Source organism: Oncorhynchus keta, chromosome 10 (genome assembly GCF_023373465.1).
Source record: "Oncorhynchus keta strain PuntledgeMale-10-30-2019 chromosome 10, Oket_V2, whole genome shotgun sequence".
Classification (NCBI taxonomy): domain Eukaryota; kingdom Metazoa; phylum Chordata; class Actinopteri; order Salmoniformes; family Salmonidae; genus Oncorhynchus; species Oncorhynchus keta.
The window spans coordinates 25,893,433-26,181,790 of record NC_068430.1 but is presented as its reverse complement, the minus strand read 5'-3'; the positions used below and the strand labels follow the sequence as shown (position 1 = coordinate 26,181,790).

Genomic DNA, 288,358 nt, shown 5'->3' with positions numbered 1-288,358 from the left:
AACAGGCTAGGGAAGATTAGGCTGGCTGTTTGGATTAAACTACCATTTAGACTCAGTTTAGCCCGCCTAGCCTTAGTGTGTCCTGTGAAACAGACAACAGGGTGTGTGTGTGTGTCTCTGTCTGTCTGTCTGTGTTTGTGTGTCTGTGTTTGTATCTGTCTGTCTGCGTGTGCCAGAGATAAAGTTCCTGGTGTTACAGAGATGACACACACACACAGAGAGAGACAGACAAACAGGTGGTGGTTGAGCTCGAGGTCTCCTGGGCAGTAGCAGGTGTTGAAGGCGTGAGAGGGGAGTGTTGGGTAATTCTAATCCTATTGCGTAGCAGAGCTCGGGCTCAGGGCTCAACCCCCATGTTGCCCTGTAACCCCTCCCCCATCGGACCACATTGGCTGCCCGTAGACAGTAAGCCACCCGTGAGTAATTACTGGTCTGAGATCAGGTCAACCAACCTTGAGCCTGACACTAAACACAGGATAATTACTGGAGAATGATCCAGGAGCTGTTACTAGACAGAGTGAGTGACAGGTCACTGCTCCTCTGACTTGCTAATGCAGAGAGGACAGGGGAGTCCTCCCTCTTCTTGCTCTCCTACCTCTACTCCTCTCTTCTCCTCCCTCTCTCCGTCTGCTGGTCTGGTTCAGTATCAGCATGCAGTCGCTGCCTGCTAAGGCTGTTCTGTCTCTCTTCTCCTCCGCTCTTTTCTCATCTCTCTAGGATGACCAGTTTCTGCAATCTACTCTGCATAAAATACAGGTAGGAGTAGGACCACACACTCACATATACACATTTCCACTCACTCAGTAACTTTACTCTCTATTCGGTAGATAGCCTCTTGCTCAAGCTCAGATATCCGCCTCTCTCTTATGGAGATGATTTATCTCCTTTCCCTTTCTCACCTATATCCTATTTTTAAGGCTTGAAGTTCATGACAGGCTTATTAGTCTGGAGTGCTGTCATTGTTAAAGAAATAAGCAATACTGGTTTTTCTTTTACTTTGAGATTTTTAAATAGAGGAACAGGTTTTGACTGTTAACATTGTTTCCATATTGTAGCTTTAATCTCTCTTCGAGGAGAGCTCTTTGATGAAGCATACAGTGTAATATGTTTATTACGGTACACTTCCCTAAAGGTATGTGCTTAGTCTGGAGCTGGCTGTCTTTTCAGACACACCTCCATTGAGCTTTACATAGCCTGCGCTTGCAGCTGTGTCTATGTGTTCTTTGCCCTCTTGATCTTTGTTCGGCCACAGACTAGCCCTTGATCATGACTCTCCGTTTCATTACATTACACATAAGAGTTATTGGAAGAAGGCGTCTTCTTTACGGGGGACTTTTGTTAAGAGTCCCGATGCTTGGTCTGAACATTAACATGCATCGCTTGCGGTACGATTTTGGAAGCATAAGGACCATATCTTTGATATCAGCGAGAAATAATACAAATATATACAATTGATACACACCTTTACAGGGTTAGGGTTCCCACACGGCCATATGTCCATGTTACAGTGCCTGTTTACGGAAAACAGACGGAAGACACATTTGTGGTGTCCCATCTTCCATTTACACACAGGTGTTTGGAGATGCAGAAAGCTAATTAGCACAGGTAGTCCATACGTGTGCTAATTAGCTATCTGTGTCTCCGAACACCTGTGTGTAAACAGAAGACGGACACCACAAATGTGTTGTCACTGAAAAATACTGTTGGTTGCAACTGTGTTAAACCCTGTTAAAACTGTGTTAAAACCTGTTAAAACTGTGTACAGTAAGCATGTATTTTGCATTTGTGAAATGATTTTGATGTGATATGAAAGTAGAGGTATTTTTGTTTCTAGAACTGTACTGCATTTGAGAATCAATGTACTTTTAGATGGAGTATTTGGCTGTTTGGTCTTCGCCCTCTAAATATAACCTATAAGGTCCTTGGACTATAAGGAGTAATGTTAGGCTCTTTTCGTCCATTATTTGGCTAGCCACAGACATACAGTATGTCTCTGCTTCATAGCTCAAACTGAAAACAAATTGATTCTGATCCTCATAGTGTTTATGTGACTCTGACGGTGTGTGAGCTGTGAGAGTGTGTGGTGGTGACTGCTTGTTTATGCTAATGTTTGCCTTCTCTGGAGGAGTTCAAAGTACACCTTGATCCTGTCACGTGTCTCCAGTGCCATCTGTGTTTACTTTGGAGGAGATTGTCACCTGTGGCATTGCTGATGACAGTGCTGATACATTATTCTCAGGGCTAATGTGCCACTGACTGACTGACTGTCTCTCTCTCTCTCTCGCGCGCTCTCAGGAAGTGTTTTCAGACGGCTCATTTCTACGTGGAGGACAGTAGTTCTCCCAGAGTGGTGTCCAATGACAGCATCCCTGTCATCCCCATCCCAGGTAAGCACCAATCAGAGCATCGCTTCGGCCCCATAGTACCCCAGGAGGAGGTTAAAATCCTTGTCAGGAATGGGTCAGTTGATTGCAGCAAAATGGCACCTTTTCTCTGAAGTTTTCCAAATGTTCACGTTCTGTCTGTGGTCAATGTAATAATTCACAGTCAGGGTCAAGGGGAATAGTCTTGTCCCATATGTCTGCTCCTCCCTGTTTCCAATGGAACCCTATAGGCACCAATCATGTACAATCTGTACAGATACATCACACACATACAGTAGACACCATATGAGACTTCATATGACCGTTCTCCTCACATGAGACCACTATTTCGTGCTCCATCCACCTCTGTGTGCTCTGTTGAAGAGTAAACAAACAGTTCATTCAAAGATGTTGTTTTTCTAAAGGAGCTGTACTTGATTTATAGTGTGTGCATTGAGTTTCATGTACTGGACAGTAACCTGTCATTCCATTGTATTGATTAGACATTATTGATCCCCAAAGGGAAGTTATTTTTGCCACCAGCAGCAGACCCCGACATGCATTATAGATAAACAGGCATACATTTCATCACCGAAATCGACATTAAATTATTCCTAGAGATGATCTTGAAAGGTGTTTAAATTACTAAAGGGGAGGAGAGCTGAGATGTCTCTCACACTTAATATTGAAAATTTTACTTTAACCACTTTTCAGATGGGAAAATCCATGCACACATTGATTTTTCCACGAAGATCTCATGTGAGATCGAGGTCTGAGCCATTGCATTAGCAGCCTACATTGATGTTTGAACACCAGTGTTATCATCTGTGAATGCTGTTCAAGTGTTAAAACACTTGAGAGGGAGAGCCTGACTCTGTGAGACAGGACTCACTCAGCCATGGTTTCAATGGGCTGTTGCTTGGCGATGAAGGTGCCAGTGGCCTCAGGTGGTTGGTTTGTTGGGGTGCATATGTGTGATCAGTATTTACAAGATTTGTGTTCCAAGAGATACCCGTAGCTGGTGTTGTTTTGCTAGAACACACTATTCCGTCATAATCATGTGATGTGTGTGAACAGGTGGGTGTTTGCCCTCACTAGTGTTACTGTAGTGTTTAACACGATTTATGAGAGTTCCCTGTCAGCATTGGTTTTGTGCTCTGTGCTTACTGGTTCAGCCCAAATGCACCATGTTAAAGGAGGATGGAAGGTGGGGGGTGGGGGGGGTAGAGGAGGGCTGGATCTCTCTCTCACTCTTTCGAGCCAGTGGATCAAACATTAAAGGCATGGAGATTGGCCCTCAAAGACCCAATCTTCCATATCTAACATCTCCCCTCACATACAAGATTTTCCCCAGCATCCAAATCCATTTGGACTGACTGAGTGTCCTTCACAATGGACCTTGGCACAGAGAGCTGTGTCTGATGTGCCTATTTAAACCAATGGCGCAGCACTTCCCAGCACAGGGACAGGGAAGGCTTATACAGTGGGCCCCATTCGACATCTCTCCTCCTCCTTAAAAGGCCGTTAACTTTGAGAACTGACTTCAGTACTCTACATTCTCCCCAGCAGATTGTATCTCCTAACCAGATATCAAAAGGTTTGTGGCTTATGAGACTTTATACCATGGTATTGTTGAATACTTCTTTCTGATTTGCTTGAAGGGTATTCTGGAGCCCTTCAAGCCATAACGCACAGTACATTTGCGTCGTAAAATTCAATGGCTATCGTTCATTCTTACATTTTCTATGTTTGAGCTGCTTTTGAAAGCAAAAGTCGAATTGAAAACATTATTGGCATTGTTGAATTAGATGTTCATAATAACAAGCTAGGATGAATAGTTTGGTTAGCTAAACTAGCAAGTCTGTTTGGTTGCCATGGCGACTACTGTATCTAGTAAACTTGCTAGCTACTTCAGTGGAAGTTGAACACATTTCTAGCTGTGTTAAATTATAGCCATGGTGTGAAGGGATAATCAACTCGGGGCTCTATGCGTTCCAAGGACAATAATGCAACTCCTGACCTCCGCGTCATTCATTATTTTCCATAGAACGCATAGCCCCTCATTGATTATCATTTACATATTGACTATGATGTAAGACAATGTTTCTAGAATAGCCTAATGTTGATTGGAGTGCTGTTTGAAGGTTGTTATCTATCTTGACCATAGGTTTGGAGGACTGAAATAGGCAAACTTTTTCTTAAAGGTCCAATGCAGCCAGTTTTATCTGAATATCAAATAATTTCTGGTTAACAATTAAGTACCTTACTGTGATTGTTTTCAATGAAACTGGTCAAAAAGAAACGAGCAAGAATTGTACTATGACTGTCTGGGTGTGGTCCGAATGGGAAGTGGAAAACTGAAAATGAGCTGTTATTGGCAGAGAGGTTTGGAACTCTCTTTCTTATGGGTCTATTAACTCATTTACTGCATGGTGATGTCACCAAGGCCCAAAACTCCATCACACCAAAACAGGCTTACATTTTAGGCGCTCTTACACTAAATGGAGAGGCTGTGGTTCCGGATTTTCAGGACACCCGAATTACCATGGCAAACAATACGAAGATGTATTTTTACGTAGCTGCTGCTCAGTGCTCTGCTGTGGCTGACATCAACGATGAACGTCTTTGTAAAGAGCCGACACACTTCATGTTGTAGACAAAGGACACGGTCCACGTGTTCCAACTATTGCTTTCCAAGCCTCAGTAGGCTGTTAAGGATAAACACGATTTAATGTCCTTTTTTAAGGAGGGAAGTTAGGCTACATGCAGCTATTTACATGTTGTACACTAAAGACATGATTAACATGTTTGTATAAACTCTCAAATAGTTTTTTGCCCCAATGCAAAACTCAAGTGGGGAGTTACATGCAGCTATCTAGACAGCATATCAAACATAAACATGATACAGACGCAGTCTAATTAGCCATTTCATGTTATTTTTTCATCATTGTTGCAAACATTGGCTGAGCAGAAGGCAGTCAGTCAAAGTAGTAGTAGTATTTTTCAGCAACTATGTGTAATGGCTACGATATTGCAGCAACTATAACGATTAGCCTACATCAAAACGCTGATTGTTTTTGCTCCAATGCAATGTGTAGGGACTGCATCCTGTTTGTGCAACTGCAATATCCGTTACAACAGACAGAGAAGGTTGTAGCCTTCATAATGGCCTTGAATGTTAGTTCAAATCGCCACATGGTTTTTATTTCAGCTGTCCAGAAATATGAGGCAGAGACATAGGCTACATCATCATGGTTCAGAAGAGGGTGAGTAAAGAGAGAAATGTGAATGGAGTGTGAGCAGCAGCTACGCCCCAATTTTTTTTTGTGCATAAAATAACACATTATAGCGCAGAACCTGATCCAGATAAGTGGCTTTGAGAAAGAGGTTTTCTTAGGGGTGTGGGCGAAATCTCAGTGTGGAAATGTACAAAAGATACATTTAAAATCACGTGAATCATGTTTTTGACTGCACTGGGTCTTTAAAATGTATTAATTTGTGCAATAGTGGAGCTAAAGATTACTAGTTGATTCCGCTCAGATAGAGCTGTGAAAACAGTGGACTGAATCATACTGTGTTGCCATGACTCAGTGTGTCATCTAAGGCAGAGAGTTCTTAGGCCCAGTGGGGCTGTAGAGACCTATAGGAGAACGAGCAGCAGTGAGGGGAGAGCCATATGTGACCATAATGACAAGCCTGCTTCTCACAGAGCTAATTGTCTCAACTGACACCCTCCCCCCTCTCTCTCTGGGGATTTGAAACCTTTTGAAAAAGACCACAAGACAAACACCCCACACACCTAACTACCAGAGACATACCACACACCACAGTATATAACTCCAGTGTATTTCCAACAATAATTTTCAAAGCCAATTATGTCTAATACATTTTTCATGAAGCTGTTTGACAATTTGAACCTCCTCCTTGTATCTCCATATGCTGTGTTTACCATAAGCATATGATTAGTGGCATTAGTATGCATAAATATTCCTCTCTGCCTTGTATGCGTTAATATTTAATGAGAAGAAGGGGTAAATAGAAGGATTTGGGTGCTTTCAACAGGCACTGTAGTTAACAGCATGTCCTATGAAGTACCATTATCATTTGGGCAAAGATGTAAAAGTACAAGCTGCCTTTTCCCATAAGTTGGCTCTATGAAACATTCATTGTGTGTGGATGTGTGTGTGTGTGCGCGTGTGCATGCGAGTAAGTGTACGTTTGTAAGTGTGTGTGACGTGCGTACAGTAGGCATTCGTACATGTGTTTGAGTGTGTGATTTCCCCTGTGGATGAAGCGTTTGTTCAGCCCAGCTCTCCGTATGTCTCACTAAATGAGTGTTTAGAGTGGTTCCCACAGGCACAGTTAGGACAGAACATCCACCAAGACGAGATCTGTCCCTCTCATCACTCTCCACCATCACACTCTTCTCCCTTTTGCTATCTTTACCCCCTTCTGTGGATAAAACTAGGACCAGATTGAAACTGTGAATCATTAATGACTCTGCTTGAGATGAAAGCTGTGAACTTACTTCACCGATATGAAACATAAGCTGATGGACATTAATAACACATGTTTTCTTGTCTTGGTGAAATATTGAACATGGGATTGTGATAGAGTGGAAGAGCGATCTCTCACCTCTCTCCTCCTGTAGCTTCCTGCTACTTTCCTGCATGTGTTACATTACTCTGTCTTTTTATTAAGACAGATATTCAACAGGTATTACAGGTTTTTAGAGATCCTAGAGATAGTGTAGAGTTATAGTTTAGAGATGTTTTGTACAGTACTGTACATTGTACTGTACATTAAACATGTTGATATCTTCATATGTGACATATACGTCAGTTCCTCTGCTACATGTCTTCCCTAGACACAAGTGTGTGACGAACTCAAACTGTTTGTCTGTGTTTTTTTGACTAAGTGTCCAATTCTATGGTCTCCCTTCCAGATGACATGGAGGCCATCCCTGTCAAGCAGTTCATCAAACACATCTCAGAGCTCTATTCCAACAACCAGCATGGCTTCTCAGAGGACTTTGAGGTAAATAACTGCTCCCTTTGTTGCTGTAATATAGTAGTCTTAACACTTAACCCCACAATAGACTGGCTAGCATAGCATCCCAGCCCGGTGGGTTAGAGTCTGAGTTAGCCAGGTGACCTTGCTCTAACCACTGGTTGACTTTGCATGTTCCTGTGTCGTGTTTGGTTTGCCATGTGAGTGAGGGCAGCATGTGTGTCCGTGTGTGCGTGCATGCTTGTGTGTGTGTGGGGCATTTAAGGTTTCCATAGTGCTGCTAATGGTCTTGGAGCAGATGATGTACGAGAGGTCTGTTAGCTGATTTAGACATGTGTCTCCTGACTGGGCCGGCTGACTGAGAGCGAGAGAGCAGATCAGGCTGGAAACTTGTGTCATATATCCACTACACTGCCTTACTAAACCAATATTTACCTTGTGTTGTATGTGGATCACACAGATGATGTAAGATCAGTAATGCTTTGTGCCTGGGTGATAGCCCTTAGGACAGCCATGGTTTTCAAGTTTCATTCCGAGTAAAATATATCTGAGGGCTCAGTCAGTGATCCTACAACTTATTTTGAGGGGGATTTTGATCACATGCTAACAGATATATGTGCTGTAAATACCTCTCCTATTTCTATCGCTGTAGTTTGAGAAACCCACTCTGCTGCCCTCGTTCTCCCTCCCTTCACCTTCTCCCACCCTTACTTTCTCAGCCGTTAGCAAACCTCTCAGTATTTCTTATTGACCCTCTCCCCAGAAGAAGGATGGGGGAGCTGTCCTACACTGGGCCCTGCTAATGAGTTTCCCCATGGGGCTAGCAACACTGCCACTCCTCCACCACCACCCGCTTGTTGTCCAGGCCAGTGTGAGTGACACTTAGAAGTGGTTTAAGGTTTAAGGGGGGCCCCTCTCCTGAGTGAATGGAGTACTCCTTGCACTCCACATCTCTTTATTCTGCCCCAGAAAGGAGGCAGGAGAAAGGGGGAAGGCAGCGGAGCGAAACCCCTTTGGGCGGAGCGTCCTCGGGCCCTGACAAGTGGCTTTGTCCCGACGGGCCCCAGGGAGACATGGGTAGGGTGCGTAAAGACAGGGGGAGAGGCTGAGGAATGGGTTTGGCTGGGCTTGGATCCCTGGGCACTGTGCATAAAGACAAGGGGAGAGGCTGGGGAATGGGTTTGGCTGGGCTTGGATCCCTGGGTAGGGTGCGTAAAGACAGGGGGAGAGGCTGGGGAATGGGTTTGGCTGGGCTTGGATCCCTGGACACTGTGCATAAAGACAGCGGGAGAGACTGGGGAATGGGTTTGGCTGGGCTTGGATCCCTGGGCACTGTGCATAAAGACAGGGGGAGAGGCTGGGGAATGGGTTTGGCTGGGCTTGGATCCCTGGGCACTGTGCATAAAGACAGGGGGAGAGGCTGGGGAATGGGTTTGGCTGGGCTTGGATCCCTGGGTAGGGTGCGTAAAGACAGGGGGAGAGGCTGGGGAATGGGTTTGGCTGGGCTTGGATCCCTGGACACTGTGCAATGGGAATCATTGGGGCTAGAATGCATGCTGCATACAGATAGAGTTACAGGGAGGATCTGTTAGTTACATGACATGACTTTGATCTTGGTGGCTAATATGTCCATTTGTGTCATGTCTCATAGATGTACTGTTTACTAATAACTCTCTGTACCCTGATGCCTTACACACCATATAGACAGACAGGGTTCTGGGGTGATTTATAAATACCTTCTTGTCATTCTAATGTCCACATATGTCCACCATGGTTGAATTCTCCCTGGTGTTGGCTAGAGATCTGCTCATTTTTAGGATCTCATTCTGTAATGTCACTACTCTCCTTGGCATACACACTGTAATCGGAGCCAGTGGGCGGCTGTGTCCGTATTCCGTGTGTGTGTGTGTGTGTGTGTGTGTGTGTGTGTGTGTGTGTGTGTGTGTGTGTGTGTGTGTGTGTGTGTGTGTGTGTGTGTGTGTGTGCGTGCGTGCGTGCGTGCGTGCGTGCGTGCGTGTGTGCGTGTGTGTGTGTGCGTGTGTGCGTGTGTAAGCATGTGTGTGCAGGCGTGTGTGTGTCTGGCGTATGTGTGTCTGGCGTATGTGTGGTGTATGTATAAGCCATCTGGTGGTCACATCAGCCAGTGACTTTACAGTAAGTATGTACCCAGTTTCACTGTCCCCAAGCCCCCACAACTTGATCCCAGCACCATGTTCTTACCCATGTACACCCCACCTCCACAGTCACCCTTCCCTTATATCTATCTATCTATCTATCTATCTATCTATCTATCTATCTATCTATCTATCTATCTATCTATCTATCTATCTATCTATCTATCTATCTATCTATCTATCTATCTATCTATCTATCTATCTATCTATCTATCTATCTATCTATCTATCTATCTATCTATCTCCAACTTGTATGAGGGGTCCGAATTCTTCTGCTGTGCCCAGAATAAATGAGTATTCCTGTTTGTACCATGGAGAGAGACACCTATTAAATATATAACAAGGTTGTTGATCTGTAAATCCTTAGAGGAAATGAACGAGGGGCTGATTTGACCAGACTGAAGACCATGGTCGGTCATAATTCGTGTTGCTAGAAGGGCAGATAACTGTTGTTGGTTTGTCATAAAACAATGACTATGTACTGGTTGCTATAAGACTATAGAGTAGAATGGGCATGTATTCTCTGGTTTCATGATTGTATCGAGACACACAAAGAACGCAAGCATATTTGGCATGTTTTCTGCCGTGGCTTTAAAGGACGGTTGATAAAAGTGATACATGAAGCTTCTCAATGGATGGCATACTTTATGGTTCCACTGGGAGAGGAATGATGTTGTGAGAGCAGCGGAGGTTTGGGAAGATTGCGTGATGGTTAGCTTAGTGTGTGACAGCACTTAAGGGGAGAGAGCCAGAGTTGGGCTCAAATCGAATTGAAGGCCGTCTATTCAGAAAGTAAACTGAAACGACAATTCAATAATAGAAAAAGGGTATTTATTTTCTAACACTTGTCAATAAACTGAAAAGTAGAAGCTATTTATCACTTCCTGAATTGACTGCCCTTTGATTTGAATTGAGCCCAACCCTGGAGAGAGCGTGTCAACTTCTGCTCAGAGAGAGAGCGAGGAAGAGAGAGAGAGAGAGGAAGAGAGGGAGGGAGACAGCTGCCCTGTGTCTGTCACTTTGTCGACCGCATCTGACAGCGAAAAATTGCTTAGATGTTACCAGAAATGCCTCTATAACTGTCAAAATCTCTCTTTTCACTTCGTTCCCAAATGTTACCCTTGGTGTGTCTCTCTCTCCCCCACAGGAGGTGCAACGATGCACGGTGGACATGAAGATCACGTCGGAGCACTCCAACCATCCAGACAACAAGCACAAGAACAGATACATCAACATTGTGGCCTGTGAGTAGTGCACACCACACATTACAATACAGGAGCATGACAGGCTGTTACACCACTGCACTGATGCTTCATGTCATACAGATCCTGCTTGTAAGAGTACAGCTCTCATCATCTAGGCTACTGGTGTCTTCAGAGCTAACAGAATATGTAGTGTGGGGAATGTGAGACACACACGTGCACGCACGCACGCACACACACACACACACACACACACACACAGAGCTAACTGTCCCTGTCTCTTCTCCAGACGACCACACTCGGGTGAAGCTACGGCCTTTAGCTGGGAAGGACTCCAAACACAGTGACTATATCAATGCCAATTACGTAGATGTGAGTGTTGATTGGAGTATTTATTTTGGTCCGTCTGGTCGTGTGAGTGTGTATTTGTAAGAATTTGTTTTTTGTACTGTGTATTGTAGGCGTCTGTGTACAATATGTGTTACGTATTGTACAAGCATAACAATGTCTTTGAATATTGTGTATGTTTTGTTCATGGTCTCTCACCTTGTTTCCCTGTGTATGGTAGGGCTATAACAAGCCCAAGGCATACATCGCGGCCCAGGGCCCCCTCAAGTCCACCTTCGAGGACTTCTGGAGGATGGTGTGGGAACAGAACACTGGCATCATCGTCATGATCACCAACCTCGTGGAGAAAGGAAGGGTATATACACTACAATTCAATAGATCCTTTTAGTACTCATATAATAACCTTTTGTTTTTTGTGATTCATTGAAACAAGAGTCCCTAACCATGTGTGGTGTGTCTCTGCAGAGAAAATGTGATCAGTACTGGCCCACAGAGAACACAGAGGAATATGGGAACATCGTGGTCACGCTAAAGAGCACCAAAGTGCACGCCTGCTACACGCTACGACGCTTCACCGTGCGCAACACAAAAGTAAAAAAGGTCAGTGACAGTGTTATAGGTCTACAGTGTTATAGGTCTGCAGTGTTATAGGTCTGCAGTGTTATAGGTCAACAGTGTTATGATCGGCTATGAAAAGTCAACTGACATTTACTCCTGAGGTGCTGACTTGTTGCACCCTCGACAACTACTGTGATTATTATTATTTGACCATGTTGGTCATCTATGAACATTTGAACATCTTGGCCATGTTCTGTTATAATCACCACCCGGCACAGCCAGAAGAGGACTGGCCACCCCTCATAGCCTGGTTCCTTTCTTCCTAGGTTTTGGACTTTCTAGGGAGTTTTTCCTAGCCACCGTGCTTCTACACCTGCATTGCTTGCTGTTTGGGGTTTTAGGCTGGGTTTCTGTACAGCACTTTGAGATATCAGCTGATGTAAGAAGGGCTATATAAATACATTTGATTTGATTTGAATTTGATGTATAGGTCTGCAGTGTTATAGGTCTACAGTGTTATAGGTCTGCAGTATTATAGGTCAACAGTGTTATTGGTCTCAGTGTTATTGGTCTACAGTGTTAATGGTCTCCATACCTGTCTTCTCAGGTGATCCTGTTCTACTGGTCTCAGTGTTATTGAAAAGTGACTAGCATGATATCTCATCTACTTCTTATCATGTAGAAAGATACTAATCAATGTGTTTTCTCTCTATCTCCCTCCTCCCTATTCCTCCCTCCCTCTCTCCAAGGGTCAGAAAGGGAACCCTAAGGGGTGTCAGAGTGAAAGAACGGTGGTGCAATACCACTATACCCAGTGGCCTGACATGGGCGTCCCTGAGTACACCCTCCCCGTGCTCACCTTCGTCAGGAGGTCTGCTGCCACCCAGAGCCCAGAGATGGGCCCTATGCTGGTCCACTGCAGGTATTGTCTCTGTCACTGTGCTGCTCAGGGGTTCTTATGGGAGAAGACTTACTAAAATAGAAGGGGTGCACATTTTGCAAACTGTGTATTCAAAAAGGTATCAAGCATGAGAGGAAGAACAAAAGGCAAAAATAAAGATTATGAGAACTAATGAGCCCCCAGAAATAGTCAATATTAGACGGTTTCATGATTGACTATAGTTTAGTTTATTATTTATTTTCACCAGTGAAGCATCTGTTGTGGTGCTTGACACATAAGTGTTTCGGCCAATAAATGGGTAGGATTTTTGTTATTATTATATATTTTTTTGCGTTGTTTGTAACACATTTTTTTAACTTATTATGTACATAATGTTGCTGCGACCGTGTCTTATGACCGAAAATAACTTCTGGACATCAGAACAGTGATTACTCACCACGAACTGGTTGAAGCTTTTTCCTTTAACGAGTCTGATGTGAAGGATATTCTGGTTTCCCAGGAACAGGCCAAAATCCTTGTCATTTGTGTGAAGAGAAGATGGATAAAAAGGGGGCGGAGTACGGGCTGCCTTCTGAGAATTTGTAGGTGATCGAGTAAACTCCCACTGCCATCTGTTCTATTGGCAAATATTGAAAAATAAAAATGATGACCTACGAGCAAGATTAAACGACTAACAGGACATAAAAAACATATGTTTCACTGAGTTGCGGCTGAACGACAACATTCACAAAATACAGCTGGCCGGTTTTACACTGTATCGTCAGGATAGAACAGCAGCTTTGGTAAGACAAGGGGTGGCGTTCTGTGTATATTTGTAAACAGCAGCTGGTGAACGATATCTAAGGAAGTCTCAAGGTTTTGCTCGCCTGAGGTAGAGCATCTCATGATAAGTTGTAGACCACACTATCTACCTAGAGAGTTTTCATCTGTATTTTTCGTAGCTGTCTACATACCACCGCAGACCGATGCTGGCACTAAGACACACTCAATGAGCTGTATTCCGCCATAAGCAAACAGGAAAATGCTCATCCAGAGGCGGCGCTCCTAGTGGCCGTGGACTTTAATGCAGGGAACATAAATCTGTTTTACCAAATTTCCACCAGCAGGTTAAATGTGCAACTAGAGGGAAAGAAAACTCTAGACCACCTTTACTCCACACACAGAGACACGTACAGAGCTCTACAGAGGGTAGTGTGTACGGCCCAGTGCATCAGTGTGGCCAAGCTTCCTGCCATCCAGGACCTCTATAAAAGGCGGTGTCAGAGGAAGGCCCTAAAAATTGTCAAAGTCTCCAGCCACCCTAGTCATAGACTGTTCTCGCTGCTCCCGCATAGCAAGCAGTACCGGAGTGTCAAATCTAGGTCCAAGGGGCTTCTAAACAGCTTCTACCCCCAAGCCATGAGACTCCTGAACATCTAATCAAATGGCTACCCAGACTATTTGCATTCCCCCCGACCCCCCTTTTACACTGCTACTATACTCTGTTATTATCTATGCATAGGCACTTTAATAACTCTGCCTACATGTACATATTACCTCAATTACCTTGACTAACCGGTGCCCCCGCACATTGACTCTGTACCGGTACCCACCGGTGCCCCCGCACATTGACTCTGTACCGGTACCCACCGTATATAGCCTTGCTTGTTATTTTACTGCTGCTCTTTAATAATTATTGCTTTTATTTCTTATTCATATATATATATTAAACTACATTGTTGCTTAGGGCTTGTAAGTAAGCATTTCACTGTAAGGTATTGTATTCAGCAATTTGATTTGGCACGACTGAGATGAAAAAGTATGCCCTCTACATGCAGTGCTGTGAGTGACCTGGAATAGAGCCATGCAGTGTAAAAAGTAAAGGTTCCTGGAACCTTTATGGGTTCTTCAAATTGAAACTGGGGGAAACCCTATAAGTTATTTTAAGAACCCTTGAAAAAGGTTATTCGAAGAACCCCTTATAATGGTTCCTCAAAGAACCTTTTGGGGTTAATTTTTTTAACTCCCTGTCCTCCCTCTCTCCATTATAAAAAACATTAATAACAATAATAATAATAACAATATTGACAATATTGATTTAAGTAATACATTTATTATTTAGTGGCACCACAAATGTGAAGGAATATTTACAAAACAGTTTACCAAACAAAATGTCTGCAGACATGTCAGACCATAATAAATAATACATTTACTTTGTGTAGTGCATTTCATTACATTTTTTAAAATAAAATAATGATGTACAATAAAAACAACATACATTAAAAATGAATCATAGGTAAACTAACGGTATTGTAGACTTGATACTATATGCAGTTTTTTTGCTTTAGGGTGTGTGTGTGTGTGTGTGTGTGTGTGTGTGTGTGTGTGTGTGTGTGTGTGTGTGTGTGTGTGTGTGTGCGTGCGTGCGTGCGTGCGTGCGTGTGTGTGTGTGTCCAACAACCCAACAACCACTTAGTTATGTTAGGGAGTTTGCCATCTTTATAACCGGCCCTGACAACCTCACCCCAAATTCTCTTATCCCCAGAACACAGTAACTTAACAACATAGGTGTTCTTCTGACATTTTGGGGAAATTGAACTAAAAATAAAATCTAGCCCTAGCAGAGCCCCAAGTCCCATGGGGACGTCCAATAGGGCGTAAAAAAATACCCGTGGGATTTCACTCTCATGGTGAATTGGATTCTCACCGATGTGCAGTAAAGGAGTAGGGAGCAGTGTAATCTGTGTCAACAAAAGTAAGAAAAGATTAATACACATACAATTAACAAAGAACATAACAAATGTTCAGCTGTAGTTTTATATAAGCATGCACACATGTTTATGAAGAAACAGATTATTTGAACATAGGCATACCTTGTCACAGCCATAAAGGCTACTCGGGTCCTCATTGAAGAGGGCAAGAGCAGGGGGCAAGAGCAGGATTGCTGCTGTGGTCTCGAGTCCTAGTAAAGCAATGATCTTACAACACTTGCTAGTTTTATTGCAAAATACATTAGAGAAAGGGAAGGATTAACAGCGAATTCCCCTGTGTGCCTCTTCTGTATCTTTGAAAAACCTTTTTGGGGCTGTTTTTCATTGCCAAGAACCCTAATATTCTTTGATGATCTTAGAACTTCAGTTGAACCCCTAATTTTTAGAGTGTAATATGCACTGCAGTCTGAAATATACACTATAATTTTCCCTACAGCTACTCTGCACTTCCTTTGTTACCTGAGAGAAAGGAATCCCAGCTGTGGTTAGCTAAGCATGTGTTTAAGGCAGGGAAATGGACTGTAATTGTCCAGTGAAAGTTCCCTCCTCGGTAATGAGCGTAATGGTCTCTAATGTCATCTGTCCTGTGCTGTTCGATAATGACCCTTCACAGGCAGAACCTGCTGTGTCTACACACTCAACTATACAGCTCTGCCAGACACACACACCACAGGTCCTCTAGCCAAGCTTATTACTGTGTCCTGGGTGGACACAGTGACCTGGGTGGACCTTCTCTCACACTGTCAGTGCTGCCGACTGGCTTCTCTCCTGCTGAACATGGATTTCTGTTAATGATACACACAGGACCTTGACTTGAGGAGAAGTCCACCTATGAGATATAAATAGCCCTGTTAAGGGTCAGATGTGAGGTTAAGGCATGTTTTATAGGAGTTTGTACTGTATGACTTCTCCAGGTGGGCTTGGATGCATTAGAGCTGCTCTCCCCAACTTCAATCCTTGAACATCATTCATCAGCAACTGGTTTAGATCTGGAAAATGATGTGTCTGGTCTCTCTGGCCATCCAATGACATGAATTGATCGATTAAGAACCAGTTAGAGGAGAAGATGAATGCAGCATACATGGACTGGGATTGACAGCTGAGTTAGAAGAAGACCTAAATGCCAATAGGAAACCCTGTATGAATATCCAAGTTGTGTGTTCATGTGTGTGTGTGCAGTGCGGGTGTGGGCCGGACAGGGACCTACATCGTCATAGACAGCATGCTGCAGCAGATCAAGGACAAAAGCACAGTCAACGTCCTGGGCTTCCTCAAACACATCCGGACCCAGCGCAACTACCTGGTACAAACAGAGGTGGGTTGTGTGTGTGTTTTTGAGTGTGTATGAACATCCTGAGTGACTCATTCTATAATCACCATGTGCCATTCTATTCACTTGAGCATCTGTGGTAAAGTCCCGAATGATCAAACTCCCTGCAGCTAGTAGACTGCAGTAGAGCATAACGTTAAACTTCCGTCTTTCTTATCTGTCTAATGCAGCTGTGTTTAAGTCTGTCCATGTCCCTCTTTGTAAATATAGGAAAGGCATGCATCACACAGCCATTGTTGTCCGAGACCAAGGGGACCATGGTCATTGTCATAATTGATCTGCTCTAAAAAGAGCTGCACTGCCACTTTGTCTGTATGTCTGACTGGTGTTCTCTCTTTCTGTCCTGCTTGGCCTATAGGAGCAGTATATCTTCATTCATGATGCGTTGATTGAGGCCATCATGGGGAAGGAGACGGAGGTGTTGTCCAGCCAGCTGCACAGCTATGTCAACAGTATCCTTATGCCTGGGGTGGGCGGCAAGACACGGCTGGAGAAACAGTTTAAGGTCAGAGCACCTCCTTCTCAGTCTTACTGAACACTCATTCCCCTAGATCTCTTTCTCTATCTGCCTATCATGCTCCTTCTCTCTCAAACATATTTTCTCTGCATCTTTCTTTTTCTGCCACATCTCTCTGTCTGTCTGTCTCTCTCGCTGTCTCTCTTTCTCTCCTTACCTTTCTTTCTCTCTCTTTCTCTCTCTGTACCTCTTTTTTCACTCTCTCTCTGTACCCCACTCTCCCTCTATCCTCTCTCTTCTCTCAGCTCTCCATCGTTCCCATGTTTTCCCAGAGCAGGGACTTCAGGGTCCTGTCTGTCTCCTTAAAGACATCCCTCAGCATCACAAAGTTGTGATTCATCTCCCTCAGGGCCCACTACTGGAGAAGTGATTGTAATTAGAATGGAAATACATTTGGGGAAAGAGTACTTATCTTCCTCGGGTGGCCCCTTTGAAGAACCCCACTCACTGCTTGTTTCCAGGGAGATGTGAACTTTCCTATAATGGTGGGGGGTCTGGGTTATGGCCTGGTTTGATGACAAGCTCACAACGTAATTGGCTTTCATTATTCTCCTCCACAGTGTATTTGATTTAGCCCAGGGTTTGGAGAGATTGAGCGTGCTCTTGCGAAACAATGGCAGCCATTGGGATTTTAATGCAATTAGCCTCAAGGCTGGATTTGAAGTTAATAATTTTTTGGAGAGAATATTTATTTTGTTTTTCACAGCCCAAGAAAAAGTCTGTGTTAATTTCTGCTCTACAAAGAATTAAGCAGTGTTTGTCTTTTTGTGACATGCGATTTGGCATGAGCGTTATCTGCAATATTAAGATGAGCAAACACTTTTTTCAGTCAGCAGAATTTGATCTGAGACTTGACTATACTTGAATGAACTGTTGAAAGTTGGTGTTGATGGGAAGCAGCACATGGTTGGGCTGTATTCTAAACACATGTTTAGACTACTAGCTATGTTCTGAACCCCATGTTTAGGGCCATAACAGTAGGGTGGTTAGTGTCAGAACACCTGAGGTCAGTGACTCTACGCAGAGTACTGCAGGCCATGAGAGTTTGTTTAAATGACAGAGTAGGGAGGGTTCAATCGAAGCATGTATCTTTGATAATCTGGTGTATTGTAACATTGTTATCTAACCTCTCTTTCTCTGTCTTTCTTCCTCTCCCACTTTCATCCACCCATCTGTCTTTCTTGCCCTCTCACCTCTCTTGTTGCAGTTGGTGACTCAGTGTAACGCCAGGTTTGTGGAGTGCTTCAGTGCACAGAAGGAATGCAACAAAGAGAAGAACCGCAACTCCTCGGTAGTACCCTGTAAGTCAAATTATATTATCCATGCACCAACTGACAGCGATATTCAGATTTCGTATTGGCTCCCATCTAGGCTGCTGCTTTCCACAGTTTCCTGTTTCTGATAACCTTAGGCTCTATTCATGGTCATAGGAAGTCATTCATCTACAGTAGTTAGTTACATAACCAGTTGTTTATGCTCCATGCTCATACTAGAGTTATTTTAAGTGATTATGCTGTGGCTGCTTTCATAAAAATGACACACTTTACTTTGTAAACCAATAAGAACATGTTTGCTACTTAGCTCTATGATCACTGTATCATCGACTGCATCCTTATGTAATACATGTATCACTAGCCACTTTAACTATGCCACTTTGTTTACATACTCATCTCATATGTATATACTGTACTCGATACCATCTACTGTATCTTGCCTATGCTGCTCTGTACCATCACTCATTCATATATCCGTATGTACATATTCTTTATCCCCTTACACTGTGTATAAGACAGTAGTTTTGGAATTGTTAGTTAGATTACTTGTTGGTTATTACTGCATTGTCAGAACTAGAAGCACAAGCATTTCGCTACACTCGCATTAACATCTGCTAACCATGTGTATGTGACAAATACAATTTGATTGGATTTGATTTGATTTGATTTTTGCTTGGATCTCTCTTTCTCTATGGCAGCGGAGCGTGCGAGGGTGGGGTTGGCACCTTTACCCGGCATGAAAGGCACAGATTACATTAACGCATCTTACATAATGGTGAGTACCACCTCCTGTCCCTCCTCTGTCAATCATTCACTGTCCCTGCCACACTCCCGGCTGGACCAACTGAGCTAAGGAATGTCAGTATTATGATATATGATCCCTTTGTCTCATAGACATTGCTATCATAGACATTGTTCATTGCTATCAACTGAAAGGAATGGACTTGGATATGTTGTTGACCTACCGGTATGTGAATCCTAGGTTTGTGTCGGGACATAAAAAGGTAGACCACTAGATCTAAGGTGTTTTGAGCAGTGGTAGTCTACTGCTGTGGCAGGTTTCATCTGACACACACAGGCTTGTTTTCATCTTTGTGTGTAACCACAACACAACCCTTGCTTGGACCCTTGACCTCTGTTCTGACACCACAGGGCTACTACAGGAGCAATGAGTTCATCATTACCCAGCATCCTCTGCCCCACACCACTAAAGACTTCTGGAGGATGATCTGGGACCACAATGCACAGATCATTGTCATGCTGCCGGACAACCAGGGGCTGGTGGGTCTCTCACACGCACGCACGCACACATGCACATGAACAAGTGCATGTGCAAGCATGCAGGCACACACACACATACAGTACTTGCACACACACCACCACCACCAAGGGTTGTTGGCTTCAGCCTTATCTCTGGTCTATTAAAGGGCTGTCTTAGCACGCTAAGCTTAGTCTCTCCCAGCCTTGGCCCAGTGTTCACACAGGAAGCCACTCGTTTGGGTGTGAGAAGAATTGAGATGAATACTGAAGGTGACAGCAGCTGTATCAGTCGCTCCACTCAGCCATATGTCTTATTAAGATTAAGATCAAGATTAAGATCACTTTATTGGTCAATTGCACACAAGGTCCAAACGAAATTTGACAATCACTTTTAACCCAACCCCGCCAAAAAACACACATTCATACAGTGCCTTCAGAAAGTATTCATACCTGTTGACTTATACACATTTTGTTGTGTTACAGCCTGAATTCAAAATTGACTTAATTTTTGTCCTGTCCTCAACTGGCAGCTTTATTAAATAGTACCCGCAAAACACCAGTCTCAATATCAACAGTGTGGAGGCGACTCCGGAATGCTGGCCTTCTAGGCAGAGTTGAAAGAAAAGATTAAGATGGGTAAAAGAACACAGACACTGGACAGAGGAACTCTACCTAGAAGGCCGGCATCCCGGAGTTGCCTCTTCACTGTTGACGTTGAAACGGGTGTTTTGCGGGTACTATTTAATAAAGCTGTTGAGGACTTGTGAGGCATCTGTTTCTCAAACTAGACACTCAAATGTACTTGTCCTCTTGCTCAGTTGTGCACCGGGGCCTCCCACTTCTCTTTCTATTCTGGTTAGGGCCAGTTTGCGCTGTTCTGTGAAGGGAGTAGTACACAGCGTTGTACGAGATCTTCAGTTTCTTGGATTTTTCTCGCATGGAATAGCCTTAATTTATCAGAACAAGAATAGACTGATGAGTTTCAGAAGGAAGTCATTTGTTTCTGGCCATTTTTAGCCTGTAATCAAACCCCAAAATGCTAATGCTTCAGATACTCAACTAGTCTAAAGGAGGCCAGTTTTATTGCTTCTTTAATCAGAACAACTGTTTTCAGCTGTGCTAACATAATTGCAAAAGGGTTTTCTAATGATCAATTAGCCTTTTAAAATTATAAACTTGGATTAGCTAACACAGCGTGCCATTGGAACACAGGAGTGATGGTTGCTGATAATGGGCCTCTGTACACCTATGTAGATATTCCATAAAAAACCTGCTGTTTCCAGCTAAAATAGTAATTTACAACACTAACAATGTCTACACTGTATTTCTGATCAATTAGATTTTATTGTAATGGACAAGAAATGTGCTTTTCTTTCAAAAACAAGGACGACCCTAAACTTTTGAAAGGTAGTTTATTTTGAGTTGCTTAACACTTGTTTGGTTACTACATGATTCCATATGTGTTATTTCATAGTGTTGATGTCTTCACTATTATTCTACAATGTAGAAAATAGTAAAAATAAAGAAAAACCTTGAATAGGTAGGTGCTCTAAAACTTTCGACAGGTAGTGTAATTATTCACACCCCTGAGTCAATACATTGTAGAAGCACCTTTGACAGGGATTACAGCTGTGAATCTTTCTGGGCAAGTCTCTAAAAGCTTTCCACACCTGGATTGTGCAACATTTGCCCATTATTGTTTTCAAAATTATTCAAGCTCTGTCAAATTGATTCTTGATCATTGCTAGACAACCATTTTCAGGTCTTGCCATAGCTTTTCATGTAGATTTAAGTAAAATTTCGGCCACACAGGAACATTCACTGTCTTCTTGGTAAGCAACTCCAGTGTGGATTTGGCCTTGTGTTTTATGTTATTGTCCTGCTGAAAGGTGAATTGGTGGAAAGCAGACTGAACCAGGTTTAGCTGTAGGATTTTGCCTGTGCTTCGCACCATTATTTTTTATCCTGAAAAACTCCAGTCCTTAATGATTACAACGCTACCCATAACATGATGCAGCTAACCATATGCTTGAAATATGGACAGTGGTACTCAGTAATGTGTTGTATTGGATTTGCCCAAAACATAACACTTTGTTTGTATTCAGGACAAAAAGTTCATTGCTTTGCCACATTTTTTGCAGTATTTACTTTAGCGCCTTGTTGCAAACAGGATGCATGTTTTATAATATTTTTATTCTGTACGGGCTTCCTTCTTTTCACTCTGTCAATTAGGTTAGTAATTGTGGAGTAACTACAATGTTGTTGATACATCCTCAGTTTTCTCCCATCACAGCCATTAAACTCTGTAACTATTTTGAAGTCACCATTGGCCTCATTGTGTCACTGGTCGAAGTATGTATGTTTGTCTTCATTTATTTGGTCAGGCCAGGGTGTGACATGGGTTATTGTGGTGCGTTTTTGTATTGGGGTTTTTGTAGTTATTGGGATTGTGGCTGAGTAGGGTTGTCTAGGAAAGTCTATGGTTGCCTTGAGGCGGTTCTTAATCAGAGGCAGGTGATTTTCGTTGTCTCTGATTGGGAACCATATTTAGGCAGCCATATTCTTTGAGTGTTTCGTGGGTGATTGTTCCTGTCTTTGTGTTTGCACCAGATAGGTCTGTTTCGGTTTTCATTATTTTGTAGTTTCTGCATGTATAGTTTTTCCTTCATTAAAATATCATGAATCATCATCACACTACATTTTGGTCCGATCCTTGTTCCACCTCTTCGTCAGAGGAGGAGATAGAAGAGAACCGTTACAGAATCACCCACCATAACAGGACCAAGTGGCGTGGTAACAGGCAACAGCAGCAGCAGGAGCAGCGAGACAAGAATTTCTGGACTTGGGAGGAAATCCTCGACGGGAGAGGACCCTGGGCTAAACCAAGGGAGTGTAGCCGCACCAAGGTGCAGCAAGAGAAGGACTGGACATGGGAGAACGAACTGGACGGTGAAGGACCTTGGGCTCAGAATGGAGAATATCGCTGCCCCACGGAAGAACTGGAGGCAGTGAAAGCGGAGAGGCGCTGGTATGAGGAGGCAGCACGGCGACGCGGATGGAAGCCTGAGAGTCAGCCCCAAACATTTATTGGGGAGGGGCTCACAGGGAGTATGGCTATGCCAGGTAGGAGACCTGCGCAAACTCCCTGTGCTTACCGGGGGGCTAGAGAGACCGGGCAGGCACCGTGTTATGCTATGGAGCACACGGTGTCTCCAGTGCGGGTGCATAGCCCGGGCTAGAGTGGGCATCGAGCCAGGTAAGGTTGGGCAGGCTCGGTGCTCAAGAGCTCCAGTGCGCCTGCACGGTCCGGTCTATCCAGAGCCACCTCCACACACCAGTCCTCCGGTGGCAGCTCCCCGCACCAGGCTTCCTGTGCGTGTCCTCGGTCCAGTACTACCAGTGCCAGCACCACGCACCAGGCCTTCAGTGCGCCTCGCCTGTCTAGCGCTATCAGAGCCTTCCTCCTCTCCAGCGCTGCCGGAGTCTCCCGCCTGTTCAGCGCAGCCAGAGCCTTCCTCCTCTCCTGCGCTGCCGGAGCCTCCCGCCTGTTCAGCGCTGTCGGAGCCTTTCTCCTCTCCTACGCTGTCGGAGCCTCCCGCCTGTTCAGCGCTGCCAGAGCCTTCCTCCTCTACAGCGCTGCTGGAGTCTCCTGCCTGTTTAGCGCTACCAGCCTGCATGGAGCAGCCTGAGCTGTCAGTCTGCATAGAGCAGCCTGAGCTGTCAGTCTGCATGGAGCAGCCTGAGCTGCCAGTCTGCATGGAGCTGCCAGTTTGCATGGAGCAGCCAGAGCTGCCAGTTTGCATGGAGCAGCCAGAGCTGCCAGTCTGCATAGAGCTGCCAGTCTGCATGGAGCAGCCAGAGCTGCCAGTCTGCATGGAGCAGCCAGAGCTGCCAGTTTGCATGGAGCAGCCAGAGCTGCCAGTCTGCATGGAGCAGCCAGAGCTGCCAGTCTGCATGGAGCAGCCAGAGCAGCTAGATCCGCCAGTCAGCCATGATCTTCCAGATCCGCCAGTCAGCCATGATCTTCCAGATCCGCCAGTCAGCCATGATCTTCCAGATCCGCCAGTCAGCCATGATCTTCCAGATCTGCCAGTCAGCCATGATCTTCCAGATCTGCCAGTCAGCCATGATCTTCCAGATCTGCCAGTCAGCCATGATCTTCCAGATCTGCCAGTCAGCCAGACTCTTCCAGATCTGCCAGTCAGCCAGACACTTCCAGATCCGCCAGTCAACCAGACTCTTCCAGATCCGCCAGCCAGCCAGGATCTGCCGGAGCCAACTACCTGCCTGAGCTTCCTCTCAGTGCTGAGCTTCCTCTCAGTGCTGAGCTTCCTCTCAGTGCTGAGCTTCCCCTCAGTCCCGAGCTTCCCCTCAGTCCCGAGCTGCCCCTCAGTCCCGAGCTGCCCCTCAGTCTCGAGCTGCCCCTCAGTCCCGAGCTGCCCCTCAGTCCAGTGGGGTTCTGGTTGAGGACTACTAGGCCATGGTCGGAGGCGAGGGTGGACTATCCTAGGACGCGAGGGGGAGGAATTAAGACATTGATGGAATGGGGTCCACGTCCCGAGCCGGAGCCGCCACCATGGACAGACGCCCACCCGGACCCTCCCTATTGTTTTGATGTGCGTCCGGGAGTCCGCACCTTAGGGGGTTCTGTCATGCCCTGGTCGAAGTATGTATGTTTGTCTTCATTTATTTGGTCAGGCCAGGGTGTGACATGGGTTTGTTTTGTGGTGTGTTTTTGTATTGGGTTTTTTGTAGGTATTGAGATTGTGTCTGAGTAGGGTTGTCTCGGAAAGTCTATGGTTGCCTTGAGGCGGTTCTTAATCAGAGGCAGGTGATTTTCGTTGTCTCTGATTGGGAACCTTATTTAGGCAGCCATATTCTTTGAGTGTTTTGTGGGTGATTGTTCCTGTCTTTGTGTTTGCACCAGATAGGTCTGTTTCGGTTTTCATTATTTCATTTCAATATTTTGTAGTTTCTGCATGTATAGTTTTTCCTTCATTAAAATATCATGAGTCATCATCACGCTGCATTTTGGTCCGATCCTTGTTCCACCTCTTCATCAGAGGAGGAGATAGAAGAGAACCGTTACACATGGTGAAATCCCTAAGCAGTTTTGTTACTCTCAAGCAACTGAGTTAGGAAGGACACCTGTTACTTTGTGTGATTATACATAATCCAAGGTGTAATTAATAACTCCACCTTGCTCAAAGGGATATTCCATGCTGTGTTTTTTTTACCCATCCACCAATAGGTGCCCTTCTTTGCGAGGCATTGGAAAACCTCCCTGGTCTTTGTGGTTTTATCTGTGTTTGAAATTCACTGCTTGACTGAGGGACCGCACAGATAATTGTATGTGTGGGGTACAGAGATGAGGTAGTCATTTAAAAATCATATGAAACACTATTATTGCACACAGTGTGAATCCATGCAACTTATTATGTGACTTGTTAAGCAAACTTTTACTCCTGAACTTATTTAGGATTGCCATAACAAAGGGGTTGAATACTTATTGACTCAAGACATTTCAGTTTTTCATATTTTAATACATTTGTACAAATTTTGAAAAACATAATTCCACTTTGATGTTTTGTATTGTGTATCGGCCAGTGACAAAAATCTCAATGTAATCCATTTTAAATGCAGGCTGTTGCACAATAAAATGTGGAAATAGTGTGAATGCTTTCTGAAGGCATGGTGCATATACAGGTTTTGAAGCAATGCAGGGGGCTGCCACACTGGGCACCTAGGAACCTGTTGCTGTGGGGGGGTTAAGTTCCTGTTCCAGTGGAACAATAGCATGCAATGTCCTCTAGGATGTGATACCAGCAATCCTCCGGTTGCCAGCTCATTTCACTTCAGAATTTTCCTGTCGAACCTGGGATTCGATCTGACAATTCTCCAGTTGCTGGCTTACCTCTCTACCTGCTGCCCATACCTGTCACCTCTCTAACTAACTCTGTCTATATATCTATGATTTCACACACTGAGTAGTGGCACTTCTGCACTCATACTCCAGTTCCTTTAACATTTTGAAGTTTCTGTTTTAGGGCAAGTCCTTTGCTCAAAATGAACTGTCAGTTCTTATACTAAACTGCAATGTCTCACACTCCCCTTCCTTGTATTTCTCATTTTCCCTCCCTTCTTTCTCACCCTTTCCCCTTCTCCCTTTTCCTTATTATTTTCATCCTTGTTTTGGTTTGGTTGTGTCTTTAGGCGGAGGATGAGTTTGTGTACTGGCCAAGCCGAGAGGAGGCCATGAACTGTGAGGCCTTCACTGTCACGCTCATCAGCAAAGATAGACTATGCCTTTCTAACGAAGAGCAGATCATCATCCACGACTTTATCCTGGAGGCCACACAGGTATGATGCGATGTGTGTGCCTGTGTGTGTGGGTGTAGGAAGTCCATTGTAGCTTAGTTGGTAGAGCATGGCATTTGCAACACCAGGATAGTAGGTTCTATTCCCAGCACTACCTATGTGTAAAATGTATGCATGCATGACTGTAAATCGCTTTTGGATTAAAGTGTCTGTTAAATGGCATATATCTGTATTATACACTGAGTATACCAAACATTAGGAACACCTTAATATTGATTTGCACACCCTCCCCTTTTGCCCTCAGAACAGCCTCAATTTGTCAGGGCATGGACTCTACAAGGTGTCAAAAGCATTCCACAGGGATGCTGGCCCATGTTGACTTGTTGTACGGTGTTTTAATGGGCCTGCGTCTGTGTGTATGACTGTCTTTACCTGCATGAGTGTGTGAGTCAGTCTTTGTGTGTGGGTGGGCATCTTTGTATGTACACCTACCTTAAACTACCTCTTCTTCTGTCTTTCTTTTCCCTCTACCCCAGGATGACTATGTGTTGGAGGTGCGTCACTTCCAGTGCCCTAAATGGCCCAACCCTGATGCTCCCATGAGCAGCACCTTTGAGCTCATCAATGTCATCAAGGAGGAGGCCATGATCAGAGACGGACCTACCATAGTGCACGATGAGTGAGTGTGTCACATCATGCTCCTGATGACAGAGAGCATCATTATCTCTTCTTTTAACCTCTAAGTAAATACTTTAAACTGTGTTCTGTTTCAACAGAACATGTAATTATTCACTCTAACCATGCAACCTTTCTATGCGTAAAGTACATGTGGGCAGTGCATGTCGGATTAAATATTTCACGAAAGGCCTGATGGAAACAGTTCATTTGCTGGTAAACTTTCCAAATGTTCACAAAACAAAATAGGCTAGGCAAGGTGAGATCTTTTTGTGTCTGTAAAATGAATTATGTGAGAAATTGCAGTGGAAATGCCTTTATGCTCAAATATCAATATAACAACCATCAAATCAAAGTAAACTTAGTCACGTGATTATATTTTGTGTGGCCCTAACACTACGACTCGAGAAACCATGCAGTTTATTAGGCTACAGAAAAACTTCACAGGGTAGTGAAAGTGCATGGTGATCTTGATGCTCCTTTCCAATAAATATCAAGGGTCTTATTCTGAAGACATGATGATTGATGCTTGGCTGCCGTTTGACAAATTTAAAATAATCTTGCTCTTTTCTTCATAATAATCTCATCATTTAGGCTACACACACAGTGTATCTGCCAGCTGTTGTCTAGAGTGCAGGTGTCAAGACCAGAGTGGGCACACTCACTATAGCCTCTAACGCAACATTTTAGTGACAAAACCATCAGTACAGTTGAAAATGCGATGGAAACCCATTTAACTTGTATTTTTTATTCGGTACATGGAAATTTAACCGCAAAAATGTTTTATGTGCAATTCGTCATCACGCACAGCCTTTAATCCGCAACAAGTTCCACCCCCATGTACCCTGATACTCCATCCAATTAGAAATAATGAATGTCTATTAATGCTGACAGACATTAGCGGCAACGAACAACACTCCCAACGACGAGACATGCAGCCTCAGTCATGTTTATTCATTAGGAAAATGAAGATTGCTTGTCTCATCCCAGAGAAAAAAGGGACTAATTGAGCATTTCAGTTCTGTATCTGTACTATGGAATCCCCCCCTAAGAGGTTTTGGAAAGACGGCTGTCGTAATTGTCTGCATATTCATTAGCTGGTGAGACATGGTAGTTAGCTTGTGTATCTCCATCACATTTGACATGGATGTTAATAGAAGCAGCAACCTTTTCCTGTGAGCATCCCTCATTTCCTAAGGGGCTGAACCGCTCCTGTGGTCTCACATGGAATTAATTTGACCCTCTGGGCTGAACCGCTCCTGTGGTCTCACATGGAATTCATTTGACCCTCTGGGCTGAACCGCTCCTGTGGTCTCACATGGAATTCATTTGACCCTCTGGGCTGAACCGCTCCTGTGGTCTCACATGGAATTCATTTGACCCTCTGGGCTGAACCGCTCCTGTGGTCTCACATGGAATTCATTTGACCCTCTGGGCTGAACCGCTCCTGTGGTCTCACATGGAATTCATTTGACCCTCTGGGCTGAACCGCTCCTGTGGTCTCACATGGAATTCATTTGACCCTCTGGGCTCACTGGGCTCTCTGCTCATTTGTGACCGACCCTGTGTGTCCCTCAGTCCCTGTCTTGTTTTAGGGCCTATAAAGTAACCCTGTTTGTCCCTCTCCTGTCTCCTAGGTTCGGGGCAGTGTCAGCGGGCATGCTGTGTGCCCTTACCACCCTGTCCCAGCAGCTGGAGAGTGAGAGTGCCGTGGGCGTCTATCAGGTGGCCAAAATGATCAACCTCATGAGGCCTGGAGTTTTCACAGACATAGTAAGTAGACCAGTAGAGCATGATTATGGGATTAAATGTAAAAACTACATAATTGAACATTTGTAGTTTCCCCCTCTCTAAGAGCATGTTCCTCTCCCTCCACAGGATCAGTACCAGTACCTTTACAAAGCTATGCTCAGTCTGATCAGCACCAAGGAGAATGGCTCTGGCCTCACGTCCATGGACAGAAACTGCACCATGGCCATGTCTGATGAGTCAGACCAGGCAGAGAGCATGGAGTCCCTCGTCTGAAGGGCCCACCCACCAGGCCTGAGGGGCCCAAGGCCCTCACAGACAGAGAGCCACTTACTTTGTCAAATGTCAAGGACTATAAGACAAGACTTTTTGAGGCCTTTTTTGCCAGACTCTTGGTTAAATGAATAACCTGATTACTTTTTTACACTGATAAAAAGTTTTTGATATTTATTTTTTGCCATTTTATGTCTTAATGTTATCCTACTGAGCGTTTGCACCTACATTTTTGAGTTCACAACAACAAAACATACTTCTGTCTTTCTTGTTTGCACTATAATGTCAGTTACTGCCTATACTAAGCTGATGGACTCTACTACACTTAAACTCTGATTTCAACATTCCATGGCAAAGCCCTCACTCAACTGCTTTTGAGAAGTAGGAAAAAAAACATTGCTCTGTTTGCTCTCTACTAGCTCATATAAGGAAGAGGAGTGAGAGTGTCATAGCTCCATGTTCATATGAATAAGCTGTCCAGCCTGAGGTTCATTACAGTAGACCTCCTCTCCTCACCCTTGTGGCTCAAATATCACTCATTTGCTGCATGACAGTCTGGTTTCTGTCACACCTACAGGCAATAGGGTCATCAGTTCTATTTGTTGTTGATTAACTTTTGTTTATATGACCTTTATCTTCATTGTGCATCTAATTAGCAATTCAAACCCATATTTGAATATTGAAGGTGGTATTATAACAGCTACTGTGAACTTGTATTATTTTTAGTATGATTCATATTATATATATATATATATATTGATCATTATAGCTTGTGATTTTGTAGATGTCATGACATGCCTCAGCTGAACTGACTCCCACTTGATCCAACAGTTTACCACTCTTATTCAATGGCAGTGTTGATTTTCTGCACACTTACACCCCCTTCTGGCTCAGTTGGTTTTTTGCTTCTTGCTGCTAATAGTCTACACACAGTCACAGAAGAGTCAAATGAAGAAATGATAATGCCCTTGTGTGAGCGGAAACTTCTTTGAGAAAATGGATACTATTGATACAGCCAATTGCTATTTTCTGTGTCATACCCTATTGAATTTATTATTGGGGTAAAGGACTTATGCTCCCACTTCACACAGCCTTGTGTACATCGTTTCTAATCCTCACTGTTGCTCGACTTGTGTGTGGTATGATTGTATGCTATGACTGTCGTATGGTGGCCTAAGCAAGGAAATATTTACTGTGTTTTTTGAGTCCTAGAGTGATTCACATAAACTCATTGACCCTGTTTTAGTTGTTGTCATACTGCCACCTCTTTATTTCCTGGTAGAATCACTTTGATAAATATCTCCCTTAGTTATCTGAAGGAAAGAGAGACCACCTGTGATTTACATTTGAAATAAAATGTGAATTCATTATACAGCACAATGAACATGCTATTAGAATATTTATATTTGATTATCACAACAAAGCATCGAGGATACCTATGATTTGTAACTTTTACCAAAGACTTATACTCATTTCCGTTAATAGAAATATTAGAGAGAGGGAGAGCAAGTTAATTGCATTTGTGTCTGATTTCCTTTTTCAGTGATATGTAGGCTGCTGAGTGAGGATAATTCTGTCGACCTTCTGCTTCTTTTGGCATCTTTTTGTTTCCAGGCTGGAATTTCTGCATTAACTTCCCTTTGCTACAGAAGGAGTTCATTGCAATTGTATTATATTTCATTTCTCACTCAACTCATAGAATTACAAAATGAAGTGGAAAGATGCATCAATTATTTTATTGTTTTACCCGTCGTGTTTCATCTCCTTCCAAGGAGGGCTTTTGAATGAAGTCATAACTCTCCAACATTTGGGGTAGACAGCTGACTTTTGTCCCTTTGTCAGTGAAGGCATTTTGCATCATTAAACACTCGCTTTTTTCTGTTTTGTCTTGTTCCATCAGGTTAAGTCTTAATTTCCTGACTGAGCCTAGTGTCCACTGTCAGGCGTGTTTATGTGTTGCAAAACACAAACACTAGTGTGTCATGAAAACAATGTACATATTTTGTTGCTTCTATAACCAACCGTTCTCTGGAAACTTTGTATCTATGGTATATAATCATAGAATTTATATTTTCATATAAAGCTATTTTTCTTTCTCTCGTTTCAACTCCTTCGTTGCTTTGCTTTTGTGGTGAAACGTGGAAACCAAGTCTCTGTGCACTGAGCTAGTGGTTGTCATCACATTCCAATACAATTCCACGCCTCCCATTAACTTTAAGTCCGTGATTGTGATATCATTATTGTTATTACTTTGTTTTTGTCATTTTTTTCCGAGTTACAATTCTGTTGTCAGAGTGTAATAGAGTAGCTCTAGTAAGTCACTGAATCATTTCGTCCCATTGACCATTTTGAACAGCTGGGCGTTGCTTCTTCTTTTGATAACCTGAAATAAGAAAAAAATAAGGAAAAAAATGTTTTGTTTCGTTGAAAGCTATATCAGAGCGTTCTATTATAGTGTTATTTAATATGTCAATTGTAATTGCTATACTTAAAATAAAATATGGGTTTTGATGTACTTTGTTGAAAACCTTGTGTGGTCCATGTTTCATGCCTTTGTGTATTGCATTTACTAGTTTGTATCATATTGTGAATAAAGCATTATCATTCCACTATCCTTGTATTAATATCACATAATTAGATATGAGGTTGCCATCTAGTAGTAAAGTATTGAAGCCCAGAACAGCCAAGTAAACTCAGCGAAAAAAGAAACGCCCTCTCACTGTCAACTTAACATGTGTAAATATTTGTATGTACATAAGATTCAACAACTGAGACATAAACTGAACAAGTTCCACAGACGTGTGACTAACAGAAATTGAATAATGTGTCCCTGAACAAAGGGGGGGTCAAAAGTAACAGTCAGTATCTGGTGTGGCCACCAGCTGCATTCAGTACTGCAGTGCATCTCCTCCTCATGGACTGCACCAGATTTGCCAGTTCTTGCTGTGAGATGTTACCGCACTCTTCCACCAAGGCACCTGCAAGTTCGCTGACATTTCTGGGGGGAATGGCCCTAGCCCTCACCCTCCGATCCAACAGGTCCCAGACATGCTCAATGGGATTGAGATCCAGGAACACTGACATTCCTGTCTTGCAGGAAATCACATACAGAACGAGCAGTATGGCTCACCAGCATTGTCATGCTGGAGCATCATGTCAGGATGTGCCTGCAGGAAGGGTACCACATGAGGAAGGAGGATGTCTTCCCTGTAACACACAGCGTTGAGATTGCCTGCAATGACAACAAGCTCAGTCCGATGATGCTGTGACACACCGCCCCAGACCATGACGGACCATCCACCTCCAAATTGATCCCGCTCCAGACTACAGGCCTCAGTGTAACGCTCATTCCTTCAACAATAAACGCAAATCCGACCATCACCCCTGGTGAGACAAAACCGTGACTCGGTCCGTGAAGAGCACTTTTTACCAGTCCTGTTTGGTCCAGCGACGGTGGGTTTGTGCCCATAGGCGACGTTGTTGCCGGTGATGTCTGGTGAGGACCTGCCTTACAGCAGGCCTATAAACCCTCAGTCCAGCCTCTCTCAGCTTATTGCGGACAGTCTGAGCACTGATGGAGGGATTGTATGTTCCTGGTGAACTCGGGCAGTTGTTGTTGCCATGCTTTATCTTGGCCAGGTCGCAGTTGCAAATGAGAACTTGTTCTCAACTAGCCTACCTGGTTAAATAAAGGTGAAATAAAAAAATAAAAAATTAAAAATCCTGTACCTGTCCCGCAGGTGTGATGTTCGGATGTACCGATCCTGTGCAGGTGTTGTTCCACGTGGTCTGCCACTGCGAGGACGATCAGCTGTTCGTCCTGTCTCCCTGTCTTAGGCGTTTCACAGTATGGTCATTGCAATTTATTGCCCTGGCCACATCTGCAGTCCTCCTGCCTCCTTGCAACATTAACTGCTTTGCTCATGGGCAGTATGACAGATTTTTACCTTGTCAGCTCAGGGATTCCATCCAGCAACCTTTCGGTTACTGGCCCAACATTCTAACCACTAGTCTACCTCAAGGCCAGTGAGCTTGTGGGGTTTCCTCAGGAAGAAGAGGAGGAGGAGGGCAACATCTCAGAGAACTGGAGGAGCAGCTCCAAGGTGGAGGATCTGTCTAGCCTGCTCTGACTGTGCAGTGAGGTCAACAGCAACAAGAGTCTAGTTGTCTCTCAGGTCCACGCGCTTCCTCACTCTACTGCAGAGTCCCACTCAGGGAGGATGTTTTTCAGGTTTGTGCGTCTGGACGGCACAGAGCCAGAAGAGGCAGGCTCAGGTCATCAAGGAGTTCAAGAGAGACACACCCGACAGCCCATTAATCGTGCTTCTGTCACTCTAAGCCAAAGGGGTGGGGCTAAACCTCACAGCCGCCTCGCGCATCTTCCTCATGGACCCAGTCTTGAACCCAGCAACAGAGGACCAGTGTGTGAACCGCTGTCACCGCCTCGGCCAGAAGAGAGACGTTGTCATCATTAAGTTCATAGTGAAGGACTCTGTGGGGGAGAACATGGTGGAGATTCAGAGGCAGAAGCAGGATCTTTTGGAGAAGGCTTTACATTTACATTGTATTTCTGATCAATTTGATGTTCTTTTAATGGACAAAAAAATAGCTTTTCTTTCAAAAACAAGGACATTTCTTTGTGACCTCCAACTTTTGAACAGTAGTGTATATGTACTGTATGTACAGTGTGGATGTCTGATTAAATCATCTGTTATTTAGTGGGCTATGTATAAGGACACAGGCAATGTTTGTGATTGAATATACTTTCATGTTTATATTGTTACTGTATGCATCAGCTATGTGTGTCCAAGACAAATGTCCCCCCAGGGACAATAAAGTAGATCTTGAATTACCAATGGAAACACAATCTGTCCTGAATGATAGGCCTATTATTCTGATACATAGCCTATTAATCCTGGCAAACCTGATGAAACTATGGTCAAATGTGTCTGTATGTCCTGATCTATGGTTTTGAATATCTGTATCTTTTTGTTCATGTTTATGTGTTCACCTGCCTGGGGACCGCAGATGTAAATGAGCTGTCAGCTGAATCTGGTGCAACGCATCACTTATCATTTTCTATGGTTATCTTTTGTTTGTTTTTAGTCCCGTCCTTCAGCTACCCTCAACCCCTCTCATCTGTCGCTGAAGACCATCCAGTTTTGAATTCTATTTGCCATATATTTTCCAACTGTGCTGTTTCACAAAAGGTCTGAACCTATATACATTTTACGGACACAGTATATTTTACATGAGTTATCTTATTTTTAGTTCCACCCTTCAGTTCCAGACTTATTTGTTGTTGTACATTGTCCCTGCCAAATAAACATAATAAATAAATAATACATATTGCCTATTCGGCTCAAGCTAAACAATCCTGAACCACATATTTTAGATGCAGCACAAGTAATGATAGATGGACTCTCAAAATGACACAAATGTTTAGCCTTGTCTGATGGTTTTTCATGTGAACAGCATCCAAACGTATCATGTCTGACAATCATGAAAGAGAATGAAGTTATGAATTATGAAAGAGGTCATTTTAATATGAGATGTTCATCGAACAAAGTATATCCCCAAAATAATGGCATTTGGAGAATACATGAGGTACTGTAGGTCTTGACTTGGAGTGGTGTCATGATGTTACTATGTCAGTGTTATCATGACTTAACCAGTTTGACATAATTTGATCCTAGATTAACGCGGACTTGTCCTTTTACCAAATAGGGCTATCTTCTGAATACCACCAATACCTTGTCACAACACAACTGATTGGCTTAAACACATTAAGAAGGAAAGAAATTCCACACATTAACTATCCTGTCTGAAATGGCTAGCTAGTTAGCGGGGTGCGTGCTAATAGCGTGTCAATCGCTGATGTCACTTGCTCTGAGACCTTGAAGAAGTTAAGTAGTTGTTTCCCTTGCTCTGCAAGGACCATAGCTCTTGTGGAGCAATGGGTAACGATGCTTCGAGGGTGACTGTTGTCGATGTGTGCAGATGGTCCTTGGTTTGAGCCCAGATTGGGGTGAGGAGAGAGATGGAAGAAGCAACACTGTTACAAAGGCACATCTGTTAATTGAAATGCATTCCAGGTGACAACATCATGAAGCTGGTTGAAAGAATAACGAGAGTGTGCAAAGTTGTCATCAAGCCAAAGGGTGGCTACTTTGAAGAATCTCAAATATAAAATATATTTTGATTTGTTTAACACTTTTTTGGTTACTACATGATTCCATATGTGTTATTTCATAGTTTGCTGTCTTCACTATTATTCTACAATGTAGAAAATAGCAACAACAAAACAAAAAAACCTAGAATGAGTAGGTGTGTCCAAACTTTTCACTGGTACTGTGTGTGTGTGTGTGTGTGTGTGTGTGTGTGTGTGTGTGTGTGTGTGTGTGTGTGTGTGTGTGTGCGTGCGTGCGTGCGTGCGTGCGTGCGTGCGTGCGTGTATATATACAGTCGAAGTGGGAAGTTTACATACACCTTAGCCATATACATTTAAACTCAGTTTTTCACAATTCCTGACAATTAATCCTAGTAAAAATTACCTGTTTTAGGTCAGTTAGGATCACCACTTTATTTTAAGAATGGGAAATGTCAGAATAATAGTAGAGACAATGATTTATTTCAGCTTTTATTTCTTTCATCACATTCCCAGTGGGTCAGAAGTTTACATACACTCAATTAGTATTTGGTAGCATTGCCTTTAAATTGTTAAACTTGGGTCAAACGTTTTGGGTAGCCTTCCACAAGGTTCCCACAATAAGTTGGGTGAATTTTGGCCCATTCCTCCTGAATGAGATGGTGTAACTGAGTTATATTGGCCTCCTTGCTCGCACAAGCTTTTTCAGTTCTGCCCACTAATTTTCTATAGGATCGAGATCAGGGCTTTGTGATGGCCACTCCAATACCTTGACTTTGTTGTCCTTAAGCCAGTTTTCCACAGCTATGGAAGTCTGCTTGGGGTCATTGTCCATTTGGAAGACCCATTTGAGACCAAGCTTTAACTTCCTGACTGATGTCTTGAGATGTTGCTTCAATATATTCACATCATTTTCCTTCCTCATGAGACCATCTATTTTGTGAAGTGCACCAGTCCCTCCTGCAGCAAAGCACCCCCACAACATGATGTGGCCACCCCCGTCCTTCACAGTTGGGATGGTGTTCTTCAGCTTGCCTCCCCCTTTTTCCACCAAACATAACGATGGTCATTATGGCCAAACAGTTCTATTTTTGTTTCATTAGACCAGAGGACATTTCTCCAAAAAGTGCCATTTTTGTCTCCAGGTGTAGTTGCAAACCGTAGTCTGGCTTTTTATTGAGGTTTTGGAGCAGTGGCTTCTTCCTTGCTGAGCGGCCTTTCAGGTTATTTTATTTTAGCTTTATTTAACTTGGCAAGTCAGTTAAGAACAAATTCTTATGTTCAATGATGGCCTAGGAACAGTGGGTTAACTGCCTGTTCAGGGGCAAAACAACAGATTTTTACCTTGTCAGCTCGGGGATTTGAACTTGCAACCTTCCGGCTACTAGTCCAACGCTCTAACCACTAGGCTTCCCTGCCATTATGTCAATATAGGACTCGTTTTACTGTAGATATAGATACTATTGTACCTGTTTCCTCCAGCACCTCCTTTGCTGTTGTTCTGGGATTGATTTGCACTTTTCGCAACAAAGTATGTTCATCTCTAGGAGACAGAACGCATCTCCTTCCTCAGCGGTATGATGTCTGCGTGAATCCATGGTGTTTATACTTGCGTACTATGGTTTGTACAGATGAACGTGGTACCTTCATGATGTCAAGCTGAGAGGAACTGAGTTTGAAGGTAGGCCTTGAAATACATCCACAGGTACACCTCCAATTGACTCAAATGATGTAATTTAGCCTATCAGAAGCTTCTGTTTAAAGGCACAGTTAACTTAGTGCATGTAAACATCTGACCCACTGGAATTGTGATACAGTGAGTTATAAGTGAAATAATCTGTCTGTAAACAATTGTTGACAATATTACTTGTGTCATGCACAAAGTAGATGTCCTAACCGACTTGCTAAAACTATGGTTTGTTAACAAGAAATTTGTGGAGTGGTTGAAAAATGAGTTCCCATGAATCCAACCTAAGTATATGTAAACGACTTATATATATATATATATACAGTGCCTTGCGAAAGTATTCAGCCCCCTTGAACTTTGCGACATTTTGCCACATTTCAGGCTTCAAACATAAAGATATAAAACTGTATTTTTTTTGTGAAGAATCAAAAACAAGTGGGACACAATCATGAAGTGAAATGCACCTGCACTGTGATAGTCTCAGAGGTCCGTTAAAAGCGCAGAGAGCATCATGAAGAACAAGGAACACACCAGGCAGGTCCGAGATACTGTTGTGAAGAAGTTTAAAGCTGGATTTGGATACAAAAAAGATTTCCCAAGCTTTAGACATCCCAAGGAGCACTGTGCAAGCGATAATATTGAAATGGAAGGAGTATCAGACCACTGCAAATCTACCAAGACCTGGCCGTCCCTCTAAACTTTCAGCTCATACAAGGAGAAGAATGATCAGAGATGCAGCCAAGAGGCCCATGATCACTCTGGATGAACTGCAGAGATCTACAGCTGAGGTGGGAGACTCTGTCCATAGGACAACAATCAGTCGTATATTGCACAAATCTGGCCTTCATGGAAGAGTGGCAAGAAGAAAGCCATTTCTTAAAGATATCCATAAAAAGTGTTGTTTAAAGTTTGCCACAAGCCACCTGGGAGACACACCAAACATGTGGAAGAAGGTGCTCTGGTCAGATGAAACCAAAATGGAACTTTTTGGCAACAATGCAAAACGTTATGTTTGGCGTAAAAGCAACACAGCACATCACCCTGAACACACCATCCCCACTGTCAAACATGGTGGTGGCAGCATCATGGTTTGGGCCTGCTTTTCTTCAGCAGGGACAGGGAAGATGGTTAAAATTGATGGGAAGATGGATGGAGCCAAATACAGGACCATTCTGGAAGAAAACCTGATGGAGTCTGCAAAAGACCTGAGACTGGGACGGAGATTTGTATTCCAACAAGACAATGATCCAAAACATAAAGCAAAATCTACAATGGAATGGTTTAAAAATAAACATATCCCGGTGTTAGAATGGCCAGGTCAAAGTCCAGACCTGAATCCAATCGAGAATCTGTGGAAAGAACTGAAAACTGCTGTTCACAAATGCTCTCCATCCAACCTCACTGAGCTCGAGCTGTTTTGCAAGGAGGAATGGGAAAAAATGTCGGTCTCTCGATGTGCAAAACTGATAGAGACATACCCCAAGCGACTTACAGCTGTAATCGCAGCAAAAGGTGATGCTACAAAGTATTAACTTAAGGGGGCTGAATAATTTTGCACGCCCAATTTTTCAGTTTTTGATTTGTTAAAAAAGTTTGAAATATCCAATAAATGTCGTTCCACTTCATGATTGTGTCCCACTTGTTGTTGATTCTTCACAAAAAATACAGTTTTATATCTTTATGTTTGAAGCCTGAAATGTGGCAAAAGGTCGCAAAGTTCAAGGGGCCGAATACTTTCGCAAGGCACTGTATATATATATATATACTGGGTGGAGTACATGGGAGGTCTGACATTATTTTCTTGGCCTGTCTCATAACTGTTTGTTCAAAGACAGTCTGCAGTGACAGGTGCTACTTAACCTCAAACTCATCACCTTCATGGCTGTCTGGATCAAGTGATGGATTTGTGATTTTTAATAAGGTAACTGACAAGTTGCCAAACCAGGCTGAAATGCCTTAGAGTAGAATGCTCCCTATGACAGCCTGGTCAAATAGGAGCATGACCTTCTGTTTGACTCCAAAAACCTTGAACCTAAATAGTCGTTGTTGGACTCTAGAGCATTTGCAAGAGTGGGCCTGAGTAACGTCCACATTATGGACCACCACAGATGAGTGGTCACTAACAGATTTGGGGTGAAAAAACTTTTCCTCAGTTTGCTTGACATTTAGGATGAGGTGGTGGTCATCACACCACTGTAGAAACCTTTATCTCTGACCTATAGAAAGAAGTAGCCGTTTCTAGACATTAGGCCCAGAATGGCAGAATAATCAGAAAACTGGACAATATAGTTATCAGGGTTTCTACTTGTTCATTCATTTGTATACATTGTGAATAGGATGGGTGAACTCAGCCTTGGGGGTCACCTGAATGACATTGGGCTCAGACAGGATCTCATTCACTCTGACCTGTTGTCCTGTTGGTCAGAAATGAGTGATACAAACTGGGGTAAGACTGACATCTGTCTGAGCTAACTGAGGAGGATGTGTGGCTGCTGATCTAAAATCCACAAATAGCAGTGGAGCATAGCCCCTTGGGGTTCTCGAGCGCACTCAACATTGTCATTTCCTCGGTTTCCGGTCCATTCCTATGGATACATGTTCTTGCGGAAATGGTGAGAAGAAAGTCAGAAGTGGATACATTATTAGGTTTTGGCGCACTTGTTTGAAATTGAAAAGTGTCGTAGTAGATTTTGATAAAGACTAACATCTAGACGAAGCAGCTGCATTATAAGTGGGATGCACTGTTGAGCGCTACATCCAGAGGGGTTTGTGCTGATTGTACGGAGATTGTGACAGACGGTTAAATGGCATCCCTTGAGAAGGCAAGAACTAGATGTGTCAGGAGAAGTGCAGTATTATCATAAGGAGACGTACACTTGGAATAGAGAAGAGTAATGGAGGGCAAAAGAGAGGCATAGGAGGTCTAAAAGAGAGGGGGAGGAAGATGGTGAGCTTGAGACAGTTATGTGGAGTAAATGGTGGGAAAAAAGGGAGATGGTTTGTTAAAGAAGAATGGTAGAAAGTGTAAGCAGAGTGAGCTGAAGACCGAAGTAGAAATGGAAGCGAATGAGGGCAAAGTATTGGAGGTGGTAGGTGTGGGGAAGTTCTCAGAGCCCGAGGCTTGCACCGAGGGTCAGGATAAAGATGAGTCTTTGACATTAGGAGTGAAGTTTTTTGGAAAAAGTGGACCCTGATCCATTTGTGATTTCAGGGTGGGTGAAAACAGAGTTGGGTACTGTGAAATCGGTGAGGGTTACCAGAAGTGGTCTTGTGATAATTGTTTGTTTCTGCTGGTCAGAGGGAGAAGGCGCTCAGCATTAAACAAATGAGGTCAAGAAATGTGAATTGTTTCACTCTCAAGGAAAGGAGCAATTACTTGGGTAGCAGTAAATGTAAAAGTTGACCAACTGAAGATTCCTGGTGTTTGTGATGCTCGTCGTTTGGTGAGACGCAGACAGGGTGGCGAGAATGGTGAAACAGAAGAGTCATTGTCTGTTCTTTTGAGTTTTAAGTCTCTGCCCGACAAAGTGATGTTAAGATATATAAGTTATCCTGTACAAGCTTTTGTACCGAATACACTACATTGTTACAGGTGTCAAGCTTATGGGAATGTGGCAGCAGTGTGTAGGAGGGAGGTTCCTAGTGTGAGAAGTGTGCAGAAGGGCATGAGACAAAGGAATGTATAGCATTGGGAGAAGGAGTGGTATGTGTTAACTGTAGGGGTGCCCATGGAGCTTGGAGTCAGAAATGTCCCGTGGGAGATAGGCAGGTTGAGGTTCCTGGGGTTAGAGTAGTGCAGAAGTTGTCATATGCTGAAGCAGTGAAGAAAGTAGAGGAAGATGGGTCAAGGGGGAGGGATGCTGAGAGGAGTGGTTTGAGTAGTATATCTGTACCAGTACAAAGAGAGAGGCCAACAAGTGATATATATTTCAGTAAGATTGGATTTTTAGCATTGATAGCAAGTTGCAGAAAATTGAGGTTGTGGTGGCAGCTGCAGAGAAGTAGTTGGTTGTGCGAGACTTGACATCAGAAGAGTTACATGGTGTGTTAAGTGGTGATGTCCTATCCTTTCAAGTTGTTGGCATGAGGTATGACTAAATAGATTTAAATAGTGGAGTAGGGTGCTGTTATTTTAATTGTATTTATAATTAATTTTTGGGTGAGTGTAGTGTTAGATTAGGGAGTTGTACTCCAGTCTAGTAGGTGGCGGTAATGCAACATATTGGATGCCAACCACCGTTATACCTCATCGAAGAAGAAGGTCAGAAGTGTCTATCTCTTTCTAGTTAAGTTAGCATAATGACATCTCCTCCATTTGAAGAAGTTGAACTGAACAAGAAACACGAAGAAATGTGAGCTATTGTCTATTTAAACAATTTTAGGGAAATTTGACCATTAGTAACGTGTCGTCAAGGTTAGCAAACGCTAGTGCTTGTTGTCTAACGTTAGCTCAGTCAGAACCATGTGACGTTAACGGGGAATGGAACCACTATGATTTAGAACGCCAGCTAACTAAAAAAAATGGCTGAGTTTCCAGCGTAACTCTGAGTCTATTACAGAGAATTAAATAATGTTAGTTAGGGAGCCAATAAACCTACTGAAGCCGTTAATGTGAGCCGATCGTTGCCCCAGATCAGAGTTCGTTCTCGTGGCAGTAACAATACAGACAAAACACCTCAAAACACCTCAGCCGAACACAAACTGGTGTGAGTGGGGATGCTGGAGAATGAGTGTGTGTTGTAGAGAGATGGTGGCGATACAGCACAAAATTCCAGCCGATAGTGGCTGCATTACATCCAGTCAATCTGTCTGGATGGCGATGTATTTATTGGACACATAAGTATCTATATTGTCACTAATCCTTATGAAGGACTTCCTGGCAGAAGAGGTTACTCTACCAGTCAGCAGCCGATATGCCAGTTAAATAATGTATTATAAATTAAGGTGTATCCGTAGTGGGTAAGTGCTCAATATATAATCAATATCATATATTTATCACCAGCGCTGTGCGGCGCAATGGTAACACATTTGCCTTTTGATTAGACGACTAGAGTTCTAATCGCAGACAGCATCATGATTCATGACATTTCATTCTAACCAATAATGGGGAGTGCACATTATGAATACATTGTGATTTAGTTTCGGTATCATTCTAACTTTTCTTATGATTTTGTTTGCAGAGCATTAAGGCTGGCAGTTTATCACCAGTTCACCCTATGGGCACAAGGAAGAATTACATGCAGACTACACCGTTCGCGTCGCATGCGCAAGCGGTGCAAAATAAATTTACGCATACATGTTATTCAATCATTGCACTCACTCTGCTCGTGAGCGTCTGCGTGGCCAGGCGCTTAAATATAACTTTGTTCTATTTGTGACTCAATGCACTGCAAGTTATGCCTCTCCCTGCCATCTATTGGAAATGAATGTTATCTACACTGGGTAGCTAGTTGGCAGAGTCAAAGTAGACTTTAATAATATATGCCATTTAGCAGATGCCTTTATCCAAAGCGAACTGGGTGGAAACAGATCATGGAAACAGGATTACAATTTTGATATCATGGGTGGTCAGTCCTTGCATCTATTGCACTTCCTATGAATAGTTTCTATTGCCACTTTAAGAAGTTAAGATGCAGATGAGTATGTTAGAGATACTATATGTCCCATCACTCTGACAGTTAGTGAATATTCAGCACAGCAAACAATCAATCAATGAAATGTATTTTACTAAATACCTTTTTACATCAAAATATTAATCACAGTGGTTATAGAGGGTGCAACAGTTCAACACCTCAGGAGCAAATGTCAGTTGGCTTTTCATAGGTTGAGAGAGGGAGTCGAAACAGCAGGACCGGGACAAGGTCGCACATCAATTGAAACGGGAAAACGGTTCCACTCCGATTCCCTTTATGGATAGGTGTATCTTTGAATTTGGTTTTCAATGGCCTGTTCTTTCTCTACTTCCAGAACACCAGCCCCCTCCCCTAAAGTGATCAATAGTATATCTTGGATCGCACTGTGATGATTGGGATTCTGAGCTCTCGGAGCTCTCACTCTCCGTCAGCTCCATCTGTGGCGTATTGGGCCAGGACTCTGTTATATACTGATGGTCGTGAGCGCTATCTAGCTGGGCCCCGAGCACTTTAGTGATGGTCCTGGTGGACCTCTTCTCCAATGCAGCACATGAATACTGGCAGCCGGGGGTCAGTTTGGCATGCTGTACTAACCCTTTCCTGTTTGGCATGCTGTACTAACCCTTTCCTGTTTGGCATGCTGTACTAACCCTTCTTTCCTGTTTGGTATGCTGTACTAACCCTTCTTTCCTGTTTGGTATGCTGTACTAACCCTTCTTTCCTGTTTGGTATGCTGTACTAACCCTTCTTTCCTGTTTGGCATGCTGTACTAACCCTTCTTTCCTGTTTGGCATGCTGTACTAACCCTTCTTTCCTGTTTGGCATGCTGTACTAACCCTTCTTTCCTGTTTGGCATGCTGTACTAACCCTTCTTTCCTGTTTGGCATGCTGTACTAACCCTTCTTTCCTGTTTGGCATGCTGTACTAACCCTTCTTTCCTGTTTGGCATGCTGTACTAACCCTTCTTTCCTGTTTGGCATGCTGGACTAACCCTTCTTTCCTGTTTGGCATGCTGTACTTACCCTTCTTTCCTGTTTGGCATGCTGTACTAACCCTTTCCTGTTGGTAGAAAACAATTAAGGCATCTGTTAGGCTATAGTTATATTCAAGAATCACTGCATATACTTGAAATAAACAATAGCCTTAGAAATAACATGGATTTACATGTACCTCCTCTGCCTACTTCAGTCTCCTCCAAGATGAAAACCTTTTCAGGGATGAAGATGTCATCCTGAAAACAAACATGTTTTGTTACGACTGGAGCCAAATATATTAGTTGGCATTAACAAGCTACCTGTCTTGTATGCTTTGTCAACACACAACAAATACAGGAACATTTATTTTTCAGCAAACATTAGCTATGTCAACTTCAGTCTAGCTAAAGGAGGTGGAGATAACAAATCTGTCAACAAAATGTATTACAGTACTTGACTATCTGAGGTGGAAGCTAGCTACAGTAACTACCTAATAATGGGTACACGGAGAAACTGTGTTGCAGTAGAGTTGCTTGCTAACGTTGTTTGCTGGGGGGGTGTTACACAAAACACTTCCGATGCAGTTAGCTAGTTACCTTCAACTAAAGTTGCAACGAAGTTGTCCAGTGTCTAATGCTAGCCTAGTCAACAACAGTCATGACTGGTTAACGTTACCTCAGGCTCCATTGCATTGACTCGCGGAACCTCCTCCGTTCAGTCGCTTCAGCGATGTTGATGATGGTCGGTCGGTAACCCCTACAACATAACCCTCAATTTTAAATGGAGGCGTAAGCAGAAGGCTTCAACTTAGGCCTATGACTCCTTTCCTTTCGGAAACTCCCAGTTGCCGCATCGTAAGTGCCCTTCATCGCGAAGTTTGCCTCTGCAAAGTGCTGTCTACAGATCCTGCTAGCTCAGGCTGGCACGTCCTTCCTCTTCAGGACATGGAGCCACTTCTTCAAAAGTTGTGGGTCCTCGGGCAGCCGATGGTAGCTTACCGAGGGATTTTTTTGGAACCAATTCCTACAGCCTGGCGCTATGCAGTTCATGTTTTAATTACTTCTTGTTGTTGCCATCTTCGTTGTCCACACCTAATCTCACTGTCTTCCATTCAGTGTTCGCACGGAAACTTAATATGGTAAATGTAGCTAATGCTAACTAGCTGATTTAAAAAGCCAGCAGATCCAAGCCGCTTGCTTACAGCTCGACTATGGTCGGACAGCATTCCTGTTTACACTGAGTACACAAAACATTAGGAACACCTGCTTTTTCCATGACATATAGACTGGCCAGGTGAAAGCTATGATCCCTTATTGATGTCACTTGCTAATACCGCAAATTCATTTTTAAGCTTTGAGAGAATTGAGACATGGATTGTGAATGTGTGCCATTCAGAGGGTGAATGGGTAAGACAAGATTTGTGCCTTTTGAACAGGGTATGGTAGTAGGTGTCAGATGCACTGGTTTGAGTGTGTCAAGAACTGCAGTGCTGCTGGGTCTTCAATGCTCAACAGTTTCCTGTGTGTATCAAGAGTGGTCCACCACCCAAAGGAAATCCAGCCAACTTAACACATCTGTGGGTAGCATGGGCAACATCCATTCAACATGGGCCAGCATCCATGTGAAACGCTTTCGACACCTTGTGCGGTCCATGCCTCGACGAATTGAGGCTGTTCTGATGGAAAAAGGGGGTGCAACACAATATTAGTAAAATGTTCTTAATGTTTTGTACACTCAGTATATAATAAGACGATGCGAGATATGGCTTTTAAAACATAGCTCAATCCAGGGATGAGAAATGCGGTATACCCCCGAATTGTCCCATTTATCCCAACTGTTACAAGAAGATTGAGCAACTGCTCGTTTTTAATTAAACTGACGTTTTTGTCCTCATGGTACCTAGCAGTAGACACAACAGCCATTCTAGAATCGTGCGTCATGTTGAACATTAACGGCTGCTGTGGCTTCTGCTACCTAGCATGAAGAGGAATGACGAGGAAAAGGACAGTTTTCTGGAAAAACTAGCAGTCGTTCAATATTCTTGTAACAGACCGTGCAAGGCGTCGAAAGTGTTCCACAGGGATGCTGGCCCATGATTGAGGTACGTTTTCCGAGCCAGATCTCGCGCCGGCTCCTCGTGTCATAATATACACAGGAATGATGTCCGACCCTAGTGCAGCTGTAAACAAGCGGATCGGATCTGCTGGCTAGCTGATAATGGCATGTTCAAGAGCATTAAAACTGTGATGTATCATGGATAACTTGTGACTGATCTACAAATAATATTAAGTAGTTATTTGTGATGCAAGGTGATATGTAGATCAGTTCTTCAGCAGTTGCCTGCACTGTCGGCTGCAATGTCAAACAAGCCCTTTAGTTAACTTTAGCTGGCCCCCTGGGAGTTTGTTTAAAATGTCATAAGTGGCTTTGGCTTGCTGAATATCCAGAACAAAAGTATAGGTAGCTCAAGTTAACTTGAATAACATGCAGAGCCTAAAGCTCATTTTCACATGGAAGCATAGCTAAGGAAGTCATCCATGTTGTGTCAGTCTAGGGAAGAGGACTGTGCTCCTTCAGCAGATGGAGAGTCGATATGAGCAACAGAAGAGCAAGAGGAGGCAGCAGGTGAAGCTGTCACAAGCTGCACATGAGAGAAACTCTCAGCTCCTCCAGGTATGAATCTACCAAGTGCCTCTCAGACCTGCTGCTAGGTTCTCTACTTGAATGTACACGTTCATTGCATGCCTTTTATTGTGCATGTCGATGAGGCTGGTATACTGTAGGTTTTGAAGGCCATGTGTAAAGGAATAGCTGAATTTGTGATAGCCTGATCCTTTCTCCAAATACAGGACTTGCAGAAAATGGAGAATCGTCTCAGAACAAGAGAACTCCCACACCCTGACATCCTCAATTTGGAGGTAAGGGATCTCTTAGTAACAACAAATTAACAATACATGCCCTCTCTGAAGATTGCCTTGCCTCCCCTAATTTTCAATGGGAGCTATTTTGAGTTGTTTTGCAGCTTGACCCTACTATACCTGATAATCAAGTACAGTCAGGGGGTCACAGATTGTTGTTGACACAGGCCGCTGTACTGTTGTCTTGTTTCAGACTCGTTACTGGGCATCAGTTGAGGAGAAGATCCCAGAATGGGAGCGCTTCCTCCTGGGTAAGGGCCCACATCCTAGCAGTGACCCTAGCAGAACACCTAAACAACAAAAACAGAAAACTACACCCAGAGACCATGCCCCCACACAAGATGGGGCTCTGCCTCCTCGTCCTATACTGAAACATGTCAAATGACCTGAAGTGGACAATCTGTTTTGGCTTTTGACTTAATTGTATGTGATCAACATGGAGTGAAGGAGAAACTAAAATCAGTTGACAGTTACACTGTAGATTGAGGTTATTGTGAGGTAAATGCTCTTTTTTTTTAAAGGCCATATTTAGTCTCATATGGGCTGTTTTCCTATCAGAATAACATCATTCTTAGCACCAACATGATTGAGTAGGCATCATGTTGATTTCCATTGTATGTACACTGCAGCTCCTTTTTGTGCTCAGCCATTTTGATGTCTCAGGGTGAAGCTCAGATTTAGCCTATTACCCCTCAGTCTACACAATTGCTGCTCTTGATTGCAATGTTTACAAGCAATGCTCACACTTTCAGTGTGATGGTATTGCCTTTAACACTTTATGGTAATCCCATCCCATCAGAATTGTATTTGAAACAAAGAATATGGTGTCTTTGAATTCATGGCTCATGTCTGCCCACTAGGGGGAGGTAGCACCATAGATTTGGATAACAAAGGCACATTCCTTCAGTTAGTTAGACTCAGGTCATTCACTTCGTCTGTCACTCAGCAATGATTTATTCAAATGTGCTCTTATTTATTTGCATGTATTGTCTGTATACTAGCTATGTTCTTATGTGTACATTAAAGCACCTTTTTTTGTTCATATACTGTGCAATATCTATTAGTCGTAACAAGCAATGTGCATATGTAACCAATAGTTTTTTATTATTCACATTCTTCATCTAAATATTCCATTCACTGCAAATGTACTTTTTTCCCTAATAAATCATTATAGTTTAGCTTATTAGTCCATTAAAAAGCATGAGCACACCTAACTTTGTAGAGTTGACTAACAGAATATAAACTATACAAATAAAAATGTTGCACACTATATACACACCAACAATTCAATATGTTTATCCATTAAAATGTTAGCATATAACTTATTTCTAACATTTTAGTTTTACATGTGTTAACACCATTCCACCACCCCCCACACTTCATCACACTGTATACAGTACAGTGCCTTCAGAAAGTTTTCACAACCCTGGACTTTTTCCACATTTTGTGTTAGCCTGAATTTAAAATGGATTCAATTGCGATTTTTGTGTCGCTGGCTTATAAACCATACCCCCATATCAAAGTGAAATTATTTTATGAGAAATGTTTACAATTTAATAAAAAATACATCTGAAATGCCTTAAGTATTCACCCACTTTGTTATGGCAAGCCTAAATAAGTTCAGGAGTAAAAATGTACTTAACAAGTCACATAAGTTGTATGGACTTACTCTGTGTGCAATAATTGTGTTTAACATGATTTTTGAATGTACCTCATCTCTGTACCCCCAAACATGAAATTATGTGTAAGGTCCTCAGTCGAGCAGTGAGTTTCAATCACAGATTCAACTACAAAGACCAGGGAGGCTTTCCAATGCATCGCAAAGAAGGGCACCTGTTGGCAGATGGGTACAAAAAAAGCAGACATTGAATATCCCTTTGAGTATGGTGACGTTATTAATTACACTGTGGATGGTGTATCAATACACCCAGCCGCTTCAAGGAATTCGGCATCCTTCCTAACTCAGTTGCCAGAGAGGAAGGAAACTGCTCAGGGATTTCACCATGAGGACAATTTAAAACAGTAACAGAATTTAATGGCTGTGATAGGAGAAAACTGAGGATGGATCAACAACATTGTAGTTACTCAATACTAACCGAAATTGCAGAGTTATTAACAAAAGGAAGCCTGTACAGAATAACAGTGTTCCAAAACATGCACCCTGTTTGCAATAAGGCACGAAGGTAAAACTGCAAAAAATGTGACAAAGACATTAACTTGATGTCCTGAATACAAAGCATTATGTTTGGGGCAAATCGAACACAACACATCACTGAGTACCACTCTTCATATTTTAAAGCATGGTGGTGGCTGCATCGTGTTATGGTTATGCTTGTCATCAGCAAGAACTAGGGGGAGTTTTTTTGTGATAAAAAAAAAAAACAGAATAGAGCTAAGCACAGGCAACATCCTAGCACAAAACCTGGTTATCTGCTTTCCAACAGGCACTGGGAGACAAATCCTCCTTTCAGCAGGAGAATAACCTAAAACTCAAGGCCAAATATACATCTGGACGACAGTGAATGTTCCTGAGTGGCCTAGATATGTTTTAGACTTAAATCGGCATGAAAATCTATGGCAAGACTTGAAAATGGCTGTCTATTAATGATCAACAACCAAATTAACAGAGTTTATAATAATGTGCAAATATTGTACAATCCCGGTGTGCAAAGCTCCTTAGAGACTTACCCAGAAAGACCTACATCTGTAATCGCTGCTTAAGGTGATTCTAATGTGTAATCACTCAGGGGTGTGAATACTTGTGTAAATTATATATATTTATGTATTTCATTTTAAATAATTTTGCCAAAATTTCCAAAATCATGTTTTCACTTAGTCATTGTGGGGTCTTGTGAATTCAGGCTGTAACACAACAAAATGTAGACTAAGTCAAGGGGTATGAATGGTTTCTGAAGGCACTGTATATTGTGCATTAGGGGGATACATACAGGTATGTTAGCCTAAGCCATTGAGCTGTTCTCTGGAATGTGTCTAAACCGTTATATAGTTATTGAAGAGTCCTCTTTATATTTGAGATACAATGTGATTGTGCCGTCTTTATTAAACAAAGCCTCCAGAAGGACCTTCTGTGTCCGCGATAATTGCTTTTTTAAATTGTCCCTTTATTCAAGGGTAGCCTGAGGTCAGCCAGTTACCATATGTTCATAATACTCCATAGAAATGTGTGTAAAATGAGCCATTCATTTCTGCAGGTCCATTAGGCTTGCATAAACTTGGCTGTGTTTCTCAAGACATGTTTATTTATTTATTTGGGGGTCTGTTTGTTAGGTAGTTGGTATCACAGATCAGAAAGCATTATTGCTTGTAAAGTTAGAATGGCTGTGTTTTCTAGGGTTATTTTACCATTATACAGTAAACCACATTCAGTATGATAAATGGTCCTATTTATGGGGTTACAAATTGGTCATAGTGTTACAGATTGTTTCCACCAACATAATTGAGACTTCATTTCAGATATTTTCAGGTAAGACACGGGCCGTAGGGACAGTGTTAAGGAGCTGCTGTGTGGATAATGAGAAGGTACATGGGACAAAATGTGAAGGTGGACGTCTGTCTCACTGTTATATGGGAAGCAAAAACGCAGCAAGTCTTTCCACCTGCTTTCTGACTGTCAAACCAAGCACAAACCACCCCTCTACCCTCCCTCCACCTCCCTCGTTCTTCCTTCTCTCATTCCCTCTCTGTGGCAGAGATGGCATCCCTGATCCAGCCTAATTGCGATGATCAAACCTGCACTGGGTTGACGCGGAGTGGCGGCTTGACAAACGCAATCATCCGGATGGCCTGCGTTGAAGTGGCCATGGTTGGCAGCTGCCCTGGCTCCTCAGATGGGACCCGATCCTGCCCCCGAGGTCAGGCAGGCACCAGTCGCCATGGAGGGGGGCTAATGGGGGATGGTGGTTGTGGGAGGGGTGGATGTGGTTGAAGGTTTGAGGAGGGGCAACGAGGGTGAGTGAGGGCATGGGGACAAGCAGCGAATTATCTAAAAGGATTTTGAAGAGCACGATCTGGAGCCCTTCCAAATGACTAGATTCACATTATGTATTCTAATGGTGAAAGCCCTGAGGTGGATTAGCTACGGACACCACAGTCCCTTCACGCCCCCGGTTGGCAGACCAGGCCCTTGTTACCAGGCCCTGCCAGCCAGTCCCAGCCGTGACAACCCTCCCTGAGTCCCCTGACCCCCATTACCCCACAGACACCTGGGTTAAAGCCAACCTCTCAAATTCAGCTACAGGATTAGCAGCAGACAGAGGAGGCTAGGAGGTGACCCTCTCCATCTCTAATAGCATATGCATTTAAAACCGTATGATTACATGATTTGGGGCGTCTATTGAGAGCATGCTGAGAGCCTCCTGAGAAGCACAATAACTGGTTAGCTGTCGACTTCAATTGATTGGATAATGGATGATTGCATGTTGTATTTTATTGAATAATGTGCTGCAAGTGTAGTGAGTGCTGTACAACAAAACTACAATTTTGGCATAATTATGTTTTGTTTTTCTATTATTTTAGAACATTTTGTTTTTATGTGATAGAAATTAAGACAAACATCACATTTTTTAAAGTACACTTTATTTTTAAATTGACCTATAGTGTTTAAAAATAAACCAATGTTAAAATGCTGTTTCTTGAAGTAACATGGGGCTCCATACTGTACAATGTACTCCCATAGTATTCCTTTGATCATGTCATGTCAGCTCTGGCTAAGTGCATGTCCTGCCAGCCAGGCCTGTGCCTACTGTATCGGCTAAGAGAGGAGTTGACTGTGTTGTTCATGTTGTGGTGGATTAAAGACAAGTCTACATGTGGCACACTAAAAGGAAGTAACACTGGCCTTAAGGGAGCGCCACACTGTTTGGTATTGACTGGCCAAGCTTAAGTATAGTGTTTCCTCCAAAATGGACCCGAGGTTTTTTGTGTCAACATAATCATATACCTCACTGCATTTCACTGGCTCTCTGTACTCCTTACAAAGAAAGCTTTCGGCACATACCTTTTCAATTGTAGTGCACTTAAACACAAATGTCTTTCATATACTGGAGCTTGTCTCGGATTTTTTTTTATTCTTAGACTATTTCTGCTGTACTGCTGGGAACTCCTGCAGTGTTTTTTTTTTACCCTTTTCAAATGCATACTTACATTGTGCTTAATGTTTTCAGCTCTTTTTCCACAAGCCTACTGGTGAGGTTAGTGAAGTTATAACATATAGTTGTATTTGAGTTGAGGGTTTATCTCTTAGTTTGTGAGAGAGTGGATATTTTTTTTTCCTTTTCAATATTGATACTGTGGAGGAAGAATGCATTCACAGTATGTTCTGAACAACACTTTGGACATACAGAATATGTATTTTTATCACATACAGTTGAAGTCGGAAGTTTACATACACTTAGGTTGGAGTCATGGAAACTCGTTTTTCAACCACTCCACAAATTTCTTGTTAACTAACTATAGTTTTGGCAAGTCAGTTAGGACATCTACTTTGTGCATGACACAAGTAATTGTTCCAACAATTGTTAACAGACAGATTATTTCACTTATAATTCACTGTATCACAATTTCAGTGGGTCGGAAGTTTACATACACTATGTTGACTGTGCCTTTAAACAGCTTGGAAAATTCCAGAAAATGATGTCATGGCTTTAAAAGCTTCTGATAGGCTAATTGACATAATTTGAGTCTATTGGAGGTGTACCTGTGGATGTATTTCAAGGCATACCTTCAAACTCAGTGCTTCTTTGCTTGACATGTTAAAATGAAAAGAAATCAGCCAAGACCTCAGAAAATAAATTGTAGACCTCCACAAGTCTGGTTCCTCCTTGGGAGCAATTTCCAAACACCTGAAGGTACCACGTTGATCTGTACAAACAATAGTACGCAAGTATAAAGACCATGGGACCACGCAGCCGTCATACAGCTGAGGAAGGAGACGCATTCTGTCTCCTAGAGATGAACGTACTTTGGTGCAAAAAGTGCAAATCAATCCCAGAACAACAGCAAAGGACCTTGTGAAGATGCCGGAGGAAACAGGTACAAAAGTGTCTATATCCACAGTAAAACTAATCCTATATGGACATAACCTGAAAGGCCGCTCAGCAAGGAAGAAGCCACTGCTCCAAAACCAAAGATCGCACTTTTTGCACTTTTTTCTCCTCTGGTCTGATGAAACAAAAATAGAACTGTTTGGCCAGAATGACCATCATTATGCTTGGAGGAAAAAGGGAGAGGCTTGCAAGCCGAGGAACACCATCCCAACCGTGATGCATGGGGGTTGCAGCATCATGTTGTGGGGGTGCTTTGCTGCAGGAGGGACTGGTGCAATTCACAAAATAGATGGCATCATGAGGGAGGAAAATTACGTGAATATATTGAAGCAACATCTCAAGACATCAGTCAGGAAGTTAAATCTGGGTCGCAAATGGGTCTTCCAAATGGACAATGACCCCAAGCATACTTCCAAAGATGTGGCAAAATGGCTTAAGGACAACAAAGTCAAGGTATTGGAGTGGCCATCACAAAGCCCTGACCTCAATCACATAGAGACTTTGTGGCCAGAACTGAAAAAGCATGTGCGAGCGAGGAGGCCAAACCTGACTCAGTTACACCAGCTCTGTCAGGAGGAATGGGCCAAAATTCACCCAACTTATTTTGGGAAGCATGTGGAAGGCTACCCGAATTGTTTGACCCAAGTTAAACAATTTAAAGGCAATGCTACCAAATACTAATTGAGTGTATGTAAACTTCTGACCCACTGGGAATGTGAATAAATAAATAAAAGCTGAAATAAATCATTCTCTCTACTATTATTCTGACAGTGGTAATGGCAATCCTAACGGACCTAAAACAGGGATTTTTTTACTAGGATTAAATGTCAGGAATTGTGAAAAACTGAGTTTAAATGTATTGGGCTAAGGTATATGTAAACTTCCGACTTCAACTGTATCTTCTATCTTATGAAAAACAATTACATTTTAATTGCTGGGATCAATCTCTATTGTGTTAATGGAAATTACATAAAGTGAATTAGTTATACCGGTGTTCAGTCCTTCCATCTTCTTACCAGTGCCTACCAACTGGTGAGACTGCTCATCCTAATTTGACAACTTGTAGGATCTCATTATAAGGGGCCTTATTTGCATGAATGGACCCTGTGGTTCTGAAGTAGTACGTCATTAGCACTTCTGGGTAAGCACAGCAGTAGTGGACATTTCTCAGCAGGGCCAGACCAGGTCAAAGGGATTAGTACCGGACATCCCAGAATTAGTGATCCTGACCAACAATGAAAGACTGATTTAATTCCACAAAAATAGAGCTCACTCTTGGCAGGGTGTGATGGAGAACAATACTCAAGCATTTGTCAATTATTTATCTAGTTATAGAAATGTGTTTGATATTCAGTTGTATTCTTGCCTATTCATTCTGTATTGTTTATCTATTTAATTGTTTTTGACAGTGGCCAGCATTAGTATTTACTCATGGTTCCTCATGGACACCAATCGCATTGCTTTCAGTGCAGTGAGAGGCTGAGGCTGGAAATGTTGAGCAGATTGTTTAGGGTTCTCTAATCCTCCCAGAGACAGAGGCGAAAGGAGTGGGCAAGGGAACAGAGGGTCTCCTTCAGCTCCTTGGCCCAGGGCTCTGAGGGCAGGCAAACGGACTGGTCCTGGGCAGAGGTCAATCTAAGGAGACTGACAGACAGTGATGTGATTCCAGTAGGGCAGAGCCAGCACATGGCTCCTACAAGCCCAGCACCCACAGGCCTCTAAGCCACAAAGCACCTTCTACCACCCTTGTCCTTAATGAGCCAAGAAGGATCCAAGAAAAGAAGTGTGCATGTGCGTACATTTACATTGTGTAAATGTATGGAAGGATTTGAATTAGATTTGGTGGGGAAAGTGTTAACTAGTTTTGTCAAGGAATTTGTATCACTTGAATATCACAGTCCTGTCATTATGTTGTGTTTTTATTTTCCTTTTTTTATTGTATTTGATTTACTTGTATTTAATGTCATTATTGTGTAGGCCTACACACACCAATTTGCAGGTGTGATATGCTAAGCTAATGCACCGTAAAAATATATTTAGAAAATCCAAGATCCTACGAGGTGTTTGAAACCAAATGTGGATTTACATTTTTTTATTTTTTTTACTTTTTATTTATTTTTTTACAATAGAATGTCTTATAATATTCAATGACTTTCGTGGTGTCATGTATACAAACACATACATGTATGTTACAATCATATCATTTTGCAGAGTCGAGTGAGTACCCACTGCATATTTTGAGCAGCTACAACAATATTATTGCTGACTGCCCTTTTGGACATTATTAAGAAGTTTCCAGAACACCATGTAGTTGGCTGGCGGAGTCCATCTTTTCAACACCATTCTCCAGGAATAGATCCAAGGACTTCGCCCGATACTCATTAACTTCCCTCGTGGCATTTTAGAATGCGCCTAGTGAGCTCTTTGTGTCAAGAGCCAATGCTTCTTCCAACTAGGGGCGCAACCAGCCTATGCTCTCCTCCAGCAGCGAAAGAAATTGCTTTCCAAAATGTTGGTAAGGGTTGGTTTAATTAGAATTTCATTTGGGCTAAACGGGGGAAACTGATGTAGTTAACATTTGGTGGACTTAATTGGTCCTTTTCTCTCCTCTCAGCCCTTAAAAACAGCTGAAGCTACTCCTGTTAATCTCCCAATCAATTGAAATGGCCAAACAAAAGTCTTGCTTTTCTTTTCTTCCTGTCTCAGCCGAGCCTTTTGTGACTTGTAAATGCATCAATTTTGGGTGATCCTGGTCGTGTAGATGTTCTCAATTGTTGACAGTTGATTAATGCGCTCTTGTGTTGGTAATCTCTCTCGCTGTTTTACATGTGCACGCAGTAATGAGCTCCGTTGTCAATGAACGTGTTTCTAGAAGCGAAGCTGGTTGCTCTGATGCGTGAGAGGTATGTGCAGAGAAAAGGGCAACGCTGCTGCCTTTAGGTTGTTTACTCCAGTCCCCAGCACTCTTTTCTCCGGCTTTGGACAAGACGGACACTCTTGTGCATAGCCCTGACGCGTTTCTACACACAAACATTTATTTTGAGAAACTCGCACCATTCGCATTTTCCCATCTATAGACTATTCCCTAACAAAGATGGATGAATGGATACTGAAATTCAATGTAGGCTGAGTTGTAAAGATTGTTTATACAAAACAAACCAAACCTGTTGTTATAAGACGTAAAAACAAGTAACATTGGCAACACTGTAATGATTATTCTGCCCATCAATCCAATATGATTGTAGGTGTGGACATGTTCCAGGTTGTCCGTGCGAGGGGATGCCAACTTGATAGCGTTTCCTATTGTTTAATTGGGCATAAATGACCCCGTAATATTCTAGCTGTTATGTTTGTGTGTGTGATATTGATTATGATATTTTTCTGCATATGCTAACCCCCTACCTGCAACTCATTGACTGTGGTCAATTAAACTGTATTATTTGATGAAGCTTTGGAATGTTTGTATAGAAAAATTGCTTATTGTCTATCCTACGTAGGCTAATTAAAATATGAGAATAATTAGGCCTAACGAAAGTACATTTGAGAATATTTGTTATTCTTCTGATAGAACAATTAATTCATACACTTAATAACATTTATGACGCAATGTGACGTAGCTTTCTTGAATTTCTATTGAAAACTCCGTAGCCTAAACTGGAATTACGCACAATCAGTGTCTGGCACTACACATGATTGTTCAAATGTTCAACGCCTACAAATACAGGTAGAGTGTGAAATATATAAATATTATTCCTAGAGCCTATATGTTGAACAATAATGTGAGCCTTTAGTGCTATATAAAAGTATTGGTCGATGTGACAACAGCAAAATATAATTTAACTGACAATATAACAATGATTTTTGAAGAAAAAAAACACACTAGTTGGTATATTCTGGTCTTTGAATGAGCTTTTATGTGAACTAGCAGGACCAGGGTGGACAAGAGGTGAACAGGCCATTCAACTGGTTATATTAGCCTTCTAACCGGTCCCTGGGCATGGTGCATAATTATTAAACGTTCTAATTGGTAGACCGAGATTTGTGAGCACGCGCCCGTCTCTCGTCAGAATTTCTGTTAGCCGCAAGGATAATATTGTTCCAGGAGCCGTGTGCAGAATACGTTATCCTTTATTAAAGTTGGACAGAGCTGGATGATATGGCCCAAGTGCTCTATTATTCATATTCTGATGAACACGTATATGCGCGGAAGCCTACCATCGACGGCGTTTAGCTGATTAATGTAATTCGCATTCAAGAGTCCATGTTATATCTGATCATTTGTACCATTACACGGAAGTCAAGTGTAGCATCATCAGACGTGTCTCTTTGTCTGGCAAAAAGTGCTTAAACTGAATTTATAGCTACCAATTTAAAGTGGAGGTGTATAATGCTACACAGGCCTACTTCTCCCAACCAAGTAACAGGAGCCATGTATTATTGGCGTATAAACCCAGACTAGCCCACACACTGGTGCTAGTAAAACAGCTGCTTGCTAATCTTTTTTTTGTGAAAAAGCAAACATCTGGATATTTGAGAGGATGAAATGGCCTATAGGCTTATCAGACCGATCACTGTCTTCGCAACTGTTTTTTTGGCATAGGCTACATTTAAATTGATTTGAAAGAAGGCTGAAATATCAATACAATTCCGTTCTGATATGTTATAGGCCTTTTCAAATCATTGACTAACCTACTCCTATATACATTTAGAGTAGGCATATTTTTCTCAAAAACCTAAACATTTTCGATAGCATTTTATGTACGATACACTTTTTATTTCCTATTAATAAAAGGCAACTGTTGAAACTGTTAAACAATTCAATTTTATGCATAAGTTATGTTGATGTATAAAACGTTTTATCCACATATAGGTTACAATGTAGTTGTATGTAGCCTACATTGTAATGTATACAAATGCGCCCAAGGTAAAACACTTTTAAATAACATTTTATTTTAATTATTTACAATTCGATTTTCACACGTTATGCAATAGAAGAAAAACAACACGTCCTCCTGAATTTCCCCATGGGTTGAGCAAATAGTAATTTTCTTCTTAAATGTTTATAACATTAATTCATTCACTCACGGTCAGATTTACTGCACTGCTGCAACAAAGCAAAATTCCCATCCTCATTATTATAATTTTAAAATCGAACAAAACCTAAAAAAAAAAAAGAATTTGCTTTTCATCAGGCTATCAAGTCGTCCCAATGTTTATTTTTTATGCTTTATAGGTTCCCTTCTTTTAACTATTGTATTTGATGTTTTCATCACTCACTGAAAACTGGAGAAACAAATGCATTGAGAATTTGCGCTGGCGAGGCTTAATAACCTCTCAATTTAAGTGTGAAGGAGACTGTCCAAATCCAATGGAAAACTCAGCTTTCGGGTCCCCTGGAAGAATCGGTCGCCACAGATATAGGCCTACATGAGTTATTGTCGTGCAATTTCCTTATGTGTTTTTTCAGGTCAAAGTTTCTGCAGAAGCCTTTCCCGCAGGTTCCGCACGTGAAGGGCTTTTTGTCGTTGTGCGTGTGCATGTGAAAGGTTAGGTTGTAGACCTGATGGAAGGCCTTGTTACAGATGGAACACTTGTACTGTTTCTCTCCGCTGTGCGTCAATTTGTGGTTCTTGTAATTTCCTGAAATTGGGAAATGCAATTAATAAAAATTAACATCGCGAATAAAATGAACAGCATACAAGAAAGGGAACACATCTAGCTCCTTTTTCTCCTCAAGGTCAACAGTTCACAATTAAGTTACTCTTCACAAAGGCGCTCCATTCTACAGCCTTCATTAATCAGCGATTTGCATGTCGAAGTCAAGAAGTTGTCAAACTTTGTCACAATCAAACGCAACAGCAACTGAAAACGGTTGGATTATAAACCAGAGAAAGGTCTGTCTCTTGACCCATGTCGAATTTAAGAGTCTTGTGTGGAGAGTTAGTTAGTGTAAAGTGACATGTCCGATTTAAATTGACGCTTCAACATCATCAGAGGGCAGCACTGGGTATCAATAATACCAATAATATGGATATGCCTCTAAATATTGGGAATTGTGTGCCTTTGCTGTTCCCTTTGGATGTAATCTAGGCTACATTATCATGATGTTATAACTGGAATATATCATTACCACCATCATATAGCCTAGTTATTGTTATAAAAGCATTATTTTTTATTAATATTTGTCTGGGATATTCATTTCATGAATTTATAATGCAGGCTGAAAATAATATGATCTGGATTATTTTATTATGATTCTCTGGTGTTATATTAATCTCAAAACATATTAGTCTAGGCTAAAACCTATAATGCGGGTTTTTGTAAATATAGCCTACATTAGAGGACATATCCTGAATATCTTGACCAAGGTGTAAATAGTGATAATTACCTTTCTGATGAAATCCTTTCCCACAGAATTCGCAGACGAAAGGTTTGTACCCGGCATGGATCCGTATGTGAGTGTTCAGCGTCGAACTTCTGTTGAACGCCTTGCCACACTGGTTGCATTTATGAGGCTTTTCCTGATAAAGAAAAACAAAATATCTACATTATTATTATTTGTAAGCATTCCTCGAGGGAGTTTATAATATAGGCATATATAACTAATCAAGTTGTTATCGAGTGAAATACATGTTTCACCTGTGTGTGGATGATTTTGTGTCTGCACAACGTGCTGGCCTGACGGAATCCTTTCCCGCACACTTTACACACGAACGGCCTCGCGCCTGTGTGCACTGGCATGTGTCGTGTCAAATTATAATGGGCATTGAACACCTGCAGAAGAAGACAAACAAGCTCGTTTTCAATGTTATTGTATTTAATTTGTGAGAGGTTTTGATAATGAGAAAAAGACATGTCAGCTTCAATTTAATGTCCAAGTAAATAGGGTATGCCTATTATAATCTACTGCACAAAACATTTACAATAACTGATACTGCGTTATTGTCTATAGGAATACATGTTTTTTAAAAGGAAATGTAAGTGATTTGCATAGCAAATAATAAACAAACAAAACGAACAATAACAATTGCATCGTTATTATTTTTTTGCCATTCGTTATACTGAATGAAATGCTTTACCTTTCCACACACTTCGCAGGTGAAGTTTTTGGGTTTCCCTTCCGTGGAGCTGTTGTGCTTGCTATGCGCTTTCACTCCATTTTTCTCCGAGCTCAGGCTATGGTTCTCCTTCACTATCTGGTCGAGCTGGCCAGGGAGATGCTCCTTGTGTGGGTACTGAGGTGTCGGAAACTTTTCGGTGGAAGCGCTTGCGAGTTTGGCGTTCTCCAGCAGTAGCAGTTTCTGGTGCGCACTGAGAGAAGCTTGGGCTTGTGAGTTGGCCATGGCAGAGGAAAACAAGTGTCCGCTTAGCAGCTCAGACTGGTGATAAACAGAGTCCAGGTAATTGAAATAATAAAGAGAGCCGTTGGTGGGCATCGCCACTGCCTGGTGGATGACTTGGGGTTTTATCACCCTCCCCGGTAATAAAGAGTGCTTCAACCCCGAGTCAATTTTGCCACACATCCCACAGTTGGCTTTGCACATCGCCGCAGAAGTGCATAGTGTTCCTCTGAAATTAGCTTTCCAAAATTCGGAGTAATTCATCAGCGCCTTGGCTTGTAAGTCGTAGCTAAAAGGTTGTAGGGGGATCATGCACGGTATAGGTGAGCAGAGACCCAGCATCTTCATTCCCTCTGAAGTCTCCACTACTCGCCGCTCATCCAAGCGGACTTTTGGTTCAGAGGTCTTGGACATGATCCGTTCAATGGAGAAGGCCAGCGCCTTTGGTGCGGCGGACACTCCGTTCCTACCGCCATCGAGTCGTGGGACAGACATTGCCGTTCCCAAAGGGAGAGAACTTGACATTTTGTGTACCGAACTTGGTGTGAGCAGCAGCCGACCAGCCGTCCTGTCCTCGCCTTCTGAATTCCAGAAAAGACCGGACGCACATCAGTTTAATAAGCACCTTGGTATTACAATCTCACACATTTGCATTAAAATGGGCATCCCTGGAACAATAGCGTCCAGGGGTACCAGATTAATGCTCATTAGTACACACAAAATTAACAGAACATTACAGAGCTCGTTAAGGAAAAGAAAAGGGCAAAAAGCAGTTAGTTCATTCCTATTCAGCACCTCTGAGAATCTGATAGCAAATTTAGCGTCTGAGTCAATGTTGAAGTTTACCTTTTTGTAAAGCGACGACAGATGTATTCGGAGATAGCAGCGTGACTGCTCTGTCACATTTTGGAAGCGGACGTCTTCATCAGCGCGAGATCACTGTCTCTTGCATTTAGCTACATCACATGGACTAGCTCATATCAAGGGTGACAAGGAAACGCCATCACCAGCCCTGCCCCTTCTCCCGCCGCCCACTTATATACTGCCATGGGGTGGTATACATGACAGTTATTACAGATTATTATTATGTCTCCATCCTCAAATCCTCTGCTTATACCACCAGCCATTCTCTAATCGAATAACTATGCTTTAGTCTATTCCTTTCTCGAAAAAAATAAAAGATGAGGGCCATTTGATCATGTTCATTTGAACAATGTGTTTGTTATTATTTGTAAGCTACATGTTATTATTATTGTTATTATGCTATTGTTATTGTTATTTGTGGTATCATTTGTTTGTTGCTGATTGCTGTTGACAACAGTACTGGTTTTAGTAAAAAGGCCTAGCATTCGCATTGTATTCGATTTATTTCAGGCTACCATGTTTTGAATTTGAATATCTGTAAACATTAGGCTAAGTAGTGAATAAGATCATATAACACATTTTCTGATTGTACTGTATGCTTCTAATTAGTAAAATTCACAATTTATAAGTCCTTCAGAGGTTGTTTAACTTGATTAACAATAATCATTTTTTGTCCTCTGGTTTGACCAGACAAACTTTTCATTGTGAGTTGCTAATCCTTGGAGATGGAATAGTTTTTTTCCATGCTGGTTTATTACTATTTGTATAATTGTGAAGGTCCAATTTCCACCTGTTTAAAGAGCAGATTGCAATAGCAGAACCTCCCTCGGATCCTATTAAACGTTTTTCCTCCACCTATTCAGAAGAACCAATTTTCCAGAGCGATTCAGAGCTCAGCTCAGCCCGAAAAAAACTGCTCTTTCACTTTTAGCTACTAAAGCACTGCGTGGAACCTGGTTTTGTGTTTTTCTGAAATAAAAGAACGGATTAAGGGGGAAGAAAAGACTTAGCCTGGCCAGAGGTAGACCTTTAAATAAAAAGAGCTCTTTTTAAACCAGTATAAAAAGTTTGCTGGAATCCAGAGTTTTGTGTGCTTGTTACAATGACCAGTTGCCCTCTCCTCTTTTTTTCACAAGGACCAGCTTAAATTCATTTGTTTGCAGACGATTTTACCTGAGACTCACAACAAATGACTACAAAAATACATTCCTAAAGAACTTTGCAAGTTCACACACACAATTGCGCATTATGATTTCCTTTAGGCCTATTATTGGTTTGACAACGCATTGTTGATGTTTATTATGTAGACCATGCCATTCTAAAGTTTTCTCCCCTTATTACAAGGAATGTAAAGCCATCGAGTGTGGATAAGTTAATTTACATGTCCTTGACATAGTCTTTCTTAATGGGTGAATGTGGAAAATGGGAACTGAGATAAACTGCTTTTACTTCGACTTTGTTTCAAAGTTTAAACTGAGGGACAAACAGGTGTTTAGGATACTGACTTCCGTTCGTTTCTCTGCTCTTTTTGTATATGATTGTCATAAATTAAATGTATGTAGAAAATATACGAAAATAAGCCTTACATTTTCACAACAGTCTGTCTTTACTGATGAAAAAAAGGTATGTATTTCTATGTAACCAAGACCTGAATATGTAGGGCAATTATGCTACATCTTAAATCCCGTTACACACCTGCAACTTTAGCGCAGAAGGGTTTAAACGAGTCCCACTAATTCTACTCATATGTAAATGATGTAACTCTAATTTGAGTTTATTCAGGCCCACTACCGGCTCGTCCACACAATAAACATTGATCCTATTGCTGTAACCTCGACACACCACTCGGCATTAACACGTTCAGCAATTAGCTCGGGCATCGACTTAGGGGACTAGCTCTTGTCTCTCCTTTCCAAAGCAGGCAAGCAAACATGTAGCTTACACAATGCAGCTGTCCGGGACGCTGCATTTGCCTGACACATTTGTTTGTTTATTGTTTCCCAATCTATTACTGTGATACACTAGACCTATACTATATTTGGCAGTAAACAGTGGACTTGTTGTACTATCATGTTTTCCAAGTCTAATATAATTCAATGTACAGTATGTAATGTATACATTTTTTAAATCAGTAACTGCAAAGTTTATCCCGGATATAGTATACTCATATTCAAAGTAGACAGATTATTAGTTCACAATTATACGTATAATGCAATATTAAAAAGGTAAGGTGGTGGTAAAATGACAACAATAATAAAACACCTGTGCCAAGCTCATGATGCCAAATGTATGATGACATCTGCTAGCTGTTTGGCATCCAGGTTCACTCCAAACCTAATTCAATTATAGTGTACATTATAAACTCTTATCTCAAACCATGATTTTGAATTAAAAAATGAAGCAAAAAGGAATAAACAGCATTCAGAATCGCTGTTAAACCTATTGACTTATTAAATACATGTATATTTTCTCTTCAGTTTATACACACGCGTAAACTTACAGACATCCACGCTTCTTTTTATTAGTTTCAGTGACACACAGTGGAGGCAAAGTGTTGAGAACGCCTTGGTCCTGTTGACTCTGCAGGAAGTCAAGTCGAGAAGTTTCCAGAGCGACCTACCGCTAAGAGTTGGCCACGATGCCACAAGTGACCAGAGAACATGTCTCCTACTGAATCCTATACTGTAGTTGCTCGCAATTCTATAGGAATTTGTGTCACCTCTATGAGAATCCTATTGGAAACCTATTGGGCTACTTTTTTTTCCATATTGTAAAACAATCCCATTGGATCCTTTAGGTTTTTGATAACTCTTGTAAGTCTTGATAAGTCTCACCCCATGCACTCATTGAACTCATTAAATTATAGTTTGTTGTCATTTGTTCCAGTACAATAAAACAACATTAATTACATTTTCTTTGATTGGAAACAACAGTTCTATGTTAATTTTGGTTTTATTCACCACCACAATATGTCATTGATTCAACACAATATGTCAAGTTATTTGATTTGATTCTTGTTGTTGAACTAGAACTTACAACATGACATACAAGACTATACTGAATCAGTGGAGTCTCCTCAGTGAAAAATCAAATATTTAAAAAAATAATAATTGTAAAACATTTAAAAAGTTATCATTTTTTGATGAAACTATACTAAATATATTCATGTCACCAAATAATTTATTAAAACACACTGTTTTGCAATGAAGGTTTACAGTAGCCTCAACAGCAGTCTCTAGGGTAGCACCATGGTGTAGCCGGATGACAGCTAGTTTCAGTCCTACTCTGAGTACATTGACTTCAATACAAAACCTAGGAGGCTCATGATTCTCAACCCCTTCCATAGGCTTATACAGTAATTATGACAACTTCTGAACACTTGCAGTATGTGCTGACATGTTGTCCACCCAATCAAAGGATCAGAGAATGAATCTAGTACTGAAAGCATAAGCTACAGCTAGCTAGCACTGCAGTGCATAACATGTGGTGAGTAGTTGACTAAGAGAGAAAGACAATAGTTGAACAGTTTTGAACAAATACATTTCTTCAAAAATGAATTTGAAAAATAAGCCACAGGAGTTTTTTGAGCGAGAATTAAGATGACTTTTGAGTAGTAAGAAATGTATAGAAGCAACATATACCATTAAAAAGAAGGAGCTAGAAGAGTCTTATATGGTGAGCTACCGAGTGGCTAGGTCAGGCAAGCCCCATACTATTGTGTAGGACTTAATTCTTCCTACTGTCGCAGATATGGCTGGGCCAGTGCTGGGGGAAAAGGCCAACAAATCTATAGAGACAATGCCTTTATCAAATGATACTGTTTCACGACACGTCAGTTACATGGCAGGATGTGTTGAATAAATTACTGCTTCACATATAAGCCAGTGAATTCTATGCGTTACAGCTGGATGAGTCAACAGACGTGGCGGGCCTGGCACAGCTCCTGGTATATGTCTGTTACAGCTGGATGAGTCAACAGGCCTGGCACAGCTCCTGGTATATGTCTGTTACAGCTGGATGAGTCAACAGACGTGGAGGGCCTGGCACAGCTCCTGGTATATGTCTGTTACAGCTGGATAAGTCAACAGATGTGGCGGGCCTGGCACAGCTCCTGGTATGTCTGTTACAGCTGGATGAGTCAACAGACGTGGCACAGCTCCTGGTATATGTCTGTTACAGCTGGATGAGTCAACAGACGTGGAGGGCCTGGCACAGCTCCTGGTATATGTCTGTTACAGCTGGATGAGTCAACAGGCCTGGCACAGCTCCTGGTATATGTCTGTTACAGCTGGATGAGTCAACAGACGTGGAGGGCCTGGCACAGCTCCTGGTATATGTCTGTTACAGCTGGATGAGTCAACAGACGTGGAGGGCCTGGCACAGCTCCTGGTATATGTCTGTTACAGCTGGATGAGTCAACAGGCCTGGCACAGCTCCTGGTATATGTCTGTTACAGCTGGATGAGTCAACAGACGTGGAGGGCCTGGCACAGCTCCTGGTATATGTCTGTTACAGCTGGATGAGTCAACAGACGTGGAGGGCCTGGCACAGCTCCTGGTATATGTCTGTTACAGCTGGATGAGTCAACAGGCCTGGCACAGCTCCTGGTATATGTCTGTTACAGCTGGATGAGTCAACAGGCCTGGCACAGCTCCTGGTATATGTCTGTTACAGCTGGATGAGTCAACAGACGTGGCGGGCCTGGCACAGCTCCTGGTATATGTCTGTTACAGTTGGATAAGTCAACAGATGTGGCGGGCCTGGCACAGCTCCTGGTATATGTCTGTTACAGCTGGATAAGTCAACAGATGTGGCGGGCCTGGCACAGCTCCTGGTATATGTCTGTTACAGCTGGATAAGTCAACAGATGTGGCGGGCCTGGCACAGCTCCTGGTATATGTCTGTTACAGCTGGATAAGTCAACAGATGTGGCGGGCCTGGCACAGCTCCTTGTATATGTCTGTTACAGCTGGATACGTCAACAGACGTGGCGGGCCTGGCACAGCTCCTGGTATATGTCTGTTACAGCTGGATAAGTCAACAGATGTGGCGGGCCTGGCACAGCTCCTGGTATATGTCTGTTACAGCTGGATAAGTCAACAGACGTGGAGGGCCTGGCACAGCTCCTGGTATATGTCTGTTACAGCTGGATGAGTCAACAGACGTGGAGGGCCTGGCACAGCTCCCGTCATATGTCCGTTACGTTTATGGGGGGTCAATTAAGGAAGACATTCCAAGGGAATGCCTGACAGCTTGAAAGACGTTTCGGAAGCTACAGTGGAAATGGTTAACTTTGTTAAAGCAAGGCCCCTGAACTCTCATGTATTTTCTGCACTATGCAATGATATGGGCAGCGACCATGTAACACTTTTACAAGATACAGAAGTGCGCTGGTTATCAAGGGGCAAAGTATTGACACATTGTTTCGAAGTGAGAGACGAGCTTAAAGTTATCTTTACTGATCATAATTTTCACTTGTCTGACCGCTTGCATAATGATGAGTTACTCCAACGACTGGCCTATCTGGGTGATGTTTTTTCTCACATGAATGATCTGAATCTAGGATTACAGGGACTCTCCGCAACAACATTCAGTGTGCGGGACAAAATTGAGGCTATGATTAAGAAGTTGGAGCTCTTCTCTGTTTGAATTAACAAGGACAACACACAGGTCTTTCATTGTATGATTTTTTGGTGTGCAAATGAACTCACGCTTTACGGACAATGTCAATTGTGATATAGCGAAGCACCTGAGTGAGTTGGGTACTTTCCCGAAATGGATGACACAAAGAACTGGATCCCTTTCATGCCCTGCCTCCAGTCCACTTACCAATATCGAACAAGAGAGCCTCATCGAAATTGCAAGAAGCAGTTCTTTAAAAATGGAATTTAATCAGAAGCCACTCCCAGATTTCCGGATTGGGCTGCGCTCCGAGTATCCTGCCTTGGCAAATAGCGCTGTTAAGACACTTTTTTAAAAATATATTTTTATTTTACCTTTATTTAACCAGGCAAGTCAGTTAAGAATACATTTTTATTTTCAATGACAGCCTAGGAACAGTGGGTTAACTGCCTGTTCAGGGGCAGAACGAGAGATTTGTACCTTGTCAGCTCAGAGGTTTGAACTTGCAACCTTCAGGTTACTAGTCCAACACTCTAACCACTAGGCTACACTGCCACCCCTACACTGATGCTCTTTGCCACCATGTACCTATGTGAGAGTGGATTCTTGGCTCTCACTTGCATGAACACTAAATACAGGCACAGACTGTGTGGAAAATAATTTAAGACTGAGACTCTCTCCAATACAACCCAACATTGCAGAGTTATGTGCATCCTTTCAAGCACACCCTTCTCATTAACCTGTGGTGAGTTATTTATGAGCAAATAAGGTTTTATATTTAAGATGGTTAAATAAAGAACACAATTATTGATTATTATGATAGTATTATTTATGCCCTGGTCCTATAAGAGCTCTTTGTCACTTCCCACGAGCCGGGGTTGTGACAAAAACTCACACTCATTCTTATATTTAATAAATGTATTGTATAGTGTGTGTGTGGCACAATGATGGCAACAAAAAAAAACATTTGAGAGTGTGCTGACCCTGGTGCAAGAGGGGTTACTCAGCTGGAGGTTGAATGTTTGAAGGGGTACGGGACTATAAAATGTTTGGGAACCACTGCTTTAGCCAATATGGTGACAGCGATGAAAGCTGTGTGTAGTGGTATTGATATGGTTTGGCTTGGCTTGGAAAGTTTTTTTTCAGATGATTTGTTGTGCATTGAAGTCCACAAACAAAGGGAAAAGGTGAGAGGAGAAGAGTGCATAGATGCGAGATGGAATACAACGTGGCTGCTATGAAAGTGAACTGTGTTTACGCTTAATCTGGGGTGTATTCATTCCGCCAATTCTGTTAAATAAAGTTTCTTAAACGGAAGCAAACGGAATGGAACTGAGATAAACATACCTGAATTTGTCCTATAGAAACTCTCGTTTGCAACTGTTGGACTAACGATTAACCCTAGATCACCTAGATGCAGGAAAGAGTGTGCAAGGCGATATTGAATGTGTCACTGTCTGTCCATGTGTCACTGTCTGTCACGTCAAATTTTTCTCTCGACCTGTGTGCATCTACGTTGTAAACTTTAATTCATAGGCTATGTTGTAGCAACCTCATGATGAGCATAGGGAAAATTCGAATATCATGTAGTAACCTAAATCTATCGATGTTACACTGAACTGGGTGAATGGAATATGAATGACAGTTATCCAATATGCTGTAATAGAAATAAGGCCATGCTCATGAAAAAAAACCTGACTCCCTCATCATGAACGTCACCGACCGCCATTGTACTGTATACAATGTTACAATAACACAAGCTTTTGAGGGGTTTTCCCCTTAGAATGATCAGCATTTATACATTGCTTATATGCAAATAAAAGGAAAGGAAAATAGGTGCTCCCTCCCTATCTCCCTCCTGGATCTAACTACTGTACCAGTGCCCATCGAGTGACCTACAGGTGTGATAAAACATTATAATATGATGGATGACCTGTGTCACATTAATATCTAACTCTATGCTGTTTGGCTGTAATGCCACTTAGCACACCTTTTAAACACAAATGTAAACAACCTTGCGGACAACGATGTGTGTAGTGTGTGATGGGAGAGAGTTGTAAAGAAGATGTTAAAGTATCTACATTTGGAGGCCAATCCATAGCCTACTTTGTTTCTTATTCAGAGGACAGGGAACTGTGCATTGAATGAATGAATAAATGAAACAACTAATGAATGTATAACTGAAGGGCACCAAGCAATCAGTCGTTTTGAAAAAGTGAGTAGCCAGCTACATACATGTTGATCCACACAGCTATAGTTCAGAGGTTAGTGAATGTGTGATGGAGATTGTCTATACTGAAACTGCGTTGAGGATGTGTGTAGTCTACAGATAGTAATTTAATTTATAGAAGCCATGCAAGTAGCCTATGACGTCTATTGGAGACTTTATGTTGAGTAAATGATAGGCTGCTAGTGGTGTGATAACTGGTATAATGTAGGCTACGGATTAAGCCAGTTAGTTGATATGTCTGTTTCATGAATATTCCCACGTGCATATTTTGTAGTTTTTGAAAAATTGTGGCATAGAAATCGTATATTATTGGTTCATGGTACCCATATGTTATTTTTCTTGGGAAATGGCAAGGATCTTGGTTGGGAAATCTCGGGATACCGGCTAACGGCAATAAACCCTTGTGTGGAATAAAGTACGATATATAACCAGTTAGGGTTGAGCTAGGGTTAGGGTTGAGCTAGGGTTAGGGTTGAGCTAGGGTTAGGGTTGAGCTAGGGTTAGGGTTGAGCTAGGTTTAGGGTTGAGCTAGGGTTAGGGTTGAGCTAGGGTTAGGGTTGAGCTAGGATGTGGACAGGAAGCTAAGGTTTCAGCTGTAAGTGTAATGTATTATGAATCTATGGTTAGGGTATTAAGGTATGGGTTAGGGCAGTGGTGTCAAATTTATTCCACAGAGGGCCAAGGGTCTGCAGATTTGAGTTTTTTCCTTTCTGACCTAGACAACCAGGTGAGGGGAGTTTGTTACTAATCAATGACCTTAATAATTCATCAATCAAATACAAGGGAGGAGCGAAAACCCACAGACACTCCACTCTCCCTGGAATGAGATTGACACGTGGATTAGAGTTAGGATTAGGTTTTCAGATGTAAATGCAATGTATTGCCAATCTAGGGTTAGGGTTAGGTTTAGGATTGAGCTGAGATATGGACATGAAGCTAGTGTTAGGGTTGAGGCTAAACTCTAAACCTGGACATGAGACATTTCCAGTTAGGTAAGATCCCAGGACTGGTTAGCCTGAGCCCCTCTCACCATTAGGCCTATGCTTACCAATTTTGACAGAATCATAAATAGCCTCATGCAGTATTATTTCAAAACCCCAACAAATGAGTTTGTCAATGGCTAAAACACAGGCTTTACACAGGCTGTAAATTTCCTGTTAGGCCTACCGACTGACCAACAGTGGTCCTCACACTCTCCATTAGTGGTCACACAGAGGATGACAACTTCTACCACCGTCTTAATGTGAGGAAATGGAATGTGAATGTGTGACCACAGGGAAGCACTCGTGTTCAGTGAACTTGTGCACATCGCTTCATTAGAGCTATGTTTACAGATGTGTTACATCAGAGAATCACAGGACCAGCATGTCACCTAACAGAATGTACTGTGGTCTCATGTGGTTATGACGTGTTAAATCTCAAAGGACTACTTCGATTTTGAGTATGATATTTGGCCATGCCAAAGGGTCATAGGCTGGAATGGGCCACATTCTTTTGAACCACTGTTCAAACTCGTGGAAAGTCAAATGTAATCAGTATACCAGCCATCTCTATCTTGAGATTTTGTAAGTTAAGAAATAAAGTCTACTGACATTTTGAGACACAGAGATTTTTAAAGACATCTTAAGACTTTAGGAGATATATTTTCCCAGACCTGTCTTAAGTTGTCACAAGATGTCTTCACAAATATGTCTTAAGACGCATCAAAGCATAGTCTATATGTGCTTTGCTGTTTTATATAAAAGTGCTCAGAGGAAAATCAAGTGTCTTGAGAAAAGTTTGCTGATAAAATGCCTACTAAGAGGAAAACATTTTCTGTCAAAGCAATGGAGCGTTCCTGTGCTATGGACTGCAGAAATTGCTTTTTTAATGTATTCCTGAGTGAGTCTTTTTGTCAGCCAGTGTTTGTGTCCTGAAGGCCTCCTGAGTTCCTCGAGCCTGTCAGATCTCCTGCGCCTCACCTGCCCCTCAACACCAACCACCATGCACTCTGTCTGTTTGCCTCTCTTCACCTACAGAACACCAACACAAGCACACACACACACACACACACACACACACACACACACACACACACACACACACACACACACACACACACACACACACACACACACACACACACACACACACACACACACACACACACACACACACACACACACACACACACACACACACACACACACACACACACACACACAGGCACAGACACACACACACATTCAGCATGTCCTATATTAAATACAATTTAAGCACGTTTTTCATTTTAGCACGTTTCTCTCCCCCCACCTTTTTTAATTGTCAATCTCTTTCAAACATTTGTCATTGGTGCCACTTTTACTCTCCTCCAACTCCCCCCCATCCATCTATTTTTCTGACCCCTTATCCAAGTGCAGGAGGTTCTCCATACTGTTAGTAATGAATGGCCCATAGCTTTTCAAAGCACGGGGCAGCCTTGCCTTTGATGCTTAGAGCAGAGGAGTGAATGGCAGAGCAGGACAATGGTGAGGAAGCCTGAGAGAACAGAGCATGTATGGCCACCTGAGAGGCATTGGTTTGCCCTGCTGGCTGCCGCCCACTCTGCACAGACCCCATGTGTCTGCCAAAATTAAAGTGATTGACAGCAGGTTGAAGGGAGAGTCCCCTCTGGGCCTGCTCTGAGTCCAGTAGAGCCATGCAGACCTAGGATACCCAAGCCTGACTCAGGTCAGTCCAGGCTTCCCCAGGTCATTCACCAGCACAGAAGAGGACATCAGAGCAGCGTTGCATGAGGGATTTTCTGCATTAGCATTTTGGACTGTGGGCTATATGGACAGGTGTATTGGAATGAGTTGAGAATTGGAATTTGATGCATTTTCTGAAGGGCATTGAAGGTTGTCATGGATTCAGGGCATCATTGTGTATGTTTAAAAGTAGGCTACTTATTCTTAGTACTAGCTTTTCTTTTCCTTCTGTTTCTTCATCATCCCAATTCAAGAGTTTCTCTATACCACTTCTGCCCATTGGAAGAATATTGTGAAATACTATTATATGTACAAAATATTTGCTAAAAATAGATATGGAAAATACAATGTGTCTATCGAGGAGTTAAATCCCTAACAATAGTGGAATTGGCAGCCCCAGTTCCTGATTGTGATACTGTTGATCCCCATATGGGCTTACTGTATGATCAGACAGCAAGAACATCTCTCTCTCTAATACACTGGCCTGATGTCTTGACTGAACATTGTGTGAGATTGCTTTAAACTGTAAGCTACTCTTTTCATGGAAAAAAGATCTAAAATTAATCAGTTGGGTTGTTTTCCCTTCTTAAGGCTGAGATAAGAAGGTTGTGGAGGGGCAGGAAAACATAAGAGGCTTTGGCAGGGCCTTTATTAAACGGATCTGACATCTACCTGCTCTGTTAAATAACAGGCAATTCCAACACTTCTGACACTCAAATCAACAAACAAAAATAGGCCCACCCTCCCTTAAAATACAAGCTGTTCTGAACAAACATTTGATTGCAGCAGACTAGAAAATATATTTTTGTAGGAATATATAACATATTGCTTGCTTAAAATATAGTGGGAAGATCAATTGATTTGTTAGTCCAATGTTTTTATTAAGGTTGTTATCTTTCTCAAATGTCAATGTTCTTGTTGTTATTATCCTGTGATGTCGTGTCTGAGGGAGCCTGCTGGCTCTGATATGGGCGCCTCAACAGTCATCCCTATCCCTGTTATTGGAGGACACCCCACTGCATGTGCTCCAGTGTTGAGACTTGGGCCAGTTCTTGCTGTGATGGTCAATTGCGAATCTTTCATTTGGATACCGTTATCATTTCAATTTCCTAACCTGATTGAAGCTTAAAAACCAAAGCAGCTGAGATCGTGCCGGCGTAAATCTCCAGGCCTATTAATACGTCTCGGTGTCCTCTCCCTCGCACAATTGTTGCATTGCGGCTGGATTTATGTACTGATTAAATGTATAATATCCCGAGGGCCCTCACGTGTTAGATTGGATGCTGAGTTACAACGTTTTGGCCTTTGCTGTCGGTTATTCCTATATCAGGGAGCGGACGTGGTGGGCCTCTAAAGAAACAAAGCCTACGCTCTCACAATTAGGTCAGATACGCAGTCTCAGGAAGAACATTACCGCGTAGGGCCTCTCTCGTTTGTCTGACTGTGCCCTACGCCCCCTGACAAGAATGATCTGGAGAAATAGTGTTTTGAGTTTAACCACAATGTATGCAGGGATGAGAAGTCTTTCATTTGCTCAATGCCGCACCTCTTCATTCCTCATATTATCCCCAAGCACTTGATATGAAAAGGAATCAGAGAGGACCATTCCGACCCGAGTTAAGAGCGCGTAAATGGAACGTAATTCCCATTTTATGCATTTTTCTCTCTACGCGTATTCTGACTTTGAATTTAAGCACGAGAAAAGCATGCTATTCACCCACACTATTCGTCGAGGGTCGAGATCAAAGCAATTGACGCGGCGGTAGATGTGTGTCTAAAGATACACTGTATTCTGACCGTGACTTAATTTCCATATATTGTAATTCTACCAACTTTACGCGTGAGGAAACCATGAATAAGGTCGAGTGAACCTGCCGATTCCAAGTGGGAAAAGCATCTGCTTTATTTTATCCGATATAAATAACAGCATTCTCAATGCACTGTAATTTATACATGGATAAAAGCTATTGATGAGAGCTAGGTAAATTAGCAATCAGTTTTGGAGAAGGTGGTTGTAAATACACATAGCAATTGTTTTAGGTGATTGTTCCTTATGATCCATGGAGACTTATGTTGAACCAGTCATATGGAAGCAAACTGAAGCATATCAGCATTTCACTTTTTCCACAGTGAAGATTATGAAATGCTGGCCTTATCATTTGGGGTGAAATTTGGAGACCCAGGGCTAGCCCGTAGCCATGCGCAAATGACAGTATACCAACAAACCTACCAAGTTGATTTATGATTTCTAGAATGTTTTAATTATATGCCCGGACTTTTCACTGTATTTTTATTTTACAATTGGCATCATGTGAAATATTAGCCACTGTCTGTAACCCCTGTCAGTTATACCCACACACACTTGTCACTGACTAGTGCTGGTTTCCTTACATTTTGCACCATTCCATTCCATCCTTAGTTGACCTTTTTTTCGTCTGTCACCTTTGTGTGGTTGTTCCTCAAGGATCGCTAGCAATAGTTGATCATAATATTAGGCTAATATTACAAGTTGTGCAATAATTTTGGACATGTAGCGTATTGTACGCTGTTGATTGATTGAACAATTGATTGAACAATTGAATATGGCAACTTTCAGGATGAATCAAACCACTTTATTTTTGATTCATCAATATATTTTGTGCATAAAGGCTCTCCAAACCTGCTTTTAAAAAAATGTGTAAGATCAGAGTATTTTTAAATCAACCAATTGGTGCTGAAAAGGAGATGAATATGCTGTGTTGACATTCTTTCTGTAATGGATCCCTAATATTCAGGGACAGGATTCCCAAAAGCATCTTAAAGGAAAACTATATTTTGTTATTTGTTTCATTAGTCCATTGTTGAGATATAAATCAACTCTTCAAGATATATAACTTTCAAAATACAGAAATACACCTGGTATTGTGCATTTAGTAGAAAACCCTATTGAATGAAATCTCCACAAGAACATTTGTTGGCCAGGAAGTGGGAGGTTTTCAGCAGTTGAATTAAATGTATTCAGTGCTCGCAAGGGAATCAGCCTGCAAAGCTCTTTATGCACCTGCATAAGGTAAGTCTGAATACCAACTACTAAGTAGTGTGTAGGAAATGTGTGCGTAGGAAAGGCCTACATTTCCTAGGCCTGAATCAAGCCCCTGGACTTTAGAATTTCTCATTCACATTCTGGATGAATCTCAGAATATGTTTGTGTAGGCCTATGGCTAAAATGAAACTGTACACATGGCTTATTACAGTATAAGGATTAGCTATATGAGACACCTCATGATAAGTCATAGGCCTATATAGCAGCAGTGACGGACTTACCATTAGGCAACTCAGGCAATTGCCTGGGGCCTCACATCATCAGGGGTCTCGCATAATTCAATTTAATAACACATAATTTCTCTCTTATCTTGCCCTTCTCCTCCACTCAAGGCCCTCCTCGGCTGGTGAGTAACCTCCGATGTGCACTATTTAGCGGTTGTGACCGTCTCCAGTTGTGACAAACAGAGGGGTTTCTGTTGTCTTCATCTGAATTTGGCTCTAGCTTTTGAACGGTTCTAGCGATTATAAAGCTGAGGGCTGGATTCAATCTGTTTCTTTGAAGTTCAGCGTTATAGTGTTGAAATTTAAAGGCAATGACCATCTCCAAAATCTGTCTTACCTACTACTTACTTAAACTGTACACTGTGTACTAATCATAGGCTCATCATACTGAGAATGCATCATCTGATGTGCAATTGTGTTGATTCCAGCCATTTGTTAATTTGGGTACAGCACTTCACCTCAGTTGATTAACAGCTGTTGTCAGTGCCCTAATCCCAAATGGACCCCTAGACCAGTTGTGTAAAGTACTTAATTAAGTAAAAATAATTTAAAGTACTACACAAGTCGTTTTTTGGGGTATCTGTACTTTACTATTAATATTTTGGAGTACTTTTTAAAATAATGTACTTCTTACTCCATGCATTTTCTTTGACACCCAAAAGTACACTTTTGAATGCTTAGCAGGACAGGAAAATAGTCCAATTCACGCACTTATCAACCAAACATCCCTGGTCATCCCTACTGCCTCTGATTTGGTGGACACACTAAACACACATGTTTCGTTTGTAAATTATGTCTGAGTGTTGGCTTTCTGTAAATTTTAAAAACAAGAAATGGTGCCATCTGGTTTGCTTAATATAAGGAATTTGAAATTATTTATATTTTTTATTGAACTTTTGATACTTAAGTATATTTGAGCAATTACATTTACTTTTGATACTTAACTATATTTTAAACCAAATACTTTTAGACTTTTTTACTGGGGAACTTTTACTTTTACTTTAATAATTTCTATTAAGGTTACTTTACTTTTACTCAAGTATGACAGTTGGGTACTTTTTCCACCACTGCCCTGGATCCTACGCCCTATGCACTTGTGGAGATCTGTTAATAATTAATATGGTAAATAGCTCCATCTTGTCCTTTGATTATGTGAGTTTTTGCCATATTATTTATACCAATCAAACTCTCTCATATCTCCACAAGTGCATAGGGTGTGGGGTTTAGTGGTCCATTTTGTATTGGGCCAGACACACCTGGGCCTCGAAATACGATTATTTTTCTCAATACTGTGCAGCGAATTCTACTAGTTGAAAAGACGAAATGAGTATGACATCCTAGCATTTAAAGCATGCTATATTTAAAAAAAATTTCACATACTACAGTACCTTCAGAAAGTATTCACACCCCTTGACTTTTTCCACATTTTGTTGTGTTACAGCCTGAATTTAAAATGGATTAAATTTAGATTTTGTGTCTTTGGCCTAAACACAATACCCCATAACGTCAAAGTGGAATTATGTTTTAAGACTTTTTTGCAAATTAATAAAAAAATGAAAAACTTAACTGTCTTGAGTCAATAAGTATTCAAACCCTTTGTTATGGCAAGCCTAAATAAGTTCAGGAGTAAAAATGTGCTTAACAAGTCATATTATAAGTTGCATGGACTTACTCTGTGTAAAATAATAGTGTTTAACATAATTGTTTAATGACTACCTCATCTCTGTACCCCACATATACAATTATCTGTAAGGTCCTTCAGTCGAGCCATGAATTTTAAACGCTGGTTCAAACACAAAGACCAGGTAGGTTTTCCAAAGCCTCGCAAAGAATCGCACCTGTTGTTAGATGGGGAAAAAATAAAAGCAGACATTGAATATCCATTTGAGCATGATAAAGTTATTAATTACACTTTGGATGGTGTTTTAATACATCCAGTCCATACAAAGATACAGGCATCCTTCCCAACTCAGTTGCTGGAGAGGAAGGAAACTGCTCAGTGATTTCACCATGAGGCCAATGGTGACTTTAAAACAGTTACAGAGTTTAGTGGTTGTGATAGGAGAAAATTGAGGATGGATAATCAGCATTGTAGTTACTCCACAATAATTAAAGCAATTATAGAGTGAAAAGAAGGAAGCTTTGTACGGAATAAAAATATTACAAAATATGGCTCCTGTTTGCAATAAAACTGCAAAAATGTGGCAAAGAAATTAACTTGATGTCCCGAATACAAAGCATAATGTTTGGGGCAAACCCAACACAACACATCACTGAGTACCACTATTCATATTTTCAAGCATGGTGGAGGCTGCATCATGTTATGGACATGCTTGTCATCAGCAAGGACTAGGGAGTATTTTTTAGGAGAAAAAGAAACAGAATAGAGCTAAGCATAGGCAAAATCCTAGGGGGAATCCTGTTTCAGTGTGCTTTCCATCAGACACTGGGACACAAATGGACCTTTCAGTAGGACAACCTAAAACACAAGGCGAAATATACAATGGAGTTGCTTAACAAGCAAAAGCTGTTATCAAGGTAAAGGGTAGTTACTTTGAAGAATCTAAAATCTATTTTGATTTGTTTCACACTTTTTTGGTTACTACATGATTCCATATGTATTATTTCATAGTTTTGATGTCCTCCTTCCCACCCCTGTCTCAGTCTCCAACATCTATGCTGCAATAGTCTACCTGCGCCCCAGGTTCATGCCTCATGACTCCTGGCCTGATGACTCCTAGCTGTCCCCAGTCAACCTGGTTGTGCTACTGCTCCAGTTTCAACTGTTCTGCCTGTGGCTAGGGAACCCTGACCTGTTCACCAGACGTGCTACCTTGTCCCGGACCTGCTGTTTTTGACTCTCTCTCTTTCTCTACCACACTTGATGTCTCGACTTCTGAATGCTCAGCTATAAAAAGGCAACTAACGTTTACTCCTGGGGTACTGACCTGTTGCACCATCTACAACCACTGATTATTATTTTATTTATTTATTTTACATTTGATTGATTGAATGATGAGCTTGCTTGGACGGACGTAGTACATCTAACTATTTGTTCAGACAGAATTCAGAACATGGGCCGTTATGACAGTGTTTTCCCTGTACACCAAATCAGAACTGTAGGATAAAAGGGGCATAAGAAGACAATGAAAGTTCTTACAATATTACATTTCTCTAAAACAGGCTATCGGCAACATGTGTACCATCATGTCAGAACAGTAGGCTAAGTTATGAGGGTGAAAGGGGCCAAATGATTAAGGTGAGGCACATAAGCTACTAACAGCTTACTGGACAGCATACACTTAGTATTACTTTCTTAGCTACAATATAAACATCTCCCTGGCAAATTACATAATTTATGCAGCAGCATACAATACATTTTTGAACTCACCGTGTTGTGTTGTGCTTACTTGAACAGGAAGGTGGTGCGGCGGTCCTTGTGTGCCATTTTTGTCATCAAAGTCTGGCATTCACTGGATTTACAGTGCTTTCAAGACAACTGAAAAACTGAACTGAAAAACTGACAACTGAAAAACAAGGTGGAATCATGACGTCAGTGATCTTCAGCTCAGACTCTAGAAAGAGGCCCGAGTTGCCAGTTGGATGACCGTTCAAAACGTATTTTCCCAGTTGAAGCTGTCTTAATAAAGTCTGAGATTTCCCAGTTCCGAGTTTCCAGATGTGTTGAATGCTGCAGAAGTCATGGATTGACAGCATGGCCAATATATTCAACCTTTTCTGGCCCATGGTGTTGAATGTTTATCCTTTTAAGCTTGGAAAAGAAACCCTTAAACCCAGACTTGGACCACAATTTGTGTCCAATGGCCAATGAGCAATGATACATTTTATCTAAAATTTCTCTTCATATGACAAGGATTTTCCAGTAGATTTTTGACATGATTCATGAAGATGCCTGCTTGTCTAGCTAAGATTTTGAAAGTATGATGTTTACGTAATCAGTCCAATCAAACCTACGGTAGATATAACGTGATTTGCCATCATTTTATCTGTGGCCAATAACCTTGAATCTTCTTGGATGGGCACTTCTAATGTAACTCTTTTTCAGCACCCGAGATTTTGCGGTGACGTTGTGTCCCCATGAGTGACAGAACACTGAGCCAATCGTAGCACAACTAGAGAACATTACCAACCCCTACAGTACGTTCCGTATTTTCCGCTGGCTGCCCCACAACTACAGAAAGCACTGAGCTAGGCTGAAACACCTGCATTTTGGAGCTGCCTTTCTCACGAAAGCAAAAAAGAGACCATGTTTGTATGCGGCTTTACTAACTCAATGATTGTTTGTTTTACATTGTTTGCAATCTGAAATTGGACACGTATTAATGCCAAAATAAACGAAATAACATGCCCTGAATGACGGGTTGCCATTGGTCTGCTCAATCGGAAATAACCTTTAACATTTTGATTGTGCAAAAGACTCCAAGGAACACGTACATGTCTTTTTCCCCCCCTACGATGGTCACAAGTTGTGCAGGACACATTAGAAGGGACTGTGACAAGACTGCAATTGAAAACAATGCATCTCTTTTTTTCTACACACACAATTATTACCTGATGATTTTCACAGATAATACACCTTTCCCATATTCAGACATTTGACATATTTTGTACAACTAATTTCTACTCTCAATTCCCTGCAATGACAAAATATGTTTTCACCCTTCATCCAAACCATAGGCGTGTTCTCGAGTAAGACACATGATTTGCTTGTTTTTTGTTTTGAATCACCTTATTCCCACAACACTAGGTCTAAATCTTGTTTTTGTCAATTTTCTAAGAAGGATTTGTTGTTCGCCCTTCTTCTCTGAAATAATTAAAAATATCTATCTTCTTTTAATTTGTGGCTTTATTAAATGTAATCCCCTTGACTTTACTGATATCTGTCATCTTGGCCCTGATTACTTTTTTTTGTTGCAGAATCATTCTAATCTGGTGGAGATCTGGCAAAGTCCATATCATCTTTGGCCATTCTTCCAATCTTCTTCTGGGCTGTAATATAAACTCTGAAGATGAGTGATGCTTTAATCCAACACACTAATCTCAGACTCTTTTCTTAGGACATTACCGTGACAGGAAGGGGGGTAGACAAGGGGTTACAAGGGCAGGGTTTTTAAATATGTTTTTTAATATGTATTGTGCATTCAATTTCAGGGAATCCGTTAACCTCATCAGTTTGAATATGTTTTTCTTTACATAACTCTTTACATGAACCCTTTACATTCATTTGTATGGGCAGATTAGTTACATTTCCTATAAGTAATGTTACTATTGAAGTGTCACTTCAATTTCCAGGACTTCACAAGATAACAACAATAACAAAAAAGACACATAAAAAAGCAGTATGTTTGTACAGATAGTTGTACTTTTATTTTGTTGGCCCCAGTTCTGTAGCCTGGGTGCCAGTCTGTTTCTGCTCTCTTGTCAACTGGTTGGAAATTGGTTTGACAATGACAATGGAGAAGGCAAAAGCACACACAGATCTGGGACCAGGCTACTAGTTTCGTAGCCTCCCATAAGGCAGAAGCACAATGACTCCAGCAGTAACTTTACACAGAGATCAAACACCCTTTTTGTGAGGATACCTGGGACATACAGTAACTGCACACGAGGCAATGTACAGTGTGTGTATATAGAAAACAATATCAGCGGCAGAGAAAAGACTGGCATACATCATCTCTCACAATCCAGATATAAAAGTGTGGAAACATCTCCTGGAATGGCTGAAGTATAGGGGACACAGAAGAAAGTCTATTTCCCCTTTATGATGTCATATTTTTGTGCTGACTGCTATTATACAGTGAGCTTCAAAGATATTGGGACCGTGACAAATGTGTTGTCGTTTTGGCTCTGCACTCCAGCACTTTGGATTTGAAATAATACAATGACTTGTAAATAAGAATACAATATGTTTCTTAACACTTCTACATTAATGTGGATGCTACCATGACTACGGCTAATCCTGAATGAATCGTGAATAATGATGAATGGGAAACTTAAACACAAATATCATACCCCCCCCAAAAATGCTAACCTCCCCTGTTATTCTAATGGTGAGAGGATAGCATGTCTTGGGGGTATTATGTGTGTCTAACTTTCTCACTCATCATTATTCACGATTCATTCAGGATTATCCCATAAGCATGGTAACATCCACATGAATGTAGAAGTGTTTACAAACATATTATATTCTTATTTACAATAAAATACAATACATTATTTACCATTCAATTCTATTGGGACTGAAATGATCTGAAATACAACCAAAACCAACAAATGCATCCAACAAATTTGTAGTCACAAGCTTGATGTAGTCATTGTGTGCTATGAATATGGGACCAATTATTTTTTACTACTTTAAATGGGGGGACTATGTACAAAAAGTACTGTAATTTCTTAACGGTTCACACGATATGGAGTAAAATACCCTCAAATTAAAGCTGACAGTCTGCACTTTAACCTCACTGTCATTGAATAATTAAAATCCAAAGTGCTGGAGTACAGAGCCAAAACAACAAAACATTTGTCACTGTCCCAATACTTTTGGTGCTCACTGTTACTAAATATATATATATATATATATATATATATATTTTTTTTTTTTAAACATAAAATGATCAATAAATACATCCACAAGCTATAACAACGAAACAATGAAAATATTGCATTTTAAAAAACGACATTATTTAAAAAGGGGGCTAAATGTTTTACCAGTGAGGGAACATTTTGTAGTAGTACTGAATTCAGTCGACAAAAGTCAATTCTACATTGATGTTGTTAAGAGGATGGATAGCTACGTTTTATAATGTATTGCAAACTAGATACAAACAGGTTGTCTGTCTGACTGTGGTTTGGTTCCCTTTAGGCAGTAGACATTTGCTCTGAGAGGAATAAGAACAATAGGAGGTCCTACTCTCCTCCTCACAATGATTACTGTTTTCACAGTACGTTAACAAAGCGCCTCAACAGGTTTGCATTCAACATGGACACACCAAGCATTACCCCCAATCATTGTACTCAACACCACATACACATGGTTCTCCATATTGCTTAGGAACATTAAGGAGCAGATTTAGGAGAATGAGCCAGAAATCTCCGATAACTTTTTTCATAAAACACCTACAATTTAGTTAAACAATTAAATATATTTCATAATTATAATAGACTATATACTATACTAATATCATTATAATTTCTATATTCAGTTATTAATTTGTATTTTTGTTCCTTTGTGGGCATTTCTATCTGACAGAGAAAAATAACACAGTTGGTAGGTACAGTACATGCATTGATTCACAGGTTAAGACGGATGAGAATGGCCCCTTCATCCCGTGATGTTGATCTAGACATCATCATCGTCTTCATCACTGTCCTTCATGGATATGCCCGCCATCCCTCCTTCCCTCACCGATGCTGTGGCCTCCTCCAGGGTCAATCTGTTCCTCACCGTGTCATACATCTTACTGTTCAGTGTGGAGTCCAGGACGCCCTGCAGCCGGAAGTCACGGTACTTTTTCTGGAAGAACAAACCCCCAAGAGAATAAAAACACTGGTCAGGGTTGGGACTAGCACACAGAGGAAGCATTCTCAGTCAGTTGCTAAGGCAAGAGAGGACATGAAGCCAGGAATGCACTGCAATGTTTGGGTATATCTCGATTGTCTAGGGTGGCCTCCTTTCCTCATCTCCTTTCCTCCATCTGAATCATTAAAGAATTAGACAGGTGACAGCAGACAGGTGTTATGATGCGTTCACCTAACCTGTGTTTTCATATCAGTAAAAATGCAGCGGACACAATGAGAAGAGGACACTTAATAGTTCACAATATTTTAGACCTTTAGCAAATTACCCATGAGTAGCATTTTCCCAAAAGACATGTGTACTAAATCATTAATACACAAGGCACTAAAAACTATATGTTGCATGTCAGGCCAGATCCCATGCATGCATGTACTGATCAGCCCTGACCAGTCACTACTGCATGTATAGGGAGAAAGTCTCTCAGAGAACAGAAATAAATGTGTGACGTGATGTTATGCTGGTAGGACATAGTAGTTACTGCTCACACTGAAATATTAATACAGGTTAGAGAACCAATTCTTGTCACTACTAGGCTTTATATCAACCCAAGAGAAGGTAGCTCACAACTCATTTAATAAGGGTCACAGATTAAGATGAGAAATGTTTGAATTCTACACTACTTGATTGTGATATCTATCGATCTATATATATATTACTTTGAACTAATGACCAATTGGTTTGCGAGGCCTTGGTTGCTGAGCTTGTCTTACCTTGGCTACTCTGATTAGGATCTTGAGCTGGTAGACATGGAGCTGCAGGTCCATCCGGTCAGTTAGCCACATACCCAGGAGGTTCATGGTGCTGGTGTACCATTGCTGCAACACATAAACACAGCATTCTCCAGCAAAACACACACACACACACAGACAACCAGAATACAGAAAAAGAGCAGAACCAGCATTTCATCGGAATTTACACGCTCACTCCTTCAGGCCTTCTGTCTTTCTCCTCTCGTCTCTATCCCCCTCTCATTCTCTCTCCATCTCAACAACTCCCTCTCCGTCTCTTTCACTCACTCATTCCCCTCTGACTGACTCCCTCTCGCTGTCTCCCCCTCTCAGCTGAGGGGAGAGTAAACTGGAAGAACTCCTTCTATAACCGGAGCAGCAGCTAGTCGGAGAAGCTAGCCGAGAGGCTCCAGATGTTTATCTGTGGGCTGAGTCCTGTTTGAAGTCTAATTGATTGGTAATGATCAGAGCAGGCTGATGCTAATCAGAGTGGACCAGTGCTCAACAGTCAGAGAGAAGCAAGGAGGAGGGGGACATATCTGGGGTGACTGAGTTTGTGTTGCTGAAATTCACTCTGTCAACGAAAGGCCTTCTGCACTGTTCTTTTTACACATGTACAAAAAGACTCAATAAATATGAGAAAAAAATTTCAGTCCACACGGAAAATGTTATATCAGGGAGCTCAATAGAAAGTAGGTATCAGTAGCTACTTAACATTTCAAGTGAACATACCCCAGTAGTGACAACAGTATACACATCTTCAGTTCCTGCTCCATGAGGTGACGATGTAGCTACTCCTTGGAGTTGTGCTAGGGTAAGTAAGAGTACAACATAAAGGCCTGAATCACTGTGGTGACCTGCTGCGTGTGTATCACTGTGGCAGCTTCCTCTCTGCCGCTCTGTGCCTGTGAAGGTATCGCCATGGCAGCAGGGCTGTGATCTCGGCCCAAGCACGACCCCCCATCTAGAGGCCAGGCCTGGAGTGACTGCTCTCTCGCTCTCTCTCTCTCTCTCTCTCTCTCTCTCTCTCTCTCTCCTCTCCCTCACCCTCATATTTTCCCTCTGCCGGTCTTCCATCTCTCCCTGTCAGCCTTAGCCTCCACATGCTCTCCTCTCTTTATCTTTGCTCAACTCTCTCACTCACTTTCATAACCTCTGAACCCATTATTTCACTCTTCTGTCACATTCTCCTTCCCAGTCTCAGTTCTGATAATAACATTCAGTCATCTTCTAGAGAACACTGGTCATTTATGATAAAATATGATATTTCATATCAAACAGAAGCTTCTAAGAGGTTTCTCGTAAGTGGACCACATTCCACAGTGATGCAGCAATGAGGAGCAGTGGGATATATGCGTGTGGGTGTGTGTGCTCAAGCGAAACTTGGAGACAGACGGACTCTGATGCCAGGCTTGTGAAATGAACAGTGATGGCACTCTTGCTTTGTTCAACTATGAACAGACTAACAAACCCTAACCAATTTCTCAGAGCAGATGAACACACCCAGGAACTCACTCTTTTTAGGCTCGATTGGGATCAGCAGGAGGCTAGCAATAGCTGACAGCCAAAACACATGTAATATGGCTCTGAATAAATAATGTCAAAACCCAACAGGGACAAAATCTGTCACATTCTAACGAGTTCTGATATTAGGGATTGGATAATGGAGGTTTTGGGGGGTTGTGTGTCTTTGTGTGTGTTCGTGTGTTCGTGTGCGTACGGGTAGGAGTTCCACTGCTTCATCACACACATACATACATGAACATCTGCAGGACCCATCCCCCTTGGAGTGACGAGCTGGGAGGCAGTGAGACCTCCTGCCCCCTGCAACACCAACCTCCTCCCCATGCCCCTTCACCACCACCACCACACACAACACCCGGCCTTGAACCTGGTGTTCACACTCATATCTGACATGTTACAGGAAGCCATAACGCCTGGCAGGGGGGCAACCAACAGAATTCAGTGCAAATCTGCACACCCCTCCCCTTGTATCCCAATGCATACACACATACACCAGTCCCACAAATACACACACATGAATACATTCACATACGTGCGCATACACACATGCATATACAAACACCCTCCCTTTTCTTTCACACACCTCATGGGTCCTCACCCCTCCTTTGCGAGCCTGGGACAGAGGACTGGTAAGGGGTCGGCTTAGGCCTTTGTGCTGGGCCCCCAAAAATCACAAAAAAGCAGGAATGCTGGAGGAGAGGCAGGGCCCTCCATGGGGGGTACAGGGGGATTACAAGCAACCTGCGACTCTGCCTCTTTCTGCCCTTGCTGGTGGTAATGTGTCTGTGTGTGTGTGTGTTATTGTGTGTAGGTCTGTGAGTGTATGTGCATGTGATTGTGTATGTGTCAGTGCTACATACCAGATTGGATCTGGTCTGAACGGGCTGGGACCTTGCAGTAGGCGAGAGTGTACTGTATTTGTGTGTGTGTGTCAGTGCTCCACAGATTGGGCCTGGTTGGTGCGAGGCTGGGGTGTGTAGTAGGTGTCCTGCTGGAACCCAGCTGTGCCTGCAATTAGCGGGAGGCATGGAATGATGATTGTTGCTGCGACAATGCTAATGCAAAGCGACAGGCATAGTTCTAAAGGAGAGGGGAGGTCGCTGTGTTTCAGAGAGACATAATGCACCACCACTTTTTCCTTCTTCCACACACACACACACACACACACACACACACACACACACACACACACACACACACACACACACACACACACACACACACACACACACACACACACACACACACACACACACACACACACACACACACACACACACACACACTACGCCTCCACACTCCAAACCCCTTAAAATGAAAACCAAACATTCTTAAAAAATCCATTAAAGAGTGGTAGGGCCGATCGAAGGCACAACCTTTCTCCAGCACTCTTGGCCAGGATGTCTAGTGCAGGGCTTTGTTAGTGGTTAAAAAGAGCTGTCCACACTGGTCTAGCTGGCAGCTCGGGCCGCTAAATTAGGCCCCCCAGTGGGCAGCTGAGGGGAGGACCCGGGGGTTGAGAAGTCTTAAAATCTGACTACAAGACATTATGCACTTACGACAAAGGGGCAGAGTAATCCTACCTGCTTGCTTTTCACCGCTGCTGCCTGCCTGTTATTGTCTGCTTTATAGCTCATGAGAGGAGGCCCATTGATGACGGAACTCAATTACCATAGTAACCCACACCGGTGACCCCCAGGTCCCCTCGCCCCCGTCTCCCCCCGTCCCCCGTCTCCCCCCCATTAGGGCTAAGCTGACCCCAGGGGTAGTCAGTCCTTTCACAGGAAGCTGACGGCCCTAACCATGTCCCTCCACGCTGGGAGAGCACCGCCACTGCTGTAGCCCTCAGATCCTGCCAGCGCCCTGCGCTCTGCTCTAACCGCTCTCCTTTCTACTCCTCTAAACCTCGGGGAGCGCAGTACTCTGAATGGCAGAATTGAAATAAAGTTTCAGGCTCAGCAAGCTTATGGGCTTCAAACTGTTCTGATTGTGCCGCCTATACAAAGGAGAGCCCAGCCAACAATTCATACGCTTCAGCGCAACCTTAAGTGGAACAAAAATCCTCTGTGTGCCCAACCACTACTAGATCGCTATGATAATCAGTCTTTCTTTAAAATAAATGTGAAATAAATCAGGTTAACAATAAGTGTTCTTTGCATATCTAACACAAGGCTAACATAAATGTTTATATCAAATGAAAGCAAGCGAGAGGGTCTCAATCGTTTCTGAACTGTTTTCGGTTGAAATCCGAGTCTCTCACAAAAGCACCAGTCACATTACACAAGTGAGTGTCAGTTGAACTGATTACAGTGTCCAAATAAGAGAGTAATTTACAAAAACATGGTTAAAAAAAGAGAGAAAGAGCTTGTTGTGAGGAACGAAACGGTTGGAATTATGGACTACGCAGCGTCATTGAGTAAACACACAATAAAGGACAGAAAAGCTCAGTGGAGAAAAAAACAGAGCCACGGTCTGAGCAAAGTGAGCCATTCTCCTCACAAAAGGCCGCTTAGAGGCGGATTGAGGGGCTCAGAATGACGGGTAAAACACTTGTGGGCTTCAGACTCTATAGGGGGAGCGAAATGGAATAAGCCAGCAAGCACTTGAGGATCCCGCCGAGCACCTGAATGGGAAGGAGGGACGGGGGGGCGGAGAGGGGGTGCAGAAGGTGAATGGCCTGCCTTTCGGGACCAATTTGTCTCTTTTCACCCTTTTCCCCTGCCTCTCCGCTGACAGATGTACAAAGAGGGACCCGCACTGAGCCTCTCATCCACACGCACCCGCAAGCAGCTGTCACTTTTGTCAGACAAGTTAATCAAACAAATGCCACCATACCTCCCTTTAGATAAAGAGGGAGAAAGAGAGGGAAACAGAGAAAGAAAGACACAGAGAGAGAAAGAGAGAGAAAATGGTGTGTGTATGTAATGTATGTGTGATCAACCAACCCGATCACCCCCCTTCACCAAACAGTGGGATTGTCCCACTCAACATAAAAGACAGCTTCATTTAACTTCCATTTCCCTCATCTTATGTTATTCATCCATTCCTGCCCTCATCTGGTTTTGACCACTGACATGGACCTCTGGGGTAAGTCAGAAGGGATTTATGCCAGAGTCTGAGATCACAGTGAGGGTAGATGGATGGAAACAAAATGCTCCCTCAGTAATTATAAAGAGTCTAAGCTGCTTACAGGCTTCATTAAAAGGAAGCGAAACCTTTTGACATATTTTCAACAGTCACAGTGAATCAATATACTACCTGTTTGTTATCCTTAGTCTTTTTTTATTCTATCCTACTATTGTTCAGATTCATCATCCATTCTCGAGACTCTTTTCACCATTGGTTTATATCAACATAATGAGATCATGGGTTTACATGGAAGAAACACATCATTGTGGTCCTCTGTGGCTGAGTTGGTAGAGCACTGCACTTGCAATGACAAGATTGCAGGTTCAATTCCCACTGGGACCACCAATATTAAAATGTATGCAGGCACTACAGTAAGTTGCTTTGAATAAAAGCGCCTGCTAAATAGCAGATATTATTACATACATCTTTTTTTAATATCCTGAGAATAGCCTGGGTTATGTTAATATGTCCTCATCCCCCTAAGCCATAAACACATTTCTTCAACCATATTTGTGACAACGTAGAATTTCCAAGAGTAAAATACGCTTTTGTTTTAATAGTAAACATGTTTGCTTCTCTTTTTGTTGATGTAATTTGATATGAAGTTAATCCAACTGATAAAGATCAACAGCACTAAACAAAACATTTAAATAAATAAAATATAGCACGTCATGAATATAGTATAGTATTCAATAAGACCAACACAGTATTTCATTTGTAAAAGTGAAAAAACAAATTCTCCAAAACACTGGATGGAGAAAAACAACAGCAGATACAGTGCCTTGCGAAAGTATTCGTTCCCCTTGAACTTTGCGACCTTTTGCCACATTTCAGGCTTCAAACATAAAGATATAAAACTGTATTTTTTTGTGAAGAATCAACAACAAGTGGGACACAATCATGAAGTGGAACGACATTTATTGGATATTTCAAACTTTTTTAACAAATCAAAAACTGAAAAATTGGGCGTGCAAAATTATTCAGCCCCTTTACTTTCAGTGCAGCAAACTCTCTCCAGAAGTTCAGTGAGGATCTCTGAATGATCCAATGTTGACCTAAATGACTAATGATGATAAATACAATCCACCTGTGTGTAATCAAGTCTCCGTATTAATGCACCTGCACTGTGATAGTCTCAGAGGTCCGTTAACAGCGCAGAGAGCATCATGAAGAACAAGGAACACACCAGGCAGGTCCGAGATACTGTTGTGAAGAAGTTTAAAGCTGGATTTGGATACAAAAAGATTTCCCAAGCTTTAAACATCCCAAGGAGCACTATGCAAGCGATACTATTGAAATGGAAGGAGTATCAGACCACTGCAAATCTACCAAGACCTGGCCGTCCCTCTAAACTTTCAGCTCATACAAGGAGAAGACTGATCAGAGATGCAGCCAAGAGGCCCATGATCACTCTGGATGAACTGCAGAGATCTACAGCTGAGGTGGGAGACTCTGTCCATAGGACAACAATCAGTCGTATATTGCACAAATCTGGCCTTTATGGAAGAGTGGCAAGAAGAAAGCCATTTCTTAAAGATATCCATAAAAAGTGTTGTTTAAAGTTTGCCACAAGCCACACCAAACATGTGGAAGAAGGTGCTCTGGTCAGATGAAACCAAAATTGAACTTTTTGGCAACAATGCAAAACGTTATGTTTGGCGTAAAAGCAACACAGCTCATCACCCTGAAAACACCATCCCCACTGTCAAACATGGTGGTGGCAGCATCATTGTTTGGGCCTGCTTTTCTTCAGCAGGGACATGGAAGATGGTTACAATTGAGGGGAAGATGGATGGAGCCAAATACAGGACCATTCTGGAAGAAAACCTGATGGAGTCTGCAAAAGACCTGCGACTGGGACGGAGAGTTGTCTTCCGACAAGACAATGATCCAAAACATAAAGCAAAATCTACAATGGAATGGTTCAAAAATAAACATATCCAGGTGTTAAATGGCCAAGTCAAAGTCCAGACCTGAATCCAATCGAGAATCTGTGGAAAGAACTGAAAACTGCTGTTCACAAATGCTCTCCATCCAACCTCACTGAGCTCGAGCTGTTTTGCAAGGAGGAATGGGAAAAAATTTCAGTCTCTCGATGTGCAGAACTGATAGAGACATACCCCAAGCGACTTACAGCTGTAATCACAGCAAAAGGTGACGCTACAAAGTATTAACTTAAGGGGGCTGAATAATTTTGCACGCCCAATTTTTCAGTTTTTGATTTGTTAAAAAAGTTTGAAATATCCAATAAATGTCGTTCCACTTCATGATTGTGTCCCACTTGTTGTTGATTCTTCACAAAAAAATACAGTTTTATATCTTTATGTTTGAAGCCTGAAATGTGGCAAAAGGTCGCAAAGTTCAAGGGGGCCGAATACTTTCGCAAGGCACTGTAAATCATGGGTAGCTATTTATAATAACTCCACCTAATAAACTATTTATAATGGATTAGTAAATAGTTTATTCATAATTCATTACTCCATTCATAAGATGTTTACTATAATGCTTTTTTGGCTGAGAGTTACCTTTTTCGTGGAGTTCGCAAACTGGAACTCCCATTACTAACAAGAACTCAAATGTTAAATAGTTGAATAGTTCTGGGTTGACTGAGATTAGACTACTCTAAAGAAGAACTGCAATCCACACTTTGGTTTTGGTAGAAAAGTCACTGCCATGAAACGCTTATGTTAGCATTTTCAGACTAAAAACTTCATTTTATTACAACAATGTGACTGCTTTGGAATAAAATGTTCAATATATTTTCTTAATTAAGCATCCAATGTATTGTGAGTTTATTGTTTAACCATTGATGTGTTTTAGGGGCCATTTTGAGACCTTAAATAGCATCAGGTACTGCTGGAATGTCTACCAATGGCATGTCAATCTTCTGTGAGAAATTACACTAGTCATTCAAAACATTTATAAAGTATTTATAAAGTATACAGTCCTTTCGGAAAGTATTCAGACCCCTTGACTTTTTCCACATTTTGTTACGTTACAACCTTATTCAATCCTTTTCTCAATCTACACATTACCCAATAATGACAAAGCAAAACAGGTTCAGATAAAAACAGAAATATCACATTTAGATAAGTATTCAGACCCTTTACTCAGTACTTTGTTAAAGCACCTTCGGTAGTGATCACAGCCTTGAGTCTTCTTGGGTATTATAACGTAAGACCCAATTGCAGACTGTGTGAAGTAACAATGTTTATTGTAACAATGGGGCAAGCAGACAACAGGTCAAGGCAGGCAGTGGTCGATAATCCAGAGTAGAGGCAAAGGTACAGGACAGCAGACAAGCTCAGGGTCAGATCAGGCAGAGGTCGGTAATTCAGAGGTGGAGCAATGTACAGAACGGCAGGCAGGCTCAGGGTCAGGGACAGGCAGAGTGGTCAGGTGGGCGGGTACAGGGTCAGGACAGGCAAGGGTCAAAAACCAGAAGGACAAGAAAAAAAGAGAGACTAGGGAAAAACAGGAGCTGAGACAAAATATGGGTAGGCTTGAACAAACAAGACGAGCTGGCACAGACAGACAGACAGACAGAAAAAACAGGTATACATACCCAGAGGATAAGTGGGGAAGATGGGCGACACCTGGAGGGGGTGGAGGCAAGCACAAGGACAGGTGAAACAGATTGGGGCGTGACAGGTATGACACTAAAAGCTTGGCACACCTGTATTTGTGGCGTTTCTCCCATTCCTCTCTGCAGATCCTCTCAAGCTCTGTCAGGTTGGATGAGGAGCATTGCTGCACAGCTATTTTCAGGTCTCTCCAGAGATGATTGATCAGGTTCAAGTCCGGGCTCTGACTGGGACACTCGAGAACATTCAGAATTGTCCCGAAGCCACTCCTGCGTTGTCTTGGCTGTGTGCTTAGGGTCATTGTCCTGTTGGAAGGTGAACCTTCACCCAATCTGAGGTCCTGAGCACTCTGGAGCAGGTTTTCATCAATGATCTCTCTGTACTTTGCTCAGTTCATATTTCCTTTGATCCTGACCAGTCTCCCAGTCTCTGCCGCTGAAGAACATCCCCACAGCATGACTCTGCCACCGCCATGCTTCACTGTAGGGATGGTGCCAGGTTTCCTCCAGATGTGACACATGGCATTTAGGCCAAAGAGTTCAATGTTGGTTTCATCAGACCAGCGAATCTTGTTTCTCATGGTATGAGTGTCCTTTAGGTGGCTTTTGGCAAACTCCAAGCAGGCTGTCATGTGCCTTTTACTGAGGAGTGGCTTCCGTCTGGCCACTGTACCATAAAGGCTTGATTGGTGGGGTGCTGCAGAGATGATTGTCCTTCTGGAAGGTTCTCCCATCTCCTCATTGGGTTCTTCGTCACCTACCTGACAAAGGCCCTTATCCCCCAATTGCTCAGTTTGGCCGGGGCCAGCTCTAGAAAATGTCTTGTTGGTTCCAAACTTCTTCCATTGAAGAATGATGGAGGGCACTCTGCTCTTGGGGACCTTTAATGCTGGAGAAATGTTGTGGTACCCCTCCCTAGATCCTTGACTCAACACAATCCTATCTCAGAGCTCTAATTCCTTAAACCTCAAGGCTTAGTTTTTGCTCTGACATGCACTGTCAACTGTGGGACCTTATATCAAATCAAATAACATTTTATTGGTCACATACACATGGTTAGCAGATGTTAATGCGAAGGTAGCGAAATGCTTGTGCTTCTAGTTCCAACAGTGCAGTAATATCTAACAAGTAATATCTAACAATTCCCAACAACTACCTACTACACACAAATCTAACAAGTAATCTAACAATTCCCCACCAACTACCTTATACACACAAATCTAAAGGGGTGAATGAAAATATATACATATAAATATATGGATGAGCGATGGCCGAACGGCATAGGCAAGGTGCAATAGATTATATAAAATACAGTATATACATGTGATATGAGTAAAGTAAGATATGTAAACATTATTAATGTGGCATTATTCAAAGTGGCATTGTTTAAAGTGACTAGTGATACATTTATTTAAAGTGTCCAGTGATTGGGTCTCAGTGTAGGCTGCAGCCTCTCTGAGTTAGTGATGGCTATTTAACAGTCTGATGGCCTTGAGCCAGAAGCGTTTTTTTCAATCTCTCAGTCCCAGCTTTGATGCACCTGTACTGATCTCTACTTCTGGATGATGGCGGTGTGAACAGGCAGTGGCTCGGGTGGTTGTTGCCCTTGATGATCTTTTTGGCCTTCCTGTGATAACGGGTGTTGTAGGTGTCATGGACGGCAGGTAGTTTTCCCCCGGGGATGCGTTGTGCAGATGGCACCAACCTCTGTAGAGCCTTGCGGTTGAGGGTGGTGCAGTTGCCGTACCAGGCTGTGATACAGCCCGACAGGATGCTCTCGATTGTGCATCTGTAAAAATGAGTCAGGGATTTGGGTGACAGGCCAGATTTCTTCAGCCTCCTGAGGTTGAAGAGGTGCTGTTGCGCCTTCTTCACCACACTGTCTGTGTAGGTGGACCAATTCAGTGTGTCTGTGATATGTACACCCAGGAACTTAAGACTTTCCACATTCTCCACTGCTGTCCCCTCGATGTGGATAGTGGGGTGCTCCCTCTGCTGTTTCCTGAAGCCCACGATCATCTCCTTTGTTTTTTGTTGATGTTGAGTGAGAGGCTGTTTTCCTGACACCACACTCAGAGTGCCCTCACCTCCTCCCTGTAGATTGTCTCGTCATTGTTGATTATCAAGTCCACTACTGTTATGTCATCTGCAAACTTGATGATTGAGTTGGAGGCGTGCGTGGCCTTGCAGTCGTGGGTGAACAGGGAGTACAGGAGAGGGCGGAGCACACACCTTTGTGGGGCCACAGTGTTGAGGGTCAGCGAAGTAGAGATGTTGTTTCCTACCTCCACCACCTGGGGGCGGCCTGTCAGAAAGTCTAGGACCCAGTTGCACAGGGAGGGGTTGAGACCCAGGGCCTCCAGCTTGATGGTGAGCTTGGAGGGTAGTATGGTGCTGAATGCTGAGCTGTAGTCAATGAACAGCATTCTTACATAGGTATTATTTTTATCCAGATGGGATAGGGCAGTGTGCAGTGTGATGGTGATTGCGTCATCTGTGGACCTGTTGGGGCGGTATGCAAACTGAAGTGGGTCTAGGGTGGCCGGTAAAGTAGAGGTGATATGGTCCTTAACTAGCCTCTCAAAGCACTTCATGATGACAGAAATGAGTGCTATGGGGCGGTAGTCATTTAATTCAGTTGTCTTTGCCTTCTTGGGCACAGGAACAATGGGTGCCATCTTGAAGCATGTGTGGACAACAAACTTGGCTAGGGAGCGATTAAATATATCTGTAAAACCACCAGCCAGCTGGTCTGCGCATGCTCTGAGGACACAGCTAGGGATGCCTTCTGGGCCAGCAGCCTTGCGATGGTAAACACGTTTAAATGTTTTACTCACGTCAGCCACTGAGAAGGAGAGGGGGGCCCGCAGACTTTGCTAGCGAGCCGAAACAGTCACACTGTATTATCCTCAAAGCGGTTAAAGAAGGTAGTTTGTGTGGAAGCGTGACGTCGGTATCCATGACGTGGCTGTTTTTATTTTTGTAGTCTGTGATTTCCTGTAGACCCTGCCACATACTGTCTGAGCCATTTAATTGCGACTCCACCTTGTCCCTGTACTGGCATTTCACTTGTTTGATTGCCTTGGGGTGGGAATAACTACATTGTTTATATTCAGCCATATCTCCAGACCTCTTTTCATGGTTAAATGCGGTGGATCGCTCTTTCAGTTTTACGCGAATGCCGCCATCCATCCATCCACGGTTTCTGGTTAGGGTAGATTTTAAATGGTCACAGTGGCTACGACGTCTCCAATGCATTAATTTATAAACGCACTCACCGAGTCAGCATATAAGTCAATATTGTCCTCTGAGACTGATTGGAACATTTTCCTGTCCGCATGATCAAAACAATCTTGGAGTGTGGCTTCCGATTCGTCAGACCAGTGTTGAATGGTTCTCGTCACCGGTACATCCTGTTTGAGTTTCTGCCTATAAGCCGGGACGAGCAAGATGGCATCGTGGTCTGATTTGCCGAAGGGAGGGCGGGAGAGGGCTTTGTATGCACCACAGAAGTTAGACAAGCAGTGGTCAAGAGTATTAGCCCTACGTGTCATGGAATCAATATGCTGATAACATTTAGGTAGCATTGTTCTCAAATTTGCTTTGTTAAAATCTTCAGCTACAATAAATGCAGCCTCCGGATATATAGTTTCCAATTTACATAGAGTCCAGTGAAGTTCCTTGAGGGCCGTCTTGGTGTTCACTTGAGGGGGGTTGTACACAGCTGTGACTATAGCTGACAAGAATTCTCTTGGTAGGTTGAATGGCTGACATTTGATTGTAAGGAATTGTAAGGAATTGTAAGGAATTGTAAGGAATTCTAGGTCAGGTGAACAGAAGGACTTGAGTTCCTGTATGTTGTTATGATTGCACCAAGAGTTAATTATAAAGCATACACCCCCGTCCTTCCTCTTCCCAGTGAGGTGTTTATCTCTGTCGGCATGATGCATGGAGAACCGATTCCGACAATATATCCCGAGAGAGCCATGTTTCCGTGAAACAGAGAATGTTACAGTCTCTGATGTCTCTCTGGAAGGTAACCCTTGTCTCGAATTTCATCTACCTTGTTGTCAAGAGACTGGACATTGTGGTAGTATACTCAGGAGCGGTAAGCAATGTGCCCGTTTACGAAGCCTGACCAGAAGACCGCTCCGTCTGCCCCTTCTCCATCACTGTTGTTTTCGGTCAGCTGCTGGGATTAGATCCATTGTGCTGGGTGGTGGTCCGAAGAGAGGATCTGCTTCGGGAAAGTCGTATTCCTGGTCATAATGTTGGTAAGTTGACGTTGCTCTTATATCCAATAGTTCTTCCCAGCTGTATGTAATAAGACTTAAGATTTCCTGGGGTAACAATGTAAGAAATAATACATAAAAAAACAAAATACTGCATAGTTTCCTAAGAACGCGAAGTGAGGCGACCATCTCTGTCAGCACCATTAAACAAGTGTGCTTTTCCAAATCATGTCGAATCAATTGAATTTACCACAGGCGGACTCCAATAAAGTTGAAGAAACATCTCAACGTTGATCAATAGAAACAGGATGCATCTGAGCTCAATTTCGAGTCTCATAGCAAAGTGTCTGAATACTTATGTACATAAGGTATCGGTTTTTATTTTTGATACATTTGCAAACATTGCTAAAAACCTGTTTTTGCTTTGTCATTATGGGGTATTGTGTGTAGATTGATGAGGAACAAAAATATATTTAATCAATTTTAGAATAAGGCTGTAACTGTAAATGTGTAAAAAGTCAGGGGCCTGAATACTTTCCGAATACACTGTAAATAGCCAACACTTTTAATGGGGCCAGGCAAAAAGACTTAACTAATGATTAGTAATTGGTTTATAAGGAACTATATTAAACATCTTATGAATGATCTTATGAATAATTATTCAATACTTTAAAAGGTGTTAATAACTGTACAAATGTAAAAGTAATGATAAAACAATTATGAATCGACTATTTACTAATCCATTATAAATACTTTATTACGTGGAGTTATTATAAAGTGCTACCAAGTGTACTTTCTTTTCACACTTAATGTCTAAATATACAAACAGGCATGTCCGTCCCGAGAAATGACATTTTACAACTTTACATTAATAGTATTGTAAAAATAAATACATAAATAAGACATTGTATAGCTAACGTTGAAATGAAGTAATCTCTTCAACATAGAAACAACTCAGAGTTCTCACCCTAGAGGTCTCATTAAAACCTTCCTTCCTTCCTTCTTTCCCTCCATTCAGCTATCCTTTATCTGGCCCTGGCTCTCCTCTCTGTCTGCCTGACCCACCCTGCCACAGTTAACTTTGCATGCTGCACAAGAAGCTCAAGTTGATTAAACTGTTCACTTGGCTCTGCTCTGTGCTTGGCCAGGGCCTGCAAAGTGGTCAAGTGTTCGGGACAGTGAAGTGGTATTGGTCTGTCAGGTCTGTCACAATTATCCTTGTCATCATCATCCTCATCATCATCATCATCATCACAAGCACAAACCAGCAGCAACAGAAACAGTAGGAAGCAGCAGCACAATCCTAAATCCCAATCCCAATCTAACCCCTCCCGCCCTCCCCTCCGCTGCCCCCTGCCAGCCATAAACTAGTTTGCTGCGTGGCGATTAAAGCGTTTTAACTTAGTCATAACGTGCAATCTCGCAGATCTGATAACTACCAAGGTCAACGGAAATACTTCAAATCAATCAATGAGCTGGGCCCTAATCCCCAGGAGGCAGATTAAGTGTATAATTGACCCGTGTAATCTGTGTAGCTGTGGTTGGCCGGGGAACAGCTAGAACTAGCGCCCACCACAGGCAGCTCTCTCTCTGTTCCCTGGTGCTGGAGGCTGGAGGCCCACACCAGGCAGCTAGTGTATCAGTGAAGCGCTGGATTTGGCCCCAGCTAAAGAGATGTATTTTTTAATCAATGATATCTGCATTAAGTCGATGAGCCCTTACGTTAAGCACAGCTGTTTTAATCTTCATCTCTTCAGCTGTTCTTTCAAGATCTACCAGAAAGAGTAGTAGGAGGAGGAAAACAAACTCGCTCTCATCCCGCTCCATCCCTCCCTCTCCCCCTTCCCCTCCCCATTTCCCTGCCCCTGAATTTAACAAATTTAGCCATCTGACTGCGAGTTTCATCTCTTTATCGCTGCATACAATTTGGTGCTGCTTAGGCAGCTTGGAAAAATCTGTCCTCTGTAAAACCTACAGCACATCACAAAAGCCATCTGTACTTTGGGAACAGTTCTGCAAGATTAATCATTACTGTTGAATAATACCCGCATCACTCCCCCCCACACACACACACACGTCCAAGCCTCAATATTCACCAACAAAATTGTATTATTAAAGCAATCACAGAAAGATTGGATTACGGTATGTAAAAATGGCATGAATCAAATAGTATTTTTCTCACTGAATGCAATAACAATTCAAAAAAACAAGTTGTTTCACCCTCTTGGCATTTGCACAATGAGCTATAGAGCTGTGCCTAGACAGCCATCTTTACTGACAGAGAAGAGGTCAAATCCTCAAATAATAACAACATAGGCATTATTCACTTTCTAATATGTCTCCTATCCCAATTCATGTCTTGGGCGTTGTTGTTTTCTTAACACACTAATGTATACCCATATGGTCAGTCTGATGTCAAAAGGCACCCTGGGCTAAAGGCAGTGCTGCTGACACATATTTAAATAAAGTGAACCATATCCATGTAATCTCCTTAGGGTGCATTTACACAGGCAGTCCAATTGGGATCTTTTTACTAGTAAATGGTCTTTTGACCAATCAGATCAGCCCTGAAAAATATCTGATGTGAAAAGATTTGATGTGATTGGTCAAAAGACATGACATCTAATGATGTCTTGGAGAAATCCATGTCGCCACTCTAATTAACCCTGAGGCGACATAAGGTATGCCTTCCGATCAACTGGCCTCCACACACACACACACACACACACACACACACACACACACACACACACACACACACACACACACACACACACACACACACACACACACACACACACACACACACACACACACACACACACCCCTAAACCCTTGACTAAATGTCATCAAGACCCAAGGGATTAGGGTAGGGGGAACAATTGAAAACATAATTTTTCCCCGAGGAACGTTTTATGGAGTTACTCCTCAGCCATTGCTCAGGTCTAAGGCTGAGGGTGGATATTAGAAGGGATCCTTAGGAAGGGCCCTAGTCATACCCCTCACACTAAAATCTGACCCTAACAGGGTACTCAACTCAACTAATAATTGAGAAGGTGCGGTCACACACACATTTCCTAGATGGCAAAGGTCCGAATGGGTATTGGCATTTATTGGCATAGGAACAAACCCCCACCTTGCAATCTATGCAACCCCAAACTGTTCAAACTGTTCAAACTGTTCAAACTGTTCAAACTGTTCACACCCATCTTGTTGGTGGAGAGTTTTGTTGTTGTTTTGTTTTTAAGGTCATTCCTGCAATTCTACACATTTTGCCATGAAGCTGAGGGGGAACACTAGTGCCCTGGGCACATAACTACAAAATGCTGTTAGCCTAATTTACCTATCTAGCTAAAATGGGCTAGTAGTTAATCACCTGGCCATTTCTGACAGGTTATAAATAGCTCTCTAAGGTCTGTCAGTGAATGACATAAGAGGAAAACTGCCCATGTACTACAACATTTGAAATTGCACCTTGTGCATTCTACAATTACAACTCTCAACAGCATTGAGTTGAAAGCCAGAATGAGTCCCCCCCCAAAAAAATATTGTTTTAATTTATTTTAAATGTATTTTTAAGTCGGGACCCATGATCCGTATTGACCCAGTTCTGGGTCCGGATAATCTGGCGTTCCCCCTGTTGAAAATGGCTGCTCTATAGGGCTAAGACATGCCCACCACGCATCTGATTGGTCTGTTGGCTCCTTCTAAAGGAGCTATTCTAATGGGTACCAATCCTACTAACAAAACATGGGGAGACAAATCATTACCGGTCAAAGGAAGATCAAAAGACAGAAGAGAGAATTTAGATTTTGGTTTTGGTCTGCATGTGTGAAATGTACATAATGGATAATCATTTGCAGGCATTGTGTGATTTCAAAAGTAATCCCCTTATGATCAGCAGTACACAGAGTAATAATAATGTTCAGGCCAAAAGGTCCTTTTATAAGGTCAACATTCTCATCTATTAAATTGTTTCTATTATGATCAAATAGAATTCAAATCTTGTCTCCTGATAATCTTCACAGCCATCTATTATGGGATGCCATCAACACACATCAAATGAAACTCAATTTCACATCAAAATGGATATCCTGGATGGGATAGGGGGAAAAACGAGTTGATTTCTTGAAGGGAAAAAACTATTCCAGTAAAAAAGTATTTAGCCAAAATAAAGGCATTCTGATTACACTTAACTTTACAGTTGGCTGTTCACATGTTTTTTTTTTTTTTTTGTCTGATAAATAACATTGTAAAATGGTAATAACTTCATGATTACCTTAACATTTTTAATAATTAATCAAAACAAGAACCACTACATAATGGGCAGGGGTGCAAGTGGGTCGCGGGATGGAAAATACATTTTCGGGATATAACAATTATTTCAGAGTAAACTTAAATGACTAAAACCAAATAGAAAGTACGGTATGTAGAAAAGATAATGGATTTATACATTTTTCAATAATCCTCCATTTTTTTTTTTATGTTTACGCCCTGAGAACACATTAGCTTAAAAAAGGCTAAATGTTATCTCAGCTTCATGGCAAAATGTTTAAAATTGCACCATTTTCTTTCAGCTCCATGGCAGGATGTGTGGAATTACACAAGATTAGCTTTGAAACTGCATCATTTCTCTCAGCTGACAAGATGATATTTTTTACTTATTCTTTGGTCTGTATGTTTTTTTACCACTTAACCTTTATGGTGGGTCGCGACTCAAAAGACACCTGAATTAGTGGGTCACAAAGCAAAAAAGTTTGGAACCCCTGACATAGCATTTGGCATCAGTCAGAAGTAAGCACCAGAAAGTTTTAATGTTACCCTATGAAATATTTAAAAGAAATAGCATCTGAAGCAAGACTAATGTAAAGCAGTACGTTTCTGTCTGACAGGATCCAAACGTAGTTTACAGACAACAGCACATGCTACTGTGTAATTTGTAATAGAATAAATTATTATCCCTGGAATTAAAAGAACAAAACAAATAAACAATCAAATCAAGTCTAAGTGGTATTATCCCCATGTGCTTTGGATCCTTCTATACAGTGTGATCGGGGGTGTCGCTGAAGGTAGAATGTTTTTGCCTAAGAAGCAGTAACTTTTAAGTGATCTGATCCTAGGCTAACTAGTTTGAGGGAGCCTCACCATTTGACCCTCATTTTGACAGCTTAAGAATGTGGAGATATTGCCAAACCTGAGTGTAATACTCACAATATTAAACTAGTCCAAGTGCTATGTAGAGTAATTCAAACAATAGTCTCTGTTTTGTCAGCATCCCTGCACTTGTGTGCTGTCAAAATGTGTCCTTGAGTGTTGTTTGCATGCCAAGGAGGTTGTTGAGGGAGGGGTGCTTGAATCCTGGAGAGAGCTGAGTGCATGATTGTACAATTGGGACAATTGTGCGCAGCTCTATGGGACTCACAATCACGGCCGGATGTGATACAGTCTGGAATCGAACCAGGGTATATAGCACTGAGATGCAGTGCCTTAGACCGCTGACCAACTTGGGAGCATGTATGTACTGTATGTACAGTGCATTTGGAAAGTATTCAGACCCCTTGACTTTTTCCACATTTTGTTACATTACAGCCTTATTATAAAATGTATAAAATAGTTTTTCCCCCTTACCAATCTACACAAAATAATTAATAATGACAAAGTAAAAACAGGTTTTTATACATTTTAACAAATTTATAAAAAATATAAAACTGAAATATATTTTAAGTATTCAGAACTTTTACTCAGGAATTTGTTGAAGCATCTTTGGCAACGATCACAGCTTCAAGTCTTCTTGGGTATGACACTACAAGCTTGGCACACCTGTATTTGGGGAGTTTCTTCCATTCCTCTCTGCAGATCCTCTCAAGCTCTGTCAGGTTGGATGGGGAGCATTGCTGCACAGATATTTTCAGGTCTCTCCAGAGATGTTCGATCGGATTCAAGTCCGGGCTCTGAGTGGGCCACTCAAGTACATTCAGAGTCTTGTTCCGAAGCCACTCCTGCATTGTCTGGTGCTTGGGGTCGTTGCCTTTTGGAAGGTGAATCTTCTCCCCAGTTTGAGGTCCTGAGCACTCTGGAGCAGGATCATTAAGGATCTCTCTGTGCTTTGCTCTGTTCATCTTTGCCTCAATCCTGACTAGTCTCCCAGTCCCTGCCGCTGAAAAACATCCACACAGCATGATGCTGCCACCACCATGCTTCACTGTAGGAATGGTGCCAGGTTTCCTCCAGATGTGACGCTAGGCATTCAGGCCAAAGAGTTCAATCTTGATTTCATCAGACCAGAGAATCTTGTTTCTCATGGTCTAAGAGTCTTTGGGTGGCTTTTGGTAAACTCCAAGCAGGCTGCCATGTGCCTTTTACTGAGGAGTGGCTTCCGTTTGGTGACTCTACCATAAGACCTGATTGGTGGAGTGCTGCAGAGATGGTTGTCCTTCTGGAAGATTTTCCCATCTCCACAGAGGAACTCTAGAGCTCTGTCAGAGTGACTATCGGGTTCTTGGTTACCTCCCTGACCAAGGCCCTTCTCCCCCAATTGCTCAGTTTGGCCGGGAGGCCAGCTCTGAGAAGAGTCTTGGTGGTTCCAAACTTCTTCCATTTAAGAATGATAGAGGCCACTGTGTTCACGGGGACCTTCAATGCTGCAGACATTTTTTGGTACCCTTCCCCAGATCTGTACCTCGACACCATCCTGTTTCGGAGCTCTACGGACAATTCCTTTCGACCTCATGGCTTGGTTTTTGCTCTGGCATGCACTGTGAACTGTGGGACCTTATATAGACAGGTGTGTGCCTTTTCAAATCATGTCCAATCAATTGAATTTACCACAGGTGGACTCCAATTAAGTTGTAGAAACATCTCAAGGAAGATCAATGGAAACAGGATGCACCTGAGCTCAATTTTGATTCTCATAGCAAAGGGTTTGAATACTTATGTAAATAAGGTATCTGTTTTTTACTTTTAATACAGTTGTAAACATGTCTAAAAACCTGTTTTTGCTTTGTCATTATGGGTTATTGTGTGTAGATTGCTGAGGGGGGGAAAGTATTTAATCAATTTTAGAATAAGGCTATAACGTAAAGTGTAAAAAGTCAAGGGGTCTGAAAACTTTCTGAATGAACTGTGTGTATGTAATGGTGTGGTATGTTATGTAATGTAATGTAATGTAATGTAATGTAATGTATGTATGTATGTATGTATGTATGTATGTATGTATGTATGTATGTATGTATGTATGTATGGGGTGAATTTACAGGGAGATGGGCCATGTTAGTAGATGTACACAGGAAGATTATTTGACTCTGAATCATGCCACTGGGCATAATGTGTTGAAACAAATTTGACATGAGAGATAAGTTTCATTTCAAAATATATAGCGAAGCGAGAATAGGGGGGAAACAGAAACAGAAGAATATGTGTTTGGAAAGGTTTAGAAAGTTAAGATGAAAGAAATGTTGAAAGGATTTGGTGGTTCAAGTGAGAAAAATAAAGAGTTGGAAGGAAAATACACAGAAAACCCAGGGCCTTTTTATGCTTTTAAAAAAAATCACTGAGCCTAAACACACGGAAACAGCAGCAGAGAAGTATCACGCCTTGGTCATGTTGAGCGGAGCAACAAGAAAAGGACAACAGCAATGGAGTCCTGCAGTGCAGCAGGACACCTTCATACGCCACAGTACTGCCAGAGGGAGAACAGATAGAGAGTGACATACAGAGAGAGAGAGAGAGAGAGATTGAGGCCTCTGCTATAATCAGAGAAGAAATGCTCTTCTGAGAGAAGAGGATACAAGGCAAACAGCAGGTCAAAGCAGCAAGAGAAACAAACATGGAGAAGAGACACGTTCACTGAGAGAAGACTGATAAGAGAGAAGCCAGGTCATGCCAGAAGGCCTTCAGGGAAGCAACACATGCACATATAGGTGCAGTCTGAGGTCCTCCCTTGAAAAGAGCAGTGGACAAATTGGTCAACATGCATCACAAAGGACTATTTAGATAAGAAATAGCTTGGAACATCATCTAGGTTAAGACAGTGTTCTCTTTTCTCATTTCTCCCTCAACTTAATTCACTCTCCAATACTCACACATATTTCTCTCTGTCCCTTTCTTTCATTCTTTCAATCTCCTCTCATTATAATAAGACCACGGTCTGATGCCCTCCTTCCTATTTGTCTACTATCAGGAAGAATATTTATTGGACACAGTTTCAAATGTCTTGTATACAGTCCAACGTAGGCAACTGATCAGCAGTGATGGGGGTCAGCATAACCCTGACCTACTAACCCTAACATTTTGATTTGATTATTAATGTTCCTACAAACCAATTAGTGGAGGAACACAATGTATTCTAACGGCTGAAGACAGAATCTAGACAGGGGGATGTATTAAGTAATCTTATAGAAAGGCATTGTATTGTGTGGTCTTTAATTGATTAACCCTTGTCTGCTGACTCACAGAGAGAGAGAACACTGCTTAAGATAATCCTCCTCAAGGTGTTGCATGTCTCAAACAAACAGACATAAAAAGACGCAGAACACTACAGTAGAATAGACACAGGGTAGAGCATAGTCTATTCAGACTGGAGGGAAGATTTGGAAGTAAAGGAAGGAGGGAGTATAGAGAGAGAGAGAGAGAGAGCAAGTGAGCGAAAGAGCAAGAGAGAGAGAGAGAGAGAGAGAGCAAGCGAGCGAAAGAGCAAGAGAGAGAGAGAGAGAGAGAGAGAGCAAGAGAGAAAGAGCAAGAGAGAAGAGAGAGAGAGAAGCGAGAAGAGAGCGAGAGAGAGTGCAAGCGAGAGAGCGAGAGAGAGAGAAGAGAGAGAGAGAGGGAGCAAGCGAGCGAGCAAGAGAGAGCGAGAGAGAGAGAGAGCAAGCGAGCGAGAGAGAGAGAGAGAGAGAGCAAGCGAGCGAGAGAGAGAGAGAGAGAGAGAGAGAGAGAGAGAGAGAGAGAGAGAGAGAGAGAGAGAGAGAGAGAGAGAGAGAGAGAGAGAGAGCAAGTGAGCGAGAGAGAGAGAGCTACTTGTACAGCTGTAGAAGAGAAGGCAGAAAGCTGTTCAAAATGTGACTTATCCCTCAGAGCAGACTGTTTAATCACATTTTGGAGAGCCTCCCCTTGTAAGGGAGGAGAAGGCATTGGTTACTTACATCAAATAACCTTTCTATGTAAACCTCCTCATTGACCTTATCCCGCAGCATGTCCTGAGAATGGCGCACAAGGGTCACGTAACCGTCGGCAACATCCATCCCAGGCTTCTGCAGGACACACCACATAGAGAGGGAGATGAGAAAAGGAGAGGGAAAATGAGTAATTAGCCAAGGAAAATCAGACAGGTATTAAAATAAACATTACACTAAAGTGTTATCAAATTGTCCTTTTCATCTCAGAGAAATCAGAGTTCATGGTTGACATTTCTGGAGAGGTGTTTCATTTCAGTGCGTATAGACCCAGAGATATGGGATATTGTCACTGAACTTCCTACTAGAGATGTGTACTTGGCCCAGAATCCTCCGTAACAGTCTGGGAATGTGCAAAGTGAACAGAGGAGCCAGAAACACATGATCAGGCTGCTGAACAGATTGTTAGGAGGGCTGCCATTTCTCATACCAGCTCAAATATTCACACAGGACAATGAGTTTGCAAATAAGACACTCAATTTGTGTGTGTGTGTTTATGTGTGTGCGTGTGTTAACGTATGTGCGTGTTTATGTGTGTGTGTGCCTTTCCCACTCCCACATCTTCTCCGGTATATGAAACGCATCCCCCCCATGCCAGTGGACGAGGTAATATGAATTTGTAATCATCAGACACTGTAAACTAAATTTAGTTTGTTAACACATCCCTGAGTGGTTCCAAAGGGCGCAAATTAGTATGTTTCTCCAGTGTAATTGTATTTTGTGCATTAAACAAACCATTACCATGCAGAAGCTTGGGCTTTGGGCCCACGGACATAAGAGGCCTAATCACAGATTCACCGACAAAGCATTTATTTAAAAAGTGCCTTGTTGACATGTGGATCGATTGGCAGTGAAGTGATACTCCTCTGAGGTGCTGTTTAAAGCAGAACACAGCTAGCGTTCTGCCCCAGAGGCAGAATCCTGGTGTGCTTTTGTTACACAACACAACATAGACTCACACATGGCAGGCCTAGCCAGCTGATTCTGTCCATAACCATATGAATGGCAACCAAACCAAAAAAAAGACAACCACCTGGACATGTCCTGAGACTCTATGGAAAACCATGGCAAGATACGTGTGCATATACATAAATAAATATAATGACGACTCATATGCACGCACACACACTTGGACTGGGATAAGAGAAACACAAGAACTGATAACAACACTATTTTCACTTACAGGTACATCCACATACTTTGAGGCAGCTTTCACCTTGAAATGAGACAGAGAGAGATTAGGTGAAAAGGATAGACTTGAGAGTCCAACTGTGCAACTTCCTTTCATTACAAAAGCTGTTTCATGTGAGTGTAGCTTCAGTGTGTGACTGCAGTATGCTCATTAAGTCAGTCATGTCAGGAACTGTAGTTGCAAAGTGTACTCAGAAGTTAATTAGACTTCTATAACAATGTTCAGGAAACCTACGAAAACCTGTTCCTGCAGTGGGAGTGTTATCATGAGAAAACTGAGGGAAAAGCTGTACATTATTTGAATAAGACTATTCCTACCCAATGATGAATAAAATAATTACAAGATCAGGGTCCAGTTCTGTATGCAGTGTACACTGAGAAAGAGGGGAATGAGAGAAGGAGTGCATTCTTACTGTGAAAGAGAGGAAGGAGGAGAAGAGAGTGCCCTCGTCATATCTGGACAGTTTGGCTAGGACACTATCTAGAATGACCACAAACTGACAGACAGGTAGTTGTGTTACTGGCAAGTCCAACACAATAAAAACAAAATTCATGTCATATCACTTTCAGATATGAGTAAGACAGTAACAGTACCTTTGCTACTAGTAAGGTGATCATCTCCTTCACAGTCTCCTCTATGAGAGCGTCAATTTGGGAATGGTACTGTCTCTGTAAGGAAAGAGACAAGTTAGTGACAATGTCAAGTGCAGCTTTCCTACCTTCCCTCCCCTTCTGTTTGTTGCTACCAGGTCTCACAGTAGGCCAATATGCTAATCAGTAGTGTGACAGCATTCTTATGTCTCCACGTGAGCCATGTAAAAGACCTCTGACTAATTCATTCTGCTCTGGTAATTGGTACCTGTCTCTAGATTGTGCGGATATGAAGACTCTCACATCTACTCCATGTATATTCAGTAGCATCTACACATATGTTAATGAAATCAAAACAAAAAGTATCGGAAGACTGGGGACGACTGCAATGGCGGCAAATTATACATTTGGGAACCAGGGGTGAGATTTCAATTGAATTGTTAGCCACGCTTAACCAATCTCTAACAAACGTTCACAGGACAGAGAAAATAAATGAAAGATAGAGACATGGTGATGGTGAAAACGCAAGTGACTACAGCAAAATCACATACTCAAGCAAAAGCAAAATCAGGAGCAATCGCGGTAAGTGCCATTGAAAAAATGTGCAAGTGAAAACCTTGACAGAAATGCTTATACAGTATGTACTACTATACAACATGTATTGTATTAGCACACCATTACATAATATGTGCATATAGAAAGAAATAGCAACATAGAAATGTTGATCTTAAGTGAGCTGGAGCTCTTGAATCCATGCAATTAAGAGAATACACCTCTAGCAAACAGTTGGTGAGCAAAAAAGGATTTTCCCAAAGTGCCTTGGTACTGATCCACGGTGGATAACTGATCTGTATATCCAGTTCCACATGCTCTGTGATATATCAGAGAAATCACTATTAGACATCAATAGAATCATAAACATTGTATTCCCTCTGGAATATAATAGGTGAAAACTTTACACTGATTCAAACACTGTGTAAATATGCATGTGAATATGCATGTTGGTGTGAGGCTGTGGAGGTGGACTGATATAAGATGGTATTGTATGTCTGATAGAAGGCCTACTGTACCTCCTGTCCCAGCTCCATGGCACACAGCTTGGCTGACTGGGACTTTGCATCCACCATCACGTTGAACATGGTGCAGATGGACTGAGGCACCCGGAAGTCTGTGGTCCGACTGCTCTTCTGGAGCTTGGCTTCAAAGGCCACCCGCGTCCTGGAGACAAGGAGATTAAGGAGAGAGGTTGCAAAACTATACACATACCCACAATGTGTGTGTGTAATTGTGTGTAAGCAAGTGTCTCATTCAGGCCCGTCCTCTCACCGTTTGATGCAGGACTCAATCATGTCGCTGGACATGAGTTTCAGCCTACTCTCCAGGTGTTTGCCAAACTCCTCCTCAGGCCAGTGCAGGTCTCTGATGAAGGTCTGTAGAGCGTCCAGCTTCCAGAACAGGTCCTCTGACGTCCCCGAGCCGTTACTGGACAGGAATCACAGGGCAAAGGTTATAGCACTGGTACCTAATATGGGGGGTAAAAGACTACATCAAGGGTCAAAGAGGATGGGGCAAATCCAGGTCTCAGAATTCCATTTATTTAGGTTATTTTTAACATTTACTGATGGGTTAAAATATTTTGAATGAAAAACACTATCGTCGACCTGTTCCTGGCCAATGTGGTTCTATGAATTGTGTTCTCCAAGGTACCAATCAGTGTATGGTAAAAAAAAATTGACAGACATGAATATGTATTTGACCAATCAATAACCACAGTGAGTTGAGTGGTTATTAGAACAAGGGAAAGAGTAGGGGTCCATGCACACTGTAGGTCAGTTAGTGAGTAAACTCTGGAAAAACACTATGAAGGGTGGGGTTGCTTTCCAATGCTGTGGAGGAGACTGTCCCACTCCCTGTCCCCTTCCCCTAAACCGTTTAAATAGAGAGAGCAGCTCTCTCCAGCCACACAGGGGCCTCCTGACAGCTAGTACCCATAGGTAAGAGCTCCAACACAGGGTAAACAGGGATTTGACCTCCCTTCCACAGACTGGAGGTCAGAGGGATATGATGGAAATAAACAAACAACACTTTTAAACTCTGGCTTTGGTTTGGCCTCGTTTAATAATGGTGTATCATTTTGCATGATTCCATTCTGTTGTTTTTTAATCAGCTTAAAAATATATTTGTGTCTTTCCACCATTCGGTTCAAAAACATGCTGTAGGAGAAAAATGAAAAGCTCTCCCTTTCGAAACACTGCCTACTTTAACCACACTCCCCATGCTAGGGCCTTGGCATGAACATGGCTGCCGATAGAACAACAACACTGGGGCAACTGGGGTCCAGGCAACAGAACATCAGATCACTGGGACAACTGGGGCCCTGGCAACAGAACATCAGATAACTGGGACAACTGGGGCCCTGACAACAGAACATCAGATCACTGGGACAACTGGGGCCCTGGCAACAGAACATCAGATTACTGGGACAACTGGGGCCCTGGCAACAGAACATCAGATCACTGGGACAACTGGGGCCCTGGCAACAGAACATCAAATCACTGGGACAACTGGGGCCCTGGCAACAGAACATCAGATCACTGGCAGTGTTTAACTACATATTTTAGAATTGGCTAAGCCTGTTTTTTCCTAATTATCAACCATGTGCTTGTGTAAATGAGGTATTTGAGAGTTTTCCTTTGAGGTGAGTTTTATCTTTCTGGCTTATTTACAGGATAGTAAACCTACGTCTAGATTAGGACTATCTTTGACAGAAAATGTATTCCTTTAATAACGATGGAGGTGAAAGGTGGTTGCGATTAGTTTGACTTCAGAAGCAACTTTTGGAAGAGACTTCCGCTACATCTCATTGGCTGTTGAGTGCTCATTTACAAGGTATCAAACCGGGGACTTGGAATCCAAAACTTGGCGACAGCCAGGGTCTCAGTCTGTTCTCACACACACGCACACACAGACACAGACTTTTAGTCGTAGGTGCTGAAGATGTTTCACTCAGGTTTGGGAAGTGGGATAGATAATGTATCAGGTGTAGCTCAAGGTGCAGGAAAAGTGCTTTTAATCACCATATCTAAACATACTGTAGATTTGCAATTATCTTTATGCTTTCTCCCTCCCCCTCGAGGAGCGCTCAGAGCTAACAGGTAGACATGGAGTTTTACAACTGACAGACTCACTAATGAAATGGGAAATGTCATATTCCGTCGATAACAAAGGGGGATCATTATCATGTGGTGAATGAGTTAACATGCTCTGCATTAGAGTAGGAGTGTATCTGAGAGGCTCATGCCTCAGTAAAGACACACCCCAGGAGACCAAGGGCTGATCAAAGCTCTCCAAATTCTGCAAGTTAGGCATGTTTGGTTTTATAAACTATTGTATGAATAAAATGCGATATATTAAATGTGATTAATTGACTACAATGTTTACCACAGCCAAAGTTTTATTGTAACCTATAGTGGAGTAGCTGCCATGAGCTAACTATACCAAAAAAAAACGCAACATGTAAAGTGTTGGTCCCATATGAGCTGAAATAAAATATTGCAGAAATTTTCCGTACGCACAAAACGGTTATTTGTCTCAAATGTTGTGCTCAAATTTGTTTGCATCCCTGTTAGTGAGCATTTCAACTTTGCCAAGATAATCCATCCAACTGACCGGTGTGGCATATCAATAAAATGATGAAACAGCATGATCATTACACAGGTGCACCTTGTGCTGGGGACAATAAAAGTCCATTCTAAAATGTGCAGTTTTGTCACACAACTCAATGCCACAGATGTTACGTTTTGTGGAAGCGTGCAACTGGCATGTTGGCAGCAGGAATGTCCACCAGAGCTGTTTCCAGAGAATTGAATGTTAATTTCTCTACCATAAGCCGCCTCCAACTCCATTTTAGGGAATTTGGCAGTACGTCCAAATGAACTCATAACCCCAAACCACATGTAAGGAGTTGTGTGGGAGAGTTCCTAGCTGATGTCAACGTTGTGAACAGAGTGCCCCATGGTGGGGGTCGGGTTATGGTATGGGTAGTCATAAGCTAAGGATAACGAACACAATTGCATTTTATAGATGGCAATTTGAATGCACAAAAATACCATGACGAGAACCTGAGGACCATTGTGAGACCAATTTTTTTTAAAGGTATCTGTGATCAAAAAATGCTTATCTGTATTCCCAGTCATGTGAATTCCATAGATTAGGGCCTAATGAATATATTCAATTGACTGATTTTCTCATATGAACTGTAACGTGCTAAAATCAATGAAATAGTTGCAAAATCCCTTAGGCCAGAGCTGACCCCATCGAAATTAAGACTGTTGGATATTTCTGTCCATCTTCAGAAGTTAAGCCAGACAGCCAGCGTCCCAGAGGACATGTGATATGTTCATGCCAAGAACATATCATGTGCATGTTTCATGTTTCAGGCTCCAACAGAGACTCAATACACACTGAGTCACATGTAGTTGCAATCCAGTTGGGTGTAGAAAAGCTAGGCATTGTTGGGAAGCTAACTGGCGGTAGATTTGTTACTTTGGGCATTTGGATGTTGACATTTGGTAGATTCAAATCAGGCAGATTACTTCTTAGGCTCTTGTGTAGAAACAAACAGAACAGAAAAAAATGTCCCGCAACTGGTAACGTGGATGTGTTTTAAAAGGGAAAGTGAAACAAACTAGATAAAAGCAATGCCAAGGAAAACAAATAAAATTGGTGAGGAAATTAGCAAAACAAATTAGTAAATTAGCACTAAAAAATCTGTTATTGAAATTAAACAAGTAAGGGTATCTTTGCATTGAATTGAAGAGGCAAATCTAATGGTGACAAATAATGTGTAAAGTGTATCCTATCAGCATTGAAGGGACTAATGACAAAAGATAGTTGACTTATGACAACTCAACATATGGTGACAACAAACTGCAATGTCATTCATACAAGGGGTACCATATGAACACTCCACGGCAGGGTTTTTCACTATCAATTAAGACCTAGACAACCAGGTGAGGGAAGTTCTTTACTAATTAGTGACCTTAATTCATCAATCAAGTACAAGGGAGGAGTGAAAACACGCAGACGGTCGGTCCTTCATGGAATGAGTTTGACACGTGCTCTAGGGAAACACTCAAGAAACATGTTTGCAACAATATTTTCAGATGATCTTACTTGCAATATGGACAAATATAAATAAATATATAGTAAATAATTGGGTTAATACTTATTAATAAGTACCACAACCTCCTCCCAGCTGCCCACTGCTCTGAGGCTAGGAAACACTGTTACCACCAATAAATCCACTATAATTGAGAATTTCAATACGCATTTCTCTACGGCTGGCCATGCTTTCCACATGGCTACCCCTACGCCGGGAAGCTTCAATGCCATACAACTCTCCTTCCGTGGCCTCCAACTGCTCTTAAACGCAAATAAAACTAAATGCATGCTATTCAATCGATCACTGCCCGCACCTGCCCGCCCGTCCAGCATCACTACTCTGTACGGCTCTGACTTAGAATACGTGGACGACTACAAATACATGGGTGTTTGTTTAGACTGTAAACTATCCTTCCAGACTCACATTACGAATCTCCAATCCAAAATTAAATCTAGAATCGGCTTCCTATATCGCAACAAAGCATCCTTCACTCATGCTGCCAAACATACCCTCGTAAAACTGACCATCCTACCGATCCTCGACTTCGGTGATGTCATCTATAAAATAGCCTCCAACACTCTACTCAACAAACTGGATGCAGTCTATCACAGTGCCATCAGTTTTGTCACCAAAGCCCCATACACTACCCACCATTGCGACCTGTACACTCTCATTTGTTGGCCCTCGCTTCATACTCGTCGCCAAACCTACTGGCTACAGGTTATCTACAAGTCTCTGCTAGGTAAAGCCCCGCCTTATCTCAGCTCACTGGTCACCATTGCAGCACCCACTAGTAGCACGCGCTCCAGCAGGTATATCTCACTGGTCACCCCCAAAGCCAATTCCTCCTTTGGTCGTCTTTCCTTCCAGTTCTCTGCTGCCCATGACTGAAACGAATTGCAAAAATCTCTGAAGCTGGAGACTCACATCTCCCTCACTAGCTTTAAGCACCAGCTGTCAGAGCAGATTACAGATCACTGCACCTGTACATAGCCCATCTGTAAACAGCCCTTCTATCTACCTACCTCATCCCCATACTGGTATTTATTTATTTTGCTCCTTTGCACCCCAGTATCTCCACCTGCACATTCATCTTCTGCCGATCTACCATTCCAGTGTTTAATTGCTATATTGTAATTACTTATTATTTATTTCCTTAACTTACCTCATTTGCACTCACTGTATATGGTTGTCATAAGGTGTATGCACCAATTTGTAAGTCGCTCTGGATAAGAGCGTCTGCTAAATGACTTAAATGTAAATGTAAATGTAATATAGACTTTTTGTTTTCTTTTGTTCTACTGTATTATTGACTATGCTTTGTTTATTCCATGTGTCACTCTGTGTTGTTGTATGTGTCGAATTGCTGCACTTTATCTTGGCCAGGTCGCAGTTGCAAATGAGAACTTGTTCTCAACTAGCCTACCTGGTTAAATAAAGGTTAAATAAAAATAAAGTTTTTTTTTTTACACAATTGCCCACAAGTAGACATACTTCATGTGTGGATATCAACATATTTCATGTACAAATATATGGTACACATGATTACCAAAACATCAGAATATTTCTGTTAACATGAACAGGAAAGCCTGAAAACATTGACAGTAATTCAAGTTTGAAAACTGAAGATATTAGCATCTACCTATACAGTATGTCTATACTGCATTATGACTAGCCTGGGCATCAGTCGATTTCTACTATAGCCAACTTGAATGCAGAAACAGTAGCATCCGGGCTATGTAACCATTTCAATGGGGTGTTGATATTAGGGGTGTCCTTACTTGACAGGCTCCCAGGACTCTCTCTCGAAGCCCCTGTGGATGGACTGGGCGATGGATGACTCCATGAGGTCCACATATCGCACCACCAGTGGGGCATATAGGTCCTGCAGGTGTTTGTGGAACTGTCCATTGCACAGGTTATCTGAGACAGGACAGAGCATATAGGTCAGATGAAGTCATTCATTCAAATGTAACACCATCGGAACAGTCACCTCCAAAATGATAGGCACCCTTGATAATAATGAGCAGAAAAACGTGTCTAAAATAAATAACATTAATATTAGTCTAGCTCGCTATAAGCTACCATACCAGATTTTCTCTCTTTTGTATATTTTGTATATTGCCTCCTTCTTTCCACTCCTCTCCTCTTTTGACCTCACCCTCTCACCTTCCCCCCCTACTCACAAGGCAGGCAATACGCTCGACCTCATCTTTACTAGATGCTGTTCTTCCACTAACCTCATTGCAACTCCTCCAAGTCTCCGACCACTACCTTGTATCCTTTTCCCTCTCGCTCTCATCCAACACTTCCCACACTGCCCCTACTCGGATGGTATCGCGCCGTCCCAACCTTCGCTCTCTCTCCCCCGCTACTCTCTCCTCTTCCATCCTATCATCTCTTCCCTCTGCTCAAACCTTCTCCAACCTATCTCCTGATTCTGCCTCCTCAACCCTCCTCTCCTCCCTTTCTGCATCCTTTGACTCTCTATGTCCCCTATCCTCCAGGCCGGCTCGGTCCTCCCCTCCCGCTCCGTGGCTCGACGACTCATTGCGAGCTCACAGAACAGGGCTCCGGGCAGCCGAGCGGAAATGGAGGAAAACTCGCCTCCCTGCGGACCTGGCATCCTTTCACTCCCTCCTCTCTACATTTTCCTCCTCTGTCTCTGCTGCTAAAGCCACTTTCTACCACTCTAAATTCCAAGCATCTGCCTCTAACCCTAGGAAGCTCTTTGCCACCTTCTCCTCCCTCCTGAATCCTCCCCCCCCTCCTCCCTCTCTGCAGATGACTTCGTCAACCATTTTGAAAAGAAGGTCGACGACATCCGATCCTCGTTTGCTAAGTCAAACGACACCGCTGGTTCTGCTCACACTGCCCTACCCTGTGCTCTGACCTCTTTCTCCCCTCTCTCTTCAGATGAAATCTCGCGTCTTGTGACGGCCGGCCGCCCAACAACCTGCCCGCTTGACCCTATCCCCTCCTCTCTTCTCCAGACCATTTCCGGAGACCTTTTCCCTTACCTCACCTCGCTCATCAACTCATCTCTGACCGCTGGCTACGTCCCTTCCGTCTTCAAGAGAGCGAGAGTTGCACCCCTTCTGAAAAAACCTACACTCGATCCCTCCGATGTCATCAACTACAGACCAGTATCCCTTCTTTCTTTTCTCTCCAAAACTCTTGAACGTGCCGTCCTTGGCCAGCTCTCCCGCTATCTCTCTCAGAATGACCTTCTTGATCCAAATCAGTCAGGTTTCAAGACTAGTCATTCAACTGAGACTGCTCTTCTCTGTATCACGGAGGCGCTCCGCACTGCTAAAGCTAACTCTCTCTCCTCTGCTCTCATCCTTCTAGACCTATCGGCTGCCTTCGATACTGTGAACCATCAGATCCTCCTCTCCACCCTCTCCGAGTTGGGCATCTCCGGCGCGGCCCACGCTTGGATTGCGTCCTACCTGACAGGTCGCTCCTACCAGGTGGCGTGGCGAGAATCTGTCTCCTCACCACGCGCTCTCACCACTGGTGTCCCCCAGGGCTCTGTTCTAGGCCCTCTCCTATTCTCGCTATACACCAAGTCACTTGGCTCTGTCATAACCTCACATGGTCTCTCCTATCATTGCTATGCAGACGACACACAATTAATCTTCTCCTTTCCCCCTTCTGATGACCAGGTGGCGAATCGCATCTCTGCATGTCTGGCAGACATATCAGTGTGGATGACGGATCACCACCTCAAGCTGAACCTCGGCAAGACGGAGCTGCTCTTCCTCCCGGGGAAGGACTGCCCGTTCCATGATCTCGCCATCACGGTTGACAACTCCATTGTGTCCTCCTCCCAGAGCGCTAAGAACCTTGGCGTGATCCTGGACAACACCCTGTCGTTCTCAACTAACATCAAGGCGGTGGCCCGTTCCTGTAGGTTCATGCTCTACAACATCCACAGAGTACGACCCTGCCTCACACAGGAAGCGGCGCAGGTCCTAATCTCGGCACTTGTCATCTCCCGTCTGGATTACTGCAACTCGCTGTTGGCTGGGCTCCCTGCCTGTGCCATTAAACCCCTACAACTCATCCAGAACGCCGCAGCCCGTCTGGTGTTCAACCTTCCCAAGTTCTCTCACGTCACCCCGCTCCTCCGCTCTCTCCACTGGCTTCCAGTTGAAGCTCGCATCCGCTACAAGACCATGGTGCTTGCCTACGGAGCTGTGAGGGGAACGGCACCTCAGTACCTCCAGGCTCTGATCAGGCCCTACACCCAAACAAGGGCACTGCGTTCATCCACCTCTGGCCTGCTTGCATCCCTACCACTGAGGAAGTACAGTTCCCGCTCAGCCCAGTCAAAACTGTTCGCTGCTCTGGCCCCCCAATGGTGGAACAAACTCCCCCATGACGCCAGGACAGCGGAGTCAATCACCACCTTCCGGAGACACCTGAAACCCCACCTCTTTAAGGAATACCTAGGATAGGATAAAGTAATCCTTCTCACCCCCTTAAAAGATTTAGATGCACTATTGTAAAGTGGCTGTTCCACTGGATGTCATAAGGTGAATGCACCAATTTGTAAGTCGCTCTGGATAAGAGCGTCTGCTAAATGACTTAAATGTAAATGTAAATGTATATCTGATGGCTATATATATATATATTTATATTTTAGACCAGGCAAGTTTCCTCTAGATTCAACTGGTAAAAAGGCAACGCTAACACAGACCAAGGGAGATAAAATGGAGGCCAGTGTGTGTTAATGCGATGGCTCATGGCTCCAAACAGTGGGTCTGTTTTCCTCTTTATCCCTTTGGCGCTGTGTGTGTGTGTGTGTGTGTGTGTGTGTGTGCTCGTGTATAGAAGTCAAGGTCGATGATACACAGTAGGTGCAATGTTTATTTTGTTCCCTGATTGTCGCTCTCCAATTAGCCACTTGAGTGGCTGCTGTACACTTCGATGTATTTGTCCAGGAGTGAGGATGCAGGGCTCGCCCTACTCCCAGTCACCACTGTTTTAGACCTCATTAACTGCTTGAATGGTGTCCGACTTTGGCGCCTATCTGGTGCTAAGGCTATTTCATGACACATAAGCTAGCTGCTTCAGGGAGACAAAACAAATGACCTTCCATGTAAAATTCCCCTGTGGTATGGTTTGGTAGTATTGGGATGCTGCTCTGTGTGTGTACTGTGTTATTGTGCTCCTGTAAACCACTGGAGAAGCCTGAGGGAGATGGATGCTTGATATCACGGTGGCAGATTTACATTTCCAACTATACTGTCAAAGTCATGGAAATCAGAATTACTAGTATTACATGGGATTAGTCCATCTGTGTATGCTACAGTCCATCAAACATACTGTATGCAAAGTGTACACTATGAAATCTAATATATCATGAAATTTGTGGAAATTCATGCAGGAGAACATAACACATTAGATCTGGTAAAAGATAATACAAAGAAAAACATGCATTTTTTTGTACCATATTTAAAATGGAAGAGAAAGGCCATAATGTATTATTCCAGCCCAGGTGCAATTTAGATTTTGGCCACTAGATGGATGCAGTGTGGAAAGTTTTAGACTGATCCAATGAACCACTGCATATCTGTTCAACATGTTGTATCAAGACTGCCCAAATGTGCCTAATTGGTTTATTAATACATTTTCAAGTTCAGAATTGTGCACTGTCCTCAAACAATAGCATGGTGTTCCCACATGCTTCAAGAGGGCCACTATTGTTCCTGTTCCCAAGAAAGCTAAGGTAACTGAGCTAAACGACTACCGCCCCGTAGCACTCACTTCCGTCATCATGAAGTGCTTTGAGAGACTAGTCAAGGACCATATCACCTCCACCCTACCTGACACCCTAGACCCACTCCAATTTGCTTACCGCCCAAATAGGTCCACAGACGATGCAATCTCAACCACACTGCACACTGCCCTAACCCACCTGGACAAGAGGAATACCTATGTGAGAATGCTGTTCATCGACTACAGCTCGGCATTCAACACCATAGTACCCTCCAAGCTCGTTATCAAGCTCGAGACCCTGGGTCTCGACCCCGCCCTGTGCAACTGGGTACTGGACTTCCTGACGGGCCGCCCCCAGGTGGTGAGGGTAGGCAACAACATCTCCTCCCCGCTGATCCTCAACACGGGGCCCCACAAGGGTGCGTTCTGAGCCCTCTCCTGTACTCCCTGTTCACCCACAACTGCGTGGCCACGCACGCCTCCAACTCAATCATCAAGTTTGCGGACGACACAACAGTGGTAGGCTTGATTACCAACAACGACGAGACGGCCTACAGGGAGGAGGTGAGGGCCCTTGGAGTGTGGTGTCAGGAAAATAACCTCACACTCAACGTCAACAAAACTAAGGAGATGATTGTGGACTTCAGGAAACAGCAGAGGGAACACCCCCTATCCACATCGATGGAACAGTAGTGGAGAGGGTAGCAAGTTTTAAGTTCCTCGGCATACACATCACAGACAAACTGAATTGGTCCACTCACACTGACAGCGTCGTGAAGAAGGCGCAGCAGCGCCTCTTCAACCTCAGGAGGCTGAAGAAATTTGGCTTGTCACCAAAAGCACTCACAAACTTCTACAGATGCACAATCGAGAGCATCCTGGCGGGCTGTATCACCGCCTGGTACGGCAACTGCTCCGCCCTCAACCGTAAGGCTCTCCAGAGGGTAGTGAGGTCTGCACAACGCATCACCGGGGGCAAACTACCTGCCCTCCAGGACACCTACACCACCCGATGTTACAGGAAGGCCATAAAGATCATCAAGGACATCAACCACCCGAACCACTGCCTGTTCACCCCGCTATCATCCAGAAGGCGAGGTCAGTACAGGTGCATCAAAGCTGGGACCGAGAGACTGAAAAACAGCTTCTATCTCAAGGCCATCAGACTGTTAAACAGCCACCACTAACATTGAGTGGCTGCTGCCAACACACTGTCATTGACACTGACCCAACTCCAGCCACTTTAATAATGGGAATTGATGGGAAATGATGTAAATATATCACTAGCCACTTTAAACAATGCTACCTTATATAATGTTACTTACCCTACATTATTCATCTCATATGCATACGTATATACTGTACTCTACATCATCGACTGCATCCTTATGTAATACATGTATCACTAGCCACTTTAACTATGCCACTTTGTTTACTTTGTCTACATACTCATCTCATATGTATATACTGTACTCGATACCATCTACTGTATGCTGCTCTGTACCATCACTCATTCATATATCCTTATGTACATATTCTTTATCCCCTTACACTGTGTATAAGACAGTAGTTTTGGAATTGTTAGTTAGATTACTTGTTGGTTATCACTGCATTGTCGGAACTAGAAGCACAAGCATTTCGCTACACTCGCATTAACATCTGCTAACCATGTGTATGTGACAAATAAAATAGGATTTGATTTGATTTGATTTGGTACACTTTCACTGTAATAGCTACTGTAAATTGGACAGTGCAGTTAGATTAACAAGAATGTAAGCTTTTTGCCCATATCAGATATGTCTATGTCCTGGGATTTTATTTTGTTACTTACAACCTCATGCTAATCACATTAACCTACGTTAGCTCAACCGTCCCGCTGGGGGACACCGATCCCGTAGAGGATAAATGTCAATTTATCATTTATCAAAATACCATTAATTTCATCCTTCTTTTTGGCTTGTCTCCAGATGTTCTTGTTTCTATGATCATTGCAATGTGAATAACCAATCAGCTGTTTAAAAAAATCCAACTATGAATGTGGCCAATTGTGCAGCAGTAACAAGTGAGCATAACAAGCTGTTCCAGTCCAAGTCCATTAAGCCACTGCAGGTGAACAACAGACTACATTACATTCTTCCAGACTCCTGGCTGACAAACTAGAATGAGACATTCCCCTGGGACAATTAGCCCAGTGCAGGTTCACTTCACAAAGTGTTTCTCTTCTGACGCATGCTTCCAGAACCCTGGACAGCGCTCCTACGGCAACTACAGTTCATCAATTCTATTTGTCACATGCACCGAATAATTACAGGGCCCACAGCAACCATTTCAATTTTAGTTTCAGCTCTTAGTAAGAAGCTCCCACAGTGCTGCATTGTCCTCTTAATTACCTTCATCCGTTTCATTACACTGGAGACAAATGCAGAAAGGATCATGCAGTGTGAAAGTAATATTAGATCGGAACATATTCTCCTCAATTTGGATCTCAACACTAGGTTTTATTTTCTCCAGTTCGCCAAGATCAACCACAATGAACATTCAATAAAAACCCAGTCCTATGTGTCATGAATGCTCCAGACTGTGTGCTGTATGTGCTGTGTGTGCTGTATGTGCTGTATGGTTTGGGAGTGCTAAACGCTGTGTGTGTTTGTTCATAATGTAGCCCTGGTCCAGGGCCTGGGCCGGGGTTGGAGTCACTCACAGTCGGTCCTCAGAAAGTCATTGAGCAACTGGAAGAGAGGGAAGCTGTCCCAGCTGTCAGGGGGCTGAACCTCCAGTGCAGCATCCATGTCCACTGCATACAGAGACAAGAAGGTCTCTGCATGCTCCACCATCAGGTCTGACCACCACGCAAATGCCTAGAGAGAGAGGAGTGAAGGAGAGAGCGAGGGAGAGAAAACAGAGAGATGGGGAGAGAGAGAGTGTAGAATGAAAGAGAAGAGAGGAATACATAGAAAAAGAGGAAGGAGAGAAGAGGGTATGAAAGAAAGAGATACAAGGAAGAGACAGGAATGTGCAGATAAAGTTTGATGAAAAACAAATAGAGGGTGAAAGAGGGCAAAAGGGAGGCAGGTGGAGAAATAGACAAAGATAGAGAGACAAACAAATTGAGGATAAGAGTATGCAACTATAATACAAGCCTCAAAGTGTCATTCTCTAGAGAGGAAAGGAAGATAATGTTACTCCACCGATCTATATAAGGGCTCTTTTCTTCACAATAAGAGTCAAGTTGTCACCTCTGAGGCATCACACCGAGATCTCTGGGGGACACTTTACAGCTTTGAGCACAGTGTTTAAGTTCTGCACTCGAGCACGGCTAAGCGTGCGCTGTTCTGTTGGCCCACAGAGCGAAACACAGAGAACTGCATAGATACGGCTCCTTGACTAAGTCATTCATACAGAGCTGCTCAGAGCCTCCCCATAGGATAGACAGAATCAGTGGAGTGACAGAGTTTGGAACAGGCTGGTCTCATGCAGGTTAACACTCATCCTCCCATGCTCCCCCTCTCCCTGCCCGTGGTCCTCTGGGCCAGTAGAGGACTTGGCCATCAGCCATTCACATCGTCACACCTCTGTGATGTGAATGTTCCCATGGGCGTCATGCACTCTGGCATGGGACGGTTGCCATGACAGCGCCAGCAGCAACCAGCAACAGACTCAGGGTCAAAATGGAGAGGCTCATAACAATAAATAAAACTGTCATTACAGGCCTCAAGCAGTGGGAGGATTCAGCTACTGATTCTTCACATTGGCTGCTAAATTGGGTAATAGTTAGGGTTGGTTTAATTTCCATTTGTCAATTCCTGAACTGTATTCGCCATGGCATACACTATACACAGAAACATTACTAGATTTGCCAAATTACTAGAATAAAAATGTAATTGACTCAAACTGACTGGTACATGGATGAGGTGACTGAGGGTACTGGGTTGAGAAGGAGTGGAAGATGTGTCTATTTCTGGTTATGCTGGTCTACTGATGTTGTTGGTGTTAATTTCCGATGGGAAAATTCACACAACAAAGCATTTTGAGAAATGCAAGAGGGGACATACGGGTCACGTTACCTCAGACAAATGACATGCTTTTTCCATTGAGAGTAATCAGGTCTACAATGGAGGAGGATCAGCTTGTTGGGTGGAGGTGACTGGATCACCTCTCTTACCTGTCACACAGCTTTCCCCAAACACACAGCACCACAGAGCAGGCCTTTCACTGACAGGATGGGACCAGAGTTGGCTGTGGCAGTTGGGGTGGACAGATAAAACTGCACCAGACGGGAGGGGTGGGGGCGATGTGATGTGGTCGGGGGGGATTTCAGTGGGAGGGATCTGAGTATGATAGACAGGGACACTGCCACAGTGCTTGTTGAGGTTTGCTTTATCACCAAATGCAACCCTTTGGGCTGCACAAGCACAACTCTCCAGGATGGGCTGAAAACAAGTATAAGGGAAGGCTATTACTAGGAAGAGAGATGGGAACAGTTAAGATCATCCCTGGGCATTTGGCATCTTCAGTACATCACATAATATGGGAGGTAGAGGGTGGCAGGGGTTAGGGGTCATGGCAAGTGGGGGGTGACTGCGGTTAGGGGTCATGGCAGGTGGGGGGGGGGCAGGGGTTGGGGGTCATGTTATCAGGATGTTATCAGGATCCATCACATACCTCTTTGCCCTGTCCGAACATTCCCCGCAAACAAAACAAACAATAAGAGAACAGGAAGGGATTAAGTCAGGTATACTTCTGTTCACATCCCCGTGTTTACTTTTTTCCATCTAATGGTTAGTTGGCAGGAAATATGTGATGTTGACAGTGAAAGAAAGACATGATCCAAACCAATGGAGAAAAAACAAATGATAGTTTAATTGACAAACCATACTCAAGAGCTCAACGTCTATTAAGAAATATGTCAACATTCTCTTTTGTGAGTAAACATAATATGCATGAGGAAAACCATGCACTTGGCCTAGCCTTCACATAATCAGTAGACACATTTGGTGTTTAAAAATGGGTCACTGAGTTCTGTAAATTCTCTTCATGTTTCCAGAAAGAGTACAAATGCAGTGTGAACAACAGGAAGGTAGTCTGAATCATCATCACACCCAACCTACACTACACTACACTACACTACACTACACTACACTACACTACACTACACTACACTGTTCTATACTACACTACAATACACGACACTACACTGCTCTACCAGCACCATGCAACTTCTGTTGGGGACACCCTCAATTACAGGAAGAGCAACTTGTGACATCACCACAAAAACCCTTATAGCGCCTAAGCTAGGATATGATTCAATTGGCTTAATTAAAGCCCTGTTGGGTATTCCCTTCTAGGAGGCTTGTTTAGGAAACAGAGTGACCAAATCAGAAGTCCCCCCGTCAAATTGTGCATTGCTCACCGTTGTCATCCCAAACGATGCCTGGTGCACATGAAATGGAGGAGTGAGAAGTGATGCAAACTTTTTGACCTTTAAACCCACACCTTGACCCCTTACCGTGCAGGCCAATGCGGTCTGGCTAGCATGCACTACTGAGATATGGAGATAAAAAGAACTGATATAAATACTGTACCGACTGTGACTGTAGCCTGTTAAACAGAGTCAGAGAGAATAAATGCCCCATGGTCCTTGTAGTTCTTAACACTCTGCTCTGATAATAACTGACCTTGGAATTATGTATGTGGGCTGTACTCACCTCTGCGTGATGCTCCTCGTTCTGTTGGAGGACCTCGATGACCAGCTCGGCCAGACGTATGGTGTCCTCCAGCTTTTTGGCAGGGGTGACTAAGCGCCCTACATTCTCTGAAGCACAAAGGTCACAGGTCAATATGGAGGGAGATACATGGCTGTAAAACTTCCCCTCAACGTTTGATCAACCTTATGCTAATGTTGTGCAAGTCTCCTAGGGCAACACTGTAATACAACCATCTCTAGAACACTGCAGGTATAATGAGACAAATTAAAACAGGGAAAACAACAGACAAGTTCCACAGTTAACATGCAAAATGTGCAGAACATTGTGCATCGCTCATGTTCGGTATGTGCTGACAGCCACACTTTGAATGTTTCTTACGTGAGACGCTCAAGTTTAACATGTGATATGCAAAACGACACTCCCTGAAGTCTGGTCATTTCCCCCTGCTAAGTAGGATAGCTGTGACAGCCAGGATAAATATAACCACTAAGAAAGTGTAGAGTGCAAGTATTGGCAGGTTTTTACATCAAATCCATCTTGAACAACAAAATACACAATGACAGTCTGCTGTTCACATTAGAGGTCTTCACAGATCCACCTGTACCCGGATACCAGAGACCAGAGTGGGTCCTGTTCCAGAATTTAAATAATGTCATGGGTCTGAGTGTCACGGGTCTCAGGTGTGTGTAATCTTGACTGACCCTGGAAGGGCCTGTACAGATCTGAACGCGACTGTTGCTATATAGAGAGAGAAAGAGAGAGAGAGACATTTCATCATGTAAGCTGCTGCTCTTACTTTTCACGAGAGTGTATCGATGAGCTTGTTGTTGGCCAATCATAAGTCATCAAAGCGGCAATAGGCTACAGTCATAGAGCCTCCGTGTGGGGCAAAAGTTAGGAGATACTGTATCTAATCAATGGAAGCTGGAATTAAAATGACTCAATTAAAAGTTAAAGGACAAGGATAGGCTACAACGACCAAGAGCCAACAGGTAGGCTGCTACTTAATATTCTGAATGGAGTTATTATTCGTAACTGTAGGATGAGAAGGCACATGCACTGAAGCATTAATGAACCTACTTAGCTAATGTTAGCTAGCTTAACTAGCTTCTCCCAGTTTGATGCAGTCAAGACAGGTACTACGTCATCATATTTGATGATAAATAACCTAGCTATTGCAGTTATTAGTCCACTATCGACTTGGTTGGTTGCGGTCTCGTCACTCGCTCACAGTATGGCCCCTCCCCCGCCTGCTAGAGCAACACGCCTCTCTCCCTCCTCTCACGTTTTATCAGCTCTGGCTAATAAAGTAGCTTTAAAAAAATCAATTTTCTGCTGCTTCCCTCACTCTGATCCGACTGCCTCTGGATCCGACCAGGTCTATACGAAACAGATCTCGTTGTCTTCGGCTCGATTCGGAACGGGTCTCTCCTTTAAAAAAAAAATGTATTTATGCATATCACGCCCGGGTGGGAAAGCCCCCAGATCCATCTTTGGACCCGTGAAGACCTCTAGTTCACATACTTTACTCAATGGAAACAAATTCAGTCTACAGCGATCATGTTACGAAACACAACCAAGGGACAAAACACAACCATCTCAACTGACCAATGAGGTTGTGATGAAATTACACATAAATGTATGCTTTTGAAATAAAGAAAATAATAATGAATATGGTGAAGAGATGGTATTTGTGAGAGAGAGAGAGAGAGTCAGCATAGGTAACTGGAGAACTGCGTAGGAGCCTATACAATAACATATTGGGTGCTCGTTCAGACTTCAGGGCATCTGAGTGTCAAACATCTTTACATATGCCTGATCTCTTCTTAATGAATCAGTCAGACAGACTTTTCACAACAACACTGACTTACTTGATTTATTTTGCACTTCTCAGTCCCTCTTTACAGTCCCAGTAAAATGGAGAGATTAATGTGACAATGTGGACTTCTACACTTGAAGAAATGAGGCAAAGACCATGTCCTCTGCTCGCTACTTCTGCTCTTTGTCCAGCACACACAACTGTCATTGTGCTAGTGAGGCTCTGTAGTAGCAGGGGTTTAATTAGCAGTGTACAGAAGTACAGCTCTGTGACGCACACACACTGGCAGAGCACTTTAAGCCCAGTGGTGTCTGTGGAATGGACAGTGGCCAGAGGATTGCCTCTGACTGTGTTGAAATTCTGGTCTGGTCACCAGTATGGATGGAGGGTTTAAAAGAATGCCCGCAAACACTACGGGCATTTCTTCCATTGGTCAATGAAGGGGCATGGGTGCTGGAGTGATACAGGTGAGGGGCAAGGCCAAACATCTAGATCTTCTATAACAGAAACTCAGTATTGCCACATTCTACAGTATAAGGGATGTCCGCTTCTTTTTTAGTCAGTGACTGATTTAGACCAGGGAAACCAGGTGTGAGTGCTGTCCAGTCAGTGACATTTAATGATCAATTACATCTCACACAGTGACACCAGCAAGACTGTGAACCTGAAACAGTCGGAAGTGACATTAATAATGATGACTATGTGCTATCGTGATCTATGATATCGTCTTGCTTCACTTATTTATCTCCAATGTATCAAAATTGCCATTGATATAACATTATGGGAAATATCAGCCAGAATATCCAAACCATTTCATCAGTCATAATGTGTAACCAAACTTTGATATGAGGTTTTTATTCAAAACGATTGCATTTTAGTACATTGGAGATGTTCATGCACCATCTCCAGAGGATGTGATACTTTCATTGCACAACTTGTGAATTCAAACACATAACTGCTATCTTACATGTATTGAAGCTTGCAATAAAGTTGTGCTACCTCTGCAGGTTTCAATCACACAAGTGAGATACTCAATGGCAATGGTCTGAATGGTCTTAAAATTGATCTCTCCGTTCATTTGTTTACTAATTTTCTCCATCTTCTCTTTTCCTCCCTTCCTCACTCCCTCACTTCATTTCCTCCCTTCCTCACTCCCTCACTTCTTTTCCTCCCTCCCTTCCTCACTCCCTCACTTATTTTCCTCCCTTCCTCACTCCCTCACTTCTTTTCCTCCCTTCCTCACTCCCTCACTTCTTTTCCTCCCTCCCTTCCTCACTCCCTCACTTCTTTTCCTCCCTCCCTTCCTCACTCCCTCACTTCTTTTCCTCCCTTCCTCACTCCCTCACTTCTTTTCCTCCCTTCCTCACTCCCTCACTTCTTTTCCTCCCTTCCTCACTCCCTCACTTCTTTTCCTCCCTCCCTTCCTCACTCCCTCACTTCTTTTCCTCCCTTCCTCACTCCCTCACTTCTTTTCCTGCCTTCCTCACTCCCTCACTTCTTTTCCTCCCTTCCTCACTCCCTCACTTCTTTTCCTCCCTTCCTCACTCCCTCACTTCTTTTCCTCCCTTCCTCACTCCCTCACTTCTTTTCCTCCCTTCCTCACTCCCTCACTTCTTTTCCTCCCTTCCTCACTCCCTCACTTATTTTCCTCCCTCCCTTCCTCACTCCCTCACTTCTTTTCCTCCCTTCCTCACTCCCTCACTTCTTTTCCTCCCTTCCTCACTCCCTCACTTCTTTTCCTCCCTTCCTCACTCCTTCACTTCTTTTCCTCCCTTCCTCACTCCCTCACTTCTTTTCCTGCCTTCCTCACTCCCTCACTTCTTTTCCTCCCTTCCTCACTCCCTCACTTCTTTTCCTCCCTTCCTCACTTCTTTTCCTCCCTTCCTCACTCCCTCACTTCTTTTCCTCCCTTCCTCACTCCCTCACTTCTTTTCCTCCCTTCCTCACTCCCTCACTTCTTTCCTCCCTCCCTTCCTCACTCCCTCACTTCTTTTCCTCCCTTCCTCACTCCCTCACTTCTTTTCCTCCCTTCCTCACTCCCTCACTTCTTTTCCTCCCTTCCTCACTCCTTCACTTCTTTTCCTCCCTTCCTCACTCCCTCACTTCTTTTCCTCCCTTCCTCACTCCTTCACTTCTTTTCCTCCCTTCCTCACTCCCTCACTTCTTTTCTTCCCTTCCTCACTCCCTCACTTCTTTTCTTCCCCTCCTTGACATATTTTCTTTTTTTTAGAAAAGAGGAAACATCATTGCAGGAAAGAGGAAGCATTTTAAGAGAATTCAGAGGAGGCCCATTGGTGGAGCTACTCCACAGATGAGTGGTCTTAACAGGAGGGCTAGAGAGGGGACTTTATAGTTAGGGTTACCACAATCACCCACTGGGGAGGGCTGCATCTCCATCACTGGAATGCAGTGCAGGTACAGGGGAAAATACAGGACAGGGGTATGGAGACATAACTCTGTCACAACATTCCTGTAACCTTCCCAGGCCGTGCCTCAGGAAGGCTGTGAGATGTTATGTTGTTATGGCTCTAACTGGGTTAGGATATGCTCATATATAGGATGGTGTCACCTGGATCCTGATCCTTCTTATCTTTCTGAGTTTTCTCCGCTAGGAGAGAGCAGGAGATAGGGAGAGCAGAGAAGAAGAGAGAGGGAAGGTGGGAGGGAGAGAAAGAGAGAGAGGAGTGGATAGTCAGTAATGAAAGCATAAGAGCAGGATAGAGTGGAAGTCTGGAAAAAAAGTGGTTGAGCAACACCTTTCACTCTTCACCCAAGGGATCTCCTCTCCAGATCTGATGTTAACCAGTAGTCAGACATAGACACACATATAGCTTCAAACAGTAAAACATATACAGACAGTGGTCCAAACATCCCCCCCAACCCCCCACCCACCCACCCACACACACACACACACACACACACACACACACAAAAAACATAAACATCCCAGGACATACAGTTTATGGTTGCCACTTCCTGTTCCTGTTGTCTTACCACTCTGGTCCCCAGTGTGAAATGATACAAACAGGGAAAGTCATGACAATGTTCCCTATGGTACAGTAGCTGTATGGTGTACCTGTATCATGTACTGTACCAGTGAGACATGGTACAACAGGACTGAGGGGGGTTTACACAGAAGCAAAGTAAAAATGCATTCAATTCGCAGACAGGCATGTGAACAGAAAACAAAGCTGACAGATACAGTAGATAAGATCTCTCATGATTGTCACAGACCGTTGGAGTCTTGGTCCTGGCTTGCCCTGCTAGGACCTAACAGACAGACACAGACCATGGGCTTGGATCTCTCACAGGTGGCTTTCACAGACAGAAGCAACGGATCAAAAGGAAAAGGACTTAAGAGAAGCAAGAACGAGAGCGTGAGAGAGATAGTTTAAGAGGGCAGCAAGGAATGGTGGTAATAGAGGGGATTGGGACGTGTGAACGGAGAGATGTTGAAAATAGAAAAAGATGGTTGAGGAAAGGGGAGGAGGAGGAACGGGTGGAGGAGGGTGGAGCAGGATGAAGAAGGTACTCACGAATGGTTAAATCCATCACTTGAGACGCCAAGCAGAAGACAGGATGCTCATACATTTCTCTCTTTTTCCCTACAAGAGAGGATCGGGGCATGCAAGAGGCTGGGGTCAGAGGAGGAGAGGTCAGAGCTCTAAGGGTAGCTGCATGTGGGGGATAGGGGTCCCCACAGGTTCCTCTGTGGAGATGGTGGTGGTGGAGGGTGGGGTTTGGCGGCTGGGGAGAAGGTTTGGGATGGGCCCGAAGTGCCGAATGTGGAGGAGAGGGGTGGTTGGACAAAGGGTGTGTGGGCTGGCGGTCGTCTTTGGACACACTTCTGTTTAACCATTCGTCATGCCAAATGGTATTAAGGTGGGAGACATTTCTATCAAGTTTGAGTTTTTCCCAATCAAGGCAACAAACAAGCACATGTTTATGAGAAACAGGATTTTTCTGCAGTATTTCCACTCCAAGATACTAAGGGGCATCTCCTTCAGTATCTTCGGCACCCTCAGGTATTTCTTTATAGAAACTGACCGGAATAGAGAAGAGCTGAATTTGAGACTAGAAATTTCCAGTAAAATAGTATAGGTGAGTGTAGTCAAAGCTACACACACACAGAAATATATTCCAACACATAATTTAGTTTGTAAGCCAGTTCTGTATGCCTAGTAAAGAAATCCTGGGACATGCAACGGACAAATACTGGGTTGCTGCAGAGGGCAATCCCAGCATGCCTTGTGTATTGGCCTTCCTGACTTGTGTTCACACTACAAGGGGCTTGGAGTGAAGCAGCAAAGCCAATAGACAAGGAGGAGGAAAGCAGAGGGGGGTAAGATGAACAGAAGATGAAGGTTATTTCAGAACAAAGGAGAGGAAACCAGGGAAGGTGGAATTGTTGCTTCAGAGCATCACCCCACCTTGAAGCCGCAACGGTGTGCAAGAGGAGAGGGACAGTGGGTTGACTGGCCCAGAGAGAAGCTGAGACATACAGGAGTCAGCTTAAAGATGGCAGATTCACGGGGAGTTGAATGCATTTTTACTTACTATACACATCTCTACTGTGCAAGTTCATTTAGGGAGCTATATCAATGTAAATTACACCTGTGAATAAAAAGAGTAAAAGTAAGAGCAGCCACATTAGGGGAAGATGGAGTATTTCTTCACTGTTTACTGTAGCTGGGATCAGAACAGTTTATTAATTCAAAGGCGCCAATATTACTTATCACATTGTGAAAATGATGTATGAAATCTCTGCTTCGCGTTATCTACTGCATTTTCAATACAATATAAATACAACACCTTATTTCCATTATTTGATTGTATTTCAATGTTTGACTTTCCTCTTAAAATGTCCCTGAGATCAGTTCTAAATGGAGAGTTCTCCCAAAACACAAACATGACATTTTATCCATTGCCTTCTAATTTCTAGTGCCAGTGCTAAAGATGATCTTTATCTTTTTTGGAAACCCAAACTGTCGCCAGATGCCATTCCATCTCACTTTATACACAGAAGATATCCACTAAACAAAAAAAATCTAGCTGTTTATCGGTCTTTCTGTGACCGCAGATAACTTTGGAACGAAGTTGCCTATAAATACACAGTTGCTGTAGCTTTCGCAATTGGACAAGCAAATGATAAAAATGATGCTTCAAAATAAAACCGAGATGACTGCACTAAAAAATACAGTCAGCCTGTTGGCTACATAGGCCTATGTACAATGTTTAAATCATATTGAAATCAATTTCATGTTCAGTCAATTGAGTTCAATTTGTAGGCTACACTGTCTAATTTTTACCTCAATATTTGTGTAACAACATGTGCGCAATGATGTGACAAATGAATCTGTAATTTAGTGCATTATTATAGGTAAGCAATAGAATAAGCTGCCTCAATATTTGCAGCCATAATGTGACAATATCTCTCAGCTAGGAGCGGATCCGTCGTCAGTATTGATGAATAATTATAATGTTAAGGTAAGATTTGAATGGAGAAAGCTGATCAGAGAACAGTGCTGCCTTTCTTTTGATTCTATCAGTATCGACACATGCTCCAACATTGTACTTAGCGATGCGTGGTCTTTTGGGAAACTCATGTTACATCGGGAATGATGCATCATTAAAATACTTGTAAGCCTAAATCCCATTGCTATCGGGAAACTGAGTCCTGATGTTTATTAAGAGGTCATGTCGTTTGAGTGCAACAGTTGACCTGCAGGGGCAATGTGGTAAAGCACCAGAGGGCATGATGTCTGTAGTATCTCACAACTGCTGTCTGATTGTGTCTTTTCCCCAAGTACTGTAGGCCACTGTGCAACAACAACGTGTGATAATCCCTATAGATATCAACGCTATTGTGGTAACAATGCTAGAAGGGAGACAAAAATGTTGACAGAACATAAATAGTACAGTACAGTACTGTGTGTGAAAGAGTGTAGGACACGGTGTGATGCTGCATTGTGTGTGTGTGTGGAGGGGTGTCAGTGTCATCTACCTTCTACTTTGGCATATTCTGAGAGGCGCTGGTAGTTGATCAAGGCTGCCTGCTCCAGACATTTACGGATGACTGTCTTCACCTCCTCCTGGGGCACAGGGGTGACGATATCCTTCATCAGCACCTGGGACAGAACAGAAGACATTGTAGAAAAAATACTTTTCCCCCTCTTTTTTTACCGCCAATTTCGTGGTATCTAATTGTTAGTAGTTACTGTCTTGTCTCATCGCTGCAACTCCCGTAACGGACTCAGGAGAGGCGAAGGTCAAGAGCCAAGCATCCCCCGAAACACAACCCAACCAAGCCGCACTGCTTCTTAACACAGCGCGCATCCAACCTGGAAGCCAGCCGCACCAATGTGTCGGAGGAAACACCGTACACCTAGCGACCTGGTCAGCGTGCACTGCGCCCGACCCGCCACAGGAGTCGCTAGTGCGCGATGAGACAAGGATATCCCTGCCGGCAAAACCCTCCCTAACCCGGACAACGCTAGGCCAATTGTGCGCGATGCCCCATGGGCCTCTCGGTAGCGGGCGGCTGCGACAGAGCCTGGGCTCGAACCCAGAGTCACTGGTGGCACAGCTAGCACTGCGATGCAGTGCCTTAGACCACTGCACCATCCGGGAGGCCCAATAAAATACATTTTTTGGGCTGTACCGCCAGGGCCAGCTCCAGGCATAAGCGATTGCCAGTTGTGGAAAAAGGTACTCAATTGTCATACTTGAGTAGAAGTAAAGAGACCTTAACAGAAAATGAAAAAAGGGAAAGTTACGCAGTAAAATACTTCCCAGTAAAACACTTCCCAGTAAAATACTTCCCAGTAAAATACTACTTGAGTAAAAGTCTAAAAGTATCTGGTTTTAAATGTCCTCGGATGGGGCCACAGTGTCTCCTGTCCCCTCCGGTCTCAGCCTCCAGTATTTATGCTGCAGTAGTTTGTGTCGGGGGGCTAGGGTCAGTTTGTTATATCTGGAGTACTTCTCCTGTCCTATTCGGTGTCCTGTGTGAATCTAAGTGTGCGTTCTCTAATTCTCTCCTTTCTTTCTCTCTCTCGGAGGACCTGAGCCCTAGGACCATGCCCCAGGACTACCTGACATGATGACTCCTTGCTGTCCCCAGTCCACCTGGCCATGCTGCTGCTCCAGTTTCAACTGACCTGAGCCCTAGGACCGTGCCCCAGGACTACCTGACATGATGACTCCTTGCTGTCCCCGGTCCACCTGACTGTGCTGCTGCTCCAGTTTCAACTGTTCTGCCCTGTTATTATTCGACCATGCTGGTCATTTATGAACATTTGAACATCTTGGCCATGTTCTGTTATAATCTCCACCCGGCACAGCCAGAAGAGGACTGGCCACCCCACATAGCCTGGTTCCTCTCTAGGTTTCTTCCTAGGTTTTGGCCTTTCTAGGGAGTTTTTCCTAGCCACCGTGCTTCTACACCTGCATTGCTTGCTGTTTGGGGTTTTAGGCTGGGTTTCTGTACAGCACTTTGAGATATCAGCTGATGTACGAAGGGCTATATAAATACATTTGATTTGATTTGAAATTTGATTTGATACTTTTAAGGACAGTGGTAGAAAAAATACTCAATTGTCATACTTGGGTAAAAGTACAAAGTAAAAATAATGTTATACATTAAATTCCTTATATTAAGCAAATAATAATAATAATAATAATAATATATGCCATTTAGCAGACGCTTTTATCCAAAGCGACTTACAGTCATGTGTGCATACATTCTACGTATGGGTGGTCCCGGGAATCGAACCCACTAACCCTGGCGTTACAAGCGCCGTGCTCTACCAACTGTGCTACAGAAGGACCACAAACCAGACAGCACGATTTTCAGATTTTTAATTAAGGACAGACAGGGTCACACTCCAACATCATTAACAAACACAATATTTGTGTTTCATGAGTCCGCCAGATCAGAGGCAGTAGGGATGACAAAGTGTTATATTGATAGGTAATTCTGTCCTGCTTGAGCATTCTAAATGTAAAAAGTACATATTTTCTTTAGGAATGTAGTGGAGTAAAAGTAAAAGTTGTCAAAAATATTTTTATTTTTTTATTTCACCTTTATTTAACCAGGTAGGCAAGTTGAGAACAAGTTCTCATTTACAATTGCGACCTATAAATGATTACTTATGTACTTTACACCATTGCTGATCGCTTAGGGCCCCAGGACGCTAGGGGGGCACCAACCCCTTTTTGGGGGGATTTTGTTAGTCACTATCACTCAGATATCATTAACATGCTTTAAGTAATGCAGAATGAATAGAATTGCATGAAACATGTTATACAATTGCAACATTTTCTCTCCGCCCCATGGCAAAATGTGTAGAACGGGGTCAATATAAATAGACTGGTGTCCATTTGATTAATTGTTCAGCAGTCTTATGGCTTGGGGCCTGAAGCTGTTCAGGACACTTTTGTTTCTAGACTTTGCACTCCGGTACCGCTTGCCGTGCAGTAGCAGAGAGAACAGTCTATGACTTGGGTAACTGGAGTCTTTGACAATATTTTGGGCCTAGTATATATGTCCTGGATGTCAGAAAGCTTGGCTCCAGTGATGTACTTGGTCGTACGCACTACCCTCTGTAGTGCCTTACGGTCAGAGACCGAGCAGTTGCCATACCAGGCGGTGATGCAACTGGTCAGGATGCTCTCGATGGTGCAGCTGTAGAACATTTTGAGGGTCTTGGGGACCCATGCCAAATCTCTTCAGTCTCCTGAGAGGGAAAAGGTGTTGTCGTGCCCTCTTCACACCTGTCTTGGTATGTTTGGACCATGATAGTTCGTTGGGGATGTGGACACAGGAAAAGGTGGACAGAGCATGCTCCCATTCTCATCGACGGGGCTGTAGTGGAGCAGATTGAAAGCTTCAAGTTCCTTGGTGTCCACATCACCAAAAAACTATCATGGTCCAAGCACACCAAGACAGTCATGAAGAGGGCATGACAAAGCCTATTCCCCCTACAGAGGGTAGTGCATACTGTCCAGTACATCACTGGGACCAAGCTTCCTGCCATCCAGCACCTCTCTACCAGGCGGTAATTATTTGTTACTGTTATTTTTGTTTATCTATTTTTCACTTAACACTTATTTTTTCTTAAAACTGCATTGTTGCTTAAGGGTTGTATGTAAGGTTTTCAGGTCTACAGTTTACTGTTAATGTAACTAGCCTGAATATACATTGTGTCATGTCTTTATGGATCTGATATTTTGTTTACTGTTAATGTAACGAGCCTGAATATACATGGTGTCATGTCTTTATCGATCTGATATTTTGTTCACTGTTAATGTAACTAGCCTGAATATACATGGTGTCATGTCTTTATCGATCTGATATTTTGTTTACCAGGCTTACTACTTGGTACCGCTGTTTTGCTCTGTTCCATTCATTCGCATTCACAGTTGTGTCCGTATTCTAAGCCAAACTGCTATTCAGTATTTTTGTTTGCATGTATGAATAACTAGGCCACTACTTTCAGCATTTAGTTTGCATTATTTTTGGTAAGACAGCTGTGTGTCCAGCTGTATTCACATAGGCTGTTTGTAATAGATGAATTGTCCTATCTATCTTGTAGCCTATATTCATTCCCAAAACGGCCTAGCTGTCGGGCGCTGTCCATTGTGCTGCAGATTTCAAAAGCACTCAATGAGTCTCGGCATGTGAACCTTATGTTTATTGTGGTATAGCGTGATTATATAAACCGAATTCAATATAATTCCAATGCAAGAACCTCCCAAAAATGTGCCCCATCGCCGATTTCAACTATTCCCTTAGTCACTTCTTCCTGGCGCCAGGTCTGGGAGGAGGGGGTGTGGGGGGGCTCAACCAAATCTCGCTTAGGTCCCACAAAAGACTAGAACTGGCCCTACAGTATGTACCACAAACGGGAAAAAGATGGGACTGCGCTTGTTGACCCTTCACTTCTAGAGAACAGGAGACAAACATCTGTTTTACCAAGTAGCCTATATTATAAACAACATAATATAGAAATCAAATAGACAACTATCCATACAATCTGGTCAATTTGGATGGAACATTTTAAATATTATTCCGTTTTTTTGTCCCATAGCCTAAAGGAAGGTATTTGTCCATGGTTAATAGAACATAAGGTAAGGCTAAAAAAGGGTGCATAATAACATACCCTCTCAAGCAGGGACAAAGTGGCTTTCAGGGCCCCCTCCGGTCGACCAAATGGAAAACAGTACCTGTGAAAGAAATCCAGTTTTATTTATGTAGGGTTTCTATGAAGGTACAGTACATTCGGAAAGTATTCAGACCCCTTCACCTTTTACACATTTTGTTACGTTACAGCCCTATTCTAAAATGGATTAAATCATTTTCCCCCCTCATCAGTCTACACACAATACCCCATAAGAACAACGCAAAAAACGGTTTTAAAACATGTGTACATTTATTTTTATTTTAAAAACTTTACTCAGTACTTTGTTGAAGCACCTTTGGCAGCAATTACAGCCTCAAGTCTACTCGCCTGAAGTGGCAGGGTAGCCTAGTGGTTAGAGTGTTGGACTAGTAACAGAAAGGTTGCAAGTTCAAATCCCTGAGCTGACAAGGTATAAATCTGTCGTTCTGCCCCTGAACAGGCAGTTAACCCACTGTTCCTAGGCCGTCATTGAAAATAAGAATTTGTTCTTAACTGACTTGCCTAGTTAAATAAAGGTAGAATAAAACATTTTGGGGGGGGGGGTTTCTCCCATTTTTCTCTGCAGATCCTTTCAAGCTCAGTCAAGATGGATGGGAAGCGTTGTTGCACAGCTATTTTCAGATCTCTCCAGAGATGTTCGATTGGGTTCAAGTCCGGGCTCTGGCTGGGCCACTCAAGGACATTCAGAGACTTGTCCCGAAGCCTGCGTTGTCTTGGCTGTGTGCTTACGGTCGTTGTCCTGTTGAAAGGTAAACCTTGCCCCCAGTTTAAGGTCCTGAGCACTCTGCAGCAGGTTTTCATCAAGGATCTCTCTGTTCTTTGCTCCATTCATCTTTTCCTTGATCCTGACTAGTCTTCCAGTCCCTACCGCTGAAAAATATACCCACAGCATGATGCTGCCACCACCATGTTTCACTATAGGGATGGTATTGGCCAGGTGATGAGCGGTGCCAGGTTTCCTCCAGACGTGATGCTTGGCATTCAGGCCGAAGAGTTCAATCATGGTTTCATTAGACCAGATAATCTTGTTTCTCATGGTCTGAGAGTCCTTTGGGTGCCTTTTGGCAAACTCCAAACGGGCTGTCATGTGCCTTTTACTGAGGCTTCCGTCTGGCCACTCTACCATAAAGGCCGAATTGGTGGAGTGCTGCAGAGATTTCTGTCCTTCTGGAAGGTTCTCCCATCTCCACAGAGGAACTCTGGTGCTCTGTCAGAGTGACCATCGGGATCTTGGTCACCTCCCTGACCAATGCCTTTCTCCCCTGATTGCTCAGTTTGGCCTGTCGGCCAGCTCTAGGAAGAGTCTTGGTGGTTCCAAACTTCTTCCATTTAAGGATGATGGAGGCCACTGTGTTTTTGGGGACCTTCAAGGCTGCAGAAATGTTTTGGTACGGACAATTCCTTCGACCTAACGGCTTGGGCGACCTAAAGCACTGTCAACTGTGGGACCTTATATAGACAGGTGTTTGCCTTTACAAATCATGTCCAATCAATTGAATTTACCACAGGTGGACTCCAATCAAGTTGTAGAAACTTGGAAAGGATGATCAATGGAAACATGATGCACCTGAGCTCAATTTCGAGTCTCATAGAAAAGGGTCTGAATGCTTATGTTTTTATTTTTTATTTCACCTTTATTTAACCAGGTAGGCTAGTTGAGAACAAGTTCTCATTTAGAACTGCGACCTGGCCAAGATAAAGCATAGCAGTGTGAACAGACAACAACAGAGTTACACATTGAGTAAACAATAAACATGTCAATAACACAGCAGAATTTTTTTTTTAAAGAGTCTATATACATTGTGTGCAAGAGGCATGAGGAGGTTGGCAAATAATTACAATTTAGCAGGTTAACACTGGAGTGATGGTCATGTGCAGGTAGAGATACTGGTGTGCAAAAGAGCAGAAAAGTAAATAAATAAAAACAGTATGGGGATGAGGTAGGTAAAATGGGTGGGTTATTTACCGATGGACTATGTACAGCTGCAGCGATCGGTTAGCTGCTCAGATAGCAGATGCTTAAAGTTGGTGAGGGAGATAAAAGTCTCCAACTTCAGCGATTTTTGCAATTCATTCCAGTCACAGGCAGCAGAGAACTGGAAGGAAAGGCGGCCAAATGAGGTGTTGGCTTTAGGGATGATCAGTGAGATACACCTGCTGGAGCGCATGCTACGGGTGGGTGTTGCCATCTTGACAAGTGAACTGAGATAAGGTGGAGCTTTACCTAGCATAGACTTGTAGATGACCTGGAGCCAGTGGGTCTGGCGACGAATATGTAGCAAAGACCAGTCGACTAAAGCATACAGGTCACAGTGGTGGGTGGTATAAGGTGCTTTAGTAACAAAACGGATGGCACTGTGATAAACTGCATCCAGTTTGCTGAGTAGAGTATTGGAGTATTGGAAGCTTGGAAGCTATTTTGTAGATGACATCGCCGAAGTTTGGCGGCGTGAGTGAAGGAGGCTTTGTTGCGGAATAGAAAGCCGACTCTAGATTTGATTTTAGATTGGAGATGTTTGGTATGAGTCTGGAAGGAGAGTTTACAGTCTAGCCAGACACCTAGGTACTTACAGATGTCCACATATTCTAGGTCGGAAACATCCAGTGTGGTGATGCTAGTCGGGCGTGCGGGTGCAGGCAGCGAATGGTTGAAAAGCATGCATTTGGTTTACCTAGCGTTTAAGAGCAGTTGGAGGCCACGGAAGGAGTGTTGTATGGCATTGAAGCTCGATTGGAGGTTAGATAGCACAGTGTCCAAGGAAGGGCCAGAAGTATACAGAATGGTGTCGTCTGCGTAGAAGTGGATCAGGGAATCGCCCGCAGCAAGAGCAACATCATTGATATATACAGAGAAAAGAGTCGGCTCAAGAATTTACCTTGTGGCACCCCCATAGAGACTGCCAGAGGACCGGACAACATGCCCTCCAATTTGACACACTGAACTCTGTCTGCAAAGTAGTTGGTGAACCAGGCAAGGCAGTCATTAGAAAACCCGAGGCTACTGAGTCTGCCGATAATAATATTGTGATTGACAGAGTCGAAAGCCTTGGCCAGGTCGATGAAGACGGCTGCACAGTACTGTCTTTTATCGATGGCGCACAGTACTGTCTTTTATCGATGGCGGTTATGATATCGTTTAGTACCTTGAGCATGGCTGAGGTGCACCCGTGACCGGCTCGGAAACCAGATTGCACAGCAGAGAAGGTACGGTGGGATTTGAGATGGTCAGTAATCTGTTTGTTGACTAGGCTTTCAGAGACCTTAGATAGGCAGGGCAGGATGGATATAGGTCTGTAACAGTTTGGGTCCAGGGTGTCTCCCCCTTTGAAGAGGGGGATGACTGCGGCAGCTTTCCAATCCTTGGGGATCTCAGACGATATGAAAGAGAGGTTGAACAGGGGGTTGCGCAATGGCGGCGGATAGTTTCAGAAATAGAGGGTCCAGATTGTCAAGACCAGCTGATTTAGGGGGACGGAGCTGTTGGCCGAGGTTGGAGTATCCAGGAGGAAGACATGGCCAGCCGTTGAGAAATGCTTCTTGAAGTGTTCAATTATCATGGATATATCAGTGGTGACCGTGTTACCTAGCCTCAGTGCAGTGGGCAGCTGGGAGGAGGTGCTCTTGTTCTCCATGGACTTTACAGTGTCCCAGAACTTTTTGGAGTTAGAGCTACAGGATGCAAATTTCTGCTTGAAAAAGCTGGCCATTGCTTTCCTGACTGACTGCGTGTATTGGTTCCTGACTTCCCTGAACAGTTGCATATTGCGGGGACTATTCAATGCTATTGCTTTATATATATATATATTTGCAAAAAGTAAAATTACCTGCTTTCGCGTTGTCATTATAGGGTATTGTGTTTAGATTGATGAGGATTTTTAAAAATGTAATCCATTTTAGAACAAGGCTGTAAATAGTGAAGGGGTCTGAATACTTTCTGAATGCACTGTATTCCTTCATCATAAGACCATTCTTTATCCCCAAGGAGTTCTATAATTTATAAATGACTAGCTTGTTCTTGAGATCAGAATGTAAGTAACATATAGCAGAGCACAGTGATTGGCATATGTCATGATCTACAATCTGTGATCTGATGAGTCCCATAGGCATGTCTGTGCCAGGGTCAGTTACAGACTTGGCAGTGAGTACAGTACACACCTGAAGTGTGTGATCTGGTTCTCCAGCAGAACACGCAGCCTCTCCTTGATATCCTCAAAGCGCTCCTTCTCCTCCACAGTCACCGTCCCTATCCCGTCAGGCCTGAGGGACATACAGTACCATAGAGTTTATATGGTTGGAGCATGGGGCAGGAAACACCAAGGTTGTGGGTTTCATTCCCACATCGTCCACATATTGAACAATGCATATACATTATGTATTAATTGGAAGATCCCGTTGGACAATTTTTTGGGCTAAATGTTATTTTAGAATTATCATAATATCCCAAATCAGAGTAGGCAGTATTGCCACCACTGACACAGTAATCACAGGGGTCACACACAAGGGTCAAACAGTCACTGGAGGTCTAACTGAGAATTTCAGCTAACATACAGTAATACACATGTAGTATGTAGTTATACGTCCACAGCAGAGCCTACAGTACAAATCCAGCGTATGTGTGGTGTATTCTACAGGTAAAAGCCAGCCAGCTATCTGGGAGAGTGGGGCCAGTGGTATCTCAGAGGATGGTTACGGGGGTGGGAGGGGGGATCCCCCTGCCCTTCACACACCCCTATGGCAAGCTGTGGCCCCCATCGTGTCTGACAGGAGGAGTATCCCTCCCCATCTCCCTCCTCCTTTCTCACTGTCCTTCACTGAGATGAAATCCTGGGCCCGGTGACAACAAGCATGTCACGTCTCCTGCTCCTCAAGCCGCTGTCACGGCGACCAGTGCCTCCTCTGTCACATGCACTCACGTTCCCCTGTGCTCACGTTCCCCCATCCTCAGCCGTGTCACTAACTATAAGGAGATAGGCCCCTCACCCATGCTCCCTCTATGTGTGTGTGTTTCAGGCTATGATTGTCAGTGTGTGTTTTTGTGTGTGTCTTCATCTGAGGCATGTCATAAGCAATAAAAAGCCCAAGCTTTTAATAACATGGTATGTGATGTGAAAACTCAGAAAACAAATTTGATAATTTCACACTAATTATGCCTAGCCTTATTTTGTTCTCCTACACGGCTTTCATAATGTTTTCAAAAACTCTATTGTCATGACTACATTGAAATGAGTTGTCATTTGTCACAGAGCGATCAGAGAAACTAATAATATCAGAGGAACACCACATCAGAGGTCTCTGCTTATTTCAAAAGTATGTGACTGGAAATGAATTACAGCCAAATCACAAGTTGACTCGTACATCCAATTTAAAAAGATAAAAGCCATATTTAACTGGTATTTTTAACATTCAAACACCACATTTCCAAAGCATTACCTAAACTAACTGGAGGTGGAATTAAATAAATTCCAACCCTTAAAATTCTATTTACTCTTAATTTACTCCCAGGCTACTGTACTCCCTATAATATTCAGTCCATGCCCTGTGGCTATAAGGCTATTAGGTTGTGGGTGGGTGAGGGGAGTAAGGGGGGGTCAGGGTAGTGAAGGGGGTCATGGCCAGAGAGGGGTTTCTCTTGCGGGCAGCACGGGGCTGTCATGGTCATGGGGACTGGAGGCGGGCTGGCTGTGGCTTGGGCTCGGACAGTGGCAGGAGACACTCGCCCGTCACCCATGATGACCTGTCATCCTGTCATCCTTGACCTTCAGGCAGGCCGGCTGGAGAGCTCCCACTACAGTACACTACACCCCCCTCCCTCCCTTATTTTCTCTCTCTCTCTCCATCCTTCTTTCCCTCTCCCTCTATTCCTGAACCTCTCTCTCTTTTCCTCTCATTTTCCCCTCTCGCTCTCCACCCCCACTCCCATCCTCCTGTCTTGGAGCTACTCCCGTCTCCCTGTCTAGCCTGATCATAACAGGACTCAAACAGACAGCCCACCTCAGCTCGATCACTGTCTGTTACAGGATGGGGGAGGGGTGGAGGGAGGGGTAGATTGGGTAGGAGGAGTGTCAGATTGGGGCAGACTGGTAGACTGACAGACAGCTGCCCATGACCTTCGCCCCTCAACACTGTAGTGACACTCGCTTGTTTATGTTGACTAGAGATCAAGCCATTATTATGACATACAAAAGTCTGGGCAGATGTACACAAACACACAAGTACAAACAAGCTTACATATGTATGAAAGTACACATGAAAACACAGACATTTTATTATTTAAAAAACTCTTGCAATACTCATGAATTATTTCAATATTTCAAATACAGTATTTAATCTTGTTAAAAACAAACACTCATGTCACAAAGGTCGAATGGGAGTCACAGTGGATCTATAAGTGAGGAGGAATACACATTCACATGTTCGTCAGAACTTCCTATTTTCTAGTTGTGATGTCAGAAAAACAACTTTGTTTCAGTCAAAACAGCATTTGTTGTCTTTTTTTGAGTTGAAATGTTCAAAGTCAGAGGTGAAACGTCACAACCCGGCCTACAACACTTGTGTGAAAGTGAGAGAAGCACCACAGACTCTTACCTTCTGGGACTTGGAGTACTTTTACCCCCCTAAACTCCATGATTTTGAGTGGGGGGTAAAGGTAGTTTGAAGCTCTGCCTCGGTTACGGGCCAGTTTAGCAACTCAGACAGTCTCTGACTACAGGTTACATGAGGGAGAGGCAGGGGTGATGTTATGAGAGCAAGCAAGGAAAAACAGAGAAGAGAAAAGTAATGGCAAACAAAAATAATAGACAATGACAAACAATTAATTGACACCAGAAGAACAGACAACTAAGAAAGAAGAACAATTTAATAATATACACAAATCCCAACTGAACACGAGACCCTTAAAATCATAAGTGACTGAAAAAAGTTATTTAAAAAATAATATTAGAGAAAGTAAGCTTTGACTGATACAACAAACAACAAGCATGGGATGTTGGGTGGAATACACACTGGGTTAGAGTCTTCTCTGAATGAAATTGATTCTTCGTAGAAGGTTGGTGATAGAGTGGCTTCTCTGAACAGGGATTCTTGGTTTGCTTTCATAAGCATAACATGACATTCATACGCATAACACGCATAACATTTATGACACACACAAAGACAGAGAGACAGGGAGACAGAGAGACAGAAAGAAAGAAAGAAAGAAAGAAAGAAAGAAAGAAAGAAAGAAAGAAAGAAAGAAAGGAGGGGAGATAGCATAGAAGGAGAGCTGTATGTCAGTTTTCTGTACCTGTTGCCGTGGACGTGTGAGGCACAGAAAGCAAAGCTGTAGTGTAGCAGGGTGGGGTCAATCATAGCCCCGTTCTCCGCCCGCTCCAGCAGGTCGCCCAGGTAACACAGGTGTCTGTGACACCCCCGCACACCATTACGAGCACAGTACTCATCCATGACAAACACCTGGCCTGGACTGAGCCAGCCCTGCAAAATTGACAAAGGAGGGGTTCAATGACAGAATTACTTATATGGGAACACATCCCAAAGCAAAAGAATGAGGGAACCACTAGACTTAACTTTCCTCACCAAACAGGAGTAAGAGTCATTGAGCCTGTGGTCCAAGGTGAGGCGCTGGACCATCTCAAATAGGGAAGAGTGGTCGAAACTACAGGGGTTGGCTGAGATGAACTCATCCATGCCGTGTTTCTGTGCCCGGTCCGCGTCTGTGTCCGTCCACCCCAGAGAGAGAGAGAGAGAGAGAGAGAGAGACAGCCAGCACACATGGAGGGAGAAATAGGATCCAGAGAGGAGTTAGATATATCAGAGGATGTGAATTGCTGAAGAAGTGAGAGGGTGAGAGAGCGTCACTCAAGCAGCGAAAGGGCCCTATTCTATCAAAACCATTAAGCAGGTTTACATGAGACACAAATACTGTATATACACAGTACCAGTCAAAAGTTTAGATACACCTACTCATTCAAGGGTTTTTCTTTATTTTTACTATTTTCTGCATTATAGAATTATAGTGAATACATCAAAACTAAGACATAACACATATGGACACAAATGTTAAACAAATCAAAATATATTTTATATTTGAGATTCTTCAAAGTAGCCACCCTTTGCCTTGATGACAGCTTTGCACACTCTTGGCATTCTCTCAACCAGCTTCATGAGGAATGCTTATCCAACAGTCTTGAAGGAGTTCCCTCATATGCTGAGCACTTGTTGGCTGCTTTTCGTTCACTCTGCAGTCAAACACATCCCAAACCATCTAAATTAGGTTGAGGTTGGGTGATTGTGGAAGCCAAGTCATCTGATGCAGCACTCCATCACTTTCCTTGGTCAAATAGCCCTTACACAGTCTGGAGGTGTGTTTTGGGTCATTGTTGAAAAACAAATGATCGTCCTACTAAGCCCAAACCAGATCGGATGGTGTATCGCTGCAAAATGCTGGGGTAGCCATGCTGCTTAAGTGTGCCTTTAATTATAATTAAATTACAGACAGTATCAGCAGCAAAGCACCCCCATACCATCACATGTTCTCCTCCCTGCGTCACAGTGAGAACCACGCATGCAGTGATCATCTGTTCACCTACTCTGTGCCTCACAAAGACAGGGCAGTTGGAACCAAAAATCTCACATTTGGACTCATCAGACCAAAGGACAGATTTCCACCGATCTAATGTCTATTGCTCATGTTTCTTGGCCCAAGCAAGTCTCTTCTTCTTATTGGTGTCCTTTAGTAGTGGTTGCTTTGCAGCAATTCAACCATGAAGGCCTGATTCACACATTCTCCTCTGAACAGTTGATGTTGAGATGTGTCTATTACTTGAATTCTGTGAAGCATTTATTTGGGCTGCAATCGGAGGTGCAGTTAACTCTAATGAACTTATCCTCTGCAGCAGAGGTAACGCTGGGTCTTCCTTTCCTGTGGGGGTCCTCATGAGAGCCAGTTTCATCAAATCAAATCAAATTGTACAGTGAAAATTCTTACTTACGAGCCCCTAACTGACAGTGCAGTTTAAAAAAATACAGATAAGAATAAGAGATACAAGTAACAAGTAGTGCCGGTACAGAGTCAATGTATGGGGCACCCGTTAGTTGAGGTAATATGTACATGTAGGTAGAGTTAATTAAAGGGACTATGCATAGATGACAACAGAGAGTGGCAGTGGTGTGGAGAGGGGAGGGGGGCGAGGGCAATGTGAATAGTCTGGATAGCAATTTGACTAGATGTTCATCAGTCTTATGGCTTGGGGGTAGAAGCTGTTTAGAAGCCTCTTGGACCTAGACTTGGCACTCAGGTACTGTTTGCCATGTGGTAGCAGAGAGAACAGTCTATGACTAGGGTGGCTGGAGTCTTTGACAATTTTTAGGGCCTTCCTCTGACACAGCCTGGTATAGAGGTCCTGGATTGCAGGAAGCTTGGCCCCAGTGATGTACTGGGCCATTCTCACTACCCTCTGTAGTACTTTGCGGTCGGAGGCCGAGCAGTTGCCATACAAGGCAGTGATGCAACCAGTCAGGATGCTCTTTTGATGGTGCAGCTGTAGAACCTTTTGAGGATCTGAGGAACCATGCCAAATCTTTTCAGTCTCCTGAAGGGGAATAGGTTTGATCATGCCCTTTTCACAACTGTTATGGTGTGCTTGGACCATGTTAGTTTGTTGGTGATGTGGACACCAAGAAACTTGAAACTCTCAACCTGCTCCCCTGCAGCCCTGGCGATGAGAATGGGGGCATGCTCGGTCATCTTTTTCCTGTAGTCCACAATCATCTCCTTTGTCTTGATCATGTTGAGGGAGAGGTTGTTGTCCTGGCACCACATGGCCAGGTCTCTGACTTCCTCCCTATAGGCTGTCTCGTTGTTGTCGGTGATCAGGCCTACCTACCACTGTTGTGTCATAGGCAAATTTAATGATGGTGTTGGAGTCGTTCCTGGCTGTGCAGTCATGAGTGAACAGGGAGTACAGTCGGGGCTGAGCACGCATCCCTGAGGGACCCCTGTGTTGAGGATCAGTGTGTCAGATGTGTTTTTACATACCCTTACCAACTGTGGGCGGTGTTTAGTCCCAGGGTCCTTAGCTTATTGATGAGCTTTGAGGGCAAGATGGTGTTGAATGTTGAGCTGTAGTCAATGAAAAGTATTCTCACATATTTTTTCCTTTTGTCCAGGTGGCAAGGGGCAGTGTGGAGTGCAATAGAGACTGCATCATCTGTAGATCTGTTGGAGCGGTATGCAAATTGGAGTGGGTCTAGGGTTTCTGGGATAATGGTGCTGATGTGAGCCACGACCAGCCTTTCAAAGCACTTCATGGCTACAGATGTGAGTGCTATGGGTCGGTAGTCATTTAGGCAAGTTACCTTAGTAACGGGGGGTCTGCTTAAAACATGTTGGTATTACAGATTCAGACATGGAGAGGTTGAAAGTGTCTGTGAAGACACTTGCTAGTTGGTCAGTGTTTGCTCGCAGTACACATTCTGGTAATCCTTCTGGCCTTATGGCCTTGTGAATGTTGACCTGTCTAAAGGTCTTACTCTCATCAGGTGCGGAGAGCATGATCACACAGTCTTCCGGTACAGCTGGTGCTCTCATGCATGTTTCAGTGTTATTTGCCTTGAAGCGAGCATAGAAGCACTTTAGCTCGTCCGGTAGGCTCGTGTCACTGGGCAGCTCTTGGCTGTGCTTCTCTTTATAGTCTGTAATGGTTTGCAGGCTCTGCTACATCTGATGAGCGTCAGAATCGGTGTAGTATGACTCGATCTTAGTCCTGTATTGCCGCTTTGCCTGTTTCATGGTTCGTCGGATGGTATAACGGGATTTCTTATAAGCTTCCAGGTTAGAGTCGCACTCCTTGAAAGCGGCAGCTCTAGCCTTTAGCTCTGTGCGGATGCTGCCTGTAATCCATGGTTTCTGGTTGGGGTATGTACGTACGGCCACTGTGGGGACGACGTCATCGAAGCACATATTGATGAAGCTAATGACAGATGTGGTGTACTCCTCAATGCCATTGGAGGAATCCAGGAACATATTCCACTGTGCTAGTAAAACAGTCATGTAGCTTAGCATCTGCTTCATCCGATCACTTTTTTATTGATCTAGTCACTGGTACTTCCTGCTTTAATTTTTGCTTGTAAGCAGGAATCAGGAGGCTGGAATTATGGTCAGATTTGCCAAATGGAGGGTGAGGGAGAGCTTTGTATGCATGTCTGCGTGTGGAGTATAGGTGGTCCAGAGTTCTTTTCCCTCTGGTTGCACATTTAACATGTTGAAAGAAATTAGGTAAAATGGATTTAAGTTTCCCTGCAATAAAGTCCCCGGCTACTAGGAGCGCCGCCTCTGGGTGAATGTTTGTTTATTTGCTTATGGCGGAATACAGCTCATTAAATGCTATCTTAGTGCTAGCCTCTGACTGTGGTGGTATGTAAACTGCTAAAAATAATTTAGATGAGAACTCTCCCGGTAGGTAATGTGGCCTGCAGCTTATCATGAGAAACTCAACCTCAGGTGAGCAATAGCTCGAGACTTTCTTAGATATCGTGCACCAGCTGTTGTTTACAAAAATACATAGACGCCGCCCCTGTCTTACCAGAAGCTGCTGTTCTATCCTGCCGGTACATCGTATAACCAGCCAGCTGTATGTTGATATTGTCGTCGTTCAGCCAAAACTCTGTGAAGCATAAGATGCTACAGTTTTTAATGTCCCGTTGCTAGTTTCCCAATAACTTGTCCATTTTATTGTCCAAAGATTGCATGTTTGCGAGCAGAATTGAGGGGAGTGGGGGTTTATTAGATCGCCTCCTACTCGTCAGAAGGCAGCCCACCCTCCGGCCTCTCTTTCTCTGCCTCCTCTTCACGCAGATCACTGGGGTCGGGGCCTGTTCCCGAGGGCGCCGTATATCCTCCGCCTCGGGCTCGTCAGAGTCATGAAAGAAGAAAAAGGATTCTGCTAGTCCGTGGTGAGTAATCGCAGTCCTGATGTCTAGAAGTTATTTTCGGTCATAATAGACGGTAGTGGCAACATTATGTACAGAAATAAGTTAAAAACAACGCAGAAAAACAAGCAAAAAACACAATCGGTTGGGGGCATGTAAAACGTCTGCCTTCTGCTCCTGCGCCATTCTGCCATAATAGCACTTTTCAAAGTTCTTGAAATTTACCGTAATTGACTGACCTTCATGTCTTAAAGTAATGATGGACTGTCATATCTCTTTGCTTATTTGAGCTGTTCTTGCCATAACATAGACTTGGTCTTTTACCAAATAGGGCTATCTTCTGTATACCTCCCCTACCTTGTCACAACACAACTGATAGGCTCAAACGCATTAAGAAGGAAAGAAATTCCACAAATGAACTTTTAACAAGGCACACCTGTTAATTGAAATGCATTCCAGGTGACTACCTCATTGAGCTGGTTGAGAGAATGCTAAAAGTGTACAAATCTGTCATCAAGGCAAAGGGTGGCTACTTTGAAGAATCTCAAATACAAAATATATTTGGATTTGTTTAGCACTTTTTGGGTTATTACATGATTCCATATGTGTTATTTTATAGTTTTATTCTACAATGTAAAAAATAGTAAAAATAAAGAAAAACCCTTGCATGAGTAGGTGTGTCCAAACTGTTGAATGGTACTGTATATTTATGTAAAAAAATGTACAAGTCTTTTTAACTGTACACATCAATGGCTTATGGGTGAAACTATACAGACACTCACAGGCCGATAATAATGTTGAATTTGTTATTAGTCTGCACACCTGGTTAGCGGCTTATATTGAATAGGGCTCTCGTACAGTACGCTTCTTCTGGGGATGGGTGTTCTGGTCAATGGAAAGATTAACTGTGGGGTTCATTGTCAACTCGCAAGTGGAAGGAGCTCTGGGCCAGAGGAGTGGATGTGAGTAGGAGTAGATGCAAATTGCAGCATAACCAATGCAGACGGATCATTCCTGTGGTCATGCATGACTGGTTCTGTTCTGTTTCAGGGTTTCTTCTGCATAGAAAACCCTTGGGCGGGCTACCTAAGTTATTCGGTCACCTATGTCCAAACATTAAGAAAAATAAGAAGGAAAAACGTAGGAAGGAAAAACATTTTCAGTGCAAACTTAAACGACTAAAAACAAAATATAATGTACGTGGAAAAGATAAATGGACTTATATATTGTTTTATAAGAACATCTTTGAGAACCAACAATCACCTAAATAAAAGCTAGATAGTCAGGAAGAATAAAAAAAAATGTAAAAAATGATGCAGGAGTATTTTTGTCATGGCAAAGTGCTCGCATTGATTTTGTTATGTTTGAATCACTCAGACAGCATAAGCCATGGAAAAATGTGTAGAATTGCAAAAACAATGCTTTAAAACTGCACATTCTTTCTCCATCTCAGTGCAAAATGTGTACAATTGCAGGAAATTAGCTTTAAAATAGCAACATTCTGTCACTACAGCCTCTGATTTTGGCCACGCAATTGGCCATGCCCACACCACACCACACCCGCCAAATAAATCCCATTTTGATCCAGAAAAAACCCTTCTGTCAATCTCACTATTACAACGTTGGTCCAGTTTCCCTTGATAAAAGCTAAAGTTAATGTCTGTGTATGTTCTCCCCGCAAATCTCAAGTCCCTTATGTGATCCTTCAACCTGAGCATATATACACTTTCTGAAAGCAGCCTTTCTGATTGCATCCTCACATGAATGAGTGCAACCTCAGAGGAGTGCTAGCTAGACCCATCTCCTTCTCCCCCCTCCTCTGCTCAGCTCAGCTCGTGGGCACATGACCCCTGTGGTCTCCCTAATTAAATGCCCCCCTGTGCCAGTAAAACAGGGCCTGGGACAGAGGAACCCCCTGACCACGCACCCCTTTGTTCAGAGAGGGGGATAAAATACATTTGACAACACATTTTCACTTTACTTCCCAGTGAGTGGGCTGAGGCATTACATCAGGGTCTGGCTAGAATTGGAAGGCTGCCTGTTAATCCTTGCTCCGGCCATCTACCTCTATTTTTATTCTAATGGACCATTTTAGCCAGGGCTTAGGGGACTGCTCTGCAGGCCACAGGTCTGCAAGTCACAGCTATTCTAAGCAGCAGTCTGGATAAATAGCCTATGCAGCTGCCCCTCCCGAGACAAGCCTTTACATGTCAATAAAGAGACAACACCACTTATTGAGCGTTAACAACAGTTTGAACATAGTGAACCAAATTCGTTTTCGCTGCAACGTGGATACATACACAATCTTATTTTGACACTTAAAATGTGTTCAGACACACTGATATACAAAAATGTATCAAATGTTTTGGGATTTTTTTCTGAAATTCTAAATCACACTAAAGCTGAATGTGACATACACATAAAATCATGAAGAATAAATTACTTTGACTATTGAATATCATTTTTAAAATATCAAACTCAGAGAATATAAGAATACAGTATTACTTTTGTTTTCTCCCATTGACCTCAACCTCACTGTTGAGTGGAACCCAATGTGGCGCCCTGCCAGCTGTCAATCACCCAGGGAACAAAGACTGTGCTGTTATGATGCTTATGATCCCCAACTCCTAAATCCAAAAGGTGACTTTGTGTCCTTCTCTGTGACTGGTGGCCTGTCACGTCTATTTGACATTCCAGCGGTGGAGTGGACATGGGGGCACTGGACAGTAACAGACAATGACACTAGTCACCCCCGTCTGTCTAGGCAGGGGAAGGACAGACATGACAATGATTGATGGATGCTACTCATTTATAGATCCCTGCACTCACTAAGAGAGTTGAGAGCAGAACATTTGGGGCTATTTAGTACGTGACTTGTTTCTTTAAGGTTTGACCACCATCAAACACCCCCCCCCTCCCCACACACACACAACATGGACATCCACAGTCCAGCCCTTACTGAGAGCAGAGTGAAGGGTACATGGTGATAACTGGATCTGGTTTAGTGCTGACCTGGAACTAAAGACACTAACCAACACTTTGGTTCTCCCTTTCTCAATCAGTCTATCCATCCTAAACATTTCAGTTCAATGAACAGTGATGGTTGAAGATCTTATTACGCTCATCTAGTTTTTCTATACAGGTTCATGTTTTTACACATTTGAACATTTGCAAGTTGACAATACTTTATATTCCCATGCACTGTATGATTCATAGAGAACTTCTTGGAGCAATACCACTGTTAGTGTGTTGATGGAGAGGAGTAGTACATTCCTGGGGAAAATCTCAATACCCAACAACACTACGATCTGTCTCAGTCTTAACAACAGGGAACAGAAAACAGTCTCAGTTTTCAGCAATAATTGGGATAACCCTGGTAAATGTTCTTGTCAGGCATCCAAAGAAAGAAAAGGAAAACAGATATGTACATTGTAAAAGTGGTAGTAATGTTAGAGCAAGTTTTAATCCAAGGTCCGTCTGTAAGTAGTGGAGAAGACTGGAGTAGCATATGACAGAGGGAATTGCATGACAACAAGAACTACTTGTTAGCATTCAGAATACTCCAGGTACATATTTACCAGCTCATATTTAGTAGCAAGAAGAACTAAAGAGAGAAAGGCAGAAATTGAGCCCTATTCAGTAAAGCATGAATATTCCACTGTAAATAACGCCTGTGAATAGATTTGGACTGTATAATTGTATAATGTCTATCAAGTGTGTGGCCCAGTTGTATTGGTTTTGAATATCTTATAAATATATATAAACTCAGAAAAAAAAGAACTGTCCCTTTTTCAGGATCCTGTCTTCAAAGATAATTTGTAAAAATCCAAATAACTTCACAGATCTTCATTGTAAAGGGTTTAAACACTGTTTCCCATGCTTGTTAAATGAACCATAAACAATTAATGAACATGCACCTGTGGAACGGTCGTTAAGACACAAAGCTTACAGAAGGTAGGCAATTAAGGTCACAGTTATGAAAACTTAGGACACTAAGAGGGCTTTCTACTGACTCTGAACAACACCAAAAGAAAGATGCCCAGGGTCCCTGCTCATCTGTGTGAATGTGCCTTAGGCATGCTGCAAGGAGGCATGAGGACTGTAGATGTGGCCAGGGCAATAAATTGCAATGTCCGTACTGTGAGAAGCATAAGACAGCGCTACAGGGAGACAGGACGGACAGCTGATCATCCTCGCAGTGGCAGATCACTTGTAACAACACCTGCACATGATTGGTACATCCAAACATCATACCTGCGGGACAGATACAGGATGGCAACAACAACTCCCCGAGTTACACCAGGAACGCACAATCCCTCCATCATTGCTCAGACTCTCCGCAATAGGCTGAGAGAGGCTGCACTGAGGTCTTGTGGGCCTGTTGTATGGCAGGTCCTCACCAGACATCACCGGAAACAATGTCTCCTATGGGCACAAACCCACCATTGCTGGACCAAACAGGACTGGCAAAAAGTGCTCTTCACTGACGAGTCGCAGTTTTGTCTCACCATGTGTGATGGTCGGATTCGCGTTTATCGTTGAGCGTTACACCGAGGTCTGTACTCTGGGGCGGGATCGGTTTGGAGGTGGTGGGTCCGTCATGGTCGGGGGCAGTGTGTCACAGCATCATCGGACTGAGCTTGTTGTCATTGGAGGCAATCTCAACACTGTGTGTTACAGGGAAGATATCCTCGTCCCTCATGTTGTACCCTTCCTGCAGGCTCATCCTGACATGACTCTCCAGCATGGCAATGCCACCAGCCATACTGCTAGTTCTATGCGTGATTTCCTGCAAAACAGGAATGTCACTGTTCTGCTATGACTAGCGAAGAGCCCGGATCTCAATTGAGCACGTTTGCGACCTGTTGGATCAGAGGGTGAGGACTAGGGCCATTCCCCCCAGAAATGTCCGGGAACTTGCAGGTGGCTTGGTGGAATAGTGGGGTAACATTTCACAGCAAGAACTGGCAAATCTGGTGCAGCCATTGAGGAGGAGATGTACTGTAGTACTTAAGGCAGCTGGTGGCCACATCAGATACTGACTGTTACTTTTGATTTGGACCCCCCTTTGTTCAAGGACACATTATTCCATTTATGTTAGTCATATGACTGTGGAACTTATTCAGTTTGTCTCAGTTGTTGAATCTTGTTATGTTCATACAAATATTTACACACGTTAAGTTTGCTGAAAACAAACGCAGTTGACAGCGAGAGGACATTTCTTTTTATGCTGAGTTGATACACACACACACATAGTGAAGACATCAAAACTATGAAATAACACATGGAATCATGTAGCAACCAAAAAAGTGTTAAACAAACCAAAATATATTTTATATTTGAGATTCTTCAAATAGCCACCCTTTGCTTTGATGACAGCTTTGCACACTCTTGGCAAGCTCTCAACCAGCTTCACCTGGAATGCTTTTCCAACAGTGTTGAAGGAGTTCCCACATATGCTGAGCACTTTTCCTTCACTCTGCGGTCCGACTCATCCCAAACGATCTAACTTTGGCTGTGCACTCCATCACTCTCCTTCATGGTAAAATAGCCTTTACACAGCCTGGAGGTGGATTGGGTCATTGTCCTGTTAAAAAACTAATGATAGGCCTCCCGGGTGGCGCAGTGGTTAAGGGCGCTGTACTGCAGCGCCAGCTGTGCCATCAGAGTCCCTGGGTTCGCGCCCAGGCTCTGTCGTAACCGGCCGCGACCGGGAGGTCCGTGGGGCGACGCACAATTGGCCTAGCGTCGCCCGGGTTAGAGAGGGCTTGGTCGGTAGGAGTGTCCTTGTCTCATCGCTCACCAGCGACTCCTGTGGCGGGCGCAGTGTGCACTAGCCAAGGTGGCCAGGTGCACGGTGTTTCCTCCGGCGCATTGGTGCGGCTGGCTTCCGGGTTGGTTGCGCACTGTGTTAAGAAGCAGTGCGGCTTGGTTGGGTTGTGTATCGGAGGACGCATTACTTTCAACCTTCGTCTCTCCCGAGCCCGTACGGGAGTTGTATCGATGAGACAAGATAGTAGCTACTACAACAATTGGATACCACGAAATTGGGGAGAAAAAGGGGTAAAATTCAACAAAAAAAATTAAAATAAAATAAAATAATGATAGTCCCATTAAGCCCAATCCAGATGGGATGGCGTATCGCTGCAGAATGCTGTGGTAGCCATGCTGGTTAAGTGTGCCTTGAATCCTAAATGAATCACAGACAGCGTCACCAGCAAAGCACCCCCACACCTCCATGCTTTTACGGTGGGAAATAAACATGCGGAGTTCATCCTCAGAGACATGACGGTTGGAACCAAAAATCTCCAATTTGGACTCCAGACCAAAGGATAAATGTCCACCGGTCTAATGTCTATTGCTTGTGTTTCTTGGCCCAAGCAAGTCTCTTCTTATGTTTGGTGTCCTTTAGATAATGGTTTCTATGCAGCAATTCTACCATGAAGGCCTGATTCACACAGTCTCCTCTGAACAGTTGATGTTGAGATGTGTCTGTTAATTGAATTCTGTGAAGCATTTATTTGGTATGCAATTTCTGAGGCTGGTAACTCTAATGAACTTATCCACTGCAGCAGAAGTAACTCTGGGTTTTCCATTCCCGTGGCGGTCCTGATGTGAGTCAGTTGCATCATAGCGCTTGAGGGTTTATGGGACTGCACTTGAAGAAACTTTCAAAGTTCTTGAAATGTTCCGTATTGACTGACCTTCATGTCTTAAAGTAATAATGGATTGTTGTTTCTCTTTGCTTATTTGAGCTGTTCTTGCCATAACATGGACTTGGTCTTTTATCAAATATCTTAAACGCATTAAGAAGGAAAGAAATTCCACAAATTATAACAAGGCACACCTGTTACTCCTACCCCCTACTTTTTCGAACATTCTGTTAAAAATCGTGCAACATTTCAGCGCCCTGCTACTCATGCCAGGAATATAGTATATGCATATGATTAGTATGTGTGGATAGAAAACACTCAGACGTTTATAAAACTGGTTAAATCACGGCTGTGACTATAACAGAACGTGCGTTTCATCGAAAAGCGCAGGAAAATCTGATCACTGAAAATGCGTAAATATATCCATGCGCCCCTAGAACCCATTGTTGAATGTGAACCACATTAAATGGGGCCGAGGTTGCAATACCTACAGCTTCCACACGATGTCAACAGTCTTGTCATTTGCCTACGATTTGTTTCTTGGTCAAACGGGCACAAGGTAGCGCCTTTCTTCCGGTCTCCGACCGGATATTTTAGTTGAGATTTACCCGGACATTATTTCCAGACGTACAGCTATAGAATATACATCGCCTCGTGATCAATTTGATCGCTTATTAACGTTTACTAATACCTAAAGTTCCATTACAAAAGTATTTCGAAGTGTTTTGTGAAAGTTTATCGTCAACTTTTTTAATTTAAAAAAATGATGTTACGTTATAAAATGCTATTTTTTTCCTTGATCACACTCTTCATAGATCGATATCTAGGCTATATATGGACCGATTTAATTGGAAAAAAAGACCCAATAGTGATGTTTATCGGACATCTACGAGTGCCAACAAAGAAGATGGTCAAAGGTAATGAATGTTTTATATTTTATTTGTGCGTTTTGTGTTGCGCCGACTATGCTAATTATTTTGTTTACGTCCCCTGCGGGTCTTTTGGGGTGTTACATGCTATCAGATAATAGCTTCTCATGCTTTCGCCGAAAAGCATTTTAAAAATCTGACTTGTTGCCTGGATTCACAACGAGTGTAGCTTTAATTCAGTACCCTGCATGTGTATTTTAATGAACGTTTGAGTTTTAACGAGTGCTATTAGCATTTAGCGTAGCGCATTTGCATTTCCAGATGTCTAGATGGGACGCCTGCGTGTCGGGTAGGAGCAAGAGGTTAATTGAAATGCATTCCAGGTGACTACCTCATAAAACTGGTTGAGAGAATGCCAAAAGTGTTCTAAGCTGTCATCAAGGCAAAGAGTGGCTATTTCAATTATCTCAAATATAAAATATATTTTGATCTGTTTAACACTTGTTTGGTTACAACATGTGTTATTTCATAGTTTTGATGTCTTCACTATTATTCTACAATGTAGAAATAATAAAAATAAAAACCCTTGAATGAGTTGGTGTTTTAAAATGTTTGACCGGTAGTGTATGTATATACACACTTAGGTTCAAAAGTTTGGGGTCACTTAGAAATGTCCTTGTTTTTGAAAGAAAATAACATTTTCGGGCCATTAAAATTGATCAGAAATACAGTGTAGACACTTAATGTTGTAAATGACTATTGTAGCTGGAATGTTTTATTTTTTCAAATGGAATATCTACATAGTCGTACAGAGGCCTATGTCGATATTCCATTATATATATTTTTTAAATCTGCCGTTTTCAGCTACAATAGCCTTTACAACATTAACAATGTCTCCACTGTATTTCAGATCAATTTAATGTTATTTAAAGGACAACATGTTTTGCTTTTCTTTCTAAAACAAGGACATTACTAAGTGACCCCAAACATTTGAATGGTAGTGTGTGTGTGTGTGTGTGTGCGTTTGTGTGTGTATATATATATATATATATAAAACTTTATTTAGCATACCAATAATATTATCTTAATTTGAAACCCAAAAACATATAGTAAGTGTTTTTTAAATTTTTACCTTGGTTTTTCTCCCAAGAGTTAGCCTTTGTGGTGTTACACTATACTGTGAACATATGCAGGTGTGAACTAGCAAGTAGTTATTTGGTAACATTTCACTGATTGCTTCCCAAAATAATTGTGCATAGACCACACTGTTTAATTCATGACATGTCACTTTTAACATGGTAATTACCAGTGGCTGAGAGACACAGGGGCCTCCAGTAGTTGTCAAAAACAACCACTTCACTGAATTCACTTATGTCCTACTGCAATTATGTGAAACATCACTGTAGTTTATGTTGTGTGTTTTAGCCTTGTTACTGACATAAACCCTTTGTCACTATATTGGTAATTAAAACTGTTGGAAAATATGATTTGATGATGGCATTGATGTTTAGTATTATTGGTATTTGAAATATATGATTTGAAAATACAAGTTAGTGTTTGGATATGGACCTTATTCTAAGAGGGGCGTTAATGTTCAGTTAAGTTGCTGAGAGAGAGAAAAAAAGAGAAGAGAAGAGAAGTGTAACGGCGTTCTTCGTTTGTTGAAAGAGAGTCGGACCGAAATGCAGCGTGGTGGTTACTCATGTCTTTAATGAAACAAATGACGATATATGAAATAACTTAATAAATACAACAACAAAAACAAACGGAATGTGAAAACCTAAACAGCCTGTCTGGTGAACACTAACACGGAGACAGGAACAATCACCCACGAAATACACAGTGAAACCCCGGCTACCTAAATATGGTTCCCAATCAGAGACAACGAGAATCACCTGACTCTGATTGAGAACCGCCTCAGGCAGCCAAACCTAAGCTACACCCCTACTCAGCCGCAATCCCAATGCCACAAGACCCCAATACGAAACACAACATAAAACCCATGTCACAACCTGGCCTGACCAAATATATAACGAAAACACAACACACTATGACCAAGGCGTGACAAGAAGAGAAGAGAAGAGAAGAGAAGAGAAGAGAAGAGAAGAGAAGAGAAGAGAAGAGAAGAGAAGAGAAGAGAAGAGAAAGAGGAGGCAAATATGCAGATAGTTTAACCAAAGCAAACCAAACAAAATCAGAGTTACATGCATCCTAGTCTGGTAAGGTGAAAGTGAATCCTAAAAGAATCAAACAGAATCAAAATAAATGTTTTCTAGAGTGGTCTAAGACAGAGATAAGATAAAGACTTGAATAGAGGGAGAGACTGAACAAAAGAAGAGGAGGAAGACGGGGAGAGCACATTGCTTTGGTCAGATAATCAGTGTGGATTATCTGAGCTGTGCCAGCAACAGGGAAGCACTTACCCTTGAATCCAACTACGAGATAGCGGGGTAAGAAGGACCAAACCAGAGAGACTTAAAGACAGAGAGCAGACACAGAGATCTGACCTACAGCAGCTGGGCTAGGGACCGGAGACACACACACAAAGCAAGAGAGAGAGGCAGACACAGAGAAGAGAGCTCATGTGATAACAAATATGGAATAGGAGAGAGAGAGTGCTGATGAAAAATAACATTTAGTGATGATCGTAGAATGAAGGGAAAAATAAAAAAGTTAGGGAGAAGTGTTCTCTCTCCTCCATATTGATGTAGACACTGCGCTGTGGTTGCTTCGGGTTACATGAAATACATTGTTACACACACACACAACCTTTTGTAGAATAAGTACCCACCATACTGGCGCATATCATCTATTTAAGTTATAATCGACTTTGTCTCGGGCCTAACAACAACCATGCCTATATATCCTCCAAACACTGGCTTCGAGGGCATTATCACTTTTATACAACGGATTACCAACATATTTAAATAATGATGGACATAATTATTTATTTGTTTACTATATTTTGATTAATTTATTCATACTATTTAATTCTTCCACGAGATACAGCCCGGACACAAATTTAAGGTTGCTCCACAAGTGACTGGTCATTCGTTCGGTTGCCAGAAACACGACCCAGTCATTAAGTCTTTTTGTTCTGTATCTATGGACGTGACCCAGTCATTCATTCGAAATGTTCCATTGCCATACTGGCTGCAACATTCTTATCACTTGCTTGCTAGCTAGCCAACTACGGCTAACTTACAGTCCCGTCAAACAGTGCAGCCTGAATAACAGCAAAGTAGGTGCATTTGCGTTTGTTTAAGCTGTTTTCTAGTGACATTTATTTGGATACATCCATAACAATGAGCTAACAATTTCGCCTGGCATAGAAAATGTTGTCTCTCGTCAGGACACTGTTGTTCAGAGGAGCTAGCCAACAGCAAAGCAACACAATCACTTTAAACTGAAGCTGAAAAAGACTGCAAACCAGCTGCATTTCATTTCATTTGACCTGTTTTCTATTGGCATTTCTATGTATATATCCATAAAAATGATGCCAGCTTATTCATGATTTCGACTGACAGAGAAAAGCCTGCCTGTCTGTCTTGTCCCGACACGTTTATTACTATGGGACAGCTGGAGATGTTGCAAATGTCGGAGAGACAGACAGCAATGTTTATACAAATATCCACTGTTGGAAACCAAATTCTAGTGAGACAGTGGATTGTGCAGTGAGATAGAGTAAATATGCACTTCAACATCATAGATTTAGCTGGTGGTAACCTGTGGAATAGACACCAGCTGGAATGCGATTTTAACCAATTGGCATCCAGGAAAAGACCCACCCATTGTAGAATATAAAATACACACTTGTGTCATGTGAAGATAGAAAAAATATAACAGAACAGGTCACCCCGAAAAGAAGTGCAATGAAATCTGTATCTCGATAGATATAGAGTTAGGTTAGACATAACAGCAGTGTATATTGGGGTGGCAGTGTGCTGGGTACTGTAGTTCTTTGTGAAGCTGAAACAGTGAGAGCTACCGTGAGTGTGGTGGGCCTCGTGGGCACAACAGGGGCCGACACTTACAGAACTGGGAGATGGGTGCGTCTAGCTGGGGTGCAGAACCGGCTCTGTTGTTGAGTTTCTGGACCTGGGTGGGGGGGATGGGCTTGTGGGACTGGCCCGTGGCCCGGTACATGGCCTGGACCCACAGGATACGGTCTTGCTCGTCATCACTGGCAAAGATCACAGTGTCGCCCTCCTTCACTGCGTTGAAGAAGGTCCTCCCACCTTCCAGACCTAAGGAATAAATCACTGTTAGCAGTGTTTGTAGGGCTAGTGCTACTGGTACATACCAGTGCCATATATTTAGGCCATGGTATTCATTTACATTTGAGGAATTTAGCAGACGGTTTTATCTAAAGCGTCTTTATGCAAACTTTATGAAAACTGAAAACACATATCCTGAGGCTGAATTTATTGTAGTTGGGGATTTTAAGAAAGCAAATCTGAGGACTAGGCTATCTGAGGAAATTCTATCAACATATTGACTGTCCTACTCGCACTACTAAGACTCTCGACCATTGCTATTCAAACTTCTGGGATGCTACAAGGCCCTCTCCCTGCCCTCCCTTCGGCCAATCAGATCACAACGCCATCTTGCTCCTCCCATCCTATAGGCAGAAACTCAAACAGGAAGTGCCTGTGCTTTGTACTATTCAATGCTGGTCTGACCAATCAGAATCCACTCTTCAGTATTGTTTTGATCACGTGGACTGGGATATGTTCCGGATAGCTTGCAAAAATAATCTAGACGCATACACGGAAACGGTGACTGAGTTCATAAGGAAGTGTATAGGAGATGTAGTACCCACTGTGACTATTAAAACCTACCCTAACCAGAAACCATGGATATATGGTAGCATTCACGTAAAACTGAAAGCGCGAACCACTGCATTTAATAATGGCAAGGCGACTGGTAATATGGCAGAATATAAACGGTGTAGTTATTCAATCCGCAAGGCAATCAAATAAGCTAAACGTCAGTATAGAGATAAAGTAGAGTCGCAATTCAACGGCTCAGACACGAGACGTATGTGTTAGGGACTACAGACAATCATGGACTACTAAAGGAAAACCAGCCACGTCGCCGAGACCACATCTTGCTTCCGGACAGGCTAAACACATTCTTCGCACGCTTTGACGATAACACAGTGCCACTGACGCGGCCCGCTACCAAGGACTGTGGGCTCTCCTTCTCCGTGGCCGATGTGAGTAAAACATTTAAACGTGTTAACCCTCGCAAGGTTGCCGGTCCAGACGACATCCCTAGCTGTGTCCTCAAAGCATGTGCAGACCAGCTGGCTGGTGTGTTTTCGGGCATATTCAATCTCTTCCTATCCCAGTCTGGTGTCCCCACATGCTTCAGGATGGCCACCATTGCACCTGTAACTAATAAGGAAAAGGTAACTGAACTTAATGACTATAGCCCCATAGCACTCACCTGTCATCATGAATTGCTTTCAGAGACTAGTCAAGGATCATATCACCTCTACCTTACCTGCCACCCTAGACCCACTTCAATTTGCTTACCGCCCCAGTATATCCACAGACGATGCAATCGCAATCACTCTGCACACTGCCCTAACCCATCTGGACAGGAGGAAAACCTATGTAAGAATGATGTTTATTGACAATAGTTCAGCATTCAACACCATAGTACCCTCCAAGCTCATCATTATGCTCTAGGCCCTGGGTCTCAACCCTGCCCTGTGAAACTGGGTCCTCGACTTCCTGATGGGCCGCCCCCAGGTTGTGAAGGTAGGAAACATCACCTCCACTCCGCTGATCCTCAACACTGGGGCCCCACAAGGGTGTGTACTCAGCCACGTCCTGTACTCCCTGTTCACCCATGACTGCATGGCCAAGCATGCCTCCAACTCAATCATCAAGTTTGCAGATGACACAACAGTAGTAGGCTTGATTACCAACAGCGACGAGACAGCCTACAGGGAGGAGGTGAGGGCTCTGGGAGTCTGGTGCCTGGAAAATAACCTCTCACTCAACGTCAACAAAGCAAAGGAGATGATTGTGGACTTCAGGAAACAGCAGAGGGTGCACCCCCCTATCTACATCGACGGGACTGCAGTGGAGAAGGTGGAAAGCTTCAAGTTCCTTGGCGTACACATCACTGACAAACTGAAATGAACCATCCACACAGACAGTGTGGTGAAGAAGGCGCAACAGAGCCTCAGGAGGCAAAAGAAATTTGGCTTGTCACCTAAAACTACCCGCCCTCCAGAACACCTACAGCACCTGATGTCACAGGAAGGCCAAAAAGATCATCAAGGACATCAACCACCTGAGCCACTTCCTGTTCACCTCGCTATTATCCAGAAGGCGAGGTCAGTACAGGTGCATCAAAACTGGGGCCGAGAGACTGAAAATCAGCTTCTATCTCAAGGCCATCAGACTGTTAAACAGCCATCACGAGCACATTAGATGCTGCTGCCTATAGGCAACGACTAGGAATCACTGGCCACTTTAAGGAATGAAACACTAGTCACTTTAATAATGTTTACATACAGTGCCTTGCGAAAGTATTCGGCCCCCTTGAACTTCGCAACCTTTTGCCACATTTCAGGCTTCAAACATAAAGATATAAAACTGTATTTTTTTGTGAAAAATCAACAACAAGTGGGACACAATCATGAAGTGGAACGACATTTATTGGATATTTCAAACTTTTTTAACAAATTAAAAACTGAAAAATTGGGCATGCAAAATTATTCAGCCCCTTTACTTTCAGTGCAGCAAACTCTCTCCAGAAGTTCAGTGAGGATCTCCGAATGATCCAATGTTGACCTAAATGACTAATGATGATAAATACAATCCACCTGTGTGTAATCAAGTCTCCGTATAAATGCACCTGCACTGTGATAGTCTCAGAGGTCCGTTAAAAGCACAGAGAGCATCATGAAGAACAAGAAACACACCAGGCAGTTTAGGAGATACTGTTGTGAAGAAGTTTAAAGCCGGATTTGGATACAAAAAGATTTCCCAAGCTTTAAACATCCCAAGGAGCACTGTGCAAGCGATAATATTGAAATGGAAGGAGTATCAGACCACTGCAAATCTACCAAGTCCTGGCCGTCCCTCTAAACTTTCAGCTCATACAAGGACAAGACTGATCAGAGATGCAACCAAGAGGCCCATGATCACTCTGGATGAACTGCAGAGATCTACAGCTGAGGTGGGAGACTCTGTCCATAGGACATCAGTCGTATATTGCACAAATCTGGCCTTTATGGAAGAGTGGCAAGAAGAAAGCCATTTCTTGAAGATATCCATAAGAAGTGTTGTTTAAAGTTTGCCACAAGCCACCTGGGAGACACACCAAACATGTGGAAGAAGGTGCTCTGGTCAGATGAAACCAAAATGGAACTTTTTGGCAACAATGCAAAACGTTATGTTTGGCGTAAAAGCAACACAGCTCATCACCCTGAACACACCATCCCCACTGTCAAACATGGGGGTGGCAGCATCATGGTTTGGGCCTGCTTTTCTTCAGCAGGGACAGGGAAGATGGTTAAAATTGATGAGAAGATGGATGGAGCCAAATACAGGAACATTCTGGAAGAACACCTGATGGAGACTGCAAAAGACCTGAGACTGGGACGGAGATTTGTCTTCCAACAAGACAATGATCCAAAACATAAAGCAAAATCTACAATGGAATGGTTAAAAAATAAACATATCCAGGTGTTAGAATGGCCAAGTCAAAGTCCAGACCTGAATCCAATCGAGAATCTGTGGAAAGAACTGAAAACTGCTGTTCACAAATGCTCTCCATCCAACCTCACTGAGCTCGAGCTGTTTTGCAAGGAGGAATGGGAAAAAAATGTCAGTCTCTCGATGTGCAAAACTAATAGAGACATACCCCAAGCGACTTACAGCTGTAATCGCAGCAAAAGGTGGCGCTACAAAGTATTAACTTAAGGGGGCTGAATAATTTTGCACGCCCAATTTTTCTGTTTTTGATTTGTTAAAAAAGTTTGAAATATCCAATAAATGTCGTTCCACTTCATGGTTGTGTCCCACTTGTTGTTGATTCTTCACAAAAAAATACAGCTTTATATCTTTATGTTTGAAGCCTGAAATGTGGCAAAAGGTCGCAAAGTTCAAGGGGGCCGAATACTTTCGCAAGGCACTGTATCTGGCATTATTAATCTCATGTGAATATGCTGTTTTCTATACTATTCTACAGTATCTCATTCACTTAATAATGCTTACATATCTTGCATTACTCAACTCATATGTATATACTGTTCTTTTTTCTATACTACTGTATCTAGTCAGTTCTGCTCTGACAACGCTCGTCCATATGTATATAGTCTTAATTCATTCCTACTTAGATTTGTGTGTACTGGGTATATGTTGTGTAATTTGTTAGATATTACTTGTTAGATATTACTGCACTGTCGGAGCTCGAAGCACAAGCATTTCGGCTACACCCGCAATAACATATATGTCACCAATAAAATTTGATTTGATTAGTCTTCCCAGTTCTGACCTTTTGGCCTGTCCTGACCCTGATCTTGCCTGCCATCCTGTACCCGCCTGACCCTGATTTGGATTAGGACTCTTTACCTGCCTTTATTTACCATTTGCCTGTCCCTTGTACTATAATAAACTCTGAGACACATACTGTCTGCCTTCTGTGTCTGCAACTGGGTCTTAGCCTGAGCCTTGATATAATCAGTTAACTCAAGCTAACGTTTTGTAATTTTAGTACACTACTTTTTGATTATCGTGATTAATTGCATTGTCTGAAAGTGGTCAGAAATAGACTAAAAACATCCAAAATACATAATCAAAAACAACAGTGACGTGAAAACAATTTGCCAGTGAGGTTAAAGAAAGTGTCCTTTGTCAAATTAAATGATTTTTGCTAACCTTTACTTGGGACAAAATCAATCAATATTCTTGTAATGTGTGTTGTCTAAAAAAAATCGTAAATTACAGCTCAAATTCAGCAAATTCTGAATTAGCGATTCATTGTGATTAATCACAACAATCCATTGGTTAACCCGATTGCATTTGTTTATAGTTGTGTTACCTGGCTGAGGGTCGGTGTAGTCTACAGTGTAGCCGTCCAGTGTGAGCAGCTCCACAGGCTCTGCCTTCTTCTCTCTGTAGCTGCACATGGCAAAGGTGTACTGGCTCACCTGCACCACAAAGAGAGGGGACAGAGGGCTACTATAAGTTACTGTACATTTTACTCATAGTACTACTCCAGCTGCCATTTACCTGGTACTTCTCACAATAATGCATAATACCAATGAGTACAAAAATGTAATAGTAATTACTAAGCAGTTTACCAATTCTATGTAACTACAATTGTATATCTCATCAGTTGTCCTTAACCCAATTGTGCTTCAACTCTCACAGATGACACATTTTCTCTAACCCAGGCATTGGACCAATTGTTCGTGATAACCAACCGGGATTAATGGGCTAATGAACCAATCACCAGGCATAAATGGTGACCAGATTCTGGTCAAGATAGGCATATGGGAAAACAATCTGTGTCTGTGTGTGTATATGTATTAGTGAACGTGTGTGTGTGTGTGTGTGTGTGTGTGTGTGTGTGTGTGTGTGTGTGTGTGTGTGTGTGTGTGTGTGTGTGTGTGTGTGTGTGTGTGTGTGTGTGTGTGTGTGTGTGTGTGTGTGTGTGTGTGTGAGATAGAGTATGGGAGGGGTAAGTGACAGCTGTGTTGCCCACTCTTGAACCTCTTGTCAGTAATGTGTGTGAGAGTGAGTGGGTATACAAGGATAATCACATTATAATTAGATGAATGAAGTGGCCAAGCCAGGGGAAGAGGGGCTGGTTCAAGCTTGGTTCATGGCTGGTGGAGAGACTGTCACAATGTACAGTGCCTTCAGAAAGTATTCATACCCCTTGACTTATTCCATATTCTGTTGTGTTACAGATGGAATTCTAAATGGATTTTTTTTAAAACATCACCCATCTACATACAATACCCCATAATGACAAAGTAAAAACATGTTTTTAGAAATGTTTGCAAATTTATTGAAAATGAAATACAGAAACATCTCATTTACATACAAGTATTAACATGTTAGATTCACCTTTGTCAGTGATTACAATGTGAGTATTCTGGGTAAGTCTCTAAGAACTTTGTACAATATTTTCCCATGATTATTTTCAACATTCTTCAAGCTCTGTAAAATTGTTGTTGAGCATTACTAGACAGCCATTTTTAGGTCTCACCATACATTTTCAAGTAGATTTAAGTCAAAACTGTAACTTGGCCACTCAGGAACATTCACTGTCTTCTTGGTAAGCAACTCCAGTGTCGATTTGGCCTTGTGTTTTAGGTTATTTTCCTGCTGAAAGGTGAAATCCTCTTCCAGTGTCTGTTGGAAAGCAGACTGAGACAGGCTTTCCTCTAGGATGTTGCCTGTGCTTAGCTCCATTCTGTTATTTTTTTTTATCCTGAAAAACTACCCAGTCCTTCACAATTACAAGCATACCCATAACATGATGCAGCCACCACTATGTTTTTGGCCCAAACATAACACTTTGTATTCAGAACAAAAAGTTAATTGCTTTGCCTCATTCTTTGCAGTATTACTTTAGTGCCTTGTTGCAAACAGGATGCATGTCTTTTTTATTCTGTACACGCTTCCTTCTTTTCACTCTGTCAATTAGGTTAGTATTGTGGAGTAACTCCAATGTTGTTGATCCATCCTCAGTTCTCCTATCACAGCCATTATTCAACATCCAAAGTTATTTTGTTAATATACTGTATGTTTTTTTACATTGAATCTTTATTTAACTAGGGAAGTCAGTTAATAACAAATTCTTATTTACAATGACGGCCTACCCCAAAGTGTAAGTAATAACGTTACCATGCTTGAAAGGATATTCAATATCTGCTTTTTAAAAATGTTACCCATCTACCAATAGGTGCCCTTCTTTGTCAGGCATTGGAAAACCTCCCTGGTATTTGCGGTTAAATCTGTGTTTGAAATTCACTGCTCGACTGAGGGACCTTACAGATAATTGTATGTGTGGGGTACATAGATGATGGTAGTCATTTAAAATGTAAAATAATGTTAAACGCTATTATTGTACACAGAGTGAGTCCATGCAACTTATTATGTGACTTGTTAAGCAAATTTTTACTCCTGAACTTATTTAGGCTTTTCATAACTTGCTTGAATACTTATTGACTCAATACATTTCCGATTTTAATTTATTAGTACATTTGTAAACATTTCTAAAAACATAATTCCACTTTGACATTATGGAGTATTGCATGTAGGCTGGTGACAAAAAAATCTACATTTAATAGAGGTTTAATTCAAGCTGTAACACAACAAAATGTGTAAAAAGTCAATGGGTGTGAATACTTTCTGAAGACACTGTATGTTTCCATGAACAGCAACATGGTGCGAGTGTGCATGTGTGCTTTAAAAGTAACTCACGTCGATGAGAGAGAGAAGAGTGTGAGTATTTATGTTCTTGTGACTGTACAGTATGCATCTATCCAGCGCTGATACAGTGATATTCTGGATTATTATGTTATTCTGCTACAGACAGGGACAGAGAGAGAGGTGGAGAGAGGGGATCAGAGAGTAAGGGGATGGGTGGTCAGGGTGCTGTTGCTGGGGCCGTTGCCAGGGCGGGGTTATGGCCCTGACTCTGTCACTCAGCGTGGACAGATGAGTGCAGAAGTGACACCCTGTCACAAGAGATGGGAGCCTGACTGCTAGGTGCCAGTCATTCCACGGCAACCCGCGGATCCCGGCCAATCCTGCGCCATTGTCACCTCTGCTGCAAGTGGCAGCTCTCACTGGCTGCAGCCTGCCTCTGTGTGACAACAGAGATTCCCTGTCAGGGCACTGATGAGGCCCCAGGTGGAGCTCGCTGGGCCACTACCCAGCTTCACGGTGCCCACTTGCCTTCGGGACGTCACTGGGGCACATCAGAACTCCCCCTCTTCTTCCTACCCCCTCGCCTTCCTCTCTCTCTCTCCTACCACTTCCCTGTTACGTTCCCTCGCCTGTTAAAGTTTGGGCCTGTCTGGGCCAGGCGAGATAGACACAGAGAAAGACACAGAAACACAGAGCAGGAGGCAGAGAGAGACTATTGGCTCAGAGTTTGGCTGACCTCCTGTCAAACTGACCATTAAATTATTTTAAAAGACTTGGCTCCCTGATTAGCCTACATGCTTTTCTCTCATAACCTTGTTATCGTTGAGCGTCTATAAATTGGATTGTTTGATGGGTGGGGTGGGGCTGGGGGGCAGACCAGAGATGTGATCAATGTGGTTGTTTGTCAGGGAGGGGATCACTGGGTATGAAGGTTGTCATAATCAACTGCTTAATAACTTTACACCAGAGCTAGTGCACAGCAACAGAGAGAGAAAGAGGGAGAGAGAAAGAGAGAGAGAAAAGAGCACGAGAGAGAGGGTAAGTGAACAGACAGGGGAAAAAGAAAAGAGAGAGTGAAAGGAGGAGGGAGGGAGAAAGACTAAGAGTTCAGAGGGGAGCTGAGTGAGAGTGGCTGCTGCCAGCTGTGTTGGAGGGCAGCCTCCTGACTGCTGAATAATTAGACTTCACTTTGCATTATAAAAAATTGGTTTATGGCTCCAATCTGTTCTGTTGAGCAGGGACATGGCAGGGCATTCAACTAGCCAGCTAGCACCACAGGCAGGATTAACTCTGAGCAGGGTGAGGGTAGGAGGGAGTGGCAAGAGTTGGGGTTGGGGAGGAAGCCAATAAGTGTGATCCTTTGACACTTAATTTAGTTAAAACACAGTTTCACAGGTTTAGAGGGGCATTTTTGCCTCTCGTGATGGGATGGTTCAGTGGAGCTCGACGGCTTTGATAGCGATGCTTTCCACTTTCATTGGGTATGAAAGATGAGAGATGGGATTTATCACACAGGAATGAGGGTTACATGGTATGAACCATCATGACAACCACCTGGTGGGATGTTCAACCCTGGCTCGTTCTTGTTCTCTGGCACATCTAGTGTGTTTACATAGTGTCTTAGTTATGACAGATGCACACCTGTAGAACGCTGTTGATGACGTGTTGTTGGCGTGTTGCTGCCATGTTTCATGGGTGATGCCAGCGTCCGTCACCCAGCCCTGTAAATTATCTACTCACTCAATGTAATTAACAACTCATGAATAATTCAACAGGAAACTAATCTCTGAAATAAATACCCCCCAGTGTAAGCTGTGCTATTTATGAGTATCATGGCAAATGTCAATCAAACGGCATTTAGCATGTGTGTGTGTACCAGACCTGGGTTCAATTACTGATTACTTTCACATGCATTTCGAAGTAAGTATTCAGAATATTTTTGTTGTTGTTGAAAAGACAAGTAGTTGGAAACTCATGGAAGGTATTGGCATGTATTTGAAAATACTAAAATACCTTGACTCAAATACACTCCCATGCATTTAACCCCCCAAAAAAAATAGTATTTGAAAATACTGTCAAATAGTAGGCTATTTATATAAAATTATTAGAAAATAATTTCAAATACTTCCAATAGAAGTAGTTGAGTCGGGCCACTCAAAAACACAGAATATAATAATCAAATACACATCTGGTGTCCACACCACATTTGGCATGCAGCTGATGTGAACTTGCTGTTTATGAAGTTATTTCACAGGAGGGTTGAACATCACAGAGTGCTGATTGTGAATCTCATCCACAGTAATTAACACAGCTAACTCAAAACAAACCCTGAAATACACCCAAACATTTTGTTTCCCACTTACATTATTAATTTATATTTCATATACAGTATCAGTCAAAAGTTTGGACACCTACTTATTCAAGGGTTTTTCTTTATTTTTACTATTTTCTACATTGTAGAATAATAGTGAAGACATCAAACTATGAAATAACACATATTTCATCACAACATCAATCTCCAAACGTACAAATACATTTGAGTCCATAACACCAATAGATTATTGAATACTTACACGCAACTTAACATAATTAAAACAGAAGCAAGAAAATGTTTTACAAATCAAATTAAGCACAAACATAGGACATGCATGATGTCTATCTATCGCTCTATGACACATACTGACACACAAAAACACACACTTCATCTCACTGTCATGAACAAACAAGCATCCTTTCTCTCCAGGAAACACACCCACACACACACACACAGTGTCAGTCTATTGACCGGTATTTGTCACATGCTGTATGTATAGCTGGAAGCAAGTGAGAGGAGCATTCCGTGGGCTCTTTTAGCTGCGAGTGCTAGGCCAGCCAGCGTACACCGGTTTGTCATTCGCCTGTCAACTCCTCGCCTTGAGACATATCCTCCCGAACTCAGAAGAGACTGCATAATGCTCCAAATGATGCACAAAAATGGCTGCTACAGCTACAAAGCTTCTGACGAACTGTATTAGACCTTTATCATCCTATTCAACTAGATGAAGACACGCACTACAGCTTGACAGTTAAAACACATATCACTTATTGGGCTAGTGCTGACCATGGTTATTCAGCTGTAAGTATTTTGTTCTTACCTGCACCAAGACATAGAATCTCTTCTTCCATCTCTTCCACACATTTTTACCAATAGCCCATAGGTACCTAAGTAAACAAAAGCAATGGTTTAACAACAGGTTGTGTGGACTGTGGTGAATGTCCTTTCTACAGAGGCTGCTTTACAATATTCCATTTTGTGTTGCATCATTTTGTCCTGGAGAAGTGGCATGCTAAAAAAGCATATGCATTTGTTGATGTCACAACTAAGCAATAGGGGAGGGGTGGGGGGTATATGGTCAATATACCATGGCTAACGACTGTTCTACGCACGACGCAACGTGGAGTGCCTTGATACAGACCTTAGCCATAGTATATTGGCAATATACCACAAGGTGTCTTATTGCTATTATAAACTTACCAACTTAATTAAAGCAGTAAAAATAAATGTTGTCATACCCATGGTATATGGTCTGCTATACCATGGCTGTTAGCCAAACAGCATTCAGGGCTTGAACCATCCAGTTTATGATAAATATACAAAACATTATGAACACCTGTTATTTCCATGACATAGACTGACCAGGTGAATCCAGGTAAAATCTATGATCCCTTATTGATGCCACTTGTTAAATCCACTTCAATCAGTGTATAGTCGTGGCCAAAAGTTTTGAGAATGGCACAAATATTAATTTTCAAAGTCTGCTGCCTCAGTTTGTATGATGGCAATTTGCATATACTACAGAATGTTATGAAGAGTGATCAGATTAATTGCAATTAATTGCAAAGTCCCTCTTTGCCATGCAAATGAACGGAAGGCCAAAACCCCATTTCCACTTCCTTTCAGCCCTGCCACAAAAGGACCAGCTGACATCATGTCAGGGATTCTCTCGTTAACACAAGTGTGAGTGTTGACGAGGACAAGGCTGGAGATCACTCTGTCACGCTGATTGAGTTCAAATAACAGACTGGAAGCTTCAAAAGGAGGGTGATGCTTGGATTCATTGTTCTTCCTCTGTCAGATATGGTTACCTACAAGGAAACACATGCCTTCGTTATTCCTTTGCACAAAATGGGTTTCAACAGGCAAGGATATTGCTGCCAGTAAGACTGAGGTGAAGTCATTTTCTCTGATGAATCCCCTTTCCGATTGTTTGGGGCATCCGGAAAAAAGCTTGTCTGGAGAAGACAAGGTGAGCGCTACCATCAGTCCTGCGTCATGCCAACAGTAAAGCATCCTGAGACCATTCATGTGTGGGGTTTCTTCTCAGCCAAGGGAGTGGGCTCACTCACAATTTCGCCTAAGAACACTGCCATGAATAAAGAATGGTACCAACACATCCTCTGAGAGCAACTTCTCCCAACCATCCAGGAACAGTTTTGTGACATACAATGCCTTTTCCAGCATGATGGAGCACCTTGCCATAAGGCAAAACTGATAACTAAGTGGCTCGGGGAACAAAACATTGATAGACCCTAATCCCTTAATCCCATTGAGAACTTGTGGTCAATCATCAAGAGGCGGGTGGACAAACAAAACCCCACAAATTCTGAAAAACTCCAAGCATTGATTATGCAATAATGGGCTGCCGTCAGTCAGGATGTGGCCCAGAAGTTAATTGACAGCATGCCAGGGCGGAATGCAGAGGTATTGAAAAAGAAGGGTCAACACTGCAAATATTGACTCTTTGCATCAACTTCATGTAATTGTCAATAAAAACCATTGACACTTATGAAATGCTTGTAATTATACTTCAGTATTCCATAGTAACATCTGACAAAAATATCTAACGACACTGAGGCAGCAGACTTTGTGAAAATGTATATTTGTGTCATTCTCAAAACTTTTGGCCACGACTGTAGATGAAGGGGAGGAGACAGGTTAAAGGTTAAAGCCTTGAGACAATTGAGACATGGATTGTGTATGTATGCCATGCTGGGTTTTTCACGCTCAACAGTTTCCTGTATGTATCAAGAATGATCCATTACCCAAAGGACATCAGCCAACTTGATACAACTGTGGGAAGCATTGGAGTCTACATGGGCCAGCATCCCTGTGGAACGCTTTCGACGCCTTGTAGAGTTCATGCCCCGATGAATTGAGGCTGTTCTGAGGGCAAAAGGTGGGGATTGCAACTCAATATTAGGAGGGTATTGTTAATGTTTTTAATGTTCTTAATCAACTTGCGCAAATTAAGATTGCAAACAATAACAGAGATGCTTGTGCTTAGGTTTGAAAAGCTACCGGTAATTTACTAAAGTTACTGGAATCTTCAGAAATGTGGGTAATTAACAGAAAATCTATGGCAATCTATCATAACTTTGGTAATTTATAATTTAATAACTTTTTATTATTCATATAGAGTATTCATTTATTATATCTGTGTCCATATTTTTCATGAGTATAGTACATAGAATGTATGGTTCAAGATTTTTTTTAAAGCCTAATTAATGAAAAACGCCTGTAATAAACAATGGCATTATATTCAATTAACTCTGCAACTCTTCCGACTATTGACATTTTTCACAACTGCCACCAGTTTATCACCAAAACATTGACAACAAATAGATACTGACATAGTAAAATAAACCTTCATATGAAACACCAATGGTATTCACCAAGTGTGTGGTTTATATATAGGATCATGTTTAACAGCTCTGCCATTCCATTTTTTTATTTAAAAATCTTATTTAATTAATTGTACATGTGGTAAACCCACACGGAGGGCCAGAGATGATTACAGACACCTGTGATAATCTGAAATACCCAAAAGGGCCACTAGATGTCTTGTAATAGATTACATACAATTCTTGAAAGATACCAAAATTCTGGTAGTTTGCTGGTAAACTTTCAGAGTTTCCAGTAATATACACTCCCTTTGCGACCCTACTTGTGCATCAGTAAAATGTCTCTACTGACCTCTAATGGTTAAAAGTTGTTACTGCTACCTTTTACTATGGCAAGGGTTTTAGCGCTAGGGCTACCTTGTTTGTTCATGGTTTTAAAGTGGGAAAATAACTGTTTTCTGATATTTACTTAATTCAGAGAAGAACATGGTTTGTGGATGGGAGTGCCATAAATTCTCCTGACACATCCAGAACCCCAGCTACTGTATGTGCCAGTGGACGTCCCTACATGTGGGTTTGATCTGCACTGTGGTTTGTTGAGTGCCATCAGTCTTGAGTCTGCGGAAGTCCAGAATCAGTTGTGCTGTTTCTTGTTGTGTTATGAAGAGATCAGAGGATGAAGGAGGAGGAGGGCTTTGGAAAAGAACATCTGAGGGTGAGGACCCCAGCTCTGCCTGAAACTGCCCGCTCCTCCCCCTGGTCAGGCTAGGGGTGCCCTGGGTTCGCCTCCCTCTGCCTGTGTACCCTCCTGTTTAGTTTCGGGGCGTCAGGGCTTGTCGCTCTGAATAAACTAGTGCCCAAGGAGCAGCGGGCAAGGGGGCTGCCAGCAGCCTGCCAGGCAGAGGCTGGTACAGGGAGCTAAGGGCCCCAATGCAGGCTACTGTAGGGCCAACCCAAGAGCAGATCAGGCACCACAGGCCCTGTACAGGAAGCATATGGAGGAGTGAGTGAGGGAGACAGGCGGAGCGCCTCAAAGCGCAGACACTGGGTAGCACTTAGGCTTCCCTATAGAGCCGGATGCACACACACACACACACACACACACACACACACACACACACACACACACACACACACACACACACACACACACACACACACACACACACACACACACACACACACACACACACACACACACACACACACACACACACACACACTGAAGGAGACAGGAGGAGGGAGGAAGTGAGGAATGTGACGTTAACATGTCCTTATGTTGGTGCTGTCGCATCACTTCTATCACTAGCCATCAAGCTAATCACAGTCATTATTTGCTATTTGATCTGGGGTGAGGAGGGTGCCAAGACATTTTCTTGATATCCATTCATGACAGTCAGAGTTCTTACTCTTTTTCAATGTTCTCTTTAACTCAATCAATACCAACAGGCTGCAGGCAACATTTGAGTGGTTCTGACCTGGTTTTAAACCCCTCCTGAATTGTCTGTTTGGCCTACAGACTTCCTTCGCTCTGAATCCGCCCATAGCAGCCATGCACCTGTGCAGTCTACAGAGGTTGTGATATTGAGGAGTTTGTGAGACAAATCAAATCAAGACACAATATCGAAAACGGTTCTTCTCATGAAAATGTCTCTAAAGTCTGAACAGTTTGAGCTATAAACTATTATGAAAAGCTGAGACTCTGTCCCGAAAAGTAGACACTGTCACGAACGTGCAGGTGTTGTCTGTTTTGCTCTACGAGGCTCACAAGCCGCACAGGACTCGTCAGAAGGTAAGGGTTTTCATACATTTCCGCTCATATTTCTAGTGACATTAGTCTATAAAACTCATGAATGTAACTTATGTCAAATTGTTTTTCAGTTTACTTGTAGGCCTGGTAGTCCTGAAAAGAAAATGGTGAAGCACTTCCCTGTGAGGCAAAATATGAGGGCTGGACAAACAGATACAGTGCCTTGCGAAAGTATTCGGCCCCCTTGAACTTTGCGACCTTTTGCCACATTTCAGGCTTCAAACATAAAGATATAAAACTGTATTTTTTTGTGAAGAATCAACAACAAGTGGGACACAATCATGAAGTGGAACGACATTTATTGGATATTTCAAACTTTTTTAACAAATCAAAAACTGAAAAATTGGGCGTACAAAATTATTCAGCCCCTTTACTTTCAGTGCAGCAAACTCTCTCCAGAAGTTCAGTGAGGATCTCTGAATGATCCAATGTTGACCTAAATGACTAATGATGATAAATACAATCCACCTGTGTATAATCAAGTCTCCGTATAAATGCACCTGCACTGTGATAGTCTCAGAGGTCCGTTAAAAGCGCAGAGAGCATCATGAAGAACAAGGAACACACCAGGCAGGTCCGAGATACTGTTGTGAAGAAGTTTAAAGCCGGATTTGGATACAAAAAGATTTCCCAAGCTTTAAACATCCCAAGGAGCACTGTGCAAGCGATAATATTGAAATGGAAGGAGTATCAGACCACTGCAAATCTACCAGGACCTGGCCGTCCCTCTAAACTTTCAGCTCATACAAGGAGAAGACTGATCAGAGATGCAGCCAAGAGGCCCATGATCACTCTGGATGAACTATAGAGATCTACAGCTGAGGTGGGAGACTCTGTCCATAGGACAACAATCAGTCGTATATTGCACAAATCTGGCCTTTATGGAAGAGTGGCAAGAAGAAAGCCATTTCTTGAAGATATCCATAAAAAGTGTTGTTTAAAGTTTGCCACAAGCCACCTGGGAGACACACCAAACATGTGGAAGAAGGTGCTCTGGTCAGATGAAACCAAAATTGAACTTTTTGGCAACAATGCAAAACGTTATGTTTGGCGTAAAAGCAACACAGCTCATCACCCTGAACACGACCATCCCCACTGTCAAACATGGTGGTGGCAGCATCATGGTTTGGGCCTGCTTTTCTTCAGCAGGGACAGGGAAGATGGTTAAAATTGATGGGAAGATGGATGGAGCCAAATACAGGAACATTCTGGAAGAACACCTGATGGAGTCTGCAAAAGACCTGAGACTGGGACGGAGATTTGTCTTCCAACAAGACAATGATCCAAAACATAAAGCAAAATCTACAATGGAATGGTTCAAAAATAAACATATCCAGGTGTTAGAATGGCCAAGTCAAAGTCCAGACCTGAATCCAATCGAGAATCTGTGGAAAGAACTGAAAACTGCTGTTCACAAATGCTCTCCATCCAACCTCACTGAGCTCGAGCTGTTTTGCAAGGAGGAATGGGAAAAAATGTCAGTCTCTCGATGTGCAAAACTGATAGAGACATACCCCAAGCGACTTACAGCTGTAATCGCAGCAAAAGGTGGCGCTACAAAGTATTAACTTAAGGGGGCTGAATAATTTTGCACGCCCAATTTTTAAGTTCAAGGGGGCCGAATACTTTCACAAGGCACTGATTTGAACTGATTGGGCTTTAACATGGTAATGTCTTACATGTTTGTAGAAGTGTAAGGCTATGCACACTTTGTTTATGCAGTGTTTCCCCTATATTGCTACCGCTGCTAGAGATATGATTTCCTAGAGGAAACACTGCAATACCGAGCCCAGGCAATGGAACCTGTACAGAGATCTTTCCATTTCACTCAAAACGAACGATGACTGTTTTAAATTGCTGGGGTGAAAGCAGTGAATTACTGAAAAAGAGTACTTTATTATGTAGGCTTGATAAATGCAGTAGCACAATATTTGAAAAGATCTAAAATTGTCAAAAAGTGCCAATTACACAGTGCCAATTACACAGTAAAGTTCAATGTATGTTGAAGATCATAGTTTAAAGGTCAAGATAAAGTAAAGGTTGCCTGTTTTGGTCAGTCGATAGTCTCTGTTCTGGAAGTGTGTTATGCAGTAATGATCAGAACCACTAGATGGCAGCAAACCATTGTTTGATCTAGTGTTTCAGCGCAAAGTAACTTACCCACAGTGCTTCATGTTTTGTGGCTTGTCCATGCGGATGGCCAGTTTGATCTTCAGGTCACTGTCAGGGCAGCCTTTGGACACGGACATCTTGTGCAGTTCTGACTGTTTGGGACTGTTGGGGGTGGGATGGAGCACAACCTGGAAGCACAATGACACATCCAGTATACCTATTATACAAGTCAAGTCATAGATAAAGCACACAGTCATGTAAGGTTGTATCAATGTATATGTCTATATATATATATATATATATATATATGTATGATAGTATCAATGTATACACCATATTCATGTCAAAGTAGCAACCGTTTTGAAATGTGAAAAACGAGTTTGCTGCCGACTATGCCTATCTCTGGCTCCAGTCGTGTAGGCTCTTACCCTGCCCAGCTCTTTGTCCTCCAGGGCCAGTACTCCTGTGCTCTCAGTAAACAGCTTCACCTTTACAGCTGGCAGGGGGTGTGTGGTAGTGAAGTCCCCCTGGGTCCCCCAGCTGGAACACACACAAGACCACAGGGAGAGACAAGGGTTAAATAGTGACATTATATGTTTGACATGGAAAATGGTGTCTTGATGCTCTGTTACGGGTAATTTATTAATCACACGTTTAATCTCTTCACAGGAGAGGGAGAAGATAATTTAAATGTTTAAATCCACTTTATTGGATCAAGACCCTACACAACAGTAGTGAGGAGGGAGCAAGAGCAAGCGAGAGAGTGTGTGTGTGTGTGTGTGTATGACAAACCCGGTGTATTCAAAAGACACATTCTGAGGAAGAGGTACAGTGCCTTGCAAAAGTATTCGGCCCCCTTGAACTTTGCGACCTTTTGCCACATTTCAGGCTTCAAACATAAAGATATAAAACTGTATTTTTTTTGTGTAGAATCAACAACAAGTGGGACACAATCATGAAGTGGAACGACATTTATTGGATATTTCAAACTTTTTAACAAATCAAAACTGAAAAATTGGGCGTGCAAAATTATTCAGCCCCTTTAAGTTAATACTTTGTAGCGCCACCTTTTGCTGCGATTACAGCTGTAAGTCGCTTGGGGTATGTCTCTATCAGTTTTGCACATCGAGAGACTGACATTTTTTCCCATTCCTCCTTGCAAAACAGCTCGAGCTCAGTGAGGTTGGATGGAGAGCATTTGTGAACAGCAGTTTTCAGTTCTTTCCACAGATTCTCGATTGGATTCAGGTCTGGACTTTGACTTGGCCATTTAACACCTGGATATGTTTATTTTTGAACCATTCCATTGTAGATTTTGCTTTATGTTTTGAATCATTGTCTTGTTGGAAGACAAATCTCCGTCCCAGTCTCAGGTCTTTTGCAGTCTCCATCAGGTGTTCTTCCAGAATGTTCCTATATTTGGCTCCATCCATCTTCCCATCAATTTTAACCATCTTCCCTGTCCCTGCTGAAGAAAAGCAGGCCCAAACCATGATGCTGCCACCCCCATGTTTGACAGTGGGGATGGTCGTGTTCAGGGTGATGAGCTGTGTTGCTTTTACGCCAAACATAACGTTTTGCATTGTTGCCAAAAAGTTCAATTTTGGTTTCATCTGACCAGAGCACCTTCTTCCACATGTTTGGTGTGTCTCCCAGGTGGCTTGTGGCAAACTTTAAACAACACTTTTTATGGATATCTTCAAGAAATGGCTTTCTTCTTGCCACTCTTCCATAAAGGCCAGATTTGTGCAATATACGACTGATTATTGTCTTATGGACAGAGTCTCCCACCTCAGCTGTAGATCTCTGCAGTTCATCCAGAGTGATCATGGGCCTCTTGGTTGCATCTCTGATCAGTCTTGTCCTTGTATGAGCTGAAAGTTTAGAGGGACGGCCAGGACTTGGTAGATTTGCAGTGGTCTGATACCCCTTCCATTTCAATATTATCGCTTGCACAGTGCTCCTTGGGATGTTTAAAGCTTGGGAAATCTTTTTGTATCCAAATCCGGCTTTAAACTTCTTCACAACAGTATCTCGGACCTGCCTGGTGTGTTCCTTGTTCTTCATGATGCTCTCTGTGCTTTTAACGGACCTCTGAGACTATCACAGTGCAGGTGCATTTATACGGAGACTTGATTACACACAGGTGGATTGTATTTATCATCATTAGTCATTTAGGTCAACATTGGATCATTCGGAGATCCTCACTGAACTTCTGGAGAGAGTTTGCTGCACTGAAAGTAAAGGGGCTGAATAATTTTGCACGCCCAATTTTTCAGTTTTTGATTTGTTAAAAAAGTTTGAAATATCCAATAAATGTTGTTCCACTTCATGATTGTGTCCCACTTGTTGTTGATTTTTCACAAAAAAATACAGTTTTATATCTTTATGTTTGAAGCCTGAAATGTGGCAAAAGGTCGCAAAGTTCAAGGGGGCCGAATACTTTCGCAAGGCACTGTAGCATAGGGAAACCTTGACAGCACAAGCACTATTACATAATTCCTAAATCACTCAGCATGCCTTTGGGATGCATCACAACCATCTGTGAACAAGCTCCAAGCTGTGAGGTGTTTCTCTGTGTGTCATTTCGCACTGATGGGCTGTATCTCCTTCCTATGTGGTCTTACAGTATATCTGTGAAGAAAATCCCAAGTTTCACACTTAAGTCCTGTACTTAAGGCAGTTATCATCTATGAAGCATTTCCCTGATGTGATGGATCCACAGTGTGAGTATTCCTTTGTAACGTTTAACGACTATACAAGAGAATAAGTCTGTCAGCGGTATATACAGTAAGTGGTATCTCTTGCACACCCAAATAAAGCAGGAAATGGAGGGTGTTTGAAAGGGTATGCTATTATAGAATGTTGTGAAAACAGTTGATTATGTGATTCAAATGCATTGTGCCACAGGGTTAATGTTGGTAAAGAGCATTTACTGTACCTATGTAACCAGCAATAACGCTATTTAACGTCATTAGCTAAGCTACACCAGAGAGGTTATTATATTCCAGTATCTCTGGTTATACTCACCAACATCAGTCGTTGCACACCAAGCTAGCGTTACTGTTACAGCCTTGGAGACCGACGAACTCCAACCATCTATTCCGCATACCAGGGTCCTTCGGGCAGGGCATGCTAACCATTAAATTTTGACAGTGGAGGCATTGTCAATCTGTATAGGGATTTTCAGTCTGTCGAACATGTTGTGTCGATGTGTCACGACTTCTGCCGCCCGGCGGTCGACGTCGCCGGTCTTCTAGCCATCGCCAATCCACTTTTCATTTTCCATTGGTTTTGTCTTTGTTTCCCACACACCTGGTTTTCATTTCCCAATTACTGGTCATGTATTTAACCCTCTGTTTCCCCCATGACTTTGTGTGTGATTGTTTATTGTTCATGTCGGTACATTTCCGGCTGGTTTTGTCCGGGTGCTGTTTTCACCAGTGTTTTGTGGCAACCGTAATTGTTCGCACATTGGTACTGTTACTTGTGCTATTTTCTTGAGTAAAGTGCGTTGTTCACGCATCTCTTCTCTCCTGCGCCTGACTTCATACACCAGCTACACCCACCGCCTGACACAATTAAACAGCGGAGCCCCATTAAAATGAAAGGAATTGAAGTGGACAGAGGGCCGAGGAGCAAAAGGGGTCCTGATTTGTTGACATAACTGTAATCCAAACTGTAATCCAAACTCGTTGTGAAGCACTGAGGTTCCAATTTTATTTTAGTCAAGACTGACATTATTACCAAAATGATGCTATTTACACTGTGTAGTCCATTTTGACACTAAAATAAATGTTTGACTCATATCGATGCAACATAGGCCGTTTCCAAAGGGATTAGTTGCTTTTTAGGGGCAGTCACTCTTTAAATGACCAAGGATAAGCAACCTAAGGGTGGGTTGCACCAACATGAATTAAACAGAGGTAAATCAAGGTGTGTCTACTAATCTTGCTACACCAAATTTTAAACCTAGTTTAAATTAATCATAGTTAAATTAAATTCTTCCTCTAATCTAAGTTTAGTTTTCACTTTAAATCTAGATTAATTTTAAACCTGTTGCTCAATAAAAAAAATGAATATAAATTTAGATTGGAGATTCATTCTAAACTGCCACTTGAGGTGGTTGAACTGATAAAATGGCAGCATATCTACTGTGGAGAGACCAAAACGACAGAGTTCCTCAGAGAATAATTAGAGAGATTAAATCCTGTTGAATTTTATGATAGTGATGAGTTTTTCAAGAAGATACCGCTTCTCCAAGGACTCTGATGCAACTGGAAGGAAAGGTTGGACCAACCATTAAGCATGGGAGTGATAGGAACGTGGCTGTACCCCCACTACTTCAGCTCCTGGTGGCCATACGGTTCTACGCAACTGGATATTTTTCAGATGGTATATGGGAACATTTTTGAACTCCACAATTCAACCATCTGCAGGATTGTAGTCAGTGTCCTATGTTATTACCGGTCTGAAGAATCAGTACATAAGGTTAAATTCTACAGAGGAGACAACAGCTGGGTTTTATAGGAAAACTAGATTCCCAGGTGTGTAACGGTTAATAAACTGTACACACATTCCCATTCCCAACCCTGGTGGCAAGAACGAAGAGCTATTCCGTAATCGGAAAGGTTACTGTTCAATCAACATGCAAGCTGTCTGATGACAAAGGTCAGCTCACCAACATCGTAGCTAGATAGCCAGGATCCCCCCTTGACAGCAGAATCTTTGACAATAGTCATCTGTGTGCAATGCTGGAAAGGGGGGCTTATGAAGGCCACCTACTAGGTGATGTGGGTACCTTAGCACTCCCCTTTTAAACCCCCAGACACCTGAAGAGAGAGAATACAACACCTCTCATATTCTGGCAAGATGTCTCAGAGAGAGGTTTTGGAGTGTGGGAAAAAAGTTTCCCGTGTCTACAGGGCCACTCAGTAAACAATTCAAGCTTCTGCAAAGAACCACAGAAAACAAACCATCATGAAATAATAAGTTACACCTGAGTCTAATAAAAGTTTCTAGGACCGTCTCTGCCCCCTCCCCCCCTACAACCACCATATAGTTGTTTGAAGTCTCTAACAAGACCCGGATCCAGGATGTCCCGGGCAGGCATCCACGCCCGCTCCTCGGGACCATAGCCCTCACGGTCCACCAGGTACTGCAGGGTCCCTCGGACGCCGGACTGTGTAGGCTGGCGGCCATCCACAAGTCAAGGGGGCGGAGGAGCAGGTGTGGGGGAGAGAATGGACTGGTCCTTACCAGCTTGAGACGGGAGACATGAAAGGACGGACAGACCATCATGGACCTGTGAAGCTGGAGACAATAGGTGACCGAGTCGATGCGACTCAGGATCTTGAATGGTCCTATGTAGCAAGGAGCCTTTAAGGGAAGATCACAGGTGGACAGCCACACCCGTTGACCTACTTGAGGAGCTGAAGAGTTCTCCGGTGCCGGTTTGCCTGATGTTGATGGCTGGCAGAGGAGGATCACGCTCTGATCCAGGTGTGGCGACATCGTCAAATTAACTGATGGTACCCCCGCTTCGGCCTCTTGTTTAGGAAACAGGGGGGAGAAACTTCTCCAGCTCATGGTTGGGCCGCTCAGTTTGCCCATTCGACTGAGGGTGGAACCCGAGGAGAGACTCACGATGCCCCCAAGAGGGAACAGAAGGCCTTCCAATACCGTGTGACGAACTGGGGCCCACAATCTGAATCAAAGTCCTGCGGAAGTGTGTGTAGTCGAAAGACATGGATAATCATGAGATCAGCTGTCTCCTTCACTGAAGGCAACTTGTAGAACCGATCAACGACAACCAGGATAGTGGTAAGCAAGTGAATACTTGCTTTGGGCACAGATGGAACAGGCCCGCAGCAAAGTATATCACATCCTCCATCATGTTGAGCCACCAGAATTTCCGTCCGCCTCAGAAACTCCAGTGTCCAAATAACCCCTGGAAGCCCAGTTAATTTAGAGGAGTGTCCCCATTGTAGTACTCGGGACCGGACTGATCGCGGAACGTAAAGTCTGTTAGTGGGTCCCCTGCCGGGGTCAGGTTCTTGGCTCTGGGCTTGTCGGACCATGGTCTCAATACTGCATATCACAGAGGCCACAATGTGTGAGCTGGGGATGATGGACTCGGGGTCCCTCTCCCTGTTAGAGACATCGGGACAGGGCGTCTGCCTTCTGATTCTTGGATCCCGGGTGAAAGGCTAGTGTGAAAACGAACCTGTTAAAAAACAGAGCTGACCTAGCCTGGCGAGCGTTCAACTTCTTGGCTTTTTTAAAGGAGACCAAGTTCTTATGGTCCATCCACATCTCAAAAGATGAGGTGCCCTCTCCAACCAGTGTGTCCACCCCTCAAGAGCCCACTTAACTGCCAAGAGCTCCCAGTTGTCTACATCGTAATTGCGTTCCGCTGGTGAGAACCGCTTGGAGAGAAAGGCTCATGGGTGCAGTTTCTTGTCCTTCTCATTCTGCTGTGAAAGGACCGCCCCTGCTCTGAGGCATACACCTCCACCACAAAGGGACGAGTCGGATCAGCATGAACGAGGATGGGTCCAGAGGTGAAAAGTCCTTTCAGCTCCATGAATGCCCTGTCAGCCTCGTGGGTCCAGCAAAAACAGGTCTGGGACTTGTGGGTTAGGACCATGAGAGGCGCTGCGACTACACTATAAAATGCCTGTAAAAATTGGCAAACCCAAGGAACTGCTGGTCCTGCTTGAGTGAGGTTGGACGGGGCCAGTCGGTGACCTCCTCAATCTTTACGCGGTCCATTTGGATGCCTGCCTTCTTGTGACCCAGGAAGGAAACATGGGATACGTGGAACTCACACTTCTCTATCTTGACATATAGTTTTCTCTGCATGAAGCGTCTCAGGACTTTGCAGACATGCAGTATGTGTTCCGGAAGGGTCTTGGAGAAGATCAAGATGTCGTTGAGGTAAACAAAGACAAACCGATTCAACATATTCCTCAGGGTGTCATTGATCAATGCTTGAAAGACTGCCGGTGAGTTCGGTAATCTGAAGGGCATGACTAAATACACAGTGGCCAATCGGGGTGTTAAAAGCAGTATTCCACTCATCCCCTTCCCTGATTCTCACCAGATTGGAAGCAATGCGGAGGTCCAGTCTGGTGAAGAATTGGGCCCCTTGGACCAACTGCAATGTGGAGGACATCAGGGGTAGGGGGTAACGATTCTTGATCGTAATCTGGTTCAGCCCTCTGTAGTTGATGCAGGGACACAGCCCTCCATCCTTCTTACCCATGAAGAAGAAACCTGCACCAGCAGAGGATGTAGAGGGGTGAATGAAACCTGCCTCTGGTGACTCCCGGATGTAATTGTCCATGACTGCTGCTGCTTCAGATAGAGGATAGAGTACAGACGATCCTGGGGTGGTGTGGTGCCGGGTAGGAGTTCTATGGCTCAGTCATAAAGACGATGAGGGGGAAGGGTGGCAGCCTGCCTCTTACTGAAGGCCTCTCGGAAGTCAAAGTATTTGGGAGGGAGAGTGGGCAAGTCTTGATCTTCAAGGAATGCAGGAGGACACAGCGAGGCTCTTGGTGGGGGTCTTAGACATTATTTCTGGCAGTCCTTACCCCAGTCTAGTAGGTATCCTGTGGACCAGGAAACTAGTGGGTTATGTAGCGCTAGTCAAGTGTACCCTAGGATGATGTAGGTGGTCATTGCCCAATCGGTGTGGAATGAAGAGGACTGTAGCTTGAACATCAGAGAACACTGAGTGAGGAAGCCCTTGCATCCTTCTGACATCGAGTTAAAAAATAAAAATTGTCAAAATTTAAGGGAACAGTTATATGAAACAAGTTGTCTACCCAGAACCTTGCTTGTGGATATTCTGATTGTTTAAATATCCGCTCGGGAATGGGATCTTGGGTTCCCGGAGGAACCACGACAACGTCTGTAGCACTGAACGATGAGACCTGGGCATTGGTTCCTCCTGGGTTGGGGGCGTGTTGTGGTGGGATGGACTCAGCAAGTGCCCGAAAGGTCCCAGAGATTTGGGAGAGATGTTCTTGCTGCCGTCCTAACAGTGCTCCTTGGTGGGCTACCACATTCCAGATCTGGGTGATCTCTGCTGGGTCCATGTTGTGGCAGATGCTTACTATGACGTGGTAAGGTTGGACCCAGGTGCAGAGAAGAGACCAGACAAGGAATCAGTGGTTAAGGATAAACAGAATACTTTACTGAGATATGGTAGCCGCAAGACTACAGTACACTTGAAAAAACAACAACACGAAGTCTCGAAAACTCACTCAGGACACGAACTCACAAGGTAAACAATTCAAGATTCTACAAAGGACCACAGAAAACACACCTCTTAACAAGGACACAATAAAGTCCAATAAAAGTATCTGGTACCAGGAAGATGAGAACAGGTAGGGCTCCGCACAAAGATGGATACTACACTGACAATCATTATTGCAGTGGCAGTTCTGTATAACATTGGCAGGAGACTGAGAAGGAACCTACCTGAGGAGAATGAAGAAGAAACCCAGGTGCAACATGTTGCCAATGCAAATGGGAATTCTGTGAGGAGAACCTTGATTGAGAACCATTTTGCAGCCTAAAGTGTGTATGATCTAACATTGGTAACATGTAAAAAGCAATATTATATTTTGATAGACATGTACAATTCCGAATTAGGAACCTTCCTAATCTGTATTCAAATGTATTACTAAAACATTGTTATTCTCAATATCATACAGGGTGGAACTGGAAGCATCAGAACACAAGTGTGGGGACAGGACTAGAGGACACCAAATTGCTTGGGAAACATTGTTTATAATAAATAATTTCTTAAATAAATAAAAAGATCTGCATTCTTTACACAGTGGGCCTTTGTTTCCCCGAAGGAGTTTCTGTTTCTGAATTTTCAGTAGCTCTTTTAGTAAATTCAGGACCTCAATCTGCAGTACTGTAGATTCTTCTCTCTCTCCAGCTCCAAAACATCAATATGAGCTTGGTTCATGTCAGTTCTGCGGCGTTTGCTTGGCCTGTCTGGTGTTTTTGCTGCTGGGGCAAGATCCAGGCACTGCGGTTTCTCCACGAAACAGTGGTTTATAAACTAGCTAGCTACAGTAGCTAACAAATTTGTTTTCTGTCTAGTACTGGCAAATTACAGATTTTATTTGCTTTAAGCACCAGCTGTCAGAGCAGCTCATAGATCACTGCACTTGTACATAGCCCACCTGTAATTAGCCCATCCAACTACCTCATCCCCACACTGTTATCTAGTTGATTTAGCTCATTTTGCACCCCAGTATCTGTACACTCATCTTCTGTGCATCTATCACTCCAGTGTTTAATTGCTATATTGTAATTATTTTGCCACTATGGCCTATTTATCCTACATAATTTGCACAGACTGTATATATACTTTTTCTACTGTTTTATTGACTGTATGTTTGTTTATTCCATGTGTAACTCTGTGTTGTTGTTTGTGTAGCACTGCTTTGCTTTACTTTGGCCATGTCACAGTTGTAAATGAGAACTTGTTCTCAACTAGCCTACCTGGCTAAATAAAGGTGAAATAAAAATTAATTAATTAACTAATTAAAATCAGACAACCAATGAGAACATTTCACAATGCAGTTGCAGTAGTTCTAACATTACATTGTTATTATTTTATCAAGGAACAGCAACTTTGTGGCCTAATTTGTCAAGTAGGCTAGATACAGTTGAAGTCGGAAGTTTACATACACTTAGGTTGGAGTCATTAAAATTAGTTTTTCAACCACTCCACAAATTTCTTGTTAACAAACTATAGTTTTGGGAAGTCGGTTAGGACATCTACTTTGTGCATGACAAGTAATTTTTCCAGTAATTGCTTACAGATAGATTATTTCACTTATAATTCACTGTATCACAATTCCAGTGGGTCAGAAGTTTACATACACTAAATTGACAGCGCCTTTAAACAGCTTCCAGAAAACGTAATGGCTTTAGAAACCTCTGATAGGCTAATTGACATAATTTGAGTCGATTGGAGGTGTACCTGTGGATGTATTTCAAGGCCTACCTTCAAACTCAGTGCCTCTTTGCTTGACATCATGGGAAAATCAAAAGAAAACAGCCAAGACCTCAGAAAAAAAGAGTCTTGTTCATCCTTGGGAGCAATTTCCAAACACCTGAAGGTACCACGTTCATCTGTACAAACAATAGTATGCAAGTATAAACACCATGGGACAACGCAGCCGTCATACCGCTCAGGAAGGAGACACGTTCTGTTTCCTAGAGATGAACGTACTTTGCTGCGAAAAGTGCAAATCAATCTCAGAACAATAGTAAAGGACCTTGTGAAGATGCTGGAGGAAACAGGTACAAAAGTGTCTATATCCACAGTAAAACAAGTCCTATATCAACATAACCTGAAAAGCCGCTCAGCAAGGAAGAAGCCACTGCTCCAAAACTGCCATTAAAAAAACGACTACGGTTTGCAACTGCACATGGGGACAAAGATCGTACTTTTTGGAGAAAGGTCCTCTGGTCTGATGAAACAAAAATATAACTGTTTGGCCATAATGACCATCGTTATGTTTGGAGGAAAAAGGGGGAGGCTTACAACCGTGAAGCGCTGGGGTGGCAGCATCATGTTGTGGGGGTGCTTTGCTGCAGGAGGGACTGGTGCACTTCACAAAATAGATGGCATCATGAGGCGGGAAAATTATGTGGATATATTGAAGCAACATCTCAAGACATCAGTCAGGAAGTTAAAGCTTGGTCCCAAATGGGTCTTCCAAATGGACAATGACCCCAAGCATATTTCCAAAGTTGTGGCAAAATGGCTTATGGACAGCAAAGTCAAGGTATTGGAGTGGCCATCACAAAGCCCTGACAATCCTATAGAAAATATGTGGGCAGAACTGAAAAAGCGTGTGCGAGCAAGGAGGCCTACAAATCTGACTCAGTTACACCAGCTCTGTCAGGAGCAATGGGCCTGAAATTCATTCAACTTATTGTGGGAAGCTTGTGGAAGGCTACCTGAAATGTTTGACCCAAGTTAAACAATTTAAAGGCAATGCTACCAAATATTAATTGAGTGTATGTAAACTTCTGACCCACTGGGAATGTGATGAAAGAAATAAAAGCTGAAATAAATCACTCTCTCTACTATTATTCTGAAATTTCACATTCTTAAAATGAAATGGTGATCCTAACTGACATAAGACAGGGAATTTTTACTATGATTAAATGTCAGGAATTGTGAAAAACTGAGTTTAAATGTATTTGGCTAAGGTGTATGTAAACTTTCGACTTCAACTGTACTTAATTTCAACTCACAGAATATCTCATATATTGGTGTAACATGTCACGAATCATAGGGGGAGGGATGAGCCCTGCACCCTCACTCTTGGACAAATACATTAATGTGTACAGCAGCGGCTCAAGTGGCTAATTAGAGAGCGGCAATCAGGGAAGAATAAATAAACATTGCACCTACTGTGTATCATTGACCTTGACTTCTATAAACACACACACACACACACCCTTGTAAAAACAGTAGACTTGTCGATAGAAGGTAGTTGGGTTTTCCTCTGTAATCGAGTTAGGTTCTCTGTAATCTATACTGAACAAAAATATAAATGAAACATGCAACAATTTCAACAATTTTAAAGAAAATCTATCAATTAAAAAAAATATATTGGGCCCTAATCTATGGATTTCGCATGACTGGGCAGGGGTGCAGCTATGGGTGGGCCTTGCAGGGCATAGACCCACCCACTTGGGAGCCAGGCCCAGCCAATCAGAATGCGTTTTTCCCCACAAACAGGCTTTATTACAGACAGAAAATCTCCTCAGTTTCATCAGCTGTCCGGGTGGCTGGTCTCAGACGATCCCGCAGGTGTAGAAGCCGAATGTGGAGGTCCTGGTGGTTACACGTGGCCTACGGTTGTGAGGCCGGTTGGACGTACTACCAAATTCTCTAAAACGACGTTGGAGGCAGCTTATGGTAGAGAAATTAACATTAAATTATCTGGCAACAGCTCTGGTGGACATTCCTGCAGTCAGCATGCCAATTGCATGCCTACTCAAACTTAAGACATCTGTGCCATTGTGTTTGTTTGACAAAACTGCACATTTTAGAGTGGCCTTTTATTGTCCCCAGTACAAGGTGCACCTGTGTAATTGTCATGCTGTTTAATCAGCTTCTTGATATGCCACACCTGTCCGGTGGATGGATTATCTTAGCAAAGGAGAAATGCTCACTAACAAGGATGTAAACAAATTTGTGCACAAAATTTGAGAGAAATACAGATCTTATATTTCAGCTCATGAAACATAGGACCAACACTTTTTATGTTGCGTTTATATTTTTGTTCAGTATAGTTGGGTTGTTCTCTGTAATCTAGTTGAGTTGTTCACAGCTCCACGCGTGAGTTGCAGCTAATGAAGAATCATGCTCCTGGCTCGTCCTATGGGCAGACTCAGAATTCTCACTATTCTCTTAGGGTATCTTCACACTTGTTCACTTCCAGTGCATTTTTTTTAACTCAGTGCGGTTCGCTTAAATATTTTGTGCAGTGTGAACTCCAAAGGAACTCAGTCACCTCAAAAGAGCCCCAGAAACGATCGAACTGAGACCATCTCGAGAGTTGTTCTGAGTTCGGCTCGCTTGAATTCCGCAGACCGGTTACCTTTTTTAGGACAATATTAACGCAAAGCTCCACAGGTTCACAAGTCATTATTCCCGCACCACACACTATACTACTGTAACACTGTTTCCCCTGCCATAAACCTTCACATTGGTGGCACAAAAGAGAGAAGATGCAGGTTCGCAGAAAAAAATGTGTGCTGTTTTTGGATATTGATTAGCAGTTGTCACGGATGCACAGAAATTCCAAAATGTGTGCTGTTTTTAGTTCAAATTATTTGTTTGCAATATGTGATCTATAGGCTAAGAGAGCTTCATAAGCTGTTTATTGATTGTAGGGTTTCAGTAGTGTGAGAAGACAATATATTTGGGGAGAATCACAACATAGGTTACAAAATCTATTCTAGCTCGGGACAATAGCCTACCTTGGGTGTAAAATTTCAATGACAGCATTATTTATTCTGCAGTTATTATATTGCTATTCATTGTTTCCAATACACATTTGCATGTTAGTAGTATCTTCTGAATACAATTATTATGTCTCTTATTTGAACTAAATGCAATGTATTAGCTTCCAATGTATTAGCTTCCAGCTGTCTAATAACATATTCTGATTGAATTGCTTGTCCTGCACTTTCTAAAAACCCAGAGTGCATGTTGGAAAAAGATCTTGATTCCTTTCTAAACATAGCAATGTGAATGCAAAGAGGACTTGGTCCACAAAATAGTTGACGTGAACTTGCAAAAGAGTTGAGACCTCATTCAAAGGCAAAGGCAGTGTGAATACAAAGATAAAAGTTCTTATGCTTCTTATTTTTTACCCCAGAGTTCACTTTAAAGAGGACTGAGATCGGTTCTTTTAAAGAGGACTATATGTGAAAACACCCTTAGTTAAATTCTAGAAGCATGTGAGCCAGAGTGGTCTTGAATGCTTGTGGCCACTCGTGTGTAGAATTAATATAGCCAGGAGTGACTTCACACTCACTAAAGTGCGGGAGGGGAGCACTGATATGGCAGAATGAAGACTAGTCCGACCATCTCTCTCTTTCACCCTCTCCATTTCCCTGGGGTTTGTGTTCTGTTTGTCTTGTCAGAGCAAAGGGCACTGGCGATGTAGTGTTGACTCTGCGATATTGACACAAATTTAAAGGGAAAAGAGAATCTATTATAATAGATTACAGAGCAGCATAATATTGCATGGATTAATGCAAACATAAATGTAATATTCTCCAGATGGTTTAAATTGTGTAGTATTTATGAATGCCTGACTGTAAATATGAATGTCTGACCCTGTCTGACTGTAAATGTGTTTTCAGCAAACTACTGTGGCTGCCCATCCCTGATTATTCTGTTTTCACATACTGTTCCATCTGTAGATGGCAGTGTAACAGCTTGCATCACTAAAGTCTGGATTAGATTCACGAGGTCAGAAAATGTCATTACAGAATGTATGAGTTGCTTTCAGAGAAAATTACAGAGATAAATTGATTTGTTAGGATCACAGCATGTATTCCTCATTACAACGTGCCTGAAACGAGCAGAGGTCTGAGAATGGGTCTATTTCTCCGGAGCGGCTAAGATGTGTGCAGGTCTAGTATGGCAGGTATTTCTCATCATGCAGAATGCTGGAGATGTGAATATGTCTAGGGATTGAGTGTATTTCTCATCCTGGCCCATGGCTCAGATGTGAGGCCTGGTGTTGGTTTGAGCCCAAGTGGCCACGAGCACAGCCCATGGGCATTCCTATATAACTCTCAGCTCAGCCACACGTGTGGAGCAGCACAAGATAGTACAGCACAATGCTGGAGCCACACACACAACAACGTTCCCTCTGCCTGGCTACAGCTCGCATCCAGCCAGCCAGGTTGTATCCTTTGTGCAAAAAGCCCTCGGGTCACAGGTGTGAGTGATTCCGTCCTTTCACACACCTCTCCACCCCGAATCACGGTGTGACCTGACCTGGTAACGCACACTCTCAGACACAAGCTACTGCGTTACTGTACAAAACACCTACCACTGCAGTCTGCAGACAGGGAGGGAGAGACAGCAGGAAGAGGAAGAGGGGGGAGTGAGGTAGAGAAGTAAAGATGAGATAGATGGGGAGATGGAGAGAGAGGAAAGTGATCAGCTGGTCCATACCACAGAATAGATAACTAAAATCCCAACAGATAACATTCATAGACTACATGACCAAAAGTATCTGGACAACTGTTCGTCGAACATCTCATTCCAAATTCATGGGCATTAATATGGAGTTGGTCCCCACTCTTATGGGAAGGATTTCCACTAAATGTTGGAACATTGCGGCGGGGACTTGATTCCATTCAGCCACAAGAGCATTAGTGAGGTCGGGCACTGATGTTGGGAGATTAGACTTGGCTCGCAGTCGGCGTTACAATTCATCCCAAAGGTGTTCGATGGGATTCAGGTCAGGGCTCTGTGCATGCCAATCAAGTTCTTCCACACCGATCTCGACAAACCATTTCTGCATGGACCTAGCTTTATGCATGGGGGCATTGTCATTCTGAAATAGGAAAGGGCCTTCCCCAAACTGTTGCCACAAAGTTGGAATCGTCTAGAATGTCATTGTATGCTGTAGTGTTAAGATTTCCCTTCACTCGAACTAAGGGGCCTAGCCCGAACCATGAAAAACATTATTCCTCCTCCATTAAACTTTACTATGCGTTGAGGAAGGTAGCGTTCTCCTGGCTTCCGCCAAACCCAGATTCGTCTGTCGGACTGGCAGATGGTGAAGCGTGATTCATCACTCCAAAGAACGCGTTTCCTCTGCTCGAGTCCAATGACAAATAGCTTTACATTACTCCAGCCGACGCTTGGCATTGCAGATGGTGATCTTGGGCTTGTGTGCAGCTGCTCGGCCATGGAAACCCATTTCACAAAGCTTCCAACAAACAGTTATTGTGCTGTCAATGCTTCTAGAAACCGTTTGGAACTGGGTAGTGAGACAGACGATTTTTACACACTAGGAGCTTCAGCACTCAGCGGCACCGTTCTATGTGCTTGTGTTGCCTACCACTTCGTGGCTGAGCCGCTGTTGCTCCTAGATTTTTCCACTTCACAATATCAGCACTTACAGTTGACAGGGGCAGCTCTGGCAGGACAGAAATGTGACAAATTGACTTGTTGGAAAGGTGGCACTATGACAGTGCCACGTTGAAAGTTACTGAGCTCTTCAGTAACTTTCTGCTACCAGCCATTCTACTACCAATGTTTGTCTATGGAAACTGCATGGCTGCGTGTTCAATTTTATACACCTGTCAGCAACGGGCTTGGCTGAAATAGCCAAATCCACTCATTTGAATGGGTGTCCACATACTATTGGCTATGTACTGTATTTCCTATTCCAAGTTCAACAGGACTTGCCATCTGTGGAAGAGAAGGAATGGATCCCTTTAGATGGGCATATCAGGGTTTGACCGAGATACTGTATCTAGCAATAATAGCCCCATACCCTGTTGAACTAAAGTTTCCACTGATCCTCTCATAGCACAGCTCCCACCTGAGCCTTCCACCGTGAGGAAGCAGGGTCTAAAATAGCCCCTTCTCTCTCTCCCTCGCACTTATCTGATGCACACATAGACACACAGTTTGACGTCACAGATGGGCACAGCTGCCTCCCTGGCCAAAGTCTAGACTCTAGACAATGTCTACTCTCTATCTCTGTGCACTCAGGGCCTAGAGACTGATATAACTCTGAAAATGTCAGACAACAAAGACCCATTGCACCACATATATCACACTAGGGTGTGTTACAGTAACTGTGTGAAGCTAAAACTATAATCAACCAGCAACATCTGTCATCTCAGAAACAGAAGGCTCTCGCCAAAATTAACATTTCTGAATGAGTATTGATGGTACTACTAAAAAACACAAAGGTACAGGGTTACTGTTACAAACTGTTTTAGCTACTATAGTTCTAGCAGCAAGTCTAGAACATTACCATCCTGCTTTTCAAATCAGAGAAGAGGAGACAGGGGTGATGAGCCTTGCATTAGAGTATGAGGAAAATCATTCCCTTTCCTTACAATGAGGATTTCAGGAAGAGGTATGGATTATGAATTACTCTTCTCTGTCAGTCTCCTTCACCCCCCACAGAAAAAAAGTAAAATGAACACAGATACTGTACAAATAAAATAACATGTTATTTGTCACATGCTTCATAAAAACAGGTGTAGACTAACAGTGATATGTTAACTTACGGGTCCTTTTACAACAATGCAGAGTTAAAAATGAAATAGTGGCATGAGGAATAAATACACAATGAATAATGAACAACAATAACAAGACAAAATAACATGGCTATATATAGGGAGAATTAGAAGCTAGCTAGTGGCACAGAAAAATGGGGTTAGTTATCAGTATCTTTTCTAATTAGTACGAACTAGCTAGCTAGCACAACTAACTAGGTGATAGGCTACTAGCTAGCGTTACTTACTAGCTAGTGCTACAAGCTAGCCATTACCTACCTAGTGCTACTAGCTAGCCGCTAGCTAGCAGGGGACAGCTGAAGCACAAGGTACAGTGTTTGTTTGGTTGTAGTGATTTTTGGCATAAACATTCTATCAAAAAAATTAAGAAAACTAAATTCATCCTGAACACATCGATAGCTAGCCAACTCTCCCAACTTTGCCCATTACGATAGAAACACACTAACATAACACCCAGTACCAGAACTAGTGCACCAACTGGTTTGTGCTTAACACACTGACACACAGGAACACATCGAGAGTTCAGGCATACCAGCTCAGGCATACCAAATGAGACGCAAAAATACAATTTGAGACGAATGCGCTTTGCGTTTCGCAGACCAGGCAGCAAGTGGATGCTTCTCGAATTGACATAGATGAGGAAAAAAGACTGTATAAAATAAATAATACAAATACTGAGCCATATTGCCTGCTCATAAAATGTAGGAAGCATATGATTTTTTATTAATATAATTGCTCAGAGAAAGAGATTTAAAAAGTTTTTAAAAAGTAAAAAAAAGATAGGGGTCAAAATGATTGGATCCCTTGTTTTCAATAGGGTTCAAGTCCGGAGACTGAGATGACCATGGCAAAATGTTGATTTTGTGGTCAAATAACAATTTCTTTGTGGATTTTGACGTGTGCTTTGAGTTATTGTCTTCCTGGAAGATCCATTTGTGGCCAAGTTTCAGCCTCCAAGCAGAGGTAACCAGGTTTTGGGCTAAAATGTTCTCATTTTTAGCATACAATATAGCTCAGTATTTGTATCGTTTATTTTGTTCATCAATCATTTCGGACCTAAATGTACATGTCTGAGTGTTCTTTAAATAAAGCAAAGCAAATGTCTCAACACAACCAGTGGAAGAAGGTGCATGTTGAGTAATCAGTCTGGCTCGGCGTCTACAACACCTGGTCATACTCTCACAGGAAATATCATTACCACACCATGGTGTGCAGCTATTGACAGAACATGAACCCACCCTATGGACCACCTAACGAGGACTCAGGACTTACTAATCATATTAACACAATCTGGATCAGGTGCTACTCAGAGTGGGACTGAGGGAAGAGCAGCAGTCAGGGGCTTGGGGTTTTTATGTCATAGGAAGTACACATGATGTGGCCATGTATATGTAAACAGGAAGTAGTGTGAGAGTGAGTTAGGAGCAGATTCAATCGCATCACCAGGTCACATTTACGTCACTGAGGCCTTGCACATGACTGGCTGTGATGAATCTAAGTAAACAACCTGTGACTGGAAATTAAATGCAGTTTCGTACTTCCTAACATGCTTAGCAAACATGAGTTTGTTTACATACTGCATATATCAAATATAACGTACTGAACATATTACCCAGTAACTAGGTATTTACTCTTAAAGAGGCAAACAGCAGCTGTTAGATCCATTATTGGACTTCTTGAAGAATATAACTTATAAATGCCTCATGACCTTAGTTGAACTGTCATACCCCATCAGAACCCAAAATACAAGCTGGTTTTACGCCAATGTTTGTAAACAAAGTAAATGTAAACAAACCCTATATAGCCTCAAAACATGGTTAAACTATAATTGTGATATTATGGATGGTCAGTCCTTGCATTCATAGCTATGTCTATGAATTTGAAAGTGTTTACATTTCTCCAGTCCCATCCCTCAGCTTTTTACCAAACTAGGAACGTGGAGATCTCTTTGTTATTGTTTCTACTGCTGATTGCCACTTTAAATAAGGCTGTTATAATCTCATTTGTGTGCCCAGCATACCTGTGTGTGTATGTGTGTGCGTGTGTGTGTGTCACACTCACGTTGGCTTGGAGGCCTCTGCCTGGTCAGTCTGGAGCTTATGCCCCCCCTCCACCTCCATGGTGCAGTAGACGACTCGATTGGGCGCCAGAGACTTTAACCCCTGAACCTCCACAATCACCACCTGACAGAGAGAATACTGCCAGTCAAATGCCGATACATGTTATTTATTTCCAACATGCATCTGCAGCTAGAAACTGGTTTCAGACACAAAAAATGCATTTTATCAGTTAGAGCTAGAGCACTGTTACATACACTGATACTACTATAAAGAAACATCTGACTTGTTTTTTTTTTTTACAAACATGGGCGCCCCCGATAAGCTCAGCCCCTCTGAACTACAGCCATGTCTACTGAGAGCAGTAGAATAGGGAGTTTAAAACATTACGACTGTATTGAATGGCTGCTGCTATAAACATGTCTGAGGTATACGAGAGTGGAGGGACCATTAATCACCAGAGCCTATCCCCCTTGGCGTTTTTCCTATTTTGTTGCATTACAACCGGTAATTTAAATAGATTTTTATTTAGATTTCATGTAATGGACAACACAAAATAGTCCAAATTGGTGAAGTGAAATGAAAAAAATTAATTGTTTCAAAAAATATTTGGAAAAAAAAAAAGAAAAGGAAAAGTGGTGCGTGCATATGTATTCCCCCCTTTGCTATGAAGCCTCTAAATAAGATCTGTTGCAACCAATTACCTCCAGAAGTCACATAATTAGTTAATTAAAGTCCACCTCTGTGCAATCTAAATGTCACATGATCTCAGTATATATACACACCTGCTCTGAATGGCCCCAGAGTCTGCAACACCACAAAGCAAGGTGCACCACCAAGCAAGCGTTACCATGAAGACCAAGGAGCTCTCCAAACAGGTCAGGGACAATGTCGTGGAGAAGTACAGATCAGGGTTATAACAAAAATATGCGAAACTTTGAACATCGCACGGAGCACCATTAAATTCATTATTAAAAAAATTGAAATAATAAGGCACCACAACAAACCTGCCAAGAGAGGGCCACCCACCAAAATTCACGGACAAGGCAAGGAGAGCATTAATCAGAGAGGCAACAAAGAGACCAACGATAACTCTGAAGGAGCTGCAAAGCTCCACAGCGGAGATTGGAGTATCTGTCCATAGGACCACTTTAAGCCGTACACTCCACAGAGCTGGGCTTCAAGGAAGAGTGGCAAGAAAAAAGCCATTGCTTTAATTAAGAAAACACGTTTGGTGTTCGGAGACTCCTCAAACATATGAAGATACTCTGGTCAGATGAGACAACAATTTAGCTTTCTGGCCATCAAGGAAAATGCTATATATGGCTTAAACCCAACACCTCTCATCACCCTAGAGAAAACCATTGCCAACAGTGAAGCATGGTGGTGGCAGTATCATGCTGTGGGGATGTTTTTCATCGGCAGGGACTGGGAAACTAGTCAGAATTGAAGGACTGATGGATGGCACTAAATACAAGGAAATTCTTGAGGGAAACCTGTTTCAGTCTTCCAGAGATTTGAGACTGGGACGGGGGTTCACCTTCCAGCAGGACAATGACCCTAAGCATACTGCTAAAGCAACTCTCAAGTGGTTTAATGGGTACCATTTAAATGTCTTGGAATTGTCTAGTCAATGCCCAGACCACAATCCAACTGAGAATCTGTGGTATGACTTAAAGATTTCTGTATACCAGCGGAACCCCATCCAACTTGAAGGAGCTGGAGCAGTTTTGCTTTGAAGAATGGGAAAAAATCCCAGGGGATAGATGTGCAAAGCTTATAGAGACATACCCCAGGAGACTTGCAGCTATAATTGCTGCAAAAGGAGGCTCTAAAAAGTATTGACTTTGGGAGAGTGAATAGTTATGCATGCTCAAGTAATGTTTTGTCTTTTTTCACAATAAAACATATTTTGCATCTTCAAAGTGGTAGGCATGTTGTGTAAATCAAATTATACATTTTAATTCCAGGTTGTAAGGCAACAAAATAGGAAAAATGCCAAGGTGAGTGAATACTTTCGCAAGCCACTGTATCTCCCTCTTTCCCTCTCTCTCTCTCTCTCTCTCTCTCTCTCTCTCTCTCTCTCTCTCTCTCTCTCTCTCTCTCTCTCTCTCTGTGTAAACCACCTATGTCATTCAGTCTACATCTCTCTCTTACTTTCCCTCTCAGTGTCTGTGTCTGTTTCTAAAGTAAGAAGAGCCTTGAATGTTATTTTCTATGTAGCCTGACAGATGAAATAGTCAGGATTACTTCAATAGCACACTTCTGCAAATGACCACTGGAGGCAGTGTCTCTGGCAGGCTGTGTTTGAGCTGCAGTGTTAACCAACCATACCTCCAGAGTGAAGGAGAGCACCACATCAGACTTGGACAGTGTGTTCTCGTCCTCCTGGCCCATGTCTATGATAGAGCTGTTGTGTCCTCGTTTGAGCTTCTGCAGTTTGAACTCTCCTCCCTTGGACACGGGCATGCTCTCCAGGTTAGCCATCAGCAGGTTCACTGAGGATCTCAGCTCCTCTATGAACATGGCCTCCATCTCTTTGGAAACAAACTTGGGAAACCTGCCGCCCTGTTATGGCACAGAAACATACACACACAGGTATACACACAGGCACGCACGTACACACACACAGGCACGCAAGCACACATAAGTCACACCCACACACACGTCCATTGTGTAGTCTACAACCATAAAGGTATTTTTAAAGAGGATCTTTATTTATGGGTACTCCTGCATGAGTCTACCTCTGCTCTTACATTATTGAGGCAGTTTTCTGATGTAAAGATGTGCCTTATGCTTGAGGGCCTAGGGTTCAGTACACACAGATACTGTAGTATCACTACTACTTAGTTTATAGACCTTAGAGCTACCATCTTCTACTGTATCAGAAACAGCTCTGGTGAGGTGATTTAAGAGTGGTGGGTTGGTGTCTAATTCTCTACTTTACTTTGAGGTGGTTGTGTCTTACCCTGGCGATCTGATCTGCCATCTGCAGTCGTCCGTCCAGCTCTCTCCTGATCTGAGCAGCCTGCTCGTCTGGGTTATCAAGCTGGAAACAAACACAACGACAAGAGACGTTATCATGACATAAGCCTTACATTCAGCATTTATTATCACCTGGTGGCATAACGCAGGGCCTTACACACAACCTCCATTACAAACCTTGATATTGACATATTGACCTTTAGTTCTTATATCCTAATAATCATCATTGGAAATGTTTTGTTGTAATGTATGAATGTATCAAGATGTAATGACTTGGAGTGTACATGTACAGATATAGAATCTTAATTTGATCAATGCAAACTTGTGGTGTATTTGAGGTTTAAAACCTCTAGACCAACATCCAGTGAAATTGCAGAGCTCCAAATTCAAAAACAGAAATACTGATTATAAAAATTCAGAAGACAGAAGTGTTATATATAGGTTTAAAGATGAACTTCTTGTGAATCCAACCACGGTGTCAGATTTCAAAAAGACTTTAGGGCAAAAGCATACCATGCGATTATTTGAGAACATCGCCCAGCAGATAAATCATTACAAACAGTAACCAGCCAAGTAGAAGAGTTACACAAGTCAGAAATCGAGATAAAATGAATCACTTACCTTTGATGATCTTCATATGGTTGCACTCAGAAGACATTCATTTTTCTCATTAAATGTTTGTTTTGTTTCATAAAGTCTCTCTTTATATCCAAAACCGTTTTGTTCGCGCGTAATCCACAGGCTCAAACGCAGTCACAACAGGCAGACAGAAAATCCAAATTGTATCCGTAAAGTTCATAGAAACATGTCAAACGATGTTTATATCCAATCCACAGGTTGTTTTATAGCCAACATAATCGATAATATTTCAACCGGACAACAACGTCGTCAATATAAAAGGTAAACAAGAAAGGGCGCGCTCTCGGGATTGCGCATGAAAAAGCTCTGTGGCACTTTAGGGTCCAGTCATTCAGACTGTTCTTACTCCCTATTTTTTCAGAATACAAGCCTGCAACTATTTCTAAAGACTGTTGACATCTAGTGGAAGGCATAGGAACTGCAATTTGAGTCCTAAATCAATGGATACTGTAATGGAATTTAATAGCAAACTACAAAAATAAAAAAAATCCTACTTCCTGGATGGATTTCTCTCAGGTTTTCACCTGCCAAATCAGTTCTGCTATAGTCACAGACGTTATTTTAACAGTTTTGGAAAATTTTGTGTTTTCTATCCAAATCTACCAATTATATGCATATCCTAGCTTCTGGGCCTGAGTAGGATGCAGTTTTCTTTGGGCACGCTTTTTATCCGGAGGTGAAAATAGTGCCCCCTACCCCTAGAGAAGTTAAGAAAGGCTTCTACAGTTTGTAATTTCCACTTAAAAATGTATCAAACCCTACAAAAATTGTCATGAATTATAATCCACACAATAATGAACATTTCTTGTTGCTGCAGGATTATTTTCCTGCTGTGAGAAACTGGTCAAATTAAGATCCTACACCTGTACACCCCACCAATACGATGAGCTGTAGGCTAACCAATTTAATTTCCATTTGAATCCCATGACTTCCACTCCCCTGGAAATGGTGATCGATATTCAACCACTGTCAAATGATTGTGTTTGTCGTGAATTAGACCTTGGAAGTAAATTCTCTGTTTAAGGATGCTTATTTACAGCCCTGGTTCAGATCTATTACTTTGTCACTTGACTATACTATAAATCAGAGTTGTCTTCATCAGATGTATGTGCAGTATAGACTCTTTCTCCAGATTGCAGAGCAGAGGTGGGTCTTCTGAGAAAAGGGGTAGTCATTAGTGGTCAGGGAGCCTGCAGTACGATAGCAGACACAAACACATCTGTCACAGCCACTCCTTCAGCCCCTGTGGATGGAGGAGCAAATGACTACAGATATGGTTTCTAGCAGTGCGTTTACTGGCAGGAATACACATACTGTATACTGTACATACATACTGAATACACATACATACTGTACATTGACATATACCACACACATATCCACAGACCACACGAGCATGACCATATACACACAGCCACAGATATGCAACAAGATCTCTAGAGTCTATGCTAATCGAATCCCCCAATCTGTTCGGAGGCATCGTTAGGGCTCTTAAAGCAGGATGCGTAGGGCACTGTCAGAGTCGTGTGTATAGGTGGCAGGGAAGTCAGGCGCAGGAGAGTCAAACGGAGAGTAAAATGGAGTCTTTTAATGAATGTCCACGTAACATGCTCCATAACAGTAATAAGAATAGAATATAAACAAACATGGGTACGAGGACCCGTCACGCACCTATACAATAAACACAACACTGACAATAAACAATCTCTGACAAAGACATGAGGGGAAACAGAGGGTTAAATACAGGTAATGAATGAGATTGAAAACAGGTGTGTGGGAAGACAAGACAAAACCAATGGAAAATGAAAAATGGATCAATGATGGCTAGAAGACCGGTGACGTCGACCACTGAGCACCATCCGAACAAGCAGAGGCAACGACTTCGGCAGAAGTCGTGACAGGCACACACACACAATGAACAGCATTACATCAGAGTCACTGTCTATGTGTCTCCTGACCAGCCCAGCCTAGTCCTGCGGCCATTAAATAATACAGTAAGAATAAAAAACAGGCATGTAACTCTGGCAGAGTTTTACGCCCTGTGCCAAACGAGTCCAGTAGAGTGTCTCTACCCATGCTACATACACCCTCTGCCAGGGCACTGAGGCATTCTTCACAACAACAATGAGAGAGGGGTGGGAAACAAGGGAGAGGGTAGATGAAAAGAGAACTAGAAATGCTGGCAGAACACACAGACTCACCTACTGAGAGTCTTTGCTGCATTACACCAGAGCAGTAAAGAGAGAGAGGTATCCCTGTAATAATATCTGATGTAAGCATGGCCAACCATAATTTGATTCATTAAATCTGCCTAATCTCCACCGGCCAAAGCTGCGCACCTGATTGCCACACCATATGCATCTGACTGTGTCTGTTTATCAATGTGTGTCTGAGAGAATTGTGTTATTATGATTGTGTCCGTGTGTGTGTCTAGATTAACCCTTCACCATTACTTCTCCTTCCCTCCCTCTGTAGGCCTCCAGGGGACAGGGAACCCAGAAGGGAAGGGGGGGTGTTGTTTGATATTAGTGAATTATAAGATGATGGTCTCGCTCTTCATTCACCCCATCCTCTCCCGCATCCTCTCCCTCACTTCATCCATCCCTCTATTCATTTCTGTCTCAGATTCTCTGAAAATGTCCTGTTCTCTCTCTCTCTCTCTGCCCACGCTACGTACACCCTCTCCACCCTCCACCTTCTGCCAGGGCACTGAGGCATTCTTCACAACAACAATAAGAGAGAGGGATGGGAAACAAGGGAGAGGGTGGATAAAAATAGGACTAGAAATCCTGTCAGAACACACAGAGTCTTTGCTGAAATGGTTTGTTGAGATCGGTGTGGAAGAACTTGACTGGCCTGCACAGAGCCCTGATCTCCACCCCACCAAACACCTTTGGGATGAATTGTAACGCCGACTGCGAGCCAAGCCTAATCTCCCAACATCAGTGGCCGACCTCACTAATGCTCGTGGCTGAATGGAAGCAAGTCCCCGCAGCAATGTTCCAACATCTAGTGGAAAGCCTTCCCAGAAGAGTGGAGGCTGCTATAGCAGCAAAGGGGGGACCAACTCCATATTAATACCCATGAATTTTCAATGAGATGTTCGACGAGCAGGTGTTCCCATACTTTTCTTCATGTACTGTATGAATGTTATCTGAGAATTGTCCACTTCCCCCAACAATATAAACAGTTTGCAGGAAAGGCATTTCCCTGTAATTGTGCTTTAAAACTTGAAACTTATACAGAGTCTGCCCGTTGGGATTGCAGTTCTGTGGTGTGGACAGCTGATCACTTTCCTTATTCCCTCTCCCCTCTCCATCTCGCATCTTTACCTCTCTCCCCTCTCTTCCTCTTCCTGTGGTCACTCCCTCCCTGTCTGCAGACTACAGTGGTAGGTGTTTTGTACAGTAACACAGTAGCTTGTGTCTGAGAGTGTGCATTACCAGATCGCACCGTGATGGACTCACTCACTCACTCACTCACTCACTCACTCACTCACTCACTCACTCACTCACTCACTCACTCACTCACTCACTCACTCACTCACTCACTCACACGTGATGGACTCACTCATACATGTGATCCGAGGGCTTATAGTGTAATTCTTGCTCTCCACACCCACACACTTTTTATTGGCAGCCCTACCCCAGTGTGTATGGGATATACAGTCAGTCAGTCAGTCAGTCTATATGTCTGTGATCTGTAGTATCCATCTGAGCATCATGGTGTTGTAACTGTAGTAGCCGTATTATTGTACTGAGTGGCAATCGATAGTGTATTCTGTCCACTGGTAGAGTAGCATGCTGGACTATCTATCTTTTCACTCACTCACTAGAGTGTGGAGCCTCTGTGTCTGAAGGCTGCTCACTCTATCATTAGGCACTCCAGGCAGCAGATAACTCATCCTTAAGTGAAAACATCCATGGGTGTGAACAGCTATAGTGTAACCCACAGGCAGAGGGAGGCAGAGCGGGGAACAGTGTGCATGAGTGTCTGTTCAATCGTTAATTCTATGTGCAGACAACTTGGGGCACACTGATGCTGTGATACTACCCTGTTTTCCTGGGTGAGGATACAGTGATTTCAGATTCTTGTAAATCAACTCTGTATGGAGGAGTTAGAATTTCATAACATACAGGTGTTCAGATATTGTTTCAAGTTTTATTAGTCATATGTACGGCATACATGGTATACATCGCCCAACGAAATGCTTAGCTGCAGGTTTATTCTCATCAATGCAACAACAATAAGAAATAATACAAGATAAGAATACAAACAAAGTAAATGGCTTAGTAGAATATATATATATATATATATATATATATCACACAATACTGTTCAGAAGTATGGGGTCACTTAGAAATGTCCTTGTTATAAAGACAGTTAAAAATAATTGTCCAATAAAATAACATCAAATTGACACAATTTCTTTATTTCACCTTTATTTAACCAGGTAGGAAAGTTGAGAACAAGTTCTCATTTACAATTGTGACCTGGCCAAGATAAAGCAAAGCAGTTCGACACATACAACAACACAGAGTTACACATGGAGTAAAACAAACATACAGTCAATAATACAGTAGAAAATAAGTCTATATACAATGTGAGCAAATGAGGTGAGATAAGGGAGGTAAAGGCAAAAAAAGGCCATGGTGGTGAAGTAAATACAATATAGCAAGTAAAACACTGGAATGGTAGGTTTGCAGTGGAAGAATGTGCAAATACAGTGATACAGAAATACAGTGTAGACATTTTATTTTTATTAGCCAGTCTGAGATATGGCTTTTTCTTTGCAACTCTGCCTAGAAGGCCAGCATCCCGGGGTCGCCTGTTCACTGTTGACATTGAGACTTTTGAACCCACAAATGCTGATGCTCCAGATACTCAACTAGTAAAAGAAGGCCTGTTTTATTTCTTCTTTAATCAGGACAACAATTTTCAGCTGTGCTGACATACTTGCAAAAGGGTTTTCTAATGATCAATTAGCCTTTTAAAATGATAAACTTGGATTAGCTAACACATCGTGTTATTGGATCACAGGAGTGATTAATAATGTCTACACTGTATTTCTGATCAATTTGATGTTATTTTAATGGACAATTTATTGTGCTTTTCTTTAAAAAACATGGACATTTCAAAGTGACCCCAAACTTTTGAACGGTAGTGTATATATTTGCATAGGTATAATACAGGAATTCACAATTTATAGTCTAATATTTACATGTGTTTTGGGGAAGGGGTGATTGGGGTGAAGTGTTTTAAATTGTGCAGTATTTAGCAATCATTATAAGAGTCTGGTAGCAGCAGTTGTGATGTGTGGGAGGGAACCAATCCGGCCTGTCTGGTTTAATATAGGCAGGGTGACAACAGCTGACAGGGGAGGCAGGGAAAGAGAGGTGGCCATGTTTACTGTCGCCATGGGAGCCATGAATGAGCAGACAAAGGGCATAGTGTGTGTGAGACTGACAGCAGAAAGGTTTCACAAACAAAGACACACACACAAACACACACACACACACACACACACACACACACACACACACACACACACACACACACACACACACACACACACACACACACACACACACACACACACACACACACACACACACACACACACACACACACACACACAAGCAAAATACAGCACCTCACAGTCTAGACCAAAACAAAAGTCCAGCATTGAGATCTACTTCAAAGCTTTCAGACAGATCTCTATTGGTAGTATGACAACAGCAAGGTCTTTGATGAAAATGGAGGATATGTTACTTCCCCATCTTTCCCATTCTGTAATTCACAGCATAGAATGGAGGGATTTCAAATTGTTGTGTTGATAGCCTTGTTTATGATTCTAAAATATAGAATATACATGTTAACTGAGGTGTACAGTAAGTGACTTGAGTTACTTATCTAACAGAAACTCACTCTGATGACGGCAGTCGTTTTTCTGTACCACCTCAAGTGGAAAATAACTGATAAATGTGACTTCTGCCAGAAATTGTCTGTGTCCTGGGGTAGGCAAAAGGTTTTGTCAAACAAACAACTGTTTGAGTTGATGTTTTTATATTGTTTTATAGTTAGGGTTAGGGTTAGGGTTTTATAGTTAACCGATTCCACAGGCTTTATGGACAGTGTTTGTATCCTTGAAGTTAGAGAGGCAGACAGGTGGCCAGAAGGTTACCAGAGAAAAGAAAGAGGGAGATGAACTGGCAACCGGAAGGTGTGTGTTCGTGTTGTGTGAGCAGAGCTGAAGGCAAATGATCTGCCTCACCAGAGCTGGATTAATAAAGATACTATTTATTTATCATGCTGATCTAATGTTGGATTTGTGTTTCCATAGGAGTCCCTGGGCAGCCAGCAGTGTAGTCACATCAGCCATGTTGTGATGTTGCCTGTCCATTCTGACCAATTACAGGCTTTCATTAAAACAGCGCCAGGCAGTCGGCACGACCACATCCATAACACCAAACCCCATCTGATAAAATGTAACAACACCCACGCTGTTCCACCCACACTCAGGGCACACACCGGCCACAAAGGACTGAAATTCAATTCATGAATTTATTCCTTAACTGAAGTCATCATTACAGGCGAAAACACATTCTTCAGAAGACAAAGAGTCTCTGCCTACTATCATAGGTTACACACAGCGGTGAGACGACCTCTCATTTTAATTTAGTCAGTCACTAAGGTTGTTTCTACACAGAAAGGTTTACATAGTCATGAATTGCACTACTAGCCTTCAGTTTGCTGAGGGAGAGGTTCGCACGCACGCACGCACACACACACACACACACACACACACACACACACACACACACACACACACACACACACACACACACACACACACACACACACACACACACACACACACACACACACACAATGTGATGCGAGGGAACCATCTGTCTCTCAGTCTCCTTCAAATGCATTCAACACACAACCCTAAGGTACATGATGACAGGTACCTGATTAAGGGCACAGATGACAGCTGTTCTGTCCCTCATTTTGGAAGGCTTCAATTTGGGCAGCAAGCGTGGCAATAGGCCTAGCTGATAATTGAGTTACGGCTGTCAATTAAAATAATCTAAAATATGTGTGAAGATAATGTCATCAGTAGTAAATGTACAGTTAACCCCTGTCATTTGGTTACAGACATTTCTGTTAATTCATGTATTAATTAAATTAATTTACCATTCTCATTCTCAGAGTGGAAATGTTGTTTGCAGAGTTCACAACCTGCTACACTTGTGAGAAACAAGTTTTGGTTTATTTCATAACCATCCTTTACGAGATTTGTCAATTGTTTTATTGTCTTTTGTTTGGAGTGATCCATGTGAGCAATGACCATGTGTCTGTTTTCTCTTTCCTAATAATGTTGAGGGAGCAACAATCTCCCCTCGATAAGCACCAATCCTCCATGTGAAAAAGCAATGGAAGTTCTAGGTCTACTGCTTCATTGGCCTATAAAGGCTATGCGCTCCTTTTTTTAGCCGTCAATGGATGACGGTGAATCAATCTGCCCATATGGCAGAGGCTGGTGATCTCGCAATTGTTGACTTTTAACTTTGATTTTTGTCATTTTAATTCCGATTTTTACAATTAACCACGTGACAATGATTTTGAGAAACAAAAACTTTATTATTTTAATGACACTGTTAATGCGCATATGAAAATCAGAACTGGCATACAGAATGGTAGAAATGGTAGGATAAATTGCTTCCCCAAGCTTCCCCAAACTTGAAACTATGAAGTCTTTATAAAATAATTTCCTCCACATTTGCAGGGTCGGATTTTACCTTGCTTCAAAAGCTACTTTGAGGCGAGGTAAGACATGCCTTGTGAAGAAACATTTTATGTAGGTGCTTTTCTGTTAACCAATTCGACTTGGTTCATGCAAGTGATTGATTGATCTTTCCTGGGAGGAATCTTCACTATCAGTATAAGCAATTTGGCAGTATGTCCAGAACATTGCTTTGAGAACTGAAAGGGCTCTCTCAGTTTCAAGGTATCAGCTTGGAGAGAAGAAGCCTTGTTAGGTATTGGTCGGTCACATGCATGAAGCAAACACTAATAATGAATAATGAATAATGTAAATCATGTAAATATAACTTGTCTGTGTAAGCAGTTTATAAGAGAAATAACGGGACTGCCCCGGCAGAGCCTCCAACCGACGTGTACTATGGTTCATTATGTTTGTTGGAACCTCTCCAGCGTGCTGATAATATAGAATGATTCATTTAATGATTAATTTTATTATTGACATATGTGATAAATTCCATGACAGCCTTATAATATGAAATAAAACATTCAGATTTCAAACAATTAAGTATGATTTCAAAATGCATATTGCCTCTAGCTCACATTGTAAAGTGGTGGGTGACGCGCTGATATCCTGGTGCCTACACTTGAATGGTGAATGGGAGGTGTGCTTCAATGACTAGTTGAGAAATAAAAATAGTTATTTTTAATCGTGCACCAAAACTGTTAACACGTGATTGCATTTAGAATAGTTGTGCAATGAATGGGCTTATAAAAGCACAGGAGCTGCAGGAGAAATCTGTGCGCTTGTGATAGTTGTGTTGGAGAAAAAACATACATGATGACTAATGAAAATACACACAGGCCAATTTAATTCCACTAAATTATGCAAATTACTTATAGACTGATAAGCATAACAGTCAAATGTATTTACATCAACTGGTATTCAATGAATACAATGCGTTATTGTTTTTACAGGTCATTTTGGCAGGCAATAGTTTTATTTATCAACCTTTTGTATTTTTATTGGCCAAAAGCCGGGTATTGACATCTAACGGAAACCCTGGTGTGTGTATGTGTGTGCGCGTGTGTGCCAGAGATTGAATGTGTAGTGGGTGTTGATATTGACAGTAAATGTGTCTTTAAACTGTGGCAGAAGACAACTAAATCCTATTCTTGAAAAGAGGGCAAAGAAAAGAGTAGGGGGTAATATTGCCTAATAGGTAGGCAATTCCATTCGCAACAAAATTGCACAATGTCAGAACTAATTCCATGTAACATACAGCAGGTCTGTGCAAATTTATCGTGAGCACATCCTACTATGTCTCCGCCAAAGGATGAGTCACTAGCAGTGCTAATGTTCATGGGCTGGCCCTGCCCTTCCACTGGAACCTGGGCGTGGACCGGGCACATTACTAAATGAAGCAGTGGCAGAAAAGTCATTTCAATCTTGGCCTGGACTACAATGATACACTGGTCTTAATAACAGAATGGCTAGGCCTACACACCTACTGTATGGCCAGCATCATGTGTGTGTGTGTGGCATCTGAATGGTTAATCCTGGACAGGCAAAAGGCTTGATGATGACTTGAGACATGCTAACAGGCTCACTATACCTTCTTCCATTGAACCCGGTATGACTGGTATGTGGACCCCCTCTTTAAAAGCCACCATCACCCTATTATTCTGGCGGCCTTCTCAGCTCACCCTCTCCATTCAACAATGATCAATAGCTATCCATTCCATTCGCTATTATTACAATATGATTGCAGTTAGCAGGTTTTTTGAGTCACTTCCAGTCATCACCCACTTTCCTTGTGACACAGTACCTTGGTACTCACACTCATCTATTGTTCTACTTCCATAGCGCCCTGCACACCACCCACTCTCTCTCTCCATCTCACAATGGTCATATTTTCTTTGCCGTATTCATACCTCTTTCCTGCTTGGATCGAAGGTTAAAGGTCCCAAAGAGGATTCAGTTCCACACTGAAAGCTGCGCTTTCCTGTGACAGGTGACAACTCATCTAATAACCCTGAAAGGTTTTCACGGCACACTTTTACCATTTCAACCCATTGGAACTTAATGAGAAGCAAGCCTGACGTTAAAGCATTAGAGGGTTGAAAGAGTGACACTGCCGCTCAAGTCAACTATCAGATCGGGAGAAAGGAGTGAAACTGACAAATCACCACCAGGGAAAGTGTTAGTGTTTTAAGACAAATGTCTAGTAAAGGACATGACATGAAGCTCTTATCTCACCTGGCAGGCGTTGTAGAGGAGCTGGTGCTCAAACTTCTTGATGCCCAGGATGGACTGGAACATCTCGTAGAGCTGGTCCTTACTGAGGATGAGCTCTGAGGCTGCGCTGGCAGTCATCCGCTGCTGGTGCTTCCTGGGGTCCTCCTCTCCACGGTAGATGGTGTCAAACTTGGCCATCCAGGAGCTGAGCACCGTCTCTTTACTCAGACCGTCGATCTCGGGCAGGCTGCGGACACGCTTCTCAATGTGCTTCTTGAAGACCTCCCGCGAGTCACTGGCCGAGCAGCCTCCGCTCTGGACCATCCGGCACACACGGTCACTTTTCAAAAATATCTGTTGTCACGGTCGAGAGCAGAAAGCTGGCGTTAAAGCATGTGGATTAAACATTACAGGGCAGGAGGAACATACAGGAGGACGAGCATACAGCGTGGTTGAGAGGTTAGGATAAATTCAATTTTTACTCAATTCCTGAATGGGAAATTATCCATTATTTTCTATGAGACGTTCTCCCATGCAGCTGTGTACAGTAGCCCTGGTAGCAGGCTGACACGTGCTTCTGGAGGGACATGAAATGAAAACGCAGCTGCAAAAGAGGGTTTCTGAAGTACTGCTTCTCTCTTTGAGGCTTTGCTGCAGCTCGGTCTTTGGGTCTTTATGACAAAGGTGCAGAGGGAAATAAATTATTGTAGTTTCAATTCAATCTGACATTATTGCGCTTCTCTGTTTAATTCCATCTGCACATTTATTTTTTTCACAATCCCCACAAAGCAATTTTCCATGCCAAGGGTTGTGGGTTAGAGAAAGAGAAAGAGAGAGAGAGAAGGATCCAAATGGCTGCCTGACTCAGATGTCGGCCCTCTCACTACCGTGCAACCTCCTTATGGCTCACAGTGACAGACTCTCTGTTCCCAATCAGTGCCTAACGCAGGGTGAAGACAGAAGGCCACAGCTCTGAGCCTGGATGGACACACAGATACACAGACATTTATCACTCTGCCTGTTGCCAACTTTGGACACTTGACATGTTCTGCAACAGCAGCAGTGCTCTTAGTGGGCCAAAAAGAAGGGAACATTGCACAAATGGGAGTGTTATATATAGAAACTGCTGACATAGAAAATAGAATTGAAATGCTGTCTACACATTGTCACTTTCACATACAGTAGTATTACCCTGAGTTCTGCCAACAAAGAGCACCCCAGGTGTCTCTCCTCCAGTCTCCAGAGCAGGTGGGGATGTGGGGAGTGTGTAAGAATCCAGAACTCAGACAGTAATACCATTATGCTTTAATTAAATTGGAAAACTGGCTTTAGCTTTTTCAATTCACTAATTTGGGTTTATTAAAGTGCCACATTGATTAATTCTACAGGCAGAGTAAATCCCCTTTTCGCTCAATACATTTTCTTGTCTCTTTTTCTCTAACTTTTAGGACAGTTTGCAATAGTGTTCTGAACCTCATCCTTCTGTGATTTCAGAGTGAAGGTGGACTGATTGGATGGGATGGATCGTCAGACTCAAAGCCAAGGGCACAAGATGTCCATAAATACAGGTTAGCACCTCACATAGCTGCTGTCTGGACTGAATATTTCAGAGGCCTATTTTGGGAAGTCCAATTCATTTGAATCTGTCAGATGCAGGATGAGAACATTAATAAGACTGCCTGAAGGAAGCAGCCTGTCTGTAAGTTCCACATCATTTACCAGAACAAAGGTGAGTCATCTCCTCAAATATCCAGACGGACTGGTCCGTCCGCTGAGGACCATTTAAAACAGCAGGATAATCAACACGGAATACAAATCAAAATAAAAGACAACATACACTTAAACATACTCCCATACAGACCTAAAATGAAACAAAAACACACAGAGTTGGGCCTCACGTCATAGTAGCTTTGGACTGCATTGATAAAGGCCTCGTCTGCCACTATCTGGGTGTCACCACTTAGGAAGGCCTGGAAACGCTCCTTCACTGTCTGTAGCTGCTGCTTACTGATCTGAGAGAGGAGACAGACAGACAGACAGACAGACAGACAGACAGACAGACAGACAGACAGACAGACAGACAGACAGACAGACAGACAGACAGACAGACAGACAGACAGACAGACAGACAGACAGACAGACAGACAGACAGACAGACAGACAGACAGACAGACAGACAGACAGACAGACAGACAGACAGACACAGACAGACAGACAGACAGACAGACAGGAGAAAGTCAATATAGAGAGAAACACAACAGAGTGATAGGAATCATCCTAACATCACGTTCTCATATTATATTACTTTACTTCATACAATTCTATTGTCACAGTCCCCTTATAAAATAAACAACTTTATATAAATGTTGAATATAAATGTACTTCTAAGTGTCTCTCTTCCCTTACACAACATCATCTTCAAAATTCAAAAGGCACTGAGCTATCTTTGTTACAGGTGCATGGTAACAATTGAATAAGATGTTAAACAATTATAAACCCACACACACTGCTCTTGCTAGTATTATGAAGCTTTACGTATCGGCCTCAAGGCCTTCGTCAGAGCTTTTGTGAGTGTTTATAATTTGCATCCTTATGTAGACATATCTCCACCCACATCCGTCCAATGCATTAAATGGGGTTGCAGTCGAGGGAAAATAAGCAAGTGTTACTAAATATAACAAGGTGCATTTCATAAGTATTCAAATAAAGTATGTACATAAAACGTATTAAACATGTCTGTAAAACCACAATCAGGACATTGACGTATCAAGTAAGCTTTCCTAAATCATTGGGTACAGTGCAAGAAAACTGTCATGTTTCAGTGCTAAACTGAAACATGAACTCTGGTTTAAACCCAGTGTTCTCTAACATCCTCAGCATACAAATCATTTAAATGCCTTATGCAGCCCCTGTCCCAACACTCATATCTAAGTCCTCACATTACCAATGACATATTTCATGATTCGATATCAAGCCCTTTTTACCATACACATCTTTATTTGCATACTTCACCGAGCATTTAAGGCAAAAAGAATGGCCACCTTAGGTGTGAATTACAGCCCTCACCGAAGTTTTAAAAACTGGGGTCTCCCAGTCTCAGCTGACAATAACAACAGGGATGTTTTTTTGCATTAAAATTAATTAGTGGTGCAATCGCTGTATGGCAAAAAGGCATTATCCCTGATAATGCTGCAAACAGATGCACAGTGTTACACTCGCCACACGGCAACAGGACTGATAGGCTATAAATAAATTATGGAGTAATAAAGATGTTCAAAGATAGATAGGAAATTAGTTTGGGCTGATGTTGCCACAGTAATTCTGCACTGGGCACTTGTGTAAATGTATATTGACCTTCCCGAGCAAAATACACAGGCTGGTAGGAGCAGATAGATAAGAGAGCAGGTCTAACTGGGAGGATAGAGAAAGGCTGCATTTACACATGCAGTCCTATTCTGATCTTTGCCCAATTATGGGCAAAAGAGCTGATCTGATTGGTCAAAGTCCAATCAGTGGAAAAGACCAGAATTGGGCTGTCTGTATAAGTGATGTGACACAGACGAGATGACACGAGTCAGTATAGTCATAATGAAACTTTTATGCAGAGTGCAGACCAAGGTCCTATCTCTGATGTAGGCTAGTGACTATAACCCAATGGCGTCTGATAAATGGAAGCACATGTTTTACAATAACACACTGGTCCATCAAATCAGTCATTTATCAAAGTCTTTATCACACACTCACAACATGTTGAGGGGAGGGTAGCCAACCATTCTGCCATCATTTTGCCAAGGAACATGATACTGTTCTGAATTAAAATGTATTATCAATGCTCCCTTCATGTGGTCTCTCTCCTTTGTCCTCTACACATTTTTTTCAGCTTTTGATATCTGAGAGAAGTGAAACACTAATGTCTAAAGACACGTCTACCAACCCACCCCTGGACCTCCTCCCCATCTGTCCCATCCCACCGCTGCCCCAAGTTACTGTTACCATGGTCACCATGTCACAGACAACTCCACAAAGCCCTGTAGTAATTACCCTGAATGGGGTCAAGGTTCAGAGTTCAACATGACCTTTTCATTACCAGCCTCTCTGTCGAGGACTAAGCTGAAGCCCTGATATTATCAGTGGTCAGGGTAATGATTATAGCACAGATTATAGCTATGGAAGTGACATTTATCCTTATCAACCATCCAATATATAGAGAAACTCAGTCATCATCAGCTGTGGATCTTCACCCTACCCAGCCCCATTCACCTCTCTGCCAAGTACGGATAAATAACCCATGTTTGGGTGAGAGGGATGTCTCAGCAGATCACAGGCCACAGGATTTTATGAAGACTGAACGCCAGCCAAACCTCTCACCCCCAGATGCCTACCACAATCAGACCCATGTGATTAATCAGCAGTGGAGCAGATGGAGTGGACATCGTGTCTGGGGTGAACTACAGTACCACAGACTCTCATAGATGTGACCTTCACAATACTTCAAGTCATCCATCCATCCTGGAACAATCTCTCTTCCTCTCACACTTCTAACTGCTTCATCCACTCTAGCTTTGCTGTCAGCACACCAAGGACAGCAGTTGGAGGTCAGCCTACATTCTGGGAGGTCAGCCTACCTTCTGGGAGGCCAAGCATCTTTCTATGTATTTATTTAGCCAGGATAGTCCTGTGAGAGTTCACTCTAAGAAGGACAGTACTGTATGGGAACTGTATATACAGACCATTATAGCGCCTAGTCTCACCCGGCCTTGGTACGAGTGAGTAAGTGAGATTTTTCTGAGAGTAGACAATGACATGGTATCTCTATATACTTGAACAGGGAGTGTCAGAATTGCCTATGTTCCAAATACACACAATTGCCACTGTTTTCCAGGGAGTCCTGGGTTCCAAAAAAAGGCACAACTCTGTACACCAGACAGCAACGCTTACACACTGACAATACAATAAACATGTTCCACATCTATACCCCAAAAAAGCACCGCCCCGCATGCCTATGTGTAAACATGGTGTAAGGCAGTAAACAATATGCCCACCAGGGATGTATTACTTCCACATTACAATGAAGGAAAAGGAAGAAACACACCCACAGAATGAACATGACTGCTGTTAAGTGTAGAGTCTGTAGTCAAGACACTTTTTTTGTAATTTTTCAGACGCTCTTATCCAGAGCAACTTACAGTAGTGAGTGCACACATTTTCAAAAAAAAAATCTGTACCGGTCCTCGTGGGAATAGTCCAATACATTGACATGAATCAGGGGAAATCTGTACTGCCAGGGCTGGGGGTTGGGGTAGAGGGATAGGGTAGCTGGCATGGGGAGGGGCAGATGTGCATGCGGCTTTAGGAAATGACGTGAGATAGTTGCCACAGTATATTCAAACACACTTCAATAAATCCCTGTCCTCGACTCCCGACTCCAAATCCCACAGATTTGAGAGGACTGGATTTGGCAGAATCTGAGAGCAAGTATTTTCTCCATATGGCCTTCACCTATCTAGTGCTTTCAGATCTGGGTTTACTATGGGAATTGTCAGTGTATTTGGAACATAGGCAATTATGACACTCCCTGTTCAAGTGTATAGAGATACCATGTCATTGTCTACTCTCAGAGAAATCTCACTTACTCACTCGTACCAAGGCCGGGTGAGACTAGACGCTATAATGGTCTGTGTATACAGTTTCCATACAGTACTGTCCTTTTCAGAATGAATTCCCACAGGACTCTTATGTGCCTAACGAAGCATTGAATTGTATTTGTTTACATTAGAGTCCATCAAACATGGGCCTAGATTTACTAAGCGCTTGCACCTGTGCCATGTTCACTAGCTCCCTTTTCTATTGAATCTTTATTACTTTGAGTCTGTCCTTAAATGAAATCAACTGCTATGTCTGTACAAGAAACAAGGCACATGTCTGCGTGTAATTATTTATAATATGTTTATTAAGATGGGCACTTTGACAATGTTAGAATTGATTGCTTTTTACATCCCAGATGCAAAATAAAATATAATGATAGAGATATTGTGGATAGAGTACGTACATAAATGTGTGTGTCTGTGTAATATGATATCCTCATCCTAAGACAGAGGCAGACCAGCCATGGCAGCACTCCAGACTACACACACCAACACACGAATACAGTAATACCAGGGAATTAGGAGAAGGTCAGTGTGCTGACTGGGGTTTGGCACACTGAGTCAGTAGTTACACTTGCCTTTTCTGCCACCCTTTTAGTGATGAACAGACACAAAGCAAACAGGCACACTCCAAACATTGGAGGACCAGGAGGAGAACACTCCTTATTCCAATCACTTTGGTACAGCATAATGTATGTGTATGAGATCATGTTGCTATGACATTTTACTCTGTGTCCTTCCATTAGATTAACAGCAAAGTCATAATTCTAGAAATCTTTTACATTAAAATATATATTTGTAAGTAATTTAGTCATGTTTTCCCAGCTCAAGCAGCTCAGACTGTGTTTCACTTACAGATAGACCCCAGTGGTTCAACAAGGTAACTTAGTCTCTATTCTACTCATTGACTCAAGTCCTCTCCTGTGTTTTACTGTGTCCACTCCACTTAATTCATAGCGCAGCACCGGCCCTAAGCCCCCAAGCTAGCAAACATCAGGCTGAGGGTTTATGTAATGCACCACTTTAATGGCATGAATCTAATCATCTCTGGCACAGGATGGAATATTCCCTCGAATGATTGTTTTACTGAGCCAGCTGGCCACAAACAATGCTGACTCCTGAAAAGGCATGCTCTTTACAGGGTCAAGGAGCAATACATTGTGTGTATAGTAGGAGACTGTGTTATGGATGTTCTGTACAAACATGAACTGTATGTTGCACATACTGTACTTCAATGCAGATTAAGTCATGCATTTTTTCAGTGTGCATGTTCACACACCACGTGTGTGTGTGTGTGTGTGTTTGTTTGTTTCATTCATTATGTTTGTGTTCGTGGTTTGTATGCCTGTGCCTGGCACATGCCTTGTATCTCGTAAGTGAGTGAGAGCTCTGTGTGGGGGTGGAGACATCACAAAGATCCCTGGTCCTCCAGGAAACTGGACCTCTGCTGATATAGTTTTTCTCAATTGCTAAAACACAATTTCTGAAACCTTGCTCCATTTCCTGAAAACATTAAACACAAAACGTCATCTTCAAGCACTATTTACATAACCTCTGACTCCTCTTGCAAAATGAAACATTCGCCTCAAAACAGTTTTACCTGTGTTCAAAATCAAACACTGCTCTCAAATCATAAACAAAGTGATCAAAATGATATACACTCTCAAGTAGTCAGTTAACAATACACTGGAAAATAGAAAACACATTGTTCAAAACATACAATTCTCAGGGAGAAGTACATTTTTTATCTAAAAAAATATTCATCTTTTTCCGTCATTGTCTTTTGATTAACGAAAACATTTTCGATCATAGTAGCTCAAAATTTATCAGAAATTACTACTCTGCTTTGCTCTTTGCAATTTTGTTTTTTGTTCTTCCTCCACCTTGTACCCCTATCAGTGTAGCCTAGTGGTTAGAGCATTGGACTAGTAACCGGAAGGTTGCGAGTTCAAACCCCCGAGCTGACAAGGTACAAATCTGTCATTCTGCCCCTGAACAGGCAGTTAACCCACTGTTCCCAGGCCGTCATTGAAAATAAGAATGTGTTCTTAACTGACTTGCCTGGTTAAATAAAGGTAAAATAAAATGTTTAAATTAAATCTCACAAACTTGTCCTTTGTCTCTGTGATACTGTAATTCTTGTTCTTTCTTGATATGAACCTGCAACCAGTCAAAATCTATTGAGCAGTCAGTACTGTTACAGTTTTTCTCAATTGCTAAAACACTTAAACCCATTGGCTGAACAAAGTTCTCAGTTGCCTGGACTCATTTAGCTAATTATGCAGTCTGTTGTCAATACCTTAAACCATTTCATATGATAAAACACAATTTGCAGATCTCACTTAGACTTTTCAGCAAAACTCTAAAGACATTCTCATTCTCAAAACACATTCTGCACTCTAATGTACATGTCATCCATACTGGTAAACACAAGTGGCAACAATCAAATACAAATAGAGAACATATGTCATTGATTGAACACAACCACTCAAAATTGATTTAACCTGTTTCAAATGATGCGACACAACCAATATAAGCCAGTTCAGAGAGCAAACAGGTTGTTGAAGGTGGGAAGGAGAAAGTCTGAGAATGGATACTGTAGTACAGTGCATTATAGGCTGTATACTGTTTAATGGATGAATTGCATGGAATTGTTAGTAGAACAGGTTTGTGAACTCCGCCCCAGGACCAGCTGGATGAGGGGACTCTTTTCTTTGCTCAGCTCTTGGCATTGCAGGGCTTGGTAATGATATGAGAGGGGGTCATTGTATTTTAGATGTTTCCAAAACTTAATTGCTCTTTTTTGAGTTTTTATTATTAGTGGATATTGCCCTAATTCTGCCCTGCATGCATTGTTTGTAGTTTTCCTCTGGACTTGTAGGAGATTCTTACAGAACTCTGCATGCAGGGTTTCAATTGGGTGTTTGTCCCATTTGATGAAATCTTGTTTTGCAAGTGGACCCCACACCTCGCTGCAATAAAGTGCAATTGGTTCAATGACATATTCAATTAGTTTTAGCCTAATTTTAATAGGTATTTCAATTTCAATTAGCTTTTTAATGGCGTAGAGTGCTTTAATGGCGTAGAGTGCTTTAATGGTGTAGAGTGCTTTCTCTCTCAGCTCATTCACTGCCTCATTAAGGTGCCTCGTTGAGCTTATTTTTAAACCTAAGTAATTGTAGTGTGTACAGCATTCTATATATTTTGTACCAATTAAGAACTTTGGTCGAATTCCCTGAGATCCTTTTTTTTAAGATACCTTTGTCACAAATGTTTGTTTTTGACAAAGAAACTAAAAAGGAAAAGACAGACCAACAAGCTACTGTACAAAAGATGTGCAAGGGAGTATTCAACCACATCTCTGAAATAAAATGATTGCTGAAGAAAGAGTTTTGAATTGCAGATATTATAGGTCTGGAGCTAACATGCAAGTCACTTGCCAGTGCCAATGCTTTTGGGCATTTCCATCTGAAAGGACCAATGGGCACCAACATGTGAAGTCTACAGAAGTATGTCAAATTGGGTTTCAAATGAAAGCTACGACTATATGTTTGAGAAATTAAGGCATTAGGAATAAGCAAAGGCTTTGATTTTGGTCAAACAGATGGAAAAGGGGTCTTAGAAAACATCTACCAGAAAAAGTCTTAAAAAGGTATTAGAAATACATCCAAACACAATTATGTTGAAGTAAAGACCCCTGCCAACTAATATCAATACTTACATTTAGTCTGAGAAATGATTTGCCTTCTGTAAGTTTAAGAAACCTTTCCTTGTGCCTATTTTATAATTTCTCTCCCTCGTAAGAGATTCGTCACAGATTTAACAAGTAAAGGTAGACCTACCTATTAGTTAATGTGTTTACTAATATCAAGATTGTTTATGAATGAATACGTGATTAAAACTCATAACTGTTATCAAATCGGTAACAGAATTACAGAAAAAGCTGTAACGGAATTATTGCAATTGAATTGGCTGCAATGGGAAATCATAGCAGTCACAAACCACAGTTGGGTCACCTGCTACTGTCCTCCCTTCCACTGGCGTACTGTTATGTTCAGCTGATGTTTTTCTCTCATTTGGTGGTCAAAGCAAGAGTGTGAAAACAGTCTGGAAAACCTGTGTGTGTGTGTGTGTGTGTCTGTCTGTCTCTTTCTCTCCTGCTCTCTCTTCCCCGGCTCTTACTGACACCTATAACTAAACCTCTTTCCATTTACTTTATTAACAAACATCCTAACCCACTGAGCACCGACCGACATCGGACATTGAAAAGTAGCTGAATTTTGGTCAGTCGCCCTGGCCAGACAAAATCTGAACGAATCATAGACATCTATGTTTCACAAGTTTGCAAAGCACAGTAGAGTTCAGTACAGTAGTGTACAGTCCAGTAAAGAAAAGTAGAGTACTGTATTGTACTGTGTTGTACTGTCCAAACTTGTGAAAGATAGGCATCAATGATCGTTTCAGATTTGGTCTGGTTCAAACAAACCAAATGTGGATTTGTTTGGGGGCGGAGCTCTTTAAAATAATAGCCAGTCTGTAGAATAATACCCAAATGTGCATTTTCTCTGATGAATCCCCTTTCCTATTGTTTGGGGCATCCGGAAAAAATATGAGGTGAGGTGTGCGCTACCATCTGTCCTGTGTCATGCCAACAGTAAAGCATCCTGAGACCATTCATGTGTGGGGTTTCTTCTTTCACAATTTTACCTAAGAACACAGCCATGAATAAAGAATGGTACCAACACATCCTCTGAGAGTAACTTCTCCCAACCATCCAGGAACAGTTTGGTGACGACCAATGCCTTTTCCAGCATGATGGAGCACCTTGCCATAAGGCAAAATTGATAACTAAGTGGATCGGGGAACAAAACATCGATAGACCTTAATCCCATTGAGAACTTGTGGTCAATCATCAAGATGCGGGTGGACAAACAAAAACCCACAAATTCTGACAAACTCCAAGCATGGATTATGCAAGGATGGGCTGCCATCAGTCAGGATGTGGCCCAGAAGTTAATTGACAGCATACCAGGGCAGATTGCAGAGTTCTTGAAAAAGAAGGGTCAACACTGCAAATATTGACTTTTTGCATCAACTTCATGTAATTGTCAATAAAAGCATTTGACACTTATGACATGTTTGTAATTACACGTCAGTATTCCATAGTAACATCTGACAAAAATATCTAAAGACACTGAGGCAGCAGACTTCGTGAAATTTAATATTTGTGTCATCCTCAAAACTTTTGGCCATGACTGAAGTAGCCATATCTAGGAAAAGTTCCAAAGGCTGGGCATAATATAGTGTATAAGAGGTCATACAATATGTATCTAACTGCACATTGAAACAAATATAAATTATATAAAGAAAGATAGATAAAAGTTTTGGAGTACCTTAAATTGCATTTTTGGCAAAATGGTTAACTCGGCTCTATCTTTGGCAAGATTAGCTAATTTAGGCATGACATGCCAACAACACATTCTGAACGTATATACATCCATGCATAACTGACCAAATGATGAAAGACTATTGTAATTTTGAATTCCATAAAAATATATATTGTTGTCTAGCAACAATGACAAGCCACCTGGGTCTGACAACATTGGTGGAAATTATTGAGGATGATAGTGCACAATATTGCCACTCCTATTTGCCGTGTGTAACCTCAGGCCTGGAGGGAAGCCAAAGTCATTCCACTACCCAAGAAGAGCTCAAACCAATCAGCCTGTTACCAACCCTTAGTAAACTTAGTTATACTCACAGACATGATTCAAACAGTATTAGAAATGTCAGTGTTTTCTATCCAAATATACTAATAATATGCATATCTTATATTCTTGGCATGAGTAGCAGGAAGTTGAAATTGGGCACGCTATTTATCCAAAAGTGAAAATGCTGCCCCCTATACCTTAAGAAGTTTAAACTACTCGCACACAGCTCAGACATGCATACCCCACAATACATGCCACCAGAGGTCTCTTCAGAGTCCAGAACACACTATTGAGGGCCACACAGTACTACATAGAGCCAGGACTACATGGAAATCTATTCCACATCAAGTAACTCATACAAGCAGTAAAATCAGATTTAAACGGATAAACATACACCTTATGGAACAGTGGGGACTGTGAAGGGACGCACACACATGCACAGACACACGCACACACATGCACAGACACACGCACACACATGCACAGACACACGCACACACATGCACAGACACACGCACACACATGCACAGACACACGCACACACATGCACAGACACACGCACACACATGCACAGACACACGCACACACATGCACAGACACACGCACACACATGCACAGACACACGCACACACATGCACAGACACACGCACACACATGCACAGACACACGCACACACATGCACAGACACACGCACACACATGCACAGACACACGCACACACGATAACGTATGCACTATAAACACAGGTACAGTTGGATTTTGTGTTGTATATATGTGGTAGAAGAGTAGAGGCTTGAGGTACACACTTAATGTGTTGTGAACTCTGTTGTGAAATGTAATGCCCAGACGGCATCCCTAGCCATGTCCTAAGAGCATGCGAAGACCAGTTGGCTGGCGTATTTACAGGCATATTCAATCTCTACCTATGCTGTCCCAACATGCTTCAAGATGGCCACCATTGTTCCTGTACCCAAGAGGGAAAAGGTAACTGAACTTAATGACTATCGCCCGTAGCACTCCCCTTCGTCATCATGAAGTGCTTTGAGAGACTAGTCAAGGATCATATCACCTCTACCTTACCTGCCACCCTAGACCCACTTGAATTTGCTTACTGCCCCAATAGATCCACAGACAATGCAATTGCCATCACTTTGCACACTGCCCTATCCCTTCTGGACAAGAGGAATACCTATGGAAGTATGCTGTTTATTGACTATACCTCAGCAATCAACACCATACTACCCTCCAAGCTCATCATTAAGCTTGAGGCCCTGGGTCTGAACCCCGCCCTGTGCAACTGGGTCGTGGACTTCCTGACAGGACGCCCCCTGGTGGTGAATGTAGGAAACATTACCTCCACTCCGTTGATCCTCAACACTGGGGCCCCACAAGGGTGCGTGCTCAGCCCCCTCCTGTACTCCCTATTCACCCATTGTTGTGTGGCCAAGCATGCCGCCAACTCAATCATCAACTTTGCAAATGACACAACAGCAGTAGGCTTAACTTCTTGATGCACCCATCCCGTTAGCGGGATCATTTTCGTCAATATCCGCTGAATTGCAGAGCGCCAAATTCAATACTAATAATAATATTTAATGTTCATGAAATCACAAGTGCAATATAGCAAAACACAGCTTAGCTTGTTGTTAATCCACCTGGCGTGTCAGATTTAAAAAAAAAAAAAAGCTTTTCGGCAAAAGCATACCAAGCGTTTATGTAAGGACATCTCTCTCAGCAGACAAAACATTACAAACAGCTAGCAGCAAAGTAGATTGGTCACGGAAGTCAGAAAAGCAATAAAAATGAATCGCTTACCTTGATGATCTTCGGATGTTTGTCACGAGACGCCCAGTTACACAATAAATGTTAATTTTGTTCCATAAAGATTATTTTTACATCCAAAATACCTCCATTTGGTTGGCGCGTTATGTGCAGAAATCAACAGGCTCGAGCGGTCACGACGGGGCAGACGAAAATTCGAAATAGTATCCGTAAAGTTCGTAGAAACATGTCAAACGTTTTTTATAATCAATCCTCAGGTTGTTTTTATAATATATAATCGATAATATTTCAACCGGACTGTAGCTTCTTCAATAGGGGAGAGAGAGAACATTGCTCCAAGCTGTTGTGCATGCAAAACGCTGCTGGCAGCAAGCCTTCCAATGACGCAATGTGATCTTTCTCGCTCATTTTTCAAAATAAAAGCCTGAAACTATGTCTAAAGACTGTTCACACCATGTGGATTTTCCTCAGGTTTTCGCCTGCAATATCAGTTCTGTTATACACACAGACAATATTTTGACAGTTTTAGAAACTTTAGAGTGTTTTCTATCCTAATCTGACATATGCATATATGCATATTCTAGATTCTGGGCCTGAGAAATAGGCAGTTTCATTTGGGTACGTTTTTCATCCAAACATCAAAATACTGCCCCCTACACTCAAGAGGCTAATTACCAATGATGACGAGAGGTAAGGGCTTTGGGGTTGTGGTGCCTGGAAAATAACCGCTCACTCAACGTCAATAAAACAAAGGTGATAATCGTGGACTTCAGGAAACAGCAGAGGGTGCCTCCGCCTATCTACATCGATGGGACCGCAGTTGAGAAGGTGGAAAGCTTCAAGTTCCTTGGCGTACACATCACTGACAAACTGAAATAGACCACCCACACAGACAGTGTGGTGAAGAAGGCGCAACAGAGCCTCTTAAACCACAGGAGGATGAAATTTGTTTTGTCACCTAAAACCCTCACAAACTTTTACAGATGCACAACTGAGAGCATACTGTCGGACTGTATCACCTCCCACAACCGCAAGGCTCTGCACAGGATGGTGCGGTCTGCCCAATGCATTACCGGGGGCAAACGACCCGCCCTCCAGGACACCTACAGCATCCGGTGTCACAGGAAGGTCAAAAGTATCATCAAGGATATCAACCACCCGAGCCACTGCCTGTTCACCCCGCTATCATCCAGAAGGCGAGGTCAGTACAGGTGCATCAAAGCTGGGACCGAGAGACTGAAAAACAACTTCTATCACAAGGCCATCAGACTGTTAAACACCCATCACTAGCACATTAGAGGCTGCTGCCTATAGGCATAGACTAGAAATCACTGGCCACTTTAAGGAATGGAACACAAGTCACTTTAATAATGTTTACATATCTGGCATTACTCATCTCATATGGATATATACCGTTTTCTATACTATTCCACGGTCTCTCTTTCACTTAATAATGTGAATATATTTTGCATTACTCATCTGACATGTATGTACTGTATTCTCTACTATATCTTAATCCAGTCCTCTCTAAAATAAATTTTTTTTTTTTAAATAAATAAAAAAAATGCTCGGTCATACGTATATAGTCTTAATTCATTCCTACTTACATGTGTGTATTGGGTATATGTTGTGTAATTTGTTAGATATTACTGCACTGTCGGAGCTAGAAGCACAAGCATTTTGCTACACCCGCAATAACATCTGCTAATCACGTATGTGACCGATACAATTTGATTTAATGTGATATAGCTGCTGCCTTGGCTAATAGGGATCCATAATAAATACAAATACAAATTCCGTTATCGTGGAATTGCCCTTCCACAATGAGAGCAAATTGCTGCTGAATCGAACGATCATAAAGACTGGGTTGTGGCTAGGAACATTAGATTGGTCATTCTAGCTTCTTCCCTTCCTTGAAGTGATCACTGATCTAATGAGATTGGAGAAATCAACGGTTCCACATCATAGCTTTAACCAATCCAGCCTAATCAATGATTACTTTGAGGTAGGGACTGGGAGTCAGGAAGGATGCATTGTAAGTAGTGTTGGAACGGGCAACCAGAATACCCACAGCGCCACTCTGACCACAGTTCTCTTTCTCCAGAGTGCTTTGGGCCAGTGGGGCGTCAATCTATGGTCTATTACCAGTGAGCCTTTGCCTCACCCCCAGGTCCAACCCAGCTCTCTCTTGGCCATTAGGCTTGGTCAAACACAATAGTCCCCTACTATCCTCAGGTGCTGGTTATGGGAATGGGGGATTTTTCCTCTCAGCTCCCACTGTAAGAATAAGGATAATGTCCCAAAAATAGCTGTGTTGGAGTGAGTCTCCAAACTATGAGAGACAGTGAAAACGGAACAGATTGCCTACATTAACAGCTCAAGCCACCTCCACTACCGTAATCCATCTATACAGCGAGACATTGAAGTGTGGAAACGCAAGAAACGCCTTGGCATTCAAGAATACAAACAACATACAGCATGGAATAGCATGGCACATAGTGTAACATTTTAGAATAATAAAACACAGCTATGTGTATGCAACATCTGAGCTCGTGGCGGGGGGTTAGGCTAATAACGTGCGCCTTTGGTCTTGACATACCCATTCTGTGGGTGTCGCAGGCACCCACCATTACAGCTATAATTGATCATGCTCTGTGTTCGTGCGTTCACAGTGACTGACTGCACTGATTACCCTTACCACCATGTGTCTGTATAAGTGTATGTGTTCAAGACAGGAAGTGTAGTGCATGTGTGTGGTATGTGTGGGTACATTGTACGTATGCGTTGTGTTCATGTGCCTGCGCACATGCATGCGTTAAATGTGTGTACAGACCCTGGCGAGGATACAGTACTCACGGACTGGCTGCACAGTAGGAAACCTGACATGGCATCATTAGGTGCTTACACCATGTCATCATGAATTAAGCAGGGAACTATTGAACCAGTTTTGCAACACAAAGCTGTTAGAGAGCAAGGAGAGAACGTGAGCGCCGTGACACTTTCACCGCACACAAAACCATACGCTTATTTTCCATATCACACAAGAGAATGGCCCTGGACTGTGTGTTCACTCACTAAAACATGCAAGGTCTGCCTTTTATGACATAACTCAAAGATTATGTTCCAGATTTGCCTGGTGATTTGTACACAATGTACATAAATTAGATATTCTCATATTTTCATGTCAAATACAAGTATAGATTTGATACATTTCTGAAACTCTCATGTACTCTACTGTACACCACTCACTCGTGGTGTCTAAGAAAGCCATAAAAGTCATTATTTCTCTCCAAAAGGATACATTTCATTGCCAATTTTGAAGCAGGACTACTAAATCTGTCCTCTGTATCACTCTTCCATCATTGCACCTCTCTTTCCCTCCATCAGTACAGGGAGTAGCTGAGCATATTTGCATCACAGTTAGCTGTCAATGTAGTGGCGCCTGTGCTAATGCTAAATGAAAAAGACACACCCTTCAGCCCTGGTCTCTGTAGTTTTATTGGTCTAACTTTGGATGGTGAAGAGATACTAGAACTCATACTGCTGTTTAACAGTCTTTTGTTTCTTGCACGCTGCCTTCCTCTGAACTCAGACAAATACCGATGTCGGTAAAGTGAAGACTTATTTTATCAAATCAATTCTCTGTAATTATTATTACGTGATTAAATTAATCATGTAAATGTAATTAACTAGGATGTCGGGGCACTAAGGAAAATCTTCAGATTACATATTTATAATTTTCCTAATATAACTCTTCAGATATTTTAATATCTGATTAATTAGTCTTCTGAATTATTCTTTACCTCAAGTTAGTCTCATTCCAAACGTCGTAAATTGTTGGTTATCTGCACAAACCCAGCCTTTACTATGAATCATTCATACATCAATTGTCTTAATCATTTCTTTACTAACTAACTAAATAATCACTGAAATGCATAAACAAACACAGTAGATATGGTTACAAGGAAATGATAGGGGAGGTTCCCTAGTGGGCTAAGCAGATATGACGGCTTGGTGGACAAAGGGAAGTGGGTGTGGACTGAAAATGTCGGGAAAGACAAAGGGAATCACTACACAGTTGATAATTATATTAATTGAAATGCTAATCATTTGCATATGAACGCTCACTCATTCGGGAATAATTGCAATAAATATATATTTATGCCCAATGTGTCGTCGTGATCTCTGTTGGAATCGTCAGTCCTTCTGTTGGAGAGTTCATCTGAGTCTCTCTCCCTCTCTGTTTCCCTGAAGAGCAAAGTATTTCGTGGTTAGAATGGATACTTCAGAGTACTGTTTTCATGGAATAGATGTTTCGGCGGTTGTCGGTCTTCGCATCCCAGTTTGACATAATTTCTAGCTGCAGACTAGTAATAATTATCTAAGATTTGCTCTTATTCTGTAGGGATTGATAGTCTCAGAGTTGAACCATTTCCTACCGTGTAGCCACTGCTCCACGTGGTATGGTTAGGAATTCAACAACCATTGCACCCTTAGCTTACGCTGAGGTTTTTGTGGTCTGAAGAGGATTTCCTCAGGTTTTATTCATAACAGTAGAAAAGGGCTGTGCCATGACGCCAGTTCATGTCTGTGCTCACTGGGGCGGGCCAATGACTTCCTTTTAAAGCTTTATTACATCATTTCACAAATAGTTTCATCTTTACTCATTAATTTTATACAAGAATTAGATGCAAACCCCATAATTGAGAAATGTACATATTCAGAGATAAAGTTAGGTGTGTTTCCTGTTTAGAAAATAAAACACACTTGTCATACCCATCCCTTAAGTGTCCACTGACCATTCCCACCTTCTCACAAGTGGACATTTTGTGTCAAATCCTTTGTTCTCTCTATGTGTCTCATCCTGCATGGCCAGGGGGAGAGAGTCTCTGCCAGGAATTTACGACCTGAGATAACAGAACCTGGTCGTAGGAGAGAGAGCGAGAGAGAGGGGGGGGGATGCCACGATCTATACCCAGAAAGGGCCACGTCATGACACCGAGTAGAGCAACGCAGCAGACTTCCTTTTCACCGAGGCAGTATCCCACTTAACACGAGAGGAGGGGAGGTTGTAACTCTGTCCCGTTACCTGTCTCATATGCCTCAGAGTAGGTGGCTGAGCGGAGACAAAGACATATTACTTGTTAACGCAGACAGAACAAGTATCCATGGACAAAGGTGTCGGCTCATCAAAGAGGTGAAATTATTTAAAGGGAGTCCTTGTTGTGTGGAGCCCTGTGTATCTGTTACTCTGACAGATTTGTATCCAAAGCCCTGCCACTCTGGAGGCTCCTGAAGAGAGAAGAGAGAAGGGAGATAGGGAATAGAATTTGGGGAAAGGAGCAACAGAGAGATGGAAGAGGAAAGTGGATGAGAGAAGCAGGGGTGATGAGCTGTGAAGATAAGGAGAACAAAGGGATGGGGGAGATACCCAGAAGGAAAGGAGCAGGGTGGAGGAGAAGTATAGGAGAAAAGCAAGGAGAAAAGTGGGGGAATGGTAGAAGAGAAGTAGAGAAGAGTGAAGGAGAGAAGGGGAGATGGAGTGGGGGAATGGTAGAGGAGGGGAGGAGAGGAGCAGAGAGGAGAAAAGCATGGTTGCGGTGCGGAGGTGTTGGACTGGTTTCATCCAGGCCTATGGGTTGGAAAAGAGGCCATATGGCCTGATTGTGCTACTGTACCGCCTCAGCCTCACCTTTGTGTAATACTCCTAGAATGGGGAATAAATAAAAGACAGTAGGGAGCAGGAGGTTGTTACCATACTGCAGCTCCTTCTGCGTTCAACTCTTGCCTGTGTTTTGAACAATTGGTTTGGCATACAATATTTTTGAGAAGTGGTTGAAACAACGGAGCTAGTTAACATGTTTCATTTTAGATCATTGGACTTGCCAGGCTCCTGTCTAATTAGAAAACATGTTTTCAGGAAACAGGTTTCAAATAATATATCACAATGAAAATAACTTCATATCTAAAAAGGCCAAGATGTTTGTTTTGCCCAAGCAATATAGACCCCACTAACACAACAGCTGCTAATTTTCTCATTTTAATAAGCCCACATTTTCACTGTGGTATTTGAGGGAAAGTGAGAAAAGGAGTCATGTGCACAAACATCCAGCAGAAACATTGAGAAAAGAACTTGATGACGGATACAATCACTGTCATAGAGGCCTTTTAGGTATATCGACTGCTGGGAGGAAATTAGCTCAAATTCCAGGCTGAAGGCTCACTGAAAGACAGAGAGAGAGCGAGCGAGAGGAAGAGATAGGAAAAGAGAGAGACAGGAAAGGAGAAGGGGGGGGCCTGAGACAGAGAATAGGAGGGAGGGAGGAGATACAATCAGACAGAAAGGAGAGAAGAATACAGGGAATATGAGAGGGGAGATAGAGATCTACATCCATGTGAGAGAATTATGAGAGTGAGAGTTACAAGACAATGTAATAATAAAGATACAATTTTCTCAGTCTGAGCTAGCCAATCAGGTTCAAGTGATAGTAAAGGCTAAGCCCAAACTCACAATGAGGGAGTCTTCTCTACTGTTGCAATAACATCCACTTATCATCCTGTTACTGAGAGTATGTGACCTTAACACAGAGGGACCAATCAAACACATATACTGTTTCAAACTGAGAACCACAGCAAGGCTTGCATTCAGAGACTATCTCAAGCTAGGTCCCCTGACAACCCTAAAGAGAGAAGACAAATCAACTGTCTTGTTTCTAGCTCAGATTCCATTCAATCTGCTCAGGGTGGGACTTGAGAGCAGACAATAGCAATCACATATACTGACATGTGACGCAAGTGTCTGTGTACACAATAACAGTAAATGATGAGAGAGAAAGGTGAGCCTACATCCCCCCCATAATTGTCTAATGGAGCAAACCCCAAAGACTGCATGAAAACCAACCAGATAAAGATGCAAATTAGTCAAGGAGAAATAACGAGACCGATCCAACAAAGACTTTAGATGTGCCTTTAGCTCTGTTTTTCATAATGGGGAATGCAAGAGAGGGTATTGTGAGATTCATTTTAAAGGGATACTTCGTGATTTTGGCAACGAGGCCCTTTACCTACAGTGTGTTCAGAAAGTATTCATATCCTTTGACTTATGCCACATGTTGTTGTGTTACAGCTTGAATTCAAAATTGATTAAATATTGTTTTCTACACACTATACTCCATAATACTCCAATCAACACACAATACTCCATAATGACAAAGTGAAAATATGTTTTGAGAAATTATTGAAAATGTATTGAAAATGAAATACAGAAACATCTCATTTACATAAGTAATCACAGCCTGTTAGATTCACCTTTGTCAGTGATTACAGATGCAAGTCTTTCTGGGTAAGTCTCAGAAACATTAATGTTGTCTAGGTAAGCAACTCCAGTGTATATTTGTCCTTGTGTTTCAGGTTATTGTCTTGCTGAAATGTGAATTAATCTCCCAGTGTCTGGTGGAAAGCAGACTGAACTAGGTTTTCCTCTAGGAGTTTGCCTGTGCTTAGCTACATTCCGCTTAATTTTTATCCTGAAAAACTCCCCAGTCCCCTCCCGATTATAAGCATACCCATAACATTATGCAGCCACCACTAAGCTTGAAAATCTGAAGAGTGGTACTCAGTAATGTGTTGTATTTGCCCCAAACATAACACTTTCTTTTCAGAATAAAAAGTAAATTACTTTGCTAATTTTTTGCAGTATTACTTTAGTGCCTTGTTTCAAACAGGATGCATGTTTTGGAATATTTTTTATTATGTACGTGCTTCTTTCTTTTCATTCTCTCAATTAGCTTCAGAAGGACGCCTCCATCTTTGTAGTGACTGGGTGTATTGCTACACCATCCAACGTGTAATTAATAACTTCCCCATGCTCAAAGGGATATTCTATGTCAGCTTTTTTATTTTTACCCATCCATCGATAGGTGCCCTGCTTTGGAAGGCATTGGAAGACCTCCTTGGACTTTGTGGTTGAATCTGTATTTGAAATTCACTGTTCGACTGAGGGGCCGCACAGATAATTGTGTGTGGGGTACAGAGATGAGGTATTCCAAAATCATGTTAAACATTATTATTGCACACAGAGTGAGTTCATGCAATTTATTATGTGACTTTTTCAGCAAATGTTTACTTCTGAACTTATTTAGGCTTGCCATAACAAAGGGGATGAATACTTATTTACTCAAGACATTTCAGCTTTTATTTGTAATGAATTTGTAAAATGTTGTAAAAACATAATTCCACTTTGACATTATGGGGTATTTATTGTGTGTAGGCATGACTTTAATGGGTCAGACAGGACAATATATATAATGGGTCAGACAGGACACCCCAGATACTGTACAATCACCAGCTCATCAAGTAAAGGATCAAGAGCAGTAATTAAGTGCCCTCTATTTTATGGTGGACCACTGTTTGACCTTGCATCCATTCACTCAACATTAGTCATTTTTGTAATGTGTCAAAGATAGTTTCTAAATGGAGCAGACTAACCAGTCTGACAACTTATTCCAGGAGAGTGAACCCTCGCCACTCATCTCCACAAAATGTCGGCTAACAAGAACCACCCATCAGACTGCATGGTGTATGTTTCATGAGACTCACTAAATTGTCTGGTGTATTTCATCATGCGAGAAAGGGATCATAACATGTTGTCACCATGAGAAATCAGCACCTGCAAAGCCTTCCTTGGAGTATTACGGATGGACAACTGTAATCTCAGGAGCCCCAGTATCTGCTGATTTTCTTTACCCCCTGTCATGGAAATCTCATAATGGCCAGTTTGAAGGTAATAACAAAAGCCAGCAGACACTCCGCCATCCAAGCACCGTAGTTGCACATCCCTAATATACTGACACATGATTCCTTTACGACGACGATAATAAATAGGCCTATTAGTCCATTAATTGTGGAAGCCTAGTATAGGCTAGGAGGAATACTGTAATTCTATTCCATGAAGAAGAAAAAGGAAACACCTTCATATTAAGGGGATCAGATAACAGGTCACTCCGAGGTAAAGAAACCTCAGAAGATCTTCCTGTAATAGTCTGTAGCAAGATGGAGTAGCAAGATGGCGCCAACAGAGAGGGTTGCCTCGCTTCTAGTCCTAACTATGCAAACTATGCAGTATTTTTTTTTTTTATGTATTATTTCTTACATTGTTAGCCCAGAAAATCTGAAGTATTATTACATACACCCGGGAATAACTATTGGATATCAGAGCGACGTCATGACCAGGAATACAACTTTCCCGAAGTGGATCCTTTGTTCGCACCACCACCCAGGGCATTTCATCTGATCACAGAGGACGACCCAAAACAACGTCGCCGCAGAAGAGGTAGACGGAGTCCTGGTCAGACTTCGGAGGCGTGCACATAACTTACCGTTTTCGAGTATATTACTCGCCAAAGTCCAGTCTCTAGATATTAAGGTAGATGAAATTAGGGCAACTCCATTTCACGGAAACAAGGCTCTCTCAGGATATGTTGTCGGAGATGGTACAGCCACCGGGATTCTTTATGCGTCGCGCCGACAGAAATAAACATCTTTCTGGAAAGAAGAAGGGTGGGAGCGTATGCTTCATGATTACCAACTCATGGTATAATCGTAACAACACCCATGAACTCAAGTTCTTTCGTTCACCTGACCTAGAATTCCTCACAATAAAATGCTGACCATATTATTTCCCAAGAGAATTCTTGACGATTGTTGTCACAGATGTGTATATCCCCCCTCAAGCCGATACCCCGATGGCCCTCAAGGAACTTCACTAGACTCTATGCAAACTGGAAACCATATATCCGGAGGCTGCATTTATTGTATCTGGGGATTTTAACAAAGCAAATTTGAGAACAAGGCTAGCTAAATTCTATCAGCATAGTAATTGTAGCACTCATGCGGGCAATACACTGGATTACTGCTACTCTAACTTCCGTGAAGCATACAAGGCCCTCCCACACCCACCAGTCGGAAAATATGACCGTGACTCCATTTAGCTCCTCCCGTCCTATAGGCAGAAACTCAAACAGGATATACTCATGACAAGAACTATTCAATGCTGGTCTGACCAATCGGAATCCAAGCTTCAAGATTGTTTTGATCGCGCGGACTGGGAAATGTTCTGGGCAGCCTCAGAGAATAATATTGATTCATACGCTGATTCAGTGAGTGAGTTTATAAGGAAGTGCATTGGAGATGTTGCACCCACTGTGACTACTAAAACCTACACTAACTAGAAACCGTGGATAGATGGCGGCATTTGTGCAAAACGGAAAGCGCGACGACCGGATTTAACCATGGAAAGATGACTGGGAATATGGCCGAATACAAACAGTGTAGTTATTCCCTCCGCAAGGCAATCAAACAAGCAAAATATCGGTATAGGGACAAAGTGGAGTTGCAATTCAAGACACAAGACGTATGTGGCAGGGTCTACAGGCAACCATGGACTACAAAAAGAAAACCAGCCACATCACGGACACTGACATCTTGCTTCCAAACAAACTAAACACCTTCTTTACCCGCTTTGAGGCTAACACAGTGCCACCGACGCGGCCCGCTACCAAGGACAGTGGCCCACCCTCTCCTTCTCCATGGCCGACGTGAGTAAGACATTTAAATGTGTTAACCCTCGCAAGGCTGCCGGCCCAGATGGCCATGCACCCCCCCAACTCAATCATCAGGTTTGAACACGACACAACAGTAGTGGGCTTGATTACCAACAACGACGAGACAGCCTACAGGGAGGAGGTGAGGATACTCGGAGTATGGTGTCAGGAAAACAACCTCGCACTCAATGTCAACAAAACAAAGGAGATAATCGTGGACTTCAGGAAACAGCAGAGGGAGCACCCCCATATCCACATTGATGGGACAGCAGTGTAGAAGGTAGAAAGTTAAGTTCCTCGGCGTACACAAAACTGACAAACTGAAATGGTCCACCCACACAGATAGTGTGGTGAAGAAGGCGCCACAGCGCCTCTACAACCTCAGGACGCTGAATAAATGTGACTTGTCACCTAAAACCCTCACAAACCTTTACAGATGCTTAATTGAAAGCATCCTGTGGGGCTATATCACCTCCCACACCCGCAAGGCCCTGCAGAAGGTGGTGCGGTCTGCACAACGCATCATCGCGGGCAAATTACCTGCCCTCCAGGACACCTACACCACCCAATGTCAAGAACAACAACCACCCGAGCCACTGCCTGTTCACCCCGCTACCATCCAGTAGGCGAGGACAGTCCAGGTGCATCAAAGCTGGGACCTAGAGACTAAAAAACAACTTCTATCTCAAGGCCATCAGACTGTTGAACAGCCATCAATAACACAGAGAGACTGCTACCTCCATACAGACTTGAAATCATTGACCACTAAATGGATCATTAGTCACTTTAAAAATGTTTACATATCTTGCATTACTCATCTCATATGTAAACTCAACTGCGTTTATTTTCAGCAAACGTAACGTGTAAATATTTGTATGAACATAACAAGATTCATCAACTGAGACATATACTGAACAAATTACACAAACATGGAATAATGTGTCCTTGAACAAAGGCGGGGTCAAGATCAAAAGTAACTGTCAGTAGCTGGTGTGGCCACCAGCTGCATTAAGTACTGCAGTGGTCATGTGGTTTGGCCTCAGGCCAGTAAGTGTGAGTGTCCTCCTCATGGACTGCACCAGATTTGCCAGTTCTTGCTGTGAGATGTTACCCCAGTCTTCCACCAAGGTACCTGCAAGTTCCTGGACAATTCTGGGGGAATGGCCCTAGCCCTCACCCTCCGATCCAACAGGTCCCAGACATGCTAAATGGGATTGAGATCCGGGCTCTTCGCTGGCCATGGCAGAACACTGATATTCCTGTCTTGCAGGAAATCACGCGCAGAACGAGCAGTATGGCTGGTGGCATTGTCATGCTGGAGGGTCATGTCAGGATGAACCTACAGGAAGGATACCACATGAAGGAGGAGGATGTCGTCCCTGTAACGCACAGCGTTGAGATTGCCTGCAATGACAAGAAGCTCAGTCCGATGATGCTGTGACACACCACCCCAGACCATGACAGACCCTCCACCTCCAAATCGATCCCGATCCAGAGTACAGGCCTCAGTGTAACGCTCTTTCCTTTTTTGTAACGACGATTAACGCAAATCCGACCATCACCCCTGGTGAGACAAAACTGCGACTTGTCAGTGAAGAGCTCTTTTTGCCAGTCCTGTCTGGTCCAGCGACAGTGGGGTTGTGCCCATAGGCGACGTTGTTGCCGATGATGTCTGGTGAGGACCTGCCTTACAACAGGCCTACAATCCCTCAGTCCAGCCTTTCTCAGCCTATTGCGGACAGTCTGAGCACTGATGGAGGGATTGTGTATTCCTGGTGTAACTCAGGCAGTTGTTGTTGCCATCCTGTACCAGTCCTGCAGGTGTGATTTTTGGATAAACCGATCCTGTACAGGTGTTGTTACACGTGGTCTGCCACTGCGAGGACGATCAGCTGTCCATCCTGTCTCTCTGTAGCGCTGTCTTTGGCATCTCACAGTACAGACATTGAAATGTATTTCTCTGGCCACATCTGCTGTCCTCATGCCTCCTTGCTGCATGCCTAAGGCACATTCACACAGATGAGCAGGGACCCTTTGGTTTGTTGTTTTTCAGAGTCAGTAGAAAGGCCTCTTTAGTGTCCTATGTTTTCCTAACTGTGACCTTAATTGCCTACCGTCTGTAAGCTGTCTTAACGACTGTTCCACACGTGCAAGTTAATTAATTGTTTATGGTTCATTGAACAAGCATCGGAAACAATAAAGATGAAAAGTTATTTGGATTTTTACGAATTATCTTTGAAAGCAGGGTCCTGAAAAAGGGACGTTTCTTTTTTTGCTGAGTTTATATACTGTATTTTATACCATCTATTGCATCTTGCCTATGCCGCTCGGTCATCGCTCATCCATATACTTATATGTATATATTCTTATTCCATCCCTTTACTTAGATTGGTGTGTATTAGATTGTTGTTGTAGAATTGTTAGATTACTGTGCGATATTACTGCACTGTCGGAACTAGAAGTACAAGCATTTCGCTACACTCGCAATGATATCTGCTAACCATGCATGTGTGACCAATAAAATGTTATTTGATTAGATGTATTTAGTCTATCTCTGACTTCACCATTTTAAAAATATATAATGGAGATATCCAGATGGATGTCATCACTGCTCTGACTTTTTGCTGTCACCACAATGGCCGCTGTATTAAAAAAATTGGAGTAAATCTGCATGTATTAAAAATGGCCTCATATGCTGCCCACTGGATGGGATATTAGATGGACATGTTACTCATTTTAAGTTTAAGGGCTTTGAGAGAAGGAAATAATATGTTACTTTTAGCAAAAACATTATCTTGAATTAAGCCAGTCTATACATTTTAATTATTTAGGAGATGGACAACGTTATTCATGCTGAAAAATGCAAAGCTAATACAGTATGTAAATGAGGCTGATGTGATTGTAATATCTCCTGGCACTTTACTATACAGGTAGCTTAGATCAAAGCTCTACATGACCAATAGGTTTCCACTAGCAGGTGTGTGTGTGAATTTTCTTGACCATGACTAGGCTACATTTTATAATGTACTAGATGCAGTGGAAATTCATCTGTCAGATGAAATATAGGCCTACAGCACATTTCCCGTAGACAACAATAGAAATGCTACTCTGTGAAATAAGCAATTAGTCAGGTGTTAGAGGTTGTTCGTGTTTTACAAGCTTTACTTGATTCATGTAGGAACAGAAGGATGATTATCCTCCCTGGAGGCTAGACTTATGGAAGTGCTACTACATTGGGCAGGGTACCAGAGCAGAGTCTCTGACAGGCAGTGGGTGAGATGAAGGTGGCACTTTAAATTACCCACAAACACAAAACACAATTACCCACAATATTTACAGCTATATGGCACTTCCTTGTGATTGAATTAGACTACATTTCAACAGGAGATGCACTTAAAGGAAACTATGTGACTGTGCAACTGGTAGACATGTCACTGATATAGTTTTGCTGCTATTGAAATATGCCTTTACTGGACCTGCTTCTTTCCAACACCAGTATCAGAAGAGTGGGGGCTGCACTCAAACCGCCCCCCATCATCAGAGCTCTATTAGTTAACATTATACAAGGGTGGTTCCCTTCTAATAATGACTACCCTACCATTAATCCCATGCCAGAAGACTAGTTTCATGATATACTACAGTATAGGATATATTTTAATTACTTTAAAAAAGTATGTAGTCACTGTTGTGTGTTTATTATTTACAGTGGTCTTACCTTCTGCTGTCGTCTGGCCATGTCGGTGGGTTGCTTGGCATTAAAAGGGTAGGCAATGCAGCGCATTACAAAGACATAGAGCTGGAGCCTCTTCTTTCGCTCTTCCTCCTCCCTCTGCATCTTTTCCAGATCATCTTTCTCCTTATCGCTGGCCACCGAGGGGCTAGGGCTGGATGGGCGAGCACTGCTTCCCCGGCTCGAGGGCTGGAGCCCACCAGAACTCTCGGTGGTCCGGCTGGGTGACACCCGTGCGCCCCCGGTATTTGGTGCCAACACCTCTTTGCGTTCTTCTTCTACCATCTCATCCGCTTCCTCCTCACTGGAAGATGGGTCCAACATGTTGGTGGTCTTGGATGGAGACTATCTAGACAGAGTGAGAAAGCGGAGATCAAAAATAATATTAGTGCCACAGGTTTTTCAAGAACGACAGTGTTCAGAGACAGCTGCTATCTGTGTTGCATTGGCAACGCTAGAGGGGGGAGGGGGGGATGAGTAGAAAAAAATACTGATAAACTCGATGTAAACCAGGAAACGTCAGTTGAGAGGAATTACGAAAGCCCAATACTGATGTAGAAAGAGGGTAGGCCTGGGCTGGTCAAACTCTGCACAAAAAGCTATTGAATTCGAACAAAATAAATGTGTAGTTGCTTACCCTACGAGTTTTCAGCGTTTAACTCTCCAGTCACCGCCGTGGATTTGCTAGGATGCTATGAGAAGGGGTGGGGTCGGATGAAAGACGATAAAGAACGCTTTTCAGTAGCCTGCTAAGCAACGCGCGGATGGGGAAGGTACCGGGAACTGACCATGGTTCTGAATATAAAGGCGAATTATAGCGGGCGGTGGGAGCGCAGTTGACGCGACAACCCATTTACTACATCCACCTGATGATCTGAGACATCTCCAATGGAGATTCTCACCAATTACGCCTTTCCCACATCAGTATTTATTTATTCCCAATATTCAATATTATTTCCGCAAACTCCACTTGTTGCCCTATTCTGAATTTGATACATGGAATAGTAAATAGTCAGACTTGAAGTGCATGATTTAATCGACTATTAATTCCTATATGTTTGTATATTATAGTGCCTATGTTGCATTGTTCCCTAGTAGGCCTAGGGTAATATTGCCTATAGGGCCTATATCCTACGTATCAGAATTGAGCTGCAAAATTAAATCAGTATGGTGATGACATATATGCGTTATAGAAAACACATTTAGCCTACACATCTCCACGGTTGTCATCAATCTTCAATGCTGACAGCATGATACCTGGCCCTGGAGTAATTGTCAACGTTTTGTTAAAAATACATTAGATTTGAAAAAATAAAATAAACATAAACTGCTGTTTTAAGGATGAAATTTCAACCACAGGAGTGTGTCATCATGGTAATCAATTTTCAACATACACAAACCTTGTATAAAATATGTTGAATTCGTACCTTTGAAACAACACAAGATCTTCAACATTATATCCACTATCAGAAATAAAACACGGCTGTCTTGGGAAGAAGGTGAGGACCAATGCGCAGCGTTGTACGTGTTCATCTTTTTTAATGTAAACTGAACACTGAATAACAAAACAACAAAGAAAATAACCGAAACAGTTCTGTCTGGTGCAGACCCACAAAAACAGAAAACAACCACCCACAAAACACAATAGAAACCAGGCTCCCTAAATATGGTTCTCAATCAGGGACAACGATTGACAGCTGCCTCTGATTGAGAACCATACCAGGCCAAAAACAGAAATGGCAAATCATAGAAAACTAACATAGACAACCCACCCAACTCACGCCCTGACCATACTAAAACAAAAGACAAAACAACGGTACTAAGGTCAGAACGTGACCCCCCCAACGGTGCGGACTCCGGCTGCAAAACCTTAACCTATAGGGGAGGGTCTGGGTGGGCGGGCTCTGCAGCTCCTGGCTGACCGACGGCTCTGGCAGCTCCTGGCTGACCGACGGCTCTGGCAGCTCCTGGCTGACCGGCGGCTCTGGCAGCTCCTGGCTGACCGGCGGCTCTGGCAGCTCCTGACTGACGGGCGGCTCTGGCAGCTCAGGACAGACGGGAGACTCTGGCAGCTCAGGACAGACGGGAGACTCTGGCAGCTCAGGACAGACGGGAGACTCTGGCATCTCAGGACAAACGGGAGACTCTGGCAGCTCAGGACAGACAGGAGACTCTGACAGCGCTGGGCAGGAGGAAGACTCTGCCAGCACTGGACGGGAGCACCTGTAGGAAGGAGACGGAGAGACAGCCTTGCAGGTCGCACTGCAGCACCGATCCTGCCCAACCCTACCTGGCTGAATGCTCCCCGTAGCCAGGCCAGTGCAACGAGGTGGAATAGCCCGCACTGGGCTGTGCTGGCGAACCGGGGACACCATGCGTAGGGCTGGTGCCATGTAAACCGGCCCGAGGAGACGCACTGGAGACCAGATGCACTGAGATGTACCGCACCGGGCTATGCACGCGCACCGGAGACATCGTGTGCCTCACGGCATAACACAGTGCCTGCCCAGTCCCTCTCTCTCCACGGTAGTTGGCGCAGGTCTCCTACCTGACTTTGCCACACTCCACGTGTGCCCCCCCCCGATACATTTTTGGGGCTGCCTCTCGGGCTCCCAGCTGCCCTGCCGTGCTGCCTCCTCATACCGCCGCCTCTCAGCTTTCGCTGCCCCCAGCTCTGCCTTGGGGAGGTGATATTCCCCAGCCTGTGCCCAGGGTCCTTTGCTGTCCAGGATCTCCTCCCAAGTCCAGTTCTCCAGGTATCGCTGCCTCTCGTTACCATGCTGCTTGGTCCTTTCTTGGTGGGTGGTTCTGTAAGCCAAACACAGAAATGGCAAATCATAGAAAACTAACATAGACAACCCACCCAACTCACGCCCTGACCATACTAAAACAAAAGACAAAACAAAGGAACTAATGTCAGAACGTGACAATTATATTTATTATACCTCAGAACACTAAAGAATAAAACAACAAAGAGAATGAAATGAAACCGAAACAGTTCTGTCTGGTGCAGACACAAAAAATAAAATAATCACCCACAACTCAAGGGTGAAAACAGGCTACCTAAGTATGGTTCTCAATCAGGGACAACGATTGACAGCTGCCTCTGATCGAGAACCATACCAGGCCAAACACAGAAATCCCAAATCATAGAAAAAAGAACAAACTGCCCACCCCATCTCACGCCCTGACCATACTAAAACAAAGACAAAACAAAACGAACTAAGGACAGAACGTGACAATATTAAGAAAACCAGGCACGATTTTCAGTTGATTTATTTACGGAGAGCCAGAGGCACACTCCAACATAATTTACAAACAAAGCATTTGTGTTTAGGGAGTCCGCCAGGGATGTCCCTTGATAAGTGCATGAATTGGACCCCAAGCTTTCCATAACAGCATCCTCAGATCCTCAAAAGGTTCTACAGCTGCACCATCGAGAGCATCACTGGTTGCATCACTGCCTAGTATGGCAACTGCTCGGCCTCCGACCGCAAGGCACTACAGAGGGTAGTAAATCACTGGGGCCAAGCTTCCTGCCATCCAGGACATCTATACCAGGCAGTGTCAGGGGAAGGCCCTAAAAATTACGACACAGCAAGCGGTACCAGAGCGCCAAGTCTAGGTCCAAAGGCTTCTAAACAGCTTCTACCCCTAAGCCATAAGACTCCTGAACACCAAATCAAATGGCTATCCAGACTATTTGCATTGCCCCCCCCCCCTCTTTTACACTGCTGCCACTCTGTTGTTGTCTATGCAGTCACTTTAATAACTCTACCTACAGTTGAAGTCTGAAGTTTTATGTACACCTTAGCCAAATACATTTAAACTCAGTTTTTCACAAATCCTAACATTTAATCATAGTAAAATTCCCTGTCTTAGGTCAATTAGGATCACCACTTTTTTTTAAGAAGGTGAAATGTCAGAATAATAGTAGACAGAATGATTTCTTTCAGCTTTTATTTCATCACATTCCTAGTGGGTCAGAAGTTTACTTACACTCAATTAGTATTTCATAGCATTGCCTTTAAATTGTTTAACTTGGGTCAAACATTTCGGGTAGCCTACCTCAAGCTTCCCACAATAAGTTGGGTGAATTTGGCCCATTCCTCCTGACAGAGCTGGTGTAACTGAGTCAGGTTTGTAGGCCTCCATGCTCACACACACTTTTTCAGTTCTGCCCACAAATGTTCTATAGAATTGAGGTCAGGGCTTTGTGATGGCTACTCTAATACCTTGAATTTGTTGTGCTTAAGCCATATTGCCACAACTTTTGAAGTATGCTTGGGGTCATTGTACATTTGGATGACCCATTTGTGGCCAAGCTTTAACTTCCGTCTTGAGATGTTGCTTCAATATATCCACATAATTTTTCCACCTCATGATGCCACCTATTTTGTGAAGTGCACCAGTCCCTCCTGCAGCAAAGCACCCCCACAACATGATGCTGCCACTCCCGTGCTTCACGGTTGGGATGGTGTTCTTCAGCTTGCAAGCATCCCCTTTTTCCTCCAAACATGACAATGGTCATTATAGCCAAACAGTTCTATTTTTGTTTCATCAGACCAGAGGACATTTCCCCAAACAGTACGATCTTTGTCCCCATGTGCAGTTGCAAACTGTAGTCTGGCTTTTTTTGTGGCGGTTTTGGAGCAGTGGCTTCCTCCTTGCTGAGTGGCCTTTCAGGTTATGTCGATATAGGACTCATTTCTACTGTAGATATAGATACTTTTGTACCTGTTTCCTCCAGCATCTTCACAAGGTCCTTTGCTGTTGTTCTGGGGTTGATTTGCACTTTCTGCACCAAAGTACGTTGACAGAAAATGTCTCCTTCCTGAGCGGTATAATGGCTGCATGGTCCCATGGTGTTTATACTTGCGTACTATTGTTATTTGGAAATTGCTCCCAAGGATGAACCAGACTTGTGGAGGTCTACAATTTATTTTCTGAGGTCTTGGCTATGTCATGACTGTCCTGATCAGGTCAGGTTACAGGAGACCACAACCCTACAGATTATCTCTCACCCACAACAGAGGAGAGGAGAGATCTAGGGGTCTGAAGATGTGGGGGTTTTATGACCCCTCACGCCCATGGTAAATCTTAGGCCACAGACAACATTCATTTGTCCTGTTACTATGGAGAACCAGCCTCAGAAAATTAAACATGCAATAAAGGGACTTTGGAACAATGGTTTCCGTCCGTCACAATGGTGGTCATGACGATAGATGTAATATGGAAATGTATTTCATGTTTGTTTTGTTATTAAAGCTTAATAGATTATGTTATTATGAAAACATTGTAACTGTAAGAGTTTTCATAGGATATGCTTGATGTTTATACATTGTACGTTGTGTGGAAAATGTCCAAATGAAAGAGAATGTTTTGGTAAAGATGAAATGTGAAGTTAGTTGTCTAAAATTGGATTTGAGTCAAATCTAGACCTTGCCTCTTAACTTGGTATGCCCAGAGAATTGCCCTAAAGGCGGTTACGCCCACTTCTGACCCAAGGGTATAAGACCTGTGAGTTAAGAATAAACAGATCAGACTAAGTGACCCAAGCTGCAGCCAAGGTCTAAAAAGTCAACAAACCCAAAACGCAACACAAGGTTGAAAACAAATAAATATTTTTTCTACCCATGCCCATGATGAGTAGCTGTGTCTAAGCGGGTGAATTCAAGCCGGACCACCTAACCTCCACTCTCCATCGAATCGTGGTATCTACACTGTTTCATTCCTACACTGTGAGCTCTGCGCTACAGAGCTGTCTGTCCTCAGAAGACCCCTCCCAGAGCAAGGGCGAGGAATCAGACCAAAAGGACACTGACATCGTGAGGACGACCAGAGAGTTGCGCCGGAGAAGTGTGTCATTGAGAAGCCTAAACGACTCACGCGGAGCGTTCCATCTGAGATCTCCCACACGTAATTGCATAATTATATTCGGACCCATAAGAGCGGCAGTTCGGGGCAAGGCTAGGGTTAAAATAAGCATAACTGACAAATGCACCCAAATGTATATTTCTCTCGTGTACTTTCTCCTTTTCTCTCTCTTTTAAGTCCCCATTTTGGGTAACACGCGCCATAGTGTGTTGGCCCGTTATACTAAATTCTAATCATTAGCCTAGACTGTGTTTTGTGTATGTGTATTTTTTATCATCATTTTAGCTTTCTAGTAAATCAATAATCCACTAAGATTGGTGTGGTAAGAACCCATTGGTGAGACCCGGGTCTGTGCATATTCCCGGATTATGCGACGTTCAGAATGAGATTGTAGAGGAAACTGATTAATTAGTGACTGTTGTAAAATCGATATTCTGATATTCTTTGAGTTAATTTGAACTAATTTCCCCATGGTGCCCCAAGTTAATGAGTTAATAATTGCTTCATTAATTTAATCACGCAATTAGAAAACTTTAATCATTCGATGAGCAACAGTCATCACATTAACTAATACAACGTCAAGACAGCTAATTTTTTTTAATTTTCCCATGATGTCAAGCAAAGAGGCACTGAGTTTGAAGGTATGCCTTGAAATACATCCACAGGTACACCTCCAATTGACTCAAATGATGTCAATTAGCTTATCAGAAGCTTCTAAAGCCATGACATAATTTTCTGGGATGTTCCAGGCTGTTTAAAGGCACAGTCAACTTAGTGTATCTAAACTTCTGACCCATTGAAATTGTGATACAGTGAGATATAAGTGAAATAATCTGTCTGTAAACAATTGTTGGAAAAATGACTTGTGTCATGCACAAAGTAGATGTCCTAACCGACTTGCCAAAACTATAGTTTGTTAACAAGAAATATGTGGAGTGGTTGAAAAATGAGATTTAATTAATGACTCCAACCTAAGTGTATGTAATCTTCTGACTTCAACTGTACATATACAATGGGGAGAACAAGTATGATACACTGCCGATTTTGCAGGTTTTCCTACTTACAAAGGATGTAGAGGTCTGTAATTGTTTATCATAGGTACACTTCAACTGTGAGAGACGGAATCTAAAAGAAAAATCCAGAAAATCACATTGTATGATTTTTTAAACTCTGTTTATTAAGTTTTACACACACACACACACACACACACACACACACACACACACACACACACACACACACACACACACACACACACACACACACACACACACACACACACACACACACACAAGACAAAGCAATATAAATAATATACTCAACTAGAAAAAAATATAGCTTTAAAGATACCATACTTTAGACAAGTTAAACATACCAGGCAGAAGGCTACAGAGGTTAAAGGGCAATCTATAGTACAGGGACAGAGCAAACACCTCACCATTGTTCCTGTAAACAGTCAAGGGATAAGGGTGGAGAAATGCAACCACTCACATTCATGGCCACAGACCGACCATCCACTGGACCAAAAATAACGTTTACAATGCTTTAAAATAAAAAATATAAAAAATAGAATGATTATTCATGTAGGCGTGAACAAAATGTAAAAATAACTGGGAAAAACAAGCTCACACTTCAGTCTCCACCCGGGCAAGATGAACAAGGCATCCGCGGATCACAATCAATAAGCACATGGACCTTAATGCCCACCCCCAGCAAAAACACAGAGAGAAGCTCCTCCAACCCTCAAGTCACAGGGGGGTCAAATACAGACTTAATTTAGTTTTAATTGGAATGCCATCAGAGGATGGACTGTTTAAAGTAAGACCGGAATGGAGCCCAAGCCTCATTAAACAGTTTGGGGTTCCCACGTGAATTGAATTGAATTTTTTCTAGTTTCAGAGAGCACAACACATCCCTCACCCAATATTTATAAGATGGGGGAGCTGCCATCTTCCAGTTCTGTAGTATTAGCCGTCTAGCTGAAAGAGTTGTATAAGCAACAGTGTCCGACTGGATTCTTGATAGGGGGGTACCCATGGGCAGTACTCCAAAAAGGGCTGTAAGGGGAGACGGATCTATAACAGTGTCATATATATCAGAGAAACATTTAAATATTAATTCCCAGAAACCTGACAGTTTATAACAGCCCCAAAACATATGTAACAGTGTGGCTGGTTCCACTTTACATCTGACACAGGTAGGATCAAAATCAAAGAATATTCTTCCAAGTTTGGCCCCCGACCAGTGGATACGGTGAACCACCTTGAATTGAATGAGGCTGTGTCTAGTGCTAAAAGAGGACGAGTGCACCCTGTGCAGCACAGATTCCCAGGCATCTTCCCCAAGTTCCTCCCCCAAATCCTTTTCCCATCGAGTCTTTAAAGGCACCAAAGAAGGGTTCTGTAAGTCATGAATTAATGCATATACATCTGAAATTGCGCCCCTAGGAAGCTTGTTCAACTCCAAGATGCTCTCTATAGCTTTATTCGCAGGCCTATTGAGAAATCCAGGTGTGTTAGCTCTGACAAAGTTTCTAGTCTGGAGATAGCGGAAAAAGTGGGATTGGGGGAGATTGAACTTTTCCTGCAGCTGAGAAAAAGAGGCAAATGTATCATCAAAGAATAATTGGGCTAGCGAGGAGAGGCCTAGTGAGTGCCAAATGCCAAAAGCCCCATCATTTAAAGATGGAGGAAATAAAATGTTCTGATTGATTGGGCCTGATAGAGAAAAGCCTCGGAGGCTAAAAGCTAAACGGAACTGATTCCAAATTTTAAGAGACTGCTTTACAATTGGGTTGACACACCTTTTGCCTAGGGACACTGGGAGAGACGAGCACAACACAGAGGAAAGTGCTGCAGGTTTACATGATTCAGACTCCATCTGGACCCAGAGTGGTCTAGGGCCAGTAGGATCAGTCTGCAGCCAGTACAGAACGGCTCTGAAATTTGCAGCCCAGTAGTATGTCTGAAAATTTGGTAGAGCTAAACCCCCCAATGACCTAGGCTTCTGTAAATGTTTTCTACCAATCCATGGTACCGTGCCATCCCAAATAAAATGCATGAATGTTTGATCCAGTGAAATAAAAAAAGATTTTGGAATAAAAATGGGTAAACATTGAAATAAATATAAAAATTTGGGCAACACATTCATTTTAATGACATTAATCCTTCCGATAAGAGAAAGGGGTAGCGAATTCCAAAAAGTAAAAGATTGTTTCAAGCTGTCTGCTAGAGCAACAAAGTTTTCCTGAAACAAATGTGAATATTTCCTTGTCACTTTTACTCCCAAGTAGGTGAATTGATCCCGGACAATCCTAAACTGAGAACTTGTAAAAGAGCACTTTAAAGCAGCCTTGTTTACCGGAAAAAGCTCACTCTTGCCTAGATTCAGCTTGTACCCTGAGATTGATCCAAACTTTTTAAGTACAGATAGGGCATGTGGCAATGAGGTATCGGGGTTGGAGATAAACAAAAGGAGGTCGTTCAGCATATAGCGAGACTTTCTGCTCCCAGCCCGCCCTGATTATACCTTGAATGGCATCATTAGAGCGTAGTGCAATGGCGAGAGGCTCGATTGCCAAAGCAAACAACAAGGGGGAGAGTGGACAACCCTGTCTGCGCATTCAAAAATCTGGACCATTTCCTGTATGAAATTTCATCTTGGTTTCGCCTGTAGCATTAGTTCTGGGGCACTCACAGATAATATCTTTGCAGTTTTGGAAATGTCAGAGTTTTTTCTTTCCAAAGCTGTCAATTACCTGCATAGTCGAGCATATTTTCGTGACAAACTATCTTGTTTAAAACGGGAACGTAAGCTTGAATAGTTTCGCCAACTATACAAGACTAGCCTGTTATATCTAAACATAATTGTAACACAGGTGGGTTACTTACTATCCACAGTTCGCAAGCAACAGTTGCTGAACTGTGAGCATGTTCAAGACTTCTTGATGTGACGTTGAATGTGAGCCATAGCCTCATCCGGAGATTCAAATGTGTAGTCTTTACCCTCATGAGATATCCATAAACGGGCCGGGAATCGCAGTCCATACTTCACACTTGGATGGTCCCGAAGTACTCGTTTGGCCTGTCCGAAATCTGCGCGCTGCCTGGAAACAGTGGGGGAGTAGTCCTGGTAGATGGAGAAGCTCTGTCCTTGAAAGCTCAGAGTGGTATTGCGGGCTCGTCGGAGGATCTCCATCTTCTCATGAAAAAAGTGCACTCGAAGAATGTCACGGGGCCTCTCCCCATCCCGGGGCTTTGGGCGCAGCGAACGGTGGGCTCGATCAATCAGGGGCTTTTCATCTAAGGCAAGAACATCCTTCAGGAGCCCTAAAACGAAATCCGTGGCGCGATGCATTTCCGCTGACTCTGGGACCGATACAAGTCTCAGATTATTGCGGCGAGAGAATCCCTCTAAACTCACACAGCTCTCCTTCACCTTTTTCAAATCCGCAGCTAGGCGTTTAATTTCAGCCGCCAGGAATGTAGTTAAGGGTTCTGCAGCAAAATTCACATATACTTTGAGAATACCACGGGAGCAAACGGAAAACACGTTAGTCGCACATGGCGTCCCTCCTATCCCCCCACATTGTATGATTTTTAAGTAATTCATTTGCATTTTATTGCATGACATAAGTATTTGATACATCAGAAAAGCAGAACTTAATATTTGGTACAGAAACCTTTGTTTGCAATTACAGAGATCATACGTTTCCTGTAGCTCTTGACCAGGTCGGCACACACTGCAGCAGGGATTTTGGACCACTCCTCCATACAGACCTTCTCCAGATCCTTCAGGTTTCGGGGCTGTCGCTGGGCAATATGGACTTTCAGCTCCCTCCAAAAATGTTCTATTGGGTTCAGGTCTGGAGACTGGCAAGCCCACCTTGAGATGCTTCTTATGGAGCCACTCCTTAGTTGCCCTGGCTGTGTGTTTCGGGTCGTTGTCATGCTGGAAGATCCAGCCACGACCCATCTTCAATGCTCTTACTAAGGGGAGGAGGTTGTTGGCCAAGATCTCGCGATACATGGCCCCATCCAGCCTCCCCTCAATACGGTGCAGTCGTCCTGTCCCCTTTGCAGAAAAGCATCCCCAAAAAATGATGTTTCCACTTCCTTGCTTCACGGTTGGGATGGTGTCCTTGGGGTTGTACTCATCCTTCTCCTTCCTCCAAACACGGCAAGTGGAGTTTAGACCAAAAAGCTCTATTTTTGTCTCATCAGACCACATGACCTTCTCCAATTCCTCCTCTGGATCCTCCAGATGGTCATTGGCAAACTTCAGACGGGCCTGGACATGCGTTGGCTTGAGCAGGGGGAGGGGGACCTTGCGTGTGCTGCAGGATATTAATCCATGACGGCGTAATGTGTTACTAATGGTTTTCTTTGAGACTGTGGTTCCAGCTCTCTTCAGGTCATTGACCAGGTCCTGCCGTGTAGTTCTTTAAACTGTATTGTTGGTCAAGGCTTGTAAGTAAGAATTTCACTGTAAAGTGAAAACACCTGTTGTATTTGGCACGTGACAAATACAATTTGATTTGATTTGATTTAACCTGCCTAAACGATTATCGTCCCGTAGCGCTCACATTTGTAACCATGAAATGCTTTGAAAGGCTGGTCATGGCACACATCAACACCATCATCTCAGACACCCTGGACCCAATCCAATTCGCATACCACCCCAACAGATCACACAATCTCTATTGCACTCCACACTGCTCTCTCCCACCTGGACAAGAAGAATACTTATGTGAGAATGCCGTTCATTAACTACAGCGCAGTAGTAGTCGGCTGTACCTGCACCAAAACACCAGTATTTTTCATTCATACTGTAGCTTGTTCTAATCTTTTTAAATAGGTAGCCAATTTGTTTTCAGCAGTTCTTTCCATGACTGATCAAAACTAATTTTCTCATGGCTCTCTCTTGTTCCTCTGCAGCAGACAATTGTAAGATCTCGCGATCTTCATAATATTATACCGTGAGGTCCCTGGAAATTCCCAGCCCTAGTAACAACACATCTGCCAAACTGACCCCTCCGGGGTGTGTGCTTTGTCCCCTCCTATACTCCCTGTTCACCTATGACTGTGTGGCCACATGTCTCCAACGCCATCATCAGGTTTGCTGATTACACGACGGTGGTAAGCCTGAGCACCGACAACGATGAGACAGCCTACAGGGATGAGGTCAGAGACCTGGCAGCGTGGTTCCAGAACAACAGCAACCTCTCCCTCAACGTCAGAAAGACAGAACGGAAGCTGATCGTGGACTACAGGAAGTAGAGGGGCGAGCACAATCTCCTAAACAGATTGACAACGCTGTAGTGAAGTGGGTCACTAAGGACTTAACATGGTCCTCTCACAGCAGCACTGTTGGTTGAAAATATTTGGCATGGCCCCTCAGATCCTCGAAGTGTTCTACAGCTGCACCATCGAGAGCATCTTGACTTGCTGCATCACGACTTGGTATGGCAACTGCACAGCGCTCAATCGCAAGGCACTACAGAGGGTTGTGTGGATGGCCCAGTACATGGGGCTAAACTCCCTGCCATCCAGGACCTCTATACCAGGCAGTGTCAGAGGAAGGCCCGGAAAAAGGCCCAGCCACCCAAGCCATAGACTGTTCAATCTGCTACCACATGGCAAACGGTACCAGAGCGCCAAGTTCAGGACCAAAAGGAACCCATAACAGCTTCTACTCCTCAGACATAAGACTGCTGAACAGTTAATCAAATGGCTACCTGGACTATTGAATTTACCCTTTTTTTCACTCACTCTCTTGCACGGACTCTACCCACATGCTCACACATGCTTACACTGACACTCCAACACACCACACATTTTCACACACACTGCTTCTACTCTATCCAGAGTGCCAAAACCCTTTTACCCCGACCTACATGTTAATATTACCTCAACTACCTTGTACCCCTGCACATTGACTTGTTACCGGTACTCCTTGTATATAGTCTCGTTATTGTGTTACTATTTGCACATTTTCTTACTTTTTAACTCTGCATTGTTGGGGAACGACTCGTAAGTAAAAATCTAATCAAATCAAATTTTATTGGTCACATACACATGGTGTCACGTCCTGACCTTAGTTCCTTTTTATGTCTCTGTTTTTAGCTTGGTCAGGGCATGAGTTGGGGTGGGCATTCAATGTTTTTGTTCTATGTGTTGTATTTCTGCTTTTGGCCTGGTATGGTTCCCAATCAGAGGCAGCCGTCAATCGTTGTCTCTGATTGAGAATCATACTTAGGTAGCCTGTGTTCCCACTATGATTTGTGGGTAGTTGTTTTCTGTTTAGTGTATGTCACCTTGCAGAACTGTTCCGTTTCTTCCATTCACTTTGTTATTTTGTCTTTGTGTGTTCAGCTAATAAATTAACATGGACACTTACCACGCTGCGCATTGGTCCGATATTTCATACTCGTCGTCAGACGACGAAGAGATCCGTTACAGAACTACCCACCACAACCGGACCAAGCAGCGTGGTAACCAGGAGCAGAGGGTTCTGGACTTCTGGACTTGGGAGGAGATTTTGGATGGCAGGGGACCTTGGGCACTGGCTGGGGAATATCGCCGCCCCCGGGAAGAGCTGGAGGCAGCCAAAGCCGAGCGGCGGCATTATGAGGAGTTAGCACGGCAGCGCAACAGGGACGAGAGGCAGCCCCAAAAATGTATTGGGGGTGCTTACCGGCGAGAGGTGGACCGGTCAGGCACCGTGTTATGCCGTGAGGCGCACGGTGTTCCCAGTGTGTAGGCATAGCTAGAGTGGGCATCGAGCCAGGAGAAATGAAGCCGGCTCAGCGCATCTGGTCTCCAGTGCGTCTCCTCGGCCCGGGGTAAATATGGCACCAGCCCTATGCACGGTGTCCCCGGTTCGCCAGCACAGCCCAGTGCGGTCTGTTCCACACCACCGCACTTGCCGGGCTACGGGGAGTATCCAGCCAGGACAGGTTATGCAGGCTCGGTGCTTGAGACCTCAGGTGCGCCTCCACGTTCCGGTCTATCCAGTGCCTTCTCCACGCACCAGGCCTCCTGTGGCAGCCCCACACACCTGGCTGTCTCTCCGTCTCCTCCCTCCAGGTGATCCCGCCTGTCCAGCACTTCCAGAGTCTCCCTCCTGTCCAGCGCTTCCAGAGTCTCCCTCCTGTGCAGCGCTTCCAGATTCTCCCTCCTGTGCAGTGCTTCCAGAGTCTCCCTCCTGTGCAGCGCTTCCAGAGTCTCCCTCCTGTGCAGCACTTCCAGAGTATCCCTCCTGTTCAGCGCTTCCAGAGTCTCCCTCCTGTCCAGCGTTGCCAGAGCCGCCCGTAAGTCAGGAGCTGTCAGAGCCTCCCGTCAGTCAGGAGCTGCCAGAGCCGCCCGTCAGTCAGGAGCTGCCAGAGCCGGCCGTCTGTCCTGAGCTGCCAGAGCCGCCAGTCAGTCAGGAGCTTCCAGAGCCGCCCGTCTGTCCTGAGCTGCCAGAGCCGCCTGTATGTCCTGAGCTGCCAGAGCCGCCCGTCAGTCAGGAGCTGCCAGAGCCGGCCGTCTGTCCTGAGCTGCCAGAGCCGCCAGTCAGTCAGGAGCTTCCAGAGCCGCCCGTCTGTCCTGAGCTGCCAGAGCCGCCCGTCTGTCCTGAGCTGCCAGAGCCGCCTGTCGGTCAGGAGCTGCCGGAAATGCCCGTCAGTCAGGAGCTGCCAGTGCCGCCCGTTACTCCGGCGCTGCCGGAGTCTCCGATCTATTCGCGGCCTGCTGCAGGGGTCCCCAGTTTGAGGCCGGCGGCGAGTGTCGCCACTCCAAAGGGTAGGGGACCCTGGGCACTGGGTCGCCGCTCCAAAGGCGCCACTTAAGCGGGAAAAGACTATGGTGGAGTGGGGTCCACGTCCCGTGCCAGAGCCGCCACTGCGGACAGACGCCCACCCAGACCCTTCCCTATAGGTTCAGGTCCGGAGTCCGCACCTTTGGAGGGGGGTACTGTCACGTTCTGACCTTAGTTCCTTTTTTATGTCTTTGTGTTAGGTTGGTCAGGGCGTGAGTTGGGGTGGGTAGTTTATGTTATTTTTTCTATGTTGGTATATTTCTATGTGTTTGGCCTAGTATGGTTCTCAATCAAAGGCAGGTGTCATTCGTTGTCTCTGATTGAGAATCATACTTAGGTAGCCTGTTTTCCCCATGTTGGTTGTGGGTGTTTAATTTCTGTTTAGTGTCTGTTCACCTGGCAGAACTGTTTCGTTTTCTCTTCGTTGTTATTTTGTGTAGTGTTCAGTTTTTCAATTAAAATATGACGAACACTTACCACGCTGCATTTTGGTCCGATCCTTCTTACTCTTCGTCAGACGAAGAGGAGATTCGTTACACATGATTAGCAGATGTTAATGCGACTGTAGCGAAATGCTTGTGGTTCTAGTTCCGACCATGCAGTAAAATCTAACAAGTATTCTAATAATTTCACAACTACCTTATACACACACAAGTATAAAGTAATGAATATGCTACGGGGCGCTAGTCATTTAGCTCAGGTACCTTAGCTTTCTCTAAATGTCTACAACTGTTGTATTCAGCACGTGACAAATACAATAAAATTTGAAAATGCAATATGTATACTGAACAAAAATATTAAACGCATGTAAAGCGTTGGTCCCATGTTTCATGAGATGAAATGAAAAAATTCCACTCACAAAAAACTGTTGTTGTGCACAAATTTGATTATAACCCTGTTACTGAGCATTTCTCCTTTGCCAAGATAATCCATCCATCTGACAGAAGTGGCATATCAAAAAGCTGATTAAACAGCTTTCATTACACAGGTGCACCTTGTGCTGGGGACAATTAAAGGTCACTCTAAAATGTGATGTTTTGACACAACAATGCCACAGAGCTGTTGCCAGAGAATTTTATGTTCTGAAAAAAAAATCTGAAAATGTCCCAGTTCTTCCATGGGCTGCATACTCATCAGACGTCATCCAATGATGCTCTGGATTGACGTATACGACAGCGTATTCCAGTTCCCGCCAATATCCAGCAACTTCTCACAGCCATTGAAGAGGAGTGGGACAACATTTCACAGGCCACAGTCAACAGCCTGATCAACTCTAAATCCATAGATTATAGGACCTAATTTATTTATTTAAATTCACAGATTTCCTTATAGGAACTGTAACTCAGTAAAATCTTTGAAATTGTTGCTTTATGCAATTATTATTTTATTCAGTATACATATGCATGTGAATGGTGTGTATAGACAGCATTGCCAGTACAGTTCTTTCAGGAAGTATTTACATCCCTTGAATTTTTTGTATTTTGTTGCGTTGCATCCTGAATTTAAAATTAATTAAATGTTCAAATTTGTGTCATTGGCATAGACACAATTACCCCATAATGTCAAAGTGGAATTGTGTTTTTAGAAATGTTTTAAAAATGAAAAGCTGAAATGTCTTGAGTCAATACATATTCAACCCCTTTGTTATGACAAGCCTAAATAAGTTCAGGAGTAAAAATGTGCTCAACAAGTTGCATGGACTCACTCTGTGTGCAATAATAGTGTTTAAAATGATTTTTGAGCGACTACCTCATCTCTGTACCCCACACATACAGATAATTGTATTGTCCCTCAGTTGAGCAGTGAATTTCAAACACAGGTTCAACCACAAAGACCAGGGAGGTTTTCCAATGCCTCGCAAAGGAGGGCACCTATTGGCAGATAGGTAAAAACAATTCATTCAGGATTATCCGTAATCATGGTAGCATCCATATTAATGTAGAAATGTTTTGACACATTCTATTCTTATTTACAGTAAAAGTGACTCCAAAAAGTGAGTGCTACAGGGCAATAGTCATTTAGTTCAGTTACCTTCACTTTGTTGGGTACAGGAGCAACGGTGGACATCTTGATGCAAGTGGGGACAACAGACAGGGATAGGGAGAGATTGAATGTAAGTACACTCCAGCCAGCTGGTCTGCACATGCTCAGATGATTCCGCTTGGTATGCCGTCTGGGCCAGCAGCCGTACAAGGATTAACAAGTTTGAATATCTTACTTACGTTGACCACAGAGATCGGGAGCACAGAGTCCTCGTGAGCGGAGGGAGCCCACGTCGGCGGCTCTGTGTTGTTTTGTTCAAAGCAGGTGAAGGTGTTTAGCTGGCTTTCCCTTTATAATCCATGATTGTCTGGATTCTCACCCACATGCTTCTCGTGTCTGAGCCATTGAATTGAGAATCCACTTTGTCCCTGTACTGTCATTTTGCCTCTTTGATTGCCTTTCGGAGGTCATAGCTGGGTTGTTTGTACAGAACCATATTCCCAGTCACCTGGCCATGGTTAAATGCAGTGGTTCATGTTCAAATTATCCACGGTTTTTGGTTTGGTTGGTTTGGATAAGTTCTAATCTTCACAGTAGGAAAAACATCCACTATGAACTTCCTGATGAACCCAGTCACCGAGTCAGTGTGTACATCGATACAATCATCAAAGGTGACCCGGAGCATTTTCCAGTCTAGATTCCGATTGGTCAGACCAATGTTGAACAGTCCTTACTATGGGTGGTTCCTGCTAAAACGTTTCTCCCTATAGGCGGGGAGGAGCAGGACGGAGGGAGAATAACAATGGTAAAGCGTGTTCTCTCCGAGTGTAGTCCAGGAGATGTGTTGATAGAATTTATGGAATGTTTCCTTTATCAAAGTCCCCAGCTACAATACAATCGGCCTCAGGATATGCGGTTTCCAGTTTGCACAAAGTCCAGTGTAGTTCCTTGAGAGCCGTCACAGTGTCGGGGGGGGGGAATATACATGGTAGGGACAATGACAAAAGAAAATTATAATCTTGGCAGGTAATGCGGTTGGCATTTGATGGTGAGGTATGTCGTGGAAATTTCCTGTATTTACCAAATCATGAGAGCAAACCACACACAAGGCAGAGTTATCACAAAGTCCATCTTTAATTATATGAGCTCCATCACAACCCTGTGACTCTCAGATCAATTCAGTGTCTATAAATGAATTCTCTCAGAGTCCCTTACACATTGCAACTGAGATCCTTTATAGCAAAGACACACATAGTCAGACAGCATTGGCCATAATTTATCGTTCAGCTTTGTCTCTTAAACTATGCTATTTTCTCAAACTCAGAACCATAAAACAAATCCTCATATCAACAGGCATATATCAAATCCACCCTATCTTGACAAGTTCACAGAGACACATTGACTGGCACACAGACATTGTGGAGCCAAGAGATACACGCTTGACCTCTCCCCTCTCTCCGGCCCTAGTAACTTAGTCCTGAAAGAGAACAGATAACTGCAAACCCGGCCACAGTATTATACAAAAATAAACATTCTGATGAGAAGTAACTTACAAACATATGATGAATAAAAAACATCTTACCAATGTTACCAACTAATTCAGATTATTCCCCAACAGGTATTCCAGATCGAGAGAACAAAAGGACTTGAGTTCCTGTACGTTACCACAATTTTTTTATTCAACTGGGCAAGTCAGTTAAGAACAAATTCTTATTTACAATGACGGCCTGCCCCGACCAAACCTGGATGACGCTGGGCCAACTGTGCACTGCCCTATGGGATTCCCAATCACAGCCGGATGTGATACAGCCTGGATTTGTTAATCACGAGACATACCCCTCCATCTCTTTTTTCCCAGGGAGTTCTTTCTTCCTGTCCCCGCAATAAACTTAGTTTTACTGAGAAACCTGACATAAAGTTACATTTTATATCATTATGTGAGTGTCTAAATACCATATAAAATGCACTACATGACCAAAAGTATGTGGACACCTGCTTGTCGAACATCTCATTCCAAAATCATGGGCAGTAATATGGAGTTGGTCCCCCTTTTTATATCAGCCTCCACTCTTTTGGGAAGGCTTTCCACTGGAACATTGCTGCGGGGACTTGCTTCCATTCAGCCACAAGTGCATTAGTGAGGTCAGGCTATAAGGCATGTCCTTATAGCCTTTTCCATGTTTGGAAAGTGGTTTGTTTTGCAAATGTTCATAAACGATTGCAATCCCATCTGTACCTAGTGGCAATATCAGAACTTTTGACAAGGTAGCCACTCACTAGGCCAGTCGTTCCCAACCTTTTTCGGTTACCTTACCTCCAACTGAATTTTGTTCTGACCAGAGTACCCTTAAAACTATTCCCTCATATGTATTTTACCATGTAACCATATAGACTCACGAGTCTTCTCATGTTCCCCAGGTTGGAAACCACTGCACTAGGCCTATAAATCAGAAACTAAGCACCATTCCCTTAAGTCAATGCTTTCCGAGAAAGTGAAACTTTCAGGCAAGTGATAACCAGCACAGTGCTGAAATGAAACTTGTAAAACAGAGTGACCACGCCTCTTCCGTGCATGAGAATATCAGAGGGGGAGCATTGACTACGTGCTTTCTGACATGCATGTTATCAAATCCGCCCCCTCTACCCAACCCCGGAATTCTCCTTCTCTGGGCGGTCAGTTTCAGGGACGGGCTAATTTCACTACTAGAAAGACGTAACACAGGAACAGAGGAATAACAAAGTACGGCTATCTCCGCCCTAGTCAGCTTTCGATTTTGATAAATAGCGACGAAGTAGAGCACAGTCGCATTCATCTCGTTCAATCATAACCATGGCAGCCCAGGATTTTAATATTTTACTGGCGACAGATTCATACAAGGTGAGTGTCATGATCGCCACAAACTAGAAGTTACTTACTTTCAGCAGTAGCATTATCATGTTACCAATACGATACGCGTCGCAAGCTGAAGCTGGAAACATTTTAGCATTTGCATCAGTTATATTCTTCCTTCCCAGAAATGGTTGACGAAATGTTGTGGAAGTGCGCCTGGCTAAGCTGACATTCACTCGAGGGGACCTTATTTCAAGAACTAGTATTAAGAAACTAACGTTACATGATATACAGAAAATGCCACGAATCTAGCTACATAAACCAAACCGAAATAATGCAAAGTAACTAGCAAAATTATTAAGACCATGGCTGGTGTGCCGCCCTCAATCGTTATTTCTAATTTGAACAACTCATACTGAATAGCCTAGCAATTTGACGCCTGACAAATACATTACCAATAGAGGTCAAAACGTAGCCTGGCTAGCTAGCTAACTAAGTGGAATCAACAACAATATCTGACAGCTAATGCTAAATAAAAGTGAAATGCTAACTAGTTTATATGGTGTTTTGCTAGCCCTAACTTAATACTAGCCCCATTTGCTCAAAGTTTGGTACTAATTGTCTACAGATGATAGATTTTGGGGGGGACATACTTGCATGTATTCAACTTTTTCTCAAGCCTAGCTAGGTAACTACCTCTGAGTGCACACGGACAAACTTTACCAGAGGGCAATAGCCCGGTTCAATAAATGTCACTACCAAATGGCAAGGGTCCGCGTGATGACTTCAAGTTTGTAGCGACCCCCCAACTAATCAGTCAGTAAAAGTGTCAGTCTTAATCCTTTAGACCAACGTTTCCCAAACGTGGTCCTAGTTTTACACAGCTGATTCAAATAATTAAAGCTTGATGATTAGTTGATTATTTGAATCAGCTGAGTCGTGTTGGGGCAAAAACCAAAACGTGCACTCCTTGGGATCCCGAGGACCGAGTATCCCCGACAGTACATATTTTTGTTGTGGCACCTGACAAGAACACCAGATTATACTTGTCAACTAAAAATCAAGCCCTTGACAAGTAAGCATTGCACTGTAAGGTCTACCTACACCTGTTGTATTCTGCAGCATGTGACAAATAACATTTGATTATGAATCCAATGTTTCTGTCCAGGGCTACAACAAAAATGTGTGCTGTTGAGGGGGTACTTAAGGACTGGATTTTGGAAACACTGCTATAGACCTTTGATTTCTAGCCTAAGGATCAGTCATGGCTTTGCCACTAGGTAAGCCTATTATTTTATTGATTTCATACCGATCAGAACAGTGTTGTAATTCCTACCAAATGTAGATATGTTGTCAAATGAATGGAGGAAGACAATAGGAATAATAACTGTAGCATACTGAATGAGTGTTTGAACCTGAAGTAGGTTCCAGTACTGTATTATATTTAGGTGCAGGAGTTCCATAATAGTTTGAGCTAATATTTTATAAAAGGAACAGGAGCTCAAGCAGTCGAACATGTGAGGTTCCGGTACTCTGCTACGGTGAGCTCTTGCCAAAGTCAAGCACTGTGCATGGCACCCTTTTTTTTCTCCAGTTACAACCCAGTTGTCTCCAGGGCCTGGTTTGCTTCGCACATTGCCTAGTCATGGCATGTATACCTACATTATGTCATTCGTAGGCTCATGATAGAAATGATCCTTCTTACATAAGTGGAGGTCCACAGTTGGGTGGATGGTGATGACAGTCACAAGGTATGCATATGAATGGTATGTGTTTTGTGTTCCTCTGAAATCCTTATTAGGTTTGTTATGTATACCTATCTGGCATATTGCCATGTTCCATCCTTCAGTACAGCACCTGGAAAGGTAGTCGTAGTCACACATTTATATTTATTGATTAGATGTGGTCAAAGGGATGATCTTACTGTATGTAGGCATAGCTCTTGTACAATCCCTTCTAAGAATCCTGAATCTGTGCATCATGAGACTGTCGAGGTTAATATGATACGCTAAATATCTTTATGGATATCCCCCAAATCTGAACAATGGTTACATATACAACAACCTTCCATAACAGCATACAATCCTGGTTAGCCATCCTCTTGCTGTCCTCTCCCATCAATGGCTCTCTCTGTTGTTGCATAATCATGTTTATGCTTTCGCTTACTTTTGGTTGACTTTGTGGTCCTTCTTTTGTGTGAACATTGAGGGCCCAGATTGACTTGTGTTTTCACTGTGAAAACTAACATCACCTGTTAACCTTTCCTAAACACCATCTCACCCATTATGGGAAGGTGAAGGCAACAGCGCAACATATGGGCATCTCAGGTTTTTTTTCTCGATTTGTCCCTGGTTGTGATGACTCCCATTCCTCCAGACCTGACACTCCCAGAATTCCAGTCATGTGACATGTAATAACGTCTGATGCACTGGCACTCACTACAGCCTCAGCTGGAATGTTTGCAAAACATCTGATTTGTTATTGCTAAGATCATGAACCAAAACCTTATGACTTCAAGATCAGCATCAAGGGGAAAGGAGATTCTGAGAGGTAGGTTGAGTGAGAAGTAGAGGGAGAGAAAGTGTGGTAAAGGGAGAAAGGGCAGCTTGGAAAAAGATGGCGCTAATATTGCTCACCCCTGCCTCTTTGTGCAAATTGTACATTTCCAAGTGAAGGGTAGTTGCTCTCAATTATTGCATTTCTGACCCTGTGCTCACAAAGGCCGACCTGTGTTTTGAACTGGAATGAGGAGAGCACCCCCACCCACTGGCGCTCATGTTTGGCAGAGAGAGATGTGGTACTGTACAAAGCATCACGTTGCACACTAAGTTCTTCACTTAGCCTAACTTAGGGGCTTTTTTGCATTCGCTCCACTTTCCCTCTTGGCACATTCGGGGTGAACCCTTTGAAAATAAAACTCAGAAATAATGCTGTTTTTATGTGCACTAATCAGTTGGAATGATGTATACGATACAAAACAGGTCATTCTCTAAATGTATAAGAGAAGTGCTTAGAACATCTTCCGGTGTATTAAGGTTCATTCTTAAGCTCTGAAACAAACAGCTTTGAGATTAGTCACAGTTTGTGATCTAATTTTGCAGGACTAAGCTCTCGTAGGAACATGAAATGTGCCTTTCTCATCATGGGCCTGCACCTCAGCTCTTCACTGACCTGGCTTATTATGTCGTTAATAACATGACCTCTTGATTCCAGTTAGTTTGTCTTTTCCCTTGACTCCCTTAGCCTTGTAGCCTATTTTAACTGAAATGCTCCTCTTCCACAGATCACACACTACAAGCAGTACCCTCCCAATGTCAGCAAGGTCTACTCCTACTTTGAGTGCCGCCGAAAAAAGGGGGGCACCCAGTTCAGTGAGATTGTGTTTTTTGGCCTTCAGTACCTCCTGAAGAAGTATCTTTCAGGTATGTCCATTTTGCCTGTACGAGAGATTGACCGATTTATGATATTTCAACGCTGATACCGATTTATTGGAGGACCAAAATAAAGCAGATTTTTATATATATTTGTAATAATGGCAATTACAACAATACTGAATGAACAATGAACACTTATTTTAACTTAATATAATGCATCAATAAAATCAATTTAGTCTCAAATAAATAATGAAACATGTTCAATTTGGTTTAAATAATACAAAAACAAAGTGTTGGAGAAGAAAGTAAAAGTACAAAATGTGCCATGTGAAAGTTTAAGTTTCTTGCTCAGAACATGAGAACATATGAAATCTCGTGGCTCCTTTAGACATGAGTCTTCAATATTCCCACATAAGAAGTTTTAGGTTTGAGTTATTATAGGACTATTTCTCTCTATACCATTTGTATTTCATATACCTTTGATTATTGGATGTTCTAATAGGTACTTTAGTATTGCCAGCCTAATCTTGGGAGTTGATAGGCTTGAAGTCATAAACAGCGCAATGCTTGAAGCACAGCGAAGAGCTGCTGGCAAATGCAGGAAAGTGCTGAATGAATGCTTACGAGCCTGCTGCTGCCTACCATCGCTCAGTCAGACTGCTCTATCAAATCATAGACTTAATTATAATATAATAACACACAGAAATACAAGCCTTAATATGGTCAAATCCGGAAACTATAATTTTGAAAACAAAACGTTTATTCTTTCAGTGAAATACGGAACCATTACGTATTTCATCTAACGGGTGGCATCCATAAGTCTTGCTGTTACAGTTATATTGCTGTTACATTGCACAACCTTCAGTGTTATGTCATAATTATGTAAAATTCTGGCAAATTAGTTCGCAATGAGCCAGGCGGCCCAAACTGTTGCATATATCCTGAATGCAAGAGAAGTGACACAATTTCCCTAGTTAATATTGCCTGCTAACATTAATTAATTTAATTTAAAAAAATATACCTCTGTTTATTGGTTTTAAGAAAGGCATTGATGTTTATGGTTAGATTCATTCGTGCAACGATTGTGCTTTTGTTAAATCATCCCCCGTTTGGCGAAGTTGGCTGTCTTTGTTAGAAATGGTCTTCACACAGTTTGCAACGAGCCAGGCGGCCCAAACTGCTGCATATACCCTAACTCTGTTGCACACAACGCAAGAGTGTTGTGTGTCACTGCACACAACGCAAGAGCAGTGACACAATTTCCCTAGTTTAGAGAAATCCATGTTAGCAGGCAATATTAACTAAATATGCAGGTTTAAAAATATATACTTGTGTATTGATTTTAAGAAAGGTATTGATGTTTATGTTTAGGTACACATTGGTGCAACGATGGTGCTTTTTTTCGCAAATGCGCTTGTTAAATCTCCCGTTTGGCGAAATAGGCTGTGATTCAATGATAAATTAACAGGCACCGAATCGATTATATGCAACGCAAGACAAGCTAGATAAACTAGTAATATCATCAACCATGTGTATTAAACTAGTGATTGTTAAGATAAGTTTAATGCTAGCTAGCACCTTACCGTGGCTCCTTGCTGCACTTGCATAACAGGTAGTCAGCCTGACACGCAGTCTCCTCATGGAGTGCAATGTAATCGGCCATAATAGGTGTCCAAAAATGCTCATCACAGATTTGTTATGAAAACTTGAAATCGGCCCTAATTAATCGGTCGACCTCTAGTCTGGACTATAACCTTGTAAGGTAATTCCACTTGCTTCTTTCATCTCCATTCTTTTAGAGTTCCTTCTCATTGTAGTCTGTTCTAGGCTAGTCAGTGTTTAGAGGTCACCTCAGCCCACACACTGATGTGACTCCGTGGTACGTCGCAGTCATATGTTCTATTTACTACCAGTATTGTCCTTTGTCACATGATGTGCATGTATGACCCACTAAGTCACTTGGTGAAGGTTATTGAAAAACTTCCAAAACGAACCACAGATTACAGAAGATTTCATACACTCAACCTCAATGGAACATTTGCAAATTCAATCAAATGGCCACATCCATGCAACTATGACAGCCTAGATAAAGTATGTTTAAAAATAAATAAAAAGGACCAACTTCAACTCATCTAATTTTAGGGTCTCCAGACATGGCAGTCGGCAGTGTTTGTATCTGGTCCCATATGCAGTCATGTGTGGAATGTGTGAACAGTGACCTATCACCCCTGAGAGGACCACTGAGGGGTTTGTTTCTGACTGCTGAGGTCCTCCTCCAGGCTAGGGTTTCACTCCTCTATCCAATCAGAGAGTCTCCTTCAGCCATACTAGTCAACCATTCTCCACCACTGACTGTGTTTCTGTGGCACTTGATCACCCACTGACACTCAATTTTGACTGAATGAAAGGGAATTGCAGTAAGTGGGGGTGGGACAGATCTACTTTTACACTGATAGTTCAAATGTTGCCTGACAAATGTGGGCTAGTGAGTTTTTGGTTTGTTTGTTTCTGTCTGTGTTCATTTTGATTCATGAATTACTTTTTCCCCATTGTCTCCCCTAATCAGGACGAGTCATCACTGAGGAGAAGATTCAGGAAGCCAAAGTCTTTTACCAGATGCACTTTAGACAGACTGTGTTTGATGAGGAAGGCTGGAGGAAAGTGCTGGAGGTAAGTGGGATGTCTCAATCAAAGACTAGACGCACTCATTTTAGCTTTTCAATGAAGTCTATTTTACTGATGCAGTCTCAACTGTTAGGCTGCTCGCTGTTCATGTTCATATGAACACACACACCGAGGTTGATTGTAGATTTTGATGCTGTTTCATCAGAAGTATGATGGCCGTCTCCCAATTCGAATCAAAGCGGTTCCTGAGGGGAAGATCATTCCCAGAGGAAACGTCCTCTTCACAGTGGAAAACACAGACCCAGATTTCTTCTGGCTCACCAACTATATTGAGGTAATTCTCTTAATTTCCCCCTTAGTATCCCTTTCATTGTCATTTTGTTGTACTTCCTTTCTCTAATACAGCATACGTTTCTTAAACCCACACACACACACACACACACACACCTCACCAGGTGGATTGTATCAGATACTGGTCAGACAGAACAGAGCTGTGACCATGTTGGGCAGTAGTCCAGGGTTTGTCCCTGCTCTCAACAGACACTCAGATGATCCAATCTTTGTTGCACTCCAGACTGCCCTCGCCCACCTGGACAAGAGGACACTTACGTGAGAATGCTGTCCATTGACTATAGCTTAGTGTTCAACACCATGGTGCCCTCCACTAAGCGCAGGACCCTGGGACTGACACGTCCTTCTGCAACTGGATCCTGGAATTTCTGACGGGCCGCTGATAGTGGACTACAGGATACGAAGGGGAAAGTACACACCCACATCAACGGGGCTGTAGTGCAGCGGGTCGAGATCTTCAAGTTCCTATGTCCACATTATTAAGGAATTATCATTGTCTACACACCCCAACCCAGCCGTGAAGAAGGCAAAACAATGCCTTTTCCCCCTCAGGAGGCTGGAAATATTAGGCAGAGGCCCTCCGATCATCAACGTTCGGTACATGTTCACTCTGACAGCTCCAGATCAGCTGTCCTGTCTCCTTGTAGCGCTGTCTTAAGCGTCTCACAGTACAGACACTGCAATTTATTTCCCTGGCCACATCTGCAGTCCTCATGCTTCCTTGCAGCATGCCTATGGCACGTTCACGCAGATGAGCAGGTACCCTGGGCATCTTTCTTTTGGTGTTTTTCAGAGTCAGTAGAAAGGCCTCTTTAGTGTCCTAAGATTTCATAACCGTGACCTTAATTGCCTACCGTCTGTAAGCTGTTAGTGTCTTAACGACTGTTGCACAGGTAGGTACATGTTCATTAATTGTTTATGGTTCATTGAATGAACAAGCATTAAACAAGCACGAATTATTTTTGAAAGACAGGGTCCTGAAAAGGGGACTTTTCTTTTTTTTTGCTGAGTTTATATATCAGGTGTGTGGTAGGAAGGCCTGGAGAATTGTTCAAGATTCCAACCACCCAAGCCATAGACTATTCTCTCTGCTTTCCGCACTACAAGCAGTACTGGTGCATCAAGTTTGGCACCAACCGGCTCTTGAACAGCTTCTATCACCCAAGCAATATGGCTGATTTTAAATAGCTACACAGACTGAGTTAACCTTGTATCCTCGTTGATTGTTTTGGTCTATTCACACTCATACGACCCTACACACATTCTCACTCCATCTAATCACTCACACATACTGTAACATGCACATACATTTATACTGACTACACTCACACACACCCACTCACATACAAGCTGCTGCTACACTGTTTATCATATATCCTGATGCCTAGTCACCTTACCCCTATACATTTCTAACTCCAGTGTCCCTGCATATATGGTAATGAAACTGACCCTGTATATAGTATGCTTAAAGTGACTTACTTTTTGTGTTCTTCATATTTCTTATTTCCCGTGTTTTTATTTTATTCTTGTATTGTATTGTGGTGCATTTGACATTAAATCTGAACTTTATTCCTTGTTATTTATCTTCTTTTTTTTAATCTCTCTGTTTTGTTGGGGACAATGTCATGAGGTCAAAGAAACCATTGCAATTCCCCTAATCAGGTCAATGAGGATGATTCCACCCAGTCACTCTGGCCTTTTTTCTGTTCAGGGGATAGCTTAGCCTGCCGGCACTGAGCCCAACACCAGCCACAGCTTTTGCTATCCAGACCCCACCCATTTCTACTTCCCTTCCAGCACCAATGGCACAGCCACGTCCCATTGTCATGGTTTTAGAAGTCGTCTCTGAACAAAATCAACTTCTTCTCAAATCAAATGGTGTTTTAGCGATCTCGGTCTGTGTTTTTCTTTTTCTCTCACAGACCATGCTGGTCCAGATGTGGTATCCCATTAGTGTGGCGACCATCTCCCGGGAGTTTAAGAAGATCCTGGCCAAGCACCTGAAGGCCACATCAGGCAGTCTGGAGGGCCTGGACTTCAAACTGCATGACTTTGGCTACAGAGGGGTTTCTTCGCAGGAGGTAAGACCCATGGCAAGCTCAGCCAGAAGAGGACTGGTCACACCTCTGAGCCTGGTTTCTTTCTAGGTTTCTGCCTTCTTGGGAGTTTGGGGCTGGGCATCTGTAAAGCACTTTTACAATTTCTGATGTAAAACAAAAAAGGCTTTCTAAAATAGATTTGATGAAGAGCAACAGTCTAGCATTAAAATATGCATATACAATGAAAACCTATATATAAATGCAACAATTTTCAAAAATGTTACAGTTCAGATAAGGAAATCATTAATTAGGCCCTAATCTATGGATTTCACATGACTGGGAATACAGATATTTATCTGTTGGTCACCGATACCTTTAAAAAAGGTAGGAATGTGGATCAGAAAACCAGTCAGTATCTGGGGTGACCACCATTTGCCTCATGTAGCGTGTCACATCTCCTTTTCTTCGTCGATTGTGGCCTGTGGAATGTTGTCCCACTCCTCTTCAATAGCTGTGCTAAGTTGTTGGATATTGGCAGGAACTGTAACACGCCGTTGTACATGTCGATCCAGAGCATCCCAAACATGCTCAATGGGTAACATGTCTGGTGAGTGGAAGAACTGGGACATGTTCAGCTTCTAGTAATTGTGTACAGATCCTTGCGACATGGCCATGCATTTTCATGCTGAAACATGAGCTGATGGCGGCGGATGATTCACATGACAATGGGCCTCAGGATCTCGTCATGGTATCTCTGTGCATTCAAATTACCATCCCTAAATCGTAATTGTGTTCGTTGTTTGTAGTTTATGCCTGCCCATACCCGTGGTCTGCGGTTGTGAGGGTGGTTGGACATACTGCAAAGTTCTCAAAAACGATGTTGGAGACTGCTTACAGTAGAGAAATTAACATTCAACTCTCTGGAACTGCAGTCAGCATGCCAATTGGACGCTCCCTCAACTTGAGACATTTGCGGCATTGTGTTATGAGACAACTGTACATTTTAGTGGCCTTTTATAGTCCTCTGCACAAGGTGCACCTGTGTAATTATCATGCTGTTTAATCAGCTTCTTGATATGCCACACCTGTCAGGTGGATGGATTATATTAGCAAACGAGAAATGCATATGGGAAATTTCTTTTTTCAGCTCATGGAACATGGGACCAACACTTTACATGTTGCATTTATATTTTTGTTCAGTGTAGTTCCATTTACAGCATTTCGACCAGTTTCTGTTAATTCTGGTTATAGTCACAGTAATGTTCCAGCGAGGCCTAAAGACTCTGTCTCCTTTGAATACTAATGAGCATAGTCAGCAATAATCTGCTACAATAAATATCTTCATAGTGGGAGGGACATATCAAGCTATACTTCAATGATTTTACTGAGTTACAGTTCACATAAGGGAACTGGAAATAAATTAATTAGGCCCTAATCGATGGATTTTGCATGACTGGGCAGAGGCGCAGCCATGGGTGGGCATAGGTGTTTATATTTTTGTTCAGTACAGTTTGAGATGTCCCTCCCACTATGAAGATATTTATTGTAGCAGATTATTGCTGACTATGTTCTGGAGCATTACTGTGACTATAAGCAGAATGAACAGAAACTGGTCAAAATGCTGTTCTCAAGGATGATGCTTAAGTAACGGGAAAGGGGCTGGGGATTTGGAGCAGACTTTTTCTTTCAATTGCACACTTCTGTCTGTGTGACAATTTGAAACGGATGATTTTCCCTCCTTTATCCCTATTAGTCTGCGGCATTAGGCGGGGCGGCCCACCTGGTGAATTTCTGCAGTACAGACACTGTAGCAGGGCTACTGATGGCCCAGCGATACTACGGCTGCCCCATGGCAGGCTTCTCTATGCCTGCAGCAGAGCATAGGTAAGACTCATGCTCACATACACACTCACTCACATATATTCCCTTTCACATGTAGCATCACACATTTTGCTTTGTGGTTTTTGACTTGTACAGCAAACATGCAGCCCTGGGTGTAGGGATAAGAGGTTTTCAGTCCAGCAGACTGAATCTGTTTCTTAAAACCAATTTCATCTTCTCCCTGTAGTACGATCATCTCGTGGGGGCGGAGCAGGGAGAAGGAGGCCTTCGAGAGCATGCTGGACCAGTTCCCGACAGGGCCGGTGTCAGTGGTCAGTGACAGCTACGACATCTTCAAGGCTTGTAGAAACATCTGGGGGGACAAGCTGAAGGAGCGCGTGATAGAGCGGAGCGAAGACTCCTGCTTGATCATCCGGCCTGACTCGGGAGACCCCTCAGAGACCCTCATCGAGGTGGGGAAACACACACACCTACCTTCCTTTTGGGATCCCTCATAGTCAAGTATGATCTAGCTACAAGTATCACAGGTCTGGGTTGTGGTGTGGGTCTGGCTGGCCATACACAAGGTACATACAGCTGAAGTCGGGAGACATTTCATTCTAGTAAAAACTCACTGTCTTAGGTCAGTTACGATCACCACTTTATTTAAAAAATGTGAAATGTCAAAATAATAGTTGAAAGAATGATTTATTTCAGCTTTTATTTCTTTCATCACATTCCCAGTGAGTCAGAAGTTTACATACACTCAATTGGTATTTGGTAGCATTGCCTTTAAATTGTTTAACTTGGGTCAAACGTAAAAGGTAGCTTTCCACACGCTTCCCACAATAATTTGGGGGAATTTTGGCCCATTCCTCCCGACAGAGCTGGTGTAACTGAGTCAGGTTTGTAGGCCTCCTTGCTCGCATAAGCTTTTTCAGTTCTGCCCACATTTTTCTATAGGATTGAGGTCAGAGCTTTATGATGGCCACTCTAATACCTTGACTTTGTTGTCCTTAAGCCATTATGCCACAATTTTGTCCATTTGGAAGACCCATCTACTAGGATTCATCTTTTGCATTGTTCAATAAAGTGCCTGAAAGAAATCACATGACGTTTGTTCACTTGAAGTGATTTACCTGAGAAAGTGGAACATGGGTTCCAAGCTTTAACATCCTGACTGATGTCTTGATGTCGCTTCAATATATCCACATAATTTTCCTCCCTCATGATGCCATCTATTTTGGGAAGTGCGCCAGTCCCTCCTGCAGCAAAGCACCCCCACAACATGATGCTGCCACCCCCGTGCTTCACGGTTGGGATGGTGTTCTTTGGCTTGCAAGCGTCCCCCTTTTTCCTCCAAACATAACAATGGTCATTATGGCCAAACAGTTATATTTTTGTTTCATCAGACCAGAGGACATTTCTCCAAAAAGTATTATCTTTGTCCCCATGTGCAGTTGCAAACCATAGTCTTGCTTTTTTATGGCTGTTTTGGAGCAGTGGCTTCCTTGCTGAGCGGCCTTTCAGGTTATGTCTATATAGGACTCGTTTTACTGTGGATATAGATACTTTTGTATCTGTTTCCTCCAGCATCTTCACAAGGTCCTTTGCTTTTGTTCTAGGATTGATTTGCACTTTTTGCACCAAATTACGTTCATCTCTAGGAGACGGTATGACGGCTGCGTGGTCACATGGTGTTTATACTTGCGTACTATTGTTTGTTCAGATGAACGTGGTACCTTCAGGCATTTGGAAATTGCTCCCAAGGATGAACCAGACTTGTGGAGGTCTACAATTTTTTTCTGAAGTCTTGGCTGATTTCTTTTGATTTTCCCATGATGTCAAGCAAAGAGGCACTGAGTTTGAAGGTAGGCTTTGAAATACATCCTCAGGTAGACCTCCAATTGACACAAATGATGTCAATTAGCCTATCAGAAGCTTCTAAAGCCATGACATAATTGCCTGGAATTTTCCAAGCTATTTAAAGGCACAGTCAACTTAGTGATGTAAACTTCTGACCCAATAGAATTGTGATACACCATTTTTCAAACAGATTAATTAACTGTATGTCATGCAGAAAGTAGATGTTAAACTATAGTTTTGGCAAGTCGGTTCGGACAAGAAATTTGTTGAATGGTTGAAAAACTAGTTTTAATGACTCCAACCTAAGTGTATGTAAACTTCTGACTTCCACTAGTTAATTTCCATCCAAGTTCATCCAAAGTCTACTTCTCTTGACAATGGGTCTACTGCAAGGAATGTTTTTTGAAAAGAGCAGTTTTAAGTTGCTCTTGGCTGTTCTTTTATGTTTTATTGTTTCTAAGACAAACTTGCGTTCTTGTTCAGATTGGATTTCAGGTTCCATAGTGTCACCCATGGGCCCTACATACTTGGTGTGCTCTATACACTTAGCTCTTATTGATTCACTTCGAAATGTCACTTGTCTGTGTGGGGGTTTCAGTTGCCTATTATTGTCTCTTCGATTCAAGTTTCAAAGTTTGGATGCAGTACTTACCTATTCCCTCCCCAGGTGATAAAGATTTTGGAGGAGTGCTTTGGTTGCTCTCTGAACTCTCAAGGCTTCAAGGTGCTGCCATCTTACCTGCGTATCATCCAGGGCGACGGCATTGATCTCAACTCAGTGGATGAGGTAAGAAAATAATTTACACACACCGCCCACGAACGCCCCTCTGGATATACCCTTATTGCATATCCCTCATTGTTTAACTGCCATCTCTGCCTGTAGATCCTGGAGAAGTTGAGTGACGAAGGCTGGAGTGCTGAGAACGTGTTCTTTGGCTGTGGGAGCGCCCTCCTTCAGAAGCTCAACAGAGACACACTCAACTGTGCCTTCAAATGCAGCTATGTGGAGATCAATGGGAAGGGGGTACGTTACTCACTTATTTACTTTCATACAGTGCCTTCAGAAAGTATTCATACTCCTTGACTTATTCTACATTTTGTTGTTACAGCCTGAATTTGCACATTATTCTTCAAGCTCTGTTAAGTTTGTTGATCATTGCTAGACAGACATTTTCAAGTCTTGCCATACAGTTTAAAGCCAATTTAAGTCAAAACTGTATCTAGGCCACTCAGGAATGTCATCTTGGTAAGCAACTATAGTGTATATTTGGCCTTGTGTTTTAGGTTATTGTCCTGCTGAAAGGTGAATTTGTCTCCCCAATGTCTGTTGGAAAGCAGACTGAACCAGGTTTTCCTCTAGGATTCTGCCTGTGTTTAGCACTATTTTATTTGTATCCTAAAAAACTCCTTAGTCTTGCCGATGACAAGCTTTCCAATAACATGTGCATGCTTCCTTCTTCTCAGTCTGTCATGTTGTTGAGCCATCCTCAGTTGTCTCCTATCACAGCCATTAAATGCTGGAACTGTTTTAAAGCCACCATTGGCCTCGATGTTAAATCCGGGAGCGGTTTCCTTCCTCTCCAACAACTGAGTTAAGAAGGACGTCTTTATCTGTGTAGTGACTGGGTGTATAGATCAAATCAAACTTTATTTGTCACATGCGCCGAATACAAAGTTGTGTCGACTTTACCATGAAATGTTTACTTACAAGCCCTTGACCAACAGTGCAGTTCAAGAAGGGTTAAGAAAATATTTACCAAGTAGACTAAAATAAAAAGTAATAATAAAAAGTAACACAATAACGAGGCTATATACAGGGGGCACCGGTACTGAGTCAGTGTGCGGGGTACAGGTTAGTTGAGGTAATTTGTACACGTAGGTGCGGGTAAAGTGACTATGCATAGATAATAAGCAGTGAGTAGTTGCAGCATTGTACAAAAGGGGGGTCTATGTAAATTGTCTGGTGGCGATTTTACTAATTGTTCTGCAGTCTAATTGCACAATGAGTACTTGTCTCTCAAATACATCATTACGGTTGTTGATAAACTAGCTAGCAAATGTTTAGCCATATTAGCACTGCCATGAAATGAGTCAAAACAAGACATGGTATCATGAACAAGGTGGAACGAGCTGAAACAAGCCACTTATGATTCCCCACATGGTGGTTTCTTGTCTTTCTTGCTAGCTAAATGGCCATCCAGAATCACAACACGCTGACTTCTGCCCCATGGAAGCGTGCACATCGTTTTAGTGACGTTGTTAGTTAACCCATCTATTAGATACACCATCCAAAGTGTAATTAAAAACTTCACCATGCTCAAAGGGATATGGTCTGCGTCTTTTATTTTTACCCATCTACCAGTAACTACCCTGCTTTGGATAACCTCCCCAGTAGCAGTGCGTGGGTAAAATCACTGAGCAAATGAAACCAGTAAAACATCCATATTACAACCTATGCTGTGAAAATTGAAATTTTCGCTCTATAAACCTATTTGTTCATATTCCACTGTGATATATACAATAAGGCCGTGACAACAAAAAAAGTGGCCAGACAGTGGCAAAATAAATTCAACGACACATACTTGTGTTTTAATCACAAAACCAGAGAGCAACATCTGTCCACAAAGCAAATATTACATGTAACAAACACTTATATGACCTGCAACATGGTCAAGCAAGTTAATGTTTTTGACAGTTTACTAAACAACTACTGATTTTAGAACCACGGCGTTACCTCGGGTCAGCACAAAGACCACAGGAGCACTGCCTCCTCTATTTCGGCACCATTCCAACTTAAACATTTAAAAATCGTCAAATTACAAGGCCTGCTTAGTTTAATACACTGAAAACTAACTGCAAGATAGAAAAAACAATGTTGCTAAATATTGTGTGTTGTGAGCTAAACATGTTTTTTTTTTTTTACTCATCCTACTTGTAGACTAGTTGAACGCTGCACCAGGTCAACCCACAGTTGAGCTCAATGCTAATTATTTTAATTGTTTTATCAAGGGAGGCCAAATGCTTGTTGGCATCAGTCAATCAAATGCTACGGCCACATGTCATACTCTTTTGGTCCAGACCACATAAGATACATGGGCTACACATACTGAGACAGAAGGGCACTGTTTCCCTCGCTCTGAATTTCTCCGGTGAGATTCAGCTACTTCCGAATTGACTGAAAATTATGAGAGAAAAAAGTCAGTCAAATAAGCCTGGCTCTTCCCTCGGCATCCATGAATACACGCCACTGAACCTTTGCGGTTGAATCTGTGTTTAAAATTCACTGCTCTACTAATAGACCTTACATATAATTGTATGTGTGGGGTACAGGGATGAGGTAGTCATTTAAAAAAATCATGTTTAACACTTATTGAGTCCATGCAACTTATGTGACTTGTTAAGCACATTTTTTTACTCCTGAACTATAGGCTTGTCATAACAACAGGGTTGAACTATTTATTGACTCAAGACATTTCAGGTTTTATTATTTTGTAAACATTTCTAAAATCATATTTCTAATTTGACATTATGTGGTATTGTGTCAGTGATGCAAAATCTCAATTTAATCAATTTTAATTTCGGGCTGTAACACAACAAAATGTGGAAAAGGTCAAGGGGTGTGAACACTGAAGTCTCTAAGTGCTTGAATGAAGATGAAAAGCAGCCATTTTTACCCACTAAACCTTTCATTTGATCTAATATGGAATACCTCCTTATACCTCAATCACTCATTTGTAGTGATTGTGGAATGCTCAAAGGAAACCTGTCCTGGGAATCAGTCTTTTTTTGAGAATGAGCTCAGTCACAACAACTGATTTTCTGTGTTTACAAACAACTCGCACAAATCAAAGAATTTAAGCGTTCAAAAGAGTTTGAACAAAGGTGATTTTAACATGTTTCCATCTGGTATGTTTGTTTTGTCTAGATGGATGTGTACAAGCAGCCTGTGACCGACCCGTCCAAGGGGTCAAAGAGAGGTCTTCTGTCACTTAGGAGAAACTCTGATGACTACATTGAGACTGTGGAACGAGGGGTGGGCAAGCCACAGGAGGTGAGGCCTTAAATAGGGGAAGATGTTTCACTTGGGAGGAATAGAGCACACATGCTCACCTCTGTGTGATTACTGTGTCAACAGTTTTTTAAGTCTACATTGTATAACACACGTTTCTTTCGCAGTCTCATGTTTCACTGACTCTCTGGTGTCTTTCTCAGGACATGCTGGTGATTGTGTTTGAGAATGGCTCCATCGTGCAGGAGTACACTCTGGAGGAGATCCGGAAGAATGCTCGGCTCCAAGAAGACTATATCGCCCCTTCCCAACACAACCAGGACGAGCCCAAGAGCCTGGAGCTACACCAGAAACACATAATGAACGGGGTGCATTAAGCAACCAACACACCCACCTGTAAAGCAATGCACTAACTGTCCAAAAACTGGAGGCATAACGTATAATGAACTGGGTTTACTCATTGCCAGAAGGCCTACTACAGTTCACCATTAGAGGAGTGCTCTGATTGTCAGCGAACATAAGAATGGTGTTATTGGAGCTGCACCATAAGCAAACTGTTTTTTGGGGATGCAGTAATCTTCAGCACACTAGAGTCACATAATGGACTACTGATCATCAACCTAAATGTAATTCCTTGTTCAACACTTCAGCCCATTGGACCAATGACTGACCTGCTGTGTCATGGTTTAGACCATGAGTCTTCTTTGTTGTACTGCTATGTTTGTCTGAAGAGCACATAATATGCATCACTATTTGTGTAATCAAGGCAGCATATGATATCGGGCATTTCATGGCAACACCTGTTGAGTGGAAGGCTTCATCTGATTAAGCTCTATAGCAGGCTTTGAAGAGCTGATATTACTGTTCTATTTCACTAGAGGTAGAGTTGGTTTTAGAATCTTGTTTTTAGTCTGTTAAGCAGAATTTTTGTAGTACATTAACTGATTCTGTTTGACATTTTTTTGCCATGATAGCAATGCTGCACTTTGCAGAATCCTAACTTGACATCTTAATTTTTAACTCTGACTTTAGTGTGTTGTCACTAGGACTGATGTGCATGTGTTGTATACATGCAAATGTAGTTCTGCACGTGGGTCTCAAATTGGGATTCTGTAAGAGAAACGTGATGGGTTTTTTGTTCTAATTGATTGATATAACAGTGTGTTATACTATTTATGTTGACCATAAGCTTCCTAAGACTACATCAAAGACTGTTGAAATGTATGGGCTCCAGACTTGTCTGACCTCGTACTTTTGTTCTCCTGCCTGTGGAACCATTGCCATTAGAATCAGTCATTTGGGTTTTGATTTTCCTTTCCATTTGAATCCCCATTCTCTGTACAAATTCAGCTTGAAATGAAGTATTTTCTTTTGTGAATCGATTTGCTTCGGATGCCTTTAATTGTCTGTGATGTACATTAAATGCTGGTCTGCGTGACTGGTGCTGTCCCAGACTGCTGGTCTGCGTGACTGGTGCTGTCCCAGACTGCTGGTCTGCGTGACTGGTGCTGTTCCAGACTGCTGGTCTGCGTGACTGGTGCTGTCCCAGACTGCTCTTCAGTCTGGTGGAGACCCAGGTTAATTAAGACCATGCTGTGGTTTAGAGCTTTTAACCCTTTTCAGACCCATATTATTTGAAGCAAAAATAATTTTAGTGTTCTGATTAATTGGGCAAGAGCAATTGACCCTACCTCTTTTTCTATATAAATTATATTGTTACTGTCCATGAAGATTGATACTAATGGTATAATATTATTATTGTTATTGTGTAAATAACTTCAGAAAAGTGTGGTCTGCTTTAAGTTCATTAAATGTGACAGCATTAGTTTGTTTTTGAGTTTTACGAAATGTATATTGTACAACAAAAAATAAATATGCTCTTGACTAAAATTCTTGACTGAAAATGATTTAGTATTTTCTTCTGCCCTATGATATTGATCTTACATAACACCAACCAAGTATTTCACCAGTTTACTGATGTTTGTTCCTTAAGGTTTCCAAGATGTGAAAACTGGTAAATCATGTACAGTAATTACCTGACTAGTTATTTATTATTAGGAATGGTGCAGTAGTGGGCTGGATTCAAACCTATCTCGTGTCCACCAGATGCATTAAACTTTGCATTCCAGCGGAAGTCATTAAATTTCAGTGGCGAGGCCCGTAACGCCTCGTTGGGGGTGTCGCACTAGGCTGCTGTGCGTTCTGTGTACGGCATGCATTCAACGGATGTACACACAGACTCCAACTAGATAGCTTTTAATAGTTGAAAGCAAAGCACGTGGGTCAAGTATGGAAAATGCGGGCTAGACATCTGGCAAAATAAATATGCATTATCATCTGGTGGACATTGGGCATGACTGTACAGTGAAGGCTGCAGCCCTAACCACTAGACCATCCCAGCCCACAAGCTATGATCGTTTCAACAAGACTAAAGGTCTATTTTACACGTGAACAAATCTGGTATTAGATGGTAAGTGGTCCAAAGCTTAACGAGTGCTACTTGCTTAGCTACCAACTCTTGATTGGATATAAATAGAGGGGTGCCCTTTTGGTTAGCCCTATGTTGTAACAGGGGTCTCTAGAGAACTGGAGCCTAAAAAAGCCTCTACAGGAAAGGAGTGTGCAAGCTCCCCAGGGAGCATTTTTCACCCCAAATTATGAAGCTTTTTCTGTTACGTGAACTCCTTTTTAAAAGGGCATACAAGCTGTAATAATAACCAACCAATCATAATTATAATCATAAGCATTGTAACATCAATCGTTAGAGAGTAGCCCTGGGAGTACCAGCATGTCTCCAATTTCAGCCAAAGGTCTTTTAAGGAGTGTTTGTCATGCCTATGCCAGATTACCAAAGGTTGAACTGAAATAGAACATGACTGTGTGTTCAAAAGAGAGCCACTTGACTTGAATATGTATTAGGACAACTGGTGCCAACTTAAATTTTGCCCTTGCTAGACTTGTAGTTTCATTTACTGCTTTCTCTCACAGTGATCAGGTGAAAGGGAACATACCGGATGTGGCAAAAGCTAACTTGACCTCAATCCAGAAAAGTCCTACTTTTTATATTTGATGTGACAACAACCATGTTTACTGAGTGCGAGACCAAGCTTCCTTAAACCCACAGAACAAACTGTACCACCTGCAGAGATCAATCCATTTATAGACATGATTTGATGACAATGTAATGATATGAACCCTGTCAGTCATTCTATTTGGACATACCAAGCATTCATCATACTTGCTTATGCTTGATGCACTTTCATGCATTGGAATTCCATTGGATAGATCAAAATGTGAATGCATAAAAAAATTGTACTGGGAAACAAATTCCCACACAACAGCCTGTGCTTTAAGGGAATGGTTGAGGTAATAACTGCCTCACTTTCAGTAGACGCCAGCCTGCTGTCTGTGTGTGTGTGTGTTTACGTTGTGTGAATGAACTCGCTGGAGAAGGACAGGTCAGGAGGAGGTCCATTGGTAGTTTTGTACAGATCCTTTTAGAGAGAGAATCCCAGAGCCTGTATTCAGCACACCGCCATTACAGTAAATATGAGTTACATCATATCCACAGGGAGATACTCATTGCTCTGGACCTGTGTGCTCTGTAGAGGCGAGAGAACCGCATCCAACCCATCCCCTGGTTTGTTCCACCAGCACAGACAGACCTTAAAGAATAATCATTTCCCATTTATTAAAACCATGTAGGCCTGTGTGTTTCAAGACTCCTCTCTCAGAAGTGTTGGTTCCCAGGATAGACTACCTTTTTTTCACACAACAATGTCCCATCTTAGCAATTGTTGCCAATGATAGACTTCAATCAGCATGCTCAATTCAGGTTACAGTACGATTCTAGCTCAGCACGGTGAAACACTGTCTCTGCAGAATGGTGTGCAATACTATGACTAAGCCTATCCATGGGGGTAGGACAGGCACATATTTGAGTTGGCTTAAGAGGGACTTTGAGGAAAAATACATTATTGTCATGGAATCCTTTTCTACTGTTGGATAGTAGCTACGACACAACTTCTATGCTAGGTAATGAGAGGGAGCCCCTACTGGTCTGTTATTTCCAAGTAAAAATTACACTCCCTATTCCTTATCCTTCTATTCTGTCAGAAACATTTAATTATTCAATATTTGCCATATTTCTAAGCACATTTTTGTCATTAAATAATTCATATTAAATGTACTCAAGTAAACCTATCCACCGTTGTGAAATAAAATGTACAGTAAGTGAGTGAGTGAGTGACATTGGACTACTTCTCTAGCTACCATCTTTATGTTTGAGGGATGAATTGAATTGATGATACCATAGCTCGAAAATACCACCCCAATCTCCCTCTGTGATTCTACTCAGTCAGTTAATTAACACAGTCTCTGTTCCCAGACTGAATAAGCAGTGTGTTGATGTGCATCCAGCTAACAGAACTGGCTGTGTGAGGAGAAGATGGGGAGTACAGCTGATGAGGAAAACCACCCTTTCATTTGACTGGATGTGTTTGGCAGCCTGTCTCCAGGTTATCAGTGCTCTGGAGTCACAGGGTAGGCTCTATCTGGCCTCCCATCTCCTGATACCTGCAGAGTAGATAGAGGCTCTGGTAGTTGTATGTTTCCCAGCGCTAATTTCAGATGGAGATTGACAGCAGCAGATAAACACATAAAAAAATATATAATAAAAATCATTGGAGTTAGGAAGGACGAGCCTCTCTGGCGTCTGCAGTTGATCACTGGAAAACATCTAGTTGATTTATTTCTGAAGATTTAGTGATGTTTTTTACCCAATGATGTGGTTGAACGATGCTTTAAGGGATACATAAAACGATGTGATAGCTGACATGCAGTTGTACACTGGCAGCAGGGTTCACCCAGGTGGCTTCATACCCCATTTGGCATTGAGCCTACAAATGCATCTTGTCATGTGCAAAGCCATTTCCACATCATGGGTCCTTCAAGGTGCAGAACAGTGGTGGAAAAAGTACTCAACAGTCATACTTTAGTAAAAGTAAAGATACCTTAATAGAAAATTACGCAAGTAAAATTAAAAGTTACCCTTAATAAAATACTCCACGATTTAATAAAAAAATGTACAGACAGACAGAGGCACACTCTCACACTCAGACATAATTTACAAATGCTGTATTTATGTTTAGTGATTCTGCCAGATCAGAGGCAGTAGGGATGACAATGTGTTATATTGATAGGTCTGTGAATTGGACCATATTGCCCAAGCATTCGAAATGTAACAGGTACTTTTTGGGTGTTATGGAAAATATATGGGAGTAAAACGTACATAAGGAATGTAGTGGTGTAAAAGTTGTGAAAATTATAAATATTAAAGTACAGATACCCAAAATATAGTACTTCAAAGTGTTTTACTTAAGTACTTTATGCCATTGGTGCACCATGGCTGGATGACAACTATACAGCCAGTCCAGTACAGACATAAGCCGTACATTCCAAAATAGAAATTTGACATCAAAACAATTAAGAGGTCAGCAGCAGAGAGTTTCCATGGTCATTTATAACTAAGGATTCAGAAGATTCTGCTGCTCCATTTGATGTCACACAAACAAAGCAAACAATCACTGAACATCAAAACCCAGTGATCATTTCCCACTATAGAGCTTACATCTATCTCTCTGATGTAGACCCTGATGGAGGATGAAGAAATTCTCCCTGTCCCCGAGGGCCGTCACAGTGTTATACAGGAGAACCATCAAGAGCATACTGTCGGGCTGCATCACAGCCTGGTACATCAACTTCACCACCACTGACCACAAAGGCTCTACAGTGGGTGCTACGTTCAACCAAACACACCATTGGGTGCACACTGGTGTCGTAGGAAGGCCAAGAAGATCGATCATCAAGGACCTCAGTCACCTGAGCCACAGCCTGTTCTCCTCACTTCCACCAATCAGACGTCGGCAGTATAGGTGCATCATGCCAAAAACTGACAGACTGGCCATTAGATTCTACCCCCAGACCATCAGGCTGCTGAATAGCCACCAACAAGCTACATGCTCCCCCACCCCCAAACCCCCAATAGACATTTATCATTGCTACAGTTGTAAATATGTATTTATTATTATTTTTATTATTGTTTCATTCACTTCTCTTTTTTTACCTGCACTGTTGGAGCTCTGAGTTTAAGAATTGCACTGTACCCTGCAATTACATCTGCGACCCTGTGCATGTAACTAATAAACTAATCTAATCTAATTATTAGAATTTGAAAGTGACCATAGTCATGGCCCAAAGCTGAAAGCCAATAATCAAATATTCTGTGACATGAAAAAGTGCATATTGTCAGGTAAAGAATAGTATTAGGATAAATGCATTTTGTTTAATTGCAAACAATGCACTTGAAAACGTCTTTAAAGAGATAAGCATCCGATAATTGTCCGTCATTGTCACGTGAATAGACCCATTCCTTCCCCACTAGATTAGTTGCCTAGCAACATGTGGGCTAAACCTGTTGTCATAGAGTAGACTTCTCCTGGTGCCCTCAGAAGCAATCTACTGACCAATGACAGATGTGGGAACAGCTCTGTCTATCAGAGGCATCTGGGTAAACCATTCAGATTTTTTAACCTGACTGTTTTCACTGTATTTAAATCTGTGGCAAGAGCTCAAATGACCTGTGTAGGTCTACTCAGAACCATATGGAAATGACTGTGGGTCTACTGTAATATGTGTGTATGTGTTTGTGGTTGAATGCACATGTTTGTTTTTGAGTATTTCATATCACCAATATCTTAGTTTGAGGCCATCATCATAGACTGTGCTACAGCTCCCCCTCCTCTCCCTCTCTCTCGTTCTCTCTCTGTCAGTGTTTTCCCTATCGTGCTAATGTTACTCCTGATTATGTACGCTGTTTTACTGGTGCAGAATGAGACCAGGGTTAATGCCATTTAACCAGACATATTTCCAAATGCCCGGCTTTTGTTTCAGTGTCTAATTGTGTTTAATTTCTTTGTGTTTTTGCAGGCGCATGATTGTAGGTTTGACAACTAACTATGAAAAATGTGATGGTGTCCAAAATGACTGAGCCATGACATTTCACTGCAGAAAATAAGCAAAAAAGCGTCAAGCCTGTCAGAGGCCAAATACTGTATCTCCCATTCTCCTATGAAGAAAAATGTAGTGAGACTGTTAAACAGCAAAGCACACACAGGTGTTCAGATACTAGTCCATCAAACACTACTATATAGACCATGAACGCCTCAAGGCAATGCACAGAACTTTGTTAATACCTATGAAAAGAATATAGGAAAAAACTGTGGTTTCACACAGAGGAAGGACAGAGACAAGCAGAGAGACTATCAAATACATGCTCCTCTGAGCTTCATCAAAATATACTATTGGCCGCAAAGCTCACCATTGGAAACGAGAGACAGACTATACAATATTGTAAACATTGGATGTGCTCTGGGACGTCGGCCAGTTGTACAGTTGTTGCTCTGGATAAGTGACTGGCCTGCTCTCTGCTATAATTCCTCCAATAGGTGCAATATGAAAGAGGCTTAAACAGAGGAGAAGAACAGTAATTGTTCCCAGTGTCACTGTGCTGTCTGCTCCATCCACACCCAGAGAGTGTAACACTGCTCTGTGCTCCAGCAGCTTAACGCGGCCTGCTCTGGAACTGTCTTGCGTTACATCACTCACCCACACAGAGAGAGATCTGAAAAAAGGTCATGACAAAGGCACACTTTCCCTTTTAAATGAACACTTTCTCCGTTGGTCGTTCTGGGGTGTCTCTTGAACAATTACAATGATAGCTAGGTAAGACATGATGACCTGCTTTAAGAATGTGAAGCATTGCATTCCTGAGAAAACGGTGGCATCAGTGGTGGTAGGTCTGCCATTTAAAGATCCAATGCAGCCATTTTTATCTCAATTTCTGGGTAACAATAAAGTACCGTACGATGATTCTTTTCAATTGAAATGGTCCAAAAGAAACATGAATTTTGCCAGGACTGTCTGGGAGTGGTCTGAAGGGGAGGGGGAAACTGAAAACTAGCTGTTATTGGCAGAGAGGTTTGGAACTCTCTTTCTTATTGGTCTTTTATCTAATTTACCACCTGGTGATGTCGCCAGGCGGGCCAAAACTCCATCCCACCAAAACAGACTGAAATTTCAGGTTTCAAACTGCTCTTACACTAAAATTATCATAATTTTCACAATTTCACAGTATTATTCTAACCTCATAGCGTGGAAATATATATAAAACACAGAAAAATCCAATGTTTGATTGCGGTGGGCCTTTAAAAGTAGGTAACAGTTAATGACAAACTCCAAGTGTGTGAGATGCTGTGTTGTATGTGATCATGCTTCCACACCTTTGTTTATTTTCAGGAAAAACGTATGTTGACGGTTACTTTTCATGGGGAAAATGATAGTTGCACGTAAGGCCTTCTGCAGGGGTCTATAAAGGTAAGCAGCCCTGAACTTAGCACACCGTACAGTAAAACTGCCACCTAGTGTCTAGGAAACTCAACAGCAAGAGATCCTAATTCAGATAGGCAATGGGTTGAGGGAGATATCATTGACAGTTTCCTGTATATAATTTATATCATGCAGTTGTCTGAAGTAAAAAAATATATATATAAAATAAGGACTTTCCACTCTATGTTGATGGAAGAGCAAAATCAAAGTACTCATCTCTCATGGGCAGATTCTGCAAAGTTGACCAAATTACACAAGATTTTACTTCTGGGTTAACCGAGATTAGCACCTTACAGTTGTTTTTTGTGTGTGTTTGTTTGCCTGTATGATGAGCATAACAGTACTCCACAGTAGAGACTCAATGAATATGAATGTAATACCTCTTGTCAGATCTCTAGATTATGGTTAAATCAATGAAAAATAATGGTTTCATGTCTCTGATGATACATGTGTTGCTGTATCAGGTGTGGTTATGGGGGCAGGACTGATTTGTTTTTCTCCAGTAGGCTACACGTGTTAGGGTACAGGTGTGAGTGCTGTGCTGTGGCTGGTCAGCACATGTGCTAAAACACACTTCTGGTCTATTGCCCTAGAGGAAGATGAGACTAAACTGAAGAGGACGTGACCAAACTGAACTAATGGATACTGTGTATTTTCTTCTAATACTGCCTGCCCAAAACCAGAGAGGAACACACAACATAATCCTTCACTCTTAATACATTTACTTGACATAACTCCCTTTTAGGGATATTTTTGCTTTGCCATCGTCATCCCAGGATTATAACTGTACATTTACAGACTCTTTCTTAGGCTGAAGAAAAACAATTTTAAGTCTGTATAATCCCCAGCTATTCAACTAAAGCCTCTGATATTTCCCCACCTCTTTTTTGTGTGACCAGCAGGGGGCGTTATGACTGTAATGTCTTCTTGACATTGGGTTAATTGAGACACTGTAACTATGGTGACAAAGACACCCCACACTGCCACTGGTCAAAGCTTTATATGATCAATTAGTTTAGCTTTTATGTTATTAACACTTTAATTGGAGATCTAATCTACTGCCTGCATAGGCAAATGTTGATTAGAGACACAGAGGTGTAGATCCTTGTGGCTGGTTCATTTCTAATTAAACCTTAATATGTTTGTTGATGCTCTTACTGTCTAGTTTTAATTGCCCCGCCCTTATCGTGAGGAGTTGACAAACAATGTTTCCAGTCATTTTGACTACTGTAGTAGAAGTTAGTTGCCAGTTGTTTTCAAGTCAGCATTAATATTAACATGGTTATAACAATCCCACCAGTATCTGAATGATCAAATTTGACTCTCCCTCTCTCTTATCACCCACCCACACACACATGCATGCGCGAGCACACGCGCACACATAAGAGCTACAGTAGACAGTAGGTGGGCATCACTTTAACATGACAGTTATCATGGCACAGAATCACCCCTATTCACCTCTTCTCAGAATCTTAACGTGCAGGAAGAAATCGAGTGTGAGTGAGCGGACACAGCTGCGATCCCTGCAAAAAATTCCTTCAGTTGCTTTGCATCTATTTGCAGCCTTTTCCCAGCATTCTCTGAGGGGTGGTGGCACTATGTGCTGGTAGAGCGATGCGAGTTGACCTTGGAACGGTCACATGCAGCCTCCTTCAAATGAACAGTGGCTCTTCCTGAGGGGGGCAAAACGTCCATTTTCACATTTGGGGGGAAAAAGCCCCTCTGAATCTTCAGGTGGTGACATGACCACTCTGGAGACTGTGGTCTGGTCTGGTAATGATCTAAAAATATATATATATATATACTGTATATATATATTACAGTATTTTACAATCCCTTTGGCACTAATTTCAGAACCAGTCATTTTTCAAAACTCTAGACACAAAACTCAAAACGGTCATCACTTGTAACACAGGCTGTCCAATGTTCAAAACATTGCATTGTGCATTCATATCTTTAAAGAAACCTTGCACTTGCAGAATCATTGGTTCAAATAACTCATTTATCATGAAATACCATAGGAACATTCATTTAGATCACCCACACACAAGATACCGACAGTTTCACTGTGTAGTTTTTGTACGATCATTAAATATTGTAGTACAAAATATGTGATACATGTTTTATTATGGTACTACACGTAAATACATCACTGTAGAAGGACTAGTAGAGAGAATGCTACAGACACAGTGGAATCATTGAACAAAATATGAAATTCATTGATGAAATACAATAATATCACAACATAGGTTTCTTTGAATCAAAGCAAAAATAATTAGCTACAAAACAAGAAAAAAACGACAGTAAAACATCAACTGCAGTGTTCCTCACCTGGCTTACTGTAAAACATCAACTGCAGTGTTCCTCACCTGGCTTACTGTAAAACATCAACTGCAGTGTTCCTCACCTGGCTTACTGTAAAACATCAACTGCAGTGTTCCTCACCTGGCTTACTGTAAAACATCAACTGCAGTGTTCCTCACCTAGCTTACTGTAAAAAGAAAAACAAAAGATTGATTACTGTACTTCTATATTTCCATCAGCTCTGTTTTGTGGATTTGGCCACAGGTTCTCATCCACATCACAATGGATGTTTTCATTAGCCAAACATCTTGGGAAGAATCTTCGGGCGAATCCATGCCTGACACTCGGGTTTTAGAGAAGGATAGTATGGGGGTAATTTCAGGGTGGTAAATTGTGGTTGGGCCTGAAACCATGCTTGCACTATTTGAGCATGGTGGAACCTGACATTATCCCACACAATGACATAGGCCATGCCATCAGCTCTACAGACCTGATTTAGCTCATCAAGGAAGGTTACATTCGAACTGCGAATCATGTGGCTGCATGCAACTCAATATACAGGGTATATAGTGTAGAGAGCTTTAGATGTTGTTCGACCAAACATTAGAACGGGCAAGATGAGTAATCTTAGCAACTTTGACCGTGGTATGATTGTTGATGCCACACATGGTGGTTCCAGCATCTCAGAAACAGCTGCCTTCCTGGGATTTTTACCCATTACAGTCTCTAGAGTTTACAGAGAATGGTGCGATAAACAGAACACATTCAGTGAGCGGCAGTTCTGTGGGCAAAAAAAACCTTGTTAAGGTCAGAGGAGAATGTCCAGACACATTCAAGCTAACAGAAAGGCCACAAACGCTCAAATAACAGCTGTTTAAAACAGTGGTGTGCACAAGGGCATCTCTTAACGTACAACACCGTGAATAATTCATGCTGTTGTGGAGGCAAAAGAGGGTCCTACCCAGTACTAGATAGGTGTACCTAATAAAGTGGCCAGTGAGTGTACAGTAATGTCAAATCTGAAAACATGGTCTGGAAAAGTGGTACATGGGACCATAGAAACAGTGTCTGATAAAGGATGATGATAAAATATTACATCCACAGATAATGTAGTCCAATTGGTTCATATTCCACGGTAATTGGCGTCAATGGATCTCGTAATCCTGAAACTTTCATGATCTAAACATGGAATATTGTTCATCAGTTTCCGTAAAACTATGCATTAAGACTAATGCAACAGTTACTTATCATTTTGAGCAGTTGTATCAATTGATAGTTAGATCATTGTAATGAAAGGAATAGACAGTCATCTCAGATGTAATGTCTGAATTGCATTTTGAAATGCAAATACTTTGATTTTAAGTTGTGTCATTTTGAACAGGTGATTTTAGTTCAATTAACAAATTATTTTAGCTTAATGTGTATTGTATCCAAGCAATTGGAAAAAGTGTTAAGAGTTTTGAAAAATGTGCATTTTGATCATTGCTTGTGAGTTTTGTGTCTAGAGTTTTGAAAAATGACATTGAGGTCCCGAAATTAGTGCCAAAGTGATTGTAAAAAACGATATTTTACCAGGTAAGTCAGTTAAGAACAAATTCTTATTTTCAATGACAGCCTACCGGGGAACAGTGGGTTAACTTGTTTAGGGGCAGAACGACAGTTTTTTGTTTGTCAGCTCAGTGATTCAATCTTGCAACCTTTCGGGTACTAGTCCAATGCTCTAACCACTAGGCACATGTGCTCTGTGGATAAGAGATTATCTAAATTAATATCAGTCAACATCAATATCTCCCTATGGTCAATCATTGTATTGACCATTGTTTTACTGACCCTGGCAAGCTTGTACAATTCTCACCATCTAAAAACGAATGGCAGGCATCCCTTCCAGAAACAGCTGTCTGTGACTTGGCTCATGAAGAAAATCACATCCAACTAAATGGATAAAGTATGCATGAGATCCTCTATTCTTCCTGCTGACTTCTTTTAGATCTTCTGTGGTGCGAAGATTAGCCAATCAGATCTAACAGTTTCCTAATCGCTAGGACAGCACTTCAGGCAGGCAGAGAGAGAGAGCGTGAGAGATAGAGGTAGAGAGAGTGTGAGAGAGAGAGAGGGAGAGAAGGAGGAGAAAAGGAGATGAGAAGAGAGGGATTTGTGTGAGCAGGAGAGTAAAACAGAGGGAGAAGGAGGGTTGGAGTGAGAGAAGAGATGTTGTAAAATTAGCCACGCTGTCGCCTGGTTTTCACTCATCTCTATTGGAATTATAATCTCTTTGGCAGAATCAGGAATCCTCGCTCACTATCATCTTGCCTGCAGGTAGTTTACAGTCCAGCTCTCTTCTCTCTGCCTCGGCTGGCTAATTAGAAGACAAATTGCTCAACCTTCAGCGGGCAGGCTAGGAATGGCTATCGCATAGAAAGGTATGATCATATCAACAGAAAAAGACAAGGAAAAACAGGGTTCTGTTTCATCACAATAGTCACACACAGAGAATCAAACACATTTTTATGTCAGGCAAAATATATTTCACCCATGCATTTAAATATGACTGTACACTGTGACTAAACAGGAGTACAACTCAGTCTTGGAAAAAGTCCCTGCTCCACATTACATAACATTATGGCTTCAGTGAGTCTGAGTCACATTCCTATTGGCCCTTGGACTGTGTTAAGCCGACAGCCATGCTGACTGTTTGCCTGGGCTTCAAACAGGGGATCCTTCAGTACCACAGAATTCTCAGAACCATGCACGTACAATTGGAATATAGAGAATCACATCTAGTCAATTTCTATCTGCAATGCTCTCTTTAATTCTGGGCAATTTAGGTTTATTTGTCAAACTCTATAAGAATCCACATAATATATGTAGCCTACAAGTAATAGAAGTTGCCTAAATATAATGTGAAAACCCAGCAGAATTGCAGTTCTTGGCACAAACTGTTGCGCCTGGCATATACTACCCCGTTCAAAGGCACATAAACATGTTGTCTTGCCCATTCCCCCTCTGAATGGCACACATACACAATCCATGTCTCAATTGTCTCAAGGCTTAAAAATCATTTTTTAACCTGTCTCCTCACTTTCATCTACACTGATTGAAGTAGATTTAACAAGTGACATCAATAAGGGATCATAGCTCACCTCACCTCACCTCACCTCGCTCATCAACTCATCCCTGACCGCTGGCTACCTCCCTTCCGTCTTCAAGAGAGCGAGAGTTGCACCCTTCTGAAAAAAACCTACACTCGATCCCTCCGATGTCAACAACTACAGACCAGTATCCCTTCTTTCTTTTCTCTCCAAAACTCTTGAACGTGCCGTCCTTGGCCAGCTCTCCCGCTATCTCTCTCAGAATTACCTTCTTGATCCAAATCAGTCAGGTTTCAAGACTAGTCATTCAACTGAGACTGCTCTTCTCTGTATCACGGAGGCGCTCCGCACTGCTAAAGCTAACTCTCTCTCCTCTGCTCTCATCCTTCTAGACCTATCGGCTGCCTTCGATACTGTGAACCATCAGATCCTCCTCTCCACCCTCTCCGAGTTGGGCATCTCCGGCGCGGCCCACGCTTGGATTGCGTCCTACCTGACAGGTCGCTCCTACCAGGTGGCGTGGCAGAATCTGTCTCCTCACCACGCGCTCTCACCACTGGTGTCCCCCAGGGCTCTGTTCTAGGCCCTCTCCTATTCTCGCTATACACCAAGTCACTTGGCTCTGTCATAACCTCATGGTCTCTCATATCATTGCTATGCAGACGACACACAATTAATCTTCTCCTTTCCCCCTTCTGATGACCAGGTGGCGAATCGCATCTCTGCATGTCTGGCAGACATATCAGTGTGGATGACGGATCACCACCTCAAGCTGAACCTCGGCAAGACGGAGCTGCTCTTCCTCCCGGGAAGGACTGCCCGTTCCATGATCTCGCCATCACGGTTGACAACTCCATTGTGTCCTCCTCCCAGAGCGCTAAGAACCTTGGCGTGATCCTGGACAACAGCCTGTCGTTCTCAACTAACATCAAGGCGGTGGCCCGTTCCTGTAGGTTCATGCTCTACAACATCCGCAGAGTACGACCCTGCCTCACACAGGAAGCGGCGCAGGTCCTAATCCAGGCACTTGTCATCTCCCGTCTGGATTACTGCAACTCGCTGTTGGCTGGGCTCCCTGCCTGTGCCATTAAACCCCTACAACTCATCCAGAACGCCGCAGCCCGTCTGGTGTTCAACCTTCCCAAGTTCTCTCACGTCACCCCGCTCCTCCGCTCTCTCCACTGGCTTCCAGTTGAAGCTCGCATCCGCTACAAGACCATGGTGCTTGCCTACGGAGCTGTGAGGGGAACGGCACCTCAGTACCTCCAGGCTCTGATCAGGCCCTACACCCAAACAAGGGCACTGCGTTCATCCACCTCTGGCCTGCTCGCCTCCCTACCACTGAGGAAGTACAGTTCCCGCTCAGCCCAGTCAAAACTGTTCGCTGCTCTGGCTCCCCAATGGTGGAACACACTCCCTCACGACGCCAGGACAGCGGAGTCAATCACCACCTTCCGGAGACACCTGAAACCCCACCTCTTTAAGGAATACCTAGGATAGGATAAAGTAATCCTTCTCACCCCCCTTAAAAGATTTAGATGCACTATTGTAGAGTGGCTGTTCCACTGGATGTCATAAGGTGAATGCACCAATTTGTAAGTCGCTCTGGATAAGAGCGTCTGCTAAATGACTTAAATGTAAATGTAAATAGCTTTCACCTGGTCAGTATGTCACGGATAGAGCAGGTGCTCTTAATGTTTTGTATACTAAATGTATATATAGTCACTTTTGAGGCTTTTAGAGCCATGGTGATTTGGGTGTTATTATTCTGCACAAAGTACAGCAATTTGAGGCTGGCAGAAGATGACAGGCTCATCTTGAATGGGCTAGAGTGATGGTCACAAGGGTAGGAGGGTTTGTAGGGTTTTTTCTTTATTTTTTAGTATTTTCTACATTGTAGAATAATAGTGAAGACATCAAAACTATGAAATAACAGATATGGAATCAAGTAGTAACCAAAAAACTGTTGAGCAAATCAAAATATATGATGCATTTTATATTCTTCAAAGTAGCCACCCTTGGCCTTGATGACAGCTTTGTATTCTCTCAACCAGCTTCATGGGGTAGTCACCTGGAATGCTTTTTTAACAGTCTTGAAGGAGTTCCCACATATGCTGAACACTTGTTGGCTGCTTATCCTTCACTCTGCGGTCTGACTCATCCCAAACCATCTCAATTTGGTTGAGGTCGGGGATTGTGGAGGCCAGGTCATCTGATGCAGCGCTCCATCACTCTCCTTCTTGGTCAAATAGCCCTTACACAGCCTGGAGGTGTGATTTGGGTAATTGTCCTGTTGAAAAACAAATGATAGTCCCACTAAGCCCAAACCAGATGAGATGGCGTATTGCTGCAGAATGCTGTGGAGCCATGCTGGTTAAGTTGGAGACTTTTATCTCCCTCACCAACTTCAAACATCAGCTATCTGAGCAGCTAACCGATCGCTGATGCTGTACATAGTCTATTGGTAAATAGCCCTCCCATTTTCACCTACCTCATTCCCATACTGTTTTTATACTGTTTTTATTTATTTACTTTTCTGCTCTTTTGCACACCAATATCTCTACCTGTACATGACCATCTGATCATTTATCACTCCAGTGCTAATCTGCAAAATTGTAATTATTCGCCTACCTCATGCCTTTTGCACACATTATATATAGACTCCCCCTTTTTTCTACTGTGTTTTTTTCTACTGTGTTATTGACTTGTTAATTGTTTACTCCATGTGTAACTCTGTGTTGTCTGTTCACATTGCTATGCTTTATCTTGGCCAGGTCGCAGTTGCAAATGAGAACTTGTTCTCAACTAGCCTACCTGGTTAAATAAAGGTGAAATAAAAACATTTAAAAAGTGTACATTGCATTCTAAATAAATCACAGACAGTGTCACCAGCAAAGCACCCCCACACTATAACGCCTTCTCCTCCATGCTTTACAGTGGGAAATACACATGCTGAAATCATCCGTTTACCCACACCACGTCTCACAAAGACATGACAGTTGGAACCAAAAATATTCCATTTGGACTCCAGAACAAAGGACACATTTCCACCGGTCTAATGTCCATTGCTCGTGTTTCTTGGCCGAAGCAAGTCTCTTCTTCTTGATGGTGTCCTTTAGAAGTGGTTTCTTTGCAGCAATTTAACCATGAAGGCCTGGTTCACAAAGTCTCCTCTGAACAGTTTATGTTGAGATGTGTCTGTTACTTGAACTCTGTGTTGCATTTATTCATGCTGCAATTTCTGAGGCTGGTAACTCGAATGAACTTATCCTCTGCAGCAGAGGTACCTCTGGGTCTTCCATTCCCCATGAGCGCCAGTTTCATCATAGCGCTTGATGGTTTTTGCGACTGTACTTGAAGAAACTTTCAAAGTTCTTGAAATGTTCCGTATTGACTGACCTTCATGTATCAAAGTAATGATGGAGTGTCGTTTATTTTAGCTTATTTGAGCTGTTCTTACCATAAAATGGACTTGGTCTTTTACCAAATAGGGCCATCTTCTGTATACCCCCCTACCTTGTCACAACACAACTGAATGGCTCAAACGCATTAAGAAGGAAAGAAATTCCACAAATGAACTTTTAAGAAGGCACACCTGTTAATTGAAATACATTCCAGGTGACTACCTCATGAAGCTGATTGAGAGAATGCCAAGAGGGTGCAAAGCTGTCGTCAATGCAAAGGGTGGCTATTTGATTAATCTTAAATATAAAATATATTTTGATTTGTTTAACACTTTTTTGGTTACTACATGATTCCATATGTGTTATTTCATAGTTTTGATGTTTTCACTATTATTCTACAATGTAGAAAATAGTAAAAATAAAGAAAAATCCTTGAATGAGGAGGTGTTCTAAAACTTTTGACCTGTAGTGTATGTATTTTTTTTTACATAATACTTATTTTCTTAAAACGGCATTGTTGGTTATAAGGGCTTGTAAGTAAGCATTTC

General features: G+C 42.7%; 5 protein-coding genes and 1 pseudogene across 11 annotated transcripts in view; 4 read left to right on the top strand and 2 right to left on the bottom strand.

Annotated features, from left to right (window-relative positions):
* Positions 1-31,217, top strand: part of LOC118388441 (receptor-type tyrosine-protein phosphatase gamma-like) — a 352,509-nt gene extending 321,292 nt beyond the window's left edge. The window contains exons 14-30 of one of the 2 annotated variants that reach the window (XM_035777525.2): positions 718-756; positions 2,296-2,387; positions 7,309-7,400; positions 10,695-10,791; positions 11,039-11,121; positions 11,318-11,452; positions 11,563-11,697; positions 12,405-12,577; positions 16,486-16,621; positions 16,995-17,141; positions 18,361-18,454; positions 19,126-19,202; positions 19,580-19,708; positions 25,901-26,047; positions 26,542-26,684; positions 28,318-28,453; positions 28,559-31,217. In XM_035777525.2, the coding sequence (XP_035633418.2) occupies positions 718-756; positions 2,296-2,387; positions 7,309-7,400; positions 10,695-10,791; positions 11,039-11,121; positions 11,318-11,452; positions 11,563-11,697; positions 12,405-12,577; positions 16,486-16,621; positions 16,995-17,141; positions 18,361-18,454; positions 19,126-19,202; positions 19,580-19,708; positions 25,901-26,047; positions 26,542-26,684; positions 28,318-28,453; positions 28,559-28,705 (2,002 nt within the window). In that variant the 3' untranslated portion in view covers positions 28,706-31,217. The remainder of the gene's footprint in view (positions 1-717; positions 757-2,295; positions 2,388-7,308; positions 7,401-10,694; positions 10,792-11,038; positions 11,122-11,317; positions 11,453-11,562; positions 11,698-12,404; positions 12,578-16,485; positions 16,622-16,994; positions 17,142-18,360; positions 18,455-19,125; positions 19,203-19,579; positions 19,709-25,900; positions 26,048-26,541; positions 26,685-28,317; positions 28,454-28,558) is intronic. The other variant, XM_035777526.2, reaches the window with a different exon arrangement.
* A 9,527-nt stretch (positions 31,218-40,744) lies between these two features.
* c10h3orf14 (chromosome 10 C3orf14 homolog) lies at positions 40,745-47,104 on the top strand. The gene is made up of 4 exons (XM_035777523.2): positions 40,745-40,889; positions 45,694-45,817; positions 45,994-46,062; positions 46,256-47,104. Exons 1-4 carry the CDS (start codon positions 40,837-40,839, stop codon positions 46,445-46,447), a joined length of 438 nt encoding a protein of 145 aa, XP_035633416.1. The 5' UTR covers positions 40,745-40,836; the 3' UTR covers positions 46,448-47,104.
* A 9,953-nt stretch (positions 47,105-57,057) lies between these two features.
* LOC118389467 (fez family zinc finger protein 2-like) lies at positions 57,058-60,458 on the bottom strand. The gene is made up of 5 exons (XM_035779373.2): positions 60,314-60,458; positions 59,207-60,048; positions 58,767-58,901; positions 58,516-58,648; positions 57,058-57,767 (listed from the first exon to the last, which is right to left on the bottom strand). The coding sequence occupies exons 2-5, from the start codon at positions 59,990-59,992 to the stop codon at positions 57,505-57,507; spliced, it is 1,317 nt and encodes a 438-aa protein (XP_035635266.1). The 5' UTR covers positions 59,993-60,048; positions 60,314-60,458; the 3' UTR covers positions 57,058-57,504.
* Positions 60,459-80,826: 20,368 nt separating this feature from the next.
* On the bottom strand, positions 80,827-235,839 carry cadpsa (Ca2+-dependent activator protein for secretion a). 4 transcript variants are annotated; one of them, XM_052526749.1, is made up of 29 exons: positions 235,632-235,839; positions 234,980-235,343; positions 209,425-209,538; positions 207,548-207,880; positions 196,865-196,945; positions 196,231-196,464; positions 193,901-194,022; positions 175,426-175,537; positions 175,046-175,185; positions 168,549-168,615; positions 163,070-163,178; positions 158,038-158,250; positions 142,129-142,265; positions 141,839-142,026; positions 138,712-138,813; positions 134,536-134,599; positions 130,377-130,500; positions 127,909-127,977; positions 122,554-122,660; positions 119,550-119,706; positions 112,903-113,044; positions 107,284-107,439; positions 107,028-107,175; positions 105,961-106,035; positions 105,780-105,863; positions 105,359-105,391; positions 104,146-104,253; positions 82,523-82,627; positions 80,827-81,749 (listed from the first exon to the last, which is right to left on the bottom strand). In XM_052526749.1, the coding sequence occupies exons 2-29, from the start codon at positions 235,316-235,318 to the stop codon at positions 81,576-81,578; spliced, it is 3,837 nt and encodes a 1,278-aa protein (XP_052382709.1). In that variant the 5' UTR covers positions 235,319-235,343; positions 235,632-235,839; the 3' UTR covers positions 80,827-81,575. The 4 variants fall into 4 exon arrangements, with proteins under 4 accessions (XP_052382709.1, XP_052382711.1, XP_052382710.1 ...); XM_052526751.1 differs by lacking the exon at positions 127,909-127,977 and adding an exon at positions 126,942-126,980; XM_052526750.1 differs by having other exon boundaries at positions 234,980-235,339.
* Positions 235,840-254,279: 18,440 nt separating this feature from the next.
* On the top strand, positions 254,280-272,463 carry nampt2 (nicotinamide phosphoribosyltransferase 2). 3 transcript variants are annotated; one of them, XM_035777520.2, is made up of 12 exons: positions 254,284-254,531; positions 255,652-255,763; positions 257,767-257,905; positions 260,424-260,527; positions 260,688-260,816; positions 262,756-262,914; positions 264,626-264,756; positions 264,941-265,166; positions 267,227-267,346; positions 267,443-267,583; positions 270,485-270,610; positions 270,772-272,463. In XM_035777520.2, the coding sequence occupies exons 4-12, from the start codon at positions 260,474-260,476 to the stop codon at positions 270,943-270,945; spliced, it is 1,260 nt and encodes a 419-aa protein (XP_035633413.1). In that variant the 5' UTR covers positions 254,284-254,531; positions 255,652-255,763; positions 257,767-257,905; positions 260,424-260,473; the 3' UTR covers positions 270,946-272,463. The 3 variants fall into 3 exon arrangements, with proteins under 3 accessions (XP_035633411.1, XP_035633413.1, XP_035633412.1); XM_035777519.2 differs by lacking the exon at positions 254,284-254,531 and adding an exon at positions 255,427-255,558; XM_035777518.2 differs by lacking the exon at positions 255,652-255,763 and having other exon boundaries at positions 254,280-254,531.
* A 12,592-nt stretch (positions 272,464-285,055) lies between these two features.
* Positions 285,056-285,906, top strand: LOC127932177 (uncharacterized; annotated as a pseudogene).
* The last annotated feature ends 2,452 nt before the right edge of the window (positions 285,907-288,358 follow it).

Coding starts and splice junctions, on each gene's coding strand:
- cadpsa (XM_052526749.1), bottom strand. CDS start 235,318: ATGTTGGACCCATCTTCCAGTGAGGAGGAAGCGGATGAGATGGTAGAA. Junction 196,465..196,864: donor TGGCAGATCAGATCGCCAGG/GTAAGACACAAC, acceptor GTGCCATAACAG/GGCGGCAGGTTTCCCAAGTT. Junction 158,251..163,069: donor CTACACCGACCCTCAGCCAG/GTAACACAACTA, acceptor TTTATTCCTTAG/GTCTGGAAGGTGGGAGGACC.
- LOC118389467 (XM_035779373.2), bottom strand. CDS start 59,992: ATGTCAAGTTCTCTCCCTTTGGGAACGGCAATGTCTGTCCCACGACTC. Junction 58,902..59,206: donor CCTGCGAAGTGTGTGGAAAG/GTAAAGCATTTC, acceptor CTTCTTCTGCAG/GTGTTCAATGCCCATTATAA. Junction 57,768..58,515: donor GAAAGGATTTCATCAGAAAG/GTAATTATCACT, acceptor TCCCAATTTCAG/GAAATTACAAGAACCACAAA.
- c10h3orf14 (XM_035777523.2), top strand. CDS start 40,837: ATGACATCTCCTCCATTTGAAGAAGTTGAACTGAACAAGAAACACGAA. Junction 45,818..45,993: donor GAAACTCTCAGCTCCTCCAG/GTATGAATCTAC, acceptor CTCCAAATACAG/GACTTGCAGAAAATGGAGAA. Junction 46,063..46,255: donor CTGACATCCTCAATTTGGAG/GTAAGGGATCTC, acceptor GTCTTGTTTCAG/ACTCGTTACTGGGCATCAGT.
- nampt2 (XM_035777518.2), top strand. CDS start 254,484: ATGGCAGCCCAGGATTTTAATATTTTACTGGCGACAGATTCATACAAG. Junction 264,757..264,940: donor ATGCCTGCAGCAGAGCATAG/GTAAGACTCATG, acceptor TTCTCCCTGTAG/TACGATCATCTCGTGGGGGC. Junction 265,167..267,226: donor CCTCAGAGACCCTCATCGAG/GTGGGGAAACAC, acceptor TTCCCTCCCCAG/GTGATAAAGATTTTGGAGGA.